This window comes from Girardinichthys multiradiatus, chromosome 4, assembly GCF_021462225.1.
Source record: "Girardinichthys multiradiatus isolate DD_20200921_A chromosome 4, DD_fGirMul_XY1, whole genome shotgun sequence".
NCBI lineage: Eukaryota > Metazoa > Chordata > Actinopteri > Cyprinodontiformes > Goodeidae > Girardinichthys > Girardinichthys multiradiatus.
The window spans coordinates 21,879,898-22,115,610 of NC_061797.1; the positions used below are offsets into that span (position 1 = coordinate 21,879,898).

The 235,713-nt window shown below is 40.5% G+C and overlaps 12 protein-coding genes across 20 annotated transcripts; 5 read left to right on the forward strand and 7 right to left on the reverse strand.

Moving 5' to 3' along the window:
• Positions 1-1,186: 1,186 nt before the first annotated feature.
• Positions 1,187-16,475, reverse strand: tgfbrap1 (transforming growth factor, beta receptor associated protein 1). 2 transcript variants are annotated; one of them, XM_047363295.1, is made up of 13 exons: positions 16,230-16,475; positions 13,813-14,523; positions 13,279-13,473; positions 11,553-11,707; positions 10,734-10,816; positions 10,139-10,319; positions 9,878-10,038; positions 7,643-7,700; positions 7,428-7,571; positions 7,024-7,167; positions 5,527-5,686; positions 4,963-5,426; positions 1,187-2,199 (listed from the first exon to the last, which is right to left on the reverse strand). In XM_047363295.1, the coding sequence occupies exons 2-13, from the start codon at positions 14,507-14,509 to the stop codon at positions 2,011-2,013; spliced, it is 2,631 nt and encodes an 876-aa protein (XP_047219251.1). In that variant the 5' UTR covers positions 14,510-14,523; positions 16,230-16,475; the 3' UTR covers positions 1,187-2,010. The 2 variants fall into 2 exon arrangements, with proteins under 2 accessions (XP_047219251.1, XP_047219250.1); XM_047363294.1 differs by having other exon boundaries at positions 13,813-14,528; positions 16,230-16,474.
• Positions 16,476-16,940: 465 nt separating this feature from the next.
• Positions 16,941-24,573, forward strand: cul4a (cullin 4A). Its single transcript, XM_047363300.1, has 20 exons — positions 16,941-17,598; positions 18,124-18,239; positions 18,436-18,539; positions 18,802-18,871; positions 18,962-19,035; positions 19,108-19,270; positions 19,356-19,445; positions 19,544-19,626; positions 20,125-20,192; positions 20,472-20,590; positions 20,684-20,876; positions 20,984-21,088; positions 21,201-21,311; positions 21,759-21,844; positions 21,928-22,035; positions 22,126-22,239; positions 22,323-22,428; positions 22,520-22,692; positions 23,499-23,651; positions 23,740-24,573. The coding sequence occupies exons 1-20, from the start codon at positions 17,469-17,471 to the stop codon at positions 23,833-23,835; spliced, it is 2,262 nt and encodes a 753-aa protein (XP_047219256.1). The 5' UTR covers positions 16,941-17,468; the 3' UTR covers positions 23,836-24,573.
• Positions 24,574-25,445: 872 nt separating this feature from the next.
• On the forward strand, positions 25,446-32,090 carry lamp1a (lysosomal associated membrane protein 1a). Of its 2 annotated transcripts, none has more exons than XM_047363298.1 (9): positions 25,446-25,876; positions 28,200-28,306; positions 28,417-28,636; positions 29,101-29,256; positions 29,356-29,570; positions 29,654-29,776; positions 29,858-29,924; positions 30,007-30,174; positions 30,298-32,090. In XM_047363298.1, the coding sequence occupies exons 1-9, from the start codon at positions 25,822-25,824 to the stop codon at positions 30,435-30,437; spliced, it is 1,251 nt and encodes a 416-aa protein (XP_047219254.1). In that variant the 5' UTR covers positions 25,446-25,821; the 3' UTR covers positions 30,438-32,090. The 2 variants fall into 2 exon arrangements, with proteins under 2 accessions (XP_047219254.1, XP_047219253.1); XM_047363297.1 differs by having other exon boundaries at positions 25,449-25,876; positions 29,095-29,256.
• Positions 32,091-32,494: 404 nt separating this feature from the next.
• grtp1a (growth hormone regulated TBC protein 1a) lies at positions 32,495-41,412 on the reverse strand. The gene is made up of 8 exons (XM_047363299.1): positions 40,772-41,412; positions 38,464-38,615; positions 38,214-38,372; positions 37,628-37,752; positions 34,772-34,868; positions 33,743-33,915; positions 32,887-33,072; positions 32,495-32,746 (listed from the first exon to the last, which is right to left on the reverse strand). Exons 1-8 carry the CDS (start codon positions 40,846-40,848, stop codon positions 32,654-32,656), a joined length of 1,062 nt encoding a protein of 353 aa, XP_047219255.1. The 5' UTR covers positions 40,849-41,412; the 3' UTR covers positions 32,495-32,653.
• A 16,794-nt stretch (positions 41,413-58,206) lies between these two features.
• On the reverse strand, positions 58,207-63,029 carry adprhl1 (ADP-ribosylhydrolase like 1). The gene is made up of 7 exons (XM_047362469.1): positions 62,512-63,029; positions 61,277-61,441; positions 61,076-61,201; positions 59,354-59,494; positions 59,075-59,202; positions 58,851-58,983; positions 58,207-58,622 (listed from the first exon to the last, which is right to left on the reverse strand). Exons 1-7 carry the CDS (start codon positions 62,723-62,725, stop codon positions 58,453-58,455), a joined length of 1,077 nt encoding a protein of 358 aa, XP_047218425.1. The 5' UTR covers positions 62,726-63,029; the 3' UTR covers positions 58,207-58,452.
• A 741-nt stretch (positions 63,030-63,770) lies between these two features.
• Positions 63,771-71,720, reverse strand: dcun1d2b (DCN1, defective in cullin neddylation 1, domain containing 2b). 2 transcript variants are annotated; one of them, XM_047363287.1, is made up of 7 exons: positions 71,582-71,720; positions 69,344-69,560; positions 69,092-69,260; positions 68,874-69,004; positions 68,698-68,780; positions 66,719-66,815; positions 63,771-65,642 (listed from the first exon to the last, which is right to left on the reverse strand). In XM_047363287.1, the coding sequence occupies exons 2-7, from the start codon at positions 69,396-69,398 to the stop codon at positions 65,563-65,565; spliced, it is 615 nt and encodes a 204-aa protein (XP_047219243.1). In that variant the 5' UTR covers positions 69,399-69,560; positions 71,582-71,720; the 3' UTR covers positions 63,771-65,562. The 2 variants fall into 2 exon arrangements, with proteins under 2 accessions (XP_047219243.1, XP_047219242.1); XM_047363286.1 differs by lacking the exon at positions 71,582-71,720 and adding an exon at positions 70,722-71,574.
• On the forward strand, positions 69,573-86,140 carry tmco3 (transmembrane and coiled-coil domains 3). Of its 4 annotated transcripts, none has more exons than XM_047363284.1 (15): positions 69,573-70,504; positions 76,127-76,269; positions 77,116-77,419; positions 78,216-78,383; positions 78,884-79,063; positions 79,175-79,375; positions 79,477-79,605; positions 79,688-79,780; positions 80,974-81,160; positions 81,514-81,631; positions 81,736-81,931; positions 82,016-82,166; positions 82,278-82,357; positions 82,440-82,589; positions 85,444-86,140. In XM_047363284.1, exons 3-15 carry the CDS (start codon positions 77,162-77,164, stop codon positions 85,555-85,557), a joined length of 2,025 nt encoding a protein of 674 aa, XP_047219240.1. In that variant the 5' UTR covers positions 69,573-70,504; positions 76,127-76,269; positions 77,116-77,161; the 3' UTR covers positions 85,558-86,140. The 4 variants fall into 4 exon arrangements, with proteins under 4 accessions (XP_047219240.1, XP_047219238.1, XP_047219241.1 ...); XM_047363282.1 differs by lacking the exon at positions 69,573-70,504 and adding an exon at positions 71,739-71,876; XM_047363285.1 differs by lacking the exon at positions 69,573-70,504 and adding an exon at positions 71,739-71,876 and having other exon boundaries at positions 76,127-76,257.
• A 3,063-nt stretch (positions 86,141-89,203) lies between these two features.
• On the forward strand, positions 89,204-95,078 carry grk1a (G protein-coupled receptor kinase 1 a). The gene is made up of 7 exons (XM_047362630.1): positions 89,204-90,097; positions 91,029-91,156; positions 91,266-91,423; positions 92,426-92,509; positions 93,138-93,262; positions 93,376-93,577; positions 94,228-95,078. Exons 1-7 carry the CDS (start codon positions 89,396-89,398, stop codon positions 94,518-94,520), a joined length of 1,692 nt encoding a protein of 563 aa, XP_047218586.1. The 5' UTR covers positions 89,204-89,395; the 3' UTR covers positions 94,521-95,078.
• Positions 95,079-99,555: 4,477 nt separating this feature from the next.
• LOC124867251 (transmembrane protein 255B) lies at positions 99,556-116,709 on the forward strand. 2 transcript variants are annotated; one of them, XM_047363608.1, is made up of 9 exons: positions 99,556-99,826; positions 100,455-100,597; positions 100,696-100,758; positions 110,523-110,612; positions 111,452-111,532; positions 111,877-111,962; positions 113,008-113,167; positions 114,620-114,760; positions 115,012-116,709. In XM_047363608.1, exons 1-9 carry the CDS (start codon positions 99,763-99,765, stop codon positions 115,240-115,242), a joined length of 1,059 nt encoding a protein of 352 aa, XP_047219564.1. In that variant the 5' UTR covers positions 99,556-99,762; the 3' UTR covers positions 115,243-116,709. The 2 variants fall into 2 exon arrangements, with proteins under 2 accessions (XP_047219564.1, XP_047219565.1); XM_047363609.1 differs by having other exon boundaries at positions 114,623-114,760.
• Positions 116,710-117,074: 365 nt separating this feature from the next.
• gas6 (growth arrest-specific 6) lies at positions 117,075-130,560 on the reverse strand. The gene is made up of 15 exons (XM_047363606.1): positions 130,090-130,560; positions 129,734-129,894; positions 127,852-127,876; positions 127,682-127,744; positions 125,839-125,961; positions 124,843-124,962; positions 123,230-123,352; positions 121,676-121,797; positions 121,256-121,374; positions 120,889-121,078; positions 120,642-120,806; positions 120,378-120,546; positions 119,992-120,131; positions 119,699-119,900; positions 117,075-118,890 (listed from the first exon to the last, which is right to left on the reverse strand). Exons 1-15 carry the CDS (start codon positions 130,166-130,168, stop codon positions 118,739-118,741), a joined length of 1,953 nt encoding a protein of 650 aa, XP_047219562.1. The 5' UTR covers positions 130,169-130,560; the 3' UTR covers positions 117,075-118,738.
• A 26,296-nt stretch (positions 130,561-156,856) lies between these two features.
• On the reverse strand, positions 156,857-171,830 carry pros1 (protein S). The gene is made up of 14 exons (XM_047363955.1): positions 171,576-171,830; positions 170,924-171,081; positions 170,181-170,205; positions 170,004-170,084; positions 169,792-169,914; positions 168,342-168,467; positions 167,357-167,485; positions 165,868-166,108; positions 161,677-161,863; positions 161,324-161,488; positions 161,062-161,230; positions 158,840-158,976; positions 158,530-158,758; positions 156,857-157,122 (listed from the first exon to the last, which is right to left on the reverse strand). Exons 1-14 carry the CDS (start codon positions 171,652-171,654, stop codon positions 156,953-156,955), a joined length of 2,019 nt encoding a protein of 672 aa, XP_047219911.1. The 5' UTR covers positions 171,655-171,830; the 3' UTR covers positions 156,857-156,952.
• Positions 171,831-173,852: 2,022 nt separating this feature from the next.
• rasa3 (RAS p21 protein activator 3) lies at positions 173,853-223,930 on the reverse strand. 2 transcript variants are annotated; one of them, XM_047363252.1, is made up of 25 exons: positions 223,606-223,930; positions 211,597-211,714; positions 207,553-207,656; positions 204,464-204,558; positions 196,618-196,694; positions 191,362-191,442; positions 191,193-191,265; positions 189,718-189,791; positions 189,523-189,627; positions 188,078-188,234; positions 187,831-187,979; positions 187,356-187,470; positions 185,639-185,713; positions 185,434-185,557; positions 184,768-184,874; positions 184,479-184,556; positions 184,280-184,357; positions 182,564-182,637; positions 182,025-182,084; positions 180,184-180,290; positions 179,506-179,588; positions 179,204-179,412; positions 179,011-179,114; positions 178,729-178,912; positions 173,853-177,098 (listed from the first exon to the last, which is right to left on the reverse strand). In XM_047363252.1, exons 1-25 carry the CDS (start codon positions 223,658-223,660, stop codon positions 177,023-177,025), a joined length of 2,562 nt encoding a protein of 853 aa, XP_047219208.1. In that variant the 5' UTR covers positions 223,661-223,930; the 3' UTR covers positions 173,853-177,022. The 2 variants fall into 2 exon arrangements, with proteins under 2 accessions (XP_047219208.1, XP_047219209.1); XM_047363253.1 differs by lacking the exon at positions 182,025-182,084 and having other exon boundaries at positions 223,606-223,928.
• Between the last annotated feature and the right edge of the window lie 11,783 nt (positions 223,931-235,713).

Consider the following 235,713-nt stretch of genomic DNA (forward strand, 5'->3'; position numbering starts at 1 on the left):
TGGTTTACTGACCATGGTATCACTGTGCTCAATTGGCCTGCCAACTCTCCTGACCTGAACCCCATAGAAAATCTGTGGGATATTGTGAAGAGAACGTTGAGAGACTCAAGACCCAACACTCTGGATGAGCTAAAGGCCGCTATCGAAGCATCCTGGGCCTCCATAAGACCTCAGCAGTGCCACAGGCTGATTGCCTCCATGCCACGCCGCATTGAAGCAGTCATTTCTGCCAAAGGATTCCCGACCAAGTATTGAGTGCATAACTGTACATGATTATTTGAAGGTTGACGTTTTTTGTATTAAAAACACTTTTCTTTTATTGGTCGGATGAAATATGCTAATTTTGTGAGATAGGAATTTTGGGTTTTCATGAGCTGTATGCCAAAATCATCCGTATTAAGACAATAAAAGACCTGAAATATTTCAGTTAGTGTGCAATGAATCTAAAATATATGAATGTTAAATTTTCATCATGACATTATGGAAAATAATGAACTTTATCACAATATGCTAATATTTTGAGAAGGACCTGTAGAACCCAAAGGTTCAAACAAGCTGTCCCTTTTTTATATTTGCATGAGTTAGAACGGCCTGAAGCAAATACCAAGTAAAATGCTCTGCTGTTCTCCAGTTATGTACCGCTGTTAAATACCATCATATATATTTAGTAATTTTTATTTCCACTTAAAAGTACTTTACTAAATTTACTCAAGATGGAATTGAATTTTCTTTTCTCTCTGTATCATGTTTGTTTGGGATCAATATCAGAAAATAATGTGATGCTGAGAGCTGATGGTAGTCAAGCATTTTTAATTTCTCAACACTTAAACTGTAATCTCAAATTTTGTACTGCTGCCTCAGTTTTCAAAGCACTGATTAATATCCACTATTAGTCGGTTTTTGCTCCAACCATCTCTGCACCTCATTTGACTAACAAACGGCATTACAGGTTTTGTCTTCCAAAGTGTAGCTGATTGAACATCCACTTTCTTTAATCAGACAAAAACGTTTCTGTGAGGCAGTTCAGCTTCCCGGAGGTGAAGGTGTCATGGTCTGGAGACCATTAAAGACACTGATACCGACAACGAGATTAAATTGGATTTACGTTAAACTGGGGTGTGCTCCATTTTCTTTACTGTTGTATCCAAATGAATGAAATGCATCTCCAGTGTGACAGAAGCTGAAGCAGCATTGGAAATCACTTTTTATTAGTTAAAACAAGACAATAAGATTTTTGCCCATATGTTCACTGAGAATATAACATTTAATCAATTGTACAAGTTTTACTTTTTTATTTATTTCCCCCATGTGCAGCTGAAGCTACATTGAAATGTACATTTCTCCATGAACAATCCCGTATCTTTTCCTCATACTTGACCAGGTGACGAGCTTTTTTACTTGAATAATGATCAAAATGTAATGATGTCGGATCAAACTGTTGCTGGCAGGTTACCAAGTACAACACTGTAATACAGGAACGACTGATGTTATAGATGAGGAGGGGAAGCGGCAGCAGAGACACCAGCTCTTGTAAAAGACACGACACAAAGTGTCTGTGTGTAGTATTTTACAATAAAATCTAACGTGCATTGCACACATTAGGACAGTATTACTATACACACTGACTGGACAAAAACCGTAGGGGTTCTGGTATTATTTCATGCTTCAGAAATATTTGAACCTCTTCTGTTGTTAAATCAGTTTCTCTAATTTACGATTTTAACTATTTGAGTGAAGACGGGACGGACACAGAAAGAAGCTGAGCTCAACTTTCAAGTCAGAACGTGTGGTAGCGCTGCAGCACACGAATAAACAGCAGAAGTAATCTGTTCTTTAAGACACAGTCACACTGAGCTGGCTCCCTTCGTGTTGTTCGCCCCACGGTTGAAACTGGATCCTCGTCTGTCCTTTGTTCTCCCAACAGGTGGCAGCCATCCAATGTCTCAGTGCATCCTGCTGCAGCTCAGTGCCTCCAATCACACATCAGACAGTGGTGTGAAATGTCTAGTCTCACGTGTGCTTACTGCAATTGGTTAACAGTTTCTTAGTGGGAGAGTCTCGAACTCTCTGTGCGGCACAGTGGATGTGGACAGGCACTCCTCCGGGCAGACAAACCACATTCGGCTCACTGAAGGTGTTGTGGCACAAGTGGCATCCCTTCTTTTCTGACACGAGGATCGGTTTCCTTCGCTCCTTCAACTGTAGAGGAGGAAATAAACACAAGTTACAACAAATCAAAGCACAAACCTTTTGTAATGTTCAGGTTTCTTTCAGGTTCAATGATGTCAAAGCTTCAACTAATCAGAAGAGGAAGAAAGAAAAAAAGTCTGCTCAGATGTCTGGTTTCTGGTTCTCAAAGGGAACGGTTACTCGAAAGCCTTAAAACAAATGCATCAGCATAATCTCACACTGAAAAAAAAATATTAGGTAAAACAATTTTTTTTATGTGTCCTGTTCAGCAGAGTGGCACTCTGAATTGTTGTCTGACTACCAAGAAGCCCAACAGCTCCATTAGTGAAAGTAAACCTGTCGGGCCAAGAAACCCAGCAGGTTTACTTTCACAAGTTATATAATAAAAAGAAAAAAACTTTATTAGAAACTGCTTTGGGATTATTTCAATTGCAATGGAGAAAGTGAGAGAGGTCGGGCAAAAAGGAAAAAGGGAGAGAAGGAGACAAGAACAGAGGAGAGAAAGAAGGGCAAAGAGAATACAGGATAACACCCTGGAAGACTGCCTCTACACCTGCAGAAACATATATAAAAACAGCAATGTTACCAAAAAGAGCACGATACTAATGAATGTAAGATGTATTTGGTGGTAACTGGGCTCAATATAGAACATCTGTGTACCTGTTAACACCTGAATCCAAACACCTATGGTGTGAGCGCGCTTGTGATATAAGGTTTCTCCATAAAAATATGCAATAGTGAGTGTGAGAAGCCACAGACCTGCCCCCTGGACCCGAGACAGACAGGGAGGAGATCTGAGCCACAGGCTTCCAAAGGCCCCCCAGAGCACGGGAACCCCGGGAGGACTACCGCTACCCCCCAAGAGAAGAGCAGTGGAGAGCCCCAGGGGAACCACCCAGCAGCCACATTGCAGAAGCCCCTGGGAGCTACAATGGCAAGCCCACAGGCCCTGCCGGCAGCTGCCTACGCTGGAGACCCCGGGGCACATCACCCCCCAAGCAGAGGCCTGACAGAACCAGGGAGCCCAGGCCCCTGCAAGCATCCTGGGAGTGAGTCGACACACACCAAAGCACCCAGCCCGGACACCGAAAACCACCAATACACCAGCGGGCAGAGACACCAGCCACCAGCATGGAGTGTGGCGGGGATGAAATGTATTTGTTGGGGGGCCAAAGCTGATCCAGGAGAGGGAGCAGCCCAAGACCCAACGTGCCACAAAAACAGGCACACACAGTCACAATCACACATTCCCACCCTCATGTGTACACATAAAACACTCACCCACACACCCAACATAAATACACACAACAATGGACGTCGTACACTCACTCACACTCCCCATACATACACTATACTCCCAGGTCCAGGTACCGATACCCCAGTAGGGCAACCAGACCCAGGAGAAGGTTCCCTTCATTCCGGGGTGGAGACAGGCAGGCCGCCCCAGCACCAGCCCAGACTAGTGCCGGCACCGCCTGAACCTGAATGACCCAGGCCCTGTCCCCAAACACCCGCCCCGAATCAAGCCCCCAATGACCCCCGTCCCCATCTGAAGAGGGGGTCATGAACAAAAGAGGGGCCTACCTGGTCTAACGAGCCCGCCAACCAGAGCTGCCCCAGAACAAAGCAGTCCCAACCCCCCAATGAAATTCAACATGAATTTCCCCACAGGGCTGCTCCCAACCAGGACACAGATATCAAACACATGCCCCCGAGCCCAAACGCCATGAATACATCTAGCCAGGATTAATCTAGAGCAGTGTTTTTCAACCCTGGTTCTACTTTATCCAGAAATTGATCAATGCCATTATGTGGTGGGTCTATCTTTGGTGAGTATAAAGCTTTGTAGAAATCTCTGAAAGTGCTGTTTAGTCTTTCAGGATCATAAACTGTATTCCCTGTTGAGTCTTTAACAACAAATATAGTTGTCTTTATTTATTTTTAGCTGGTTAGCTAAAAACCTACATGATTTATTGCCATGTTCAAAGTCTTTGTACTAAGAATTTTTTTTTTTTGTCAATAATTTCATTCAATTCCAGTTTGGCTTTATGTAGTTTGTCCAGCATTTCCTCATACTGCGCAATTAATATTTTTGTGAATTATAATTGCTACTCCCCATTGCCTAGAATTATAGCAGCCAAAAACAAATTAGGAAACTCAGGTGATTTAAGATCATTTGCAGCGGCGGCAGATTTATGAATCTCCTGTAATAAGACAACGTCTGCCTGTAGTCTTTTCAGTGTGTTGGGGTTAGGATTAATTTAATAGGTAAAACAAATTAAAAGAAAAAAAAAAATCACCTACACCATACTTACTGGTGCCACTGATAAATGCTATAAAAATAAATTTAACTGGAGATATGTTTTTTGGTTTTTTTTGGTCAAATTTGGTCAAGTTCAAGGAGCTTTTGAAAAAGAACCACCCATAAACCAGCCTTTCCGATTCCCCAGGTTGTTAACAAGGCCAAGTTCTCTTAGCCACTCTTCTAAATAGGAAAGACTAGAGAACATGCCAGATAACTAAGGCAGATCTTAAGGTTAATCTCCATAAGGCTGCTTTCAAATAGGAAATAGAGTATGTGTCACTTAATCTGTGGCATCATCTCAAGTCAAAGCAGAGTTGTTAAATAACAAGTTTGAGCAAAAATTAAACGTTTCCACCACTTAAAAAACAAAAAATCATTCTGATAATTTCTTGATGAAACTGGATTCAAGGACAGAAAAGTGAATATTTTTAGAAAGCAGATTTTAAATGCTATTCTGTGTTGCTCACCCTGTCATGCAGCAGCTGCACGTTCTCGGAGCGGGTGAGTCCCAATGCGATCTGGGAGGTACGGCTGGTGTGCATGCTGGCCCTGACGGCTCGGTTTAGGAAAGGCCGCAGCAGCTGCAGCGACCAGTTTTCCGGGAGCATCTGTAGAACGCGGAGGGCATCGAACACCTCGCCGTGCCTGTTTAAGAGATCCACGGCGGCTATCTCCATCTCACTCCTGCTGCCACAGGCCCCTTGGGCTTTTCCAGGAGGGCTGCCATCAAGGTAGACACCCAGGAGAAGGTGAAACAGCTGCTGCCGATACGCAGGATCTCGACTGGACGAGGCCCAGATGCAGAAGGCCTCTGCGGACGGGAAGTCTCTGAGTTTGTGCACCAGCAGGTGCAGTGCTTTGTCGTGCTCCTCTAGTTTCCCATGTAGTGTTGCACGCTCTAGCAGCAGTTTTTCACAGTTCTCCATTTTACCTGATCCAGGTTTAAAAAAACAAAACAAAAGAAAAGATGAGTTCAAAACTTTAAACCTAAAGTATTCATGTTTCACTGCATCTTTGGATGTTCGTCTCACCTAAAACAAACTGTACACGATATAAGCTGGACTCCCTGAGCATGGCTTGGAGCTTCTCCCTGGCTTTGGTCAGCTGCCCCTCATCTGTTGGTGACTCTGACAGCAACAACATGACCCTGTCCAGGTACAACACAGCCAGGTGTGTGTGGAACTTCTCCTTCTGCAAGTACATGAAGGAAAAACCAACCTCAAAACAGTCAAATTCATCTTACAAACATTTTTTACGGTTGAAAAAGTAAAGACGTCTTTTCATCTCGGCAACTTTCTATACACGTTCAATCCCAACACACCCCTACAACAGGACCTGCTCCTTCAGGTGCCTCCATGGAGCAGGCGGCTACAAGGTCATCTAGCTGTGTGGTGTAGCTCTGGTTGGTTTTGCAACTAGGCAACAATCCATTTACATAAGCAGAAGTTGCTATGCTGCAAATTTCGAGAACTCATATCGCATTTATTTGATTCAAAAAGCTCACAGGTTTCTATTGACGGAGGACGGAGACGGCGTTGACCTCAGAGCAGCTGAAAGTCACCTGATCCACTTCCTAAAACTCACTATTTGACCTGGTAATTTGAGACTTGGACCCAATATGTTGGCATCCACCTGGCAAAGATCTATAAAAAGATTTTAAAGCAAATTTATATTTTGTTGCAGTAACATAATCCCATAGTAAAAATTTTAAAAAAGCCCTTTTAATTTGAGTACATTCACTTTAATATTTTAATCCATTCAAAATCACCTGCACTTAACAAGGTACTCAGGGTCTTTGGAAAAGAACCGGGACCACAGCATGACAGATACTCCACCATACTTAACAATGAGCAGCTGTTTTTCCACGTATCCATTTTGTGTCTCACACTAGACCTACCTGAGGTGTTTCTCTTGTTCTTATCCCATGGCTCTGGTATAAAGCATGTTTATACTTGTGATGTTGGACAGAACCGACTTCTTCTTGATCTCCCAAAATACTGGTTTGCATGTAGGTGTCTAATGGTTGTTATGGTGACTAAGTTGAGCTAAAGATGCGACTCTTTTCTGCAATTCTCTTAAATAAAAAAAGTCTAATTTTTAAAAAAAAGCTCCTGCTACATCCGTTTTAGAATCAGAATCAGAATCAGAATCAGAAAAGCTTTATTGCCAAGTACGTTTTTGGACATACAAGGAATTTGTTTTGGCGTAGTCGGTGCAATACAGTACAAATTAAACAGTACAAACATATCTACAAAGGGATAATTACATTTTTTATTTGGACCGCCTCCATTGAAAAATACTTTTATAATTAAGGTTTTGTCTGTCACCGTGCTCTAAAGAAAGCTATCCAATGGAGTCCTCTGCAAACAAAGCAGGATCCACTTTTCACTGCTATTACTACGGATTTCATTTAATCACTCTGCTGCCTTTTCATGCACTGATGACTGTGTTTGTCAAGATAACTATTTTCATGTTACACTTTGATTTTCCAGCATTTCCTGGTTACAATTAATTAACTCTTTTTTTACCTGTATTTTTCTCTTCAACACCAGGTGTTCCAAGTAGAGAAGCAGAGCCTGGCTGTGCTTTCCCAGGTAGGTGATGACCTCGTCTGGGTTCACCTCTGATCGACCTTTGGAGACAGGCCTCTTAGTAAAGATGTGAACACCCGTCTATAAAGAAAAAAAAAAGTGAGGGATAAGCTCCTAAATACTTTGTCTGCAGTTTTTCCTCAATGTGCAATACAACAGTGTACTCCATTTACTCCAAACCTAATTACATGGCAGTTTGTTAAAGAGATTCAACAATAATTATGAGTGAGAAGCAGAATAAATATTTTGTGGGCAGATCTTGCCAGGAATGTAAAGAAGGCAAAGTTTGGGTCACACTGCACCAAAAATCAGACAGGAGAGTTGCATTTTTGGGAACCTACAGTGGGATCCTTCCGCAAGGCCCAGTCTGCATACTTCCACACCATCTTCATATTGGAAGAGCAGCAGAGAAAGTCCACAATGTACTCGTACAGACCCGATCTTGTACAGTCCTGTAGTTCGCCGTCTACAATGCGAATCCACAGCTAAAAGAGAAAGAGAGAAGTTTGATGATCTGGTATAGATCCTAGCTTTGGAAAAATGTAGATATACAAACCTGTAGTGCTGCTGCATCCTGACCATTAAAATGATAGAGCAGCCCAAGTGCAAAATATCTGAAAGAAATTAGAGAGGGAGTCACGTCAGGCTTCAAATACATGATTATATTTCTGTGCAGAGTGATTAAACTGGCCTGACGGAACCGAACACAAATTTAACAGCTTCATTAGAAAGTTAATTAACAGCATGGGACAATGAGCAGTATTTACCCAACAAATGCCCGACTCAGACAATCCTTTAGGAATTGGTCAATTTCATCACTGCAATAATTAACAAAAGGCACACCGATTCCCACAGTAATCCTCCGCTCTAACTTTATACGCCAATTTGCTCCGAGTTTGAAAAGACTCCCTGTAATTAACAATTGAACTTTCTCAGCTCTTTTTACAGCAGATTAAAAAAAAATCACAGCATAACTGCGTCTTTAACTGCTGTAAAATGTCCGTTTTGATCAGGAGGACCTCTGCAAATGTGACAGCTTTAAACATTTCTCATACAACAGGGTTTCTACACATATTTATGACCAGATGTCCACACCCAAATCAGCAACTCTCAGTCCATTTTTGACCCACTTTGGAAGTTTAAAGCCAAAAGAAAACTGAGTATACAGGTCCTTCTCAAAATATTAGCATATTGTGATAAAGTTCATTATTTTCTATAATGTAATGATGAAAATGTAACATTCATATATTTTAGATTCATTGCACACTAACTGAAATATTTCAGGTCTTTTATTGTCTTAATACGGATGATTTTGGCATACAGCTCATGAAAACCCAAAATTCCTATCTCACAAAATTAGCATATTTCATCCGAACAATAAAAGAAAAGTGTTTTTAATACAAAAAACAGTCAACCTTCAAATAATCATGTACAGTTATGCACTCAATACTTGGTCGGGAATCCTTTGCAGAAATGACTGCTTCAATGCGGCGTGGCATGGAGGCAATCAGCCTGTGGCACTGCTGAGGTCTTATGGAGGCCCAGGATGCTTCAATAGCAGCCTTTAGCTCATCCAGAGTGTTGGGTCTTGAGTCTCTCAACGTTCTCTTCACAATATCCCACAGATTATCTATGGGGTTCAGGTCAGGAGAGTTGGCAGGCCAATTGAGCACAGTGATACCATGGTCAGTAAACCATTTACCAGTGGTTTTGGCACTGTGATCAGGTGCCAGGTCGTGCTGAAAAAGGAAATCTTCATCTCCATAAAGTTTTTCAGCAGATGGAAGCATGAAGTGCTCCAAAATCTCCTGATAGCTAGCTGCATTGACCCTGCCCTTGATAAAACACAGTGGACCAACACCAGCAGCTGACACGGCACCCCAGACCATCACTGACTGTGGGTACTTGACACTGGACTTCTGGCATTTTGGCATTTCCTTCTCCCCAGTCTTCCTCCAGACTCTGGCACCTTGATTTCCGAATGACATGCAGAATTTGCTTTCATCTGAAAAAAGTACTTTGGACCACTGAGCAACAGTCCAGTGCTGCTTGGGGTTTTGAGTGATGAACCAGGCTGGGAGTTTTAAAGGCCTCAGGAATCTTTTGCAGGTGTTTAGAGTTAACTCGTTGATTCAGATGATTAGGTTCATAGCTCATTTAGAGACCCTTTTAATGATATGCTAATTTTGTGAGATAGGAATTTTGGGTTTTCATGAGCTGTATGCTAAAATCATCCGTATTAAGACAATAAAAGATCTGAAATATTTCAGTTAGTGTGCAATGAATCTAAAATATATGAATGTTAAATTTTCATCATGACATTATGGAAAATAATGAACTTTATCACAATATGCTAATATTTTGAGAAGGACCTGTACTACTGATATTTTTGTTTAGGAAAAGAAACAAAACATATTCAGCAAGAACAGAGAAGCTAGTTCTTTTACTCGAGGCTTCAAGAAAAACAACAAAGTTCTTACAGGCAAGGACATTTCGTACTTCACAAGAACTAAAGAGTAGACCTCCCAGGAGGTCTTTATAGGTTTCTCCTACAGCCAGAAACCCACTTCGTATTTATTAAATACCAGGCAAGAAAAAGGTTCTGCCCAGAATGCCTGTCAAGAACAACATGCAAGAAGTCCCAAATCAGGGCTGCAACAGAAGGATGACAGAATGGTGCTGTTTTGTTTTTACAGGAAGGAATGTAAAAAGGAGGATTTAAAACCCAAATATGGTGTCAGCTAAATTATATCTTTTAACTTGATGAATAATAATGAATAAGCATACACACTTGTGATATTTCTCTAGCCATGGAATGCTATCTGTGAGCACACAGGAATTGTCTGACGCCAGCAGATCTAGCAGACTGTCATGATCCTGCTCGGCATAGAGCTTTAACAGAGCCGTGTCCACGTCGTCTCTGCAGCCATTCACCACGTCTGTGCTGCGAACCTGAACGTATGGATGAGAAACATGAAATAAAACACAGAACCATGTGCAACATTTTACTGGACCACGAGAACAACGCGTTAAGCTATTTGAATCCAGTTACCTCTCCTAAATAACTGATAAGGAACTTCTTGCATTGCAGCACTTTTTCTTGGTCACCTTGGGCCAGATGGTTGAGATCTGCAAACTCATGAAGAGGAGGGTGGCAGCGCATGAACGAGGAGGAAGCTGGTAGCAGTAAGGGGTAGAGAGATATGAGCTCCCTGACATCCAGCTGTCCCTTCCTGAAAATTTCAAGAAATGATGACGAGAGAGGAGAGAAAAAAAGGTAAAATACAAAGATGGACAAAACATTAATATCTCTCATACAAGACGGACACATTTCTAACATTACATAAGAAAAAAATCACAAATGTATAGAGAAAATATAATCAATTAATTATTTACCGAAAAAGTCAAAGGATAAAAAAATTATTCCTTGTTTTGTCAAATTATTACTTGATAATATCTGGAAAAGTTTCTGGAATATTGACAGGATTATCTTGACCTGAAGTTATATTATGCAAACCATAACAGTAATGATTAAAAATAAAGTGTGCTCATTAGATAAGACAAGAACAATTTCAGAAGTCTTTTCTGACTCAAGCAGCAGATGGTTTGGAGACATTGAGGAATGGACAACCAACTCAAGCTCTAACCTGAAGTGTTCTTTAGCGTCCAGGAACTGAAGCTGGCCAAACTTTATGAAACCCGCCTGCTGAAGGATTCTTCTGTGCAAAATCTAGAGAAAGTGGCAACAAAGAAAAGAACAACATAAACACCTAAATCACAAAGTGTGCCAAGTCCAAGTCGCAAACGTGAAATTTTCGAGTCAATTGACCAAATATGTCATTTTATAACAAAGTAATAAAATAGAATTCCTCTCGCTCTTCATGCAAACGATGAACTTTGAAGCCCTCCGAAAAACATTGTTGATGTTGATTTAATAAGACACGATTTTGGAGCTGCCATCTCTATCAGGTCAGGATGCACTGACTGTCATTCAGTCCACAGAGACTAGATGTTCTCGCTTAATAACCAGAAGATATTATTCAACCTGACTAAAGGAAATGCTGTGAATGTTACCATGTAACTCTACTGTTTTAAGGTTAGCAGACTGTAGTGATAACCACTTCATTTAAAAGCTATTTTGGTCATGTAACATTGAGTGCATGGAAGTGAGAACCCACCTCATACCATGTATCCAAAATGACTTTCCAGCCTCCATGATTTAATTAGCAAGCAAAAGAAAATTACTTAGCCATTCAGCTAGCATTAACTATACATTAATCACTAGAATAACTTTGACTCATTGTTTATGTCCATTCAAAAATCAAAAAGAAATCATCCACAGCTATAACGTTGATGCTTGTTTCTTTCGATTTTGCTTCAATAAAGCCAGACTTTCTGTCTGTCAAGTTTTGGGCTAAAGGATCTCTTACAAGTTTATTAAATGAAAACAACCTCCTGACGTTTACCTGGAACTTGTCTTTGGGAATATTTCTCTGAGCCCCCTCTGTTAGGACCAGAGCTTCCTCCACTCTGTGACTGGCCAGTAAGTCTTGAATCTGCCTCTCCAGTGGCAGAGGAACCAGGACGTAAACAGCCTTAGTGGAAGCCAGCATGACTTTACCTAAAACACACACAACCCTCATACGCTCAGACCGTGACAGCCCATGTGTTTGATTTATAAGGAACCAACTGACTTGACCTCCCTTTAAAGTGTTCTGCTCTAAAAACAGATTGGTCTATTATGGTGTTATAGACTAATGGCAAACAAGAACAAATATGACAACAACGCTGATTCCCGCTGAATCATTATATCTTCAGTTTGGATCTGTGCAAAGCTACCAATATAGAGCACTTTCTACAGAGCCTCACAAATGCATTCACACCTCTGTACCTTTTTACAATGTCACATTAAAATCAAACTTGAATTTTGTTTTAAACCAGGCTTTTATGTGATAAACCAACACAAGGTAGTGCACCATTGTGAAGTAGAAAGAAAAAGGTTTGGTTTTTTACAAACATGAATCTGGAAAGTGTGGTATCCATATATGTTCAGCTCCCTTTGTTGTCATACCCTTTTCACGATATTCTAATTTTTGAAGCTGTACAGCACCATGACTGAAGACCAAGGAACACAGCAGACTCATCAGGGAGAAAGTTGTGGAGAAGTTTAAAGCATCGTTAGGTTGTAAAACAACATCCAACTGGTGAGTCAATCATTTAAGCATTTGGCACAATTGTAAACCTAATGGCCAGTCAGGGGCACAGGACAGGTCAGGGAAGGGCAGCATTGAGATAACAGGACAACCGTCAGCCATGCACTCCACAAACCTGGCCTTTATTGAAGGGTGACTGAAAGAAAGTAATTGCTGAAAAGAAAAGACATAAACCCATTTTTGTGCAGTTTGCCACAAGCCATGCTGGGGTCACAGCAGACATGTGGAAGAAGGTGCTTTGATCAGATGAGACCAAATGTCTACCACCCGGCCTGCATCCAAAATGATGTGCATGGCAGAAAACTGACAAGACGCGCTACCCTACATATACCATCCCTGTGGTGAAACATAATGGTGGTAGCATCATGCTGTGGGGACGATTTTTCTTTGCCAAGGACAGGGAAGCTGCTATGGGTGGATGGGAAGATCGAGGGAAAAACATCAGGGCAATCATGGAGGAAAACACAAATCTAAAAGACTTGAGAATGGAGCGGAGATTCACCTCCCAACAACTCAGCGACACTACAGCCAGAGCTACGATGGGATGGTTTAGAGAAATATTAATCTCTAGATGTGCACAGCCGGTAGAGACATACAGAAAAAGACTGCCAGCTCTAATTTCAGCAAAAGGTGCATTAACAAAGTATTAACTCAAAAGGATGAATGTATGTCCTCCACATTTTCAGATTCTTACAAGTAGGAAACCCTGAAAACCATACATCTTTTTCCTTCCACGTCACAATATCCATTACTTTGTGTTGGTCTAGCACATAAACCCCCAGAAAAATACACTGAACCTTATGGTTGTATTGTGGCAAAATGTGAATAGGCCCGAGAAGTATCCATACTTTTGATGATTTAGACAGATATTTGGTCCTTCTGGTCCTTATCACCCTTTTTATTTTACGGCGGAAACTTATTTTTATGTTTGATCGAATGTGAAATCCAGAGGCGGATCTGATGGACCATGTAAGAATACCTTCAAAATCTTGCAGGACGTGTCCATCCCTGAATGAAAGAGTCTGTTTCAGTTGTTGGTCCAACATGCTGTGGATGGTGATGAAGTTCTCGTCCAAAGCAACCACATACGGAAAACACACAGCGGCAGCGATCACGCTCTCCGACCAATTGACCGGAGCCCGCTGAGAAGCGCCCTCTGAGTTGGCGAACATCCCTGGAGGTGGGATGTGGGAAAGCAGATTAAAACAAAACAAAAAAAATCTATTTCTTAAACCTTTTAAACTTCAGAAAGAAATACAGCTGGGAGGTTGTACTCTGTGCAGATGTTAGCCTCATCATTCATCAACTACATAATAAATATTGTAACTTACAGCACATAATAGATTTGTCTCTAGAAACAGAAACAAGGTAGTCTAAGCAAACAGCTCAGACAAAACCAGCTGATATTCTTGACCATCACACATATCGAAGGATATGGTTGGTTTACACAACTCTTCTTGCTCCTGTGCAGAAAAATATGTTAAAGCGCCACATTGAGCTGTGCTAAACTTACCGAGACCACCCGGAGCTGCAAGGAGGAACTCCTCCCGGCTGATCCTCTTCACAATAGGTCTCCTCTCCTCGCTGTTGTAAGGGAAGAGGTCCTGCGAAGCTCCTGTGTTGTAGTTCAGGATCATGTACTGCGTTGTGAGGGCCAAGCACAAGAAGTATCCATCAATACTGACAACGCAGGGCTGCTCCGGAGAATTCACCTCTTTGATCAACTGCACTCTGTCCTCATAGACCATGTAAATCTGAACTGTCCGCCTCTTGGACGACAGCACGGCCATTTCCACGCAGAACGGATCCCCGTTGACGGGGTTCTCGTTAACGCAGAACGCAGTCACGCCTCTGATTTTGACCCCACCGCCAGCTGCCGAAGGAACAGACTCCAGTGTCACCATGTCGATGAGGAACACTATCCCGTCGCAAAGCACTATGAGTCGCTCCAAAGCAGAAGCGGCGCGCAGCTCGGCAACCGGTTTTTTGAGGCCGAGGTATTTGTGAAGCAGCTTCTGGGCTGAGTAGCTCAGTTTGCCTTTGGAAGAAGTGACCTCGTCCAGCAAGAAGTGGTGGATGAAGCAGTCATTGGTGCCCACGTACAGGTGCTTTCCGCAGTATTCGATGCACTCAATGTTGATCCGAGCTTTGTCGCCCATGAGGAGGTCGCGCTCCACAGCGGGGACAAGCTCAAAGGCCTTCACACTCATCTCAGCCAAGGCATCTAGACTAAACAGCAGAACACAGGCATCAACAAATTACTGTCAGACAGATGACGATAAAACATCCTAAATCGCTACCAAGGTCACATCATATACTCATTATATACCGCAACATTCTCGGCCTTTAAACATCTGAACCAATAGCAGGTACTTTGATGTGCTTTTTTGAACTTAATAACAACTGAATAAAAGTTGGGAACATGTGCTTTGATGCATAAAAGGAGATAATCTTGTTAGTTTTGGTCATATCTTATAATATTAAAGACATTGTAGCACTTTATCTGTTATAAGGCAATATGGACACAAAGGTTTATCTCAAAATCCTGTGTTATTTATTAGGAAAAGGATAAAATGTATTCTAAAAGGTAATAAAAAAAAAAAAACATCGCAGTTTTTTTTTTAGCACCACACTTCATGCCAGGGAATGCATCTCAACGCTGAAACAATTAATCCGATTACTCGATTATTGAAATAATCGTCAACTGATTTAGTAATCGAATAATCGTTAACTGGAGTACAAACACTCTAAATCATGCCATTTGGTCAAAGAACAATCAATTTAGAGCAGCAATTAGACAATAATTGTTCAAATTATATATATATATATAGCATTTAAGATGAAAAACCTTCTTTGTTGGTAAATATACTCTATCCAGAACTCCTCAAGTGGCATAGTATTAGCTACACCTGGTTCAAATTCTGTAAAAGAAAAATCTATTAAGCTTCCTTTGCAATCCCATTATTAATCAATTATTCGAGAAAAATAATCGTCAGTTGCAGCCCTACTGCACCTTACCGCAGTCAAAGGCCACAAACAAAAAACATGTGTGCACTCACCTTGACACATAACAGATCAGAAATGTCTTTACATGGGATGTATTTTCGTCTGCACTTTGGTTGCCATTACATTTAGCAGAACACAACAAAATACTCCCAGACAGTCGAGTTACGCTGATTATAAGCATTTACAGCAATTTGACCAATAATGTCGGTAATTTGAGTGAATGTTTCAAATGAATACCTCCTGAAACTGTCTTCCATAGATCTATGTTTCACATGGCATCATATGGCAATGATTGCAGATTTCAACACATCTGTACATGAAGCATGTGACTCTTTACTTCCTGACTGTTAAACCATTAACATATAAATATATATATATATATAAGCGTTTATGGATATTTAATTACGTATGCAAGTGTTTAAGACAAGAGCCGAGGAAAGAAAGCGATAATTTCTCTTTCATACTTCAGGATTGACATTAGCTGCCTGCTAGCTTCCCAAACCAAGCGCCTACTGACGGCAGGACGAGTTCGCTCATAGTTAAAGCCAACTATCTGAAGACAGGGTCTTGTATTTACATGTTGTCACTGCTTAACAAAGATTGAAACGGACTGTCTGTCGTTGGGGTTTTTTTTAACCCGTGGGAATCTTACTTTTGAAGCTACCATTAGCCTACGCCTAATTAGCTAGGCTAAAGCTAGCGGTATTTTTATAGTTGTTGGATTTCCAGTAATGTGACTAAAACGGGAATTGATCACCATGTGTTAAATGCAGCTATGTTGTTTCGCTATTCCATGGACATGCGTGGCTGCATTAAAATAACTTGAATCTAGTCGATCTCCCTTCCCTTGACCTGATGCTCTGAGGACCAACTCCCTGCCGAGTTTTAGGTGAAGTTGTCGGTGTTAGCAGCCAAGATACCTACCGCTGCAGACAGAGCTCAGGACGGCAGGCCGAATCAGCACCAACAGGCGAGCCCTAATGCTCTGGACACAGCCGCCAAGGGATGTTTTTAGAAATACACATCAATTTAGCCATGGCGCCCAAATAGGCACCGAGCCGCACTGAGTAAATCTGCGTTTTTACTGGAAGAGTCCTTCCTATCCAAAGAAAAACCGCCTCCCATCTGAACCTCCGCTGACTGCAGGTGGAACAAAGATGCGTTCAAGACCACCAACAGGGGCGGAAATCTGCGCAGGCAGGCAGACAGACAGAAAGCTATTCCAAGTGTGCTATCTAAAGATGTCTACATTGATATATATTAGATTGTTAATATATGTCAATGGATGTTTATCATTGGTTGCCTTGTTATTTACATTGGCTTGATGTGAAAATGTAACATACACACACGCATATATATATATATATATATATATATATATATATATATATATATATATATATGAATTAAATCTGAGTACTCATAGATAGATAGATAGATAGATAGATAGATAGATAGATAGATAGATAGATAGATAGATAGATAGATAGATAGATAGATAGATAGATAGATAGGAAGGCACAGGATTGCTAAGGTATCAAACGTTTTCATTATCGTTTTACCTTTCAACATAAATTTAACCAAAAATTTCAACCCTCCATAAAAATCCGAGCTATTCTTGAACGCACCTGTTGAAGTGAACCCGTCCGAGAAAAGCCATTTTGTTATGCTAGCTAGCTAAATGGTGAAGGCAGCTACCAACAACATGAGTCTGATGTTTCAACGCTAACTATGTTGCGTTGGAGCTCCTCTTTTTCTTGCCCAACACATTAACCGAGCTGGTTAAAATACGCATGTAGTCCGCACTGACAAGGACTAGCCTGCAAAGCTAAAACAAAAAAGTGGCGAATGGGACGAAAACTGGTCGCCGAAGTGTGCTGCAGTTTTAGATAACACTCCGTTAGCTAGCTATGTGTTTACTTAGCGGTCTATTCTTTAGTTCATCTTTTATGCTCACGTAGTGCTATGTTTGTCAAGTTTTTGCAACATTTGTGCTTTAAATAGACGTCCTCTGGTGCCGGCCAAAGACAATCTAGTTCAACGACGGGGCTGCATTGCTGAGAGCGAACAAAACAGGCAACAGGACAATCCAGCGGTAACTTAGCAAAAAAAAAAAAAAAGACTTGGAGGCATACAGCGGTAAGCCAAAGCGCTAATCTGATAATGGCAGAGGACACCCGACAGGACAAGAGGGCCAGCTTCTCGGCTCTGACCGAGCACAGCACCAACGGCATGGCCAGGACTTCAGGCAAAACAGGCGTCTCAAAGAAATTAGTGATCAAAAACTTTAAAGGTACTGTGACTGAAGAGCTTTTTCTTTTTTTTTTTTTTTTTACCTCCGCAGCATCAGTTACAGGGAAGGATGCTGCAAAGGGTTGTGTGTCATAGGGTGTTTTGTATGTTGTTTAAATAAATTTTAAAAAGTTACTAGCCTAACTGTAACAATTTGCTCCTTAAAGTCTGTTAGTGTGAAACCAACCAACTGGCTCATAGGTACAAATGATGCAGTGTTTTTTTCTTTGAGTCGTGTTGTTTCCACCATAAAATTCACACTTTTCTTGCACAAATTTCCCATATCTTGGTAGGCAGGCAGGTACAAAAAAGAACTGTACCTCTTGATGGATCCTAGTGAGAAGGAAAATGACCTTCTAATGAAGTAATGCACTAATAAACAATGTCAGTGAACTATAATCCATGTGGTTGGATGTGCAGTTAAATGTTTGGGGGGCATCGGCGATGAATCAGTAGTTAACAACACACCTTTGACTTGGAGAGAAAGTCTTTTTTTCCTGTTTGTGTTAATCATGTCTTCTAACAGACAGGCCAAGGCTAGCAGAGAACTACACAGAGGACACATGGCTGAAGCTTCGAGATGCGGTGGGTGCCATCCAGAACAGCACCTCTATCAAGTACAACTTGGAGGAGCTCTATCAGGTCGGCTTAGTTAAGCACAAAGATCAAACCTGAAAAGTTCGCCTCAGGTTCTGTTTCTGTAAATCAGTTTTGCGTTGAATATTCAGACTGTTTGAACATGTCCTTAGGAGAAAGCTGAAGTCTTCACTCTGGAAAGGTTATGTCTCATGTGTTCTTGTCTTTTTTTTTTTTTTTTTAAACTTCTCGCGCCTAAAAGGCGGTGGAGAACCTGTGTTCGTACAAAGTCTCCCCCACGCTGTACAAGCAGCTGCGTCAGGTCTGTGAGGACCACGTGCAAGCCCAGATTCACCAGTTCAGAGAATATCCTTTTTTATTTGTCCACAACCTCATTTCTGGAGCATAACACTGGGGAGATGTGTTGTCACAGGTTGACATCTAAAGCACAGAAGGAAACATGCCTGTTTACACTTTTATAACAGTTAGCTGACAATGAGCGAAATTATAATTTGTGGGGTTTTTTGAGTTAAGAACAAAAAGCTTTATTGTTGGGATTTTTGACAGTGAAATTTGTTTTTGTTGTGATGGTGCTTCCTTGTGGTTGTATCTTTAACCTGGAGTCCACAGAGTCTATGGACAATCTTTCCTTTCTGAAACGAATGAACCGCTGCTGGCAGGACCACTGCAGGCAAACTGTAAGCGAGGAGGTCTAATGCTATACCTATCAATGGTGTTCAGGAATGTTCACTTCATCAGTAATGGGGTATTGATTTCTCTCTCTTCAGATCATGATCCGAAGCATCTTTCTCTTCCTGGATCGGACATATGTGCTCCAGAACTCGCTCCTGCCCTCCATCTGGTAAAGTTTCTTTACTTTGGTTGCGTTTCCAGTCATGCAGTCAGGGAGATGATGTTGGTTTGTACGCTGCAGGGATACCGGGCTGGAGCTGTTCCGCATCCACATTGCGAGCGACAGTGCGGTCCAGAAGCGGACGGTGGAAGGCATTTTAGAGCAGATAGAGTTGGAGCGTAATGGAGAGACGGTTGATCGCAGCCTGCTGCGGAGTCTGCTGGGCATGCTGTCTGACCTGCAGGTACCTGACGTCCTACAGCATCACTTAACAGACTGTACATCTTTGTTTGCACTGATCAAAACGGCTTTGCTTTCCTTTTCTAAAGGTCTACAAAGACTCCTTTGAGGAGAGGTTTTTGACAGAAACAAATCGTCTCTATGCAGCTGAGGGACAGCGGCTGATGCAGGAGAGAGACGTGAGAGCGACTCCTAATAGATCTCTGTATCAAGTGGCCATGTTGATCATCTGTATCTTGCTCTTGCTCTGAACTCTAAATCCTGTTTTTGTGTGTAGGTGCCTGAATGCCTGCACCACGTGGCTCGCCGCTTAGAAGAGGAGAATGATCGCATTGTGAGCTACCTCGACCAGAGCACTCAGTAAGAATCAGAATGTTGTAGTAGAACCATCCATCCATGATGAAATCTGGGGCCTCCTCAAACATCTTTCAAAAACACACAGTTCAGCTTCAAACCAGTTCACACCTTCTAGCATGTGAGCAAACATCTCTGTGATCCAGGCTAAAAACACAATATTTTTCAGAGAGTCTAATCTTCATGTTGAATTTAGATTTGCAGTAGAATGCCACATTCCAAGCAGCTTAAAAGCTTGGAGCTTCTCCCTCACTAGCTTCGAACTGAGAAAGCCTTTCGGTAGAAGAGCGAAACATCTTCACCTGCAAAAACTAAAGTCCAGTTGTTTTGTTTTTTTAAGCTTTTTTGGATTTACCATGTCCTGGGTGACTGAGAACATCCACCAGCAGTTAACGAGGTTAAACCTCAAGTGGTTTTACAGCCTCTGATATGAACAGAAAGTCCCTTTTGAGTGAAGAGATGGGAGCTAACACATATTTATTTATTTATCTTGTAATTTCACAGGAAACCTCTAATCTGCTGTGTTGAGAAACAACTTTTAGGAGAGCACATGAATGCAATACTACAAAAAGGTACGTCCGTGTGACTTATCATCTTGTCTGATGTTTAACCTCTTCAGTGAGTAGATTCACATTTCTAGCCAACTCCTTGAAGCCTGTGTTCTAACAATGAAGCATACATTTGGTTTTAGCTCATGCAGCGCTCTCTGAGGAGCCTTATCATGTCTTTTTTTTATGTTTATTAAATTGTCGTGGCAAAAAGGAAATTAAAGTATTTGTGGTGGCTTCTTTTTTATATTTAAAATCAGTGTGGACATGCAATCTTATAAATTAAGGTTGATTTTCTGCTAGGTCTGAGCAGTCTACTCAATGAGAACCGTGTCACTGAGCTGGCGCTCCTGTACCAGCTCTTCAGTAAGGTGAAAGGAGGACTCCTCACGCTGCTGCAGTTTTGGAGGGACTACATCAAGGTATGCTTATTACACATTTATGTGACATAATAGAGACTTGTATTTTTGTCCTGGTATGTGTCAGAAAAGCATAAATAACCCTTCTGCTTGTAGTCATTCGGTGGGGAGATTGTTTGCACACCAGAGAAAGACAAGGACATGGTCCAAGATCTTTTGGACTTCAAGGACAAGATGGACAATGTCGTGCAGAGCTGCTTTGCACGCAATGAGGCTTTCATCAACGCTATGAAGGAGGCCTTTGAGACCTTTATCAACAAGAGGCCCAACAAGCCTGCTGAACTCATTGGTTGGTTAAGCAAATGGCAAATGTTTACAATGACGTTAATTTTGTTTTGCTGCTTTATTAGTTCCAGCCCACGTTAAGATCTTTTCTGGTTCTTGCTTCTCATCCAGCTAAATATGTGGATTCTAAGTTAAGAGCTGGAAACAAGGAGGCCACAGAGGAGGAACTGGAGAGAATCCTGGACAAGATAATGATAATCTTCCGCTTCATTCATGGTCTGTTCCACCTCTTTGTGCATGAGGAATAAAGCTTTCAGTGTGCTTCACCATGATTGTCAGACCTGTTCTGGAGTTACAAGACTTCTTAAACCTGGTTTCGTCCATGCAGGAAAAGACGTGTTTGAGGCTTTTTATAAGAAGGACTTGGCCAAGCGTCTGCTGGTTGGTAAGAGTGCCTCTGTTGATGCTGAGAAGTCCATGCTCTCCAAACTCAAACATGGTGAGTCTTTAGTCCTGTATTTCATATTTTTGTACTTGGTATGTTAATGTTGGTTACTGTACCAACCACAAACCTCAATGTATTTTATTGGATTTGTATGTTATAGACTAAGACAAAGTAGTGCATAAGTGTGAATTGGAAGGAAAATGGGAACAAATATTTTATTCCAGATAAAATCCAAAAAATGTGTTTTGCATAAGTATTCTGCTACTTTTTTAACCTACTGTACTTAATTACATCCATTATGGGAAGAATATGGTACAACTGCAAACCTTCCAGGTCCATTTACCTGAACTGACAGGCCTGGCAGGGAGAGCATTAATCAGAGAAGTAGCCATAAACTGTAACTATTGGTTTTATTACGCCTAAAAGATGCATAGAGTAACTAAATCATGGGTGTTTGTGGAGCGTGAGAACATATCAGCTATGATATGTGTGGTTTTGCAGAATGTGGTGGAGCCTTTACTAGTAAGCTTGAGGGGATGTTTAAGGACATGGAGCTGTCTAAAGACATCATGATCCAGTTTAAACAGGTACCAGAAGTATCTGAGCACATTACCTCCAAATCACTAGAGTGTTGATGACATTTTTAATGCTTTCAACATTCTCGATTCAGTATATGCAGAACCAGAGCGAGCCGAGCATCATAGAACTAACTGTAAACATCCTCACTATGGGCTACTGGCCTTCATACACGCCTATGGAGGTTCATTTGCCATCAGAGGTAAGCATTACTATGCTTTGTTACCCTATACAGTTAGCTTTAACAACTGTAGTCAGCCAAGCACTTGATGCATTTGTGACTTCTTGGTAGATGGTGAAACTCCAGGAGGTTTTCAAGCTGTTCTACCTGGGGAAGCACAGCGGCAGGAAGCTGCAGTGGCAGCCCACTCTGGGCCACGCCGTACTAAAGGCAGAGTTTAAAGAGGTGAGAGCTTGATAAGTCTCAGAGCTTTGACAGGTGTGGACAAACATCTGAGCTACATTTACAATAAATGTTTTGTCCTGCAGGGAAAGAAGGAGCTGCAGGTGTCCCTGTTCCAGACGTTGGTGTTACTCATGTTTAACGAGGGGGAGGAATTCAGCATGGAGGAAATCCGTGCGGCTACCGGAATAGGTTACACATGTTTTTTAATGCGTGGTGCAACCACAAAGGTGAGAGAGAGGTGTCTGTGGCTTCAAGTGTTGTTCTTTGTTGTCCTGCATAGAGGAGGGAGAGCTCGGGCGAACGCTGCAGTCCCTGGCCTGTGGGAAAGCACGCGTCCTCAACAAGAACCCTCGCGGGAAAGACGTGGAAGACGGAGATCGTTTCAATTTCAACAATGACTTTAAACACAAACTGTTTCGCATCAAGATCAACCAGATTCAAATGAAGGAAACGGTAAATTTCTTGTTTCTGTCCTTGCACAGTGGTGTGAAAAGGCCTTTGCCCACTTCCTGATTTCTTTTTTTCTTTTGCATGTTTGTCACATTTGTGATTCAGATTATCAAACAAATTTAAATATTAGTCAACAACAAAACAAGTTAACACAAAATGCAGGTTTTAAACGAAGATTTTTATTATAAAAAATTCAAAACCTACATGTGTGAAAAATTGATTTGCCCCCTAAACCTGATACCTGGTTGGGCGACCCTTAGCAGCAGCAACTGCAATCATTATGCATTTCCGCAATAATTTGCATTGAGTCTTTTACAGCCCTGTGGAGGGATTTTGTTCCCTTTCAGAATTGTTGTAATCAAGCCACATTAAAGAGTTTTCAAGCATAAACGGCCTTTTCAAGGCCATGCCACAGCATCTTAATAGGATTCAGGCGGCAACTCCAAAGTCTTCATTTTGTTTTTCTTCAGTCAGTCACAGGTGGACTTGCTGGTATGTTTTGGATCCGCTGCAGAACCCAAGTTGGTTTCAGGTCACGAACAGATGGCAGGACATTCTCCTTCAGGATTTAGTAGACAGCAGAATTCATGGTTCCATTTATCACAGCAAAACAGCCCCAGAGCATCACATTAGCAGCACCATAGAAGGGGGCAAACAGTTCTTCACACCACTGTCTATTCACTACTTCCGATTTATATGTCATGCATGTATTTTTCTGACATTGTTTTTTACCACATGTTTTCAACAAATACATCTGATTGTAAACTGAGGAATCTGCTGTTTTTCGGAACTTGTCATTTTTGCCATAGGTGGAGGAGCAGGTAAGCACCACAGAGCGCGTTTTTCAGGACCGGCAGTATCAGATTGATGCCGCTGTTGTGCGCATCATGAAGATGAGGAAAACCTTGAGTCACAACTTGCTGGTATCAGAGCTTTACAACCAGCTCAAGTTTCCTGTCAAGGTGACGTATCAAACCTTGTCTCCATTTTCGTTTTTTTCTACACTACAGTCAAATGTCATTGCCACTGTTTTTGGTGCCCCCTCCACAGCCAGGAGACCTGAAGAAGCGGATCGAGTCGCTCATAGACAGAGACTACATGGAGCGTGACAAGGAGACTCCCAACCAATATCACTATGTCGCCTGAGGGAATGGCGCTGTAGCTGCCGTGCTTTTTCTCACAGCGAACGCACAGCTGGCCCCACCGCACAGGATTACAGCCCCTCAGCCACCCGACTCTCCTCTGCTGCCCATCTTGTCCCTAACATTCACAATCCTGGACGCCATGTTCAGAAGAAGCAGAACTTCAGAGAGACGAGAGACTTGGCTGTGCTGTTCCCCATTCTGCAATATCCTTAATAGGACTCTGACACTGGGCTGCATACGTGGACTGGGTTGTTGGTGTTGATGGTTGGTTATGACTAACAAATCTTCTAATGCAAAACTCAACTGAAAATAACTAGCACTTTCCTTTGTTTTTGTTTTGATTTTTGAGATTGAGTTTTCCTTACATCACGTTATGAATCACTCTTTGTATTTCACGGCTTGTTTGTCTTGAGTTTTTGGATTTTTTTTTCTTCTTCTTCTTGAGGTGTTCTACCTTTCATTGGCTGTGCTAACTGCCGAGTGTCAACCTGACTGGATTGGTTGCTTGTATGGTTAGAGAAGCAGCTGCTGATGTGAGACAGAGTCTTGAGGAAAACGTTGGCTGATGTGATTGGGCTCACTGTGTTTTACACAATAGCTAAAAGACATGCAGGCCAGCCATTTGTGTATTTTGATTTTCAGTATCTTGAATGTTTGACCAAAACGTCCAATGTCACATGCTGATGTTTTTGTAGATCGGAGTGCAAAAAGTGAATTTGAATAAATGAATATTTAATGATCGAGTTTTAATTCATGTTTTTTTTTTCGATTATTTGTGAAACATACCTCTGCTATGTTCTTTTACAACATAGTTTAACATGTCCTCCTGCCTGATGATGTCAGGTTAGGTTTTCCTGTTTTAACCCACCATTGTTTGGTAGGTTTCTATACATCTTAAGCTTTAGCTACGACGACATTTTCAAACTTTTGTTGCCCAGGTTTTACCAGTGAGGAGCCATTCAGAATTATAACAGGTTTATGGAAGTGAAAATATAAAAACAAAACATGAAAAGTGAATCTTTTATGGTTTAATGGGAGGGATCATGAAATTGTTATAAAGTTTAGTGAAGCCGAACTGTGCAGTAGGAATGTATCAGGCTGCTGCTAAGAGTTGGACAGGAGCATTAAAGCAGCCTCTGGGTTCCTTTTGGCCTTTTGCACAGCCTCGTGAAATGATGAGGGTGTCAGCTGACTTGACCACAAGTTATCTACATTGAAGCTTGCAAAGCAAAGACAACCTGCAGACCCTCTGGGCCACGCAGCACATTAAACTGAGCGGTAAAAACTTCTTGAACAATATTATTTACCTTTTCATAATGCTCCTCTGATTGTATTGCAATAATAAACTGAGTTTGGAAGGGAAACAAGGCCTGTCTTCAGCCCTCCATTATCACACTCAAATAAGTCAACTTTATTTATGGCACAGATGTGAGAAGCCATCGTCTGGGTTGTTTTAGTTCCTTTTTCTCTATAGGTGTCATCTGTTTTACTGAAACTAAGTCATCATCAAGGTTTTCTATCACTAACACAGAACAAAACCCTATTTTTAGTACATCAGCAGTGCATTTTTTTCGGAGTCCAGCTCAGTTCACAGCAGCTGAAGAAAGAGGAAGAGGAGGGAGGGATGGTGTCACGTGACTGGGTCGCTCATGAACGCTGCCAGTTCACATGACGGACCCAGACACTGTTTATTCATGCTGCGGGACTGAGATCGATAATTACGCACAGTTTCGGGTACTTTTCCGTCTGCAGGAGCTGATTTACAGCAACGTAACATCCCCGTCCACCCCATCATCGGACGACAGATACAGATAAACATCCATCAAAGGAGCTCCATCACCATTCGGCGTTGCTTCACTTGGAGCTAACGATCCCTGCAGGCAGGTGCAGGAGCAGCAGCTGACCCGCCTGCGCCTACAGCGGAGACACAACCCCTCCTCCGGCAATTCCCCCATCTTTTTCGGCGGAGGAAACCTGTGCATTTAAGATGAAAGTCCGCCAGTGTTTAGCCCCGCTTTTCATCGCCTGCTTTGGGGTTTTGGGTGAGTGTTTTTGCTGTTAAAAGTGGCGCTAAATGCTACCGTGAGCCTAATCTACGTCATTAATTTGGCTCCAGACTGTGAGGTAGCTGACTCCCACCCAGCACCACCCTTCCTTCAGCTGTCGAGAAGGGCTGAATTATCAACAAACTTCCCAGGAGGGGGCCTACCACCCACACGGGCCCCCGCGTCCTGAGCGCCTTCTACGGAATCACATTTATAATTTGCGTCGCTAATTAACACTATCAGCTGTTAGAACCTTCATCACTTACGGCTGGTACTTGTTTAAATACAATTACTGGGACTTTAAGGTTAAGGTCATAATAATACAACAAATAAATAATATCACCACTAAAACTAAATACGTTTTTTTTTTATCATAAGTAAATGCAAAACAATATAGTCACCCCAACATGTGTAGTTCCCGGAAATTACGAGAATTTGCAAATATTTAATTTGAATGGATTAACCAATTTATAATTGAATAAATTCGTTAATTTTATTTTAGAAACGCCTGAATGCTATCAATGCAAATGGTTTATGCAACATCCTGTTTTAGAATAGAGGCTTTTAGGGTAAGGTGTGAAATGCGCATTTTTAGGCCTCTCGGGAAGGAATTATGGCAACTACTTTTAGTGTTTATTCATCAAATTTATCATTTTTGTTCCATCTAAAGCTGGACTGTTGCAAATCTCTTTTCTGAATCACTTTTTAAACAGTGTAGATACAAATGTATTGATCTTAATATAGAAACCGTAGGTAAATATTGGCTACAAAAGGAAACTTTAAACCCTAAAAGGGGATTGGTGCCTTTCATTGCAGATCCTTTGAAGGTTTTTCCTGTCAACTAAAGTTTGTGGAAAAGTCCCCAGACAATTTTCTCTCGTTTGTGTTTGATCCTGTTATAAAGTCTTTGTATTGTCAGTGTTTTAGACCCACAGATGAGCTTCATTGTTGTCATTTGAGAGCTTCACATGACTGTACAATGGCTTTGTGTTGCACACAGCTCTGGAGGGGCCCACAGACAGTGTTTATAACTGGTGAATTCCCTTCAAATACACACAGGCACATGGTGCTGCTTGACATAAGGGCAGCACAGCTTTAATAGTTACAGAATAGTTTCATTTTATAATGTTCATTCACATGTAAACTTTGCAGTTTTTAAGCACAGACTGTTTGCAGTTTTGCTTCTGGATCATTTAATTTCCGCACCAACATTGTCCTCTATGCTGAAGCTGCAGATTGGGATAACTTTCTGTCTGATGTATAAACAGTTTGCCGTCAGCAGCTTTATATTTTGTACACACAATAGCTTACCTCATGACTGGAATGCAGCGTTGAGTAAGCTGCGTGTTTACAGTTTGAACAGAGGTGACCTGAGGGTCACGTTTAAAAAAAGGTAGCGATTTGCGACTGGCAGAGGTAGAGATGCCTGAGGGGTGACTGCTCCCAATTAGATTATTATTTTAACTCAGAAATCGGGAGAAGCAGACTGTGTTACATATAAAATTGACAACATCATGTTGGAATACTACTCAGGCTGAAGATAAATAATAGTTATTAATAGTGCAAGGCATTATTATCTGGCATCTATTTATTGATTGTTTATTTTTTAATTGTATTTAAAGTTTTTTACACTTTCTGGGGATTGTGCAAAAAAGGTTGGAGACTAGATTTCTTTTGCCCCCTAGCGGCAGCGTGTGTGAACTGTCATTCTTATTTCATATATAGGACAGTGTCGATTCACATTAGATTCTCCTAATTTGTAAAGTTTTACTAGTAAGGTGTAATAAATAATAATAAAATGCATAATAATAATGTAGTTTTTATGCAGATAAATGCAACAACAATGAAGCAGACATTTTTAAAAGGTTGCTGTCAAACTAGTAATTAATAATAACTTCTAACATACTGATAATATTTAGATGAAGCTATTCTAAGCTCCAATAAAGGAGACATATGTTTGTTAAAAAAGAAAAAACATCTGTTTAAAGTCCGATGATATGCCAATGCTAATGACTTCATAAAAATAAGTTTTGCAATTTTCTATTTTAAAAGGTGTTCAGAAATATTTATTTTGTAAGTCTGCCAAAATGCCAGTGAAGTTGCGTTTCCTAGCAACTTATCAGGGTATCTCTGTACCCTGGTAGTTTTTCATATCTTAACTTACAAACTTAAGAACTCAGGTTTATTTAATGTGAAGAAGGAAAAACTTGAGTATGCATTTCTGTGTAGTTTCATTGAATTTATGCCATTTTAAAACCATTTCTACATTATATAGCTGTGTTTTCTGCTCTTTTACTGTATTCTGTTTCCTTCTCTGCAGGTTGCATTCAGGCGGTGACTCTTGAGGTGAAGGAGAGGAACTCCACCTGCATCAAAGCCGAGCTGTCTGCGTTACTCTTCATCACTTACACCACCTCCAACAGCACAGTAAATTCTCAGTATTCAACTTTTTAACCCCACATTTTAATCCAGAAAGTGCCACCTTTTCTTGGCATTATGTCCTTCGCCCTTTGAACTCATTTGTTTCCTCCCCTCAGAGGAATGTTTCCACCTCTCTGCCCAACTCCACCTCAGTCGATGCAGCAAGCAGCTCGTGCGGCGAAGACGGCCGCCCGCCGTGGCTGGTGGCGGTGTTTGGATCGGGCCACGCGCTCGGCCTGAGCTTCTCAACCAACGGGAGTTTTTATAGCGTCACCAACCTGACGCTGCAGTACAACCTGAGCGACGCAAAGCTTTTCCCTGATTCCAACGGTTCTGGTGAGAAATGCATCACACTGTCCCGCCTCAAGAGTTAAAACACATGTAGAGTTTACTGAAAAAAACACATTTTGAATTCGAAATTGGCTTTTAGTACCTTTATACAGGGGCCAGAGTGGTAGAGGTTCGTCCTGTAACTGGTGGGTTGCCGGTTCGAACCCCTGTTCTATCTGTCTCAGTCGTTGTATCCTTGGGCAAGACTTCACCCTCTTTGCCTGCTGATGGTGGTCAGAGGGCTCGGAGGCGCCAGTGTATGGAAGCCTCGTTTCTGTCAGTGTGCCCCCAGGGCAGCTGTTGCTACAACATAACTTACCATTGTCAGTGTGTGAATGTGTGCATGAATGGGTGAATGACTGATTGTAGAGTACAGGGCTTTTGGGTCTCTGGGGACTTAATAAAGCACTATACAAGAGCAGACCATTTATAGCTAATTCACTGCATGCACGCCTGTGTCCAAGGTGTAGTGACTGTGGTGAGTGCTTCAGTTGGGATCTCGGCTCTGATCAACACCACCTACCGCTGTATGAGTCCCACCACCATCAGAGCCGGAGGAGCTGCCGTCACCTTCTCTGCTATGAGGCTGGAGGCATACATGCCAGGAAATGACCTCAGCCCAGCAGGTTCGATCTTCTTACTGGGATACTTTCAACATCTTTTTTTTTTTTTTTTTTCTTGCTTCAAAACTGATCATGCATCTGTTGTCGTATGTCCTGTCACAGAAAGTGTGTGTGTGGCAGATCAAACCACCACAGCAGCTCCCCCTACCTCTGCCATCACTATTATTACAAGCACAACAGGAGCTCCAACGCCAACTCCACCAGGAACACCTGAAACCGGAACATTCTCAGTGAAGAACAGCAGTGGTACCGTTTGTCTCCTCGCCAAAATGGGTCTGCAGCTCAACATCTCCTACGTCTCTCAGTCTCAAAATAAGGTTAATGTGAAGCTCCCATTACTGATGAGCAGCTAGTATTATAGTACACAGTATTCTAAACCGGTTGTCTTCTCAATTGCCAGACTGTTCAAGAATTATTCAACGTGAACCCCAACCTGACCGTTTCATCAGGATCATGTGGAGGCACCACTGCCACCTTAGCTTTAACACAACAAGCCACCACGCTCAACTTTACCTTCTCAGTGGTAACGCCTATGTTCTCAGTGAATTTCCATCGATGGGTCTCCAGATATTACAAGTAGTAAACGCTTTTTCTCCATCTGCAGAACTCGACCACCACCAAATACCACCTGAGTGGGATAAATCTGTTCGCCAACTGGTCCGATATGAGTGGTAGGCCACTGGTTTTTAGTATCTTTGCTCTGATTGCGAACTTCTGGATGGAAAAAGTTCTGATGCTCTCTTTCTCCCCCAGACCCCTTCTCAGCCAGTAACACCAGTCTGGACTATCTTCAGAGCACACTGGGCCACTCCTACATGTGCAACACAGAGCAAACTCTGCTGGTGGTCCCAGCTTTGTCGATCAACACATTCAGGCTGCAGGTACAGCCGTTTGGAGTCACAGCCAATCAGTTTGCAGCAGGTACTAATTGATTGTTTTCTTATACTCTTTATTGTTACCATTTCATTTCAGAACTGTAGAAATTGTCTGAGATCTATACCACTTCTGACATAGTAATCTATTTTTGAAACCTGCACTGTGCAGCGGAGGAATGCCAGTTGGACCAGGACCAGATGTTGATCCCCATCATCGTTGGAGCAGCTCTGGCTTTTCTGGTGCTGATCGTCCTCATCGCATATCTAATAGGCAGGAAGAGGAGCCATGCTGGATACCAGACCATCTGATTGGACGTTTCATTCAACCTAAACCTTACAGACTGGGTGTTGGAGAAAAAAAAAAAAAAAAGAGCGTGTGAAGGAGTTAGTACAGGAAAAGCCTGATTAAGTGGAAACTGTTCTCTGCATGTCCTCTGGATATTCTATTTTACTTTGCGCGGGCGATAAAATGTGAGCTACCTGCTGACTTTAGACGATGATTATCATGACGAACCAGGAGAGGACTGAGGAGCTCACCAGTTCAGATCTTCGCTTATATTGTCGACAGGTGGAAGCGTCGCTTGAATTGTTGTTTGTTTTTTTACCTGATTGACAATAAAGAGGCAGGAAGAATTAAATGAACTGTAAGATATTTTAACATCTTTAGAACTATTTAAGTGAACTAGAGATTTACTTTGTCCTGGATGTTTATTCTGTCTGGTCCTCGATGAAAACGGAAATCTCTAAATATGCCCCTATTGATAACTGAGCACAGTGAAGACTAAGTAAAGGGGGACATTCTTGGATTTTTCAACGTGGAGTAATATTTACCCTCCTTTCTTGCATATCTAAAGCTGCAGTAGGTAACTTGAAATAAATTTATTTTTATTTTTTTTTTACATTTTTGTTAAAAGTGCCACTTTGTCCTGACAGTACAATATGCGACACATGATCTGTGAAAAAAAAAATCAAGCTCCTCTGGCTCCTCCCAATGGTCCTACTGCCATTTGCAGAAATACACCACTCCAACCAATCAGTAGGAGTACAAAAATAACCAATCAGAGACAGGAGGAATGTCTTAAGTGCCAATCACACCGTTGTACACGCTGCTCACAACCCTCCCCACTGCAATCTTCAAGATTGCTGGTGTGCTGCAGCTGTGCTAATGGTGCTGTGCTAATCATTTGAGGACCACGTTTGTAGTTCAAGTATGGGCAGGTCAAAGTAAAGCATATTGTCGTTTCGTCCCTACCAGTGAATGTGCCATAGCTGTTTATTCGCCATCATCAGTGGTCTTCTTACTACCTTGCACATTCATGGTAGGCGCCGCTGTGGGTGGAGGGCTGTAGCATAGCAGAAAGTAAGAGGGAGGGACCTGTAAGGTGTGCTTTTTCACATTTTCTGCCTAACTCCAGTTTCCTCAGAACTCCCTACTGCAGTTTTAAGGATAAAGAATTTTGAGGAGCTCCCTGAATTTAAAGCAGGAACCAGACGGTAGAGGTTTTATTCAATACAGGAAGCAATTATCTCCTGTTCGACAATTTATCTGGTCTAAATAGAGACTTCAGTCTTCATCTGTGTGTAGCACAACTTTATGATCACCAGTCTTAAAGCACTTTCTACTAAAATAAACCACGCTTCTCCCTCTGGGTTCTCCAACGAAATTCCAGAGTGGGATTTCAATAAGTTTGTCCATAATGTCCGATCAGGACAATGTTTTGGTACAGAGGAGTTCCTTTGTTTGCTGGACAGATTTTTTGTTCTGTGTGGCCCAGATTGAACAGTCTTTGCATTAGCAAGTTTTAAAAATAAAACCTGAATCCAGGTTTTGTTGCTTTTCAATCAAACTTTTTTTTTTTTTTCTGTCTTGCAAAACATGATTTGACTTTTTTTTAAATGAAAAACTTGGTCTATTTTCTGTTACACATTTTCCTGCAATGTAATAAAAACATTTAGAGTCCATCTTTGTTTTGAGTGATTCATGGTACATAAAACACAGCAGCTCTGTTGGTGCTTATACTGGGTCACCATAAGAAACTGTTTATAAAGAACCAGTCAATGTGGCTCAGGTAATGGAAATGTTTCATTTAAATGACTGAATTATTTCTAGTTTAACACCACAGCATATTCAACCAGCATTACATGTCAGTCAGCTCTTCATTTACTAATTAATGTTATATTAAAATTTGACAGATGTGAAATACAGAGGACATTTTCTTCTTGGCTGTGCTTTAAGGATACAGTGTTTTCTTTCCTCCAGCTTTCTCTAGCTTTAAAGTGCACAGTTCCACATTTACCTAAAGGTGCAAAAGCACATGATTTAAGACAAACTTCGTGGTATTAAATGGAATCATGAGGTCAAAAAGCACTTTGCAACATGTCAGCTTTATGATCGTCACAGTGCATGCTTCAAGACAAGAGTTCAGTGTATAGTGACTTGGCTTAATAAAAAAAAGCAGGTGCAAACAGGCTGCTGCGAGCTCGCCCCACTGGAATGTATAGAAGGACGTTCTTGGAAGTCCAGGTCAGGGTTCTCCTTCAGCGACTCGACCACGACATGTCGTACGGAGCTTGGTCAAGGTTGCCATGGAGAGACTTCCTGGTTCAGTGAAGATTTTCTTAGAAAGGAAAGAAACGCAAAGGATTATGGGATTAAAGAAGCAGAAATAAATTGGGTACCTCCTCCATACTGACTGAGTTCCTCTCTAGTGAAATGACTTCCTTATGGAGCAAAGACGGGATGCATTCCTCCTCTTACCTGCATGAAAGCGTGGCAATCTTCGACAAATGGTCCCTGGGTGATCTGCTTGAAGGCCTGACAGATGTCTGGCAGGGATTGGGCCTGTTCAATCACAGCCTGGTGGTGATGGATCAGTGTAAGAGCTACACGGAACAGGATTTTTGAGCCTTCATAGAAAAGGCAATCCCAAATCCTGAGAACAGTCTGTGGGAAAATAGCAAAGATTCAAATGCTCAACTAAAAAGAGCCTGTATTCAAAACAAGTCTAGTAGTGTATGTCAACTACAGAAACAAAATGCTGTTTAAAATACAGACAATTTGTAAGAAAAAAAAGTTTTCTTTATATTGTTAAAACCTGAAATCACCTTCATAGTTGGCTTTCGACAACTTGTAAGAAGTCTAACGTTACTCTTCCCAAAACAGCTGCATTAGTATGAAAGGTAAATGTGTTCTTGGACTTGTGCAGTGTTTGTGTTCAGATCTAAACCGAGTGAACATCTCCAGGTGTTACGGCCTGGTTCCCCCGCATATTTGAAAAACAAACATCGAGGCCAACGCCGTTCCAACACAAACGGAGGGAGATGGCAAGAAGAAATTGTATCAAATGGGTAAACTACACCATCATAAAACCAAGGAATAAAACTCTGAACTACATTTTCATCTAAAACCTAACTGTAGAATTAAGTGTATGTAAAATGTCAGATTAGAGGCTTAGATTTTTCCTTCCTCACCAATACCAACCATCAATCTAGGGTTTCTACACATTTTTCTTTAAAAAGGCAATACATTTCCTGATTCAACACTTTCCTGCATTTTTACGACATTTAGAGTATTTGAATATAAAAATAGTAATTCCAAATATGCATCTGCTCACCTCCACCGGCAAAATGTCTATATAAAGACAGATGAACCATCGAGAGACCACGAGTGTCCACATGACATTGTGTTCCGCCATCACCTGCCACACTCGGGGGATTTTAAGTTTCACCAGCTCCCCCAACACCTCCTGGTCCATCTTCAGTCCCATCATAGCTGGACTGTAGTAGTCTAGAACCACACAACGCTCAGAGTTTTACTCTAAATCAGTGCTGTCCAAACGTTTTGTCACGTGGGCCAAAATCGCCAACCTAGAAGCACTGGCGAGACAAAAAACGATTTTACCTGCTCAATAAACTAAGCGTGCAATATTTTAATTATACAAATAAAGTAGTCCAATTTTTTGTTTGTAGGAAATGGATATGGAGATTATTGTAGATTCAAAGCTTAAAAATGGGGTTTGCACATTTGCCTTATTAAAAGAAAGGCATCCAGTTTGCAAATTATTTTGGGTTGGATAGAAAAAAAAAGTATTCTTAGCAATAAGAAGAGGATGCGGGTCACTCTCTTTGAAAACACTTGCTGTATTCAGTCAAGTTTAATAAATTATTTTTAAAGCACATTTGGGTACACCAAAGTGTGCTTTTGTGTAAAAGTCAGTGGATAGATGTGGTCCTATTTATTATTAAAGCAAAAAGAACAAAAAATATGCTTATTAAAAGACAAATACTTGTTGTACTTGACATTTTCCATTGCAAGATTTTAATAATTGAGATAATTAAAACCATAAAATAAACTAAATCGGCATCAACCACCTGTGCTGGCGGGCCACACAAAATCAGTCCAGGGTTCGCAAAGGGCCCCCAGGCTGGACTTCGGACACTCCTGCTCTTAATAAAAGTGGCAATTATTCAAGTATCTTACACAAAACATGTTAGTGACAATACTTTTACAACTGCTAGTTGGTTTTTACACATTTACATCACACTGAGATAGAAATGATAAAATAAAAAACATGCAGGTGATAAAATACAGACAGATTAAAACCATGTGAAACAACCACAAGGAAATCAATTCACACCCATACCTGGCAAAATTCTTCCAATCAGTGCATCCATCAGCCAGAAAGACTTCTCCTCATCCTTGGTGATGATCAGTAGATACCCAGCAACAAAGTTCATCCCCTGCACAGAAATAAAATACACCAAGGCCATAAAAAAGACCTTGAAATGCAGCTTGAACACATTTCATCACACAAAAGAGCCGTTTGACTACAAGGACTATTTAAAAGTCTTTTTTTAAATCGCAAATATCTGCCAAAAACTTCATTTCCCAACCTCTACAATAAGGTAAAGAGAGATTGATAATTTGGCCTTTACTATAAATAACTTAAAATGTACCAAATGTTCATCTTAATACAAAACAAGCATTTGCTTGTCCTGGAAATAATGACAAACCTCCTGGTGTGGCAGGGAGTTTCTAAAGTACAGTCAGGATATATTGGTTCCTGCTGGTTTAAAACGGAGACAAAGGAGGGCTGTATGTACACCAGGAACACACAACTACGCATCAGGAATGAAACAGAGCACCTCAGTTTAAGCAGGTATAAATGGCTTCTGTTTGTGCTCTGCAACGAAGCAAACTTGTTTGAATTTCCAACCAGCTGCACATTGGTCAAAGAAATTTGCCTTTCAAATTCTAATACTTGAAAAGGATGTACTAAGCTAATGCAAACAGCCGCTTTCTGGACGCTCACCTACATTTTTGGCAACACAGCATGTTGACGTTCAGAGCAGAAAATGAAGGAAAATCTTTCCAATGCTGTTAACCATCGATAGGAAGTGAAGATAAAGGCTGTAGGCCCTTCAAAAAACTCCAGCCTAAGATGATTACATTCCACACTTCCCCTGCAGTTCTTTGTTTTATCTCAGAGAAAGTTTCCACTGGGCTGGCCACTCCTTAACATTGATGTTTTTGGTTTGAAACCAAGATGGGGCTCACTGCTGTTGGAGCTGGTGTAGATCCTCAGTCATCCAGGACATGACAAACCTAAGTGCTTAATAAGACAGAAACTGACCTTCTTCTGTTGTTTCTTTAAGATGTTTTACCTTCCATTTAAAAAAAAAAAAAAACCTTTAGTTCTGAACATGGTTGGAAGTAAAGGGCTAATAAATTATAGTCAGAATAATCACACTGATGGGGCCGTTGAGGTCACTAATGGGGAAATTAGGACACACGGGTCTCTGGCCCTACAGCTCGGTGTTTGGGTCATCGTCTTGTCGAAACGTGCATTTTAAGAGCGTTTTCTTTTGGGATAGGGCAATATGACTTCTTGTCATTGTATTTAAACTGATCTATGATCCCAGGTACATGAAATATCCTCATACCATGAGGCTTGAGCCACCAGGATTCACAATAAACAGCAACTTGATTTCAGTGTTTGGGAGTCAACTAAAACTGTAGACCCAAAAAGAACTTGCACCATCACCATTACTATGTTAGGTTCTTTGGAACATTGCAACCTCTTCGGCTCATGCTGGTCTTTCCATCGATGCGGCCTTTTGCTTCAAAGGTGTCTTTCAATTGCTCCAGTACTTATAGGTTGCAGATCTTCTTTGATCACCCTGGAGCCGATGACTGGGTGAGTTATTTTTTTTTTTTAAGCCATTGGAATCCTAGTTTTTGGTTTTTTTCAAGGTCTTTCTGGTTTTGGTTTCCAGTTTGAAGCAACCGAGATCATTTTAGCTGAACAGTCTTTCATTTTCTGCACTTTTTTTTGGTTTCCAGCTTTCCTAAATCAACCTTTCAATGACAGTTCTCTGTTCTTCTGAGCAACATCTGGAAGAAACCATTTTACTTAACTGTTTAGCCTCTATAACCTGAGCAGCAACTCAGCGGAAAAAGTCTTTCCAAACACATGCTAAACAATAACCAATATATGCATATCTACCTAACGGATAAAGGCTCGTCTACATGACAGAACCAAAATTTTTTACCTCAACAACACCCAATTTCAACACTAAGCAGCTAAATGAAAAAAAAAAAGAAATAAGACGCATACCTGGAAAAACACACAGCAACGTCAGTGCAACGCGATCCAAACCAGACTAACAACCTATTAAATGAAAGCCCAGACTCTACTTTTTCCAACGATACAAGCATCACCGCTCTACGTTCAAAACTCAGTGAACCAGCAGCAGAGGAAGAGGAATAACATTTTAACTTTGCTGTTTTACGGTCCTAATCCGTGTTAAAAGTATACATTTCCGCTCTGCTTCTGTAATACTTTATCCCTGGATCACACTGATGCGATTCCTCACTTTTTCCGTCTGTTTTTGTCTCCTGAATACCATTTAGAAAACAGCAACGCTTGTTTCCTTGCTTTACGGCAAATGCATGTTCCTCGCTGTGACTGCTGCATGCTGTTGGCTTCATGATTTTTGTAAACACCCCATATTCTATTGGCTCTGATGGTTCGATACACGTGTCAATCATCCAGATTGGCCAATGGGCAGCTGAGAAAATGCCCCGCAAAACTGAAAATGTCTGTCTAGGTTACTGCATGTTTTTATACAGGGGTTTAAGAGGTTAAAGAAAAGAGCGCTACAACCAGAATATGTTGTGAAACATTAGCCGTCTTCATTCTGGAATAAAGTCCACCTGTCTGAGACCTGGTTCTTCACAGAATAAACAACATCACTGCTTTTGTTTTGAACAGTTAATGATTTATTACTCACAAATCAGCAGCATGAATGTCGGATCTATTGGTTTTCTATTACTCTACTACACCTACTTGTAAATCATCTGCAGCATATATCATTTTTACCATTAGCAGCGACTGATCTTGTTGGACTGCTATCATTCTGAACTCCAATTGTTGTAAATTAAAATGAAGAAATCTACAAATCTGTTTCAGCTTGGATGTAGGAAGGCAAAGCTGTACCTGGCAGTAGCCCACAGATGGGTTATGGTGACCATAGGCCAGCAGCACATTGTATAGAGCTTTCAGCAGACACTGGTCTGATGTCTTGCGGAACAGGACGTTGTCTGGAAATGTTCTGTTCAGGTCTGAAACAAAACAACACACTGACGGTGACTATACTTTCTACAGGTTTCTGGATTAAAATATACATGAAAGTAAGAAATCATAAAAGGGGAGCAGAAACATTCATTTTAAAGCTGTGAATGAAATCATTTTCAAACTCCCAATATTTAAATAGCATTTATTTCACCCTTATAAGAACGCAAGGAGGATAAGAAAAAAAAAAATCCTCTGGTCAGATATAAAGTAATGTAAATATGAAGAAGTCCACGGAGCATGTCTGTCAAACATGCCAGGAAATCCTCATCTGGTTAAGTCCTTCCCTAAGGTACAAAAAAAAAAACAAAATAAAATGCTGTGGGAGTGTTTCTCAGCAGCAGGGACCGGGACTGATTAAGGGAAGGGTTAATGCAACCCAAAAATAACCTCCAGTGTGCAATGAGCTGAACTTGGGGTCGCAGTTCAAAAGAAACCTATAAAGTCTGACCTGTTCTGATGGTCTCCACCAGTTTGGAGTCATGGTGGGACAACAGCATGGACTGGTAGTATCCTGGGTTCTTTTCTAGCCGGTCTTGAGCTCCACTGGCTGCCATCCAGATCAAAGCACGGTGCTCATTGGGGATCCCCTTGCGTACATAACGCTTTACTGAACCATAAAGACAAAAATTACATTTGGCTGAGTTTTGACACGTGCATTTGTTTGTAAGGATAGCATACTGGTAGTTTTTCACACTTACATTTCACATTCTTTTGCACTTTGCGTTTACCCTTGAGCAGTCTGGTCCACTTGATAGCGCGTCGGGTGAGGATGACCAGATACTCTGACATGAGCTCCTCGTAGGATTCATAATCAAAGTCATCAGAGCGCTCGAAGCCATAGGGATCAACTCTGAATGAAAAAGACGATGTTTCAAACTAATTTCACAGAGAAGTCAAAGGGATTGTTCTCAAAATGACAAAACATAGCAATAAACCACAGTGAAACGGTGGATCTAATGCAATCAACAGAAACAGACCCAATGTTGCTCTTTTACTTGTGTCCAAGTATTTAAAATATTGATATTTGGGTTAATTAAAGAACCACTTCAGACATGGAACATGCATCTACCTTTCCTAGAAGACAAAGGTGTGGGTGTAGGTAGCTCAAGCTAATGCCTTAGGTAACATGTTAATCTTCCTACAGCTTAACCTTCCCAACAAGCAAAGTCCTTCCTGAGGAACTAAGGCATTTACAAACCATTACTCCAAAACTCAATTACATCTGTTTTGAATCTGTTTGACCCCAGACTATAGTGCAACATAATTATCTCAAACAATTCCCCATAGGATTCATTTAAGTAAAGCTATAAATATGCAAATGTTGCGTGTAACATTTAACAAAAAAAGAAAAAAAAAAAAAAAATCAATGGTACGTAACAGACCTATCACTAAACGTTTATCGATAAGGCAGCAAACTAAGGGCTTTAGGACTCCAACTAACGATTATTTTGCTAATGGATTAATCTGTCAACTATTTTTCCAATTATTTGATTAATAACTGGATAGCAAAAGGTGCTTTTTTGTACAGAATTTGAACCAAGTGAAGCTAAAACTACGCCACTTAAGGAGTCCTAGATAGAGCATATTTACAGTCAGAGAAGGTTTTTCACCTTAAAATCAAAACGTCTATATTTTTGTACAATTTTGTCCCAATTACTACTCTAAATGGGTTGTTCTTTCATCAAATGGCATGTTTTAGAGTCTGTATTAAATTAGTTACGACTTTCAATAATGGATTAATCCAATTAATTGTTTAAACCTTAGATCCGTTATAGATAGATAGATAGATAGATAGATAGATAGATAGATAGATAGATAGATAGATAGATAGATAGATAGATAGATACCAGAAATTATAGCTGCACAATAAAATGAATATTAATATGACTGCAATAACAATGTGTGCAATATTGAAATTGCAAGGGTCTGATTGGATCAAGTGTTTACTACCCTTTAATATTTTAATCATCAATCGTCAATACCGTCTTTTGCCATCTGAATAGACTCATTTCATTTGTTGACCAAATCTTATATCGACTTTAGTCGCCAAGATGCTACAGCTCAAGGAGTGGTAAAGATGATGAAAAACAATGTGAAAATGTTGATTAAATGCAATCAATATCTTCATTGCAATATTCAACAATAATATTGCAAATACACGTCTTCCTAATATTGTAAAGCCAAACTAAAACTGAACTAGGAAATGTTTCATCTATTTTTGATCATACAAAAAAAAAAAGGGGGGGTTCTGCATAAAAAAAGTAATTGTTAGATAAATCTGGACTGCAGTATTCTTCATCAAATGCCTGTTCTTAAATACATTGTTTAGGCATTTAATAATATTTATCACCCCCGATGCTGAAAATAATTGCTAGTATTGTGGTTTTAAACCTGGTTCACACCCACCACTACCCTAAAAAGCACTGAAATTACCCATTTTTGACTTTTAAACAGATGTGAACTTGCTTTAAAGAATTGGTCTCCAGGGTAATCTAATCCAGTTCCTTTTTGACCAGTCTAAATATTTAAGATCTTTAACTAGGGCTGGTCTAACATAGTTCAGATTCTTTAAAAGCAGTGAAATGGCCCTTTAATCTGGTGCTGAATAAGGTTCAAATCGGATACTAACTTCAGGGTAGTTCAGAGGTAGTTTTTTTATAGAGTAAATCTTTAACTTAAAAGGATTATAAAAGGAGTATAAAAACATTTAACAAGGGGATATAAGATAGAACAGCTAAATGTTGACAGATACGAGTCTAAATATGCTTTTGTTTGGATAAAACTGGTATTAAAAAATCTGATGAAGCAGTGTACCTGAATGCAACAACCGTTATTTTACTAAATTTAATTTTAGCTAGTTAATGGCTAACCACTCGATTAATACTCAAAACTACATTCTTACTTTTTCCAATATGTACAACGCGAGGACCACAACAGGCTTACAGCTCTTTTTTTTTTTTTTTTTCTTTCCCTGAACACATTTGTAACTATTATAACAGTCTTTACCTGTCCGCTCGTTCTTTAGCTGTACTCTGGTTCATGAAGGACTGGGTCCCGTTGGTCGACTTTATCGCCGTATCCATTGCCTCTTCTGCTCCAGTAAAATATCGACAACTGAGCTATAATCCCAGCATCTGTCCGTCAGTGTTTTCCTCAACAAAATCAAAGGTTTACACCCGAATCGGCTCAGAGTTAAGTTGAGGAAAGTTCTCCTGGACGCTCACTTTCTCCATGTTTGGCGTGCGGAGAATCGGGACAGGACGCTGCTCTCGCTCACTCTCTTTGAAATTAATTTACTCCAGAACACAAAAAAACCCGCGAAGAACAATGCCAAAATCCCCCCCAAGTTAATTTGTAGTCCTAATTTGGGTCACCCTTATTTTTTTATTACTAAAGTCGAAGTCAACCAAGCCATTTGTGTCGGGGGTGTTGAGGGTTTTCCTCGGTCGTCATCCACAAGCACCTGCTCCTGCTGGTCCTCGTCTTCTAGTGTAACTAACCTGTCCTGTAGAACCAAGAAAATAGTTCCAAACCAGCCCCAAAAAGACCCCACCCACTATATCCTAGATGTTTAGTCAATTGGTGTCCCTCCTCCTGCCCGGTTGGACTCCATTGAGGATTAGGGAACAGGGACAAACCACCGCGGTGAAGTTAGGTTGAAGTTGGATATTAGATATTCAAGCTCCACGGAGTTAGCGGCATCTAGCTCACGGTTGATCCGATTCAGGCACTCAGATTTCGGCTAGCTGCTCTCCTGTTGCTCCCTCTTCTGACGCGCGGTGGTTCACTTAGGGACCGTCAATAAGTTTCCGAACCAAACAATCGTGGAAAATAAAAATAAATAAATTCCTTGTCTTGCGATCAGTTGAAACAAAAACAATGGTAAATCATGCTACTAGATTACATCAATGAGGCACACCCTTTTTTATTCCATTTTAAGCCTTTTTACATTTTTAAGGAATTCTTTTAGTCCAAAATTAGCATTTTTCTTCATGTGACCTACTGACACAAAATCTGTCTGAAATGGTTCTGCTACACTGGATAGATGAGGCACACCCTTTTTTATTCCATATTAAGCCTTTTTACATTTTTTGTAATATTTTCAGTTCAAAATTAGCCTTTTTCTTCAATAGCTTTCAGGCCATGTGACCAATTCGGACAAAATCTATCTGAAATTGTTCTGCTACAATGGATAGATGAGGCACACTCATTTTTATTCCATTTCAAGCCTTTTTTACATTTTGTTAGGATTATTTTTAGTTCAAAATTAGCCTTTTTCTTCAATAGCTTCCAGGTCATGTGACCAATTCACACAAAATCTATCTGAAATTGTTCTGCTACAATGGATAGATGAGGCACACTCATTTTTATTGAATTTTAAGTATTTTCTATTTTTTATACATTTCTTTCATCACAAATCATGTTTTTTCTTCAATAGTTTTAGGTCACGTGACCCAGTGGTACAGAACTACTGTTAAATAATTATATTAGACTGAATAAATTAGACACATTTTTTTTAATCTGATTTAATTGCATTTTCTATTTTTTGTCAATAGCTTTGAGGTAACATGCCTTTCACAAAACTATTGTTAAATCGTTCTACTAAACATGACAGATGAGACACAGTCTTAAAGCAATCTAACAGATCTACAGTTTTATTTCCAACATAATTTATTTCTAACATTATTGGACAAACTTCACACTTTGCACCTTACTTGCATGATGAACATTTCCATCCTTTCATTGCATTGTCATTTTCTGTGCTGTTTGTGTTGAGGCACTGGACATGGAGCCATCTATCAGTCATCACACTGGATCTGTTATTATCGTAGATGCTGATGGCTGTGGGCAGGAAGGATCTCCTGTAGCGGTCTGTCTTACAGCAGATCTGAAGAAGCCTCTGACTGAAGACACTCTGTTGTTGTAGGACAGTCTCATGAAGAGGATGCTCAGGGTTCTCCATAATGTTCTTCATTTTATGAAGAATCCTTCTTTGCACAATGATCTCCAGAGGTTCCAGAGAAGAGCCAGCTTTCTTTATCAGCTTGTTGAGCTTTTTTAAGTCCCTAGCTCTGATGCTGCTACCCCAGCAGATGATGGAGAAGAGATCACACTTTCCACAACAGACTTATGGAAGATATGCAGCATCTTGCTGCAAACACCAAAGGATCTAAGCTTCCTCAAGAAGTACAGTCTGCTCTGTCCCTTCTTGTAGATGGCTTCACAGTTGCATCTCCACTCTAGTCTGTTGTCCAGGTGAACACCGAGGTATTTATACTCCTCCCCCACCTTCACCTCTTCTCCCATGATGGAAATAGTTTTTGACTTATTCCTGTTTCTCTTAAAATCTACAATCATCTCCTTTGTTTTAGTCACGTTCAAAATGAGATGATTGTTTCCACACCATGACACAAAGCGGTCCACCACCTTCCTGTACTCAGCTTCTTGTCCATCTCTGATCTACCCCACGACTGCAGAATCATCCGAGTATTTCTGCAGGTCACAGGAGTCTGTCTTGTACTGGAAGTCTGAGGTGTACAGAGTGAAAAAGAATGGTGAGAGTACCGTCCCCTGTGGTGCTCCTGTGCTGCTGACTACCTGGTTAGACACACAACCCTTCAGTCTCACAAACTGTGGTCTGTTTGTCAGGTAGTCTTTAATCCAGGAGATTGTTGAGGCCTCCACCTGAGTCTTCTGGAGTTTCTGACAAAGCAAATCAGGTTGGATTGTGTTAAATGCACTGGAGAAATCAAAGAACATGATCCTCACAGTGCTGCTGGCTTTGTCCAGACGACAGTGGGTTTGTTGAAGCAGGTGTATGACGGCATCTTCAACTCCAACTCCACAGCAATAAGCAAACTGAAGGGGGTCCTGATGGTTTACTGTTTGCTTACTCAGGTGGGCCAACAGGAGTCTCTCTAGGACCTTCATGATGTGGGATGTCAGGGCAACAGGTCTATAGTCATTGAGGACTGATGGGTGAGTTTTCTTTGGTACCGGAATAAGACAGGAGGTCTTCCACAACACTGGAACCTTCTTCTGGGCCAGGCTAAAGTTGAAGAGATGCTGCAGAATCCCACAGAGCTGCTCTGCACAGCCCTTCAGGACTCTAGAGGTGACACAATCTGGACCTGCAGCCTTATTCCAATTCAGTCTCTCCAGTTGCATCTTCACCTGACTTCTTTCGTGGCAGCCTGTCTGGAGTTTGCCAAAAGGCACCTGAAGGACTCTCAGACCACGAGAAACAGAATTCTTTGGTCTGATTACACAAAGATTCGTCATGTTTGAAGGAGACCGACACCGCTTATCAAAGGCCAACACCATCCCAACAGTGAAGCATGGTGGTGGCAGCATCATGCTATGAGGATGTTTTTCAAAGCAGAAACTGGCAGACTAGTCAGGATAGAGGGAAAAATGAATGTAGCAATATACAGAGACATCCTGGATGAAACCTTCTCCAGAGCATTTTTGACCTCAGACTGGAGCGACGGTTAATTTTTCAGCAGGACAACGACCCGAAGCCCACAGCCAAGACCTCAGAACCACCCTGTAAATGTCCTGGAGTGGCCCAGCCAGAGTCCAAACTTGAATCTGATGGAACATCCGGAGAGATCTGAAAATAGCTGTGCACACACCTCTCTCATCCAACCTGATGGAGCTTGAGATGTTCTGCAAAGAAGAATGGGCCAAACTGGTGAGCTAAGCTATTGGTGTCATATTCAAAAGGCTTGAGGCTTTAACTGCTGCCAAAGGTGGATCATAAAGTGTTAAGCAAAGACTGTGAATACTTACGGAAATGTGATTTTGTTGGAATAATTTAATATAGATTTATCTTATATTTTCTCCTATCCTTAACTTGACTATTTGATTTTTATAACCTTTCATGATGTTTGTGTGAGTAAAGGATGTGATGAATTTGTCTGCAGGCAAAGGTCATAAATGGAGTCGAGAAGGAAGCAGTCCGCAGTTGAGGAGGTCATAAAAGATGAAGGCTGATTGTGCTGAACGGACAACACACTGATCCTAAGATTGGAGGAGACTGTGGAAGTGTGTTGTTAAAAGATAATGGTGTTTATGACCTGTTTACGATGCAGTTGTTGTTTCCCATCCTTAGAGAATGACGTTCTTTGTAACTAGGGACCCCCGAATGATAATAAAAAGAGTGGAACGGACAGATGTTTTTCAGAGCGGTGCAATATTTGTAACTGAAAACATCTCTATCCGTTCTCCTCGCAGCGAGTAAATAACTAATTCTTTGTCTTTCTCTTCTTTTTGTGATGTTATAAGTATTGCAAGTTGTTTAAACCTGACATTAATTTGGTCCTTCGGAGCCGGATTCCAAATACGCCTGATGATTCCAGCGGGTTGGTGGATACCAGTAAGACCGTGCGCACGGCAAGTCTTATCAGACTCACAGACCCTTTCCGGGACTGGTTCTCGGCCCGCCCGCTGGGGTCTGACGGCTGACGGAACTCTGACAGAGAGGAGAAGACAAAGTGGTGAGTTGAATCTGGATTAAAAAAAGTGTGACGAATGACTGGGGGTCATTGCGTGGAATAAAACCCTGTGAATCCTAGGCCCTAACAGGTAAAAGTAGGACGGCGGAGTCCTGAAGAAGTATTAATAAGTAATACTGAAAATTTCGTGTTTCCAGGACGGCGGAGTCCGCGTTTAAGTATTTTAAACAACAAAAATACTAAGAAAATTCCGCGTTTAACAATGTATGTAGAGAGGGAGACTCTACATACATAGATGCTATAGATGAATATAAATTAACTGATCAAGTAGCTGCAAGAATTGAATCAAGTATCTGTTGGTGGTGTACGATAAACAAAAACGTGGACAGGATCAACTATATTCACTACAATGTGCAAAAACTAGGAAATTGGACACAAAGCGGGTTTGAAGCTGTCCATGACCAATTGGCTTCAACTTCCCTGATGGCATTCCAGAATAGAATTGCTTTGGACATGTTGTTAGCTGAAAAAGGAGGAGTTTGTGCCAATTTTGGAGAAAAATGTTGCACATTTATACCTAACAACACTGCTGCTGACGGTAGCCTCACTAAAGCCATAGAAGGTTTGAGATCTCTAAATGGCAAAATGAAGGAGCATTCTGGAGTAGACACCTCGATGTGGGACTCCTGGCTGGATGTGTTTGGGAAGTATAAAATTTTAGTATCATCAGTAATAATTTCCTTTGCAGTGTTTGCTGCAATTTTTGACATTGCGTGGATGTTGTTGTATTCCCTGCCTTCGTTCTCTGCTTTACCGTTTCATCACCACAGCTATTTCTCCTATGGAAGACAGAGTTACACAACTATCCGTTATTTAAACATCAGGATGATGAAGATGATGAGGATGTGACTGACCACTTTTCTAGCCTGTATCCAGATCCATTTCTATATGATTCTGTGATTTGAATGTCAGTAAGTGCCTCCGAGTGTAATTATATTTGGGCTCATGAAAAATGATCTTGCATTTAAAAATCTAAAAGAAGTGGCTGTTTAAGTGATATGAGAATATGAGCAAATATAAGATAAACAGGGAGGAAATGTTGGAATAATTTAATATAGATTTATCTTATATTTTCTCCTATCCTTAACTTGACTATTTGATTTTATAACCTTTCATGATGTTTGTGTGAGTAAAGGATGTGATGAGTTTGTCTGCAGGCAAAGGTCAAAAATGGAGCCGAGAAGGAAGCAGTTGAGGAGGTCATAAAAGATCAGAATCAGAATCAGAATCAGAAAAGCTTTATTGCCAAGTACGTTTTTGGACATACAAGGAATTTGTTTTGGCGTAGTCGGTGCAATACAGTACAAATTAAACAGTACAAACATATCTACAATATAATATAAATATAAGTGCACAGTTTTAAGTGAGTGAGAGTAAATATAGAGCAGTATAAGATGCAAGAGCAATACAACAGTGCAGGTGATCATTGTGCAAGTAAAGCAGTGCAAGTAAGCAGGAGTCCAAGCTGAGCGTTAATGTAACACATAGAGTTACAGGTTACAGGTGTCCTGTCAGCAAAAAAAAGGGGGGGTGTGGGGGAAAGGGGGAATGTCAGGGTGGTTTCCGGGCTTTGTTAACCAGGCTGGTGGCAGATGGGAAAAAACTGTTCTTGTGGCGTGAGGTTTTGGTCCGGATGGACCGCAGCCTCCTGCCAGAGGGGAGAGTCTCAAAGAGTCTGTGACCGGGGTGGGAGGGATCAGCCAGAATCTTCCCTGCCCGCTTCAGGGTCCTGGAGGTGTACAGTTCCTGGAGCGACAGTAGACTGCAGCCAATCACCTTCTCAGCAGACCGAATGACACGCTGCAGCCTGCCCTTATCCTTGGCTGTAGCAGCGGCGTACCAGATGGTGATGGAGGAGGTGAGGATGGACTCAATGATGGCTGTGTAGAAGTGCACCATCATAGTCTTTGGCAGGTTGAATTTCTTCAGCTGCCGCAGGAAGAACATCCTCTGCTGGGCTTTCTTGATGAGGGAGCTGATGTTTGGCTCCCACTTGAGATCCTGGGAGATGATGGTTCCCAGGAAGCGGAAAGATTCCACAGTGTCAATTGTGGAGTCACAGAGGGTGATGGGGGCAGGTGGGGCTGGGTTCTGCCTGAAGTTCACAACCATCTCCACTGTCTTTAGAGCGTTGAGCTCAAGGCTGTTCTGGCTGCACCAGTCCAACAGATGGTCCACTTCCCATCTGTACGCGGACTCGTCACCATCAGAGATGAGTCCGATCAGGGTGGTGTCGTCCGCAAACTTCAGAAGCTTGACAGACTGGTGACTGGAGGTGCAGCTGTTGGTGTACAGGGAGAAGAGCAGAGGAGAGAGAACACAGCCTTGGGGGGAACCGGTGCTGATGGTCAGGGAGTCAGAGACGTGCTTCCCCAGCCTCACGCGCTGCTTCCTGTCAGACAGGAAGTCAGTGATCCACCTGCAGGTGGAGTCGGGCACACTCAGCTGGGAGAGCTTCTCCTGGAGCAGAGCTGGGACGATGGTGTTGAAGGCAGAGCTGAAATCCACAAACAGGATCCTGGCATAGGTTCCTGTGGAGTCCAGGTGCCGGAGGATGAAGTGAAGGGCTAGGTTGACTGCATCATCTACAGACCTGTTGGCTCTGTAGGCAAACTGCAGGGGGTCCAGGAGGGGGTCGGTGATGTCTTTTAGGTGTGAGAGCACAAGGCGCTCAAAGGACTTCATCACCACAGAGGTCAGGGCGACGGGTCTGAAGTCATTAAGCCCTGTGGTCCTTGGCTTCTTGGGAACAGGGACGATGGTGGAGGACTTGAAGCAGGCTGGCACATGACATGTCTCCAGTGAGGTGTTAAAAATGTCTGTGAAGACTGGAGACAGCTGATCAGCGCAGTGCTTCAGGCTGGCTGGTGAGACAGAGTCTGGTCCAGCAGCTTTCCGGGGGTTCTGTCTCCTGAAGAGTTTGTTGACGTCCCTCTCCTGGATGGAAAGAGCCGTCCTCGGCGTGGGTAGGGGGCTGGTGGGGGTTGGAGGTGCCAAGGCCCCTCTTGAGGTTGGGGAGGTGGGGGTGGTGGATTGTGGCTGCAGCTGTTGGGGGGCGTCGTGGGAGATGGTTGCAGGACTGTCCCTTTGTCTTTCAAAGCGGCAGTAGAACTCGTTCAGGTCGTTGGCGAGGCGTCGGTCGTTGATGGAGTGGGGGGCTTTCGGCTTGTAGTTGGTGATTTGCTTGAGCCCTTTCCAGACAGACGCAGAGTCGTTGGCTGAGAACTGGTTTTGGAGCTTCTCAGAGTACAGTCGTTTGGCCTCTTTCACTGCCTTGCCAAACTTGTACTTAGCCTCTCTGTATATGTCTTTGTCCCCACTCCTGAAGGCCTCTTCCTTATCCAGTCTTAACCTTCTGAGTTTAGCTGTGAACCAGGGTTTGTCATTGTTGTAACTCACCCTGGTGCATGATGGTACACAGCTGTCCTCACAGAAGCTGATGTAGGAAGTCACAGCCTCTGTGTACTCGTCCAGACTGTTGGTAGTAGTCCTGAACACATCCCAGTCTGTACAGCCTAAACACGCCTGGAGATTCTCCACAGCCTCACTGCTCCACTTCCTTGACGTCCTCACAACAGGTTTGCAGAGCTTTAGTTTCTGCCTGTATGCAGGAATCAGGTGGACCATGATGTGGTCGGATTGGCCCAGTGCAGCACGTGGGACGGCGTGATAAGCGTCTCTGATGGTGGTGTAACAGTGATCCAGAATGTTGTCCTCTCTGGTCGGACATTTTATAAACTGTCTGTATTTGGGAAGTTCGTGGGTCAGATTACCTTTGTTAAAGTCACCAGCGACGATAACTAAGGAGTCCGGGTTGGTCCGCTCCACACTCAGTATCTGGTCGGCGAGCATGCGCTGTGCGACCTGCACGTTAGCTTGCGGTGGGATGTAAACACCGACCAGGATGAACGAAGCGAACTCACGGGGGGAATAGAAAGGCTTACAGTTTATGATGAAGGCTTCCAGGTCTGGAGAACAGTGCTGTTGAATCACTGTCACGTCGTTGCACCAACCACTGTTGAGGTAAAAACAGATTCCTCCACCTTTCGCTTTGCCGGAGAGTTCCGTGTCTCTGTCCGCTCTGTAGAGCTGGAATCCTGCCAGCTGCAGCGCGGAGTCCGGTATTAATCCACACAGCCACGTCTCCGTGAAGCACAAAACTGCCGATGAATAAAAGTCCCTGTTTTTCCCCAACAGCAGTTGTAGTTCCTCCATTTTGTTGGGAAGTGAGCGCACGTTAGAGAGAAATATTCCAGGTAACGGTGTTCGTAGTCCACGCTGGCGAAGACGTACCAGCACCCCAGCCCGTTTCCCTCTCTTCCGGCGTTTCACCGCGTGAACAAAGGTGAGCGAACCTTTGACCAGAATGTCCAAACATTCCAGAGCAGTAGGTAGAAATGTTGGAAATAACTCCTCTGGTGTAGTAGCCCTGATGTTCATGAGTTCTTCTCTGGTGAGAGAGCTCCGGGTACCATCACAGAAGACCGTTTTAAAGCAAAAAACAAAACAAAACAATGCGCACCAACACGCCGAGGCAACCATCCCGCAGATGAAGGCTGATTGTGCTGAATGGACAACACACTGATCCTAAGATTGGAGGAGACTGTGGAAGTGTGTTGTTAAAAGATAATGGTGTTTATGACCTGTTTACGATGCAGCTGTTGTTTCCCATTCTTAGAGAATGACGTTCTTTGTAACTAGGGATCCCCGAATGATAATAAAAAGAGGACAGATGTTTTTCAGAGCGGTGCGAGAGATTGTAACTGAAAACATCTCTATCCGTTCTCCTCGCAAAAAAACTAAATAACTAATTCTTTGCCTTTCTCTTCTTTTTGTGATGTTATAAGTATTGCAGGTTGTTTAAACCTGACAGATTTATTTTTCTATTTTTAATAAATTTGCAACAATCTCAAACAGACTTCTTTCAGATTGTCATAATGGGGCGTTGTGTGTAGAATTTTAATGAAATAGATTAAATTGATACCATTTAGAATAAGGCTGTGACATAACTAAATGTGGAAAAATGCAGCGCTGTGAATACTTTGCGGATGCACTGTATGTAATTTATTTTGGTGACAAGTACACCTTCTAAAAGAGAGGTATTATTAAAACTCTTCACTAATGGATTACTGGTTTATATTGCAGATTTGTTGATATCCAGTCATGTTTAACTCAGTGCTGATGTATGACTTCTACTTCTTACATTGGTACAATATCACAGTAAACATTTATATTACCTTTGGTAAACTGTGAGGAGGAAGCTCTGTTCTGTCACCAAACAGAATCACACCAGCTGTGGTGGGATTGGCGTCCACCACTCCTGATGCATGGGCAGACACATTAAACAGGCTTGCAATATTTTGCATAAGCAACATGATAATTTATAAATATTTAAAGTGGCTAAAACTGTGTTTGCCAGCAAATATGAACATTTGTTGATATCAATCTTAAAATGATGAAGTAGATGCTGACAAACAAGTGAAATGTTAACTTAAAAAATACAATCACACACATACCTCTCCTATCAACTGCTGATGTGGACAAAAGGAGCATAGCTCGGAATGATGGACGAACGCTTCGACCCTTGATTTGTGAAGGGTCATCTGTGCCCCTCTTTTTCCAAAGTAAGGTTAACTCACAATCAGATATACCAAGAAACTGGTTCATGCATTGAAGACTTATACAGTAAAGCTGGACAGTTTAAAAAAAAAGCAGGCGTGATCTGCTATAATGAATGTTTTACATTTGACTGTAGCTTGTAAGCTTTGAGAATTACCTTGCATCTGATCACAGTATGTATTATAATCCTATGTTTAATCAAAATGATCAATTGTGATTACACAAATTCTTAAAAAAGAAGTGTGTTCTGTCTATTCTGTCTAGTAGAATGATTTCACATTAGTTTTGTATCATCGGGTCATGTGTACTAAAAGCTATTGAAAAAATCATGATTTGTGATTAAAGAAATTTATAAAAAATAGAAAATGCATTAAAATCAGATTTTAAAAAAAGGGTGTGCCTCATATATCCAGTCTAGTAGAACAATTTCAGACAGATTTTGTGTCAGTGGGGCACATGACCTGGAAGCTGTTGAAGAAAAATGCAAATTTTTGAACCAAAACATTCCAAAAAAATATAAAAATGCTTAAAATGGAATATAAAAGGGTGTGCCTCATCTGTGCAGTGTAGTAGAACAATTTCAGATAGATTCTGTGTCAGTAGGTCACTTGACCTGGAAGCTATTGAAGAAAAATGCTAATTTCTGACCCAAACAATTCCTAAAAATACAGAAAAGACTTATGGAATAAAAAGGGTGTGCCTCATCTGTGCAGTGTAGTACAAAAATCTCATACATATTTTGTGTCAATTGGTCACCTGACCTGAAGGTATTGAAGAAAAATGGTGAATTTTAATATAAAAAATTCATACAAAATAGGAAATCCATCTAAATGAGACAATAATGGGTGTGCCTCCTTCTCCCAGTCTAGTAGGACAATTTAAGAGTGATTTTGTGTGAATTGGTCACATAATCTCAAAGCTATTAAAGAAAAATGGCGAATTGTAATATCAAAAATTCATAAAAAATTGAAATTGCACTTAAATTCAAAATAAATTAGTGTGCCACATCTTTCTCGTCTAATATGATGATTTGACATGGATTTTGTGTCACTGGGTCACAAGACATGAAAGTTATAAATGTTTGTTTCTCCCGAGTATTTGGTTCGGACATTTAACGACGGCCCCTAAGCGAACCACCGGGTGTTGGTTGAGCGAGACAGCAGAGAGCAGTTGCCCGGAATCAGTCTGCTTTTGCCGGTTGAAACAGGAGGCTGACCCGCTGAATCAGCGGAGCTCAAATATCCAATAGCCATCTTCAAACTAACTTCACTGCGGTGAACAACCGCACTAAATCAGATCTAATGTTGCCTTCACGTGATTTCCCATAATGTCGTAACTTAGAGATTCCTGAGGGCTTAAAAAGGATTTATGATGCATTCATGTGACTTTGGGAAAAGGTATAACGCTTGGCTAATCAAATGAAGCGAAGTGAGGTGAAACTAAACCTCTGCTGAGGTAGTCATTTACTCAGTTTATTTCACATGACACTAATGAATTGATTATTTAGATTGGAAATTATATTTTAAAAACAAGTAATTAGATTGATCAAATGCTGAGAGAATCTGGATATCATCCCAGGAATGCAATCATCACTTTATCCTTTATTTAGTATAGATTCCTGCCAAAATTTGTTTTTCCAAAATGATGCTAAAATTGCAAAAAATAGGACTTGCTCATTTGTAATCTCGTGCCACAGAAGTACAAATGTCAACAAAAATCTTTATTATAATTGAGATACAAATTGAACAACAATACAAACAACAATGACCACATAAATCTGACCCAGGTGTCACGTTAACACAAGGGCTTAATCACACCTGTTAAAATTCCTTTTTTTTTTTTTTTTGCTGTCAAAACAATGAGAAAATAAAAAAAACACTTTTAATGTAACACAAATCCTGTATTTACTAGTAAACAAGCAAATCTGTTAAATTTAGAAAAGAAAAGCTGAAATAGCCTGATTGCATTAGTGTGCACACCCTTAAACTAATATTTTGTTGAACCACTGTATGATTAATTTGCAATGATCAATGCATCCCTCCTAGATTGAACTAGATAGATCTGGCATCATATGTAGAGTCTGATTAACTTTGCTTCCTTAGTAGGACTTTAATCATATTTACTCATTTCTTTAGCTGAACTCATAGTTTGCAAAAAAGTTACAGTTGTAATAAATATGGAACAGAAACCTAACGTTTCTCTGTTGCTGGGAAAAAGACAAGACGGAAACTGGTCAGGGAGGATGACAATGTATCATCCTTTAATGAAACCAAGCTTAAACATTACACAGTAATTTCAAAATGCATCATCAAAAGAACATCATACTGTAACCACAGTGAAACATGGTGATGGAACTAGACTTTTTGTCATGGTGGATGAAATCATGAACAGTTCAAAATAAGTCTGTTTCAACCCAAAACCTAGGGCTGACAATAAAGAAGATTTTTTTTTAGCACCACTGGGAGCATATGTCAAAAGTAATTAATAATAATAATCATGGTCTCATTTTATTTACATCTCAAAACCTCTCCCTTTTAACAGGTTGTACAGACTTTTGTACAAATCCACCAACACGTCCTGAAAAAACATCTTTAAGAATACAAAGACCTTTTATGACCTCAGGTTTTTTTTTTTATTATTCTCCTGTAAAGTATAAGAATAAGTTGATATTCAGACTATCTGCAGTGGTGTGATCCTGCCTGCGGTGTTAGATTCTGGATCGGTAGCTCTACTGAACATCTAACTGCAGACATGTTTGGCTCTGTGGTGTGAGCAATTATCTACTCTGAACAAGTCTCACTTTGTCCCAATTTAGGCACAGCTGAGATGTGTCATGGAGCTGCGATTTTGTAACCTGACATGAAAAGGTATCAGAGAGGTCATGAATAAAACACTTTTTTCTTAGTAAACAGCCTTGTCAAGATACTTGCTACACTGTGACATTTAGATGGCAACAAGAGTGAGCTATTTTGATTTTAAAGCTTTCAGATTAAAAACTGGACAAAACTGTTTCATAAAGAATACAATATTTAAGGATGCAGACTATTTAATTAAACTTTGTTTCCTGCTAGATAGTCAGTGCTGTTATTTACACAAAATATAACTGTGAAGGCTGAGTAGGCTGAGTAGGGTTTCTGATACTGAAGCTTCACTTCACTTTGAATGTTTGTAATTTTTACACCTCTTTTAAATCCCAGAAATTTCAGTGGGTGAACAGGTTTGTCCAAACTGCAACTATTCAGCAACTATTCAGTTTAAACAGATTCTGACTTGTAGCACTAAACCTAGAAAGTGAAGGTGTCAGTAAATCGTATTATTTTAGGTTTATATGTTTGTTTCACTGAAGGATCTGCGTAAGTGATGGTTTTGTACTTTGGTTTCTGTTTTGTGTCTTCTTTTTCTGGTTGAAACTGATGTGAGAGTAACACAGAGCTCTCACTGTCTGCAAATGCGTTGTTGTCGGCAGTCTCTTGCAAATGGCTAAAGCTTCCTTTCTTTCCAATATCATTCTTCTGTGATAGTTTTCCATCTTCATTTCCTTCTTCAATGGCCTCCTTGTGTTTTCTTTCAGATTCGCCCTTTGATTTCCTTATTGTTACCGCAGGAAGACTAATGAAATGGGGACTACATTTGTCCTTGTCTTGAAAATCTTCCATTGACACATTATTTTCCTGATGAATGAAAGATAAATGTGATAGCTGGTTTTCACTAATTTCTGGGAGTGGGGTTGACTCAATCTGATTAACCCTATTTTTACCATCAAATCTGTAAATGCATGGGATGACGCACTTGGAGAACCCACCTTGAATAGGCTTTGGTCTTTGAACATTCATGTCCCCATTGGTATATTCCAAAGAACACGTCTGGGTTTTTGATTTGCTATTGTCTTCTGTCTGTTTGGATTCACCTCCAACTGATTCACAGGAAGAACACTCCAGGTTTCTCAACAGATTGCCTGTGGTCTCCCTTAATATTTTGTCCTGTTCCCAGCTTTCAGAAACCTCAGATTTAATTTCCTTTAGGGATTGTTCAGGAGAGGAATCTACACATTTGGACCAGGTAGAGGGGCAGGTCATGATTGTGGCTATTTGCCAGTTTACTGGCATTTCCACCTGAAGAAGAACTTTACAAGGTTGTGGGAGTGACCATTCAGTCACAGAAATTAAAGGGAGTACCTCTAGATCTGCAAATTTGACCCTTTTCGTAAGAGAGTCAGCTTCGTCGACTGTAGTTGGGATTTGGCTGAAATGTTTCGAGCCTCCAACCTTATCATCGATATCATGACCTTGAGCCTTTATACGTTTTAGTGAACAGCAAATCTCTTGATCCAATGAGTCTGCTTTCAGATGAGTCTCATCTTCTGTGTGTGAATTTGCTTTAGTTAAAATGTCGGCGTCATGTTCAGGGTTTTGAAGTTGTCCATGTGTAATTTGAATAGCTTTTAATTTTTGCACACCAGTTATACATGTCTTGCTCTTCCCTAGGTTCTGTTTATTGAACGCTTGGCGAGCCACCTGTTGTTTCTCTCTTTCAGCACCAGCTACTTTTTCTTTAATTTTAGATGCAACCCTGTTTCCCACACCAGGCCATTCATGAGATGAAGATAGATCACTTTGCTTACATACAGTAGCTATGTTTTCAAATCTTGTCATTAAGGAGTTTAGGAGGATCCCTTTTCCAATGTGTCTTGGTTTGAATGGCTCTTTCTTCATGGTTTTCATTTCCTGTTGTTTCTGCTCAGCCATGGCAAACTTGGCCATGATTTCTTTCACACTACCACGTCTTTTTAATCTTTTGTCTCTGGTGTCAGTGTTGTGTTTTCTGTTGTGATTACGGTTATCTTGACCTGGTACTCCCCTGCTGGAAGCCAGAGTTCCTACCTCCTTCTGGTTGGTGTTATAAGGTTTAGGCGAAGACCTTGAGAACTTAGACTGAAGGAGCTGGAACCTGGTAAGGCGGCGAGATCGTAATTCCTCTGTACTTTGATCAATTTTGCACTTTTCAGAAATGTTGGAACTGCTCTCACCATTCTTTTTTTGCAATGGATGTACCACTTTGAGGCCTTTCTGACACAGAGTCTTTTTAGCTCTCTGCAGACCAGGTTCCTCAGTGTTTCTTGTGTAAATTTGTGTCACAGTGCTAGACTCTGCCATCTCCATGCTTGTGTTATTGGTTGTCCTCTTGAGCAGATCCTGCATTAGGTAATGCAGTAGACTCTCAAAGATCCCTCGGAGCACTGGTCGGCATTTCGGGTCTCTAACTAGCTTCCTCAATGCACCGACATCGGGGCTGATTCCGGTTTTCCGACAATCTGGTCTACAGAGAATAGAGGACATGCAAGACTTTTTGAAACTGACAACAACACCCTTAACAACAATTTGGAAATTGATCTTTAGAGCAGCAAAAGCAGTTTTTATTTCTCTAAACTGCAAAATAAGATGTTTTCCCACTTCACCATTTAACCCTGTTAATCAGTCAGTGAAAAACTCCTCCCTATTTGAACTGGTATTTCATTAGTTATCTTATTACTCTAGCGGAAGCAAGGATTTTAGTTTTAGATCGCATTTGAAGCTGATCAAATGCTCGGACTACAGTTCTTTGAACTTTGGTAGTAAGCTGCAAAACCAGACATAGAACTCTGCTTGAAAATCAAAAAAACAAGCTTAAAATTAATGTGTAAATAATGAGACACAGTCAGTCAATTCAGTTCATTTTGATTAGGCATGGGCTGGTTATTAAAGTATACCAAGGTTCTGCTTTAAAACCTCTACAATTTTCTGTCATTCTGTTTCTGCCTTTAAATGAGATAGCAAGAAAGGGTCGAAGTGACCAGAGTCTTCTTAGTTTGTATGGAACACAAAACAGGAGCTTCCTCTCCCTACCCCAACTGTTGCTGCACACTGCAGGTCAGCTGACTGAATTTGTCTTTCTAGCGTGCAAGAAAGACAAATATTTAGAATATTTCTTCTAGCAAACACCATTAGTTTGTACTTGTGTGACTCTATTAAGAGTAGAACAGAAAAAAATAAAAATTTGAACAACAGGGCTCTTGAAAACTACTCCTATATTAAGCATGTCTTTATTCAGTGTTTTTTCTTTACTCCATGAATCAAAAATAAAATAATTGATAAATATTATAGATGACATTATTATAACAGTAATAAAAAATAAGTGCTGCTTTTTTTAGCAGCAGCCAAAATTATTGTTATTCTGCTTAAGGTAAAGCAAAATAATGAATAATACTTTAGATTTTAATAAGCATTAAATGGTCTCTGAGTTGCTTGTCAAATTTGAACCAATGTAGACCCCTGAGGTCATCAGAGACCTGCTTACTCGGCATTTTCAGGACCCGGCTAAATAAGGGGAACCGACGTTTAGTTTCTATGCTCCTCAGCTCTGGAACAAACTCTCTAAAAACCTGAGATGTGCAGAAACTGTTGGCTCTTTCAGATCAAAATAAGTGATGGAGGCGTGAGATTCAAGATTACATTTGTATTTACCATTTGTTTCTTTCTATGTAATGCTTTTCAGGGCTTCACTGATTTTGTTATTTTTATGTGTTTCCTTTGATTTTGTGTGAAGCACTTTCTATTGCCTTGTGTATGACTGGTGCTATATAAATAAACTTGCCTTTCCTTAAATTTTGTCCAAATGTCGTCGAGCCGTGGTATTTTTACTGAAGGGTTTTACACTCTCGGAACCTCACACTGGCTCATCCATAAGCTCCATCTTTAGAGTTTTTACATCTCAGTGTTATTATACTGTAATATAATTACTGTGCAACTACTTTAACACAGTAAAAGGGAACATAATGCCCATTTGACAATTTTCACAATCATAACTGTTTATTTTATTTTAAACACATTCACACCATTAGGCTAAGAATAGCTAAAGGTACATTAAAATTAAAAAGGTTTGATATTATTCTGTTTGTTGGATTCATTTTTATCATTCAAAAAGAAATTAGTTATGCAGAAGCTAGCTGCTGAAGCAGTTTTCCCTAAACCGTTGCAGACAGTGTTTGCTCAAACTGTAAGCCGATTAGATTTAAATCAATTCTCCTAGTGCTTCATGTTAATAAAAGTTAGGTTTAATAGAAGGTAACAGTCAGAGAAAGGAAAAACATCTACTTTGGTTTTCCCAAGTTACTGAATGTTAAGAAAGCAGAAGGTTTTTTTCTTTCCCCACAGCTCTGTCATTGGCAAGTCAAACAACCAGACCTTTTAGGCACACAACTTAAAATCAAGATTTATGGATATCGATAACAGGCGAATCATGAAATTGATGTTCAAATAAAAAAGGCAGTTCAGTTCCGTTCTTTTAATGCTTCTTGGTCCCACTTCTTTAGTGAGACATAATTTGACCTTTTACTAAAACTTATGACAGATGTGTGGATAGTGGACAGAAAAAATCATTGAGAGCAATAAGTGAGGTGAGAAGAGGACAGCATGTCCCATAAAACTACTGGGACTGAGGAAGGTGGTGTCAGGCACAGGGAAGCGTCATGTTCAGTTCCTCTGATAGTATAGTTCAGCTCAGTGAAGATCAGGATTACTTCTCTATGCATTTCTCTGCAGATGCTGCCTTATAGAGTGCCTCTCCCAGCTCCTCCAGGCGTTCTCTTTTGTCCAAATCCCGGTGCAGATTCTGGGGAACCTGATTTAGGCCGTTCATGAGTCCATAGAGGCAGCCTGCAATGAGGCCTGTGGCTTCACTCTCACCTAAAAGGGAATTTTTACAAAGTTATTTTACTTATGATGTGTTTCTGTCTCTAGAATACTGCTCAGAAGTCTCAAATAAAAATGCAGCTAAAGTCTAAAGAACAATACAGAAAAGCGAAGAAATATTGAGCCTCTTTAAAATTTGAAAGTAATAAAGAAAAGAGGTTAAGTTGGTTTAATTATTTCTGCCCCATAGATCTTGCAGGTCTGTAATTCAGAATTTCTCACCTCCATGAAACATGGCTCGTTTACAGAGCTCTGTCCAATTGCTTCCTGCAGCCAGAAGTGCATCGTAGGCAATCATGGGAGCATCATGACCTCTCCGCCCTGCTCGACCCTCTGAGCTCCAACGCTTGTACATCTGTTTTTGGAAAAAAAAAGGGTCTGTGTCTGTTAGGGGTTGCAATCTGTTGATTTGAAAGTATGAGAAAAAAGAGCCCCACGATACTTACTTTATCTGTCTCCTCTGCATCATAGCCATCAGAAAATGATGGTTTATTTTGTCCCTGTTTGTCAATCTCTCGCTCTTCAAGGTAAAACTGCCACTTGGCCTCAAAATAAAACCAGTTTTCTTGGTACTCTGTATAAACAAATATAGGGCATCCAGTTCAGAGATCATTTCTTTTTTCAACAAAATGCCGAATCTGAATTTAAGAGAACGCATATTAATAAACCCTTTTTTTGCTGAAGTTTGAGGATTCATAGCTTAAATGATGAAACTGAGGTCCAACCTGCCATGTGTCGTATTGTCTTCTTGCAGTACTCCTCAGCACGGGGGATGACGTTCATGAGCTCACAGCCCCAAGTCACAAGAGGCTTCCCCTGGATTGCAAAGGATGCAAATAATGCTGTTGTCAGGGAGCCAAGGAAGCCTGAAGCCCAGAGAAGAGAGACACCACAAGTGACTTTCACAGTTCAGACTGTTAATATCCTTAGTAGTCAAGGAATATTACAGCACCTCCACAATTGAAAAGTGTAAAAAAAAAAATCTTACTCTAACACTTCCATTAATGCATCCAATGATTTTTTTCCCCTTATTTTTTATAGTCAGTGCCCAGAAACTGCTAATTAGTCATTTTTGGCTTGTTTCTATAAACTATAAATATGAAGTGACACAGAAGCCCATTTGTCTTAGCCACTAATCAAAATGGGAAAGACAAGTGAACACTGCCTTTCAAGTAGGGCAAATGTGTATTGGTTGTTGTATGTCAGGACATGGCAACAGCAAAATAGGTTATTGCTTAAACATGTCCAAACCTACAGTCAGAGCTAGAATTTAAAATGTTTTAAACAACTGGAACTGTGACAAATAAGTGTAGAAGCCAATCAGTGTTTATCTTACCACCACACTCATTGTTGGAGAACTAGAGCAAAAGTAGTATCTTGGGTTCACCAAGTCGCTATAACAACCACATCTATATGTTGGGGAAAAGCGTTTGCTATTCTGCTCTCAGAAATATAAATGGAACCATGCACTTTGGGCCGGTGAGACTGAGATTAAGAAATTTATTTTCAAGTTCATCATCAAGTAGATTTTGAAACAAAGGACGAATATGTGGAAAAGCAAGTCACGCCCACTGTTACTTATGGTAGGGAATCTGTGATACTGTGGGCCTGTTCATCTTTCAAAAGGCCCTGGGGACCTTGTTAGAATGCATAGAACAGCAGTTGGTTAAGGAAAAGAGCACTCAGGACTGATTGAGTGCTGGTGCTATGTATCTTTTAGATGTGTCACTGCTAACACACCTGAATCAAAGAGCTGACTTATGTCCTTAACTTGTCCCCAATTCTTTAAGAGCGTATTAATGAACACTTTATGTGTTTTGGGTTGGTTTAAGCAGGGAAACATCTAAAACATGCAGGGCACTGGCCTGATGTAGAGAAACTGGAATAGTCAGATCATCGTTGGCTCCAGTGTTGGGAAACATTATTAGAAATATAAGTGATTGGGAACAGGGAGTTGTACTAACAAGCGGTGCCAATATGTGGTACAGTTGAATTAGTTTCCAACTATATACATGTTATTAAAAATAAATTTGGATTTTACTCAATTTTTCTATTAGAGATTATCCTACTGCTATTGAGAATGTATGTATTTTAGGGCTTTTTACATGTTTTTAAGAGCAATTGCACTCTTTCAGGTTAAAATAGATATACCAGGGTGATGCGTGGTGTGGAGCTAGGAGCCCTATATACGTAGTCTATTAGTCCTTGACGCAGACGTCTGGCGTTCGATTCCCAACCTTGGGACCTTTGCTTTGTGTCTTTCCCCTTTTTCTCTCTGCTCATTTTGTCTGAATACTGCAAGTAAAGGCCACCAGTATCACAAAAACCTTTAAAAAACAGTACATGTGGATACGTTCGCCTGTAGTTATGTTACAGTCAAACAGCAACACAAGATTTGCACAATCATTGTTAGATTTCTAGTTTGAAACCATCATCACTGTCATCACCTGTTGGGTGGTTATGGGTCATTCTGCCAATCTCGATGCTGACCTCCACCAAGTTATCCACCCTCTCTGGCTGCCAGTATCTCATTCCAACACACATCGCTTTGGCTGCTGCTCCGAACCCAGACCCTGGTTACAGACACCCATTTTTACTGTATTCATGTTTGGTTTATAACATTCAAAGCTTCCTAACTCTTAATCTACCTTTTTCATTGAAAGGTGTATGCCAAGCGAGCAGGAAGTTGTGAGGTTTTAGGTGAACGCAGGGCTCCACGGTCGCAGGATCAGGAGCTCGTCCCTGGAGAGAGACCATGGCTTCCACATAGAGACGCACCACCTCCCTGTACAGGTCCTCCAGACACCAGTAATCTGAACAAACGCACTCTGGTTAGGAGTCATTCATGACTGGCATGCAGGGTAAGATAAGTGGTGCTGCGATGAGCTAAGTTTAGCCCCACTCCGCCACAACACAGATTAGGACCCGAATGCCTGTGGTAAAAAACAATGTCCTTTCAGCAAACTTTGATCTGTCCTTATTCATTTTATCTGTGGTCTTTGCATGATGAAAATAATCTGTAGAGACAAAGTGCTAACAATTTATTGATCCAAAATGTTCATTCACTTGTGTGATTTGGACATTTGGACATTTGAGTTGCACATTTTTAATGTTTCTCTGTTAACTATGCTTTAGAATTTGTTCTTTAATCAATTTAAACAGTTCCTCTGCTTTAAATTAGGCAAAATAGTTTTTTTCTGCGCAAATGTTTACATTTCCCAAATCTGAACTTTAAGAGTTGACAAAAAAAAAACAAAGCATCATGCATTACTCTCTGTACGTTGTTGCTTCGCCAGCTGGCATCTCTGCATGCAGGATGGTTGCTAAATAGGGCTTCCTAATCTCAAAAGATGTCATCACTATTTTTCCTTAGAAACACTGTTGCTACCTATAGGCTGCATCTTCAGCCAAACATGATACCAGAAGATTAAAGAGGCCACTGACCCGCCATTGTTTAAAGGGATTGACTTTTCCAGAGTGGTCTATTTTGGAAGTTTCGGACTCTCAGTCCAGAAACATGCTGCAGGGGAGGTTAACATGCATTCAGACTGTCAAAAAAATTCCAAAACTTTGTCTTTGTTGCTCTGTTGCAAAGATAGATGGTGGCATGTTACCAGGTTTAGTCCTTAAGTCAGACTTTGCCAAGCTAGCTAAACTAGTCTGATATTTCTTTCTAAACACAAGAACTAGGATTTTTCTAAATATTGTGCTTTACTTAAGCATATTCTACAATGCACAAAGTCTTGGTTTTATCTGATTGTATATGTCAGTTTTCAATAAACTATGATGTAATGTTTTGTACCTAAAGTTGCTGCAGTTTCAAAAGTTTTCTCAGTATTTAGACAAACACTTCCATCCGTCTTGAAAATAATTCTTTACATACCTGTTGTGAGTGCTTCAGCTGTGGTCATGTGCATCAGTACTGCATCACTCAGGGGCCAGTTCTCAGGGTCCAGTTTTAGGGACTCTAGTCCCCCCATAGAAGCCAGCTCTTCTTGGATCTTCTTGCCTGATGGGCAGTTTTCCCAGCGACCCTTCCTGTAGCCCAATGCATCCCCAACAGCACCGAGAACCATGGCTGCTTTAAACTTCTCCATGTTGCTGGGTTTTTCTCTTGACGGCACACCCAGCTCAAGTCGAGACAAAGATACCCTCCTGAATGAATCTTCTTGCAGGTCTTCCTTCCTCCCACAACAGATACACAGCAATGAAGAAAGACCAAAAATCTTTTGAACTTCAAACTCTTCCGATCTTTTTCTCCATCTCTGCTACATTACAACTGCCTGCTTGCCATCCCCAGAGCTCTCTTTTGAGTTTGCGAAACTAACTTTAAATAGAAAGGCTGGGCAAACACACATCAACATGAAAGCACTGCATTATCAGCCACAGCTTCTTTGTGTTGGGCAATGGTGAGCTCAGCTGTGTTCATGTGTCTCCTAAAAAGGCAATCCCCGTGGTCCTGAAGCTTTAAAACTGGATGACGGGCTTTGGAATGGTAATCAGGGATGGACAGTGTGGAAGAGATGCTAATGTGCTGCTGGGCCTGAGTGCAAGCACGTCCAGCAGCTGGTGCTGGAGCTTATCGACCTCTCACCTGTCCTATGAGAGGAGGAGAAGAATGAACCCTCATACACACCGACTCACCCTCCAATTCCTTTTAATAACCTGTGGTTTTAAAAATGTATTTAAGGAGATGAGATGCAAGCATCTCATCAGCTGATGTATGCATCCAAAAGTTAAATATTCATCTGATTTGACTGATTTTGTGTCTCACACATACATCTGTGGTGTACATTGTCCTGAACAAACATACAGATAAAGCTTTACTAGAAGGGCTGATGATGACGATATGCGGTGACAATGCAACCTGATAAGCAACAAGTGGTACCAAGTTGGGCATCGCCATGTTGGGGAAGCTGGTTCTCAATTAGATTATACAACACATTTTTTTAAACTCCTTTCTTAAGTCACTGTTTGTCATGAATAGACAACCACAGTCTCTTTAGATTTGCAGGGAACAGTGTTTGCATACAGCATAAGGTAGTCTTACATTTCAGTTTCACAATTTCTAGCTTGTATTGTACAGATCATGTAAAATACAGAAAATAGGCACATTTATAACAAAAAAAGAAAACAGCACTCTTTATTGGTTTATTCTTTTTATTAAGAACGTAACAGAGAAATGTTTTTGATCTATGAACAGCTATTTTATTTCACAGCCAAAATAACACTGTTTAAATAAGAGCAATCTGCACATGAAACAGTTGACACATTTCACAAAAATAACGTACCAATGGGCCGCCACATTAACATACTGTACTCGCTGCAAACAGATGTTCTCATAGCTTATGCTTCATGTATCTGACTGCTCTAAATAAGTTAAATTTGTTAAAAAAAGAAAAGCTGTTTCTCTGGATCAATCCTTGCTCAGCTGATATGACGAACAAAGTGGCACTTGATTTGGAGTTAATCTGGAGTAAACACATAATCATCAGAACTAGCCTCTATAATTTCACTCTTAGCTATTTAACACAAACGTATTAACCGAACACAGGCAGCATTTCCATCTGTGCATAGCATGCTCTGCCATAAAATAATGCACGATCCTTATTAACAAAATATGGCAGAGGCTATATTATGATGACAACGGTAACCTGCAGAACAGGATTAAAGTCACTGTTCAGAACAGGAAACCGGGTGAGCTCTGATGTAAATACAAGACGACACGCAGTGCTGACAGAGAGATGACTGCTACCTGAGCTCTGCATCCTGTAACGCTGCATTCAGCATATGCAGGTTTGCTTTGTGTTTCACTATCAGTAATTCTGATAAGTCAGCACTGTTCTGATTGCTACAAGTTAAAAAAGCTCAAACCTTTGACAGAACAATAAATAAATGCTGTAACTTTTAGCCACTAGGTGCTAGGCGGCAGCACAACAGCCCAGTGACTTTTTGATGACAACACAGTGCCAACAGTGTAAACAAACATTTAAAATACTCTTGGCTAGGCTTGGCTCATTGAAAAAAGAAATGAAATTTACTGTCATGTAAACAGAATAGCTCCGTATTTGTAAATCCTACAAAAAAGTGTAAATCAGTGCAGTCTGTAGAGGTGACACGGCTTCACCTGGATAACAGAAAACATCCGCATACAGGTTGAAATTTAAGCTCTTAGGCACTGCAAAGCCAACCCATACTAAATAATGGAACGCTTTTTCCATTTTAAAATGCCATTACCTGTCTTATACAAGCAATGTCAAATATATATTTTGATAACAATACCTTAATGCTGGTGTTGGAATCAGAAAGCGTGAGGCTTTATATCCATTGACAGGAATATATAGTGTGAATCTGAACATTTTCACTCTCGCTTAGTGAAGGTGAATATGAACTTTCTGACATCTTAAACCAGCTTGTTATATTTTGTGCAGAAGGGTACACATTTTACCTCCACCCAACACACTCGTTCAACATACAGCAACAAGCCCAAACACAAATACTGTGCTCATATTGTGATGACAAGTACATGAATCAGCTTCACACTGATAGAACCAGCAAACATTGCCACACTGTTTCGTTTACACCCGCATTAGGTTAAAAGCCCACTTTTATTCTGAGTGTACTTTTAAATGAGTCCAGAGAGGCAGTTAAAACCTACCACCTCTGCTAGTTTAATGGATGAGTATCAGTTTACTCATATTACATTTCCAGCATCTGTCTATAGCAGCAGACAGAACAGTTCTCTCTTCTTTCTGTTTTTTTCTGCAGTTTTTGTCCCCCCCACCCCTTCATCGGCATGTTATGCAGCAGAATAATTGTTGAAAACTCCTGGCCAACCTACTTAAGAGACAGTTTCTCTTTCATAATCTCATTAAATAGAAAGAAATGGAAGAAAGAAAACAGCATCTTCCATTTGGTGGGGCTGCAACAAACATTATGTCATGTTGCGTTTATTTCCTGCTACAACTGGCCGAGCAAACTCCACAAAGTCGTCAATGAGCACAGGCCAGGCACCTGAGGAGAAGACGAAAAGGACAATATTAGTTAACATCAAAAGGCAGAGGTTTGACAAGTAAGATGAGGAATACTATGACAAAAATAAAGTGCCTTGCAAATACTGCTGGAATGTTTCACATTTCATAACAACCATTAACTTTTTACAAATAATCTGAAAAGTATGCCATGCGTTTGTATTTAGCGTTCTGGTTTAACTGTTCGCACATACAGGGAGGGATATGTTTGCTAATTTTAGTTTATAAAACAGCTCAACGCAGTCAGATTAAATACAGAGCACATGTAAACTACAATTTTTAAGTCTTGTCAACAATTCTCAATTAGATTTAGATTCAGACATTTAAACACATGAAGATGGTTTGATCTAAGCTATTCCATCGTAGGTCCGGCTGTATGTTCAGAGTTACTGTCCTGCTGGATGGCAAAGCTCCATCCCAGGCTCAAATCTTTTCACTCCTCCATGTAAGGTTTTCCTCAACTGTATTTAGCTTCCATATCTGAGCAGTTTCCCTGTCATTTCAGCCCTGTTATCAAAGTATTTCCATGTGGTTTATATCTGGCCTCTGAATGACGTTATCACCTCTGTTCAAAAACAGGCCAGTTTCTGTACTTCCTCTCAGTTTCTGGTCACTAATAAGAATACATTTCAACAGGTTTCAGAGTTCTACCGAAATCAAATCTAATTTATTCTCATCAGGCTAGTTTTAAGAACAGTCCCTGAAAATAAGCTCTGCTCATCACAATAAATAAAATGCAGCGCAATTCTAGCTTCTTACTCATTCGCAGCTTGACAAATTAAGCATCTTTTTTTAATCAGGACGTACAAGGACATCTTTTGAAAGTGTCATTGCAAATACAAGCATCAAGGTTGCTTCAAGCGTATAACCCTTTAGTACCAGCGATCCACTCATGTGGTTTCAGCTAAATGGGTTCACAGTTTCAGGAAAAAAACTCTCAGCTCATCTGTGCCAGATGGATGATGCTACACCATCTTCTTTCTAATCCTGATTCTTCAAGGTCTATGAGTGAGTTGCTTCTTTCTTTCAGTCAACCTGTGTTTATCCTCAAAGACTCACCTTCTTCGTCATAGTTTGACATATCGTCTGCAATCATGTTGGAGAAGTCCAAGAGGAGGTTCCAGGTGTCCTTGGGAATTGAGCGCTTGTGATGCTCCTGAATACAGTGGAGGGACAGATGGACCTTATCTTGTTAACATTTTCAAACAAGCAGTAAATACTATGTGTGGGGAAACAATCAGTGGATTCATCTAACTCCTTGCATTTCATTTTTTTTCTATAGTGGAAAACGTATTTAGAAATCCCATAAAATGATAGCCCTGCACTCAAACCAGCTGTTTTGTAGTACAGGTCCTTCTCAAAATATTAGCATATTGTGATAAAGTTCATTATTTTCCATAATGTCATGATGAAAATTTAACATTCATATATTTTAGATTCATTGCACACTAACTGAAATATTTCAGGTATTTTATTGTCTTAATACGGATGATTGTGGCATACAGCTCATGAAAACCCAAAATTCCTATCTCACAAAATTAGCATATTTCATCCGACCAATAAAAGAAAAGTGTTTTTAATACAAAAAACGTCAACTTTCAAATAATCATGTACAGTTATGCACTCAATACTTGGTCGGGAATCCTTTGGCAGAAATGACTGCTTCAATGCGGCGTGGCATGGAGGCAATCAGCCTGTGGCACTGCTGAGGTCTTATGGAGGCCCAGGATGCTTCGATAGCGGCCTTTAGCTCATCCAGAGTGTTGGGTCTTGAGTCTCTCAACTGTTCTCTTCACAATATCCCACAGATTCTCTATGGGGTTCAGGTCAGGAGAGTTGGCAGGCCAATTGAGCACAGTGATACCATGGTCAGTAAACCATTTACCAGTGGTTTTGGCACTGTGAGCAGGTGCCAGGTCGTGCTGAAAAATGAAATCTTCATCTCCATAAAGCTTTTCAGCAGATGGAAGCATGAAGTGCTCCAAAATCTCCTGATAGCTAGCTGCATTGACCCTGCCCTTGATAAAACACAGTGGACCAACACCAGCAGCTGACACGGCACCCCAGACCATCACTGACTGTGGGTACTTGACACTGGACTTCTGGCATTTTGGCATTTCCTTCTCCCCAGTCTTCCTCCAGACTCTGGCACCTTGATTTCCGAATGACATGCAGAATTTGCTTTCATCCGAAAAAAGTACTTTGGACCACTGAGCAACAGTCCAGTGCTGCTTCTCTGTAGCCCAGGTCAGGCGCTTCTGCCGCTGTTTATGGTTCAAAAGTGGCTTGACCTGGGGAATGCGGCACCTGTAGCCCATTTCCTGCACACGCCTGTGCACGGTGGCTCTGGTTGTTTCTACTCCAGACTCAGTCCACTGCTTCCGCAGGTCCTACAAGGTCTGGAATCGGCCCTTCTCCACAATCTTCCTCAGGGTCCGGTCACCTCTTCTCGTTGTGCAGCGTTTTCTGCCACACTTTTTCCTTCCCACAGACTTCCCACTGAGGTGCCTTGATACAGCACTCTGGGAACAGCCTATTCGTTCAGAAATTTCTTTCTGTGTTTTACCCTCTTGCTTGAGGGTGTCAATAGTGGCCTTCTGGACAGCAGTCAGGTCGGCAGTCTTACCCATGATTGGGGTTTTGAGTGATGAACCAGGCTGGGAGTTTTAAAGGCCTCAGGAATCTTTTGCAGGTGTTTAGAGTTAACTCGTTGATTCAGATGATTAGGTTCATAGCTCGTTTAGAGACCCTTTTAATGATATGCTAATTTTGTGAGATAGGAATTTTGGGTTTTCATGAGCTGTATGCCAAAATCATCCGTATTAAGACAATAAAAGACCTGAAATATTTCAGTTAGTGTGCAATGAATCTAAAATATATGAATGTTAATTTTTCATCATGACATTATGGAAAATAATGAACTTTATCACAATATGCTAATATTTTGAGAAGGACCTGTAATGTAGCGCTAAACCACTCCAATAGACTCCAAAAACATAAATGAGTAACACTGGATAAAACTACTCTTCCATATGTACCAGCAGGAAGCGAATCCATAGATCCAAGAACTTGAATCGACCCGTGAGGATAAGATTCCAGTAAGCAACAGCCATTTCTAGTTCTGTAAAGAAAAGGTTTTTACAAGCCTTAATATTTTTGATTTATGACAGAAAATGTGACATTTGGAGATATTTTTCGAACATGATCTGCTTACCTAAACCTTTCTGGCCTGGGTTCTTGGCAAAGCTGAACGTAAACTGGTAGAAGTCTTTAAATTTCCCATTGTCTTTCAGCTCCTGTTCTAGCCTGGGGAGGATGGCCTTAAGTTTTTCTGGACTGTCACAGCTGAATGACACAACACAGATAAATAAAATATGAAAATTCTAAATGTAGAAATAATAAACACTTTTATAAGCATCAAATAGCTTTTACCCAAGTTCCAACATCCCATCGAAGAACTCCTTCCTGCTAAACTCGCACTGCGTGGCTGCTCTGAACTTCCAGGCCACCACAAGGATGCTGATGCTGGCCGGGTCCAGATTTAGGTCATCGCAGAACTGCTGGATCCCATCGATACCTATCTTATTCTCATCATAGGGGTCTGCAAAGAACACTGAGAAAACTTGGCAAAACAGCCAACTGTGCAGATTTTAAGGGAACAACACATGTCTGCTTAACACTCGCCTTTGTATCTGTTGTAGAGCTGTTCAAGCTTCTTGCGGTCCACTGACGTTTTCATGGATTCTTTGTTGTACAAGTCTAGGTTCTGGAAATAGTTGTCTATGGCAACTTCTAATTTCCAGTCATTCTGAGTCAGGCAGTCCACAGCTGTCCTGTCCCCTGCCTGACTGAAGGAGATGAACTGATGAACTTTGTCCCTCTGTGATGGTTTCAACTTGTGCTGCCAAGCAAGTAAACACACAAGGGAATAATTACGTAGACTTTTTTATCATCTGGACCAGACTTAAGAAAGGGTAATAGCTCAGAGCGCCCAGATTTTGGGGGTCCAGAAATATTTATGCATTTTTTTTAATGAATAGATGTTTGGAAACAATATTTTATAGTCCATATCACCCTAATGTGTTTTAATTAATTGCATATTCAGCCAGTTGGCATATTTCAGTGATCACTATAAGAGTAACTATACTGGCCATTTTTTGTTTGGATGAAAACAATTCTAGAAATGATGCCATATTTCTACAGAAGGTTAGGGAAGTACAAATAGATCAGTTTGGAAAAACTGGATATGCACCCATCTACCAATCTTTTTTATTACTTGCATGCGAAAAAGAAGGTTATATGGGCAGGGCATAACTGGTTCTAACACGGGGGCCCAGATTCTGCTAAATTCTGACATTTTTTCATGGAGGTACAGCAACAATGAAGGACCATGTACAAAAAAAGTAAATAATAATTATAATGAACACCAGTTGTTACTATGAAAATGGCACTTCCATCCAAACCTGAGGCATGCATTTGAAGTTTCAAATGCAGTTGTGTGCAAATATCTGATTTCTATCCAAACTTGGACATACAGTAAAGATTCAGAGTTGAACCCTTAAGTTGTGTTGGTAATGCATGCATAAAACTCAAACCAAGACTCCAGAAACTTCAGAATTACGGTAAACAAATGCCCCTTTCTAAAAGCAGCACAGAAATAATCATGTTTTGTTCATCTCAAACGGATTGCACATCTCGGCAGAACTGCAGACCTGACCCGCCGGATGATCAAACAGCAGGTTCTTTCTGACCCAGATTCTCCTGGGTAGGGGGCGTTAGATCTTGCAGGCTCTTCTGACCTGCAGCAGCTGCAGCACAGGCGAGCTACCAACCAAAAAGGGAAAGGTACGTAGTACGAGTGCAGGTGTCCGATCTCAAAATACCAGGAACTGACCTTCCATTGCTCTCACATCACACTGACTGGCAATGCGACGCTGAGAACACCCTGATCCCTCCCATTGTGCTGCACCGCAGTGACAGCTGTTATCGCTTTTAGTGACTTGTTGAACGGGGGCTTTACAACACTCTGTCTCTCGGTTTGTCATTTTAAAATATTACCTACCATTTTATCACCAGCTGTTTTGACCAACTTGATTTCCAAGATCACACAGTGCGCATGCGCTCGCAGAAATGCGTTTCCAACTGAAGTCATGGGAAATGTAGTTCCGGAGACGTCAACAGGACACGTACTTTAAAAACGTACACAAAACAGGTTTTTGCAATACTAAATAACACTTAAGCAAAACATTTGGTTCCTGTCTAACTAATGTGCCGAACATCCATTTTAATATATCTTTAAATCTAAAGTACTGCCTTCCAATGCCTATTTTACGTAGAACTGAGTTGTATTGGTTTAAATTGTGTTGTTATTTAAAAGAACCCGTCTAATGTTATGCTTTTTTAGAGTAAATACAGGAGCAGACCGAAGTTAGCAGCCACAGTTTGAAAGCACTTGACAGTCTCGAGCAAAATAACTGAAACACCTAAAAACTACAACTCCCACATCAACTCTGATAAAGATGTTTCGGAAGTAATCTGATGGTTGAATCAAACTTACAGCGAGATAATTGTATGGCGAACATAAAACAATAGTTTCTCACTCTTTAGCTATTTAAGCTAATGTTCATTTAAATAACGCTTTACCGAGAAAAAAAAAAAAAAAAAAAGTTGTTTCGACTGATCTTCGGCTTGTTTGCTATTATTGGCAAAAAAACAAAACAAAACCGTGTTAGCGGCGGCAATGTTATGTCACCATGGGAGAGAGGGTGAACCCAGCTGGTTAGAGCTGGACTGACAGCTCCGAAGACACAAATTTAGAGAATAACTTTGTTTGAATTTGACAAACTCCAGAACAAAAACACAACGGTAACCCAACCCGAGGGAGGTTCGTGAAATCGCTCCAGAGAAACAGGTTTAACTCACCGTTGTTCTGCCCTGCGTGCTGGAGCACCGTCACCTTTACGGCTGGACTGGAGGAGGTCAGAGTAAATATGAAGCAACAGCAGGGAGCTGGCTGCAGCTATGTGGCAGGGGAGGGGTGTCTCTGTCGGTGTCGGTGCGGCACAACTACACGATTGTTCTCGTCCACTTCTTCCTCTGCTGAGATCCAGGACCGAGGACTCACTTCACTAGTAGTTGCAGCTTTTTTTTTTTTTTAAATAATCCGTATGTGGAAAACCAAACTAATGGATGTTTTTACCGACTACGTTGTCTTCTGGTATGTCTGATTTACATTATATTGTGGTTTCACATTGTCACTCCGGTCGTTGAAGTTTGATTTAGACATCATAGAGCTGCTGCCGAGTCAGGACTTCATTGAAAGGCGATTTCACTGCTTTCGACGAATCTGGACTCATTTTCATCCGCTCTAGTTTCAACAGTAAATGATTCATATTTGTCAAAACTGGGATTATACTACACTGATTAAGCATTCTAGCAAATATAGTTTGTGATTTTTCAAACCTTTTATTATTGAAAACTTTAAAAAAAAAAGGATTTTAAGTTTGGGATTCTGTGTGTTAGGCGAAATATTTCGCTTGTTTATTATGTAGATCACTTTAGATTAGATCAATTTCAAGACTTAGACTGACATGAATTATTCTAAAAAATATATTCATTTTGTGAGATCAGATGTCAGCAATGTCAACATTGGGTTTTAAAGTAAAAATAAAAACCTCAATAATTGTTTTCCCAGGTCATGTAATGCGTTTTAAATCATTTTCATAATATAATCATTCATACCACATTCTTCTAGTCAAAGGTTTAATATAGCTAAGGTAGACCCTATGTAAAATGGTTAAGATCACAAAAAAGTATATCCATCCATTCATGATCTATACCCGCTTACGCTTTCAGGGTTGCAAGGGGGCTTGGTGCCTATCTCCAGTGGTCGCTGGGTGAAAGTTGGGGTAGTACACCCTGGACAGGTCACTAGTCCATCACAGGGCAACACATAGACACACAGGACATAGAACCATGCACACATTACCTAAGGTCAATTTAAAGAGAACAGTTCACCTAACAGTCATGTTTTTACCAAACACCATATTTCCATCAATGGCAACATAATAGAGCAGGTAACTACATTTGAATAACTTGGACTCACCCTTAACAATAATTTCAACTTGGAACATCATATTACAGACGTTCATAAACGCTCTCAACAAAGATTACATGTCCTTTGCACGCTCAGTACCCTTCATGTTGCCCATCATCTTCTGCTGCTACTGTACCAGTATTATTCAGTCCATTTTGTTGTTCTGTTCTACCTGTTTTTACACCATGCTGTTAGTCGCAAATAGAAATAGGCTCCTCAAAATCACATCAAAAATAATCTAAACTAATGAAATAAAAACATCACTGATTACAAAATGTGTTTAATGAATGTCCAATTCAGTCTAGCTCTAACCAGCCTGAGATCTTAAGGCTGTCCTTCATCTAGTTTTGTTCTAATGGCAAAAAGCACTGAAAGCCACCTTTTTTGGGGTTTTCACAAAAATTTCTCAGTGTATTTAAAAGATTCTGATTAGTTAAAAAAAAAAACGCCACAGTGGTTAGCATTGTTGCAAGAAGGTTCTGGCTGCAAATCTTGACCCTAGCCCTTTCAGCTGTTTGCATGTTCTCCCCATGCATGCATTGGGTACTCCAGCTTCCTCCCACAATCTAAAAACATGAGTTTAGAATAATTGATCTCTCTAAATTGCCCTTAGGTAGGAATGTGTGTTTGCATGGTGGTTTGTCCTGTATGTCTCTGTGTTGCCCTGTGATGGTCAGGCCGCCTGTCCAGGGTGTACACCGCCTCTCAGACAATGATGGTTGGAGACCAGCAACATCCACCCCTGCGACCCTGTAAAGACGAGAGGGTATAGACGATGGATGGATGGATGTTTGAGGATTCCCCAGGCACATTTTAAGTAGTGACAGGACTTTACTTAAATGCTGAATAGAAGGAGTCAAAATTGGATACTTTGTCTGCCAGTAGGTCCAAACCCATAGGCGCACATAATTAGGCCCGAGCAGGAAAACTGCAAGGGCCTATTGTAATCGCTCGAATTCTTATTCTTTCTTTCTTTATTCTTTTTTCCGGGGACTTTTGGCGGGGCAATATGGGGACTTTGCCATACTCCAAAACTCACCAAATTTTACCCAAAATTGTCCCCCGCCTAAAATTTTTTCTTTAATGTCGTCGTCAGTGGGCGTGGCCAAACCACTTAGCCACGCCCCCAAACGTGAGATAGGCCGAACCGTAAGTCGTACAGATCTGAAATTCGGCACAATGCTAGAACTCCTAAAACCAAGAAAAAAAGTATCTTGGGGGTATGCCCTAAAATGCACAGGAAGTCGGCCATTTTGGGTCAAAGGCCGATTTTTGCCCGTTTTTCACTTTTACTCACCTCGAACTTTAACGAACTCCTCCTAGGGATTTTGAGCTATCGGGTTCATATTTGGTCTACATGCAGTTAAGGGATGGGGGATTAAAGTTATCAAAATCGTGAGTTTTTGGCCATGTTTAGGGGGCGTGGGCGGGGCACAAACTTGGCGTTCGCGCCAAAAGTGAAAAATTGCAATAACTTTCCCAAATAAATTCCAAGTCACACCAAAGCTGGCATGAAGGAGGGCCATCGGGTTCGCGACAATCCTATGGGGTCATATGCTGACATCATCAAAGCCACGCCCCCTCAGAACAGGAAGTCACTTTTTTCACTTGGAAAGGTGCCTCTCTGACCCTATTGACCCAATCAACTTCAAACTGTGTCACAAGACAGATAACTAGTGGGTCTAACTTCGATTGAAGCACAGTGAGTTTTTATAAAAGGGCGTGGCCATGGCGGCGCAGCAAACTCAGACGTCACGCCATAGCCATACGTTTGCCTCTAATTTCCACATACATCATCTCATCTGCACCAAATTCAATGTGATTTAACCTTGTCCAGTCCCCAACAGAAATCTGATGACATATTTGGTGGGCGTGGCCTAATTTGTCCACAGCGCCCCCTAGAAAATTTCAAAAAATCAGCCCCTAGCCATGCTTTGACTGAGGAATCTGAAATTTGGTACACATCATAACTTCTCAGGACCTACAAAAAACTCTCTTGGAGCATTGGTCCAAACCCGACAGGAAGTCGGCCATTTTGGATTGAAGTTGCCTTTTTTGACCCTGTTTTGGGCGTTTCTAGCCCGCATATCTGAGCGAACTCCTCCTACAGCTTTTGACTTAGAGACTTGAAAATCACTCAGTATACTCTTAAGGGATTGGGGATCAAAAGTTATCAAAAGCTTTTTGATACATGAAAGCGTGTGGGCGTGGCCACGCCTCAAAATATGACTTCTCGCCATAAAACACTAAATTGATATAGCTCCTACAAGGAAAGTCACAGACAAATGAAACCTTCTGGGATTGATCTGCCTCTAGGCCTCAACAATATTCACTGATCAGATGCTGACATCATCGAAGCCCAGCCCCCTGAGAACAGCAAGTGTCCCATTTTCCTTTAGAGAATCAATGTTTGATCATCTTCACCTAATCAATGTGAAACTGTCCCAAGTAACAGATAACATGATGGTCTAAGACAGTCGCCAGTACTGACTGCTTTAGCTGGAGGGTGTGGCCATGATGGCGTGGCAAATTCTGATGTCACGCCACTGCCATATGTTTGCCTCTAAATTACACATGCATGGTCCGATTCACTCCAAACTGATAATTCTTGATCTTTGGCAGCCCATAAACAGCTCTATTACATTACATTGGAATTTGGATCAAGAGCGCCCCCTAGGTCACTTCAAGTGCTCTATCTCCCTCATATATCCTCGGATCAATTTGAAATGTAGTATACATGATCGTGATTTAATGATGGACATTTTGACACAGTCAATTGATGATGTTGTTTTAGCCCCACCCACAAACAAACAAGCGACTGCAGCGTCCTTCTGGAAGGTCCGATTTACTCGAAATTTTGAATGCTTTTTGCCAGACCGAAACTCTGCATGACCGAAGATCATATGACATGTTGCTCAAAGTGCCATCCAATGGCGACGTGTTGAAGTGACGCGGTGTCATCGTATGTGGCGTGTATGAGGTGATGCCAGGCTCCTGCGGTCGCTCAACAGCCCGAGTTGCGCTGAGGGGTGCGAGGGCCTTCAAAGCTGCTTGCAGGTTTCTAGTTTATATTTGTTTCTTAAGTGCCTCATAAATGAAACAGGATGCACTGTTTATTCCAAAATATCTTCTGCTATGGTTTCTTGTCACATATTTTCTTATGTACCAGAACCAACTAAGTAAAAGAAAGAAGTATAATTAACTAAATGAGTGCCAGTCAAGTGAGCTATTCCTTTAAACTTTGATAAAGATAAAATCAGATTTTGTAGCTTATTTCTCCCATCACACTCACAGTACGCTTTATTGCAAATGACACTACTGACTAATTAAAATAGGCTGTTTGTGTGTTAATACCTTTTTTTAATCTGCAGTCCAGATCTGAACTGTGGTGCTCCTGATCTCTAGCAACTCCAGGCGAGTGGCAGCAGAGCAGTCAAAGGAAGAAGGACAGAGGAGAAGTTTTGAAAGTTAACAGATCTCAGCTTGACTGATGCGGCCAAAGGTCAGCTCATCTGTGAGTTTAATGCATTCGTAAATGCTATTAATTTAACTGATAAGTATAAACTGTAACATATTTTAAATGTAAATAGAAATGCTGTGTTAATTTAGGTGTGAGTAGAAAGACAGGTAGAACTGGATTGTAAACGTGTGACTTTGTCATGTGACTGTTCTATTTGCCATCATTCCTGTTGTTGCCACACCCTCAATAAAGGTGAACATAAGACGACAGCAGGTGCAAATTCACAACCTGTGTTCTTTCTGAAAACATCCACCTTGAAAAAAACCTAAATAACTTAGATTAATACAACAATATCTCAATAGGACATTTCTGGAGCATCACGTGTGTCGGCTAAGCAGCTGTTAAAATCTGAAATTAAGAAGGATGTGCTGTAACTGGAAAAAATCCTGGATCATATCTGAAAATGTAATCTGTAGCACATGTAAATATGATGCTTTGACTATTAGTACAATCATGTGTGTCTGTCAGGTAACACTGAGATATTGACAAGCATGCAAATAGACCTATAGCATCAACATAATGAGTGTTGTGATATAGCAACCTTCCATTCTGAGAATGCCAGCTTTCTCAATCCCTTAAAGGTCTTAACAGCCTCCCGTTCAGACCCCAACCAAGAGTTCAAAATGCTTCATAATGACTATTAAGAAAAATATTCTAGAAGATGTAAAACTTTACATAGTAATGTTTTTTGTAACTTTGAAACAGAGAAATATGCTTTAAGAGCTATTGTTTACACAGATAATTACTGCAAAATAACAATTTCAGTGTTAACTTTATTATTTTTTCACTGGATTTGCTCTCAGAATCTAAGCACTCTGTATCACTCTGTTGCTCTTCTAGGTCTTGCATTTCTCCTCAAACTCGTCACCTTAGTGAAACGGTTTGGATGCAGGTATTGTGCTGGCTGCTGTGCCTCGGCCTGACTGAGGCACTTGCTGTGCTGCCAAAGGAGCAGGTGGCCCGGCATGCCGTCAAGCTCTATCGGACCAAAACGCCGTCGCACGGCCACAGCTGGTTGACCAACAACTGCAAGCGGCTGGTGGGTCTGCTGCGACAGAAGAATGTGGCCATCAGCAAGCTGGCAGCTGCTGCGACGGCTGTTGGAAGAGACCAAAGCCTTTCAGAGCCAGAGAAGCACTTCCAGGTACCACATTGTGAAACACCAGATGGTCCGTTTTTGCTGAAATCATAATAATATATGAGTTATAAGGTGTTCAGCTGTTTTAGGTCACTTGGATAATTCATAGATTCTCGACACTTACAATTAAGGCAGCGGAATAAAGGCTAGCAAGTACAGCAGACTTAACACACGTGGATATAAGCAACTGAAGCAGATGTTAAGCTTAGATGATATCCTGTTAGTCAGCCAATACAAGGGTTGGGCTTGCCTGTGTTCAAATACCACATGCCTAATTCATTTTTGCAAAAAGACGCAAGCATACCTTAAAGTCAGTGAGGTAAACATCCTAAAATGGACACTACATGATTCATTGGATAGGAGCGTTACCTCTGTTTCTAAGTTCATTCAGTTAAGAGTCAACTGATGAAGCTGCTTTGTCCTGGAAGGTGTGTGGAGGGTTTTTGTTTTTATTTTGATGTTTACATCTACTGAGATGACCTATTTAGAGCTTAATCTGACATTTCCTGTTTGTTCAGATAATACATTTATTAAGTATACTAACATTTATTATTTTTAATGAACATACATCAAACTCAGTGAAACATTTTCTTATTTGATCTCTTATTTTAGCTATATATTTGTTGATGAGTGGCCAAATAGCCTTTTAAAATATGTTTTTATATTTTAAGCCATAATTATTAGAATTTTCTATCTGGATCTCCTGTTCATGAAACTTTCCACATTAATATCACGTAGACTGGGGTCAGGTGAAAAGTTTATAATTTACTCTCTTCTTTTGTCTTTTTCCATTTGCATCAAGGTTCACACTCTGGAGGTTTTTCAGAAGGAACTGAACGAGAGCGAGCACCTGGTGTTCCAGGCGGTGCACGGCCTGCAGAGGGTGCTGCAGGGAGACTATAGGGACGTGGTCAATATGAAGGACAGCAGCAGACAGAGGCTGGAGGCCCTCAGAGAGGCAGCGATAAAGGTGAACTCCGCAGAGTTTTATGGATCTTGTACATGCAAGTGCGTGTTCCTCGTTTCTGATTAACTTTCCTAACTGAGTGAAAATAGGCCCAAATATTGTCACATTTCCTTTATAATCAATGCAGTAAAAACAATACTTTTTCTCTCAAACCTTTCAAAATCTTGAAAAACTAATTTTGCCCTAGTTGTTTTTTAATAATATGAAAGTTGAAATGAAGCTTTATTTTCCTACCCACTTGTAAGATGCTTTCCTCTGAAGATGAGCTGAAATGCAGCATCAGTTTAACGAAAACACTGCGAATTTGCCCTCAGCGAAAAAGTCTGAAGTTATTCGAAGTTACCTTAAATATGTGTTCCTGAACTTAAGCAGAATGATGTGTTATAATTAGTTGAATTGGGTTTTTGAAGCATCCAGTCATTATACGACAAGGGCTTTGATTTTCAGATGTTTGTTGTTGCAAATGAGCGTGTTCTTTGCTGGGCTTTATTCCCACTTTTCAGGAAGAACAGGAGTACATGGAGCTTGTGGCTGCAGAGAAGCATCAGCAGGAAGCTCTTAAGAGCGCTTTGGCGCAGAACAAGACTCTGTCCATCTTGGAGGAGATCTTGGAGGACGTCAGGAAGGCAGCAGACCGCCTAGAGGAGGAGATTGAGGAGCATGCCTTTGACAACAACAAGCAGGTCTGCAACTGAACCCTTTCTGCTCGCTTTGGTTACTAGATTTAGAGGGTGCAGATTCAGGAGTTGTTATTCTCAGAACCAAAGGAACCAAACATAATCCACTTTGTGTAGATGAAGGGAGTGAATGTTGAAGCAGTGCTAAGAGTGGAAGAGGATGAGGAAAAAGGAGGGAAGACGAAGAACAAATCCACACAGAAAGAGGTGGAGGATGATCTGGGGCTTAGCATGCTCATTGACTCTCAGAATAACCAGTATGTTCTGACGAAACCAAGGGACTCCACGATGCCGAGAGCAGACCATCACTTCATCAAGGTTAGTTTTAGTTTTCTTCCTGGATCACCCTGGTTTCATCCAGGCTGCAGAAGAAGACTGCGTCTATTGGTTTTAATTGAATTCACCAACATAATTTGCAGGACTTAGTTTCAGTGGTGATGCTCTCCCTGCCTTGCGGTTGGGTTTGCACCTTGGTGGGTCTTCCTCCTATGTTTGGATACATCATCTGTGGGGTCCTGCTCGGCCCTTCTGGTCTCAACAGTATCAAGGTTTGTGTCTGTGCATCACTACTGCAGCACTACTGCAACTTTTACTGAACTGTAAATTCCTGACTGGCGTTTCTCCTTGCAGTCTATAGTTCAGGTGGAGACTCTGGGGGAGTTGGGTGTGTTCTTCACTCTCTTTGTGGTGGGACTGGAGTTCTCACCCGAGCGCCTTCGAAAGGTAAATGAGAAAGTCTTTGCGTTTAAACCTTACAGCGATGATTGATTTCTTCAGTTGTTATACTAAATGCAGCAAGATCGTACAATAATTAGCAAGTAGCTCCATCTGCAGTGGTGTTCTTTTACATCGTAATGTTGACATGCTATGTCATTGTGTGTTATGAGGTAATATAAATCCATTATCATGAACTTGAAAGCAAAATACATATAAATATTTTATGTGAAAGTTGAGGTTTTGGTTTCATGAACACCACTTCTACTTGTTCACCTTATGACCATAAGCTTCAATGCATTTTATTTGAAAGATGAACACAAAGTAGCGCGCAGCAGTAAAGTAGAAGGAAAAGGATGTGTCAGAGCTACCGCACCCTGTTGGCGATTAGACGCCTCGGAGCACCTCCGGATCATCTCCAGAAGCGTCACCACTAAAAGGAATGACTCTCAAACTCTTCTATACTCTCAACACTTTTATTCTAAATAAGGCAGATAAATGGTTACAGAGATCAGCGCTGATGGCTCCCATCCTTAACCCGCTCTGTGATTAAAGTGATGAAACAGCCCCGAAAGAAGGTCACCCGTGGTTTTTATGTCTGGTACTCCCTACAAGGGATGTGCACTCCCTCAGGGTTTATCAGTAGACTATCTGAAAGTGTGTGTAACAGCAGGTGTCCAAGCCTGAATCTAAGTGTGGCTGCAGCAGTCTAATCACCCTGAGTACTGTGTTCCACAAGTCTTTCACAGCTTCCAACTGATTTTCTATGGGGGTGGCCTTAATTTAACTGAATCCATCTTTTTCCCTCTCCCTGTTGAAGAAAAAATATCCCCACAGCATGATGCTACCACCACCATGTTTCACTGCTGATATGGTGTGTTGAGGGTGATAATGCAGGGTTAATTTCCCTCCACAGTGCATTCTGTATGTAGGCCAAAAAGGTCAATTGCTGTAATGCTTTGCTTGTGGTGATCTCCACATGGGACTTCTGCTGGCTGTCTTTCAATATTGGCTTTCCTTTTGCTGTATTAATGCTGGCGCTTGTAACATAATAGAAATTAACCTGCTCCTTCAACACACAAAAACAAAGTGATTAAAATATATTATGAAAAGTTCCTTTTAAAGTAGTTTCAGGTTCTTAGGCAAGCAGTCAGTTTCCTTGTTTGAAAGACGATGACTTTGGAAACGTTATGCGTCCTCAGGTGTGGAAAACCTCAGTTCAGGGGTCATGCTGCCTGAGTCTGCTGATGGTGGGGGCTGGGTTGCTATGGGGACAGCTTCTTCATATTCGACCCACCCAGACAGTCTTCATCTCCACCTGTCTGTCCCTGTCCAGCACTCCACTAGTGTCACGCTTCCTGGCAGGAGGAAACAGGGTGGAAAGGGAAGGTATGAGTCTATTTTGTAGAATACTTTTATATCATATTGCCAATAAACTGTCGGAGAAAAAGGGCGACCTTTAGACCAAGTAACCAGGATGTATTTAAGTCGTTTGAATTTGGCCAATTGTATTACACTTTTTAGGATCATGATAAATAGAGTGGTATGCTGTAGTATTTTGCAAGGCCAATGGTGACCTGGACACACGTAAGCTTATAAAACTGTAACACTGTTTTAGTTTTTCTGTTGACCTTAAAAAATAGACATACAGCTGATAAAGAAAGTTTGACTTTATCAGAACTGCTTTCCTCAGAATACCGACTGATTTTACTGATGTAAACAGTGCGGTGCGTGTTTGACAGGTGACCTGGACTACAGCAGCGTTCTTCTCGGGATGTTGGTGATGCAGGATGTTCAGCTAGGCCTCTTCATTGCTGTCATGCCCACTCTGATCCAGGCACAGAGCGGAGACCTGGACAGGTAGCTAAGTTGTAATTTCTTGCTGTTTCTTCACCATAAGTTCCTCCTCCTCAGAATAAAGCTGCACAGTCCTGTAAATCTTTTGTTTCCTCTGTTTAAACTAGCCTTCTGTTTGGAAGTCTGCGAGTGCTGAAGCTCCTGGCTCAGGTCCTGGTGTCACTGGCCGCTGTGTTGCTGCTGTGCTTGGTGCTTAGATCCTTCATAATTGGTCCATATTACAAGAAACTTCACACCGAGAGCAAAGGCAACAAGGAGATCCTGGTGCTGGGGATGGCAGCTTTTGTCTTTTTCATGTTGACGGTATGATTCTAAGAAATTCAGTGTGATTTCTGATGATGTATCTTCAACTCTGAGGTTAAAGGGCGATTTACTTTGGTGTTTTAGGTAACAGAGTTTCTGGATGTTTCCATGGAGTTGGGCTGTTTCTTGGCAGGAGCTTTGCTGTCATCACAGGGTCACATGGTCACAACTGAGGTCATGGGTTGCATTGAGCCAATCAGAGACTTCCTCGCCATCATTTTCTTTGCCTCCATTGGTTAGACAGAACATGATGATCTTTGCCTGATATTATATTTGCTTCACTTTTCTTGAGGTGTTCACATTGTGACTGCGCTCAGTCATCCTCTTTGTCTGTGTGATGCTGCAGGTCTTCACGTGTTCCCTACATTTGTGCTGTACGAGCTCACCATCCTGCTGGTGCTGACCCTTACACTCGTCATCATGAAGGTTTAGTGATCCCCTGTTTTTATCCTCTCTTTCTCCTTGCAATGAAGGTTTCCTCTTCTCCTCACTTCTCTTATTGTTCCAGTTTCTCATGGCTGTGCTGGTGCTGTCTACCATCTTGCCTCCAAATTCCCGACATATACGGTGGATCGTCTCAGCTGGTCTGGCTCAGGTCAGCGAGTTCTCCTTTGTGTTGGGCAGCCGCGCGCGTCGAGCCGGTATCATCTCCAGAGAGGTCAGTGATGATCTTGTTGAAATCTTTAGCATCATTGCTGGAATTTCTGCCTGCTTAGAAGAATTGCACCAATCAGGCTTTTCGTGGCTGGTCAATTAGTTTCTGTGAACTTCTGAACTTAACAAGGTTGTTTTACCTGAGGTAAATTTCACTCATTCTGGTGATAGTAAACTGTTCTCTCTCTAAAAGTGAACAGAAGACAAAATGTAATATTGGGCTGTTATCTTTTAATAGTGAAATGCATGGATTTTTATATTAAAGGATTAAATGCACAAATACTTTAAAGTATTAAATCTGGAAGCTTATGAAACCTTATGGCGATTTGTGTCTGCATGCCAGGTCCACCGTGCACAATGTGCATGTCAAGTCCCGAGTGAGTCTAGGTCTCGGTAAACAGCACAGAAAACATGCAATAAAACAGCTTGAAGAAAACCTTTAACAACATTGTTCTATTTTTGAATTTTCTGTCTGATCAAAGTCATTTTATAGCCAATCATAAAAGAGTACAGACATCTTTAATTTACATGAGTTGAAGTTTTATCAGAAGAAACTCTGGGTAAACAAAAATGGCATTCACTCAAGGTGTTATGCCTTTCTTGGTTTCTGTCTGCAAAATAATAGGTGAAAGTAAGCAGTTTCATTGTGAATTCAGTCAAAACAAAGGAAAGGAGAGGGTAAAAAAAATGTTAATCAGGTAGAAACTAGATTCAAAATATGACGTGATGATATGATTTTTTTTGTTTGTTTCAATTGAAGCATAGTTAAGAACTTTTAATTTACAATACTTTTTTTAATTAACAGTTTATTTTTTAGTTTAGGTTTTTGTGAACTGAACTTTTACAACTTGTACTTAAGTGGGTACTCACATAAAATTGCTAATACAGGTCCTTCTCAAAATATTAGCATATTGTGATAAAGTTCATTATTTTCCATAATGTCATGATGAAAATTTTACATTCATATATTTTAGATTCTTTGCACACTAACTGAAATATTTCAGGTCTTTTATTGTCTTAATACGGATGATTTTGGCATACAGCTCATGAAAACCCAAAATTCCTATCTCACAAAATTAGCATATCATTAAAAGGGTCTCTAAACGAGCTATGAACCTAATCATCTGAATCAACGAGTTAACTCTAAACACCTGCAAAAGATTCCTGAGGCCTTTAAAACTCCCAGCCTGGTTCATCACTCAAAGCCCCAATCATGGGTAAGACTGCCGACCTGACTGCTGTCCAGAAGGCCTCTATTGACACCCTCAAGCAAGAGGGTAAGACACAGAAAGAAATTTCTGAACGAATAGGCTGTTCCCAGAGTGCTGTATCAAGGCACCTCAGTGGGAAGTCTGTGGGAAGGAAAAAGTGTGGCAGAAAACGCTGCACAACGAGAAGAGGTGACCGGACCCTGAGGAAGATTGTGGAGAAGGGCCGATTCCAGACCTTGGGGGACCTGTGGAAGCAGTGGACTGAGTCTGGAGTAGAAACATCCAGAGCCACCGTGCACAGGCGTGTGCAGGAAATGGGCTACAGGTGCCGCATTCCCCAGGTCAAACCACTTTTGAACCAGAAACAGCAGCAGAAGCGCCTGACCTGGGCTACAGAGAAGCAGCACTGGACTGTTGCTCAGTGGTCCAAAGTACCTTTTTCGGATGAAAGCAAATTCTGCATGTCATGCGGAAATCAAGGTGCCAGAGTCTGGAGGAAGACTGGGGAGAAGGAAATGCCAAAATGCCAGAAGTCCAGTGTCAAGTACCCACAGTCAGTGATGGTCTGGGGTGCTGTGTCAGCTGCTGGTGTTGGTCCACTGTGTTTTATCAAAGGCAGGGTCAATGCAGCTAGCTATCAGGAGATTTTGGAGCACTTCATGCTTCCATCTGCTGAAAAGCTTTATGGAGATGAAGATTTCATTTTTCAGCACGACCTGGCACCTGCTCACAGTGCCAAAACCACTGGTAAATGGTTTACTGGCCATGGTATCACTGTGCTCAATTGGCCTGCCAACTCTCCTGATCTGAACCCCATAGAGAATCTGTGGGATATTGTGAAGAGAACGTTGAGAGACTCAAGACCCAACACTCTGGATGAGCTAAAGGCCGCTATCGAAGCATCCTGGGCCTCCATAAGACCTCAGCAGTGCCACAGGCTGATTGCCTCCATGCCACGCCGCATTGAAGCAGTCATTTCTGCCAAAGGATTCCCGACCAAGTATTGAGTGCATAACTGTACATGATTATTTGAAGGTTGACGTTTTTTGTATTAAAAACACTTTTCTTTTATTGGTCGGATGAAATATGCTAATTTTGTGAGATAGGAATTTTGGGTTTTCATGAGCTGTATGCCACAATAATCCGTATTAAGACAATAAAAGACCGGAAATATTTCAGTTAGTGTGCAATGAATCTAAAATATATGAATGTTAAATTTTCATCATGACATTATGGAAAATAATGAACTTTATCACAATATGCTAATATTTTGAGAAGGACCTGTAAATGAAAAGTCAGTCAAATGTGGCAAGACAAGAAGCGATAGTTCTGAAAGTATAAATACAATTTTGAATGGTCTGTTTAATCCAAGCTAGCAGATATATTTTTTTGACCTTAATTAAACTTAAAGTAGCACAGGTACCCAAAAGGTTAATATATGAGAGGCTTGCAATATAATATTCCTCTTAACTTGATTAAACTGACTTGAAGCAGAACTTTGTATCTTTTAGAAGATGTTGAATTGAGATCTGTGCTTGATCGCTGTATGAAGGCCCTCTAGATGAGGGTGGACGCCCCGGGGCATTTAAAGTGATGTTAACAACTGTACCCTGTTTGTTTCAAGTTAAACTACCTGTCTCTGCTCAGGTGTACCTGCTGGTCCTCAGTGTCACCACTCTCAGCTTGTTGCTGGCTCCGCTGCTGTGGAGGGTCACGACACACAAATGGGCTCCTCGCATCGAACGCAAAATGCCCACGTGACCACATCGACTTCAGGGCAGGAAGAAAACACGCCCCCGTGACCTTTCCAGACCTGACAGCAATATCATATAAAGTCTTAACTGTTTTTATGCTGGACCGAATCTCCATCAAAGTTTTTTGGCTGATTCAGCACTGCTGCTGCTGCTACTCATTAAAGGAAATACATAAAAGACAGCTCTGCTATATTTTGACTGGAGGTTTTTTTTTTTTATCCTTGGACTGTTATACATGTTTCTATAGTCATGCTGAGCTCTATATTGTATCTCATTGTGCACACTAATGTTCTCTTTAAACCCATGGACCAAATCTGACACTTCTTCAATATTAGATGTACAGGTAAGTGTTATTCAGGGTGTTTTTCTCCATAGATACAATTACATTGCTTTTTGTGCTTTTTTTTGTTGTGATTTACCCTTAGATCACATATTCTTAAGGTCTCTGCTGTACAACATTAATGGTACTTTGGTTTAATCTCATCCTTTCATCCTGGGAGTTTCAGGAGGACTGAGAAAACCTCGGCCAGAAATCTTGTTTTTCAGGTCTGTTAGACTGCACTAATAAAAATGAAGAGAGTGAAAATGTTTCTGCAGAACTGCATTTGATTATTTATTCACTGATGTTATTTGAAGAAAAAGAAATCTGCACTCGTCCTCTGAATGTCAAAAATGATGTGCCTGCTCCGCTCAGCTCCTCCCTGCACTAAAAGGAAGAGGTTTTACACCTCTTGCCCTTTAAAACCATGATGTGCAATGTAAATTTATCACCATCAGACATTCCTGTTTATTTTTGTGAGTTTCATATATTTTCCTTTTGTGTGAGGGTTTTTTATTTAAATTTGTATTTTCTTTCAACTGTCATTGACATTTTTCTTCATGTCTTCGTTTGTCAGTCAGTCATTTTCTACCGCTTATTCCATAGTGGGTCATGGGGGAGCTGGTGCCTATCTCCAGCAGTCTATGGGCGAGAGGCAGGGTACACCCTGGACAGGTCGCCAGTCCATCGCAGGGCAACACACAAACAACCATGCACACACTCATTCATACACCTAAGGGAAATTTAGAGTGACCAATTAACCTAACAGGCATGTCTTTGGACTGTGGAAGGAAGCCGGAATACCCGGTGAGAACCCACACATGCACGGGGAGAACATGCAAACTCCATGCAGAAAGACCCCAGGCCAGGAATCGAACCCAGGACCTTCTTGCTGCAAGGCAACAGTGCTACCAACTGCGCCACCATGCAGTCTTTGTTTGTACTCATTTGAATTTAAAGATCTTTAGTAAAAAATAACATGACAAAAAGTGTTTTTTCTTATTTTTCTTTTAATTTGTTTGGATAATTAAAGTGCTTGTCTGAATGTTCACTTGCACTATTACGGACTCTTAATTGTAGGTTGCAATTTTAGATTTTGTTTTTTGTTTGTTTTTTGCAAAAATTAAATTATGTGTTTTTCATGAAGATTAAAACGTTTGAGTTGCATATATTCGAACAGCTTCGCATGTATTAATCCACATGATGTCCCAGTCCAACTGCGTAAAGCTCCACTGCCAACGAGGCAACCCCACACGTGTCATGTTGTGTGTGCAAGCATGCAAGCAGGCCTGCATAAGCTGATAACCTACAAACTTTGCAGTCAGCACATCTTTGAAAAACCCATCATCCTATTAGTTGAAGGAGATGGTTAATAGCTGACTGATACATTTACATTTGTCAAAGTTTTTATGCTTGTTTTAGGAATACAGAATCTGCTCATTCTGTTTGCAAACCTTGTCATGTAGTTCGCAGCATTGGTCAGAATGATTAGGACACATCCAGCACTCTTATGTAACCCAAATTTATAATGCTGATGTGCCATCACATTAGAGGTCTTTGTTTATTTTGGAAAAAATGCTGGTAAATTAGTTTATGAATCACTTAATGAATTTTACAAGTGACACAAAATAAGTAGATGCGCCACTGAGTTGGTAGAGACATCGAATTCATCGCTGGACATCTGATACTAATGGGTTTTAAGATAAGGCAACCATGCAAGGGTAAACTACAGAAGTAGGTCAATTTTCTTTATTTCTAAGAAGTTAAGAAAATAGACAACCCCCTATCAGATTTAGGTTTAAAGGTTTTAATTAGCCAACATGTTTTGTTCTGACTGTAAGTAATATTAACGGTTTGGGGTGGCTCGGCTAGAGCCCGGGCTTGAATCTGAAAAGAGTCTGTTTAGATTAGGGTGATGGCATAGATTCCTTCCAACCTCAAAGACTTGGAGCTCAACGTCACAGAGTAATTGTTAAAATACCAGTGGAAACATGCAAAAAGCTGCTCAGCAGATACAAGTGCGACTGCTGTAATGCCAATAAAACAATTGAGGATAGTATTAATTATTTTTCATACAATTAAATAAAACCTGAGAATAAAACAATATTTAATTTTGCATTGCTTGATTTTGTTTTTAAAGATCTCTACCTCATTTTCATTGAGAAAACAACTATTTGGTTGGATGAAAATCATTTACATCTAAATCTAAGAGGGATATGAATACATGTAACTGCAGTTGGGTTATGATTAGAAAATGACTAGATAAAATTAACTGAAAAGTGGTACTTGTACCTACTTATTGTGCTGTGACAAATAACTTTTGCAATTACTATTGCTACTTTTGTTTTTTAATTAAAAATCAACAATAATCTACGTCACGGGGGGGCAAAAAACGAAACAATTAGAAAATTTGCTTTCCTTAAGCAAAAGGCAATACTAAGTTTTTAAGGTGAAACTGTCTTAGACATGACGCTACATCCAAGTCAAAGTTTGTTCAGTAAACTTAAAGAGCTATTTAAATTCTATCTGTTGTGATATGGCCAGAAAAAAAAAAACAGTTTTAAAGTCATATAAATTAGACAATGGTTTTTCTTTTAGCCTTGCTCTAAGTTTTAGGCTTTAATATTAATCCAACACATGTTTTAAGTTTTTAGGGAATAAATAGACTCTTTTTTTTTTCTGTCAGTGCTCAAGTGTCTGACCTTTTTCAGTAGAATATTTGCAATTTAACTATGACCTTTCAATCACTGAGGCATAAAAAGCTTCCTGAATTCAAAGAATCAACTAGTGTAGATGATTAACTAGGATGATCCCACATTCAGGTTCTGTATCTGGGATCTTCTCTGCAGTTTCCGACACATAGATACTTTTTATATATTCTAGAAAGTTTTAAGGTCAGTACTCCTGCCCTCTTTCTGTCCACCTTCTTCTTTTTTATACACTGCACAACATATTATAATGGTCAGGTAAAAACGCTAGGCCAAAAATGAGTAGCAAAAGCCAAACGAAAAACATTAAAAGACCATTAGAAAATGTGTTGATTAAGACTGTCATAAGTGCTGACCAAATGTATGAGGAAATGTAAAAAGTTTGCACATTCTTTTGTCTGAACTGCAATGTCACCTATTCTTCCTTCTCTTTTTCTTCCCTTGTCTTTTCCACGCTTTGTTTTCACCCTCCTTGTCTCTGACAGCGAACACATGGTTTATTAAGCACAGGATATAGCATTAGAGAGATAACGAGGTGGATAAAGCCCTTTGGAGAAAGTTGATGAGTCAGGCAGATCTGCGCATGTGTCTGCATGTGTGTGAAGGGACAGGAAGAACCTGGGAGCTTCAGTGATCACCTCAATGAGGGGAGTCACTCTGCGAAGGACTGCAGGGAGCGGATGACAGGCGTCTGATAAACTTTGCTTCTGAATCCCTAAAGGAAGAAAAACACCTTTTATCAATTTCTTCTTTCTGTCTCTGGCTTATTTTACAGTCTTTCACCTCGACTTCTTTGAACATAATTTCTCTGTATCACTATGGATATTGGTGGCCTGACAACAGTGGTGGCCAACTCTGCCTACATCTCTGCCCGTGGGAGCTTCGATGGCACTGCCAACCCGGCTGTCAATCGGGACAAGAAGTACCGGTCCCGCCTGAAGCTGCCTCACATCACAGTTTGTGAAGGTCTGCGTGAAACTTTAGATCTGGGCTTCCTCACGGTCTGTGTGGAGCAACCCATTGGCAAACGCCTTTTTCAGGAGTTCTTGGAGTCCAACAATGAGTACAAGGGCCCCTGCCGTCTGTGGAAGGATATTGAGGAATACAACATGGCTGAAGATGAGGACAGAGCACATAAAGCCAGCAAGATCCTGTCTCGGTACATGGAGCCTGATGCCAAGTATTACTGCCCCTTTCTGCCGGAAAATGGCATCACAAAGGTCAAAGAGAAACACCAAGAGGCCGGAGATGATCTTTTCAATGAGACTATGGACAACGTGATGGATTTTCTGAAAGAAGTGCCCTACACTTTCTTCCTGGAGAGTATGTATCTGAAGAGGTTCCTGCAGTGGAAGTGGCTGGAGATGCAGCCCATAGGAGAGGACTGGTTTTTGGATTTCCGTGTTTTGGGTAAAGGTGGTTTTGGGGAAGTGTCCGCCTGTCAGATGAAAGGCACAGGAAAACTGTATGCCTGCAAGAAGCTCAACAAGAAGAGGCTAAAGAAGAGAAAAGGTTATGAGGTAACAATGTTAATGATAGTGTCACACTTAGGAAAAGGTGGACCCTCAGAAGTTAGATAGAGCTTTCCAGATGATAATCAACATTCCTTGCTGACAGCCTCCTGTGTTTGATCTCCTTATAAAGGGTCAATCATAGCAATAGGGTATTATCTGATATTGTCCAAACATTTGGATGCTGCAGTGACAAATTTAAAAAAAGGCAAATTAGAAAAATCTCATTTGACCATCTCATCTAAATGAACTTCTTTAGTCTTGTTTTTTTTATTATTTTTTATCACTGGTCAGAGCCCACGTTAAAATATCAGGACAGCTTAGGACACCCCCATCTCACCCCACCCCACCCCGGCCAGCAATGGGCCCTAAAGAGATCTTGACTTCTCACACAACATCAACACATCAAAACTTCAGATTTGTAGTTATGTTTTTGAAGAATGAATCTACTTTTAAATGTGCTTAAAAAAGTGTATTATTAGTAAATAAATAATTCTCAAAGTTTACAAATATGTAGTAATAATAATAATATATAACATATATATTATTACTATGTCACAACTGCCAGACACAGTGAGTAGGGTAGTAAAATAAACTTCTCTTTAAACCCTGAAATTCACAGATTTTAAATGCACAATATGCAAACAGTCAAGAACAGACAATTTAAAATCAATATTAATTTGGCTGTGATGGCTAGTTGGTGACCCCCAAATAACATTCTGCTTACAGATGGCCATCTTGGGTCAGCTCTGTCTCTTGTCTATTATGACTTGCACCCTATAGGTGAAGCACAAACAAATGAACAGTTGAGTGAATAACTACAACATCTTCTCAAAGCTGGACTGGAAATTAATAAAAAGCCTACAGGTGGTCTATCTCTGTCATGAATGAAGATGATCACTAGTGTTTACTTATGACCTCTACCTCCTTCTGCCTGTAGGGGGCGATGGTGGAGAAAAGGATCCTGGCTCGAGTTCACAGCAGATTTATTGTCTCTTTGGCTTATGCCTTCCAGACAAAAATCGAGTTATGTCTGGTCATGACCATCATGAACGGAGGAGATCTGAGGTCAGATCTTTTGGTTACTGTTGGTTTCGCATCATCTTCTATCAATCGTTCAAACAAGATGATGTCTTTAGTATCCCTTCCTGTCTCTGATGAATAACTCTGTGTCCAGGTATCACATCTACAATGTGGATGAGAACAACCCAGGCTTTGATGAGCCAAGGGCCTGTTACTATGCTGCACAGATTATCCAGGGCATGGAGCACCTCCACCAGAAGAGGATCATCTACAGAGACCTGAAGCCAGAGAATGTGCTGCTGGACAATGAGGGTCAGAAACATACACTGAACAAAAGGGAGAAATGTTGTATTTTTGTTTACTAGACAATTTAATTATAACCCTCTAGTTTCATTAGATGGATGGTTGCTTTAAATGTTAGATGCTGCAACTAATCAGTCAATTTCAACTAGGTTTTTCTCAATGTTCAATGTTCATGCCAAAACACTCAATTCACTTAACACTTAATTAACTTACAAATACTGACAACATATGATACGAAATAGATTGGTCCTGAATGTGAGTTTAAGATATTGGGTAAATAAAATGAAGGTATTTAGGGTAAAATTAATTGCAAAAGTGTAAACAACAGACACCAAGTTTGCACCTTCAGAATAAACTAATAAATAAAGAAAATATTAGCTTTTACATTGAAAGTAAAGTTTGGGAAAGTAACTGTAATTTCCCAGGTCTAAGCCAGTGACTCACAAACCAGTACTAAGCTTGGTTAATTAAAATGTTTGCCTTGCAAACAAGGCAAAATTGGGAAAGAAGTCAAAATGTAAAATGTTTTCTTGCAAATAAATCCCTTAAATCAGACCCACCCAAGACTGTTAAGACTTAACCCTGCAGAAGTATTCAACCATAAAACATCCACAAGCTTCAATGTGGTTTATGTGATAGAACAACACAAAATATAGCAGGGATTTAGTTCTTTTTATATAAATAAATATCTGAAATGTGTTGTATTTGTATTTACCCCCTCTTTACATGGATATCTATAAATAAAATTAAGTGCAACATCAAAGGTTTAAGTGGTGTGAAAACCTTTGCAAGAAATAGCATATTTACTCACAAGAACACGGTAAGAGCTCAACTGAGAAATGTCAAACTTCTTGTATATATAAGGTTTTAAAAACACCATTAAACAGAATCCATCACTGCTCTGTCATATATTTTAACAGTGACAAGACACACATAGTTGACTTATTGTTATAATAAATTATGTTTGCAAGTTAGAGAATGAACAGCTCTTGACGTTTTTTTTTCTAACAGGTAACGTACGAATCTCTGATCTTGGTCTGGCTGTGGAGTTGGTTGATGATCAGTTCAAAATCAAGGGCTATGCTGGGACTCCGGGTACAGGAAAATATATTTTACTCATTAAATTTAAGAAATTGTCTTTGAACAAAAGATTCAACAACTGAATGTGTAAGAGCAATGCAGTCAGAATATTTTTTTCAGGCACGGTTAACATTTAATAATCCGAAGTTTTGTATTTATATGTTACATTTACTTTAGAAATTACTCTTGAAAGCCTGAAAAGGGAGCCTCACTTGCCACTGATGCTACAGAAAAATAATTTAATGAAGCACATCTCATAGATAGTTAGCATGAATTTTTTTACACATATCTTTTACACATTTTTTATGTATGTTAAATTCCTGGAAAAGCTGCTTTTTTGTATTTCTTCTTAAGTTTAACATCAACTTTTCTTTCTCTACCTAATAACATGACTTTAATTCTGTTAAAACCTTCCTCTGTGTCATTTTTTAATTCTGACTAAATGATGGCCTTAAAGAGAAATGACCTAAAATAAAGATTTTTGATTTAAGATTAAATTACTCATATTTCTACATAATTGGGTATTTACTGACTAAACCAGTAAACACCGGTACTTCTAATATAAATGTTTGCCGTTTATGATTTTATTCATTATATAAAATTTAAATTGAATTGAACAATGTGACTCTCTTCTTCTGTGCAGGTTTCATGGCTCCCGAGCTTCTTAAAGGAGAAGAGTATGACTACTCTGTGGATTATTTCACTCTGGGGGTCACACTCTATGAGTTCCTGACTGCTAAGGGCCCTTTCAGGACTCGTGGAGAAAAGGTAGATAGAAAAGAAGGGGTGTATGAATAAATAAGACCTTCTAGATTTTTATTTTTTTTTAAGATTTAGGAGTTTGAACAAAAGTTAAATGTAGGTTTGTTTCGTTTCATCAGGTGGAGAACAAGGTGTTGAAGAAACGGGTACTGAATGATCCTGTAACCTATCCAGAAAATTTCAGCGAGAGCGCCCGGACCCTCTGTGAGGGTCTGCTGTGCAAGGAGGTCGACAAGAGGCTCGGTTTCAAGGATGGCTCGTGTGACGAGCTGAGAGCTCACCCCTTCTTCCAGGAAATTAACTGGAGGAAACTGAATGCAGGTCAGTCTGTGACAGAAACACGTGTGCAGTCACAGGCTGCAGGTGTCACCATTTTGACTTTTTTTTTACTATATCTAAAAAAAGTTTTTCAACCAGTCCCCTCCCCAACCATCCTAGAAAGAAACTCTATAAAAACATTGATGGAAAAAAATAAAAAGAAGGAAAGCAAAGATCAAATGATTCCCTGACAGATTTGGCTTAGTGTTCAGAGTAGATTCCTATGTGAACAAATGCTAAGATGGCTGAGGAACAGCCGTTCAAACAGTGTGGATAACGTTGTTTAGTTGCCAAGAGTTACTTAATATTCGTTGTACTACTTTATTGACAATTTTCAAAATGTACTAGCTTCTGATCATATATTTTCCCAGCGTTTTACCGCTTTGATCAACATTTTGGTTCCTCTACTAGGTCCAAATAGGGTTCTGAAGGCATTGGTTTTATTGAAGATTAGACTCAACTTAATCAGTTGAAATATTTTTAATTCACTAGCTAGGGGATGGCACAAGAAAATTTTCTTAACACATTTAGCAAACTGCAACATCAGATGTCCTGGTGATAATGTAAATGTTCTGGAACTGTTAGCTCAGACTGATTAAGGCTATCGAAGACAACATTATTGTCCTTACTCTATAAACCTTTGTCTCCCTCAGGAATCCTGACTCCCCCTTTCGTGCCAGATTCCAAGACGGTGTACGCCAAGGACCTGGACAATGTCGGCGCCTTCTCCACGGTGAAAGGCGTGGCTCTGGAAGACGCAGACAAGGAATTTTTTGATGAGTTTGCCACAGGGAACATCCCCATCCCCTGGCAGGAGGAGATGATAGAGACCGGGATCTACGGAGAGCTCAACATGTGGGGCCCCGGTGGCACCCTGCCCAATGACCTGCGGCGAGAATCCATCCTAGAGCAGCCGCCCAAGTCCTCTACCTGCACGGTGTCCTGAAAGTTCAAGATGACGACGAAGAAAACCCCTCCTCTTTATAAATGGTTTTGCATAAACATATGCGTATGTACTGAACACTTTTCATCCAGGAAGTCAGTGAGGTAACATTTATGTCATTAATGGTTCTTTTTATTTAAGCAGTGCACATGTAAAGATGATTATAGGATTTTTGAACTGTTATTACTCTTTCGGCATTTAATCTTTCATCATGCTGCTTTAAAAACCTTTTTTTGAACCAAAAATGTTTTTCTTCTTTAGTAAAAACTCTTTTCTTGCAATATATTCTTAATGGTTTCTAACACTGTCACAACTGTTTGAGTTATGTTGAATAAAAAGCAAGAACAACAGCGCATTTTATTTTCATGCCATTACATTTGTGTCTGCTGAGCTTGCAGCTGTTTCTCTTATGAACTTGTACATATTTCTCTTAGTTTTTATCATTCTGTCTTATTCTGCTTCTCCAATGTATCATAATAGTTTCTTATACGTTTAAAGAATCATGTTTACTGCTGTATAGATGTTTCTAAATTCAAATAAATACATAATTTTGCATTTAAAGTAAACGTGTTTTTTATGTTTAATTCATATCCATACAAACTCCTGCCTTTTATCCCTGTTCTGGTTTCAAAAAAACATTTTATTTAAATCAGAATTTATCCTGCTAATTATCTAAAAGTTAAGTGTTTCATTTTCTAGTTTATGCATTTATAAGTTAACCATGCATTTTTTATTTTTGCTGAAACAGAAACAGCGGCTAGGTGTGGATTATTACTTGATTGTTAAATACAGTGCCTTCCACTATTATTGACATGCATTTTAAAGATTTGAATACAAACCCTAAAATAAATGGTTGTTATGGAGACGTAGTAATCCCAAAATAATATTTTCTTTACAGTTTTAAAGTGTTTTATTATTTCTCTGACAGTAGACATGGACAAGCCTAAGTGAATTATTTTGTCCTAGCCACTCCCTACTTTTAAACATCAACACACATCTACCTCACTTTAATTGAATGTCCGCTTCTTTTTCCCATTTTGGAGAAGCTTTAAGGGAAATTGGTCTCTGAGTCACATCATTTTTGTACCCCAGGAAAATGAGTAGTCAAGGGTTGCAAATTAGAAGTTCCTAGACAATCTAATGGCCTTAGTTGTGTTTATTTTACGGTAATTATTGGGGGTAATCATGATTATTTCACTAAATAAATTCGGGTTGAATTCTTCAGTGTGAGACAACAGTCTGTGTTGGAAAAATGTATATAAGTTATCATTGTTTGGTTTAAATCATGTTTATGTCTGATGTTCTACTATAGTTAAGATGATTTCTAATTCCTATGATTGCTTTTTTAGTGTGAAAAAATGTTTGTGGAAGGTTAAAGAATGCGGTCTGGAGTGAATCACTCTCTGGACATGACAAGCTTATACCATATATGGGAATGACTACACTTTTAGGTTGAAATCTCTGTAAGAATTGGCTGAACCAATTCCCGCTTTTTGCTTGTGGAAGGTTAAGGAATGCGGTCTGGAGTGGATCACTCTCTGGACAAGGATTTTCCCTTTGTGAGAAGGAAGTCACTGTTCTGGCAGAGGACTGTCTCACCCTTGCAAGTCAAACTTACTTAGTTCACCTTGTGTCTTATTTTACACTTCTCTGTGTTTATCAGCTTTCTAACTAACATTTTCTTGGTCCTTCGAGCTGGATCGCTAGAAATCTGCCGCCCGGGGCCCTGCGGTGCGTGTGCGGTTTCAGTCTGCGCAGCCTCCAGATCGTCTGGAGAACAAAAATCCTGCACAGTGAATTCTGTGCTGGTAAACCGCCGAATCGACTGAGGGGCACCAGGAGGTGGATCAACGCGTTCCGACAGTGTGAATGAACGCACAGGTAAGGCAGAACCAACCAAGTATATAAAGAGAAATACGCGAGCCGGTATGCTCGTTGTTTAACATAATTGCAGTTTTTCAAGGGCAATAAAAAGAAGGAAGTGTTGCGCAAATAGGGGTCTTGACTTTAAATGGTTCTCGTAATTTCCCTTAAGGAGATTCAAAAGCAGCCGACTCCATAGAAAAATCCGTACTCTAGAAAGAAGTGTTGCGTTAAAATACGGAAAACCTAGTCTAGGTGATTTAGGCCTATAAGTAAGGTAAGGTAAGGTAAGGTAAGGTATAAATATGTATATATATATATATATATATAAGAGTGGAGTCTGAATAATAATAATAAACTAGAGTAAATAGGATAAAAGTATATATAACAAAGCACAAATAATCAAATAAATAATGCTAATATAAATTAATAGAAGTAGAACTCAGTTCTTAACAACAGTTTTTAATAGAAAAAAAAAAAAAAAACTCTTAAAATGGGAACGTGCGTTTGGTAGCAGCCTCCGTTAGAACAAGATGCAAAATTTATGCACTCAAACGATCCAGATACAGTAAAAAGCCTCGCTAAATGGCAGAAAGATTATAATTTTAGAGGAGATCTTTCGGTGCCTGCTTGTACCCATTTGGTACAGAGACTATAACAGAAAATCAAACTTAAAAAAATTTGTTTTTAAATGGCTTGTTGGGGGCTAAATTAGTTGAGTGTAAATATGAAGGGATTACTAGATACCCTAAATGAAAGCCGATATTACATAAATCACTGGGCTGCAAATGTGAGCTATGGGCAGAGCAATGTCTCAACAGGGGGATGATTGGCCTAGTGAACAAATAATTCACTACATATGGATTTAATACTTACTAAAAACGTACTAAAAAAACATTTTGTGCATCTTGTTTGATATGTCTGAAACATAACCCCCAGGGAAATCTTTCCTTGCAAAGGAACAGATGCTATAACAGTGGCAAAGGGGGCTTTGTAAATATATAATACCCACATTTGGAATTCCAAGAAGGATTTATTGTGATAATGGAACACATTTTGTCAACAAAGTCATACAAGAACTTAGTAAATGTATTACGATTGACCTGAAAACACATTGTAGCTATTATCCCCAGAGTGCAGGGTTCATAGAGAGAACAAGACAGTTAAAAGTAAGCTTAGAAAGACAATGGAAGAAACAAAAAGAAATTGGGTTGAATGTTTATATATTAACTTAATATGAGGATAACCCCATCAGCTCAAGGTGGACTTACACCTTTTGAAATAATACATGGCGGACCTTATTAAATCCCTGATCTACAAAAAGACCTGAAAGATCCACAAAAGATGTGACGTTAGCAGACTACAGGAGGAAGATATTACAGTCTAGAGACATGCAAAATGTTAATAATCTGCCAAATGATGTTTCTGAAGCCCTACAGGTTCCTGGTGACCATTAAGAAGGAAACGTATCTGATCCAAAGTGGAAGGGTCCATTCCAAGTGTTATTGACAACTCCTACTGCTGGGAAAATCCAAGAGAGGGCTACTTGGATACACAAAGCACACTGGTGAGCCTGTCAGTCTTTCCACCCACAGGCAAGGGAGTGATAGTCTGACTACAAAGGGGTTGTCACCATCTAGAGAAGGCTTCGTGTCAACGTCAGTGAAGGAACCAACAATCCTTCCTAGCCCTTAGGGGTGAGAGAGAGACTAACAGGTAAATCTAAGGGAAATATGTTGTTGAAATATTTAGTTTTGTTTATCATGTGTGTCCTGATTGTGTTAATAATATGCTAGAAATTTCCACAATCTCATGATCTCCAGAAAGAGGTGGATAAATGAAGATATCCATGGAATGTTTATACAAGATATAAATTACTTGTATGAGACTAACAGCTGGTACCAATATGCAAAAATTGTAACCAAGTCCAGGAATATTTCTGGTTGTTATGTATGTACTGAACTTCCTATCTTTTCCAACCAGCCCAGGTTGACAGCTAGACCAGTACCAGTGCCAAAGGAATGAGTGTTTCATCAGAAATAGTGTTTTTGGTCAGTACCAGTTTCCATGTGGTAATGGGTAATGTAACATTTTACAACTGTGATGTTACAAAGTTTAAACAGTTTAATGTTACAACCCCTGTGCCTCTACTATTATTCTTCCCACCAAGCTGGACCAGGGGGAAAGGTCCATGATCTAAAGGGGATTTATGCAAGAGATGGATTTCACTGGATGTGTGGAACTGCCATTTATTTGCAGTTGTCTCCAAGTTGGAGTGATGTATGTGCACCTGTTTATGTCACTGATCACACTTATGTCATTTCAGTTCAACCTTCCCTGAATAGGAGTAAGAGGTGTGGGGATCAGATGTTCATGAGGAATTCAAGCATAGATCAACAGGAAATAAGATTTTGCTAAGTTTATTTCCATGGTTGTGAGTAGGAAAGAATGTGCTTAGATTAGAAACTATATATTATCAGCTGGGACTGTTTGTTAATGCAACCACAAAAGCTCTTACAGGACTGTCCACAGAAGTCACAGCTCTTCGAACCGTGGTGTTGCAGAACAAGATGGTGTTGGACCTGCTTTACACTTGTCTGTGTTTATCAGCTTTCTAACTCTAATAGTCTGCCACTGCAATAAAAGATGAATTTCATTTACATCTTTATCAGTTCTGCAAATAAAGGTGGAGGCCACGTTCATTCAAACTCTCTTTCCAATGCATTGTTCTATATGATACACACAACTTTCGAATGGGATGTTTGTCAGTCTACATATACATTGGCAAACAGGATGCAGCAAAAACTAAAGATTGTGCAGAGAAATCCATCTATACAGCCTCAGCAGCTTGACACAAAACTGCATGTAACAGGTACCAGATTGAAACAAAGCTTTCCAGTAGAGGGTGCTGTACTCATATTTAAATTACGTGCTTTCACACCACACACATTTGATAATCTCATAAAGCCTCATTATATGCATTATATGACTCAATAGTATATATTTTTCCAAAGCTTTGTAAGTACTTTCAACAGCAATCAATTTGAGGCTATATGAAACTTATGTAAGATAAATGTTTGAATAATTCACCACTAAGATGAACACAGGTAGCTGATTGGTTCATCTTCCAGTCAGTCTGTGACTCCCTTTCTCTCAGGATACAAGTAAAGTTGAACCCTGCAGTCCTGACACAGAGTCAGCAGTGAGAAGCCTCCTATGATCATCATCCAGATCTGTGGATTGTATGCACAGGAACCCTTCTTGTTACTCCGTGGAAGATGAGGACACTATTTTGAAGCAACATAGTGTCAGTTCAGCGCACAAGAGGAGCCACCTGGTCTGTGGTTTTATTTTACATCTAATTCATCCCGTCTGAAGCAACATGCAGCAGCCTGAAACACAGCAGATGAGCCAGCAAACAGCCACAGAAACTCTGGATTCTGCAGGTAAAGTCGTCTTAACTTGGAAAAATAAGCATTCTCCACAATGCTGAGAATGTTCCTTCATCTTCACCTTATCAAGCATGTGCTGGTGTGCTTTCGGTCAGTGTTGCTGTTTGCATGAAAAAAAACCTTTAATTTACCTTTTAGTTTTAGTTTAGATGCAACTTTTAGTTAACAAACTACAATATGATTTATTCACAAAGAAATAAAAAATGACCAGAAAAAACAAGAGCAACTCTTCCTTATACCGGTACTTTCTCTACAGAGGGAAACGTTCTGTTCTAATCTACTCCATTCATTCAACAATCACTTTTATTAGTTGGCTGATTTTAATGAAAGAAAATGGAAATGGAAAAAAGCCGAGACTATATGGTGTTGCACAATAAATCTAGTGCAGCAAATTATTGAATCAGACAGTTAAAGAATCATATGTCAGAGAATACTAAAACAACAGGTGCTTTACTTGCTATTTACACTTTATTAATAGTTTAAATGCATTTTTATAAATGTATTTCCCATTATTTATGTAAAAGTTTTATTTTTACTTTGTACGAAATTCATGTCAGAATCTGGATGTCCAGGTTCTGGATGAATATCACTTTTTATTTTCCTGTTTCATCCTCTCTATCAGGTCTCTACATACGCAGAGGGAAGACAGCTTTGTGGCTGACTGTGTCTCTGCTGGCTTTGGCGTTGGTGGTCCTGACCATCGGTCTCATCTCGGCCACCCGCACCGACAACGTGCCTGTGTCTGGATATTACCCCGGCATCACTGTGAGTGATGGTTACTTTCACAATCCTTCGTTGTTGTTTTTGGAGAAATGTGTCTGGTGGGTTTTTACCTATAAACACAAACGTTTCTGTGCTTTTAGCTCAGTTTTGGAGCATTTCTGGGAATTGTTGCCATCCACCTGGTGGAAAACCGCAGACCCATGGTAAGTTTGTGTATCTGGACGTCATTTTAAATAAACACTGTGAGAGATTTTATTTATTTAATCGGTTTAAGGCTCAAGACCTTTATCTTGACAAAATTGTATTTAAACCTTAAAAATATCAAAAGCATGCAGATATGGTTGCATACGATCAGCACATAGATACGTTAAGTTAGAAATTTATCAATAGTAGCAATAGGAATTTTGTTTTAGTTTTTATGTTCAGGTATGCTTTTGCAATGTTTGCTTAGTCCAATGTTTTACAAAATCTGTCTTTTTCATTGTTTCATTTTGATATTTTATTTTTTCGTGCTGGAAACAAGGTTTTAGGAACCTCAATTGTCTCACCTGTTTTTCCACATTCCTTGACAGTGCTGTTAAATAGTCTTCACCCTTACAGATTTGTTCTGTTGTTGTTTTTTTCTCACACTTAAATGTTTCAGAACACCTTTAAAGATCCCCTGTAAGTACATACAAAATATTCTTGAAAACTGCCATTTTTAAATGAGGATTTTACCTATTTAGGGAAAAATAGACCTTAAAAAAGTCTAGCACAATGTGAAAAGGTATTGGCCTCTAAACCTAATAACTGCTTATGCTACCCTAGGTCTGGCATAAGCAGTCATCAGGTGTTTAAAATAACTGGCAATGAGTCTTTTACATCAGGATTTTCCGCCCACTCTTCTTTACAGAATTGTTTTACTTCAGCCACATTAGGGGGTTTTGGAGCATGAATGGTATGTTTAAGGTAATGGCATATCATATTAATTATATTTAGTTCTGAACTTTGACTAGGCCACTTCAAAACCCTCCTTTATTTGAATCACTCAGATACGCTGGTGTGTTTTGGATCATTTTGCTGCTATGTAACTGAAGGTTATAAACTATTGATTGAACGGACTTTGCCAAAAGCCTTTAGGATTATCATAGCACCTTTTGACAAAATTCAAACTGATCTTTGTGTTCTTTTATGATCAGTAGAGGGTTTTTACCTTAGAACTCCCCCACAGATAGCATTATAGCCCAGTCTCTTTCTTATTGTTGTATTTATGAACTTAACCGAGGCAAGTGAGGCCTGCAGAGCTTAAAATGTGGTTCTGGGTTATTTTGTGACCTCCTGAGTCATCAGTGCATCAGGCATCAAGATCTGACAAACTTTTTCACATAGTGCCAGGTTGGTTTGGTTAGTATTTTTCCTCTCTGTAAAGAAAATCATTATTTGAAAACTGCATCTTGTATTTAGTCAGGTTATCTTTGTCCGATATTAAAATTAGTTTAATAACTCAAGACATTTCAGTGTGACAAAATAGCAAAGACAGAAGAAATCTGTCAGGAGACAAATACTTTTTCACAACGCTGTTGATATTTTTCATCTCTGACAAGCATCCAAGGTTTTATGGTCCACTGCAACTCAGATTCAGTTTTTCTGTTAAGAGATTATAATCTACCGCACAAATAAAATAGGATACAGCAATATCTCTTGATTTTAAGGATGTGACCAAACAAAATCATGCGTTGTGATACAGAAAACTTTACTTTACTTTACTTATGTGCCATGCGATTTCATACTGCACACCAGCCCTTTCTTTGTTTTATGTCAAGGTGAGTTATCGTGGCTTTCTGAGCTTCAGAAGAGTTATCGTCTAAAAACAAGGCCCTGTTCCTGGAAAACAAGACATTTAAAACATAAATTGCAGGATTAAATTGCAGACTTTGCAAATTTGCTAAACTGTTTTGCAGGAAATTGCTCCGTTGTGAGCAAGAGGCAAATCAAATTACTCGATGGCAGCGTAATGAGTTCATGGTCCTTGTGCTCGGGTCAGCATGCGTGACTGGATTTGTGGTCGGGCAAATTTGTCTCTGGACTTCAATGACAAGAGGGAGAATTGCATTAGTATCGGCCAGCTGCTAGGAGAGATCCTTTATTTTAGACAGGAACACAAATAACACCAGATTTCCTCCTTTTACAACAAGGTTATAAAAAATGATTCAGTTCACAACTCCTTAAAAGCAACATCAGAAAAATTACAGCTCAGAAGGTCACCGTGTAAAAGTTTCTATAAAAAATGAAAATTAGAAAGAACACACCGATCCAACTAAACTGGCCCCCAGTATAAGCCAGTTTGTGGCAATAGTCCAGTGACGGTCAAATACATTGCAGCTACAAGACCAATAGCATCCAGGAGGTGTTATGTGACATTTAATTGTCAGTGTCTCAGAATGAAGCTCAGAATGATACCAGGATTGTCTGAAGGGGCCTCCAGTGACTTAGAAACATTTTTCTTAATGTTTAATTTATCCTAATTATTTTAATCCACACATGAAATTCTTCAGTTATTCATGCCTAGCTGTGTTCTTCTATGCTTTTGTATCTTGGATAAAATAAACGACAATAATACACTCAGGCCAAGAAGGACTCCTACAAAGCAGTCCTTGCTGTTTTTCCCTTTAAGAAAAAGATTTAACTGTCAAATCTGTTGAATCTCTTTAAGTAAAAATTATTGATACAGGATGGAAAGGTGATTTGTTTTATTTTTCAAAATCTTATCTTGACTCAGTTTCATAAAATCCAAACAATAATTTGTTATGGTTTCAAGGAGATCAATAAACTCAGAATACCCGACAGGTGTCATAATAATATTCCATGATTATAGTTTTTATCTCTCTTCATATATTTTGTTCATGTTGAGCTATGAAATAAAAATATGAAAAAGTGTTTTGGTGACTTTAAATAAATAAATAGCAGTTTCTCTCCAAATCTATACATTGTAGCAGAGCCTAGTTCCATCTCTCATCCGTCTGCTTCTACAAACCTGACTGTAATTATAAATTACAACATGTCACAAACAGTTTTATTAGAAATTCTCTAGGCATGATAAAGGCGTGATCCCTGTGCCTTTCCACATGGCTGTGGTACATGAGTGTGGGTGCTGTGAATTTTTCATGGAGTGTCCAGGGTGTTGTGTGCCCGCTCAGATCACGTTAGCTTACCTCGTGAGACCGTCTACCATGTGTGACGCAGTCTTCACTGATGCTCGTCCTGTTGCCGTCCGCACACATTGGGTCGAGTCTGTCTGATGTGTCGTTTATCAAAGATAAAGTCAGGTTTTCTGTTTGAGTTCTGACTCTCTTAGGTTTTATGTTGTCTGTTTGTTGTTTAGATGTGTGAACAAAGAAAACAAGCGGCAGCGTCTTGGCTGCCTCTCAGGCATCACTCCCCCACTTCTGTGCTTTAAACTTTAATAGTGTGATTGCTGCCACACTAACACTGGTCTACTGTGTCTCTTCTGAGGCACGATGTTCGCTCCCACATAGGTGTCTAATTCTTCTGTCCTGCATCCGATGCCATGGCGGTAACACGAGAGCCGGTTGGCACAGCAGAAAGGAACAACTATCCTTAGCACAATGTTTTGGATACCTGAGAGCCCCTAAGGCCGGTCTCGTTTCCTGAATCGGCCAACCCTTTTTGTACTCTGACCTCATAAAGCAGCAGATGGAGGTGTTGGTATGGACTGAAATGGAAAGAAGAAGAGAAGTAATTAGTTTATTTTCACCGGCCAAACATACATTTCCTGCTTCCCTGGAGAATTTAATGAACAATATAAAACAAACCAAAGTATCAATGCTGTTTATTTATATTGGAGTTTTACAGGTGATGCTGACCGACTAATTCAGCTGCAAGGTGAAACTAAATATACACAATAAATAGCAGTACAAAAGCCATCCCACAACACAAGCTTTAAATATAAATAGAAAATAAAAATGTAATCAATAAACCTGGTAAATGTGTTGAAAAGTCTATGCACCTCTGGTGAAATTCCTGGTTTCTGTTATGTAAAGAAATGAAACCTTTTCAGATCTTTTTTCACCTTCAACTGAGCAATATAACTCTGTAAAACACCAAAATCTGTCAGATGACAAGAAGATATCCTGTGCACAGCCTTCTTCAGATCACTCCACAGATTCAGGGCTGAGCACACACTGGGTCAAACCAGATCTTTAATCTTCTTCTGTGAAGCCATGTTTTGTTGGTTGTGATGTGCTTTTCTTCTAACAAAGGTTTGTACCAACACACACACTAGTAATTAAAGTCCATCCTCCTTGAAATAGGGCTCATGTCCTGCTGAAGAAAAACTTCTCCATAGCATGAAAATGCCACCACCATGCTTCACTGTGGGTGTGGTATGTTTTGGTGATGTGTGTTTTCTTTTCTTTTCAAATTATGGCCATAAGTCCAACCGTTAATTACACCATTACACATTTTCCCACATGGTTTTGGGAAACTTCATATGTGTTTTTGCAGACTTGAAATGTTTTTCTCCATGAGAACAGGCTCACAACCTTAAATAAAAGGATAAAGACAGTTGTTATCCACATGCTGTCAGACTACTGAACTCTGGACAATAATACTGCACTAAACCACATTTGTGACACTTTATTAGCTTAATGCTGCTGCACGATGTGTACTTTTTTATTGTACACCGTTAGGGCTTTTGTTTTTATAGTGAGTTGGACGGTTCTTCTTATCCCAAGCATTTCATTGCATTGTTGACTGTGTGTTAACCTGCATATGACAAATAAACCATATCAATGCCACATCTGAGCTGTTTGTTTTGTGAGCAGTTTGTCATGTGTGCTGCTGTTCCAAAATGCACAGCTTTCTCAAGATGATTAACAACTTTTGCAAGGGAACACAAAGGTATTGCATGGTAACGCAAAAAGTATTGCGAGTGAACGCAAAAGTATTGCGTGGGGATGCAAAAGAAAAACATTCCCCCATGTCCCCTCGCGGGCTCCATACGGTAGTCCACTTTTTGGCAATGTCAGAGTTATTTTCTCCACCTGATGACTTCACCGTGTTCTATATCCGATTGCCCTGGAAATTCTTAGGTATCTTTATCCTGACTGATACTTTTTGATGAGGAGATCCCTGTGATGCATTGGAAGCCCTCTGCAGAACATGGCTTTAGCTGTAAAATCCTTAGAATTAAATGCCTGCACAAACTTACTAAAACACCTGAACTTTGTGTGGGCTTGACCAGAGACACTTTAAATGATGGCATGTGTATACTGGCTCCTATTTAACAAGAGTTTAAATAGGGTGGTTAGTTTTGAACACAGCAGTATTCCAGGTTTTAAGATGTTGTTTGAGAGTTTTAAGATTACAGTTTGTTGGTTTTTTAATGGACTTGTGCAGGGTATTGGTCACATTAAATGTAAAAAAAAAAGTTCTGAAGTGATTTTCTAACAATTTTCTAATAAATCTATATTTTTCCTTTTAAATTCTTATTTCTAAGATGGCTGTAGATAAAATGCAGTAGGAGACATTTTTTCTTTAAAAAAAAAGATTAGTTCAGTTATAACGTCCATCTTTGAAAGTCAAAATGTTTCGTTGAGGTTTGAGAACATTTAGATATAAAGATCTCTTAACTCTGACAAACTGCCCTGATATCATCATTCACATTTCTATATGCCGATGGGTCGGTATTACAGGAACCGGCTCAGACAGCAGTCAGCTATATTTGCAGAGTAAAGCTTTAATGTCTTAATTTCTTGTACTCTGCCAAATATATTTTTTTGGAAAATCCTATAGAAGCTTCTTGGACTGTGCAGCCTTTCCTGTAAAAGTAAGATGAAGATGAAAAACTGTCTCTCTGTCTGGTCATGAGAGCCACTTTGATAACAAGCCTCACTGCCCTGATGCTCTTTGATTTGGTTTCGTTATGACTAAACGCTTCATGTAGCTCACGTTCTCTCCTACAGCAGCATCTCCTTTAGCTACTGCCCATATCTCCCACACTGCAGTCTTCGTGGTCACCTTACAGTTGAGAGAGTTGAACCTTTAAAGGGCCATATTTCACCGACATACCCAGCTGTGGTCACAATTGGACAATCGCTGATCAACCAGCAGAGGAAGACCTTGCAGCGGTCAGCACCTTTAGTTACATAAACTAATAGTTATCTTTACAGAGGCCATAAAATTCCTCTTTGTGTCTTTATCTGTTTGCCATTAATGTCCTTTCCTTAAAGTTGTAGCAAAGTGTATATTTGTCCACGTTTGAACTTCCTTACTTGTTTTTTGTAGATGGCTCTCATCACGGACCACATGTTTCTATAGTTCAAAAGACTGATGTGAATATGTTTTCCATGGGAAGGTCATTGATACGGACCATGGAGCCTCTCTGTCTTTGTTGTTAATAGCCAAAAGCTTCTTTGTTACTAACATTGTAGTCCAAATGTTATGAAGGTGAAAAGGTTTATAAAGTAGTCTGACAACCTGTTTGTTGAAAACTAACCTTTTTCTCATCAAAGTGGATCATCTTCTGCAGGTGATTAATTAACTGCTCATAATTTCAACCGTTTGAGATGCTGTGGCATTGCATTAAACAGACCCTTCATAACCTTCCAATGTGCCTGAATCTAAACTCTTTTAAACAGGAAGTTGGGCTGGATTTACTCCTTAACAATGTAAAACACAGACTCAGATTATAGCAATTTTTTTTTTTTTATTTATTAATGTTATGTTTGTCTGATTTTAAAATTATTTTATTTTATAGTGTGACAAAAACAGAAAGAGAAGAAATTTATAATGGGGAAATACTTTTTCAACAGCATTGTATATAACTTTTACATAAAGTTTGAAAAGTTACTTTAAGATGAAGTAGACTGAACTTCTAAGAGTAGATTAACCATCTACATGTGTGTGTGTGTGTCATTTCTACTAGAGCGTTGGGGGTTTAAACAGCAAAGATGTTTTATGTGCTGGCAGCTGTTGCCAAGGCAATCTGAAGTAATGCAGTTGTCAGGCTCTATTGTCTCAGCTGCTGGCTTCATCTCCCACTTGCAGCCCATAAAGTGGAGTCATTTGAACCGCTAATGAAGTGGAGAGTCTGGACCAGTGGCAGATAAAGCCAGCCAGAAAGAGCTCATTTCCTCAGCCTGGTTCTTTATTCACATCTCTGAGGAAAATGTATTTGAGAAATCGTGATAAAATGATGCCTTTCACATTTCCTGCTCATTTTCAACCAGGTCAGTTTGCTTGACAGCATTTGCACCATTTCACAAATTAGAATTGTTTATATTTGATACAAACTAAAACAAAAACATAAACAGGAATTTTGTTTGGAGTTTTATACTATTTGTGTTTTTATTTCTTTTCTCTCTGCAAAGAGGAGAAATAAGGTAGCAGTAAATGACGATTTGTGTATCTGTCTGCAAATGTCAGTGAGAGTAAAAAGGTGCTGCATCAAAGGTTGAAATGTAAAATTTGTAATTCTAGATGACATTTTTCAGAATTACAAAATATTGTTTGCCAGGAAATGTGCTCACATTGACCGTTATTACGCCAATTTTGAATAGTTTTAGAAGTTAATTGTTTTTCTGCAGGATCATAACTCACCTTAAATTTGTTGATTATTTTGAACTTGAACAAAGAAATCAGATCCTGATGCCACTTTGGGGACATTTTATATGTTAAGCCATTATGGTGACATTGAAAGTAAAAAAGAGTAACACCCAAAACACCTCAGCTGACTCCCTTCCATGATGAGGAGCTGAGGCTCCACTTTGAGCTCCGCCCAGATGATGGGGCTCCTCCACCTATGTAGAAAGGTGACCCTATCCACTCTATGGAGGAAACACATTTCAGCTGCTTGTATCTGAGATCTCGTTCTTTCGGTCATTATCCATATTGTATGACCACAAGTGAGGATAAGAATATAGGCAAGACCAATACATTGATAACTTCGCTTTTTGGCTAGGCTCTTTCTTCACTATAATCGACCGGAGCATTTGCATTACTGCTGATGTGACCCCAATGTGGCATTCCATCTCCCGCTCCATCCTGCTGTGATTTGTCAGTAAGACCTTACCAGGAGCCGAAGCCCTAGACAACATAGCCCTCAGGATCATAGAGGAGCTCAAACCCCTCCACTTTGTCACATTGGCAATTTTACATAGCAATTTTTTTAATTTGAAACTTTGACATTTTGTGGCTATACACGTTGGTTCAGAACACATTAAGTGCATACAATGTATTAGTTTCAATTATATCATTGGCTAACATGGTCTGCAGTCAAAATAATCCCATATTTGTAAGTAAATAAGGTGTGATGGTTTATAAAATAGCGTGTGCATGAAGTTCAATGAAGTTTGTGAGAGTGGACTTGTTTTACAATTACAGAAGCCTGCTTGGGTCCAGGCCCTGCCCTGACCAGATGTTAGCGTGACTCTGCATTGAGAGTTTCTCCTAGATTCTCCATGCTGAGGTTGTTCTGGCAGCTGTTTCCTACTGACAACTACTTCACAGAACAGCACTTCTCTTTTTACCTCTGTACTGTTTCACAAACTCACACATAAAATCCAACTGTTGTGATGACTTAACGAGCAGCACGAAACAGAAAAAAAACCTGCGTGTGTGTAAAGCTGGAATAAGCTGTAACAAGATTAAAGTGAGCTGTACTACGATATCTTTATTACCTGGAGGATTAATAGCATGCAGTGACATTACTAAATCAAACTGTTTTAGGTGACCTTAAGCAATTAACAATGATAAAATGTCACAAGTCAAAAAGCAAATGTCTATTATTACATTTTACATTTAGAATTTTTCATAATATTCCTTGTTTTAGCCTACATTAAGAAAGCTAATTTTTTTCTGCCTTGCACTTATTACCAATAGATGTGGGAAAAAAATGTTAAATTCAGAGAATGGAAGGTTTCTGACAGATTTAAAGTCTGTTTTAAGTTTTAAACGATCTTTGCGCAGTTCACCTTCAAAAACAAGCCAACTAGTCCGATAATCTAAATGAAATACATCTTGACGAACACCAGAGTTACTAATCAGGAAAATTACAAAATGGGGCCAACGTTTTGATTAAAAAAATGTTTCGTACTGAAGCTTTGGTCCGGTGGGGCAATTTAAGCGTCTGTGACTGATGCTGATTAGTACATTTTATGATCAGACATCTGTGATCTGCCAGATGTGTCTGTAGGGCTGAGAGTGTGAAATCACAAAGACGATCGTGCCTTAAAGTGTAAAAGACCTGAGTGGATATGTGACTAAGGTCACTTTATTTAAAAAAAGAAAAAGCTCAAGTTAGAGGTTATTGATCAGTGATCGGAAACAGAGAACAATCTGGATTTGTGTGTGTGGCAGATAGAGGGAATTAGATTGACCTTACGGCCACCTAAAGACCGTCCTTTTGTGCTGCACACTGAATCCGGCTTGTAAATCAGCCATGATGCTCCAACGTGTTGGCAGAGGAAGGAGCCATACATTTCCTTTATCATCCTGCAGCCCAGACCCTGCAGACAACCAATCAGGACAAACACCACTGGGGATGTAAAGATTACCTGTATGTGAGTGTGTGTGTGTGTGTGTGTTGGTGTGTGTGTTGGTGCTATGGTGAAATGCCAACTTTGACTTTAAGCATTGAGTGATGATTGATCTGAAAATAGACTCATAATCAAGTAAATTAAACTGATGTTGTGAATAGAATTTGAAGTTTAATTATGCTTTAAACAAACAATTTAAAGTTATTTGTACATTGCATTCTAAAATTATTTTCAAATTAAGTAATACATACATTTGTGTGTGTTCACATCAATAAATGTACTAATAAGGTTACCAAACCGTATCCTCTGGCTGTCAGGGCAAAGATCACAAAATAAAAGCTGCATAACTAATTTTAGAGCTCTACGGGGTTTTGTTTTGTTTACAGATTTTCATGAATCATTTTTTCTCATTTCCTTCTGCTCTCTTTTAGCTTGTGGCAGCAATAATCTTCATCAGTATTGGAGTCATTGCAGCGTTCTTCTGTGCCATTGTGGATGGGATCATTGCTTCGGAGTTTATTGTAAGTATTGCACAGATTTCTCCTGAAAAGACATAAATCTGAATGATTTAAATCATCATTTTGTCCAGAAAACAAAAATCAGACAAGTGTTCACAGACCAAACCTCATGCCAAATTAGGCAGGTTTTTATGCTCAATTGCAGGTCAAGACTCACACAGACACCCTGATTGGATTAGGAAATCTGAAGACCATATCAGATGTCCTGATCTAAGCTCAACCTGTAGGAGGGGCTGTTAAAGCTTTAACCTGATTGAAGTGTCATAAAATGAATAAAATCCCCAAATAATTTCTGTTAATTAGGAGGTATCAGGAAGGGAAAACTTATGAATGCACAAAGTAAATGATAATATGTGTATTTTACCCCAGAATATTTCTAGAAAAAGAAAGAAACACCTAATATGCTCATCATAGTGTCCCTTCTGGACAACACAGGCTCCTGCTTCTAATCACATCCTAAAAGCTGCACTGAGCTCCTGATATTGATCACCAATATTATCTGGTCTCCGCAGATATATGTATTTGGTTCTCATGCAGTAAAAGTCATATCTATTGCACATTCAGGCCTTGGAAAGTAAAATGAATTTTATTACCTTTGGTGCTGCATAAAGTGCAGCGAAGAATAATGGGGTGGCTTTTGCAGACTGATGCAGTGGGCAGAAATGAGCAGATGGATGTGGTAAACCTTCACAGCTTCAGTGACACACAGATGCAGAGTTTCAGTACAAACGCACATCGCTGAATACATTTTTCATGTAAACTCACTACAAAGAAAATGCTGTGATTTTGCAAAATGTGTTTTACACCAGCAGCTTATTACTTCAAATCTTTTACTGTTTCAGGACATAAGACCCTTGCAGGAGGACATGTGTGACTATCACAGCAGTGGATCGGGATACGCCTATGATAACTACCATAATGAGGTTTATTCTCTTATATTTATTCATGCAATACTTCTATCAAAAAAATTAACAGAAGCGGCAATCATTTTTGGTGCTTCACTGAACGTTTTATAAAGCATACAGGGACATCTAGTGGCAGAAACGTGTTACTATATGATGAAATTCTGGTACTGAGCTTGGTTTTAGTGTTCCACCCCAAGATTACAGTTTGTTTCCATCTTGCCAACCCTGTGAAAACGTTATACAGGTGACGCTGCTTTTGTAAATGATTTACACACGTAACCTTTGCACTTCTTTTTTTTTACTATTTGTCTAAATTCAAACCATTTTTACCCTGTTGAACTTATCAGTAATTCTTCCTGCAGGTGACGTGCCGCTCATTCAGCAAAGCCTGCAAGATGAAGGTTAGGAGCAACACCTGCTTCTGCTGCTACCTTTATAACTGTGAGAGGTGAGTCAACCAGGCTTTAAACAAGCAATACATTTTGAAACTAACATTGAATGTGAGTTTAAAATTGACTGAGAACAGTGGCAGATTTCATGTATGGGACGTGGCTCACTGCCCAGGGTGTCAAAGGCCGGGGAGAGGAATGAGCGCCTGAAAAAAATATCTATCTGTTGGGTCCCAAGAGGCCATTCTGTTTGGGCATTAGAGTACGACTACCACAGATATCAAGAAATGAATTTACTGGGAGTACTGCTGGGAAAACAAATCACAACAAATTTACAACAAAGGGGAGTTTTTATTTTAATTCAAGACTTGAAAAATAATTTATATATTTTTTAACGGTGTTAAATTGGTCAATGAAAAACGTCCGTCATCATTTTTGTCAACATCACTGATAAAAATGTAGCAAAAACAGAATAAAAATTCATCCAGAATGAAAATTTTGAAGGGAGAGAAAATCTAATTAGGTCTAATTTTTTGCAAAGTGGAAAGGCTAGAGAAAAATAACCAATGAGACCTAATCTTCCTGAGCAATACAAAGCAAATTAAATGATTATATAACATGATGTTTAGGAGAAGCATCATGTTAATATTTCAGATATACATTTATTGTTCAGGATGAGCAGGCCCAATGACTATATTGTATTACACTGTTTTCAAATCTGACAATTTTAAGTTTACCATAATAACATAGTATAAACGTATAATATTACTATTGGAATATGAACTGAGAAGAGGGGGGTTTTTAAGGTTTAATCAAAGATTAAAAGTTCAATAGATGGTTTACAATAAAATTTGTTTCAGCAGGATTTTTTTTTTTTTAATATAATTTATGTTAGAATCTCAGCACTATACAATACATTATATAGCAAACAGGTGAATTCAGATTTTGACTGAATTACCAAAGTCTGAATGACCCTGTCACTGTTTTGGGTTTTGCTTATCCTGCCAGGTTAAGAAGGTTAAGATGCCTCCAGATCATAACAGCCAAATTTAAAACACTAAAAGTTCTTCCTCATGGCTCACAGATGCCCTGTTCCTGTTCCAGCACAGAGTACCAAAGCCATTACTACGAGTTCACAGGGGTTGGCAGCTGCTGGGATGTGATCCACCTGCACCGGTTGCTGTGGGCCTCGGTGGTGCTGAACGTGGTCGCCTTGTTCCTGGGCATCATCGATGCCGCCGTCCTCGGAGCGTACAAGGACATGGTGAGCAAGAGACCCAGGAGAATTATAACAAAAACAAGAGTTCTTTGAAGGGTAAAAGCCACAGAAATCCTAAAAAAAAAACATGTAAAAGGCAGTTTGAGACCTAGATGAAATAAATGTGTGTAATATCACATGTGGCTGGCACAGATGTTGCCGTTTAATATAATCCCCGGGTCTTTAACTGCCTGCAGACTTTAAAGAAGAAATATAGACATCTGTTTTACTACAATATATGATCATTGCATGGCTAATATATTATTTTAACAAGCTGTCACGTGTCTCTTGGAAAACTGAACTGCCTGAAATAATGCCTAGTTTAACAAATCTTTACTTTTGTAGAGTAAAAGTAAAGGTTTTAAAAGTGCTCTTAGCTCATCTTCTGTCTGACCCTTGTACTTGATCATGACACCATACTGTACAGTGTGTGTTTAAGAAAAATAAAGAAAGTGGACAAGAGGAGCACCCAAGAAGGATTGTCAGACCTAAAAATGATCAAGACAGAAAAACAGTAGCTAAAAGTTCACGGCTGTATTTGGACTCAGTTTTTATGCCTGAACGATTCATAGACCATAGTTTAGTAGTTTAGCAAAAACAAACCATTCCTCTGTAAATGACTGGGCTAGTCAGAAAAGCAGCTAATTTCCACAGAAAACTTTAAAAAACCATAAGAAAGAACAGAAAACTACAAATTTACACAGCTTCAGAAGAGTGCACAATAATCTGACTCACCAGAAATAAAATATGTCCCAAACTGCTTTTATAGTTTCAATGATTATGACTTACGTGTAATGAAAAAAGAAACAAAATTTGTAGAAAATAAAGTATTGTATAACACCAAAAACTGAAATGTAAGCCTTGTTTAATGTAGATCCATGTACTGTACAGCATATGTACTCGGTACTTATTTGGGGCTAATTTTGTATGATTTACTGCATTATAGCGGCATGGTATGGAGGTGATCAGCCTGTGTTAAGGAAGCTCAGGTTGCTTTAATGACGACTTTCAGGTCATCTGCATCGTTACCTGTGGTTTTTCTCCAATGTCAAGTCATAACATTGATTTTTTGTTTAAAAACGTTTCTTATTGATCATATGTAATAATAATTTTCTGAGAAACAGAATTTTGGGTTTTAATTATCTGGAAGTCATAGTCATCAAAGTCCAAACAGAAATAAACCATTTTATTACTCTGTGCGTAGGTATTCTTTATAATAAATGAATTTTACTTTTAAATTAAGTTTGTTTTGTTTGTTTTTTTGAAAATAGACAGGAAGTTTAAAAAAAAAAAAGTCCCCTCAAATCTTTAAAAGCCTGAAGAACTATTGAAAAATACCACTTTAAAAGCTTAACTATGAATATAATTTTTATCTTGCTTTATATATGCTTCTAAACCTTCTTCAGTGGTACCTACTTCTAAGACTGTAACAAGTTTTTTGTTTTTTTTTTCCTGCAGCAGAAGCCCACTCCTCAGGTTGCTCCGAGTGCTGCGCCACACATCCTGTACAACCCGACTCAGCACATGCTCTCCTACACGGGCTTCTGTCCCCCAGGACAGGCTCTGCCCGCCTACCCAAACTATCCTATTCCCATGCAGGTACCAATGCATAACCATTAGGAATGAGAAGTTTTTTGTTGTTCTGGTGTTCCTCTGCCATATGAAAGGTAGAAACAGAACAGTAAGTCTGTTTGATGCTTTAAAGTGGAATATTTTGTTGAAAGGCTGATCTTAATTGACATTTATTAGGCCACACTACAAAGACCAAACAAATGAAAAGCATATTTCCCCTAAAAATACCAGATAACTTTGGGGATTACACTCTGTTATTCCTCTCCTCCCCCCTACAGCATACCAGCAGCTACCAGGCACCTGCTACTCCCCAGATGATCCCTGAAGGAGGCTCTGGCGTCTGCCCCTCTGAGGAGAGCCAGAACCAGCAGCCCACCCAGGTTCCCACACAGCCACAGCCTCAGGGAGCCACCCAGGACCCAGGAGGCTACATGCTGACTCCCAACGCTCCCATCCTGTACGGATCCTCCTACAGCCCCTTCGAGAAGCCCCCGCCGTATGCCTGCTGAAGCGAAGTGGGGGAGGCAGAGTTGCAGAAGGATGTCTTCACCTGGTTCAGGCTGAATGTAGCACAAGACCTTTTGTAGGCTGACTTTGTAGAGAGATAACTCACTGCATTTCAGTTCTGTGTTTGCTGTTGTGGGTTTTAACTGAGCTCAGACACAGATTGATAGACGTAGAATATCTTTATGTAGAAACAAATTATTTCCAGTGGTGTTCTTTGAGGAAATCTGCTTATTCATCTTTTTGTGGCGTTAGATTATGATTGGTCACCCATTTATCAGCTTGGTATACTGATACAAGAATACACACTCATCCCTGCAGTTGGTTTAGATCAGCCAAAACATGGAGAAAACCCAAACATGTAAAAGAAGAGGAAGCAAACTCCTCAGAAAGGCTCAAGCTGACACTAAAATATGGGATTTTATTTATGAAAGAATGCAGCAAATCACATTCCTATTATGACCATATCCTCTCACTTCCCTCTTAATTTAAAATTAGTCAGGCTCTGAGAATGCACCTTTAAAACAAAGCACAGCGTTAAAATATCAAAAGCACCACTTTTGTTCACTAAGATATAAAAGAAGTGAAGCGTTTTTTTATGTTTTTTAGTTTAAATTGAAGACAGAAATCCAAATAAAAGGCTGTGGGGGTCCAGATCATATCTGCTAGCCAGCATCCTGTGCTAATAAAATTATTACAACAGCTTTAAGGCGAGTAAGCAAATTTCCAGTAGCGTTAACTTGTTTATGTCTAGAGTTAAGGGTTAGAGTCTAGGTTCCTGATAGAACCTCATAATTTACTGGATTATAGAACTGATCTGGTCTATCGCATGTAGATAAAACATGTGGAGATATCTATATTAAATTAAAAGGGCTTTCTTGAAATGTGAAATTAAGATTAGATGATGTTCATGTTACTCTTTATTTATGTTTGTGTTTATTATTAAATGTGCACTTAGTCAATATAATGTATACATTATTGATGATGTGTGTAAAATGTTGGGATTATCTGCTGCTATGCAACTTGTACTGTTTTAACCTCAGACCTATACATATGTGTGGTAAGGGCTTTGAAAAAGATCAAATTCTAGATTTTGGAAAATACACCCGTTTTCTGGTTTCAATCAAGCTACGTTCGTGCTAGAACGGTGCATAGGGTGACATCTAAAGTAAAAGAATTAGGCATGTCCCTAAAACAGTTTTACTAGAGAACAAGTGGAAAGGAGATGCGATAACCATACGTAAACACATTCCCAGAGTGTTAAACAATCTGCCGTCCTGTAAGGAAAATATGTGTATTTCCCAGAAATGTCTTTTTTTTTTTCCCTTTGGAGTATCAGCAGGACTACTGTGAGTCAAACAGCTACTAGATGACTCCTGTTTAGTTTCAGCAGCTGTACGTTTAAAAAAAAAAAAAGAGAATAGAAATAATCATGTTGAAGTAAAAAGCAATAAATATGGTTCTGCAACTCATTCTGCTACAGCTTGTTCTTTTTCAGACTGGATCAGCAGCTTCAGGCAGCTGATGTCTACATTTTCTTATCGTTAAAACCCAGACTGTAGAAATGTTTTCTCGTCTTGCTGCTGTTTATCCACCGGTGCACTAAATCTGAAGGGCCACAACAGTCTGGTGCACAAACACACTTTAAACAAACATGTTTCTCAACTGCATCTTAAATGTTTAGTGTAGTCGAAACTCAAAGTTCACTCTATTATTTGCTCTGTTTTTTATTTTTAAAACTAACATGCTGGGAATTTCCTAGCTTATAATAAGCAACTAAAATCATCTTGAACTGAAATCTAAGATCCTTAGTGCTTTAGTCTGTAATAAAAATAACTCAAAGCGAGGAGCCGCCTTTATTTAGGACCACGTAACAAAGATCACAAAGTGAACAAATAAATGTTTTGGAAAATACAGTTTTACTCTATAATATAATGTTTATACAACTGATTTTATTTTTAAATAGGTTTAAGGGAAGTTAAAACTCAAAAGGCAGACATCTCGCAGCATTGTACACATACTGGCAGTTTAACGTGAAAAATAAAAAAATAAGGGAAAAGTTCAAGATACAACACATGATAAAAAAAAAAATACAATAAAAAGGTCAAACTTGATACTCTTGCATTCATTCAAAAGAAAACTATAAAATGACAAGGATGTAAAACAACACTGGAGCCCTTTTGGCGTTTCAAGTCAAAAATGCTCCTCTGACATTGTCAGTTTTGACATGTTTTTAATCTGCTCAGCACCGTGAAATTAAAATGAGCTCCTAAAGACTGATGCTACTTGGATTCCAGGCCGTTGTTCTCCCCACCTCTCGGTGCCTGTGTCGAGCAGACGGACTTATTGCTGAAACCTTCCTCAGACGCAGAGGATGAGAGGCTTTAATGCTTTTGTTGAAACAATCAAAAATATTGCAGCAGAAGGTAGTGTTTGCTTTCTGTCATTTCTAAAGCATTTTACAGTAACATTATTTACACACAGTATAATACAGCGCACTCTTCTTGTTCTCAGTAGCTTGTGTGGTGCGATTAATGCAGTGCTTTGTCTGCCTCTGTGGACAGTGCCCCTTCCCGTCTTGTCTGTGCTTCTGTGGCCCATCTGTGGACGTCAGGTTGGTATGTGGCAGGTTCTAACTGTGACTCAGCGACTCTTAGGAGAAGAAGGGGACTTTGTGATGAAGTTAGTCAGTGCTTGAAAGGACTGGAATCCACCTGGTAGGCGCTTACACAATTTCATCTTGAGGTGTTACAGTACTGCACCGCTGCAAAATGGTTCACCTGATCAGAGGGGAGCTGTTGACATGTTTGTGTTGGCTGTTATCTTCTAGGCACATGGTTGATTTTTAAGGTTGCAGGCAGACATGAAGTGCGTTTGTATTGGAGAGGAAATCATAAAAGTGGCTTTAGATCGCAGTCCATTTCTACCTGCAACGATGTGCAAGGTCATCAAATAAAACACAAAGCTGTGTCTCGATGCTGTGGCTCAAAAGGAGATTCAGCATTTTAAGGGCAAATATGACTAGGTTCACAATCAACACGTTACTACGCACCAAACGCTCAGAGTCGTTTAAGCACCGGGTGATGACAGTTTCTCTGAGCAGGGTATAGTGGTGTCCTATTTATTTTTTTTTACATTTGTTAGCACCCCCTTTAACTAAGCTTTGGGAATGCCAGCAGAGACATTGAAATAAATCTGGATTTCAGCAAAGGTAGCAAGTGTAGAACTCTGACCATCTAACACTGCTCTGAAAATCCTCTGCGGTGTTCTTGTGGGTCGACAAGCCTATAACACATTAACATGTATTGCCATATTCCATATACTAGGTCATAGAAATGTAAGAATTGTGAAAAACCCAGCAGATTCCACTATGCAGAGGGGCCAATTTTAAAAATGTGTATTTTTAATCTAAGCCATCATCTCCCAATGAGTCAGAGCTTTTGGAATTTTAGTGGACATCTTGCCCATCAAGTCAAAGACCTGCTTGTAGACTGATTTTCGTCACAGCTGAGAGCTCAGCAGGGGGCAGGAGTGAGAGCGGATGTCGTTGTGTTTGTGGATGGCCTTGTCCAGATCCAGAGACTGTCCGTTCACGGTGACTTCCATGCAGCCGCTGTAGGGCGCTGACACCAGGGTGGACACCAGAGAAACATCTGAGGGAAAAAAAAACCAGCTGTAACCTGATGATCAGCATGCAAAAGGTTTTACTACTGGTGTTGAATCTGCCACTTGGCAAACAAGAACCCAACCCAAACCGGTGTTAATTACTGTTCTGATGAACGATCAAAAGTTCAAAGTTACTTTCATTTTTAAACTGTAGGAATCTGTTTCATTTTCTGTGCCAGACTGCAAACAATTATCAGAATTAAAAACAAAATAAAACCATGCAGTATTGATTTTGTTTAGGAATGCATGATATATCAGCACCATTATCAGTATAGGCCGATGTTAGTCATTTATTAACATATCAGTCCAGTCAGTAAAACTGGGCCGATATTAATAATCAATGTTTATTTCCATCTTGTTGCTGCTTGTGTTTGGGATACAGGAGGGGAAGAGGAGAAGGGGGGGGGGGGGGGGTTTAGCAGTGTGACCATTTGTTTATATCTAACATCGGTAAGCAGGGTTCTCGTCAGCGTAGCTGAAAGTTGTTTAGTTTTGACTAAACATCAGACATCTGGGCTCCCTCTGTGGTTTTTATGCGCTGAGTCCGATCCCGCTTCCTTTTGTTCATAGGGAGGATCTGAAGCTATTCGACACATTCTTGCAGAAAATTGTGAAAATAAGGCTTGATAACAATAGGTTTATGCAGAATTTGTAAAAGTCTGTTATCAAACTACTTTCAAAATATTTATTAACTTGATCAACCCAAGTAGTAAATGTGGATAACCAACTTAGGCAAAGAAAATCGCCTTCTGCCACAAAATACTTTGAGCATGTTATCAAAGGGTAAATCCTTACCTGGGAGGCCTCCTATAAAGGTGCTTGAATGTGAGAAGACGTCTGTAGTGTATTCTGATTCGTCACTTCGTCCAGGTTGGCCGTCGACCTCAAGAAGAGTCTGGTTACCTGAGATGGTCACCTGGATTTTGTGACTCTCACCGTCGCAGAGGGCTGCAGGAGAGCTGGCGATAACAACATCGCCTACAGAAACCAGAATGAACTGAAGACAAACAGAGAGGGTCAGTTTCATATTAAAAGGACACTCCTTAACATTTGGAACGCATGCGCTAACAGAGACGTGATTCACTCACGTCTCTCCACTCGTCTGTGGTAGGATTGTAGTCAGACAGAGCGATGGAGAGAGGCACTTTGTCCTGGTGAACCAGTGCAAACAGCACTCCAATACCGGAGAGAGGGCGCAGGGTCATCTGGATGCTCAGGTTCTTTGATTCTACAGGACAACAGAAAGTTAGAGCAGCAGGCGATGAACTTCACCAGCAAACGATTGTATACAACGACACAATCGGTGCAAGTCAACTTCAACAATAAACGTAATGATTCAGGAATGACAAAGATATTAATGTCTAACAAGGATTTTAAAAGTTATGGTTTCAAACCACTACATTTGTTGTTACGCTGTTTGGCTTAGAGTCATTTAAATGGTTTTCTCTAACTGTGTGGAGCATAGAGTCTTCACCATAGCTGATGTTGAAGAGAGCGAAGCCAACTCCAGGATAATACGCTCCAGGAACCTCAGAGCTGAAACACTGCATGTTGTCATTGGACCGAATGGTTTCTTGGATTGAGGTGTCTTCACCCGTCAGCCAGCGCCATTCCTTCAAACAGCCGTCCAGGCGGGGATTTATCTATGTATTAAAGTTGGGACAGATGGGAAATGTCTAAAGGACGTTTATTTTTAGTGCGCGATCAGGAACGCTAACAAGCACATTCAAATAAACACCTGATTGACGAGGCCATCCTCTCTGAAAGGAACTCCTCCTACAGTGAGATTAAGTTCATGCATGCCTTTCTTCAGAGTGAACAGATCCCCATTTACAGCGATCTTCATGACAGCCTCCCTGTCAATCTTTATGACAAGACTCCGGCCCTGCTCCTCCACTGAGATCTGTGAGAAGACAATCAAGATGATTCCAGTAAGTAGAGGAGTATCTAACTGCTATTCAAACATCTGAACGCAAGCTCTTGACCTTTCTCCACTGGCCGTCGTTGACGAGGGGCCCGCTGCTGGTGACTCTGCTGACGGCACCGTACTTGAGCTGCAGCTCCAGCTTCCCCTGGTGCAAAGCAAGAACAATCCAGGAGCTGTTGAGGTGGCCTCCTGCGAAGAAGATCACCCCCTCACCATCGAAGGTGCGCAGGTCAAACTCCGCAGAGAAACTGATGAAGATGGGAGGAAGGAATGGAGAGAAATGGCTCGAATACTCAAAAACCAAAATATGGTAGGAGCCAAAATGAAATAATTAGGCCAAAGAAAAGAAATGTACAGCCAGCTTCACACTTTTGTCAAGAAACAACTGCTGATGATAAGCATGAAATGAGAAACCTGTCTCTTACCCCGTGTGAACCATGCGGCGGAAACGCAGCCGTACAACGGGCACGGCGCTGAACATGCGACCCAAATAAAGAGAACGAGGATTCCTCTTCAGGGAAGGCGACATACAGGGTGTTAAAGGCTGGAGAACAAACCAAAACCATGACATTATGAGGCACAAGAAGGTACTTTATGAAATCATAAAACTACACAAGGTGCAACTTCAGTCACCAAGACTGTCTGCAGGCTTGAGTGAGATACTTATCATTTTAATACCTTTTAGAATTGATCATTTCCACCAACCAAAACGGTTTTCAATATGAGCCTAAATTAGTTTTATGGGTTCTCAGGTGTTTCTATAAACCGGTTCACCTAAACGTAATGATAAAGTAAGAAGATTTTAATTGCAGGTTTACAGCAAGAACAGAACCTGATACCACTACCTTACAGCTCCTCAGGTCCTGTCCCAGCTTCCTGCCCTGACGACCATCACAGAAGCAACGGAAACTCCCGGGAACGTTCAAACACTCCTCCTCACAAACGCCAGACTGACATTCATCCACATCTGCAAGCGATAATACAGGACGGATTGATTAAAAAGAAGATTGTTTGCGGTGCCAAGATTACAGGGAAGCAGACACTTCATGATCTTATCAAAGCGACATCAGCGCTTTCAGGCACGACATAACTTCAAAGAATTACAAACAGGAAGATCTGATCAACAAGACTGAAAGAAAAAGGCTTTGTTTGATTGCAACACAGGGAGGAATGCACACAACGCTTGAGTGGAGTGGTCGTTGACGTTGGCTGGGTAGTACTTCTCTGCTTCACGTACAACCATACATGGCCATGAAAAGATCTGCTTAAATAAACTTCAACCCTCTGAGGAGGGACACTGAGGTTATGAAACATCTGGTTCCCACCATGTGATTGTTGGCTTTCCATCATCTGATAATGTTGCTTTATCTCATCACAACTGTCAAGATAAAATGTGTATTTATAGTATTTTATTGCATATCTTGAAAAACTTGAGGGGTCATATCATGCTTTTAAACCCTTAACTTCTCACCCTTAAATCATTCATCTGTGGTCTATATAAAGTGGACCTGCAATGTTTTGGTCGGAATGTTTTTGTAGTTTGATAACAATTATCTAGCAGCGCAGAAATGAAACAAAAAAATTCCTATTTCCCCCGATGATGTGGTTAGATTTCCATGAAAAATAAAATTGAACCAGGCACTTTGAAGAGGTTCTGATGCTGGTGGATAGTGTAATGAATTGTGTGGGTTAATACACCCAACAACCAAACCGAACTTATTCTTTTGCAGCATATGCATACTTGAGCTTGGACTACAAAATCGTAGCGAGAAATAAATATGGCGGATAGGCGAAATTGATTAGCCAGAAGTCCATGACTTTGTTTAGCTGTTCCGCAGCAAATACTGTGAGGTAACAGTCGGAAAAACGTAACAGATGATAGAGAAAACTGAACGGATTGAAAAATACGACCCAAACAGAATACAAAAATATCTCTGCAACATCCGGAGAGACTAAATTACAGACTCCAAGTACACAACAAAATGTATCTAAAGGCCAAAAAGTGGATTTTGCATGATATGTCCCCTTTAATTGTGGAATGTAATGTCTTTGTCCAACAGTACACACACACAGCAGACGAGATATACACACTCAGCTGTAAAGATGTGTGAATCCATACATGGAGCGCTTAAAAGAATCAGAACAATGTATGGATCTTGTAAAGAGAACATTTGGTGGTTTGCATGTATTCTTCACATTTTAGCTGAGAAAATCTAAAGTATTAAAAACAAAATTGGCCGAGGATGAACTGTTACCTACTTGTGCAGAATTTCTTCAAAATATTTTTGCTTTCTTTTCAGAACCTCCAATGGAGCCACATCAGGCGCCCGCTGTGCCCAACAGTGCTTCTAACCCAGATCAAATAAAACTGCCCTGGTTCCTTTTATAGAGATACTCACCAACACAGCTCTTGCTTTCATTGTCATAGACGTAGCCGTCCTCGCACAGGCAATCATAGCCGCCCTCGTTATTCTGACATCGAGCTGCTCCACACACACTTGCATCGTCACACTCGTTGATATCTAAAGGAAAACAAAATATGTGTTCAGCTTGGTGGAGTCCGTGTCCAAATGGGATGTCATAAAATTATACATTTAAATCTTTGTAATCAGCAGCTAAACTTCATCAGATGTATCCTCGTTCATTGTCATTGTCTGGAAAAACTTTGATATATAACTAATAGAAATTTAAAGTTCAGCTATAGGAAATAAACCCTAATTGACTACAATTTGATTAACAAATGATTTTCTGTCACAACAGCACAGTGTGAAGCAACCTATAAACTTTCTTCTATTAGTCCCAAAGACTCTTGACTTTGGGACTTGTATTATTTAGTCAAAATGAACTTGTAGGTCAGCTAAAATAAATTATTTTTCTCAAATGTATGTGTTTTTATGGCCTTTAAACGGTTATGGTACCGTTCTGTATATGTGATACAGCTGCATTTGACTCTAAAATTATTCAAAACAAGAGATTATACAAGTTATTTTCTTTTTAAATAATCCATAATTAATCAATACTTAATGTTAGTGAGTGTCAAAATACTGAATGTAAAACTGCTTTCATCCTGTTAACTGATAACATAGTGATATGCCTTACATGTAAAGGACAGCTCTCAGCAGACAGTTTCTCATAGTTAAACAAAGAAAATTATTTTAATAAAGTCGATAAGAGTTGTGAAACTCTCCTGTGTCAACAATAAAGAATTTGGAAATTAGTACTGCCTGTATAACTTTGACATTGTCTACATTTCACATAAGAAAATTTGTTTCGGAATATGAGATCGGTCCTCAAATAAATACTTCCATCCAAGAAAGCAACTGGACCGAACCCAGTCACCGGGACCAGGCTCTAGAGCCGTGGTTGCGCTGCATGTTTGCCTTGCATCACATGCTATGCTAATTTGTTTACATTTGTGGGCGCATTTCTCCATGCAGGTTTGAATCCAAAGTGAAAACTAGACATCAAAAACCTTTATGCAAAAGAGACCACCACTTCATGATTCTCCTGAGTTCGACAGGAGCAGTTGGCTCCAGATGTGTCTCTAAACCAGAGGCAGTTGAAGATGGAGCCACATATCCAAATATCTATGGGGTAAAGGTGATCACCTTACTAACAAATACAACAGCAGGAGTTGGACCACAAAAAGCACCTTTATCTGGAACGTTTGTCTCATTAAAAACTTTAATTCTTCTTAGTTCTCGTTTAAATTTTCCTTCCTTAGAAATAGGGGTTAAATCTCACACTGAAGATGATCTAAGAAGAACTGTTTGCTCTGTAAAGCAGCAAGAAGAGCTTAACTCTGTAATATCAGAAATTGTATTTTTCTCTATAATCCTTAGAAAACTCTTAAGATTTTCCAGGTTCTTCTAACAAACATTAACCATAAAAAGAAATCTACTCTTCTGCTTTATTAGTGCAGTTGTTAACAACTCAGTTAAAAGATTAGTTTATGTTTCAGATGAAGTGACCCCAGTCGTTAACTGAAATGGTTCTGTGGTTTGTGGCTTACCGCTACACATGTGGCGACCCACCAGCATGTAGCCCCGGCGACAGGAGCAGCGGTAACTTCCTATAGTGTTGTTGCATTCATGTTCACAGCCTCCGTTATTTTTGCTGCACTCATCGACATCTGCAGAAAAAAGCCAAGCCCAGCCCACCGACAACATGAAACCAGGAAGGAAAAACACAACGTCCAATCTGAACCTGTGCAGCAGGACATTTATTGGATTTAGCAATAGATCCTGAATAAGATGTTCTCTGTTTGAATAAGTTGTAAAGTTCATCCTAAAATTCTGAACCGCGCAGGGCATCTAAACCCTAATCAGGTGAATTCTTACTTTGCTAAACTCCTTAATAATAACCAAAACACTCTGTAACTGTGGCTGAGGATTACAGCAGAGGTTCAAGGAGCAAAGCTGTCATGTTCTGGAAAAAGTTTGGGCCAAGTCAAATTAAATCTGTTACAGTTTCCTCTCACAGTTAGGTGGAAGGATGAGTCAGAGTGGAAATGTTCCTCGCTCACCCTCCCATTGGATCTGGATTTAACTATGATTTAAGTATGTTTTCCAATTCTTGCTTGTGCAGCAATATTAGTTTGAATGATCCTGACCTACAGAGAAGCATTCTCGATTTGATCTTAATGACCCTCCAGTTCTTGTTAATGCTAATTCACAGGAACATAACTATACTCCCCTACATGATTAGTAGCTGCATCGGCAGATGTGTGATCATATATGTCATAAACAACAGTTTAAACAGAAAGATAGAAGTGAAATAGAAAGAAACAAATTACTTTCACATCACTGAGGAATATGACGTAAACCTAATTGAAACAACAAAGCCTTTTCAGCTCGATCTTTCCAGCTATGGACTGGACAGGCATTAGCTGTCAGAAACAAGGTCAGAGCGGTGACATCTCACAACAGACACCAGGCGTGACGCTGCAAAAATTCAACCTCTGCTGGGATCCAGCTCACAAGATCAAGCCATGTGACGATGGCCGTACCTTTCTCACAACTGGCTCCTGTCCAGCCTGTGAAGCAGTGGCAGTGGAAGTCGCCCTTTTTGTCCTCGCAGCGCACCGTACCACTGGCATTACAAGGAGAAGGAGAGCACTGGTCTGGAATGTCTTAAAAAAAAAAAAAACAATGACAGCGTTACGTATTAAAGCTGATACTGAAGAACGTGGGTGACATTCATACACTGTGTGCAACTGTAAAGCAGACAACACAGAGGAAGGACAACTCTCATATTCTGCAAATCAGGAGTTCAGTATAAATAGCCTAATGGAGGGTAAGCTATCCTCCTGGATGTGCCCAATTCTGGTTTTTTCTACAGTATGAGAGCTGCAGCTCTGAGTAGAAAAGATCAAATTGATACCCAACTGTCTTTAATTATGTTTACTTTAATTTTCCAATGAATATTTCTTCATAAGTCCTCTATGTCATCCCAGTCTTGCGTAAGACAGTGCAAATCTTGTTTCTTCTGCAACAGTTATCAGAGCAGTGAAGTCTGAATGCTTGACAAGTCTGGGCATGTCAGCTCAAGTTCAGTAAGTGACAGAAAAGGACAAAGTCTGAAGAAGAAAAACAGAAACTATTTCAGGAAACAAAGAATAAGCTTCACAACCATGTCTATTTCCCAATGATTCAATGTGAGTCTAAGACATCAGCATTTATTACTAGCAGTAGATTTGTAGGGATTTTTATTCTAAATGCTAAGTGTCAATACATGTTCACAAACACGATGTAAAGTACAGTCTGAATATCTTTTTAAAAGAACTAAAGATGCTTTCAAATAATCAAACAAGTGGATAACCTCCAGCAAAGATCTGAAGGCAGTTAGCCAGAAATCCTGAGTCAGATAGTAAAGATTATTGTCAGCACATTGTTGGTTTCTGCTCCAAAACACTTAGAGAAAGATGGGAAATGTTCATCCCAAGTTCAAACTCCTCAAGCCATATTAATACATCTGGAATAGACTGAGATGAAGCCAAAAAGGAAGAAATATTCATGTATATGTTTATATAGTCAATTACATCAATCAACCATTAATTTCACATGGAGAAAAATTTTATTATACTTTGTAGAAACAGCCATTATTATTTTGACCTCTAGCTGTTAAACATTAAACTTAATAGTGACGCCTAGATTGATCAAGGAACAATAGTTATTATTCTGCAGTGCAGGGAGGAGAGACAGGATGAACGAGACAGTAAAAAAAGTGAGGCAGAAGACATTGCGTGCTGACAGTCATTGTTAAAAGCCGTATCTTTAAGTGCCTCAGTGATGAAGCTGAGTCATGGAACCCACCCTGGAGACTCCACAGCCAATGGCGTAAAAGCCGGGTTGGTCCACGTCTCCTCTATCCTGATGCAGCAAAATCCTGTCCTCATCTCACGTCAGACCTTTTTTTTTTTTTTACTCACGTCACTGATTCAGATCACGAAGAAGCAACTGCAGAGAGTGAGTATGTGACGAATGAAGGGGTGTGTCTTCCACTAACCATTGTGCAGCATCACAGTAGCAAAGTGCTGCAATGTTACTCACGAATACCTGGGCTTCAACATACACAATTTCGGAAAAAAGCAGCCTGGATTCGACAAAGCAGTAAGGCACATATTATTTCTACTCCAGTGGGAAAGGTGCCTGAGAGTGATGCAGAGCAATGTTACTGCAGTGCAGCACAACCCGACAACACAATGAGAGGCTTTTCTCTGAATGTAGTACTGTACGCAGTGAAAAGTTCAACAGAAAAGCAACAAAAAGTGTGGGAAAAGACAGTCTGAGGAAATAAATTGGAAGGGAAGGATCAGTCATTAATCATCAAACTTAAAAATAAAAACTTACTATGCACACATGTGATCAGATCCTGCTTTTTCTTTTCAGAATTCCCAAATTTCTCCACACAGTCTGAACAAAGACAAGAAACAGACACCACAATCAAGAGATCACAAACATGACCAATCAAACAAGTGGAGAGGGTGAGGATACAGTGGTTTAGGCAAATAAGGACTTACCTATATACTTGGGATAGAAGTAGTCCTGAATCAGACAGAAGATAAAGAAGAGGTTAGCTACACAGTTTCACATGTACAAAAACTAAAAATCTAAATAACATAACATCTGAATACAGATTCACAATTATTCTTTGTATCACATGATATTTTCTAGGATTTAGATTCACTTCCTATACTGCTTTCTGTACTCACACATTAAAAAGGTGAGGCAATTGACATCTGTGTTATACCTAGACAAAAACGAAAAATCATGAATCTGTGCACCTCATCCTCAAGGGCTTCTTGAACGTTTTCTTCAATCCTAACAGCCATAGCATCAGTCATGGCTCATGGTTGCAGTGATCTGCCACATGTAGGTCAAAGTCTTCCAAAAACTATCAAAAAGGCTAGTCCTGAAGGCATAGAGACTTGCTGCAGAGAGAGCCAATGCACCAAATGAAAGGGCCAGGCTATTTTTATAAAAGAAACCATCACCTAGGGACAATTTTAACTGATAAAGGCAGATTATTACATGCAGTAAATGATTTGCCACACTTAAGGCTGTTTCTAAACTTAATCCCAACATTAGTTACTTGAGAGTCATCCTAATCTTCCACCCGTCCTGAAAAAATGCAGCAGATAAAAAAAATGCAGAGTCAGAACTGGGAACCTTCTGAATGAATAATGTAGCTTTAAATGAGACTGCAGCTTTGTATCACGAAACAGAAAACTGCATACAATTAGGTTTCTACTAATGGGTATGCATTTTGCAGTCATCTTTACTTTGTTTTGTCCTTTCAGTCTTTGGGTCTGTCTGAATTGCTAATCTAATTCATAATCTTGTATTGTATTGCACCGACTATGCCAAAACAAATTCCTTGTATGTCCAAAAACGTACTTGGCAATAAAGCTTTTCTGATTTCTGATTCTGATCTGTGAGTCATAGATTACCACATTTAGGCATTCTCAGTTCTCTACGTCTGATCCTAAGGAGTGTTAGTTAAAGGCCAAAGGATTATTATCCTAATGCTGCCAAATACCACCCCATTTTATTGTTTTCAATTAGCAATCTCAAACTTATAAATCAAGTTATCAAGGAAAAAAATAAACATTTTTCAGAGCATCTTTTATATACACTGACACCTGCAACAACCAGTGCACAGATTTATGTAAAACAAAACTCTAAATACAACTGTATAGTTTCAGATTAGACTTATTTGTCTCTGGTGCTTTTCTGTATATTTATCACATGTAGAACATAAGAGGCTTAAGGAACCTAATCTGTCAACACACACCATCAGGGTTTATTTTGTGGCTAAATGTCAAGAGATAAAAATGTGTGCCTGTAGATTAGCGACACAAGTGTGAAAACGTTTTATTTGCACTTGTTTATTTTTCTTGGATCAAACAGTCAAATCAGTTCCCGTTTAACATACATGGGTGCAGATGCTAGGGATAAACGTACAGAGGTTATCCAGATGTCTCTCATAGTTGGCAAGAACATAAGCCAAGCAGATGCCAATACAAATCCTGAAACTGAATGCAATTCTTTCTTCACATGGACGTGCTCAGTCAAGCTGATTCAAAGTTGATCACAGAGACAATAGGACACAGACAACAAGATGTCAGGGCCCCAGCATGAAAACAGTGGTGACAGCTAGCAGCACACAGAACGAATTAGAGCAAAAGCCCAGACAATGAATCATTAGGCTGGTGTCATTTATAGCCATTATTTTGAGGTAAATGTTATTATGATGTAAACATGGCGCATATATATATATATATATATATATATATATATATATATATATATATATATATATATATATATATATATATATACATACACTGATAGAATAGGGAACAAGCTTGCAAAGTCCATTAAAATTGCTTATATTCTCACCGTCTCTGGGTCGTTTTCAAAAACCTCTCTAGCCTCCTCCTTGGTGCACCTTTCCTCCACACACTCCCTCTCCAAGTGTCCTTGCTTCGTCTCCTCAAAAACTTGATTTGCTCGCCTGTGTCTCCTCAGAAACTGGTTCGCCTCTTGCGGAGAGATTAAAACTAAGAAAAAGGAAAACAAATGTTTTTTTAATGTCTAACCATCCATCCTGGCGCAGGAAAAATGTTGCGAAACATCCCAGGTTAACCGTCAAAACCACCAAATGAGGACTGTGACGCGTATTAAAAACAATACTTCATATTAAATTGAAATGAGCGAGCTAGCTAGCCACAAATAGCACGTAACTGTTTACTTACCGCTGTGGGACCAGCGGACTGCCAGCAGGATTAGCAGGACAACCGACGACGAGACGGACTTTGTCGGGGTCAGCCACATTGTTTAGCCGCTAAGGTGGCGCTAGGCTTCAGAAACTTTCTCCTGTCCCGTGTGGCGGTCTCCGAGTCCCGTCTCTGTCTGAGCTGGCGTCGGTGTGAAACACTGCAGGTATTCAGGTAACCTCCACCGTCTCCGACCGTTAGCACCTTCCAACGTCTCTGCCGCCGCGAGAGCTAAACGTTGCTCCTGCAAGCAGCACGCGCACAAAATAAAAACAGTCGAGCCTGTCTCGTGCCTGCAGTTCAGCTCGTCCCCATTGCGATTTGGGTGTACTTTCCTCCCCCTGTTTGGACCTCTGTGTACCGCTGTGAGACTGCAGAGAAAGACTGCACGCCTTAGCCCTTGTTGCAGGTCACGGCTCTGGTTCTGGAGGGGCTGTTGCTCTGAGGAGTTTGTAAAGATGCAGCTCTTCACACACAACTCCATCCCTCCCTCTCCCTCAGTGTATGAGCCCACCCCTTATACACTGAAAAAAATTATTTCACCTTACTTTAACTATGGTTTAGATAGAAAGCAGTGCAGGCAAGTAATGCAGTCTTTCTGTTTAGGTTAATATACAGGTCCTTCTCAAAATATTAGCATATTGTGATAAAGTTCATTATTTTCCATAATGTCATGATGAAAATGTAACATTCATATATTTTAGATTCATTGCACACTAACTGAAATATTTCAGGTCTTTTATTGTCTTAATACGGATGATTTTGGCATACAGCTCATGAAAACCCAAAATTCCTATCTCACAAAATTAGCATATCATTAAAAGGGTCTCTAAACGAGCTATGAACCTAATCATCTGAATCAACGAGTTAACTCTAAACACCTGCAAAAGATTCCTGAGGCCTTTAAAACTCCCAGCCTGGTTCATCACTCAAAACCCCAATCATGGGTAAGACTGCCGACCTGACTGCTGTCCAGAAGGCCACTATTGACACCCTCAAGCAAGAGGGTAAGACACAGAAAGAAATTTCTGAATGAATAGACTGTTCCCAGAGTGCTGTATCAAGGCACCTCAGTGGGAAGTCTGTGGGAAGGAAAAGTGTGGCAGAAAACGCTGCACAACGAGAAGAGGTGACCGGACCCTGAGGAAGATTGTGGAGAAGGGCCGATTCCAGACCTTGGGGGACCTGCTGGAAGCAGTGGACTGAGTCTGGAGTAGAAACATCCAGAGCCACCGTGCACAGGCGTGTGCAGGAAATGGGCTACAGGTGCCGCATTCCCCAGACCTGGGCTACAGAGAAGCAGCGCTGGACTGTTGCTCAGTCGTCCAAAGTACTTTTTTCGGATGAAAGCAAATTATGCATGTCATTCGGAAATCAAGGTGCCAGAGTCTGGAGGAAGACTGGGGAGAAGGAAATGCCAAAATGCCAGAAGTCCAGTGTCAAGTACCCACAGTCAATGATGGTCTGGGGTGCCGTGTCAGCTGCTGGTGTTGGTCCACACTGTGTTTTATCAAGGGCAGGGTCAATGCAGCTAGCTATCAGGAGATTTTGGAGCACTTCATGCTTCCATCTGCTGAAAAGCTTTATGGAGATGAAGATTTCATTTTTCAGCATGACCTGGCACCTGCTCACAGTGCCAAAACCACTGGTAAATGGTTTACTGACCATGGTATCACTGTGCTCAATTGGCCTGCCAACTCTCCTGACCTGAACCCCATAGAGAGTCTGTGGGATATTGTGAAGAGAACGTTGAGAGACTCAAGACCCAACACTCTGGATGAGCTAAAGGCCGCTATCGAAGCATCCTGGGCCTCCATAAGACCTCAGCAGTGCCACAGGCTGATTGTCTCCATGCCACGCCGCATTGAAGCAGTCATTTCTGCCAAAGGATTCCCTACCAAGTATTGAGTGCATAACTGTACATGATTATTTGAAGGTTGACGTTTTTTGTATTAAAAACACTTTTCTTTTATTGGTCGGATGAAATATGCTAATTTTGTGAGATAGGAATTTTGGGTTTTCATGAGCTGTATGCCAAAATCATCCGTATTAAGACAATAAAAGACCTGAAATATTTCAGTAGTGTGCAATGAATCTAAAATATATGAATGTTAAATTTTCATCATTACATTATATAAAATAATGAATTTATCACAATATGCTAATATTTTGAGAAGGACCTGTATATGAGGAAGTCAAGTGGCAGAAACAGCGAAACAGCGGTGAGATATGTGGTTAAAGTTTGGATCACAATTGACTGGTTAGTCTACAGAAAGAAATTACAGACCTCAGCGTTGTTGCAGCTTTCTTCTGCTTTTAGAGAGGGAGTTGCTCTAGGGTTAAGGTTCTCAAACTGTGGTAAAAGTATCACTGGTGGTACAGGTAGGCTGCCTGTTGTAGTATTCAGAAGAAATGGTGGCACGATTATTTGCAAAATAATTGCAAACAAGTTAACTATGATAAACCACTAAGTACTTACAATTGAAAAGATGAATTGCGAAGGCACATTGATGTTTGTTTCATCAGAAACCTCTCAAAAGAAAAGTGTAGATGATTATTACATTTTCTTAGTTTTTAGTTATATTTTCATTGGTGCCTCCAGAAAGTTTTGTTAGGGGTTTTCAGCTGGGAACAACAAAAAAAGTTGGGGTGGCACAACAAAACCTATTCAGGTCGCTAAGACAGAATCAGGAATTTATGTACAATTTAAATATCTCCATCCCCCCCAGTCATTTTTTAAGCAATTTAAAAGTGTATGTTTTTTTAAGTACCTAAATACAAAAAATCAGCTGATTTGATGTTTGTCCATGTTTTTCCTACACAATTTAATGGCCATGGTTTTAAAATGCTGTGTATTTACTCTTTTTGTGACTTAAATAAGTAATCCTGGTCTTATTTAAGCGCCAGGCCAGGAATGAGGATAGATAAATATTTGTTGCCAGAGCTCCAGACACACATAAAGGACACCCTTCAATCAAACGAGGTGTGAAAATTTTGACAGGTGGGCGGGACTTCCGGTGGCTGGGACATCATAGGGCGGGACTTCCGGTGGCTGGGGCTTCCTGTGACGTAACCGGATATCATCATTAATCGGATGTCATTAGCCGGATATCATCATTAATCGGATGTTGTCATTAACCGGAAGTTGTCATTACAAGGAAGCGAATCTTTCTAATTGTATGTTTTTTTTTTTACATCTAAAAACAAAACATGTAGTTTCTCCACTTTAAAAGGTCACTCAATTTAATGCAGGCACATCACACGAAATTCTGATAAGAAGAGAGAACCTGACAGATTGTAAATTCATTTTGTTTTAACACAGGGGGTTATTTAGATGCTATTTAGAAAAGAAGGATGAATTGGCTTCTGTTGTAGAGATGATCTAAAACGGAGAAACCAAAAAAAAAAATGTTATGAGTGCTCAGCATCCTGTTTCCAAATTAGAAATGGATTCTACAGCTAAAAGACTTTGTTTGGAATCATGAGAGACTCCATTTGGTAAAATGGATGATAATTTTACTTACCTTAAGCTTTTCTTTTTTTCATCTTAGAGATCTTGATGATTTAGAGAAAACAGTTTTCTCCTCATTCCACGTGGGAGCCAGAGGTTGTAACCAGTATGTCTATGTAAAACGTAACAAGAAACTGAACAAATAAAAAATAAAGGTTATAAAATCCTCAGACATGTCACTGTTTATTGAATTAAAGCAGACAACTTGTCTCAGACAGTCTTCACACCAACTGTAGTCAAAAGTAATCAAGAGGAAAATGGCATTTTCCTGGCTATAAGTCTGGAGCATTGTCTGACAATACACATCCGCTGTTTAATGAATTAACGCGTCTGCGCTGTTGCTGAGGTGTCTCGGGGGGGTATGGCCAAGGGGCGTAACTAAGCGCGCTGAAGGTGGAGCAGTCAGTCATCCCTGGTTCTATCGAGAGATACAGCGCAATCTTTACTGGGAGATCGGCTTCAAATCTGGTAGCTAAAAGTTTATTTTTAACCAGTTACACTGAAATATTTTTAGAACACTTGTAAGGAGAAGCTGAAAAACAAATGTCGGAAAATATTTCAGGAAACGAAGAAGGTGAACATTCTGCTTCTATCGAAAGATACAACGCAATCTTCAGTAGTAAGTATTCATCTTTAAGAATTCTTTAAGTGCTTGTGAATGCTCGTTGGATAATAATATTGATTAACTTATATTCTTTAGAACCCACGAGTGATGAGCTGGATGGTATCGTTTTTACACAGTCTGACTATGGTAATTATTAACTGCAACAACAACATCTAGTTTAGTCAATTGGTGAATGCTATTTTGTGATTTAAAAAATAAATGAGATAAATTCTACTTACAGATTTAACAAGAGAGGTCAGCGTTTGTAACCGTCTGCCTCCGAAAAAATCAAAGTTGAGACGGAAACTTGTCTTTAAAAAAGACAATCCGATCCCAGCTAAACATGAAATAGAGGGCGAAGCCATTCATGCACCACAGTCCTGTTGTGGAATTTTCTTATCAAAGTGGGTAGAAGTTGACTCATAACAAGAGAAAATCCGGACTTTGTCTTATAAGTTTTATTCAAAGGCATTCAGCGTTTGAAGACCCTGACACTGTGGTTAGTCAGTGAAACAGAGCCCCGATCAACATTTACACACAGTATTTATACCAGAACATGACAGTGTTATCTCAACTGCAAAGAGTTTTAGAAATATGGCCCCTAGACCCTCCCCGGGTCAGAGTTAACAAAGTTATTTATGAGGGCACCCATCTACCTTCCCTTGAAATATACACTTCAGGAAGTGTTAACCATAAAACTCTCCAGCATTTGAATTTAGAGTCCATCTGCTCTAAATAACAGAACACTAATAAAACACAGAGGTCAGAGGAGAGAGGTGAAGGGAATATCAGAGCACTTTAAAATAATTTTCCATTACAGTCCCCTGACCCTGCGCCGGAAAAATTAACAGCTCCGGAAGAGGAGAGTAAGTCAAAAAAAAAAATATATATATATATATATATATTTCTAAGCATATGTTTTCACAAGTCTATGCGATATTGCAGACTTGTTTTAACCCCTGATAAAATATTTTACAGATATATCGAATGATTTAATCCAGAACCCAAGCCTGGATAACATTCAGCAGAACTGTAGCAGTTCAGTGCAGGAAGAGTTGGAACCGCCCGGAACCGTTCAAATACCCCGTGTACGGAGTAAGTTATAGTTATATTCAAATCTTCACAGAAACAAGATTTTTTTTTTCAAAAGACCTGCATTGTAAGGTAACTTTATTTTGTTTCACAGAATATCTTAAATTGAGGAAAAGACAGCGACTCTGTGCTCTTTATACCAGGGCAAGGCTTGTTAAAGGTTTATTGAATGGTAAGTTTAATTCTTATACTCATTTACCTACTGAATTAATTTGCATATTTCATTAATTTATTTTTTTCTTTATCTTTCCAGAGGCAACGTTGATGGTGGAGCAGATTTCATCGAGACCTGGACAGCAACAGCGCAGACAGAGAGTTCCCTTATCCTTACGTGACCGTTGTAATAAAGCATCATGTTTAACGCTTCTGGCAGCATGTCAGACATTGTTAGTGAAACATTGCGCTGATATCAAGGTAATTTAAACTGATCCCTGGGTCTTCTTCTTCTTCTTCTGATGTTAATATGGAAAGCCAGATCACACATGCGCTGAATGAGATAAGGAATGTTGTTGCTCATCTTAATGAAATTCCTGTTAATGCTGATGTGGCAGATAACATCGGGTTAAATGCTCTCCTGCTAACAGTGAAAATGTAATAAATCAAAATCTGTACGGTGACTTTTTAAGCTCATTAGAACAGGCTGTTGACGATTTAAATAGAACACCATCTCCAACCAGCATTCAGCAAAATGAATCAGCTGACTTACAAATTCCTTCAACGTCACACGCCGCTGATCATACTGGGCAGCATGGCAGCAATTTAAATCCAGAGGTTGCAGTCAACCCTGATCAGATTGAGGGAGATCCTCCTGTGACTGTTGAACGTGAACGTTTTAATAACATTGAAATAAGGAGACCTTTTACCATCCCGCCTCCATGCCCTGGTCATGTTCCTGATCTTGCTACAATCTATATAAACATCATGCATATTCTCACTGAATTAGCCGATACTGCAAGATCGTTAGCCAGACGTAACGATGTTGTGCAGCTAGAATTATTCGGGGAAAATCTGAACCGTAACGTCACGTTTACCATTAACGATGATGGGAATATGATTCTGCCTGCTTTTGAGAATTTTCTGGATGAGTTAGTACAGTCCAACGCTGAAATGCCTGCAGATAATAACCTGGAATTTGTTCTACAGGTAGTTAATGACCCTGCAGGAGGGTCAAAATGTAAGGTTAAAGGAACGTTAGAATGTGAACTGATTAATAAGAAAAAGCATCACCTGTATATTGTAGATAATACCGGTAATCAGTCTTGCCATAAGTCTTGCACACGTCTCTGACTCTAACCTTACTGATAATCAGGCTTTAGAGCTGGGGAGGGAGTGGCAACACAGGGCTGGTTTAGATGCTCAGACAGCAGTAACTTTCAGCGACATTGGTAAATTTGAAAACATTCTAAAGAGAAAAATTGTAGTGTTTCACAGAACCGTTACAGACTCTGCAGCTCTGTGTAAATTTGAGACCAGTTTCCCTGATCGATCAAACCCTCTCTTTCTGCTGTTATTTCAAGGTCACTACTATGGGATCAAAAATCTCAAGGGTTTTATAGGATTGAGATACATCTGTGCATATTGTTACGGGAGCTATGAAAAGCCAGACACACATCATTGTGAAAGCTATTGTCCGGTGTGTCACTCATACCAGTGTATGCGTGAAATTAACGAACCTGTCGCCTGTGCAGGTTGTCACAGAATCTGTCGTAACTCTTCTTGTTTCAGTAGACACAGGGAACCTCGCAAAAGACCTAGTGCTGACAGGCCCATGAGTGACTGTGAGTTGGTAAAACTGTGCAAGGTGTGCAAAAGGATATACATTATTCCAATCAGCAAGCAGGATAAACCACACGTGTGTAATGTAAAATGCTGTATTTGTGGTGAGAATATACCTCCTGATTTAGATGTGATGTGCGATGGTCATCTCTGTTACATTCAAACCGCCCAAGCCTGTAATCAGTTAGATGATAAACTGGTTTTTTATGATTTTGAATGCTTCATCGACGAGAACGGTGTGCACATCCCCTATCTGGTCTGTGTTAAAACGCTGAAAGGTGAGGAATGGCATGCTTATGGATTGAATTGCACCCAAAAATTACTTCTCCATTTCAGGAGACCGATGTACAGAGGCTTTACCTTAATAGCTCATAACGCACGTGGGTATGATAGCTACCTGATTATCACAGCTATGCTGCAGTTAGGCATTAAACCTCATCTCATCATGCAGGGAAGTAAAGTTCTCTGTTTAACCGACCCTGATTACAGGTTAAAATACATTGATAGTCTGTCCTTCATGTGTATGAAGCTTAGTGCGATGCCGAAAGCATTAGGTTTTAGTGATAAGACCAAAGGTTTTTTCCCCCACCTATTCTCGTCTGAGCAACATCTCCAGTATGTCGGGTCTTTTCCTCCTCCATCCTCCTACGCTGTAGAACGCATGAGCCTTCAAGAACAACAGGTGTTTAGCAGCTGGTACAGAGAAGCGAGCAAAGGGGTCTTTGACTTTGAGAAGGAAGCTCTTCGTTATTGTAAAAATTATGTGGACATTCTTTATCAAGGTTGTGTTAAATTCAGGGATGAGTTCTTTAAGGAGACAAGTGTGGATCCGCTTAAATGTGTCACGATAGCCTCAGCCTGCATGAAGGTTTTTGTAACCAATTTCCTTCCTCCTAAAACCTTGGCCATCCCCTCACCTCTAGACTACAGGCGTAGTAGTAAGACGTTTTCCAGCACGTCCATTCTATGGCTTGGCTGGATTTCAGAAAGCAGAAAAATTGACATCGAACATGCATTAAACATGGGGGAAAGGAAAATTGGTCCATATTCTGTGGATGGGTATGCAGAGATTAACGGTGTCAAAGTTGAATTTTACGGCTGTTTTTTCCACGGCTGTAAAAAGTGTTACATGCCTCATGACAAATGTCCGTTGAGAGGGGTCGCATTTGAACAGTTTTACGCAGCCACTGTTGAGAGAAGCAAGGTGCTCCAAACTGTGTACGGTCTTCGTCTCGAGGTTATCTGGGAGCATGAGTGGACTGAAATGAAAAAATCAGACCCAGGGGTGATCAGCTTTCTTGAGAAAGTTAATGCACCCGAACCGCTATCACCCCGAGATGCTCTGTATGGTGGACGCACCTGTCCTATGAGGTTGAGGTACACAGCGAGGGCAGGTGAAACTGTACACTATGTAGATTACACATCTCTGTACCCCTATGTAAATGCTAGCTGCGTCTTTCCCCTCGGGCACCCCACCATCATTTACAAAGATTTTGATGACCCCAGCAGCTACTTTGGCCTCATCAGAGCTGTGGTCTACCCCCCACGAGGGCTCTTTTTCCCTGTTTTGCCTTACAGAACATCCCAAGGTAAACTGGTGTTTACTCTCTGCCGCACATGTGCTGACATAAATAACCAGTCAGGTCCCTGCAGGCATAATGATGAGGACAGAGCTCTGACAGGTGTGTGGGTGAGTGTAGAGTTTTGTAAAGCGTTACAGTGTGGTTATAGCCTAGCTAAAATCACTGAAGTTTGGCATTTTGAGAAGACCAGCGACACAATCTTTAAAGGTTACATTCACTGCTTTTTAAAGGGTAAGCAGGAGGCTTCAGGCTACCCATCTGAAGCGGTGGATGAGGAGAGCAGGTCAAAGTATGTCGCAGACTACAAACTTCACCAGGGTATCCAATTAGACGCAGGCAAAATCGAGGTGAACCCTGCCAAAAGACAGGTAGCAAAACTGTGCTTAAACAGCTTTTGGGGAAAGTTTGCGCAGCGAAGTGATCTGTCTCAGACCACAGTCATCACTAACCCTGATGAGTTTTTCAGCTTCATGTTCTCGAGTAAATACAGGGTTAACTACTTCCATTTCTTCAACCCTGAAATGTGTGTAGTGCAGTGGAACTACAGCAAACGTGTCATCTCTCCCCCAAGCAAGGTAAACAATGTCTTTATTGCAGCATTCACCACCGCTTATGCGCGCTTAAAACCTCTCAGCAGCATGGAGCAATTGCAGGACAGATTGATTTATATTGACACAGACAGTTTGATTTATGTGACAAAAAGTGGTGAAACTCCTCTGGAGTTGGGGAATTATCTGGGTGATCTTACTGACGAGCTCACAGGAGACAGCATTTCGGAGTTTGCATCAACAGGACCCAAGAGTTATGCATATCAAACCAAAAACCAGAAAAAGCTAGTGATACGTGCTAAGGGTATCACTCAGACGCATGAATGCAGCGAGAGGGTCAATTTGGACAGCATCAAAGGGCTGGTCCAGGGCTACTTACAGGGGTCAACTGAGGGTGTCATTGAAATCCCTCAGCACACGATCAGGAGGGATAAAAAGAGATTCCTCTTAAGAAATGCTGCATTTGTTAAAAGGTTTCGGTTGGTGTATGACAAGAGATGCCTTTTTTCTGACGGGACAACTCTGCCTTTCGGTTATTAGAGCATAAGAAGAAGAAGAAGAAGAAAGATAAAATAAAAATGTTGCAATCTGCCAATTTACAGGAGGTTGATTTTGATCCTAGATTTAGAGCGCCTTTCTCATGTATGATAATAGGACCCAGTGGTTGTGGAAAAACCTTTTTTGTATAAAGTGTTTTGCAGAACTGTAACCATGTCATGGATGTTGTTCCAGAAATTATTGTGTGGATTTACACTTCTTTTCAACCCATGTATGCTGAATTGCAGAAGATGAATAAAAATATAAAATTTGTGGAAGGATTGCCTCATTCTTTTGAAGACAAAAACCTGTGTCCTCCTGATCAGAATCATCTGATTATTCTAGACGATGTTATCGCTCAAGCCTCAGATGATGAAAACGTGATGAAGGTCTTTACCCAGTTTCGTCACCATCGTAATATGAGTGTTATGATGTTGACTCAGAATGTTTTTCATCAAGGAAAGTTCAGTCGCACTATTAGTTTGAACTGTAATTATATGGTGTTGTTTAAGAACCCGAGAGATAAGCTGCAGCTGAATATACTGGCCCGTCAAATGTTTCCATCTCAAAAGGGTCTCTTCTTGGAGAGTTTTGAAGATGCGACGAGAGAAGCTCATGGATATTTAATCATCGATTTTACGCCTACCTGCCCAGAACATTTCAGATTGAGAACAGGCATACTTCCTCACCAGTGGCCTGCTGTGTATGTGCCCAGAACAAAGTAAGTCATCATGTCTGCACGTATAAAAAGGAATGTACCATTATTCAGAGCCTTGTTTGAGGCCACCCCGCAGAAGCGCAAAGATATTCTTGCACACTGCTCTCCTGACTTTCTTCAGGCTCTGTGCGAGATTGCACTGAATATCCTAAAAGGTAACATTAAACTATCTCCATCTCAACACCGGAAATTGAAGAAGCAAAGAAAAATCATCAGATTGTTGGGTGATAAAAAAAACGGAATAAAAATTAAACAGCTGGCTCTCAAAAGGCAACGAGGTGGTTTTATTCTCCCCATCTTAACGGCTCTTGCACCCTTGATCGGTGATCTAGTGGGTGGTATAATCAGGAGATAATGTCTCTCAGAACATCGCAGAAGATGTTTCTCATTTCACCTCATCAATTCAAGCGTCTGACCCAGTCAGACACGTCCATCAGACAGACGGCGGAGGAGAATTTGGATGCTGAAATGAGAGCGATAATAAACGAGCCGGGTTTGACTTCTTATGAAAAAATCAAGAAATATGATGCACTTTTCCAGAGGTATCTGACTCTACTCAAGCAAGGTGTGAAAGAAGAACAGCGGGTAAGTTTAACGCTGCAGCGTGACACAGAGGTTCCTGAACATGAGCGGTCCCAAGAAAAACAAGGCCCAGGGCAGGACGAGGCCCCTAAGGATCAGGTTGTTACGGATGTACTGAAAAGCCTACCGAAGCATAACCGTAAAAATGCTGAGTACTTTTTGATGAAATTATTATTAAAGAAGTGAGAGTTGGACTTCGCGAGGTGAATTTGTATATAAAGGGAATTTTGTAAAGGGGTCCCACATGATTGACTTGTTGAAAAATCTCATCCTTCCGTTTAAAAAATCTGGAGCATGGCTACCCCAAGGGTGGTCAGACTTTCTACATAACTTGTCAGAGGTAAACATCCCCATATCTTCAGTCATTAACCCTTATGCTCGTGAAGAATATAGACAGTTCAAAACAGGGGGTACATCTATTGAAAATGGGGGTACACCCCCCAGCGTTAAGCAGAGAAGAACAAGAAGAAGAAGGCAGATAACTCATTCTCCCCATTGGTCGAGATCCGAGCTGGAAGATTCAAAAAATGCTGATGGGAAGTCAAAAAAGTATCTTCGTAAGACGACACTACCACCCCGATGGATTACATTTTCACCATAAACCATTATAAGAAAATGAAACATGTAGCCTATTTCTTTTATTCAATAAAATATTTATTATATTATATTTTCAAGTCTAGCTTCGTTCTCTACTTCACACACTAACATATGATGTCATTACACAAATATTATATCATAAGAAAAAACAAACAATGGAAAAAAAAAAAAAAAAGACAATTTAAATTCCATAACAATCCAGAAACATCTCCAAAGAGCATGTTCCGTGAGTATAAAATGTACAACTTTGATTAATGACACATTTCTGATATTTTTTCACAAAGTTAGATACCATTAAATCATTCTTAATCACATCTCCGGTGTATTTCGACAACACTTGCTGCAGTGATAATCCGCACGCTCTATGACATAGATAAAAAATGCAATGGTGACCGCACACAGTGGACATAGTGTTTTGAAGCTGATTATTATGATACAATATTTTTGAGGATCTGTCTTCTAAAAATGTTATGATGCTTGACGGGTAGAACTCGAAATCCGGAGAGAATCCATAAGAGTCAAAAAAGCTGGATTGACCATTCTCATCCAAAGTCAGAGCTAACCAGTGTTCTCCAGGCATGTGTGAAGGATGTGTGTTCACAATAAAGTAGGCCGGCTCTGGGAATTTGTCAGCTAGCAGCGGGAGCTGGTCGCACGGCCACACACCGCAAAACAAATCTCCCAGCAGATGACGCATCAGGCTCTCAATTTCATGATTATTCATGCCTGATTAGATTAATAATAATCCACCAGCACACGCCTCTTTGAATCAATCTCTAAAATAGAGTCATAACAAGCGTAGATGATCAGCGTGGTGGTATGAGGCAACGGGTTTCTGAAACGCATTTCCAGTCTTAAATTCCCACTGGAAACTGGAGATAGAGCATCTGTGTCCTCACCCGGATTAAGATTAAATGCGAATAGAGAGTATCCTTGATTAAATTCCCGACGTGTTATACTCAGCGGAAGATCTTTTAGATGTCGTCCTGTAGCCGTAAACAAGTTGTAATACTCTCTCACTGAATTACCTTGGTTAAAATTGGGCTGGAAGGCCTTAGCTGGAATTTGTCTGCCATCCTTACACAAAGCTAAATATTCCATATCAAAATGATTAAAGTCAAACGGATTGAGATTGCGTGTTCCTGTAAAAGCGTCATGATCCAGTAACGCAATCACCACATACTTGGGAAAGACGCCTAAGAAAAGATTCTCTTGGTTGCATACCCTTGAATTTTCAGGGATGGAATATGTTTTTACATTCACACGTGAAAGTGGATACAGAGCATTTGCTTTCATTAAAGCTGTAGTGTGACCCAGTCGTACAGCTGGAGAGACGGTAACTTTTTTGATAAAAAGAGATGCTCCTAATATCCTGAGTTTGAAAGTAGAGTCTCTTGCGGCCATGAGACAAAAGGCATCGTTGGCTCTTGTAAGTTTAATTTTGAGGTCAACAGAGTTTAAAAGAAGTCTTTCACAGAAAAATATGTCTGCATGCAGGGGGCCTAGGAGATGTACCTCCCTGGAATTTGCCGTAAAGCCTGCTCTGCTGTTAAGACCTTGGTTAGGGCCGTTAGTTGTAACAATAGAGTTCAGAGCCCCTGCAGTGTCTTTATAAAAAAGACCAGAGCTAAACTGACTTTTTAAAGAATCCTCAGAAAAGTTTAACAATGTCTCAATCATGGCTCTATACGGATGTGTAGCGCTGGATTGTGAAATCAATCGATCTCCGAGAGTGACGTCACACTGACTGAAGATGGTGTTTAACGGGTAGTTGATGAGCCCTACAGGTGCATCATCCGGCAGGTTTGTTCCATCCTCGTTAGTAATTTTCACTCTGAGATGCAACAGTGTATCGTTGAGATCTAGATACTTTTCTCCATCTCCCGGAATGAAAAACTCGATCGGGCCTCCATCGGTGATTGCTGATAAAGGCTGGATCTCGGTGTAAATTTTATCTTCAATCGATAACTGCGTCATCGGGGCAGAAAATAAGTCCAACTCTGCCAGCGTGCACTCTGATGATTTGTTATGTAAAAGAGCCATTATTTAAATATATCAAAACATGCGGATGACTTCCTTCCTCTTCGTTTGTCAGCTCCAACTGATCTCCTTTTTCGCGTTTGTCATTGTTTTTTTAACCGTCCTTAAACGATCACCGGGGGGTCTTGTTCTGGGTCTTTTGGATAAAACCATAATTCCTGAACCTTCTTGACCTTCGGTGTGTGTAGAACCACTCATTTTACTCACGGCTCTACCGATGACATCCGAAGCGATATTTGATGCAGCCGTTTTAAGATGGGGTTTTGCAATAGCAAATCCTTTTTTAACCAGAGGGGATACGAAGCGGAATAATTTTCAAAATAATGATCCGATTCCGCGTCCATACATGACCGGGGCCCCATAAAACCCTGGCAGATTACTGCCTGATTGACTTACATATTAATTTACAAAGCGATTTGGATCACGTCTCAGACTTAGATGTGCCATGTTCTCTCTTGCCTGCTTGATGCAGTGTTGAAGGACCAGGGTAATATGAATGATAATCAATCAGTCTTAGAGGTTATATATATCTCTGTTTATACAAATAAAATTTATCTCAGGCTACGTTGTGATATCACCGGTTTGAAGTGTAGTCTTACGATGGTCTTACCATAGACGAAATTTACAGGAACATTTTGGTCCGATTTAATTTCTATATTGATATTTTCAATATGTCTTCTGGAAACTGGAAGGTAGTGGGCAGGGTTAAACGTCAGAGTAACCATATCACTGAAGTCGCCTTGTACTTTGACGGTCCGCAGTAAAGGCGCAAAAGTGTCGCCTACTATTTGCGGGCTGACCTCGTCGCTGTAACAGTATAGGTGATAGAAACCAGCCTTTATATCTGCCGGAAAAGGAGCCAGTTTTGGTTCAGATACATGAATCCATTCCCCTGGTTTCACGCCCATCATATAAGCCAGAGTGTTGAAGAAGCGTATATCATACGGACCGCTTGCTTGAAATGCAAATCTCTTTTGAACTTTGCTGAATTTAATGCGGATACCTGAGTTCATTTTTTTGAAAAACAGTTCCATCTCAGTCTCGAGTTGAATAGCGCTGTTATAGTAGCCACTTCTGATCCTTTGCGTATTGATCTCCACATCGCCAACCTTCCTCCATTCAAAGTAGGCATCATAATCCGGTAAATTATGCCATGTATGAGGGTATGAAATCTCTACTAATGCAACCATCCATTGGCCTTCTAAATCAATATGTTGAGCTAAATTTACACGGAAACTCGAACTGGTATTTTTAAACACTTCCATGCTAGCATTAGAGGGAAGGGTAATGTAAAAACCGTCATCCTCTGCCTTGCGTTCCATTATGCTGTATGAATCATTAGGTTTTAGTACACACCTATTTTATACGTTTCGTAGTTCATCAAACTTGATCCAACTGTTGAATTTCTAAGGCCAATTTTTCCAGCGTACAAAAACCTGTTTGACACCCTTGACGGTGCGTTGATTTAACATTTTCTCCACTTGATACATCTTGTCCTTAAATATTTTTACTTTTTGAAGTTCCTCAGCGTAAAAAGAACCCTCAATAGGTTCTCCATCCAAATCTTTGAGTTTGTATACAGGAGGAGATCGGGGTATCCGCTCATACACTGTAAACACTTCATCCGTAAAACTCTGTTTGTATTTTTTGTCAAACACTCCACGTACCTTGGATATTCTGACAAGATCCCCCTGTTAAAACGTTGTCACTGAGTCCTTGCAATATCTGTTGGAGGTAACATCGTACAGATTCTGAAACACTTGAAAGGCATTTTCTGAGGTCACTTCCATTGGGCTCATCTTATTGCTGGTGTGGTAGCTGTGGTTGTAGCTTCTAGTTAAATTTTGCAGGACGTCAATGTACCGCCGGGTGTTGTTAGCAGTAAAATATCTCCACATCCTTGTTTTTAACGTACGGTTAAACCTCTCAACCACAGAGGCTTTTACTTCACTTGCTGTGGCAAAATGTTCAATACCGTGCTTCTCCATTAGAAGCTTAAATTTCTTGTTAAAATATTATTTCCCTGCATCAGTCTGAAGTTTTTTTGGGACCTGACTTTCTTTAAAAACTGATTCAAAAGCCTTTAGCACCTCTGCAGCAGTTTTCCTCTTCAAAACACGTACATACGCCCTCTTTGAAAAGATGTCAAGACTGTTAATAAATAATTGTAACCGTCATTTTCCTTGGCCAGAGCTTGCATGTCACAGAGATCGGCTTGGAACTGTCTCAATGGTCTGGTGACAAAAACTCTGTTTCTCGGGAACTTTATTCTTGCAGGTTTATGTAGAGTATAGGTATCTTCTCCCGATAAAAAATCTTTAACTTTTCCAACCGCTACCTTCTTCCCCGTTTCATCTTGTATAACCCTCCTCAACCTTTCTAAACCCCCTAAACTTCCAGGATTTGATGGGTTGTAATATACATTTTTCATGATCCTTCTTTCAGACATCCCAGTTTTATGCTCACTCTGACGACTACTTGTTAAATAATGAATAAAACAAACACCTGAGGGTATATTTATACTTCTTTTTTTTTTATTTTATACCCGTATTTAATAGAGAAACAGAAAAAAAAAAACATTCAGATAATAAAGATCAATTCAAACATTGCAATCTTTAAAAAAAACAAAAACAAAACTGTTATATATGTATACCAGTAGAAAGCTGAGAGAGAATACAGAAAAGACAAAACAAGTCATCAATCATCTGAGATCGGATCGTAGCACTCTGAGACAGAGTTAAGCTGCTTGAGACAATCATTACCGCTCATCTTATCGTACATATCAGTGATTGCACTATGGAAGCCTTGTACCGATTTCAGTTCATATAAAACAGTCTCAGCAATCGTTTTCACTCTGAAGTCATCTGCTTGTATGCGTCGAAGTGTCAGAAGTTTCCGAATAGCAGGAAGGAGCTTGGGGTTTACGAGTCGTCGCACGATGCGTTGAAAGTTGACTTGGTAATACTCCTCCTCCAATATCTCCAGGCACTGATGCTGTCGTTGGCTCGGGTGGTTCGTCATGCACCCTTAACAGGTTTCTTTGACATAGTTCAAACAGGTTATGTTGAATAAATGAAGTTGCTGTTTTCACCGTATTGATGAGAGCGCTTGAGATCCAGCCGTCAATTTCATCACCCTGATTACTCTCCTCCTCCTCTGGTGAAGGCTGAGGGGCAGGTATCGGGTCTGGAGTTGGTGGGGAGGGTGAGTAGCTGATGATTGCCTTGTCCTCCATGATCACCCTCTTGTCTTCAGGTTGGATATCTGTGTGTACAGACTCAGCCACGCATAGTGGTTAATAGAGGCCGGGTGAAGGCGGATGATACGATCTGAGGTTGTATCCAGTCGGTGTCCCTGAACTGAATAGGGACTCAAAGAGCTGCGACGATGAGGCGACTGGTGAGTAGAGGTCTGGAGAAGGTGGATGATATGGCCCAGTGTTGAAGCTTTTATCATCATGATCAGGAGAGAAGACGGTCTCTTCTTGCTGGCTGTAGAGGTCCCAGTATGGTGTTTTCCCGTACATTCTCAAGGTCTGCCGCCCACCGTTATGAAGAAGAAGAGTCTGTGAGCTCGCAGTTAGACCCTGATATATAGCGCAGGAAGGTGGCAGGGTCCTCAAGAAGGGGAGTGGGTCCTCAAAAGAGGGTGGGTCCTCAAAAGAGGGTGGGCTTTAGATCCACAACAGGGAACGTCAGGATTCTTTTCACTGACATAACATCAATCCAGCAGCGTGAGTTTTTGAAAAGGTTGGAAAGACGCTGTCCAATTTCGTTCATCTTCTCAACCCAAGCATCATACGGTAGAGCCAGCACAGTCTTGAATACACCGCAGTTCTGATTGAATGCCTCCAACACAAACAGATCTGAGGGGGTCGTCTGGTTATTCTTGCGTTTGCTTGCCTGAAAAGACCAGCGGCCATTTGCTGTGGTTTTTGACCCCCACACTGCACTAAAGAGAGGTTCTCTCGCAGCTATTTCGACATCAGAAGGACACATTCTCATCCTTTTTGCTGGTCGAGGAGAGCTTTCATCTTCATCCTCCCTTTCGTACACTGAGACTGATTCAGGGTTATCGTTAAGGTGTGGGATTGCCAGCCGTAACACAGCCCAGTCGTTGTGGGTGAGAGTACACAGAGCCAATGATCCATTAAATACCTTGTCTTGATCCAATTGATACAGGCAGAGCTCTCCTATTTCGTACATGAAAATATACCCCCAGCTACCGCTCAGTCCATATGGTTCCAAAGACCACTCTTCCTGCAGAGTGTCGAACGGAGGCCTTTGTACCTTTCTTCGGGGCATCCATTTCACGGCGCATATGCCTGTAGACAGCGAATGCTGCAGGTAAATTGTTGCGTTTTCCGCTAGTATTTAAAACAAACAATGAAGAACGCCCCTAATGACAAAATCCTATTAGCGCGCTTAGTTACGCCCCTTGGCCATACCCACCCCCCCCCCCCCCCCCCCCGAGACACCTCAGCAACAGCGCAGACGCGTTAATTCATTAAACAGTGGATGTGTATTGTCAGACAATGCTCCAGACTTATAGCCAGGAAAATACCATTTTTCTCTTAATTACTCTTTGAGTACAGTTGGTGTGAAGACTGTCTGAGACAAGTTGTCTGCTTTAATTCAATAAACAGTGACATGTCTGAGGATTTTATAACCTTTATTTTTTATTTTTTCAGTTTCTTGTTACGTTTTACATAGACATACTGGTTACAACCTCTGGCTCCCACGTGGAATGAGGAGAAAACTGTTTTCTCTAAATCATCAAGATCTCTAAGATGAAAAAAAGAAAAGCTTAAGGTAAGTAAAATTATCATCCATTTTACCAAATGGAGTCTCTCATGATTCCAAACAAAGTCTTTTAGCTGTAGAATCCATTCCTAATTTGGAAACAGGATGCTGAGCACTCATAACATTTTTTTTTTTTTGGTTTCTCCATTTTAGATCATCTCTACAACAGAAGCCAATTCATCCTTCTTTTCTAAATAGCATCTAAATAACCCCCTGTGTTAAAACAAAATGAATTTACAATATGTCAGGTTCTCTCTTCTTATCAGAATTTCGTGTGATGTGCCTGCATTAAATTGAGTGACCTTTTAAAGTGGAGAAACTACATGTTTTGTTTTTAGATGTAAAAAAAAACATACAATTAGAAAGATTCGCTTCCTTATAATGACAACTTCCGGTTAATGACAACATCCGATTAATGATGATATCCGGCTAATGACAACATCCGATTAATGATGATATCCGGCTAATGACAACATCCGATTAATGATGATATCCGGCTAATGACATCCGATTAATGATGATATCCGGTTACGTCACAGGAAGCCCCAGCCACCGGAAGTCCCGCCCTAGGATGTCCCAGCCACCGGAAGTCCCGCCCACCTGTCAAAATGTTCACACCTCGTTTGATTGAAGGGTGTCCTTTATGTGTGTCTCCAGGTCAGTTTGGCCTTTTGCCGGCTAGAACTCACATTATACCCTATAAATTGGCCTTTTTCCTCCTCCTTCCTTTCATTTTGTAACTTCTTAAACCATAGCACATCAGTTTTTTTCCATTGTAGTTAAGTATTATCATGAATCATTAAGTGGTCATAAAAATCGTGGCTGAAGAATATCTATAAACATCAAAGGGAAGGTTTGTTGATAATCTATTTTATCCCCAGACTTATCCCAAGATAACAGCTCTTTTTAGCAATCTTTTAGGAATTTGAGAATCACCTTTCAGATTCCTACTATGTATATCCTGGCTCATCCACCAATTTAGGAGTGCTTTTAAGTCAAAACAATTCTTAGTTCAGCGTTAAGTGAGTGAACAAACAAACAGATAAAAAACATTCCCTTGAAAATGACCATGCTCGACTATAAATGAGTGAAAGGGCAGCTTTCAGAAATCTCATCTAACCATAGTGCTCAAGACCCCTGGAAGAAAATCACAATATCTTTTGCTTCATGTAAGCCAATTATGTGGTTAAGCCCTAAATTATTTATACCCCTTGCAGATTCATGTTTAAAGTAGTCTGTTAATGTTAGCATGTTCCCAATTTGAATCTGATAGAGAATCTGCGGAGGGAGCTAAAGATTAGGGTGATGGCAGGTCGGCCTTCCATCCTCAAAGACTTGGAGCTCACCACCAGAGATAAAAAGTCAAAACACCAGTCCAGGTGACCTATCCAGGTTGTTCCCTGCCTCTCTTCCAATGACCACTGGAGATAGGCACCAGCCCCCCACAACTCTAAAAGGACAACAGGTATAGACAATCAATGGATGGATAGATTACCACGCAGACTGATGCATGCCCAGAGTGAAGCATGGGGGTGGATCAGTGATGGTTTGGGCTGCCATATCATGGCATTCCCTAGGCCCAATACTTGTGCTAGATGGGTGCGTCACTGCCAAGGACTACCGAACCATTCTTGAGGACCATGTGCATCCAATGGTTCAAACATTGTATCTTGAAGGCAGTGCCGTGTATCAGGATGACAATGCACCAATACACACAGCAAGACTGATGAAAGATTGGTTTGATGAACATGAAAGTGAAGTTGAACATCTCCCATGGCCTGCACAGTCACCAGATCTAAATATTATTGAGCCACTTTGGGGTGTTTTGGAGGAGCGAGTCAGGAAACATTTTCCTCCACCAGTATCACGTAGTGACCTGGCCACTATCCTTCAAGAAGAATGGCTTAAAATCCCTCTGACCACTGTGCAGGACTTGTATATGTCATTCCCAAGACGAATTTACGCTGTATTGGCCGCAAAAGGAGGCCCTACATCATATTAATAAATTATTGTGGTCTAAAACCAAGTGTTTCAGTTTCATGTTCCAACCCCTGTAATTTTACATCTTAATCTACCAGGGGTAAGAATAATTTCGGGCTTAACTGGATTGTGACCCCAAAATTACTTAATATATATTTTATTATTTTACATTAAGCATTCATGTACATACACATTCTGAAACTATACACTCTGAAACTTGTTTTTTCTTAATGGTGGTTAATCATTTTACTTTTACTTTCACATAAATGCTTCCCTTTCTGCTCTCGTGATTTAGTGGAAACACTATTGCAAAACTCAGAAAACCTCAAGGATGTTTTTTTAGACAGAAATATTTTTTTCTAGTAATCTTTTCGCTTGTTTCATTTTCTGTGAATTACATCGAACTGTTTCATTTCACAATGATTGCACTGCATGAAACTGAACCTGTGTCTGTTTACTTCACATTTCTGCCTTCAGGATGTTTGTCTTTTTGGGCTTGAAACACAAACAAATATCAGTCCTAAAACAGCCATAGTCAAAGGTTTCCACACCCATGTACCATATGGACACAGGTTAGTAAATATCCATGGAAAATCTATAAAATAAAGTGACAAAAACAAATATTTTAAAGAAACAGGTCAACAAAATAGAAAAAAAAAGTAATGAGGTGGAAATGTTAATCTGGTTCATAACTTAATAAAGACCAAAGAATAAAAATTGAAAGTCAATGACAGGATGTAGGCTGGTGAAGATAAGAAATAATTTCAGACTGCATGAGAGCACCAATAATTCTGATCTGACTTTTAAGCTTTAGACTAAAAGGTTTTCAACATTTCAGTAAAGTTATGTTTCTAAGGATGAACAAATCTGTCATAAAATTGTTTTCCAACCTATTGGTAACTTTCATTTTTAAAATATGTACAGAAAGTACACAAAGGGGTCTATGAAGGGCATAATTACCTTATTTAAAGGTATTTTATATAAGTACAATTGATGAATGCAATTAAATTATTTTGGTACACAAAGTGGAAAAAACTGTCTTTGTTGCTGGGTATCAAGCTGGCCCTAAGCATTGCATTTATGGCCCCTAAATCAGCAGATGCCCCCAATAGTTTTTGATTTCTCACACATAATAGATTTCAAAACTTCAGAGATGTTAGGCTATTTAAAAAAGGGCTTAATATTACTCTTAAATTTGGAAATTCTAAATAATTTGGAATGCAAAGAGGATGCAAAGAGGATTGGGCGGCGGACGAAGGTGGAGACCTCGGCGGCCCGATCCCCGGATGCTTAGGCTGGCTCTAGGGACATGGAATGTCACCTCGATGGGGGGGAAGGAGCCTGAGCTTGTACGGGAGCTTCTTTTTGGAGCCTCTTCTTGCATATCTTCCAAATTCTTAGTTATGGATTTGGTCAGCTGGTCTCTCAATGCAATTGATCAAATTTTCTCGAGGAGAAGACAGGGTGAAGGAGAGCCCAACTTGTCCGGACGGGACGTTTTTCTCTGGATACACAATGGACTCCTGGCAGAAGTGGAGGATTGTGTGTCTGTCAATAATGTCAGTCGAGGATGTGGAAGATATGTATATAATTGGATGTTTGATATCACGATTTCTGCTTTTTGGAGTCAGCGGTTACCTGGCATATTGAGAAATTCGGAGAATGTCAGCAGCTGTTCTGGCAATTGTGAGGCTGCCTGGCATGTATGATGGGATCTTCAGGGCGATCAGCACTTAGACTGAGATGTTACGTGAGCTGAATCGCAGACTGGATGTGATCCTTACACAGGATCGCAGTCAGGTTGCAGTTCCTGGACTCCTCGACTTGGCTGTTTGGATTCGCCTTTGAGAAGCACCAGCGAGACTCTCAAGGCTGACGGAAAATTAAGAGTCAGCCTAACCCATATAACTATTGTTTTTCTGAATCTGGCTCCCCAGCACGGCCTTGATGGCTGGCTATCTTCAACCTCTCCTCTCCTGGAAGTTATGTAAACATGACGCTCTGCGCCTTCTGCCCCCTCCCTTCCCTGAGGACATCTGTGGACCTGCTCAGAACTTTGTGGCCAGTTGATGAACATTCCAACGCACCATCAAGGACAATGGCCTCTGTGACAGTGCTTCATGGACTTACTTGCACACACTCACTTGCACACACACACATGCTCAAGATAAACATATGCACCCCCTCACACCACCTTCACCGTTCCCGGCATGATGTTGTTTTGTAAACTTGTTGCTTCTTTTTTGCAATCTCAAACTGTATCCTGCTAAGGATAAAGTGTGAAATATGATTTTTTCCCTCTACTTACCTAATGTGGCCTTTTTTCTCATCTAGCAAGGGCAGCGGCTGTGAGTGGGCAGCAAAGCCTCAGTGACCCGTCCACCCCTTGTCTTGTGTCATGATGTATGTTTGGATGGGTTGTACTGGAATTCAAATTTCCCCTCGGGGATCAATAAAGCATATTTGAATTGAATTGAATTTACCCTGGTGGATGAGAGGGTCGCATCTCTGCGCCTTCGGGTTGGGGAGAGGTCTCTGACTATAATTTCGGCCTACGGGCCGAGTGGTAGTGCGGAGTACCCGGCCTTCTTGGCGTCCCTGTCGGGGGTGCTGGATAGTGCCCCTCCCGGGGACTCCATTATTCTGCTGGGGGACTTCAACGCCAACGTGGGAAATGACAGTGACACCTGGAGAGGCGTGATCAGGAGGAATGGCCTCCCCGATCTGAATCCGAGCGGTGTTTTGTTATTGGACTTCTGTGCTAATCACGGATTGTCCATAATGAACACCATGTTCAAACATAAGGGTGTCCATCAGTGCACTTGGCACCAGGATACCCTAGGCAGGAGGTCAATGATCAACTTTGTTGTCGTATCATCAGACCTTCGGCCGCATGTTTTGGACACTCGGGTGAAGAGAGGGGCTGAGCTGTCCACTGATCACCACCTGGTAGTGAGTTGAATCCGCTGGGGGAGGAGAAAGCCGGACAGACTTGGCAGGCCCCAGCGCATAGTGAGGGTCTGCTGGGAACGTCTGGCGGACCCCTTGGCCAGGGATATATTCAACTCTCACCTCCGGGAGAGCTTTGACCAGATTCCGAGGGATGTTGGAGACAGAGTCCGAGTGGACCATGTTCTCCGCATCTATTGTTGATGCTGCCGCCCGTAGCTGCGGCCATAAGGTCTGCGGTGCCTGTCGCGGCAGGAATCCCCGAACCTGGTGGTGGACACCAGCAGTAAGGGACGCTGTCAAGCAAAGAAGGAGTCCTATCGGCTGTGGTTGGCTTGTGGGACTCCTGAGGCGGCTGATGGGTATCGTGGGGCCAAGCGTGCCGCGACCCAGGTGGTGGCAGAGGCAAAAACTCAGACCTGGGAGGAGTTTGGCGAGGCCATGCAAAAGGACTACCGGTTGGCCCCGAAGCGATTCTGGCAAACCGTCCGGTGCCTCGGGAGGGGGAAGCAGTGCTTCGCCAACACTGTTTACTGTGGGGGTGGGGAGCTGCTGACATCGACTGGGGACATTATCGGGCGGTGGAAGGAGTACTTCGAGGATCTCCTCAATACTCTGTTCCCTGGTGGAACTCAGGGTTGGACTCTTTCATCACCCGGGCTGAAGTCACCGAGGTGGTTAAAAAGCTCCGCAGTGGCGGGGCTTCTGGGGTGGATGAGATCCGCCCTGAGTACCTCAAGTCTTTGGATGTTGTGGGGCTGTCATGGTTGACACGCCTCTTCAACATTGCGTGGCGTACGGGGACAGTGCCTTTGGATTGGCAGACTGGGGTTGTGGTCCCCCTACATAAGAAGGGTGACCGGAGGGTTTGTTCCAACTACAGGAGGATCACACTCCTCAGCCTCCCTGGTAAGGCCTATGCCAGGGTATTGGAGAGGAGAGTCCGGACGATAATCGATCCCCGGCTTCAGGAGGAGCAGTGTGGTTTTCGTCCTGGCCGTGGAACACTGGACCAGCTATATACCCTCTACAGGGTACTCGAGGGTTCATGGGAGTTTGCCCAACCGGTCCACATGTGTTTTGTGGACCTGGAGAAAGCATTCAACTGTGTCCCTTGTGATGCCCTGTGGGGGGTGCTCAAGGAGTATGGAATCGGGGGCCCTTTACTAGGAGTTTGGTCCGCATTGCCGGCACTAAGTCGGACCTGTTCCCGGTGCATGTTGGATTCCGGCAGGGCTGCCCTTTGTCACCGGTCCTGTTCATAACTTTCTAGGTGCCGCCAAGGGCCGAAGGGGGTCTGGTTTGGGGACTAGAGGATTTCGTCTCTTCTTTTTGCAGATGACATGGTCCTGCTGGCCCCCTCTAGCCAAGACCTACAGCATGCTCTGGGGCGGTTCGCAGCCGAGTGTGAAGCGGCTGGGATGAAGATCAGCTCCTTCAAGTCCGAGGCCATTGTTCTCGACCGGAAAAGGGTGGCTTGTCCTCTTCAGGTTGGAGGGGAGTTCCTGCCTCAAGTGGAGGAGTTCAAGTATCTCGGGGTCTTGTTCACAAGTGAGGGAAGAATGGAGCGGGAGATCGACAGATGGATCAGTGCGGCTGCCACAGTAATGGGGGTGCTTTGCCGGTCCGTTGTGGTGAAGAGAGAGCTGAGCCGAAAAGCAAAGCTCTCGATTTACCGGTCGGTCTACGTTCCTACCCTCACCTATGGCCATAAACTTTGGGTCATGACCGAAAGAACGAGATCCCAGATACAAGCGGCTGAAATTAGCTTCCTCCGTAGGGTGGCTCGGCACTCCCTTAGAGATAGGGTGAGGAGCTCGGGCATCCGGGAGGGGCTCGGAGTAGAGCCGCTGCTCCTCCACATTGAGAGGAGCCAGTTGAGGTGGCTCGGGCATCTATACCAGATGCCCCCTGAACGCCTTCCTCGGGAGGTGTTCCAGGCACGTCCCACCGGGAGGAGGCCCAGGGGACGGCCCAGGACACGCTGGAGGGACTATGTCTCTCGGCTGGCCTAGGAACGCCTTGGGCTCCCCCCGGAGGAGCTGGAGGAGGTGTCTGGGAAGAGGGACGTCTGGGCGTCTCTGTTGAGTCTGCTTCCCCCATGACCCGGTCCCGGATAAAGCGGAAGACGACGAGTACGAGTAAATAATTTAGATTTTTTTTTTTTATTCACATTTATTCATAAGATAACCAACACACATATATTAGCTGTAATCATACACAGGAAAATATTCATTGTTCAACTGTTTTTTTAAACAGACATAACTTAATTGCTAAGTTATTCATTTCTGCTGCAGTCACATTTCATGCACATGGCAGCCTAATTTTAATCAATCAATATCTGACAATTTTCTGTGCACTTGAAAGCACATCCAGTTAAACAGGTTGCTCCTTCTGGAGTCTGATGAGTCTGCATTGAAAGTTAGTACATCACACAGAACTGCTAGATCAAATAAGTAGGTCAGAAAAAATCCCTTCTGTTATATAGTCAATGTCATTGTTGGCTTTTAAGTGAACCACAAACCAATAAACCTGCACAGCTGAAAAGAGATAATATTGGTGCTGTGGTGGCTGATGCTTGATGGGCAAACCTGGAAGGGATGCACATAGTCAAATTCAGCCTAGGGCCCAATGCAATCTTGGGCCGGCACTGGTTAGGTCACTGCAAACATTTCTACCAAAATTAAAAATAAATCATCTACTGTCAAAGGAAAACGGTGCTTGGTGGAACAGATTTTTTATGTTACAGTAGGAAACATAAGACACTAAAGATACTAAACAAACATGCTATATTATGAAAGTCTTCATCTTTGGCTTTATTTATCCATAATGTAGGAGGGCAGAATCAATACAATGTAAGAAACACTGCTTTAATTCAGTTTTATTAAAATAAACATTGAAAAAATACACCTGGAAGAACTACATGGTTTGTCTTTTATTTACACAGTCAATCGTGAACCCATAATATTAAAAACAAAAACAGCTAGTGACCAAAAGTTTATATAATAACTGTGTGGCCCAGATCAGTATTGCTGATTCAAAGAAACATGTGCAACAAGATTGTGTCAGATGCCTCCAGGTTTGGCCTCTTTCCCTAAGACAGATACAGATGGGAATGTGACTGCAGCAAGCAAGGACAGGGAGAGAGGTACTATCAGAGCCTGGCCAAGAGTGACCATTTGTTTATTTATCTACACAAAGGCTGCTCGATACACACTGGTGCTGCAGGGTATAACTCTTTCTGTGAAAATATCTTTGAACATTTTAAATTTATTGTAAACAAACTGCTACAACCATCACGTTTAGCTGTTTTTGAAACTAAAACCAACCAAGAAACAAAAAAACTTAACAAAAAAGGTTGGACAAAGTTAGATGGCATGGATGAAAGACAAAACTTTGAGCCAGCGCCCCACATGGGACACATTGAGATATGTTGGGTAGCCAACATATCTCAATGTGTCCCATGTGGGGCGCTGGCTAATTTGCAGGCCTTTTTTAATGATTTGCTAATTAAGGTCACTTCCTACGCAGGCCGACGGTGTTCTGGGTCACGGACAGGAGGACAGGAATGAGACTTTATGCTGTTGTGTTTACTCAAAGCTTCATCAAAGTCCAGCTGTCTGTCATTTATGGCAATGTCCAAGCAGCCGTGGTAAAAGGCTGACACCGGGGTGGCATGCAACGGGACGGCAACTGAAACAAAGAGAGGTCAGACTTCAAGAGAGAGTTTAAAAAATGTCATTTAAATATCTATAAAATATTAGTGAAGACTTTAAAGCTATTGGGCTTTTCTGTAAAATCATTTAAATTATCTTTAGGTATTAAACCAGAAGTTCGCATACACTGCATTAAAAACACACATAACCTTTTTTTTCTCACTGTCTGATATTTAATCAGACTGAACGTTTCCTGTTTTAGATGAGTTAGGAATAACAAAATTATTTCGGCATTTACACGTTTGTATGAACGTGTCATCTTCATGCATCTTGAAAGAATTAAGCGGATGTGTGGAGGTACAGAGAACTCTTATTGATATATTTGTGGACTTCTTTTGATTATCCCTTTATGTGACAAAAGGACATAATGGGTGGTGTCGCATTAAAATACACCCACAGTTGTGCTTATATTAGAACTCAATGTTGTGAATTACCCATCATGAAGCTTACAAAGCCAAGAATGGAGAAGGTCCATCATCTGGCCTTGCCCCATGTGTTTAAAGGTACAGTAGTCATAGTTCATGTAAACGTGTCTTTAAGGAAATAGGTAAAAATATATATTAAAAAAAATCTTAATCTTACTATTCTGTCATTGAGGAGATAGAAATAATTTTGGTCACCCTAACTGACCTTAAACAGGAAACATTTGGTCTGAATTAATGTCAGATAAAAAAGGTTATGTGAGAGAAAAAAAAGGGTATACGTATAAAAGGTGTCTTGTTCAGTTTGGCTTTTTCTATTTTATTGAAAAATGTAATTTTAATACAATAAAATCTACCATCCCAAAAACAAGCTTTCTTGCTCATACACCCCTTCTTGTGACATCACATAAGGCATTAGACAACTAAACTTTTCAATACATGCATTTGTATTTGTCTTGTTTTGTCTTCATTTGCATATTTTAAATTAAATTCTTCTCACAAAGCTGTCCACTTGTATTATATTTATAGTGTTTAGTAATGTCTGTTAATTTGCTCAATATTTGTGCCTCCTGTGATGTCATTGACCAAAGTAGAAAGAAAGTGGAATCGACAGTTTATTTCTTCGATGCGCTTTGAAAAACATTTTTGTGAAATCTTGCAGTGGGAATTCATACTTTATTACTAATCCTTTGTTACGTGTTTTTACTATCAATGAAACTTTGTTAGATAAAAAAATGCGCTACTAGATTGAAGCTTTAACAACTGATTGTGCAACATCATTGCATATTCTATTAAGACTCCTGAAAGTGATATAGCCCCACCCTGAGATTGACATGTGTAGGCTTTAACAGATCCACTAATGAGAGCAGCACATTCCCAGTTTTCATTTTCTCCTTTAGTCTCAGGTGTGGTCTTTTATTAGACCTATAGATGATAATTTTAATCTTTGTTCTTCAACTAACCTGGTATCCCACCAATGTACGTGCCAATGGGGTTCTGCATGGTGGTGTTAAGGTGCTCCAGTGCTTTCTGCAGGGCGTCAGACTTTATGTAGCTGACAGTGGAGGTGTTTGCTGAGATTTGGATTTCTGTCGGAGTCACGTTCAGCTGCACCATCAGTCGATCGGGGTAACACAACATCAGCGAGTCCAGTGTGGCCACAGAGATGCCGTCCAGGAACACTTGCAGGTTCTGGAGAGCAAATGCAAATGACGTCACAAAAGTTTGATCTGATGTGAACATGAGTGTATTTATTAGTATTAAAAAACCCACTGCATCTTTTTCTCCTTTTGTTACCACGGCAACCGACAAGGCGACTGTGTTGTTGTAGACAAGAGCAAGGAGAACACCTGTGCTGCTGGACGGACGGATGTTCATCATTACATCCACCTTCCAGCTCCTAGAATCACCTATTTATGCACAGAAAAAAAACAAATATATGATTGTTGTTAAATGAAACATAGGAAACCCCATCTTTTTACTTGAACTTAAAGGTTCTAATAATACCACATTTGCAGGTAGTGGTAAAAACCCTTAAGCTTGTTGCAAATTATATGCAATTTCCAAATTACTTGATTAAATTCATATCCAAAAGTGTTGGCACCCCTGAAGTTTTGGAAGAAAAGAAAGCATTACTCCCAGAAAATTATTAGTTACACGTTTTGTTAAACACGTGTTTTTTTTCTTTTGTGGGTATTGGATAAAAGCTAAATTTGACATAATTTACTATAAAACTCCAAAAAACAGGCCAGGCAAAATTATTGGCACCTCTACTTAATATTTGGTTGCACACCCTTTGGAAAAAATAACTGAAATCAATTGCTTTCTATAACCATCAACAAACGTCTTACGCCTCTCAACTGGAATTTTGGATCACTCTTCTTTTGTAAACTGCTACAGGTCTTTCATATTGGAAGGGTGTCTTCTCCCAACAGCAATTTTAAGATTTCTCCACAGGTGTTCAATGAAATCTAGATGACCTTGGATGCAACACCAGCTTTCTGACTCTGGGTCCAACATTGCGACCCAAAATCCTTTGGTAATTTTCTGATTTCATGATGTCTTCCACAAATTTAAGGCACCCAGTGCCAGAGGCAGCAAAACAACCCCAAAACATATTTGAACCTCCACCTATTTGAACCTCCACCTACTATGTTCTTTTCTTTGTACGCCTCATTCCGTTTTCGGTAAACAGAATGATGTGCTTAACCAAACAGCTCTATCTGTCTACAAGACATTTTCCCAGTAGGATTTTGGCTTCCTCACGTACATTTTGGCTGCAGTCTATCTTTCTTATGTCTCTGTGTCAGCAGGAGGGGTCCTCCTTAGTCTCTTGACAGAGCCTTTCATTTCATTCAAATGTCGACGGATGGTTTGCGATGACACTGATGCACCCTGAGCCTGCAGTCTGCAACTTGATTGGGGCTGCTTATCCACCATCTGGACTCTCCTGCGTTGCAACCTTTAATCAATTTTTCTCTTCTATTCAGTCCAGGAAAATTAGCTACGGTGTCATGGGTTGTAAACTTCTTGATTATGCTGAGTAGGCCTACAGTGGACAAAGGCACATCAAGATCTCTAGAGATGGACTTGTAAACGTGTGATTGTTGATATTTTTCCACAGTCTTGATTCTCAGACGGTTTTCCTCTTTCTCTTTCTTTCCTCTTAGTGTGGCACACACAGACACACTCTCCTCTTTTATCTTATATCTATATGTCCCACACCTGTTTAATTTAATTTTGAAAAGGTGCCAATCATTTAGTTCGGCCAATTTCTGGAGAAATCCATGAAATTATGTTAAATTTGCTTTTTTCTCTGCTTTTTGGTGTTGTTTTAATACACACAAAGGAAATAAACGTGTATGACAAAACATGTGTAATTGCAATAATTTTCTGGTAAAATTTCAGAGGTGCCACTTTCAGCCACAACTGTATGTCTCAGGAAAGTGAACGTTAAGCCTTTTTAATCCACTCATGGTTAGTCAGCAAAACGTGCTTCAAAATTGCCCTATTAATAAATTCAGGGGACTTCGTGGCCTTGCTCCTTATCAAATTTGAATTTGGGATGTTTTAGAAAGGAAGATTAGCAGCTGATTAATCTGTAAAACGGATTCAAGCCTAAATTATGTCAATATGAAGCATATTTTCTGAATTCCATTTGAAATGTGGAACATTGCAAAGTTCAAGCATTAACAGTGACCTGTAGCTCACCGCTGATTTCCAGTTTGTGCCTGTGCAAAGTTAAAATTTCAGCCTGAGGCTTGTCTTTTTCTAAGCAGGATTTTTTTAATATAGGATTTATATTTATATTATTGCTGTTACCTTTTTGCTTCTTTTACCCTCCTGTATGAAATGTATAAAACTTGTCTCTGTCTTAAAACCAAGAGAGCATGTTCAGATCTACTTTCAGTCGTGCTGCACAGCCTCATGATTATTTAAGCACACACCCAAAGCTTTCCCACAGGGATTAATGAAGCATGTCTTAACTTACTCACTGTAGTCTATGTTGAAGTGTGCCAATCCGGCCCCTGAGAAGTAAGACCCTCTTTCCACGTACACGAAGCAGTGTTTGCTCTGCTTCTCCTGAATGACCTCTTTGACCCCGGACGCCCCCTGGTTCATTAGGTTCCAGCCACGGATGCAGCCATCGAGTCGGGGATTGATCTGACAGAGGAGCAGAGACCAGTTCAGTTTTCATGTGTCAAATCCATTTAGCCTTGTGATTGAAATTTCTCTGCTGGAATTGGACCTGCTTACAGGCTTCATGACACTGTCTGTGCGGTTCGGCAGACCAGCAATGTAGACTTTGGTCTCCAGTTTGCCGTTGACTGAAGTAAAGAGATTCTCAGGGCTATTGATGCTCATCACAGCCTCCTTACTGATCTTCACACTGATGCTGCTTTCCAGTTCGTCTACTGAGATCTGCATATCAAACATATCACAACACTCCGTCACTTTGCTTGAGGCTGACACCTTATAGCTTTCAGAGCAGGACATCTTTAATCAGTTTAATGAATCGATTAATACTTCGGCAACCCCTCTGTCGGTTAGAGGGAAATAAGCTGTTTTTTCTGTATGCAGCCAATCACTGATCTGTTGCACTGCCTTACCACATGCCACTGTCCATCATTGATGGCTTTTCCTCCGCTTGTAACCTTGTAGGTGTGCTGGTTTTTAAACTGGACTTCAATGCGACCAGCCCTTAGCCCCAACATGAACCACGAGTCCGAGGAAGACTCTGCATACAGAACAACTCCCTCTGGGTCAAATGTTCTAAAGTCAAACTCAGCTGCGAATCTATTAAGACAAAACAAATAATGAAATAAAACAAACAAGTTTACAAACTGATCCCACAGACAACCCTGACTGTCACTATGGAAATATTAAGTCATTGCACCAGTTTCTTCAGCATCCCTTATGATAAATGGACTTCTCTTTTATGCTATGTATTCAGTTAACTGCACTGTAGTAAACATGCATCAAGCTGCTTGTGAAAAAACAAAACAAATAAATAAATAATCATGCTTTTATTTTAGCATTTAAGATGAATGACATATTTGAAAAACAGAAGGTAATGCACAACTATTTATGGTTATGTGCACTGAAATAGTAATAGCCATTTCCATGCTGGTTTTTGGCCTCCATTGTTACATTTTAACATGAAGGTCATGTATGCTGACACAAACAAAACCAAATTTAAGCAGTCATGTATGAATCAACAAAGGGTAAGACATGATGCAAAAATACAAACAGTAATGGAAGTTATAAGACAGAACAAGTACAGTAATAAAAGTGCAAGATACCCTAAAACAAACAAGGATATACAGATGAAAAAGAACACACAATATGCAACAAAAGCAATTAAAATCACAGAACTATCACAAAACCTAATCGCTACAGTGCGTTTTGTTCGGTCACGGTTAGGGAACTTTTTAGGTTAATTTTGTTTCCTGGGTAAAAAATATCTGCAGTCTCAGAAATGTTCACTAAATGAGGAAAATGACCCCTCCTTGAACCGCCACCTTAACGTGGTGGAGGGGTGCTAGAATGATCCTAGAGGCTATGTTGTCTGGGGCTTAAATGTCCCTGGTAGGTTCTCCCATGGCAAACAGGCTCTGGGTGACGGGTCAGACAAAGAGCGGTTCAAGACGCCTTCATGAGGACCACAAAATCGAGGCACATGACCTTTTCTGGTACGGCAGAGCTGGGGTCCCACCCTGGAGCCAGGGACTCATCGGAGAGCGCCTGATGGCTGGGTTGCTCCTCGCGGTACCCAGCCGGACCAAGCCCGAACAAGAGACGCGAGGCCATCCCCCAGTGGGCCCACTACCTGCAGGGGGACCATGTGGGACTGGTGCAAAGAGAATTGGGCAGCGGATGAACCTGGAGACCTCGATGACCCTATATCTGGATGCTTAGACTGGCTCTATGGACGTGGAATGCCCCCTCGCTGGGGGGTAAAGGAGCCTGAGCTTGTGCGGAAGGTCGAGAGATATCCACTAGAAATAGTCAGGCTCACCTCCACGCACAGTGTGGGCTCTGGAACCCAGCTCTTCGAGAGAGGTTAGACTCTCTTCTACGGAGTGGCCTGCGGGGAGAGGCAGTGAGCTGGGGTGGGTTTGCTTGTTGCCCCCAAGCTCAGCAGTCTTGTGTTGGGGTTTACCCCAGTGGATGAGAGGGTCACATCCCTGCACCTTTGGGTTGGCGACAAGTCTCTGACTGTTGTTTCGGCCTATGGGCCGAACGGTAGCGCAGAGTCCCGGCCTTCTTGGCGTCCTTGTCGGGTTGTTGCATAGTGCCCCTCCCATGGATTCCGTTATTCTGCTGGAGACTTCAATGCCCACGTGGGAAATGACAGTGACACATGGAGAGGCGTGATTGGGAGGAATGGCCTCCCTGATCTGAATCCGAGTGCCATTTCATTATTGGATTTCTGTGCTAGTCACGGATTGTCCATAATGAACACCATGTTCAAGCATAAGGGTGTTCATCGGTGCACTTGGCACCAGGACACCCTAGGCAGGAGGTCGATGATCGACTTTGTTGTTGTGTCTTCAGACCTTCGGCTGCATGTTTTGGACACTCGGGTGAAGAGAGGGGCTGAGCTGTCCACTGATCACCACCTGGTGATGACTTGGATTCGCTGGAAGAGGGGAAAGCCGGACTGACTTGGCAGGCCCAAGCGTATAGTGAGGGTCTGCTGGGAACGTCTGGCGGACCCCTCGGCCAATGACTTATTCAACTACCACCTCCAAGAGAGCTTTGACCAGATTCTGGGGGAGGTTGGAGACCTACAGTCCGAGTGGACCATGTTATCCACATCTATTGTCGATGCTGCCATCCGTAGCTGTGGCCGTGGGGTCTGTGGTGCCTGTTGCGGCAGCAATCCCCGAACCTGCTGGTGGACACCGGCAGTAAGGGATGCCGTCAAGCTGAAGAACCCAACCACAGCCGATGGGACTCCTGAGGCGGCTGACGGGTACCGTGACGCCAAGCATGCCACGGCCCGGCCCGGGCTGTGGCAAAGGCAAAACATGGGTCTGGGTGGAGTTTGGTGAGGCCATGGAGAAGGGCTACCGGTTGGCCTCGAAGCGATTCTGGCAAACCGTCTGGTGCCTCAGGAGGGGGAAGCAGTGCTTCACCAACACTGTTTACAGTAGGGGTGGAGAGCTGCTGACCTCGACTGGGGACATTATCAGGCGGTGGAAGGAGTACTTTGAGGATCTCCTCAATCCTGCCGTCATACATTCCCTGGTGAAAGCAGAGGATGGGGCCTCGGGGTTGGACTCTTTCATCACCAAGGCTGAAGTCACCGATGTGGTTAAAAAGCTCCAAGGTGGCAGGGCTTCGGGGGTGGATGAGAATCCGCCCCGAGTACCTCAAGTCTAGTGATGTTGTGGGGATGTCATGGTCGACACGCCTCTTCAACATTGCATGGCGGTCGGGTACAATGCCTCTGGACTGGCAGACCAGGGTGGTGGTCCCCCTTCATAAGAAGGGTGACCGGAAGGTGTGTTCCAACTATAGGGGGATCACACTCCTCAGCCTTCCTGGTAAGACCTATGCCAGGGTATAGGAGAGGAACGTCTGGCCGATAGTTGAACCTCAGTTTTAGGAGGACCAGTGTGGTTTTCGTCCCAGCCGTGGAACACTGGAGCAGCTCTACACCCTATGCAGGGTACTCAAGGGTTCATGGGAATTTGCCCAACCGGTCCACATGTGTTTTATGGATCTGGAGAAGGCATTCGACGGTGTCCCTCGTGGTGCCCTGTGGGGGGTGCTCCAGGAGTACGGAGTTGGGGGCCCTTTATTAGGGGCCATCCTGTTTCTGTACAAGTGGAGCAGGAGTTTTGTTCGCATTGCTGGCACTAAGTCGGACCTGTTCCCAGCGCATGTTGGACTCTGGCAGGGCCGCCCTTTGTCACAGGTCCTGTTCATAACTTTTATGGGCAGGATTTCTAGGCGCAGCCAAGGGCCGAAGGGTGTCTGGTTTGGGTACCAGTGGATTTCGTCTCTTCTTTTTGCAGATGACGTGGTCCTGCTGTCCCCCTCTAGCCAAGACCCACAGCATGCACTGGGGCAGTTCGCAGCCGAGTGAGAAGCGGCTAGGATGAAGATCAGCTCCTCCAAGTCCGAGCCCATGGTTCTCAACCAGAAAAGGGTGGCTTGCCCTCTTCAGGTTGGAGGGGAGTTCCTGCCTCAAGTGGGGGAGTTCAAGTATCTTGACGTCTTGTTCACTAGTGAGAGGAGAATGGAGCGGGAGAGCAACACATGGATTGGTGCGGCTGCCGCAGTAATCCGGACACTGTGCTGGTCCGTTTTGGTGAAGAGAGAACTGAGCCAAAAAGCGAACCTCTCCATTTACCGGTTGGTCTACATTCCTACCCTCACCTATGGCCATGAACTTTGGGTCATGACCGAAAGAACGAGATCCAGGTGGCCGGGCACTCCCTTAGAGATACAGTGAGGAGCTCTGCCATCCAGGAGGAGCTCGGAATAGAGCCACTGCTTCTCCACATTGAGAGAAGCCAGTTGAGGTGTCTTGGGCATCTATACTACATGCCTTCTGGACGCCTCCCTCAGGAGGTCTCTCGGCTGGCCTGAGACGCCTTGGGTTCCCCCCCGGAGGAGCTGGTGGAAGTGTCTGGGGAGAGGGAAGTCTGGGTGTCTCTACTGAGTCTGCTGCCCCCGCGACCCGGTCCCGGATGAAGTGGAAGACGACGAGTACGAGGAAACATCTATCAAAAAATAAACTGCAGTAACATTCATCAATGTATGCTTAGGTATGTTTAAACACCTACTTTGTGTTCTCAGGAAGGCGAAAGCGCAGGTAGATGACTGGAAAGCCAGCAAACTGCTCCCCCAGGTAAAGCATCTGAGGGTGCTTATAGTCCATCAGATCCACGCAAACAGGTATACTCTTGCAGTATCGCTTGTCTGCTGCCAGCCGTAAACCCTGACGGCCGTCACAGTGGCACGTGTAGCTGCCCACCGTGTTTTGACAGGTCCCGTCACATGCATGCATCTTGCACTCGTCTACATCTGCAACGATGATTTTAAAAGATGTTTGAATTGCTTGGTGAAATAGGTGTCGAGGTAGCTTGAATTTTTTTTAAGTATTACCCATTAGAAGCAAAATCTGAAATGACAGATTTGTTTAGAAATAAAGCAGAATAGTCCACTGGTGGTCCAAAAAATGCATGTAAAGTTGGTTTCAGATGCAATGACTATGTATACAGGGATCCTTTTCTTTGGTACCAAATCTACTCTATCCAAAATGTAGTTCTTAATTTCTATCGACGGTTCCCCTGTTTCCCCCTTACCTCAGGTTAAGGGTTTGGGTGTCATCCTCGAAAGCTCGGCAGCCCGCATTGTGACCAAATCACCCTCTTTCCAGCACATCACCCCTGTCCCCCAGCTCTAACTGACTTCCGGTTAAATCAAGAGTTTTATTTAAAATTCTCCTATACACATTCAAAGACATTTGCAACCTCACCCCTCCTCATCTGTCAGATCTCCTGCACATTGCCACGCCCTCCTGTTTTCTTAGGTGATCCTCCATCCACCTAGCTGTGCCTTCCAGCGATCTTAGCACCATTCGGAGTACAGCATTTAGCCACTTTACTCCCTAAATCTGGAACTCCCTCCAGCCAGACATCCGAAATTATTGACTCTCTCCCTTTGTTTAAATCAAGAATCAAAACTCAATTGTTTAAGAAATCTTCCATCCATCCATTGTCTATACCCACTTATTCGTGCAGGGTCGCGGGGGGAGCTGGTGCCTATCTCCGACAGTCATTGGGCAAGAGGCGAGGTACACCCTGGACAAGTCGACAGTCCATCACAGGGCAACACAGGACAGACAACCATGCACACCCTCATTCCTAAGGGCAACCTAGAGAGACCAGTTAACTAACAGTCATGTTTTTTCAACTGTGAGAGAAAGCTGGAGTACCCAGAGCGAACCCTCTCATGCACGAGAACCTGCAATCTCTATGCAGAAAGATCCCAGATTTGAACCCACAATCGTTTTGCTGAAAGGCTACATTGCTACCAACTGCATCACCATGCAGCCCTTAAGAAATCATATTCTGTAATTTGATTGAATTTAACTGTTCTTTTGTTCTGGGTCTTTTATTGTACAGTTTCCTTAAGTGAACTAATAGGCGCTTTTAAATTAAATGTTGTAGTGTTACTATTATTATCAATGTATTCAATACCTAAGGTGACAGTATGTGAATGCTGGGTGTAAGCTGAACCTAAAAGGGTAACAACAGATAAAGATCTCACCATCGCAGGTCCTGGAAGTGAAGTTGTATTTAAATCCCAGGGGACACTGGCACTCATACATGCCTGGTGTGTTGACACATTTAGCTGGTCGTTCACAAATACTGGTGTACAACAGGCACTCATTGATATCTGGAGGTAAATATGATAAAGGCCTCTTGTTAGAGATCAAAATAAGAGCCACTTAAGAAATATTTATATTTTTTACAAACGGAAGCAAATTTATACAATCTCTTGTACAGTATATGTTGTCACATGGAAATATATACAGCAATATTGCAAAGTCTGTCTGCAAACCTTTAATTTTTTAAGAAGGTTTTACGCACAAAAAACACCTAATGTAAAATGATTATATCTGACAGATTGATAAAAATATCTAATTCTGAGTAGAAGCTGAAGTGAATAAAACGGTTCTAACGGTTAGTTTACTTGTCAGCGTACACCGTGGAAAAAACCAGTAACTCAACATGAGGCTCACACGCACAATATGGAACAGTAAAGCAGCTTACTCACTCCCAGGAGCCCATCAAATGAAAACAGAAAGCCAAATTATCAAACCGCCTGAGTCCGTGTTTGTGAAGACTTTGTACTGGATAAACAGTGAGCTGTCCACACAAAACAAGGTAGGAGACGCACAAATGGACAAAAAGGGGGAGAGTGACTGTCTAGAAGCTGTATGCTGTTTCACATAACTTTGAGTTATTTAGGCTGTGTGTTGGTGTTTTCAGCAAATCAGTTGACCCATCGGGTCAGAGATAACAAATTATGTGTTCCATGAGGGCAACAGCTGGGGGACCAGAGTTTGCGATTTGAGGCATGAAGGGTTCAGCTATCCACATGAATAAAACCAAAAAAAGTATTGGGCAGAAAAACAAGCTGTCTGTGTGCTCAGCTGTTGTGAAGAATCTGTCTTTAAACCATAACATTGTGAGATCCTGTCATTAAAAACACAGACCTCATAAGATTCTCGTACAACTTAAGGTCTTACCAACACAGTTGATGTTGTCATTGATGAAGAAGCCTTCTTCACACAAGCAGATAAAACTACCTGGTATGTTGTGACATTTTTGGTTGCATCCTGCTGGAAACGCAGGATCTGAGCATTCATCGATGTCTGCAGAAATCAACACATATCACAGAGCAATGTTGAGTCACTAGAAGGTTTTAAAAATACACTCACCGGCCACTATATTAGGTACACTTTGCTAGTACTGGGTTGGACCCCCTTTTGCCTTCAGAACTGCCCTAATCCTTCGTGGCATAGATTCAACATGGTACTGGAAACATTCCTCAGAGAGTTTGGTCCATATTGACATGATAGCATCACACAGATGCTGCAAATTTGTCGGCTGCACATCCATGTTGTGAATCTCCCGTTCCACCACATCCCAAAGGTGCTCTGTTGGATTAAGATCTGGTGACTGTGGAGGCCATTTGAGTACAGTGAACTCATTGTCATGTTCAAGAAACCAGTCTGAGATGATTTGTGCTTTCTGACATGGTGCGTTATCCTGCTGGAAGTAACCATCAGAAGATGGGTACATTGTGGTCATAAAGGGATGGACATGGTCAACAACAATACTCAGGCAGGCTGTGGCGTTGACACAGTGCTCAGTTGGTACTAAGGGGCCCAAAGTGTGCCCAGAAAATATCCCCCACACCATTACACCACCACCACCAGCCTGAACCGTTGATACAAGACAGGATGGATCCATGCTTTCATGTTGTTGACGCCAAATTCTGACCCTACCATCCGAATGTTGCAGCAGAAATCGGCCAGGCAATGTTTTTCCAATCTTCTATTGTCCAGTTTTGGTGAGTCTGTGCGAATTGTAGCCTCAGTTTTCTGTTCTTAGCTGACAGGAGTGGCACCCGGTGTGGTCTTCTGCTGCTGTAGTCCATCCGCCTCAAGGTTCGACGTGTTGTGCGTTCAGAGATGCTCTTCGGCATGTCTTGGTTGTAACCAGTGGTTATTTGAGTTACTGTTGCCTTTCTATCAGCTCGAACCAGTCTGGCCATTCTCCTCTGACTTCTGGCATCAACAAGGCATTTGCACCCACAGAACTGCCGCTCAATGGATATTTTCTCTTATCTGTAAACCTTAGAGATGGTAGTGCATGAAAATCCCAGTAGATCGGCAGTTTCTGAAATACTCAGACCAGCCCGTCTGGCACCAACAACCACGTTCAAAGTCACTTAAATCACCTTTCTTGCCCATTCTGAGGCTCGGTTTGAACTGCAGCAGATCGTCTTGACCATGTCTACATACCTAAATGCATTGAGTTGCTGCCATGTGATTGGCTGATTAGAAATTTGCGTTAACGAGCAGTTGGACAAGTGGCCGGTGAGTGTATATTCAGCCTAAGTTGAAAAGCCCAGTTAAAGTAAAAACCCATGCAAAGTTAAAAATCCCCCAAAAAAGACGTATGAGAACTGACCATCCTCACAGCGTAGTCCTTTCCAGCCCGGCTTGCACTCACACGTGAAGGAGGCCTGGCCGTCGACGCAGCGCTTTGAGCCCTCCTTGTAGCATGGGAACGGTGTGCACTGGTTACTGATCTCTGAATTAGGATACACAAACTCATAGGGGTTGATGCTAGCAGCATTTCACAGCTGAAACAGACCCTTCATTAAACTCTCAGCCTCTCACCCGTCACGCAGGTTCGAAGGTCTGGTGGGATGTTGGAGTCGGAGTAGTGGTTGATGCCAACACGGTGGGAACCCAAACACACTGCAACGAGAAGTGTTGTTTGACAAAATAAATCATGAGCCAGGAAGAACTAAATATGCTGAAACATAGCAAGAAAAATAAAAACAGCAAACTCACAGACATATTTGGGGTAGAAGTATTCCTGCAAAAAAACAACAGATTAATAAACCTTAGATATTTCAAAATCAAGACTTAAAACATAATATAAAAGACCCAATATTAAAAAGGTTTCTAAAAAACATAAAGCCGCTATTCTAAAGAAGGAATTTTTTTTTAAATAGTTTTGGTGGAGGATTACAATTCTCCTTTAGGCAACTTTCAATAGATAGATACAATCTAGATATGGCACCCTCCATCCTTAGCAGTTGCTATAAAATGTATGCATCTGAAATACCAGAGCATCTTTAAATACATGTACCAATAAATCTGGAGGGCTCTGTAGGCAGCACTGGCTGGAAAGTGAAAGGAAACAAGGCTACCAGTTAAGGTCTGGTTGACTAGAAACTGAACCAGAGTCTTAGATGCTGAGGGCCTTTTTGTTCATCTGTTATTTGTGTTAGCTGCCATTAAGGCAACTTAAAACACACATTTGAAGAGGTAAACTTAAGCTTATCTGTTTATCTTTCACACCTTATATGCGTTTAACAAATCTGAGTTTTGCAAATTCACCTCTAGATTAATAATAGCTGAAGGTCTTTTGCGTTACATTTTCTTCTAGTTCTGCTGCTTAAGTGGTACTTCAGTGCTCAGCTATTTGTTTTCATTGCCACCCTGGTCCGAATTCCCTTTGTTGCCTCCTAAAGCTGGTTTTAAAATCAGAGATGTCCTGCAAATCCATCGAACGGCGTAGGGGCCCTTACTGTCTCTGGGTGGTTCTCGAAGATCTCCCTGGCCTCCTCCTTGTTGCACACCTCTTCGATGCACTCCCTCTCCAGGTTGCCCTTCTTGCTCTCCTCAAACAGAGAGTTGGCCCTCCGGCGCCTGCTCAGGAACTGGGAAGCTGTGTTCTGGCTCAGGACTAACACAGATACTTTGGTTTCAAAAAAGGTTCACACAGCTTCTTTGTGTAAAGAGAACAGACTTCCTGATTTGCAGGTTACCACATGTGATTAATTTAGTATAGGAATACAACAAAGCCTGAGTGATCCCTGTAGCTTGCAGCTCCTCTCTTCCCTTATGACAGCCGGCCCATGTGTTTCTGGACCAATCTTGTTGCTCCTCTATGAATTGGCATGAAAAGAGTTCATTGCGACACCGTTATTTCCCAGAAATACCCCCCTAGTTGTTGTAAGCGGCTCATGTCCAGGCTTTTTGTTTCACGGTGTATAAGTCATGACCCCCACCCCCACCCCTTTTGATTAATACATTTTTTTATGTAAAAGTCCTGAATCTAACACAGCTGGTTTCATCCAGACTGGGAGCTCAGTCTGGGGGCCACAGTTGGAGTTTTAATGCAAACTGACAAGCCTTCCTGTTGATTCCAGCAAGCGCAAATGCAGCGATCGTACTTACATCGATAAGCATCGGCGAGCGTCACCAGTAATACGAGACAAGCCAAGGGTTTCCCAAGAGCCCGCTTCTGCCTCCTCATAGTCGAGCCGTTCTTCCAGCTACAGGCCACGGTTTGGCTCTGGGGAAAGACTGGCCGAGCGCAGATTGGTGAGAGGACGAGAAAAAACTTTATTTTTCCCGAAAGTGTTTCGGTGAAAAAAAAAAAAAGAGAAAGAGAGAGGGAGGGAGGCAGCTACGGAGCGCTGCTGACTCGACTGACGCTCTCTGGCTTTTGTTTACTTAGCGAGTCTGAACTCAAGCGGAAAACAGCTCCACTAAAACACAATACAGGACTTGGAGCCCACAGCGCCCAGATTTACAGGAGAACTCGAAGGGAACACTCAAATAACACATCCTAGATCTGAATGAATGAAATATTCTCATTGAATACTTTGTTCTGTACAAAGTTGAATGTGCTGACAACAAAATCACACAAAAATTATCAATGGAAATCAAATCTATTAACCAATGGAGGCCTGGATTTGGAGTCACACACACAATTAAAGTGGAAAAACACACTACAGGCTGATCCAACTTTGATGTAATGTCCTTAAAACAAGTCAAAATCAGGCTCAGTATTGTGTGTGGCCTCCACGTACCTGTATGACCTCCCTACAACGCCTGGGAATGCTCCTGATGAGACGGTGGATAGTCTCCTGAGGGATCTCCTCCCAGACCAGGACTAAAGCATCCGCCAAGTCCTGGAGAGTCTGTGGTGCAACGTGACGTTGGTGGATGGAGCAAAAGCAAAAATTTCTTTGGAGGGCCATGCGGCCCTCCAAAGAAATGCCACCCCACACCATTACTGACCCACTGCCAAACTGGTCATGCTGAAGGATGTTGCAGGCAGCAGATTGCTTTCCACGGTGTCTCCAGACTGTGTCCCCTCTGTCACATGTGATCAGCATGAACCTGCTTTCATCTATGAAGAGCACAGGGCGCCAGTGGTGAATTTGCCAATCATGGTGTTCTCTGGCAAATGCCAAGGGTCCTGCACGGTGCTGGGCTGTGAGCACAACCCCCATTTGTGGACGTCGGGCCCTCATACCATCCTCATGGAGTCGGTTTCTAACCGTTAGTGCAGACACATGCCCATTTGTTTGCCTGCTGGAGGTCATTTTGCAGGGCTCTGGCAGTGCTCCTCCTGTTCCTCCTTGCATAAAGGCAGAAGTAGCAGTCCTGCTGCTGGGTTGTTGCCCTCCTACGACCTCCTCCATGTCTCCTGGTGTACTGGCCTGTCTCCTGGTAGCGCCTCCAGGCTCTGGAAACTACGCTGACAGACACAGCAAACCTTCTTGCCACAGCTCGCATTGATGTGCCATCCTGGAGGAGCTGCACTACCTGAGCCACTTGTGTGGGTTGTAGAGTCCGTCTCATGCTACCACGAGTGTGAAAGGACCCCCAACATTCAAAAGTGACCAAAACATCAGCCAGAAAGCATTGGTACTGAGAAGTGGTCTGTGGTCCCCACCTGCAGAACCACTCCTTTATTGAGTGTGTCTTGATAATCACCAAAGATTTCCCCCTGTTGTCTATTTCATTTGAACAACATCATGTGAAATTGATTGTCAATCAGTGTTGCTTCCTAAGTGGACAGTTTGATTTCACAGAAGTTCAATTTACTTGGAGTTATATTGTGTTGTTTAAGTGTTCCCATTATTTTTTTGAGCAGTGTATATATATCAGGGTTTTTACAGTATTTCAAGTTAAACAAGGATTAAGCGCCCTATAATATTCTCCTGAGCTAAAATCTCCTAAAAAAAAAAAAAAAAAAAAAAAACGTTCTATAAATAAATAAAGAAAGCAATATTAATGAGACAAGTTTTAAAATACAGTCAAATATTATATTTAAGAACATCTGTTTGGATCTCTGTAAAATATAAAATATAACAAAGGATCTCAGTTAGTGTTGACAGTAGGCTTACTAACCATTGCTAACTTTCTTTTTTTTTTTACTCAGATAAGCTGGAAGGCACTTATACACATTTTTGTGGACAAATGAGACCAAAATAATACGTGTATTGAGAGAAGTAAAAATACATAGCATACTTGTCAAGGTAGTGGTGTTATGGTATGGGCTTGTTTCTGCTGCATCTGTGAAACATAGTAGGGGTATTGTCATCCCAACTAATCCCTTGTTCATGTCTTACAGGGCAAAGACTGACTTAAATATCTCTTTAACTCTGATTCCAATAAAAAACGACAACAAAACGCAGAATAAATGACAGAGACACCAGATTTACATTAATATTGTATTCATTTAGTTATTCAGGAAAAAAAACACATCACATTTGCACCATTCATTCAGCTGTTGTATGTACACATTTAACACACTTTAATACTTTTAAAATATTTGTACAAAATACACTGTTCTCCCTTTATACCATTTCTCTGTTATTAGAGGCATTTTCCTGCAAAAGGTCAGCAGGCGTGAACTGTTGATTTGTGTTTTGTGTATTATTGCATATCTTCTTTATTGCATAATTCAGCCCCCCCCCCCCCTTTTTTTTTGGGAGGGGGGGCTTTCGGGATAGAGGAGGTGCTCTTACTGTAACTGCCAAAGCTGCACTACCTCAGCAGACTTTTTACTGAAAAATTATAATAAATATGACTCTCATACACCTGAGGAAAATTAGCAACTGAAGGGAAAAACAGTTCAGAAGTTAAAGCAACACTGTTGTCTCAATATTTCAGTTGGGATCATTTATTGGCAAACGATTTCTTTTCTTTTTTTTTTTTTTTTTTAGAGGAGAATAATAAAGGATCTACAATAGAGGAGCACTAAATCAGGCCAGAGTGGGACAATAGTGTCTTTAGTATAATTGCGGGCAGTGGTTGTTTTTAATAAATGACCTGTAACACAAGGTTTAAATTAATTGGCAATAAAATTCATCATTAAAACACCACAAAAATACTCACACACACTAACAATTCAGTCATTCAGTTCAAGGTTTGTGTATGGCAAGATAGAAAACAAGGAGCTTCCTTAAAATTCACCACGTTCATTGCAGAGAAGAAGAATATTGTTTGAATAAGTGGTCAACTTTTTAAAAACCGTTTAGGCTAAGTAAGAAAAAAATTATATCTAAATAATATTTTTTGATTGCTTTTTAAAAAGTTGATTTTAGAAACATCATGACTGGCACTGGTTGGGATCCTGTATTCATAGGAACACCTGTGAGGCTAAATATACATGAACTGAGGTGTAGAAAATACAAAATTTGCTTCTTCTTTTTTTTTTTTTCAAAGAGACCATCAGGGCAACAGCTACACTTTGTATGCACAGGTTTGGCAAGAATGAGAGCGTACCTCAGAGTGGCCGCCTTCGGAAAGCGTGGAGCGACAAAAAGAACCACGCAAGAACAATAAAACCTGTACCTTCGACGGATTCTGAGCTGCGGTCCGGTAAGATTCACAGCGGACAGCTTCTCAGAGGAATGCACAAAATATACATCAGAACACAAGGGGAGGAAGAGGACAAGAAGGAGGTGATTTCTCCTAAAGGACCTAAGGAACAGAAGGACTGCAACTTTATGGCAGCCCAAATCAACTCCACACGAACCACAAAATTACAGCTTGTGTTAAACTGGATAAAATGTTAGTTTATGGAATAATAGGAAGGAAAAGAAATCTTTGTAATGACGTTTCTCTAACACTGTCCCTGCATGTCACAACAATAGTAATGTGGCTTTAGCTACCTACACAGAGTGAGAAAACCTTCCAGCCAAAGCAGCATGTGAGATTGGCCAAAAGGTTGATTTCTAGAGGTGAACTTATCCCAAGTAACTTGAAGTAACTTCACCATGCACTGTTAGTAATACACAAAAAGGTCATCCATTAACCTAGATTCACATCTAGTTTCTTGGTTCCCTCCTACTGCTGTTTGTAAGAACTTGACTCTATAAGCCAATATTACATCTTTTACAGAGATTATCATAAAGAAGAGCATCCTCTGAATGGGAAGAAGAGTGGTGGAGACAGACCTGAAGCAAAGAGGGCTAAACAATTTTGTTTCTGAATTTTGTTAATGTATAAAAGTTACGTTAGTGTGAAAGCAACATTTCAGGAATGAACAAATGTGTTTCTGTGCCTGAAAAATATGTTTTACTAAATGGGCTCCAGATCCACAGGCGCTTAGAAGGTTCCAGAAACTGTTTTATTGAACTATTCAGCTTTTTTCTTATGCTAGTTACGTAATTTGCTAAAATATGGAGATATATTAATATATAAAATGCATTTCTCCCATTTTATGTAATTACTTTTAATTCTCTGAAGAATTTATATGACTGTGGTCACATTGTTTCTGATTCTAGTCCCTGTTTGGGCCAATCAAAAAATAAAGTATAATTCATAAAGGATGTTAAGGATTTGAGTTAAGAGTACCTGGAACATTGTGGACAAAAACCAAAACCAGTTCTCTGCTGTTTGAATGCTGTCAAATTATTTTAGAGCACACAAAGACTCTGTGTAAGCAGCTAAAAACACCTAAACTCTTCTCTGCTACCCTCCATACAGGTCACACATGTATGTGACAACCGATCTGACCTAAACCAGGCTTACCATGATGATAAAGATTAAAAAGAAAGATACAATTGTGTGTGGAGTGAGAATTTACAGCTCATGTCAAGCTGCTTTCAGATCTTCTTGGTCCCAGTGATCCCTTCGATTATCCCCTTGACACCCGCAGCCTTACAGAGGGGACCTGGGATAAAACAGAACAATAACACAAAAAAACTCAAGTGCATAAGGACAAAATCACCCAAACAGAAAAAATATTTTGTTATTTCGTCCTTCTTAAGTTTGGTCTGTTGGAGGTGAAATGCAACTAAACATTTCAACAACCAATAAAAAAAAAAACTAAAATGAAACAGATAAAAGAGGATGTTCAAAGTGTGCTGCGAGGCTTGTTCATCCATGGATCTGGAGGCAATTAAAGTGCGTGTTGGTCACCGTCAAAAGTGTCCAGTAAAATGTTTTTAGTTTTTTCTTGTCGCATCACAGAAAGGACACCAGGTCTGAATACAGTGTGTTGTGAATATCTCAGCTTTTCCATCCCTTCCTTCTTCCCACTGATCTGAGGTTAGTTTCTCCAAATTTGCAGAAATATGCTTAGAGACGCTGCGAGAAGGATGCCCAGTCAACACAACACAGCTTTAAGTCTGGTTGAAGGTTTCCTTAAAAACTGAACATATCAGTAAATCAGAGGATCCCTGTTGCCAAACCAGCTTCAGAGTTGTCTGTGAAAAAATATTTGGCTTGGATGCACCTGCTCTTTTTTACCTTCTTAAGAAGAAAAAGATTTCCAACTCATTACCAGACACTGGGTTGCTTTAGAGTTGGCCTTTCTCGCAGTAATGATAAAATATGCTGGTTCTGGGCAGAACAGAAAAAAATATGCCAAGCTGCTGCTAGATAGAGTAGGTGGTGTTCTCAGACTGCTGGCGGATGTAGCACTGAAAGCTCTTGTCTCCGATTGGATGCTCCCTGAGAGAACAAAGAAAAAGATGATGTGGAGTTTTAGGTGGAGATGTCAGAGGTCAAAACATGCACAAAACAAACAGCTGGTGTGACTTCATTCTCAAAAATGAATGTCAACTTAAAGTTCGCTAGAATTTTTGTTCATGTTAAAACAAATTCCAGAAACTTGTGCAATTTTACTACCTGCTGGCCGACAATGGTAGTTACACTCTAATGACCTAAAGTACTGCAAGATAGAAAAGCCCACCAAGTTTTTTGACAACCCTGGTAAAAATGTGTAAAAAACGCCTCAAAATAAATTGTTCTTTCACCACAGTAGCATAGTCGTACACTGAAAATGAAAAATAAATTAATATAACCCACTTAGCATTCTGTGAAGCTTTCACAAGCACAATATGGGGCTGGTGGGCCATGTCAGACTACAGGCCTGGCATGTTCCACCCTAGGCCACCATGCTCTCTTGAGAGAATAATGTCTGTGTTGATTCTGCAATGTTTTGGATCATTATTCTGTTGAAAGACCTGATAGGGCTTTCTGACAGAAGCCACAAAATTATTTATTAATTCTAAATCTCCTGTTTTTCAAAGAATTCCTGACAAACGCTAACAAGGTTGTCAGAACTTTTAGAAGAGAAACAGCATCACAAATCCCCCATCATACCTAAAAGTGGGCTTATGGTGCTTTTTTACACATTAAATCGTCGTTTTAAGTCAGACCCAGCTGGATTGTGTGTTGCCTAAAAGCTTATTCCAAGTCTCATCTGCCCAAAGGACAAAATTCCAGTCGAATTTAGAAAACATATTTATGTTTGTAATGTAGGACGGAAATGGCTTTTCCCTGTCATGCCACCAAGATAAACAGCTGGTACATCGATATGGGCACGTTTAGGTGAGTAGCTATTTTCCTGTTGCCACTTCCTGACTTGTGAAGATCTAGAAACATCTGTCCTACTTTAATGGCAAGTTTACCTGTTTTTCCCATTGTGAAGCATGGCAAAGAAAAAAATTTCTGTGTTTGTAGGTATTTTTTTTTTATCCCCTGTTGCTATGTGCTTGTTCAAGAGGCGGGATTGCTGCAAAGTCAGTGACTCGATGCAGTTGGCAGGCTGTTTGTATGTATGAATGTATGTAATTGACTTTGAATCTCTCTACATGATTGGACAGAACTGGTTGCATATTTCTGTGTATAAATTGGATTATTATTTTTGGAAACAGAAGGCACAGCAGATTTTAGCTCTGGGAATGTTACCGTTAACATTGATGATTTTATAGCATTGAATCGGCGCTATATAAATAAACTGAACTGAATTGAACTGATGGGTCATTTTTACCTCAGGACCACAGGAAGTCATGGAATATTAATTGAAAAAATCTAGACATTCTGATTAACGCTAAATAGTAAAGTATAAATAACCCAAATGTTTCAGTTACATTTATTTAATAGGAATTTATATTCAAAAGTTATATTTTAGCTCACATGGAATAAATATTCGAAATAAAGGTTGCATTTTTCTGTTTTTTCGGTGTCAGATTATCCTGCTAGATGGCGATTTATTTTACACAGCTTTACCAGAGGTGACGATGAGTGTGAACGGTGCTGCACATTTAACTTATGTTAGCATATCCAAAACACATACTGGCTGCCTATCTTGGTCTTCTTGAACTTGTCCCGTTTGTACTTGGTGTGCTGCTGCTCCAACGTCTGTACAGCTGAAATGATCTGCTTCAGGGATTTGTACGTCTCCTGGGGGTCGTCGATGACAAAGGTAGAATACTCCTCCTGTTCAGGCCCGTCATACACGGACTTACTTCCGCAGGCCTCTGGATGGGGGAGTCACAAAAACAACAGGAGATAAGGTGAAAACACACACACACTGATGGAGAAAACAGGGAGTGAGGCAGAGGCGTCAGCGTCTCACCTTGCATTTTGATCAGTTTGGTCATGTATGTGCTGAAGAGGGAGTAAATCCTCTCAGTCTCTCTGTCTCCGTCTACGTCAAGCTGGATGTTCGCAGGTAGGCCACTGAAATGAAGTGAATACATGCATACAGTGGGAAATGGGAAGAAATGGGAAGAATCTGATTCTGGATGTGCTTTGAAAGCTTTGTGTACCCTGTGCAGGGCGTACACCCGGGGGCTGTGTCTGCAGACAGCTTGCAGCAGAGCCAGTGGCCGTTGAGGTAGGCTGAAGGATGGTAGGTGCTCAGACGTTTGCGGTTGCTCTGGCTGACTTTGGTCAGGATGTCTATCCAGTCTCGGGCCTCCACACAGTTGTTGGCCTGGATGTAGAGTGCTCGCTCTGGCTGAATAACCTGGAACATCTGGAGGAAGGTGCAAAAACAGTAAGTAAGCAGGAAATTTAAGCACTTGCAGAAAATTCTTTGGACCATTATGTCAGGAGGAGAGGCCCTCACATTTTTCATCTTGAAAGACTCCTCTTCTAGCCTCTCCACTGCCAATATGTTCTCTATAGGAATGCTGCACAGAGCTCCCTCTCCTGGAGGCAACAGGTAACACAATCAGACAGAGGGAAACCAAGCAGGATCTAGCAAACTTAGCCCCAGAGCCACAAAAAACAGTGGCGCCGGCTTGTGAAGAATACAAATGATGCTAACAAGCCAGTCAAACAAGGGAATAAAAAAATAGATTCAAGACTGCTTTCAAATTTCATGCAACAATTATGCGAAAATATTGCAACCAACAGACATTTTTAAATGTAATTACATTAGGATCCTGTTTTTGGGGGCACGACTCCAAAACACATTATTCTTTAAAACATTTCCAAGTTGGGTTTTCTGCATCGTTAGGTTTTGTACCTATATCTGCAACTTATCTGCAATATGTCCATGCAGATTAAAAACATCATTCTAAAAAAGACTTTCAAATTATTCAATCTGACTTCAGTCATCAGGTTGCGCAAACAAATTGCCTGCTGAGTAACTTAAAACTCCACCACATGTTGTGAATGATAAGTGTGCATGCTCTGCACATTCCCCTCCCCATCTTCTGCTGAGTCAAACACAAACGCATACCAACACATTAACAGATGAGCAAACAGTGTGAGATCCGTCCGGGGAACTCGATGACCCCACCTTTTGTTTTGTGATAGGTGAACTCGTGGTTGGTGAGACGGAACCACCTTTTCTTGAAGTTCTTCATTCCAAACCGATTTCTGCCCTGAGCTCTCTTTATCATAAATCTGAAGAAAAAGGGGAGACGAGAAAAAAACACAAAGATGAGGCCCAGGGGTTAAATGGAGCTGTTTCTCAAACAGGTTTTGTCTGTGTGGTTTAAAGATTGCTTTATTGCTTTAAAAAAATGAAATAAAAAATGTAAATGATCACAACTGAAGCAGAAGAATACTGATTTACACATCAGTCTATAAGTCAGATAAAGCAGATATGTCGGCTGATCAAAATCTATCAGTGGCTTTCCATATTTTACCCTCAAATCAATAAAGGGTCCATAAATTATACATTTTCAATAATGATGTATGTAAGGCAATTTTCAACCTCCCAGGCAACAACTGACTTCTGATTTATTTACTTAGTATTTAAATGAAAATTTATATGCATCACTATTTTCTAGAAATGTACTAATCACTCAGCCAGTGATCAAAATCCGTTTATTGCTGATTGATTTTCTCTGACTGGTAATGAGCAGATCAAATACTAAAAAAACTGATTTTCTTTCCTGTTCTTTAAAAGCATCAGGACTGAAAATGTCAACTTTTTTTGTTCTATTAACGACCCAACACACAATATGTTCTTTGATGAACTTTGTTTTGCATTTAGTAAAACTCAGACAACAGTCATCTGGATCAGGATCATCAGCATCTGATGTATAAATGGGAATAAGCTAACAATTCATTTTCTGTTGGATTCCAAACTCCTATCTTCATCAAGGAAACCTGCAGGATGTTGCTTTCTTTTGCTTGTAACATTTAATGTTTAAACCAAAATAAAGTAGATAGGAATGACTGTTTTAAAGTCCATACAAAGAAAAACAGATTTGGCAAAATCAGTCAGATCTTAAAGAAACCTGAAATTGGTATCAGCCACAAGAACATTTTTCTGCTGTTTCTGAAAAATATCTTGAAATGCAACCCTTTACATCCATACAGTTTTGATTCTTCAGCATACAACAGCTGAAAGCCCAACAGGTAAAGTCCTTAAATAGTAAATAACATGAAACAAACCACAAAACAAAATTATAAACACCAGTTACAGCTCTTGCTTACTTTAGTTTTACAGTTTGCACTTTTAAAAAAAAGCCACTACCAGCCATTTCATCAATAATTACATGCATACATTCATGCAGTCCCAGTTTAAAGAAGGAAACACCTGTGCTGATTGTGATAAGTCAAACCAATGTTTGAGGGTTCTGGAGGAGCTTCTGATAAATATCCACACCACTGACACGGGACCATAATGGAGAAGAGCAGGATTACTGTAAGGCAATACAAGGAACACAGATCTGCAGGAATCTAAATATCTCACTCTCTTACATATCCTGGATCAGATCTGACTCCTTTGTGTAGGCCAGTGACCTTTTAACGCTCTGGATACACAGTGTGAGAAGTCGGGATGCGGGTAGATTTAAGATTGGAGAAATGTTTGTGAAGTAACCAAGCCCTGCTGTCACCATCACACCGAGCGTGTCAGGAGGAATGGGACGGACCATCTGCACCATTAATACCTCCAAGACGAGCGGGCCTAAAGGCTGACACTTTACATAACGCACTCTGAATGCAGAAACTATCACAGCATCAGGAACTGCAACAATAATTTAAATGGTAGCTTGTAAACGAAGTATCAACAATTTGCACATAATGATAGTGGGAGACAAATCATTTTGGGGGAAGTCACAGCGCAAACACAAGAGGCAGGGGTGGGGTCACAAAGGCTAAGCCTTCATATGCAGAAGCTCTTACCTGCCCTTTGGGGCTTTAGACCCCTTCCCATCAACCCTCTTTATAGTGACTTTTACACTCCTACGGCCGGGAGCAGAAAAACAAGAGGGTGGGGTTGTTGATGAGTCAGGCTCTAGCCCTATTAATACTTACCAATCAACAGCCTCAAAGTTGAAAGGAAAATTATGGTTTTCTGCCTCAGATGGATCATGTTTCCAGAGCTAAAATCTGCTGTGCTTCCTGTTTCCACAGTAACTGATGTTTCTTTTCATTTAGACTTTAGCAGCGGTTAAAACGTAACAGAATCCATATATTAAGTCCATTTACATAAATGAAAAATTTTATCTTAACCTTCAATTAAATGGTTAGTTTGAGCAAAATTTTAAAGCATGTAAATTCCACAAATAGCCCTACTGAGCTTCGTTGCTCAACACCAAATCTCATGTTTATATTTGACATTACATACAGAACTGGTAATATCCATCTATATTTATTTAGTAGATTTGTTTTCCATGAAAGTCATTAGCAACAACAACAAAAACTTTAAGGAGTCTCCTTACCCCTCCTTGAGCATGATTGGTGTTTCAATGCTCTTCTGATCCCATTTGCCGGAAGTGGAGATCAGGTCCAGAAACTGTGAATGCAAGGGAAGAATGCATTTGATCAAAGTGAATCCAGACATTCTCAGCATTCCTTTGCCATACTTCATGTCAAACTTACACACTTTTCCTGACTTTAGAGTTCTGTCTTTTTTTTTAGCAAACCTCTAAAGTATAAACACGAAACGTTACTGGGTATTAATAGGATATATAGTTCTACATTGAGGGGGTGGATGGATGGATGGATGGATGGATGGAACTTCTGAACAATATGATGTCCAATAAACTCTAAAAATACACCTCCTTTTCCATATGGAATGCCAAAGTGTTCAAAATTAAATAAATAAATGAAACCTTATGAAATAAGTATCTACATAAATAAATAATAGATAATGATTTGATGTGACAATGGAATTGTGAAATAATTGAATGCATATTAAATTCTCAGCTCATTATTATGAAACATATTTCATTTTCCATTAAAAATCAGCTTTATGAAAGAAAAGAATTTTCGTATAAAATTTCTACCTAATTGAAATTATTATTGAGGCTATTTTTATGTAATTACAGCAGTTTTTGTATTTCAAATTGTCATTTTTTAAAAGTCAGCTTTTATTTTTTATCTATTTCGTAATGTCATTTTACAACTGAATGACTATGGGGCCAATCAGCGTCAACGGGCTGGACCTGCATTCTCATTGGCTGAGCCTTACATAGAAATTAGTTTTCTGGGTACCTGCTCCCTGAGCAGCTACTGCTCCTGCTCAAGGTTTAGGAGTTTCTTTAACTTCATTCAGCTCTGGTTACCTTAGCAGATCAAATTGAGGGGAATAATTTATCATATGATGCCATTTTGAGTTGTTTGGATGACATCTTTCAAATAATCAGAATGATAATTGCTCTCCAGAATGTTAGCATTGATGACGCCATTGTGGATACACTAAGAGCCATTGAGCACCGTGTTCGGGTGGAATATGCAGAGCACAGCGCTCAAGACTTTAGTGCTGTCTGGCATAACCATCGGGGTTATTGCTGTTATGTTTCCTGTGTCACCCAGCACAGTTCACTGCGGTCAAGTGAGCCGACAGTCACGCCAGCTGGCGTTAGCTCTCTGTTAAAGATTAGCTTTGCGCTTTTATATTAATGACATTTTTACAACTTTCACATACATGTTTATGTAAAAAATAAATATCTACTAATTTTACTGTAGATTTATGGAGAAATAACGGGTCAAAGCACCGACTTATGCTTATCTGTTATATACTTTTGTGTCACTTTCAGCAATTTATCTGAAGAGATTGTGCTGTCACCTCTCATGAAAATGAAATATATTTCATAATAATGAGCTGAGAATTTAATGTGCATTCAATTATTTCACAATTTCATTGTTACATTAAATAATTATCTATTATTTATTGATGTAGACACTTATTTCATAATGTTTCATTTATTTATTTAATTTCGAACACTTTGGCGTTCCATATTTCCATACTATATTTTCTTGCTCCATACCTCTGTACTTTTCCACCTACAACCCCTGCTATTCCTTCACATCCAAATTTCTCCAAAATGCATCATTTCCCATTTAACTGTTTCTCTCCTTACTCGTTAAACAATAAAACCAGTGTCACTGAACAGTCTACAAACTGCATGGGGAGAAAAAAAGTGGACGCTCACATTCTTCACAGCATCTGCATATTTCTGCTCATTGAAGTAGTCGTAAAATGCAGCCATGTAGGACTCTTTAAAATTGGCCTTGAAAAGAAAAAGGGGATAAAAGGAGACATGAAGCAAGACGTTGGTATCTGTGTTTGACACAAACAGTTTAGAGTGCTAGACAGAACCGGGTCGATGGTCTTTGAGCAGAGTAACTCACAGATTTAGACTTGGCGAGACTTCCAAGAGTCTGTATTGTCTTGGAGATGAGGGTGAGGGTTCTTGAGGTGACGGGATCCTAGAGACACAAAAACAAATCATTTATTGTTTATCCTACTTAACATTAATTCCATGCATTTCACTTTAACATTAAATGCTTCCTCAACAGAGACCTGGTTTCGCAACATAAAAGAAATAAGTCCGATCATTTTGCACTTTCAGCAGAGCTCATCTTAGATATAGATGTGAGTATAAACAAAGCGCGTTTTGGCAGTAAATATTCAACTCACAGGGTGATGGGGCCGTAGGTGGAATAAGTTTGGTGAGAGGATGGCGGGTGCGAAGAAACGCAGAAAGATGAAGCTGCTCACTGCTGTGTATCGAACATCTGGGTCAACTGGATAGAAGGGGAAACAAATAACAAGGATGTTTCACACATGTTTCTTTCAGTCTTAATGGAAGGAATGTGCTGTGAACCCGTGTGATGCTTTGTTTACTGGAAGCAGATAGTGTTTCTCATGAATATGGAGTTAAGATGTTACACAGTAAACATGTAGTTTTGCAGGTTTTGTTGAAAAACAAAACCTGTAGATCTGCACAGAATCATGACATGAATCATGTCACGTTTCTTTCAGAGCCCCTAATTTCATAAATTTAAAGTATCTATGAAGCACAAACAAAGTTGGAGACAAAAGCAACAATTTATCCTGTGAATGCAATGCTTAAAGATAGTCAACAGGAGGCACCAGAGTTTCGTTAAATAATGCAGTTTGTGTAAAACACCACAGTGGTTTCAAGACAGGGAGCAAACGTATAAGTCTTTCTTGTTATCTACTCCAAGCAGACTTAGTGTCCTTGTAAATCTTACCCTTCCTGTTATTTACTACCATCCACTTCTTGTTGCTTATTCCCAGTTTTCCTACATCTCTCAGAAGTCATTCTGGAGGTGAGTTTACCTTGAAACCTAGTGGCAGCGGACTCCCTCAGAGAGAAGAAGATGTCGCACATGACAGTGGGACAGCGGACGCCAGAGCTGGTGATGACGCTGAAGATGCGGTCCACGTAATGGCGGAGGTTTTCCTGAGAGGAGCCGGGTCAGAGTTGTATGATAACACAGGGATAAAGTGCATACTGACAGACTGCACTAGCTCCAGTTCCTACCCTGTTTGTCTCCAAGTTCTCCGACTCTTTGAGCTTGACGGGGTCGATTTCGCAGGATTTGTGTTCTGTGCAGATCTGTGGGAATATAAAGTCAGGCATTACCCCCCCCAGAAAAAAAAAGACGGGAGATCCGATGAAAATGTTAAGTACAAAAATATTCATACCCCTTGAACTTCAACCCACGTTTTTTAAAACATGAACGTCAGTGAATTGTATTCGGATTTTATTCAATTCAATTCAAAAATACTTTATTAATCCCAAGGGGAAATTAAATGTTGTTGTAGCTCATATTATGAAGGTTTCTTCAAAGAGCCGTTGTAGATGCTGGTGGGCAGGAAGGATCCCCTGTAGCGCTCCGCTTTATTTTATATATATATATATATATATATATATATATATATATATATATATATATATATATATATATATATATATATATATGTGAAAGCTCAACCCTGAAGTAGTGCATAACAGTGAAGAGATAGAAAAATTATACAAGGTTTTCAAACATTTTTGCCCATTCTTCTTTTTAAAGTATCTCAAGCTCAGTCAGTTTGGAGGGAGAGTGTCTATGAACGTTATCTTTTTTAAGTCCTGGTACAGATCCTTTATCTAGGTCTGAAGTTTGACTGAGCTGTTTTATTGCATAAATATGCTGTGGTCTAGACCAGGGTGTTTAATCCCATTCCCCAAGGGTCGGTGTCCTGCATGTTTTAGATGTATTGCTGCTCCAACACAGCTGATTGAAATGGCTTAATTAGCTCCTTAGTATGTGATCAGATTCTGGATAAACATGCTAATCACCCATTTATGCAGTTTAGTGGCATTAATGGGTTTGGAGTTCTTGTCCTGCTGGGAGGTGAACCTCTGCCTAGGTCTAAAGTCTATTGCAGCCTCTAGCAGGTTTTCTTCCAGGAAAACCTGCTAGAGGCAGGATTGCCCTGTATTGATTTTGCTTAATGATGGGGGAATTCCACCCATCATGATATTGCCACCACCATGTTTCAAGCCAAAGATTTTGTAGTAATCTAACCAGAGCACCTTCTTCAACAAGTTTGCAAACTGAGAACAAGGCTCAAAGTTTTCTTTCAATGTTGGTTTTCTTATTGCCTCTCTTTCGTAAGGGCTTGATTTGTGGAGTGGATTACTAATAGTTGTCTTTTCACCAGATTCTTTTACCTGAGTTGTCGATCTCTGCAGCTCCTCCACAGTTACAATGATACTCTTAGCTGATTGTCTGATTTCATGCCCTACTTGTCTGGCCATGTCTTGTAGTTGCTCCACGCTTTTCCTATTTGTGGATAATAGATGGATGGTGCTTCATGAGGCATTCAAACGTTTGGATGTTGGTTTATAACCTAACCCTGCTTTAAGCGTCTCCATAACTACATCTCATGATGCAGTTTGTTCGCTAATTTTCTCTAACAAACCTCTGAGGACTTTAAAGAGCAGCATTTATACACACAGGCAGTCTCTGGTTTCACTGGATTTTTATAGGGGTACCATAGTAAAGTGGGCTGCATACAAATGCATTTTCTTTCTATGTGACAATTATGCTCTGCTTAGTGTTGCCCTGTCACATAACATCCAGGTTAAAAAGTTTCAAGATGTTGCTTGTAATGTGAAAAAATGTGAAAAGGCTCAAAGGGTGTGAATACTTTTCAAAGGCACTGTAAACCCATGAACAAAGAAAAAAATGATGGCTGCATTTTAATACCTCGTCTATGATTGGTTTAAGCGTAACCTGCAAATAGTGCATCCCAGCCAGCTTCATGGTCTCATCGATACACTTAGAAGTCAACGAGTTTCCTCGGAAAATGGTGTTTGGATCCCTATTTGTAAAAAAAAAAAAGAAAAAAAAAAAAGAAAGGATAACAGTCTAATCCAAACCTCTGCATTTTTCAGAACACTGAAGTTTATCAGAAGACATTAACAATATAGTAATTTAACATCCAAGGTAACTTTCATTACTGTTGCACCATTTTCACAGTTTAAACTATTTTCATACAGCTGGATTTCTACCATCACTTTAATTAAAAATGTTGTTCTAATGTGTTGATGCAAAATTCATTTCACATCCTCAACATACAACCTTGGGATGCTGAATAAATGCCCCAATATTTTTGCAAACAAATCATAAAACTATGAGTGAAATTAAGTTCCTGCTGCCTGTTTTATTAAAAATCACTCACTGTGTGCGGTTGATTTCTGCATGAGCGATGACGCTGATGAAAGGCACTATTTTGCCGTAATGAAGAAAGAGACGCACGAGCGGGATGGCGGCTTCCTGCTTCTCTCGACACACCTCCCCCAATACGTGCGCAGTGGACGCTGACACGGGCTGGACAGAGCAGCATCAGAGGGGTTAAAAAAAACGAGACAGTGGGGTTAGAATACAAAATGACGGAGCAGAGGGAGAGCGCACCATTGTTTACATACCTCGACGTTAGCAGACTGCAGCAGCAGATCTCTGAGGGGAGTGTAGTGTTCAGAAGGGAAGACGTGGTCCTCGGTGTAAACAATGTTCAGACGCAGAGAGCCAAGGTCTTCCACCTTAACGGACTTCCCTCCGTTCTCCCGAGGCTGCAGAAAGTACCTAAAGAAAAGCAGGAATTAAAATAAAATCCACATCATGAAACCAAAACTACACCAATGAGCCTAAAAATAGGAAAAATAAAGAAAAATGTTTAAAGCCCCAGCTTATGAATATCTTTCCAGTCGTTTTGCCCGTCGGCAGTTTGTACAACTTTAAAGTGTGAATCAAACCAAGGGTTGAACAAGTGCTTATTTTAATATTTCTACAATGGATTTTTGGTGCATTATTACAAGCTACCTGTTCCAAAGACAGTTTGTTCTCATTTATTTTGTTGCATCTTGAAAAAATATTGAAGATAACTAAGTTTGACTGACATTTAACAGTATTTTTGCACCAGTATAGAAAATCCTTGGTACCTCCACCCCAAAACGTGGTATATCTTGGCTTTCCTTGCCTTAATCAACGTGTTTGATTATGACAGATTTAGTTTTTCACTTTAAGCTCATCACTATATAAATAAAGTTTACTCACTTACGACTTTAATCAAAACTTGTTTCCTCAGATATCTGTGAAAAAGGTGACCATAACAAATCTAGCCAAGCAGGACAGAGCAAACAACCACAGTAAGCACCAAACTGTGGAACAAATCGAGTTTTAAAAGCAAATGCAGATGGTTTAAACCCAAAAAAGAGCTAAAACCAAGTCAGGATCAAATTTAATTTCTGAAAGTGGCCAAAAATGACTTTCTGTCTTCTTTCAAATTAAGCTTAAATTGTTAAGATTAAAACAAATACAAACTTATCTTTTATTGATATTCAAGCTCTTTCCATCATTAGTATTGAATATAATATTTAGCTTCCTAAATGTGTTCTTCAGGAAAGAAAATCTTTTTTAAAAATGTCAGTATGGGCAAGTTCTTAGGATTAAGGTAAATTTGCCATCATTCAGTTCTTCTTGTTCAGAGTCCCCTTCAATGAGATGGGAGACAAAGTGCCAGAGTGATCGTGGTTTCCTTTGGCTGTATAGGTTGCCCAAAATAGCTCAGTGGCAAGGAAGAGGCTTTTATACTTTCTCCTTTATTGCGGGAAAGACATTTATTTAGTATTTATGTTTGTTTAAATCAAGAACAGTCATAGATATCACCATTATTGTTTTTAAGTGACATTATTTTAGCAGCAGTAGGGATTCGTGTTTCTTTTCTGTTTTAAATAAAAGCAATTAGACTGTGCTATACTTTTTTTATTGCATATAAACACAATGTAACCCAAACACAGTACTTAATTATTAAAGCCATTCTATGAATCCAGAGTGAAGACAAGGTTGAGAAAAATGATTGTGTGTGTCTCACCAGGCGTCGTGCACTCCAGCTTGGCCCAAAACCCGCAGAGGGACTCGAACCCCACCCAGGAACTCGTCCCCAAACTTTAGGTTACTGGCATTCCACAGATCCACCCTGAACACACACAACATGCCGCCGCTCAAACTCGACAGAAACTCAAAGGGAAGCCTTGTTTTACGTCCTTCAGGACAGCACACAGCTAACCTCAGTGCCAATTTGTCAACGTCCTCCTCTTCAACATCAAACTGTCGCTTCGTGTAACTCAGTGGCCGCGTAACCTGCAAATATGCATCAAGTTAACGATTCAAAGATCAACGATTCCTTTTTAAAACATTAAATAAGCCTGAACATGTCAGCTCAGGGTTTAGTGGTAATCTACAGCAATAAAAAAGTACAGTTAAGTGACAGACAGATGATAGATGGTCTTTTTTTCTGTCCCAGTGAGACACAGAGGAAGGGATTCGGCCAGAAAACACCCTGGAGTATCTGTAGATCTGTTCATGTGGCAATTAGGAAGAAATAGGACGGTCTTGTCAGTTAGAAATCAATGGGCCAGATTGTTTGGTTTGTCTGAATCAATCATACTCTTGTCCAGCTGGAGCTGCAGTGAGGAGGCCAGAGGGTTGAGCAGAAGAAAAATGTCAGTGCAGTGAAATAGTATATAGCCAAATGAATGGAGGATTTAAATGTATTTATTCTGCATTATGACATTGGTAAAAGGTTATTCAGGTCTGCAATGTCTTTTTTGCATGACATTAGGGACACATTGAACTAAAACGCACTGAAAGTTTTATTTTGTTCTGTTTTCATAATAAGAGACAAATTCCTGCCTTCCTGGAGACTGACTGCGAACTTGGAGACTCTTCACTCGCAAAAAGACACGTTTGTTTCCCTGTCTCTGTTTGAGACGATTATTTTCTGTTTAAAGTAAGTGAAACAAAATGTTTTGCTTGGCATTTGTTTCCCTATGCTGTTGTACTGAACCGATATCCAGCCATAGTACATACTGCATCGTGATTTACCTGTACATCACTATAGGCCTAAGCCTTGCTGGTATCAAGGTTTTAAAAAAGGTATGGTTTCAAAACCTCCAAAACAAAGTGAGTTTTATCAGGCTGTATTGAGCTTAGAGAAAAGTGCTGCCCCTGTAAGAAAGCTACAACACTTTAACGTTTACAGTAAAAAACAGTGTGTAATGATACGGTAACTAAAGGAGCCCCATTCATCACTCTGATTAAGTTAGCGCTGTTTAAAAACTACAGTTAGCAAATTGTGAGCAGCATGTCTGTCAAGCAGCTGCCTGCAGGGTTGTTATACTTGTGTTACTCTATAAATAGCAGAACAGCAAAAGGGTTTCATATTTTCTCAGTAAGCGCTTGAACTGGTCTTCTACGTGTAGCTTGTTTTATTCTACATATATGTTTTAAAATCTGTGTAAAAAAATCAAAATAACAAATGAATGTTGTACATGACAGTATTATAACTCATACGGGTTTTAAATGCTGAACATTTTTCTTTGAAATTCTTGCGTTAATACCATGAAATCATATTATTTCTACTCAGGATTATTATACTGTAATAATCTCATACTGGCCAGTGTCTACGCCCTTAACACCAAGACTTTAACAGTCATCCAGCATAAAAGCACATCTTTAAAGATCAAATTCATATTAAGCTACCTCAAAGTAGAACGTTTCATCAAACTGGGGATTGTTGTTTTTTCTCTTAACCTTGGTCTTCTTGGCCTCTGACCTGAGGGACAGAACAAATGCAAAGAAATATGTAAGAAAACCACATCTTTATCACAGTTGAAACCAGTGATAAATATAAAACCATAGCATTAGTCACCTTGAAGGACCTAGTAAGGAAACAGCAGCGTAGGGATCACACTGTCCATTGACGATTGGAAGGCCTTGGCACTCCAAAACGCTGTTAAAAATAGATATTAATGCATTAGCACATTTCTGGCCAGTAGTCTCACACAGTCTACATCAGATCTATGTGGGTTAAAAGGCTCAAAACTGTCATTCTGAAAAGAGACTAGAAAATCTCTCTGTGAGCTTCATAGCAAAGTAGGACCATTCTGTCCTACTTTAGGACCCTTAAATCAGCATTTAACTTCAAAATTAAACATCTGATGAGGCACAGTAACTATAGAAAATCAGCTCCAAATCTTGCGCTGCTGCAAAGCTTTTTGGCTCAACGGTTCCCACACACAATCTCTGTATTTCTATCAACCCTCCCGTGCAGCAGAAGACAAGACGATAACAGAGTCCCTGCTATCTGCGAAGCAAGGAGATAGCAGATTAGAGACTTGAGCTTCCAATCTTACAGTGTCTGCTCTGAAGACTGGTATATAATCACTTTATTAATAGATAACACTGCAGCTGTGGTGAGTTCATGTGCTAAAAATGGCTTAACTCAGCTTTATTATGTAAAATAATGATACAACTGAGTCCAGATAAACCCCAAAGGCAATCAGAACGGCAACGAAATTCAAGAGTATTTAAAGAGAGTACCATCCACCAGCAGTTGTTAAAAAAAAGGATTTTATCTAAAATGTTGTGTTGCTCTTTAGCCCAAGCTTCCTAAATACAAGGGTAAACAGGCAAAGAGCGATAAACAACGTCACTCCCGTCTGTTGTAGAAAAAAATTGTCTCCTTTCTCAATTAATACAACAAACAAAAACCCTAGAAGCTTTGACAAAATATTATTTTCCTGCATTAGTCACACTTGTAATACACCCAGAAAACAAGACCTTTAGACAGCAGAACAGAAATGCAATTCAGCCTTATTTATTTGAAAGCCCTAAAAATATCCATCTTTAAAATGCATGTGTAGCAGTGGTGGTATCTCTACTTTGAGTATCTGCCAGTCTGTAGCGGGTGACCTGCTGCCCTATGACATCATGCTGTAAGGGATTAGCACCCAAACAAGGCACCCTGCAGCACAAATCACTTCTTGTGTGTCACTGTGATGCACCATAAATCACACAACATGACGAATTAAAAAGCGAATCACAGCGTTTCCCACGACCGAATTGACACACATGCAGCAGCTTAATCCTTCTGACACATTGTTATAAGAAGTAAGGTGTGGGCCTGGTTTAGCATCGCTAATGCTGGAGCACTTCCTGTCCAGTAAGCTGGTTTACATAACCCCTGCTTGGCCTCCAATACATCCACCCCCCTCTCTCTGTCATCACTGCCATGAGCTCTGACAGCCCAGACAGCGGCGGTAACGCAGATGTGTTTGTTTTAGTTGACATTACTCATATTAGGTCAAAGTGCTTCTGCACCCACGTTTCCTGTCGGAGACGAGTACATTCAAAGAAAAAAAGGGTTAAAGGATTACATCACAGCCTCCCTGCCACCCCAAACAAACCTGCAATTATAAAGCACACGTGATAATGGGTCACTGTCATCATGTCACATTCATGAGAGCAGCAACCTTTAGGACAAAGATGTTTCTTGTCCTCAAAAAGCACCAACGGTTTTTACCAACGAAACACAAGAAGTGGCAGAAAGTTTTTTTTTTTTTTTTTTTGGGTGGGGGCAGATGGGGCATTGAGGTAGAGTCTGACACAAAACCTCAGGAGAAGTAATTTGAGTCAGTGACATTTGTGGTTGGAAGTTAGAAAGCGAAAATGAAATCTAAAGGGTTGGCTTTTTATCTAAAGTAGTTCCAACCTACAGTAAATGAAACCTACCAGAAAGTAAGCCCCAAACTATGATGAGGCAACCTGAACTGTGTGTATCGTACTGTAACTTCTCAAAAAAGGAGAAAGAGGAGACATTTTCGCTAATTATAATCTCTATCCACTGCTTAAAATACAGCTTCAAAATGCAAAAAGGAAAAACAGAAGCAATAGACAACAAAAACAGAGTAGGCAAATCACTGAGAACTGCTTCCAAATAAATAGGATGTTCATCATCTGATCCAAAGTTTTAGATCAATAGCCTTTAAAAGTCAGAATGTGGCTTTCATCTGGCAGTCGTGCTGTCATCAACCACCCCTGATGGCAAAGGCAAAAAGTCTTGTTTATCTCTGTCTTTTTTTTTTGTTTTGTTTTTTTACTTTTTAAGGTGTAAACCTTTATCTGCTGATGGACAGTGTGGTGTGGTACACTGAATTAAATTTGAAGAATTTTGGCTGCAATTTTTCTTCTCTATAAATTTACAGTAGCATTGGCTTCAACAGTCAATCTTCCTTAGAGAATCAAAACTTCTACAATCAAACACTTCTGTACCCAAGCACACTTCCAAACAGTCTAAGATATCCAAAACACGACCGAAAAAGAAGAAAAAAATAGGAAATACTTGGAGAAAACTTCATTTCTGCAAAAAATACATTGTTTATTTATATATATTAATAGAAAGTTTATATATCTGCAGAACACAGAAAATACAGCATCAAAACAACTAAACAAAATATTGTTACATAGCTGGAATTCAATTATTGGCTTGTTAATTGCTAAGTGGTGTTTTTTAGAGCTACACAATCAGGAAAAACAGCAATTGAGATAGTACTGTTGAATAATGCAATAAATCAATCTCAGTTATACCAACTTTTCTTACCACTTCTTAATGTTTTCTATTATCACAACATCCCATCACTCTTCCTGAGTTTAAGAATCATTATGCTCTATATCAGGTGTGTGGAGGCATAAGAGGCGATGAACGTCCATCCAATTAGCCAGATATATCAATGGCAAGCACATGAAATGCACTCCCGTGCCAAAGCAATCCGTTGTAATTAGAATATTGCACACATTGACATTGCACTGATGATTGTAATGTGCAGCTCTAGTACTGCCACAGCTTTACATGTGTGCTCTTATTTTAAAACGAGAAACAACCACTGCTGCTGCTGCTGCTGTGGTTTTGGTGTTTGAATCAGTTTACTTTGTGTGATTTGCATGCATTTGTGTTTGCAAATACCCCACACTCTAAGCAGTGGCTTTTACCTTGTTAAACAAGTTTAAATATTTTCAAATTATGTAGACATTTTAAAAGGGAATAGTGACCACAACTGCAAGGTTATTTTTTGTCTAACGTGTTGAGAAATGTTTCCTCTCGTTAGAACTGTGCTGCCATTGCGGTGTAGAGTAGGTCTTTGAAGAATGGACCAAGTTCAGACTTCAAAAGTCCAGACTATGTATGCCATTTTCTGCAACCTATTTATTTGAAAGTTTTATTTCCAAGTGACTCATAAAGGTCAAAAATGACCATAAATAAGGAAAAATACACTATAAAAAAAGAATTATTTTTATTTTATGATCTGTTTGTCTGTTTGGTCTTCTCTATTCATGAAAATCATGAAATGCCCATTTGTAAAGCTTTATGAACATCAGGTTTGCTCATTTTTTACCTCTGTCATAATAAAATCTGGAATTTACCACTATGGCTAAACATTTCTACAGCACACTATCAGTCTTAAAAAGATTAACTTTAACAGACAGTATTTTAGATGAGATGTTTGGGAACTACGTTTCTGCAAGTACCAACACATAATCATAATCACCAGAGTCGAAGTTGAGCATCAGCAACCAGGCGAGCACTGGGAGATATTCTAGGCGGCGGTAATTTGCATATTCCAAAATAATCCCTCGATGCGGTTTTAAGGTGTCAAAGGATTTCATGAAGGGAAAATTCATCTAAATATGCAAATTTGATGATCAAATGTTGAAGGCATATATAATTTATGTGGCTAATTCAGTTCTGTTTACACATCTTCTCACTGAGGCTGCACAAATGAATGATTTTTTGGTTTATGGAGCTGAATGCACGCATCAGCTCCCTTTGCCTCGCCACACGTGTCTTTCTAGAGAAATCTGACAAGATGACCTCCTGCTCTTCACGCTAAGCTCCTTACCAATATGTGATCTGGGAAGACAGCCACATTGGCTCATCATCAAACCTTATTACTGCTTGTTGCAGAAGCACTCACTCACATACCATAACCCATTGATGGATGTATAATTTATTTCTCTGAAACATACAAAAAACAATCACACTTTACACACACAGAGCACACTTATGACTTCTACCAGACACATTTCAAAATATGGATGACTTATAACTAAAAGCACGAACCTTAAAGCAACCAATTTCCAGTCATAAAGTCATGCACTTCAACTGTAGAATAAAGCATTCTGCAATAAAGCCACCAAAATACCAGATACTGCAAAGCCTGCAGTTTTAAAGCATGATTCATGCAGCACAGCCAGCATAAATCACTTCTGGTAACCTTACAGTAACATCAGGAGCAGAAAGACCACTCAACATCTTGCACTCAGCTTTTAGTAACCGGTAGAATATTTTATGCTTTTCTTTAAAGGGGAAGATGCTTGTTTTGTATTGAATAAGCATGAGAGCAGGAGACCGAAAGCATTTGAGCAAGCACTGCAAATTCAAATTGATCCCAATGATTTCCATTGAGCCCCAGGGATCAGAATGTGGCAACAAGCCAATAACGATGAAAAGGAGAAAATTGTCCTAAAATGCAGACAAATTCCAATTTAACCACCTGGTCAGTAACTGTGAAATGTTGTAAATAAAGATGGATAATATAAACAAAAACATTTATTATATTATGGTTTTAGATTTGGGAAAATTTAAGTTTAACAGACATGTAACTAAGGGGGGTTTGGTGAAAAAGTCATGGATTACTCAATGACCGTAACCGCACACTCTGGTCAAATGTAAAAGTGAAGTAAAATGACAAAAAATGCTTTGTTTACATTTATTTTATAGAATTAGTTAGTAGCACCAACAATAAACTAATCAGGGGATTGTGGTCATATTTCTTCACTACATCAGATGATTGCTTTTCCAAAAGGCAATCATCATTCATTATGAGCAGCAGGTAAAAAACAAAAACACAGAGAATGTATTCCCATTTTGCCATGAAAAATGGGAACACAACCAGGTTTCTGGGTAGCGTCTATGTAAATGAATTGGACTATTTAAAAAAAACAAAAACACATTGTGATATATATTTTATAAATTAACCAAATAATAATGAAACAATTACTAAAGAATAAAACAGAGACAGTGTGAAAAAAGGGAGGATGAGGATAATGTTTGTGTGTGTGGACTCACCGTGTGGCCAGTTTATGGATGATCGCTCCGCTGTCTGTGATGACTTCACTCAGGCGCAGCTCCAGATGTACCTTTCCCTGCAGAACACACAAACAACATCCAACATCTAATTAATTTCATGTATAAGGCATATGAGACAGACATGGACTCCAGATGGCCTCCTCAACACATGTTGGCACTTATTGGCACCTTACTGGCATAGCACTTAATCCTTCTTAGCATTGTGCAAGGTGGGAGCTTGACGCCAGCAGAGAAAAGGCTATTTGATTATTCCTCTTTGCTTGATCTCTCTTGATCATCCAGATTTCTGGGTCTTCTCTTTTCAGCTCACCCCAAAGGTTTTCTATAGGATTTAGTTCTGGGACTGAGATGATCACGTTGGTTTGGGTGTGTTTTGGATCATTATCCTGCTGAACTATCCACTGATGACCCATTTTCAGTTTTCTAATAGAGACAACAAGATTTTTATTCAAAATATCCAACTATTTCACAAATCCATAATATCATGCCCAACAGCAAGGCTCCTAGCGCACTTAGAAAATAAACAGGTCCACAGCTTCACAGGTCCTCCACCATACAGCATTTACGAACTACCATGTTTTTACGTTTGTGTTGGTCGAACAGAAAAGGCTTTTTCATTCAAGATTCAGGACTCAAAGTTCAAGATTCTTTTTTGTCATTATGTCACTATGATAAAATTTAGCTGAGACCCGGCTCAAAAGATACACATGTAGGTTATAGACATTTACAAAATTTAAAAACACTTTTAGAAAATGAGAACATATCTACATGGAATGTGACATGTAGTATTTAGTATTTATATAAAGTGCAACTTGTGCTGAGTTGGGCTGGTGGTTTGTTTAATTGTCAGCAGGGATGTTTAGTGTCTGCCTGACGGGGGACAATGGTCTTCACTGCTTTGGGAAAGAAACTGTTTTTGAGTCTATTTGTTTTTGATGTGATGTTCCTAAATCGTTTTCCTGACAACAATGGGACAAACATTGCATTGCCCGGGTGGGTGCGGTCTGTAGCAATGTGTCTGGCCCTTTTCTGGACTCATGCAGCATAAATCCAGTCCAGATTCGGTAGGCGACATCCCACAATCCCCTGTGCTGTCCTCACCACCATGGCATGCCTCCTAAGCCATTGCTGGTATGTAGATGGTGTTTAATGGTTGTTATAGAGACCTACTGACCCCAAGGTACCACTCATTGCTGTTTTAAACTTTTTACACACCTTTACAAAGCGTGCCAATGAGTGCGGAAGGCACTGCCTTTATATTTTTTTGTATTGAATCTGATATCATACAACATAATCAAATTTACAAACTTGTTTCAATGCTGTGAGACATTCAATTAGACTCAGTTTTAAGCTGTCATGAAACACAGCAAAGGCACTTGCTCATGTTGATGAAGAATTCATCTAACACTCTGATAGACCATAGTTCTTCCTTCAAGATTTGTGTGTTTCTGCTTGGTTCTTTATTAACGGAAACTACGTAATTGTAAACAAGTGGTAATCCTCCCCTGACAGTGAAATAGAACAACTGCGGCTGGAAGTCATGCTGAAGATTTTTTCCCTCTGAAGTGATTGGATTAATGACATAATAACAGTTTAGTGGTGCAGCTATCTAGAAAAGCTCCATTAATTAACAGCATCAGTATGCAAACTCACAGGCGTTGCTCTTTCTGGGTGACTGAAGCTGAGGGAATACACGCATGCATGCACACAGACATGCATGCATGCGTGTGCGCAACAGGCCAAACAATGTGTCCTCTATTGAACAGAGAAGAGAGACACTCTATCTTCCTACTTCATTTGATCCATCTCCTTCGTTTTTCTCTCGGAGCTCTGCGTCTCTCACACATCCTTCCTCTCCCCAGTTCGGCGGATGAATGTGTCTCTGTTTTACATTGCTGCTGTGGGGCTACACACACCCATCTGTCTGCAGATGTTACTGCTCACTGTTCACTCTGTGTGTCTGTGAGTGTGGGTGACTGACGGTGCTGAATAGTGAATGGCAGAAAATGTTGCACATGCAGTGAACCAAGCGTGATGAATGAACGTGGCGAAAAGGCACTCAACACTTAATAACGGGAAGAGTTTTATAAACTTCTGTCTATCAAAGACGTTACAGTAAGCAAATATGGCGTTTCAACTGATCTGGCTGCAAACTAAACTCTTTCTCCCACATTTTATCCCCATAAAAAAGAGATGGTTCAGATGTAGCCAGTTTGTTCCTCGTTTTACAAAATATTTTCATTATGCAAAATACTTCCTTACATCCACTGGTCGTCCGAAAGTTTCTCCTCCCTGCAACTGTCAGACTTTACCACCAGCACAGCTCCCAACGGACCACGACATAGTGCAATGTCACCTTCTACTCATGTGTATTACCTGTTTTGTACTCTTTTTCCATACATATCCCACAATTGGACAATATTCTATAGTGTTATATATATATATATATATATATATATATATATATTTTTTTTTTTTTTTTTTTTTTTTAAGCCTTTAATTCAGCAGCTACAACATTGCAGTTTCCATCCTGTGGGATAAAATATAGATTACTTATTTGATTCTATTTGAATCTCATTGCAAACAACTAAAATTGTACCCATTCACATATTTAAAGACTGATGACAGCAACAAGGGACCTGACTAGGTAAGGTTAGTGAGTGAATCAAAGAGGATTCATAATGGGGAGTTTGATTACTGAATGCTACACAGATGAAGAACAGTAGTGACAGAGAGCAGGAAGGTGAGGGACTGAGAAACTAGAGTAATATTAGTAAACCAAAAAGGCAAAACACAGGAGTACACTGTAACATACGATAAAAACCTAAGTTCTAGATCCTACCAGCTGTAGCAGGATCTTAGTTTTTGCACTTATTGGGTGCAGAAGCAGGGAAGGATTGAAGGAGCTGCAGAAATACAGGAAATTCTCCCCTTTGATGCTTCCTTACCAATAGCCACTTTCGGAGTTGTTGAAGGAGGATATCTTTGTGTTTAGCTGGACAACAAAGGCTGCCACTGGATAAATATGCATTTCAAGGAGACTGGTTTAAATAATTTAGCAATGAACTTAACCCAGCCTTTAGACTCAATAAATTCCAACAAATCCCTACTTTGGGTGTAATCAGATCATACTGAATAGAAAAGGATATAAATTCTGTCTCTTTCAAGATGATCTTGAAGGTTTTCATGATGTTTGATTTTCTGCTCACGCACAGACAGTGACAGAGTTTTTTAAAATTATTTCCACAGAAAACACAGAGATCCAGGTGACTTTGACCCTGCAGGCTTGAATGTTTCAGGTGCACACAGGCTGTGTTTGTTTGGTTTCTGCCATGACTCTCAACATTAACACACAGACACAGTGACGCACAAACACATGCTTGCATTTCCTGTATGGAAGGTGAAGCTCTGGGTGATTCCTGCCTTGATATGGGCACTTCAGAACAAGTTTTGAAACAATGTTTGTGTTTTGTGGAATCTTTTAGCGTTTCTTTTGTTAACAACTGATGTTGAGGCTCATGTTAGAGTGACTTGATGACACTCTGCCCGAGGTGAGGTTACCCTCTAAATGTGTGCTTCATAAATATGATCTAATCAAATAAGGACAAATAGATTTGCACACATTCAACAAGGACATAAATAGAAATGGTATATGTATGTAGCCCAGTTGGAACAAAGATAATATTCATAAAGAGGATCAATTGAAGAGATCACTCTAATAACAGTCGTTTGAAAGAAAGCACAGATTTCTCCAAAGTTAAGGAGTGACAACCCCAGAGGCCTAATTATATGCCCACATTACAGAGAAATTGGAAGCATGATTAAAAGTTCAAAAAGAAAGGCAGCAGAAATACAAATCTGTCGTGTAAGCAGGCTCCAGGCTATGGAGAGCCTCGCATGGGAGCAATGCAGTTTAAATAAACTGTGAATTTGACTGAAACCCAGCGATAAGGGATCCTGAAATGGGAGGATGTGGGACTGCCAGTTAGTTTTGTTGGCTGGTGCTGTATTCCGGGTTGACGAAAGGATGCTAACAAAGACATCAGTAAGGAAGGTATAATTAGAGCTATCTTTTCAAATAAGAAAAGATCCAGAACAACTGAATGGGCGATATGGACCTCAAATGTTATTACAATATTTTGTGATGTTCATTGTGCTAAGGTGAAACAATAGTGTTTCATTCCTTTCATCTGAAGTGTTTTTATGGCAGAATGACTCTTTATGCAACTTTATGTATTGATAATTTTTAAACAATAGCAGAAATACAGTAGGTTTAGTGCACTGACGAAAAGAGGGCATGTTGAAGAGTAACACTAATAAATGCTAACAGCCCAGACCACACGCCCATCCTCCTCCACCCTTACAGGCCAGCCTGACCAGACAAACAAACATGCACACAAATAAATCAAGCCAAACCACATAAAAAAGGAGGTAGCTTTCTCTACTCAACCTCCAGGTCAAGAGTTCAATCATGTGACTGTATGCTGTAAGGAGGGGTCCCACAAGATGTTGAACAATTTCACTGAGCCCTTGAGGAAGAATCTTCAAATTATAGAGTACTCCCCGGACCCAGTGGATATGTAAAGGAGGAAGGGCAAGTTTCCAGTTAAGCAAAATTAACCTATGGGTCATAAGGGCTGTAAATGAGACCATAAATAGCAGACAGACTGTTAGAAGCAATGGTACAGCCATGAGCCAAGCTTATTGGGCAAAAATATCAGACAAGAATGACTTCAGCTTTGTACAGGACCAGAACATGCTCAAATGGTTGTCCAGGGTTAGGTGACATCTAAGGTAAGGTAAGGAATCCTGCTTATCCTTTGACCAGAACGGTTTTTGTGCATTTGCTGCCCAGTAGTACAGAACCTAAAAACAGGGGAGGCAAAATCCCCCTTCTCCCTAGGTGCTTGGTCATTGATCTACGGATCCTCACAGATTTACCAGCCCACAGAAAAGATGAAACCAGCTTTTTTAACTTGTCAAAGGATTTGGCTAATAAAACAGGGGAATGTTGAAACAGATAAAGACATTTCCGGAGAACAGCCATCTTAACCAGATTGATATGGCCTACAAGTTAGAAGGGTAAGTCAACCAGGGGACAAAGTCATTCTCCGTCTTCTCAACCAATAGGACGAAGTTGTCTTAATATAGATCAGATACGGATATGGTGACATGAACACCCAAGTTGCGAAAACCACTACTTGACCATTTAAATGGCCCTACAGCACGTGAAAGTGCTTAGGCTGGTGAATTAATAGATAAGAGCGTGCTCTTCTTGTAGTTAGTTTTATAACCAGATATGGCACCATAACGATTTAATGTATCAAGAATTACCGGGAAAGAGTTTGCTGCATCAAAGACACACAGGGGCTTCCCAGCCCTATCACCAGAATCATAAAAACATTGTTTAGACCTTAGCAATAGTGGTTTGACTCTTGTCATTGAAATAAGATGAAACAGTCTGAGATTCTACCCATAAAGAGTGGGTTCAGGATCAGAAGCGTATTGTCTGTCAATATCTTTTATATCCCTAAGGATTAGGAGTGTCCACCTTCTTCCTGTGCGAGATAAAAGAGACAAATTGGCCTCTAACAGAAGCCTTGGAGGCCTCCCAGAGAGTACCCCTACTTGTGCCAAGCAGGTCATTCAGATCAAGAAATAATGAGATCTGAGATTGTAAGAACTTTATGTATTCTCCTTCCGCTAAGAGCGCAGAGTTAAATCTCCATACTTTGCACGGACAGTTTTGCATATGCAGAAGCACATCGTGAGAAGTGGTTCGATACCCCAATGCTATGATAGTCTGTGGCAAGAATTTTGAAAGGCAAGTGTCTAACGATAGTAAGTGTGGTAGGCGTTAGAAAAAGAGGAGAAGGCCTTAGCCTCAGGAAATGTATACTTCCAAGGGTCAGTTAGGCCAAACTGCTGTGGAAGAGTTAGCAAGGTCTTAGACTATTTGAATGAAAGGGCAGCCTTTATTAACGACCCATCCAGCAGCAAGTCCTGCACAAAATTATGGTGACCGCCCATTACTATCTGGTGGTTTTCCAGATCAGGGAAACAAGTATAGTTTTTCCCCAAAATGGTTATCGTCCCAATTAGGACCGTAGACACAAACCAATAAGACGGGAACATCTTGGATAAGCCCAGAGACCATCACAGATCTGCAGTTAAGATCTGGAATTGATTTAACATGCACAAGAGGAATATCTTTACGAATCACAATTGCTGTACCTCTGGCTGTGCCATTAAATGTGGAGTGGAATACCTGCCTAACAGCACGTTCTTTCAAGCCTCGCCACCTACCTGCTGCGCAGATGTGTTTCTTGAATAAAGTAAATGTCGCCCCTAAGATGGTGTAAGTGGGTCATACCTCAAAGCCAAGGGTCCGAAAAGTTGAAGGAGGTAGAAACACCGATAGAACGTGTACGCAAACACAGCTGCACACAGGCCTGCAATATCTACTGTACAAGTGAACGAAAAATAACATTTTGGTAAAAGGTATTACCAGTAACACCAATGAAACTTGCTGACAACCAACAGTCCCGAGTCCCACATTAATAAGGCCAAGTACCAAGAAAAACAAATAAACCTGCAGACTACAATAATATTAACCTAAAGAGCTGATGTCTTAGCTACTTTGTGCTACAGCATTCTTTTATTTTTGTGTAGTTACTATCACTGCTAACAGTCTACATAAAAAATAGATAAATAAGTTCTGAAATCACTGGAAGCAAACTATTACAGACTGCTCTGAGAGTCCCGGTTTAGCAATCGAGGTTTGACGGACCATTTCTAATTCAGACGGTGAAGTTAAAATCTTACCCCGATGTACCTCTAGAAGCAACTGGGAGAAAAACACAATGCAGGGGATCCTGGAGATTCTTAGGGAGGCCCACTATGTGCAAGTTGTTGTGCTGGCTTTTGACTTCAAGGTCCCTTAGCTTAGCATTTAGTTTAGCATTGTCCACTAACACAGTCGTAAGTTTGGACTGAACATCACACCAGTCACTGTCGGTAGAGTCCACAAACTCCTCCAGTTTGGCAATGCATTGGTGCTGGTCGCTGACAGTGAAAATTGTCAAACCTAACTTCAAATTTGGAATATATGGCTTAAACTCAGTTAGGAGGGCCTCTTTTGCTCAGCTAATTTTGTAGTTAGCAGCGTCATCATGAAGCTAGTAGTATCTTTCTGCTCCTTCCGCTTGGCTTCTTTGACATTTTCGACAAGGAACAAACTACACAACACAACGAAGGTAATCCAACATGAAAATAGGGTTGAAAGAATGTAATGACCATGAAGAAGTTATAAAATCGGGTGTGCAGACTTGTGCGACTACTCTGTCTGGCTGCTAACCGGAATTCCTAGAATGACTCTTTATGTCGAGTTTTTTCAAGTCAGAGCAATCAGCCAAAACACACAAAAAACATCCTTGGGATATTAATATGATCAACTACACGTAAATCTGCAAGACAGTTTGGTGGCTTGGAAGTAAAATAAAAGGAAATTACACACTCAGAGCTTTTACACACAAATAATTAAATAAAAGGTAGTTTTCCTTTACGATCCTGATATCTATCCTGATATACTTCCCCAAATAAATTAAGTCTAATTCATATATTTGCCAGATTTATTCCATGCACATGATGCTCACTGAAGGAAATTGGTCAAAAAGCTTAAGATGGTAGAAAAGTTAAATGTATTTAACATCAATCTTTTCCATCAAAGTATAAAACCAAACAACTAAACATTGTTGTGAAAAAACAGAGAAGAAAAACTGTTTGGTATTCAGAAAGCTTGATTCTGTTTTCTCTCTGTACTGACCTGCACTTCTGAGTCAGCGCTGACAGGCTGCAGCTGGAACCAAGTGTCTTTCCCATGATATTTCTGCAGGTCCTCTTTCTTCACGGCAACCTTGCCTACACACACACACACCAGCAAACAAAGAAACATGAGCTCAAAATGCGACTCACTTCATGCTTTCCAAAAAAAAAAGAGCCTACTTGTTCAGATTTAATCTACAGCAAAAGCTCAACATTAAGGCCCACACACAACGCTCACATGTCTGCTCATGCACTGTAAATCCTCACACATCCATCCATCCATCTCTGCTTTACCCAAACAGGCACCTGGAGAAGAAATACACACAACGTGCACTCTGGTGACCTGAAGATAACCCCTGGAAGTACATCGTACCACCTGCAATCATTCACACACACATAAACAGGGAGGAGCTGTGAAGATTTTTCAGTTTGTGGTCAGTGTTCATATCCACCTACAGGGGTTGGACAATGAAACTGAAACACTTGTCATTTTAGTGTGGGAGGTTTCATGGCTAAATTGGACCAGCCTGGTAGCCAGTCTTTATTGATTGTACATTGCACCAGTTAGAGCAGAATGTTTTGGTTCAATTAGCAGGGTAAGAGCACAGTTTTGCTAAAAATATTGAAATGCACACAACATTATGGGTGACATACCAGAGTTCAAAAGAGGACAAATTGTTGGTGCACGTCTTGCTGGCGCATCTGTGACCAAGACAGCAAGTCTTTGTGATGTATCAAGAGCCACGGTATCCAGGGTAATGTCAGCATACCACCAAGAAGGACGAACTACATCCAACAGGATTAACTGTGGATGCAAGAGGAAGCTGTCTGAAAGGGATGTTTGGGTGCTAACCCGGATTTATCAAAAAAATATAAAACCACGGCTGCCCAAATTACGGCAGAATTAAATGTGCACCTCAACTCTCCTGTTTCCACCAGAACTGTCCGTTGGGAGCTCCACAGGGTCAATATACACGGCCGGGCTGCTATAGCCAAACCTTTGGTCACTCATGCCAATGCCAAACGTCGGTTTCAATGGTGCAAGGAGCGCAAATCTTGGGCTGTGGACAATGTGAAACATGTATTGTTCTCTGATGAGTCCACCTTTACTGTTTTCCCCACATCCGGGAGAGTTACGGTGTGGAGAAGCCCCAAAGAAGAGTACTACCCAGACTGTTGCATGCCCAGAGTGAAGCATGGGGGTGGATCAGTCATGGTTTGGGCTGCCATATCATGGCATTCCCTTGGCCCAATACTTGTGCTAGATGGGCGCGTCACTGCCAAGGACTACCGAACCATTCTTGAGGACTATGTGCATCCAATGGTTCAAACATTGTATCCTGAAGGTGGTGCCGTGTATCAGGATGACAATGCACCAATACACACAGCAAGACTGGTGAAAAATTGGTTTGATGAACATGAAAGTGAAGTTGAACATCTCCCATGGCCTGCACAGTCACCAGATCTAAATATTGTTGAGCCACTTTGGGGTGTTTTGGAGGAGCGAGTTAGGAAACGTTTTCCTCCACCAGTATCACGTAGTGACCTGGCCACTATCCTGCAAGAAGAATGGCTTAAAATCCCTCTGACCACTGTGCAGGACTTGTTTATGTCATTCCCAAGAGGAATTGACGCTGTATTGGCCGCAAAAGGAGGCCCTACACCATACTAATAAATTATTGTGGTCTAAAACCAGGTGTTTCAGTTTCATTGTCCAACCCCTGTACATTCACACTGACACGCCCAATGCTAATGAGAAGCTTCCACTCTTCACAAACACACACCTTAGAGAAATCATTACTATAAAAGAACAATAAAACATCATATGAATATACAGCATCCTCCAGAATTATCAACCGGTAAAGACAGGTAAAAAAATCTTTAAATATATTCATCTTTTATTGCAGTAGCAGATTCTGAAACATTTGCAGTTCTCTATGGTGGCATTATAATTTTGGGTCCTTATACAGCCTTGTTTTGCTTCAGTTTCATTTCTTTTAACTGTTTTAAATTGGCATAGTATAAGTAGTTAGTTTATTTTCTTTTAGACGTTTCCTGAAGTTCAAATCTGCCATAACTGATATCTATGTATGTTGTCCTGTTTTCCCCATGTGAAAAGTGGCTAAGACAAACTGCAAGTTTGGGCAGGGGGCAAAATCTGTAGCGCCATCTCTTTGCACCAATTATATTTCTTTGGACTTTTTTCCCTACTGAATAAATGTGCTCAAATTAAAGGTTCTAGTTTTGTAAAATTTTCAGTGTGTGCATGGTGTTCCTTTTCTCTTCATCATATAACAAACAAAAAAAGAAAACCATTAACTTTTTTAAAAGTTAAAAGTCATGGTTTTTGTTATTTTGTAATTTTCTTCCTGTCTACTAGGAGGGTTTTATTTTTATTTTGCAAACTATATGACAGAGCCTTGGAAATGTCTGCACATGGCTTGCAGGAAAGATACCGATACAGTTTTGCTTGCAGCCAGGTTGCTAACTCAGCTTTTCTGCATGTAACGGAGAGATACTGTAAGACTGTAAAAGTGTAAAAATTTGAGTTTGTTAGCACTGGTAGGAGCCACTGAGAGCATATTGCCTCTGGTGACATGACTTCAGTTGGATCCAGAACAAAGAGGAACCTGAGAGACTGCAGCAATCTCTGAGTGATGAGAGTGTTAACCGTCGAGACACCTTTTATTTTTAGCCCCATTCCAACAATGAAACATCGCTGACTCAGCATGTTGCAGTGAGGACAGACTGGCAGGCAATTAGATGATGTCAGAGTGTAAACAGCTGGTGACGGCCAATCAGAACTCAGGAAGAGAAGCATGGCTCAGTCAGACTTTGTGTAATTATTGCCAGCGGTTGTGTCTGAGGGATGATCACATCTGATGTGTGAATAAAACTTAAACTATAAAATATTCTAAAAATAAAAATTAATTAAATAAGACAGGGATTACCGTGAGTTTAAATGAATCCATTGCTTTAAAACTTTAAAATGTCTGTTTTTTTTTTTTCTCTTCACCTGTGCCCTAAAAGAAAAGCCTGGTTTGTAGCTTTAGCTGCTAAAAAAAACAGAGAGAAGAGCTTATAACTCACCAATGCTGGAGTCCCTCCTGAAGACGTCCCTGTCGAAGATGTAGAAGGAGAGATGTCTGAAGCTGCGCGGGATCTCGCAGTAGAAATCCTCCCCGTAGAACGGACTGCAGGAGAGAGAGGACACACGAGACAAACTGTGGTTAATAAATCATCTCAAGGATTATGTTTAGCAACAAACGCTCATGGTTGAGTGTAAGAAGCTTGGTGAAAGAAGACTGAAGTCTGATTCACGTTCTTTAAGAAAATTGATGTGACTACAATACTCTAGATTTTAGATTGAGCTAAAAGAATATTTTTGATCACGAATAATGTTCCTGAGATTTTCAAATGTTTGTATGAACCGGATGTGATGTGATCAAATAATCCATTATTAATTCATATTAGAAACTTTCAGGAGTAATGGATGTGTTAAACTTGTTTTTCTTTTTTTTACTGTTTGAAATGAGGAAATGTTGGAGCTTCCAGAAGACAGCATTGTCAGCATGAGATATTTTTATCCAATCTTTTGAAATCCTTTATGATTGAAGTTTAAACAAGCGATACTAAAAATGAACACAACGATCTTGGAACTACCGTGTCGACATTTTTCCTGCCAAATGAGCTGGGAGACAGGCATGTGCACCAGAGGCCCGGAGACCCAGTCCGGTTCATTGAGAGGTGCCACAATACGATCTAGCCAAAAGGAAAGCATTCAATTTTATTTTCTAAATGTAGTTTCTGAGTCTGAAACTTTCAGGCCAAATGGTCTTCCTCTTTTAAATTTCCCTAAACTTGAGAGAGACTGACAGCCTCTTGATAAAGAAAGGCCTTGATCAGCTTATTTATTACTATTCTGAACATTCAGTTCCTTGTTAAAATTTGTGTAATAGTAGTGTTAGTTCATGCACAATTTGTGATCTTTCAATAAATAATGAGATTGATTTTATTTATTAGACTTGTAAAAACTGGGGCAGCTCAGTTTATCGAATCACAATCATCATCTCACTTTTAATGTTTGCAATATTTCAATCCCAAAGAACTGCTTGCATGCAATATTTTGTAGGCCATCATGCCTCGGGTGCCATACGTTCACAATCTGCATGTCAATAATATATTTAGCCAATTGAATGGCCTTTTACTGCCCTTGATGCCAACACCTCATATGAAGTTTATTCATATTTAAAGAAAGAGAAGACTGAGAAAAATGTGGTTTAACATAATCAATGTCATCATCGCAATATTTAATAAAAGTATTGCAATTTGTTTTAGTGACATTTTGCCCCCCTACTTTATACATTTTAGACATGTTTCCACCATGAGTTCCTGGATGTTTTTTTATCTGGACCTTAACTTCCTGAAACATTTTATCTACTCATGGAGATTTCTGCGTGTCTTTCCATTGTGGGTTCCGAAAGCCGGGCCTTTTATGTAGATTACGCTCCCTGATTCAGAACAGGTCTTTCTCCTGCTGAAGTGATGTTAAGGTCTGGTGACACTGATCTCTATGTCACCACAACGGCGGAGTCCATGTTGGTGAATAAAGAAAAATCCTTGGTAGTTGTGATCGCTTTAATATGTATCTCAGAACACAAATTTTGCAAAATATTATAAAATGCAGGGAGTGGTGGGCTAATGGTTAGAAAGCAGGGCATTTGGGTCCTGGAGAGGCCACAAGTACCCTGATTCGAATCCCACAACCTGCCACTCTGGGTCCCTGAGACAGACCCTTAGCCCCTGAATGCTTCCCGGGCGCCACACAATGGCAGCCCACTAAATGCAGAGGATAATTTCTCCACTATGAGATCAATAAAGTCTAAATTATTATTATTATTAAAATGATTGTTATTATTAATAATCATTAAAATTATTATTATTGTTATTAAATTTGCAGCATGTCTCTCTGTGTCTCTGAGAAGACAGTAAAAGCAGAAGTCCGTGCTTCCTTTAATTAAATATTTCCAGTAAGGTTGCCAAATTTTATCAATATATGTGTGCAAAACACTGTGATATTTATCATGGGTTGCTAGATTTAAATATTGTGCTTGCAGACAAAATACAGAACTGCCTTGTAATTTAAAGTTACCAGAAAATATGACCGGCAGATGAGTATAAAGTCAAAGACGATCGAAATAAACTGCCGGGTTTATTTAAGCAATGTGAAATAAAAAGAAACTCAACCTATTGTTTGTGGCCCATCCAAAAAGTCCTACCTCCCCACTAAGGCAGTTTTTTGGATATATTTGTACCCACTTTTATCAGATTTGTTCCTAGTTCCTGCCGTGGAACCAGGACCAGTAAACAAAGGAGGGAGAAAAACAACCCCTGAAAACTACCCTTCTCCCTGAAAAGGTTTCTGCAGGGAAAACACACATTAATATAGTTTTATGTTGCAGTTCAATTGATACAAAAGAATAAATAATGGCAGAGACCCTAATTACTTAATTTGTGACAAATATTCAGTTTGTAGAGAAAAAAAACTGTATTTCCTGATTCAGGAAATACACATCACTGTCTCATCAGTTATCAACTGATGGATTAGCTGGTTAATCTATAAACTGTTAATATTTTCTTCCCATCCTACTGACTGGGAGTGTCCTCAACTTGAAGCCAGACTGAAGGTGTACTTTTACCCTCATGTAAATACCTCACGCACATTCTTGTCCACATCCAGAGATGATTGATTCGGTCAATTAATTACCTCCTCTATGGAAAATAAAGCTGGCAGGTATTTACGTCTTTCCATGAATCGGCTGGGGGGAAAAAGGATTCTGCAGCCTGTTTGCTTGCAACAAAAAGGCCTGTTTGTGACCGCTGACTGGAAGGCACAGTGGCTTTCACATCCCGCCTCACCTAAATGACATCCACAGAAATCACAGTAATAAGAATCTCGTGAGCCGAGCCCTCAGTGCTGCTGCTGTTGCTAATTACTGACTTCTTCCGCTGCACGGCCGACATGAAGACAGACAGAGGTGCAGATGGATGAATGGGAAGGAGCATGACTACACTTATCATTGATCTAATAAATAAACACATTTGAACTCTTTTATTAAGCCATTATATTTAATTTCCTCAGAGAGTATCAGCATGTTGAGGAGCTACCTGGAAAACCTGGTGTTCATTATTTATTTTGAGTATTTTACAGCAATGGCACATGATAAATATCCAGCTTGGAAGCTTTATGCAACATTGTTTTTTGTTTCTGTCACACAAAACAAATTACAGCACTACTTTTACGGCACTAATGTATTTATATCATGTACATGTACACACTTTACTACTGTTAGAATATTACAAAAAATAGCTGAGAATAAATAATTTGATGTCGTGTTGTTAGTTTGCGGTACTTCTTGTACAGCTCTTACTCGGTTGCTTTCCCTGCTGTGTTGTGGTTCTATTTTCACTCAAGTGACACCTACTGTTTACTGCTCCACAACCTAAAAACAATCACAGTTTAAAACAACACAAACACGCAGCAGATATAGCAGGAAACACAATGGAAGAATGAGCAGACACAGAGCTGACTGGATTTTGCTGAAAACCTATGATCCATGAAGATGATGGAAATCGAACAACACCGGATTCCATTTCTGTTCTGCTGCAGCACAAACCTTCATCGGCTCTTCAGCTGGAAAGAAGTCCGCCTCTTGCATCTTCGGCTCTGAGATAAGTCCAATATGCTGGGAGGCAGATTTCTAACAAAATAACCTTTAGAGGTTGCTGTGGTGTAAAAACCTTTTGTTTGAGTCCTAATACTAAATCATTTTGTTGCATGGTCCAAAAATATATAACTGTTTGCTGCATTTTTAATGTAAGAAAATAGGGTCCAAATATATTAGAAAGCCTTAAAACGAAATTAGACATTTTTAATTATTATTAAGATAAACACTCCAAGCCAAAGGCAACAATAACACCATGTAATTAATGAAGGACTACCAGTCTTAGAAACTGGATAGACTACTGTCCAACTTTTGTTCCTTACAATTACATAAAAAAGGCTTTTCTTTTTCTTATCCTCAAATTTGCATAACAAGACCAGACAAGGGCAAAAAGGGGCTTTAAACACACCAAAGTGACTTTTCCACGATCTTGGTCCTGAAGACCTCTTCTTGGTCCAGGTTAACGGTGCAGTAACAATCCCTCATCCTGTTCGGCCCTGGATATGGAGGGATGTTTTTTGCTTCCCCTACACAAACAAACAAAGAGATTGAGTGAGAGTAATTTAGAAGTGCCGCAAGGGCAAAAGTAATGTGTTTATTCAGGCTTCCAGGGGTAACCTTTTTTAAGAGCACTAAAAGCACAAAAAGCATTAAAAAAAAAAAGAAATAGCACTATGTAAGTTTACAACTGCTCAAGTCATGAGAGCATGCATGTATGTGAGGATGTAGATCTTTTTTCTGTCCCACCACCACATTCAGCAGCACGATAAATGAGATTAGCCCTGCCAAGGTGGTTACTTTTACATCATGCACATGTTTATCAAGCTCTCCCAGAGACACAGTTACCAGAAGGACACGTGAGCAGGCTTTCTGGTATGTTTCCGCTGTATTGTCAGCTCTGTGAATGAAAGAATCTGCGTGGGACATTTCGTGAAATCTTCTGAGTCTCAATCCGTTCATCAGATGTTTGATAGACAGCACTCCTTTTCACAAGAATGTTGTCCTACCACCCACTGGCACACACACACACAGGACACAAAGGTTTTGCTACAGTCCTGCAGGACAAATATATTCTGCTTCATGAAGCTGTGGACCCAGTGGTCTGCTCCTTATTGTGTTTCTCTTCACCTTGGGGACCCACAGGACTCTGCAGTCTTTAGTTACACATGTGTTAACTAGCCCTGTCAGTGTTTGCTCCAATAACACGCCATCTGTATGGCAATCTGATGCAGATTTGTCTCGATGTTTTACTTTTACCGTTAAAAGAGTAACCTATTTAGGAGCAACTGAGACAGCAGGGATCAGGGAACCCAAAAGATTTAAATACTTACATAACTCTTTGCTTTTAAACATACATTCATCAACTTGTTAGGGCTATAGCTAACTTACAAAGAGTCTTCAGAAAAGCTAGGTAATGATACCAGTGTTTTTTTGAAAATAGCAGCTGCCTGCAAAACTAGAGATGCCTAAAAGCAGGTAAAAATGCATTTTTAAGTGGAAGAAAAAATTTTGAAAATGTGAGGAACCAGCATTTTCATTGAGTTGAATTTGGTGTGAGATTATCATGGTTGGATATGCTTGGAAATAAATATTATGGTTTCACTGTATTAACACAAAGATCATGTCAGTCAGTCAGTCAGTAATTTTAGTAATAGTTTCAAGTAAATATTCTTATTGTGCAAAATATTCTGGTATTACAGAACAACACAAGTTTGATAAGAGTGAAAGGAAATAATTCTAAATTTCTTTTTTCTTGAAAGCAGTGGAAAATTGTAGCAGGGTTTCTTCAGCCTGCTGACTGGAAGTGCACAGCAACTGTGGGGGAGGGGCAGCGCTGTGGTTACTCTGGTCCGCATACAACAGATAACTCTCTTCTCTCTGGCACTTTACCTGGTATGTCTTTAAAAGGCCCTTAAACCATAGAAACTGTATTACAGAATATTTTTGCTTTTCTGAAACCGTAACCTTTCAAAAACCTTGGTGACCCTGGTAACAGGCAGACATCTAGCTGAATCCTATTTTGATGACGATGGCCACAGATAAACCTGTGTGCCCCTATCCTTTGTCCTTAAAGCAAGAAAATCATGATAAACTCCAACGCTTTAAACTGGTTTGTTAAGAAAAACATTTCCGCTGCTACAGCAGAAAACAGTAGACATGTACTTGGTTACAGTCCCAGCAGCTGAAACCAAAGCGGAAAGGGGGAAAAAGTTGACATTTGATACTGGATGGCCTGCTGTGAAACAACAAAACAGATAATCTGCTTGTGAAATGAAGAAGCCATTTGTCATGCCTGTATTTCTGCACACTGATTTAGCAGACCCATAGGACTTTTTAATCATTCTGCTTTCTAAACTAATAGAGGCCATTTAAACATATTCTCCACCCTTTATTAAATTACAAAAATGACATACCACAATTCATTAAATATGTTACGGTGGTTTTGTTCAGGATTTCATGAGCTTTTCATATTATCACGGCACCAGCTGAATCTTTCAGAGAGATGAGTTAAAGCATGCAAGAGTGAGGAGGTGAGTGACTGCATTTGTAGGAACACAGCATGTCACAGTTTGGCTAAAACCTGGGGTTTATTTAAACATTAGTTCTAGGCTGATACAATACCTGCCCGTTATGTCCTTTAACAAAATTTCATTGTATTTCTGTTGTAAGTTTCACACCTGATGTAATGACAGGCCGATCCTTTGAGACAAATACTGCAATCAGAGCAACAACACTGCTTGATATGGTGTCTCCATAATGCAGCACATGAGACAAATGTAAAACCCTGGTCAGACAAACTGAGTGGAAAAACTGCATTCTGTGGGGATTCTAACATAGCAGCATTATTGTGGCTTTTCTGGAGGCTGATTCGTGCCCTGGATGGGTCATTACACGACAGCTCCTGATAACAGCATTAATTCACAAATGAAGCAGACACCTAAGCTGCGCAACGTAACACTCACTTCATTGCTTCAACTTGAAGGCTGCAGCTCTTACGTTGGAGGTGGCGTTACCACTTTGGTTGCCTCGGTTAGAAGACCCTCATCATCTCTGCTTTTCTTTTATCCATTCTCCAATTTTTATTTCATCTCCACACAGTAATCCCTCTCATTCAGTCATTCAGTCCATGCTCCCAAATTCCCTTTAATCTCAATTCCCCCCCCCTGCCCATTCATGATCTGTGTGATGCCTTGATTGGATTGCATTGGTGGATTGCACCATTTGGGTCGTCCAAAATGTCATGGGATTACCACTGCTTTCTCTGCTCTGTGTTTTCTTAATGACTACAACTTTATTTAAAATTAATAGTTTATATTGTATTTAGCTTTTTTAATGCTTAAAAATGTTAGTCGTAGGTTTCATTTTTAAAGTCTTTACCTCTGTACAGTGAGATATTGCAGCTTACTGTTAGGGCATCATGGACAGTTGTATGTTTCTGAATTCATGGGGGTGGATAGTTCCGGTTTTAGCTTTGTTTACCTATGTGTGCTCATGCATGAAGGCACATGAGTCTGTTACAAAAAATAAAAAAAAGATGAACAAGTCTTTAACATTTTATTTAACATGTTACAATAAAGAGTTTATCAGATAGCAGTTTCACTCCTTTCATCTTTCTGTTTCTTTTGCCTGAAGCTCATATCTTTCATTTTCTCTAACCCAGTTAACTTGATTTCATTTTCTGTAATTTCTGATGCTTCCCTTTTTCAGCTCTTTCCCCATTATGCCTTGTTTCCTCTCCACAAACCTGCATGCGCATGCACCCAAATAGACAGAAGAACAGCAGCTTTTTTGTTTTTCAGCCATCACCAATGCAGCTGTCCCTGGAGAATATCTTACCACGGTATCTGAGCAAAACAGGCCAAGACACACACTTGGCACAACTGTGGGCGCACATGACAAATATGAGTGGGTAGAGCAGAGATGAAACGATGACAGGAGCAGGGCGAATTGACATGGTTGACTCCCCTCATCAGCACAGCCAATGAAAATGTGGCAAGAAGAGAAGAAACAAGGAAACGAGAGTGATTGAATGGACGTAATGGATGCAGTGAATGTGTAGCTTTGTTCCTTTACCCCCTCTGTTGACTAATTCCAGCAGCCGCGCTCATGTGTACAGTTACAGACATGCTGTTCGACTCGCTACTCTAATCTTGTCTGACATGAACACATTCGAGGATACACAGGCGTGAATGCTTTCAACCCAACTAGCAGACCTGGGGAACATAGAATTTAAGAAAGGGAAAGAGGGGGAGGCAAGATTGTCACACACACACAAAGAATTACAAGCAGTGTGCTAAATTGAATGTAAGAGAGAGGAGGAAGATTAAGAGAAAGAGAGAAAAGTCAGCCAGATAGAAAACTGGAGAGCAGTTCGCTTCGGAGAACGCTACAACAGGAAATGAGATGAGGAGAAAGGAATTTCAACTGGATCCAAGGCGAAGTTTAAAAGCAGTGAGAACAACCCAGTCACCCCTGAGAGTATGTGAACGCAGGGGGACCACGGTGACAGACATCATGAGAATGGAAACAAGGAATGAAACTTGCTTATTGTCCCACTGGTGCTGCCCGTCCCTTTGATGTTTGCAGGTAGAGACGCATAACAGAACTGAAACCAAACTGGAAGTCATTACTGTCGTTCTGAATATGACTAAACATAAAAAACATTCACCCACACAGAACCTGCAAAGGCTCTCCATACTCATATCCAGCTTTAATCCTGCAGGACTGATTCCTGATTCACTGAAAACAGGGCAGCAAATTTAATTCACAAGGTAATCTAAAGAACAGTGAGGGCAGAAAAACTAAAAAGCATTTACATTTAAGCTGTGCTGTAAGCTAAACTAGAAGCAGTGTTGCAACTAAACTATCACTTTACTAGGACACACCCACGATGACCCACAAACCTGGACCCAAAGCTATGATTAATGGAAATATTTTAGAGTACTGGTCATAGCAGGAAAACCATTTTTTCCCCCCACTTCCTACATTATAGGCTTTCAAAATTAAAGAAATTTCATATTATGATCTAAAAACGTTCCATAAAGTACATTTTTCCCCAAAACCTCTTGAAAACTTAGCTACATCACGTCATGACAAAAGCCTCATTAGCCTTCATTTACAGGGATACAATGTGAGTTTGGGGTTGGTGAGTAAAAGAGACTAGCAAGTTTTACAATGCTGCAGCAAATTTAAGTCTTAAGTCGGTTTTCCTTCAAACTCTTCAGGCATTCTTGCTTGCAATGGCTGTTCTGGATATTTATTTTTATAAATACCTTTTATCTCTAATATAATATTATTATTGGTAATACTTTAGGCTATTAACATTACTATTTTTAGCAGTGTTATTATTATTATAATTATTTTGATTATTTTCATTTTCAGTAACAAACAAACTTAAAGAGAAACCTATGTATATATGGTTAATATGAGTATTTTTTAATGGTTTTTCCTTTGTTTTGTTCATGTTTTGACTTCTGTTCACACTTCTTGTCTCTCCTTTTTTGTCCAAAATAATAATTGAAATTTTTGTTTTATCTTTTTAAGGCTCACAGACCACGGGGCCCAGTTTGCTCTAACTGCCCAGCTGATTGGTCATGAAGCATTCCAGGTCCTTTAGAAGAAATTGAGACTATGGCACATAATTTTCAGCAGTACACAGCTGATTTTGTTTCTTTCTCACTGTACAGAACATATACAATATATTGGGTAAAACGTTTAAGCCTAAAAAAACTATATTTTGATGGCCGTGTGGATGCATCTCATATGCTGACATATTATGCATCCTTAGAGAGTTTAGGACTGTGAGTAAAATCCACATTAATAGCTTTCTCTATGTGAGTCAGCGAAACCATTTATAACATAAATTATACATGAGAGTTAAAAGCATTTAATACTACCTGATTGGCTCAACTGAAGCAAAAAAAAAAAAAGACTAATTTCTCAGATCTAAGAGCTAAGTTTTGTTCACAGTGGCAGCAGCAACATAAGCATGCATTTCTTTTTGGCACAAACTGTCTGATCAGCTGAGCTTTTCCCACTCAAAGTTTTCACACAACCCCAGCAGTTGTAGGAGTAGCATGTGGAGAAGCACAATTGGAAAGAAGGGAGGCTCTGGTTAAAAACCATACACCACCATCTCTGTGATAAACCAGCATACAGTTACTGATCAAACTCCCTCTTTGTTTCAGCGCCGCCTAGAGCTAATGTTCACACAAGTTCGTTGGTCTCAATGGAAAACTCGAGTAAAAGAGAAATAAACAACACAAACACCCATATCTTTACATGAAATAGACCCCTGCAGGAAGAGCAGCTTTAAAAAAAAAACGTCTCGTTGAGGTGAAAACCAGGTGTGTTTATGCAAGACGGTGACCTTTTAAACCAGCATGGTATGACCGGCGCAGTTAGCAGGAGAGAGGCTGAGCTCCAAGTCCTGTTCAGGATGCAGTTAAACCTCAACAGTGCCTCCGGGCTTCATATGCATTTACATAATACTTAGAAGACTGTGCTTGTTTTTTTTCTTCAGGAAAAAGTACAAATAAAGATACAAAAACAAAAAAAAAGAAATAGGGGGGTCAACCTTGTCATGTCTCTCGGTTTCGTGCCCTCTCAGACAAGCTTAGCAGACAGAGCTGAGATGTTGTGATATCTATTAAAAAGCACAGGACAGGGAGCAAGTGTTGGGTGTAAATTCTTGCGTGTGGCAAGCTGGACTTGCTGGCTTTGACTGGGCATGGAAACACTGTTGCAAAACCCTATTTAACCAGTGTACACGTAGCCATTTCCTAACAAGTGACTGAAGTCACTTTTCACACAGCTTCTTTCTCTTTCCATTGTACGGTATGTTTGCTGTTTTCCTTCATGTGACATTACTAGCAGGTAGAGGTCGTCCCACAGGGCGTGTGAAGGACATGGCGAAGGAATGGCACTGTGGGCGAGCCCTCCAGCCCTTTATTTACCTCAGTTGACCCCGCATGCTGGGCCTACAGCGATACTTCCCAATACTGCTGGTACTGCGTTCTCATGGAGGACACATTAGTGACACAAGGAGAACAACCTGGATTCTTCCACCAGCCTCAAACTCTCAGCGGTCAACACGTGTGTTTATGAGAAACCACCGGGACAACCTCGCCTTCTGGGACAAAATGGAGAACTTGGCATACACTTTTTATTTCTATAAAGTGACATGCAAAACAGAATTTCAAACCAACCACCCCATACCAACCAAAACAGGGGCCAGCACCGACACCACATAGCTGCCATTCATTGTTGATGGGAAGAAAAATTTGGAAACTCACTTGACAGCTGGCAAGCTAAGGATGTAGGCCTTAGTCACAGCGACCACATTTTCCCCTCCAGCCTGAATTCAGCCAACCAGTCTTATTTCCTGGACCTCCAACGTCTGAGATCCTCTACACACAATGAGTAATCTAGTATTCCTTCCAGTTTGCATCAAACACTTTCACGACATCCAAAATTACACTTGTATTGTAACATCATTAAACAGTAACAACCCTGTTCTTTGCCAACATTGTAAAGCCTATAAAAATAGTTCGTGTTGCACAGTTAGGAGAACAAATAATTTATTCATGGTCAACCTGCCTGCAATCAAACACTGACTCTGGCGTGAAAGAGTCTAACCATTTATATTGTAATTAAACGGGAAGTTATAAATATAAATGGGCAAAACTTACAGAAGTAAAATGGAAATGTTTGCAAATGCTTAACTACAACCACTTTGGTTATGTAATCTTTTTCCACTGGTGTATCTGGTATGCCATCTAGAACACAAAACATGCTTTCTTTGACCACCAAGCTTTAAAATTTCCCCAATTATTCAATAACTGGTCTCTTTAAAAGCCTCTGCAATCAATATTTTTACATAAACAATGAATAAAAGTGACTTTAAGGGAATCACTCATAACAAACAGAACAACGGGGACTTATAGTGCTCTGTAGCTAACAGTCTGGGTTTTGTAGCCCGCATATTTTCTTTCGTTCTGTCTCACTGCTCTCATCAGGATATTCTGGTTGTTTTTACTAAAAAAAAAGTTGTTCCACATGTACCTGTAATGAAACACCATATGGGTGAAGAAGTGAACAGCTGGTAAGCAAAAACTGACGTGTGTGCTGCTTTTGTTTTACTCCTTTTTTCCTGTCTGTATCACATTTGTGCAATTTAGACCAGAGCAGCAACAACAGCAAAAAAAGGTGGTCATGTACCATGACAAACACAAGTTTAAATGTCTTTATAGTATAATAGCAACAGGAAGTTGCAAAGAAATCTCACACTTTTTAGCCAAACAGTGATATCTTTGTCTGCTCTGACTGTAAAACGCTTCTCCAGAAAGGACTTCAGTCGTACTGAAGTCCTTTCAGTACCTTGAACCATATTAACAGCACACACATACAGAGCTTCCTACTTTCCTAAACATAAATTAAAATATACACAGTTTTTTAGAATTCATACCAATGACTCAATACATTTTAGGGCATTTCCTCGCTAAACATTTACAAATATATCCTGTAATATATTTTTCATTCTTGTATGTGAGCAATACATCTCTCTCTTCGCGCAATCTTTCGATACTTTTTTTTTGCGGGTTTTTACTATTGTTTTGTTTTTTTTGTCTTTATGGATGAAGAATTGATGCAATCTGTTGATTTCCTTGTTTAGTGAATTTAGACAAATTTGCATTTTATAAATAACTAATTTACTGAATCACATTGCAATAAACTGGGCTGAAGTAGGCTGTATCACAATAAAGAGTATTGAGGGTCTTGTTTAGTTTTTGTACACCATGTAGAGATGAATTTTGCAGAGAAATGGAGCTGTAGACGAACTGAACTGATGAAAAAGAAGTTTAAACAGCTGGCTACGTTGAAAACATTGTGCTAATATTGGTCAAAAATACTCCACAGTTTCCCCTATGACTGACCTGTCAGAGGCTGAGTTATAAATTTTAACTCATTTTACACATCTGTATAAGAAGATGCTCAGTAATGTGAGTCATTATGATGTTTTATGTGTGTCACAGTGTTTGCCAAACAATACTTCTCACTGAGACAGAGAGGCCAAACGCACATATGTAGCTGTTAATTAGTCCCGACTCCAGCTGTGCCACTGAGAATTCCCGTCCTCACCGAGCGCTGAGTTGTTGACAGATAAAGCACAGTCTGCTCCCAAATCTGAGAAACCACCTCTGTCCTCCCTCCACCCCCATGTGCATCTCTCTACATCTGCTTTGTATTAGCTTGTTGCCATGCAGGAAAAAACAATGCTTTTGTAGTCTATCCCAGCCAATCAGGAAGTGAATTGAGGGTTGTTTCCTGCTTCCTGTGTTTCCCCCAGACGGTACGGACTAAGGTCCAGTAGTGCAGTTTAGTTTCCGACATTCATTTGTTCCTTCAGGAAGCTGAGAGGGATCATCACCTGGCTGGCCGTAACAATAAGCACTCTTTATCAGACTGTGTGGCAGGCTTTAAGCTCTGAGTCATTGACCAACCTCAGCTTCATGCTAAAGGACGAGGCTCTGATGAAAACAGTGTGATGCAAACGTTTCATAGACATTACTGGGAGCAGAGCCCTGCAGGATTCAGACTGACAGTGAGTATGTCTGCTGCTTGGTAACAGCAAAGAGTAATCTCTGCTGTCGTCACTAAAAGACATTATGAAGAACTTCAACTGAGGCCTTGGAAGTGATGACAACATAACGGTTTCTTATTAACGTCAATAGATGACAGAAACTCATAAGGAACTTTTATCTGGGTAACACTATTTGCATGGTAGGTGAATGTAAGTCATGGACAAATTTTGGTCAGCTGCATAGCAAAATAGTGCTGCTTAAACCTCCACTTTAGGTAATGATGATGCACAACTCAAAGGATGAAGGTCTCTTATTTCAATAAGTCAAGCTGTGGTACAAGTACAATTGGAAGTACGTGGGTTGCCTTTTGTGCTGACTTTAGTATCAAAATATTACAAGCAGGTTTATGTCGGTATGAGATACTCAGAATATGAGCACCATGAGTAAAGCTTTTATGGTTTTACAATTTTACATTTATAACACAAATATTTAAAAGAATAATGTTAAACATGATCTAATTTGTTCCAAACATGTAGTAGTCGTCTTTCAGACAGCTGACCAGCAGTGCACAACAACAGGCAGAGGAGGGGTAGTGCTGCGTTACTCTACATTGTGATTGCTCTCGCACTTTTTCCTATGACTTTAAGCCATAGGAAAAAGATGATGCGAAATTTTTATTATAACTTTTTAAAACCTCAGTATACCCCTATACCAATACCTGACACCTGCCTTTTTGCAAGTAATACAAACAAATTAACAGTAAGGTACAGCGTATAAGCAACTACAATCAAAATAACACATTAGCTGATCAAGGCTTTCAAATAAGAAGTGGTATGGGGAAAATTTCCAGAACTCCTAGTTCGAATGTAAGAGCATAACAGTGAACCCCGCCAAAATGGGAATGACATCAAAACCAACTGAACCATACAGCAGATAAAACTTGGATAAGGACTGGGATTTGCTAACTTATATTCTCAGAAACCAAACTAACTACAATGAGCAATACAGACGTATGACTAATTCTTAGAATTTTCAAACTTTCCAACACTGTAAATATGCATTGACAAAGGGAGGTAACGTTGCATACTAACACGTGTGTGAAAGATTAAAGGACAGACAATAAAACTCAATGATATTCCTGCTGTGGCTTGAGGCAGTCCAACTCTGGACAGGTAAGGTGTAAGGTCCAGATGGAAAAACCTCCCACCCATCACGGGGGCAACAATGAACATAAAGGAGACAAACAACCATGCAAGCACACACCCCCACTTAAAATTAACTCAGAATTACATGTTAACCTAACATGCACGATTTTAGACAGTGCAAAACCAGAATATGTGGAGAAAATCAATGCATCCACACATATGCAAACATGCAAACTCAACATAAAAAGGCCTGCACATCCAAGAACAGAGCAGAAACCATCTTAAGACAAACTTTACTAATCAACAAACACTGCATGCAGCCCTTTTTTAATAACGTTTCTTGGAAAACTACTTTACACAATGAATGTAAAGCATAAAGAGGTGCGGATTACGTTACTGTCAATCAAACGATTGTTCCCAGTACACCTGTTACATCATAAAATAATCTGGCACAGCCGTTCGGTAATTCAATAACCTCATAACGTAATGAACACAAAACAGTACAGCTATCCCGGATTAACAATCTGCTCTGCTTTAAGAAATTAAAGGCTGAATGTGTTGTTCACTGCCCAATGTTGGCCGGCAGTACCATGCAGCCTCACAGCTTGCTAGGGTGTTTGTTGTCTTTTTTCCTTTGGAGCCCATCCCTTCTGTTTGCATGTTTGGACTCCAAACTGGATGGAATGGGTCCCAGATAGAAGTCAGCACCATACTGACATAAGATGACCTTTACAGCAAGCACAGGAAATGATTGTCTGCTTCTAATAGAAAAGGAAACAATATGAAAATGTTATCTATAATTGCTTTTAGATAAATGTTAGTAACTTACATACCTTCAACACTGTGGCTCTGATCACCGACTCCTTGTTAATTAATAATAAGCACACTATATCGCATCATTAAAATGTGATTATTAGCACATATCAGTTATAATTGGTACAGAAAGTACATTTTTGCAGGTTTTTTAAGATTATTTGGAAACTTAATGCACAACACAAACACTGCTGCATTTCAAAAGCTGTGATCTTTAATACCGTGCTCTATATCAACTCAGCACACTCATTGCTACATTCACAAGTCAAACATGCAATACATGCCTCCTCCAAACATAAAATGTACCACATTAGAAACCAGCTATGTTCAAACATAGAAATGGTGGGTTAACAATCAGGCAGCCATGCGTGCATTTGAATGAAGCGGATGGAAAGGGAGTATGCAATTAAATGAATGGCTGCTTGTAAGAGTCTAATAACGGTATCTATGGTCCGAAAATGTGCAGAAAAGCATCTGGAAACGTGCAGCTGTGGAGCCTTTATGTCTATTACAGTCTGCTCACATCGGTTCAACTTGAACACACATTATCTGGATCCAAAACGCCAGCTGCCAAATTCCCACATTCTCCCACACGCATTTGAATCCTGCAGTTTCTGTCCGTTTACTTTCTCTGTTTATATATATATACATATATATATATATATATATATATATATATATATATATATATATTATTTGCCGTCCTTTTCGTTGTGTAGAGGGGATCCAGTGTGATCTGAATTACAATAACAGGCAGAACAACACAGACCTGGACCCGTCCTGTCTCCAGCCCTTACAGCTTCCATGATCTCCCTGTAAATAGAGAGCCATCCATTGAGGCGCTCAGACTGGGGGTAGGGATTTTTTTTTCCTTACCTATTTTTATTTTAACGCTCTGAAAAACCCGGAGACCTTCTTCTTCTACCGCCATGGCTTCACCGTAGGTCTTTCCCTTTTGAATCTTAAATGAAGGCTGTCCTCCACGGCTGTTGTTTCTGGCCTCTCCAGCGCTCGGGTATTCCAGGGGCTTTGCACATCTATGTTCTCCGGACAGCGATCATTCTCCGGTCCGATCGCTGCTCCTGTTACTGTTGGAGGTCTAGTGAGCGGATTGAGCTCCAGCCCCGCAGCAGCAGAAGCGGCGGCGCTGACAGTGGAGGAGTGGCCCCATACAACAACCGCCCACAGATGGGTATGGAAGGTAAAAAGTGCCCGGCAGGGGCGGTGCAGAGGAAATGCAGTCTCTGAGTCAGATGTGCAGCGGATTTCTCAGACAAAGGCATGGTGTAGAAGAAAATAAATAATTTGATTAATCTCATGTTTATCTGGATGCTTCCATGTTGTTTGCATTGTGACTTCTGAATGTCCAAGCTGAAACGGAGACCTATTGGACCAGACAACATATTTTAAATGTTATTGTCCAATTTTGGTGAGCCTAACCTCTGGCATCAGTAGGTTTTTCTTTCCTCAATTTTGGGCTGTGCCATATGTAACACCATTTAAAAGAAATTTCTAAAGGAGATGGATACATCTGCAGACTAAAAGTGAGAGGTTCAGAAAATTTGGCATTTCGTCCAATGTCAAAGCAGCTCTAACGGCTGCTTTGACATTTTCTGTTTGTCATTAGTAAACAGTCTTGAAGCAGCTGTCACATTGTCATATTGATTACTACACTGTAAATTTTCAATATGCAGACATACAATACATTTAATTGAAAATTCTCCTCTCTTCTGATAGCTGGTGTCAGTGTCCAGTTTTCCTTGACTTGTTACTGGTTACTCCCCACATAAAGCACCAGGTGCCTTCCTTTCCAGATCCCCTCTAACAGTTTCCTACCTGAAACTGACTGGATATGCAAAAAAAGGGGTGAAGAACAGTTTTAAAATAGGAATTACATAACAGGGGAATCGTGGCTCAGTAATATTGTGGCTATCTTCAAAATAAAAAGCAGGGATATTTCCATTCCTAGCACATGTTTAAGGTTCCACTTGGAGTAAAATTATTGCATGTTTGGATCAACTAAGAATACAATCCTCTTTTTTATAAGTGTGTCATATCTGAAACTAAAGACACACTACCATTTTACAGTGTTATGTGCGTCATAGATTTAAATTTGATCTTTTTGCAAGTCAAATTGACAGTCCTCCTTTGAGACTCAAAGGCTTGAGTTGGGTAGATAACAGTTTATGTCTATGAATGTAAACTTGTACTGAGAAAACCGCCTACTTGCCATTATGATGGCCTTCTAAAGAGAACATTTTTATTGTTTATTGTTGCTTTTACATCAGCCGTAATGTAATCAATGTTGGTGTACACTGGAAAGCAAAATATATATTCTTATATTTGTTCTTTTTTTTTATTATTTAGATGTATCTAAGAATGAATTACATATCCACCAGTACTGCAGAGAGACAGTAGAAGTACTGGTCTCCATTGCATAGCTAAAACTCACAGAAGGACCAGTGGTCTAAAATGAGTAAATGGTCAATAACTTCCTGGAAACAGCAAATCAGAAAGAATGAAAATATTGACAAGCACCGTCCTACAGCGTGAGAAATATCTAGACAGACTTTAAGATCCATTCAGGTGAATGTTACATCATCAGAGCATCATCAGCCCACACTCAAGACCATTTGACCACACCTCTGAGGTCACTATGACCACATTCCTAAAAATAGTCAGACACTGGTCTGGAACACTCTTCTAAATCCTCCAGCTAACAGAGACAGTATGTCTGGAAAAAAAACAACCTGTTGTGCCATTTCTCTACCAGTAACAATGTTCAGCTGCAGTAACTCCGCTGCTGGCTAGAGTGCTGGGATTAGCTGTGACTCTTTTAGAACAGCTCTAAATCTAATTAGGCTATATGTCTCATCATCCCACTCAGGGCCCTGGTCATAAACAGAGAGCACACACAAACGCCTTCATAAAAATGCCATTCTACCTTGGACCATTGGACCAATGTATGCAACTTACACTTCAGAATATTTTCAGAGTACAGTTTTGATTTTGTCAATACATTTGTTGTAAAAAGTTACATTATTAGAGAATTAATTCTGTGGTTTCTGCAGATACTGATCAATGTTGCTAAAGTAAACTAAGACAAAACTGTTAGGCACTCAAAAGTAGCTACTGTATGAGTACTGTATATGATTGTATATGTGTGATGGTGCAGAGGTTACCAGGAATAGACACCATATAAATGAATGAATTAACTTCCTGTATTTTTTTTTTTGGTTTTTTTTTTTTACCGTGTCCTGTCCGGCAGAGTATCACTCAGAATTGTTGTCTGAGTGCAAAGAAATTGCCCAACAGATTTACTTTCACAAGCAGAGCATCACAGCTAATGCTTTAAAGCTCCGCTTGATATTTATAAAATAAACTTTATTATAAACTTCTTTGGGAATATTTCAATTGTTACGGACACGGATACTAAAATGAAAAGGAAAAAAGAAGCTCAAAAAAGAGAGAGATGGGGGAAAAGGAGAGAAAAGGAGGAAAGAGTGGAGGAGAGAAAGGATGAAGAGAATACAGGTTTACACCCTGCTTGCTTATACACCTGCAGCTGTTTTTTTGTTTTTTTTAACAAAATAGTACACGGTAATTCTGAATGTAAAACGTACTTAGTGAGAGGTGCAGCCCAATATAGAACATCTGTGTATCTGTCAACACCTGAAGCTTAACACCTGTGAGTATGAGTGTGGACACGCTTTTGTATACAAGGTTTCTCCACAAAAATATGCAATAGCGAGTGTGACGACTCACAGGCCTGCCCCATGGTCCCTGGACCGACACTGAGGAGATCCGAGCCACATACATCTAAAGGCCCCCCAAAGCACAGGAACCCCAAGAGAACCACCGCCGGGACTACCGCAACCCGCCCAGAGAACAGCAATGGAGACTCCCAGGGGAACCACCCAGCAGCGACAGTGCAGAAGCCCCAGGGAGCCCCAGCGACGAGCCCACAGGCCCCGCCGGCAGCCGTCCACGCCCGAGCAGATCCAGCCATGAACCCAGAGGCCCAAGACCCCGGGACACACCACCCCCCAAGCAGAGGCCCGACACAGCCCAGGGGGGCCAGGCCCCGGCAAGCAGCCACCGGGAGTGAGCCAGCACACACCAAAGCACCTGGCCCCGGACACCGAGAACCACAAGTACACCAGCGGGCAGAGACTCCAACCACCGGCGGGTGGTGTGGCGAGGAGGAACCTGATCCAGGAGAGGGAGCAGTCCAAGACCCAACCTGTCTAAAAAAAAAAAAAAAAAAAAAAACAGGAACACAGTCACAATCACCCACTCCCACCCTCATGCATACACATAAAATCACTCACACCCAACGCAAGGATAAACAACAATGGACATCATACACTCACTCACACTCCCCATGCATACTCTATACTCCCAGGTCCAGGCACCGGTACCCCCTAGGGGCAACCAGCCCCCGGACCCAGGAGGTGGTCCCCTTCCCTCCTGGGGCAGAGGCAGGCAGACAGCGCCGGTACTGCCCAGACCCGGGTGACCCCGGCCCGGCTCCCGCCCCCCCACCCCGAACCCAGTCCCCAACAACCCCCATCCACCTCCGGAGAGGGGGCTATGCACAAAAGAGGGGTCCACATGGCCCAAAGCAACCCGCCAACCAGAGCCGCCCCAGGACGGAGCAGTCCCGACCCCCCAATGAGCTCCGATCCCAACCCCATGAGTCTCCCACCCCCAGTGAACCCCAACAAGAACCTCCCCACAGGGCCACCCCCAACAAGGACACCGATATCGAACACATCCCCCCGAACCCAAATGCCACGAATCCCCACCCCCACAGGGGCTCATCCCCACAGGTGAACTCCGTGGCCGAGAAGCCAATGAAACCACACCCACACAGCGCAAGCTCCACACACAGCCCCGCTCTAAGAACCCCCGCTGCACCCCGCTCCCCCACCACACAGCCCGCTGCAACGGCAAGGCAAGGGCCCCGCGCAACACCACCCCCGCCCACTGGCGCAACAGGGCAGACCCCACCCAGCACCGCACCCACAACCGGACCCCCGACCCAGCACCATGACGGGACAAACTCATCCACCAAGAGGTCCCCGGCCAGCGGCAGGCACCCAGGGCCAGTGTCCCCCACCACGCCCCCCATCAGCAACAAAAAACACTACATCACTGCCACTGCAACGACTGCCCAGGGAGAAACACTATTCAGCTCAGCTCCACCATCGCCACCCAGCAAACGCCAGTGACCCCACGCCCTAGAAGTGGACACAGCCCCTCCACCCTCCAGCCCACCGCCCCGATCCCCCCTCGGACAAGACAGCCAGCAGAGCAGCACACCTCCAAGCCCGCCCAACCCCCCCCAGACAGCGCCAGCAGCCCCAGCCCACCAGTCCACGAGAGGGATACATGCACCGGCAGTGAACCTGGGCCATGCAGGCCAACTGCTCCAGGCCAAGCACAACCCGCCAGCCGCCCCGGTGCAGTCACAAGACATGCTCCGCTGCCCCACCCACCCAACCGCCAACCGCAGCCCAGCGCCCGACCCCTGGCCAGGACCACAGAAGGAAGCAGTGGAAAAAAGGCCATGGCTGCCCCAGTGACTTCCTGTTATCTGTCTGAGATCCATTGACTAAACAAAGAATGTACATGAAGATTACTTCTACCTTTACTACATGACTCCATTTCTAAATGCATCAACAAACAGCATATGTTCATTATTATTCTCTGTTTTTGGTCTGGAGGGATAAGCTTTCAATCATAAATGTGGACTATCAAGCAACCTATGATCAATGTTTGTTAATTGTCAGTCAGTCAGCCATTTTCTATACTGCTTCTTCCATAGTGGGAACGCGGGGAAGCTGGTGCCTATCTCCAGCAAACTATGGGTGGGAGGTGGGGTACACCCTGGACAGGTTGCCAGTCCATTGCAGGGCAACACACAAACAACCATGCACATACTCATTCACACACCTAAGGGCAACTTAGAGAGACGGGTCTTTGGACTGTGGGAGGAAGCCAGGGTACCAGGTGAGAATCCACGCATGCACAGGTAGAACATGCAAACTCCATGCAGAAAGACCCCCGGCCGGCAGTTGAACCCAGGACCTCCTTGCTGCAAGGCAACAGTCCTACCAACTGCGCCACCATGCAGCCTGTTTGTTAATTGTTAATTGTTTAATTAAAACAAAATGTGCTTGTATGAGATTGAACGTGTTATAGCCTGGAGAAAGAACATTTGAAATAGGTTTGATCGGTGCATCCCTTGTATAAAAAAAACCCCTAGAATGGCCATTCACTGCAGAAAATGTACTATTTATACTTAAAATACACAGCTTTGAAAATAACATAATTTCTTTACATTATAATATTGGTAATTGTGGTAATCTCATCAAAAAGTGCTGATTAATTATACAAGCTAGTTATTGATATGTTATGAGCTGCATTTGCAAAAAAAAATATTTACTTTTGAAACATAAATTATCCCTGACTTAGTCTTATACTAAAAAGATAAATGTTTTCTACATCTATTGAAAGCGCTCTCAGTACAAAACAGCGTTTCCTGTGGGTTCATGCCACTGACATGATTACAATACCAACTGGGCCTTTGCGTCTTTGACTATCAGCTCTAAAACCCTGTGGCTCTTTTCATAGATAATAACCATGGCATTACCAATGTTGTGTAAGTAACCACTCGGGGCATGATGATATTGAAGAAAGAGTGACATGCTGACATGAGAGGAAAGACGTAATCAATTACAGTTCCTCTACATATCCCACTAGCTGTCAGTTTTTACAGCTTGTTACAAAAAAACTGTGACCCAATTATAAATCTACATTTTACTTAGCAAAAACTCAAACTGAAAACTGCTCTCCATAAGTCTTCTTGCACAAAATATGACAGCAGTCAAATTACCAAATTAGATTACAGTGCTGGAGTCCAGATGTTCCACTAACTTGACATACTAGGTAAAGCAGCAGAGGTGAAGAGGGCAGTTTCTTGAACCTGCATGAATGGCATTACATAGGAAAATAAAGCTTTAAAAGGTGGGTGCAACTTGCTGTAGCTTCAGTTGTACTAAAGAGACAACACCCTGTGGTACACCACAACTGTACGAGTGTAACTTCCTGCACGTGTCTGTTAAAACACAGTCAAGTTTTATACAGAAAACCAAACAGATCAGATACATTAACACACACAATAATTTTCAGAGGGTGTGCATATGTGTGCACAGAAAGAGGAAGAGCCTAGTGTTGGTTTGTTTTGCACAACCATTGGAACTGGGTTCAAGGGTGTTGGCACACTTAAAATGACTGTAAATGTACCACTAACCCTCCATATAGTTGTCTGTGTATATATACAGTATATATATATACAGTAGAGAACAAAAGTTTGGACACACCTTCTCATTCAAAGAGTTTTCTTTATTTTCATGACTATGAATATTGTAGCTTCACACTGAAGGCATCAAAACTATGAATTAACACATGTGGAATTATATACTGAACAAAAAAGTGTGAAAAAACTGAAAATCCGCAGCAGAGGTGACTCTTGGTCTTCCTTTCCTGGGGCGGTCCTCATGTGAGCCAGTTTCTTTGTAGCGTTTGATGGTTTTTGCGACTGCACTTGGGGACACTTTAAAAGTTTTCCCAATTGTTCGGACTGACTGACGTTCATTTCTTAAAGTAATGATGGCCACTCCTTTTTCTTTACTTAGCTGCTTTTTTCTTGCCATAATACAAATTCTAACAGTCTATTCAGTAGGACTATCAGCTGTGTACTGTATCCACCTCCTGCACAACACAACTGATGGTCCCAACCCCATTTAGGCTTGAAATCCCACTTATTAAACCTGACAGGGCACACCTGTGAAGTGAAAACCATTTCAGGTGACTACCTCTTGAAGCTCATCAACAGAATGCCAAGAGTGTGCAGAGCAGTAATCAAAGCAAAAGGTGGCTACTTTGAAGAACCTAGAATATAAGATATTTTCAGTTGTTTCACACTGTTTTGTTCAGTATATAATTCCACATGTGTTAATTCATAGTTTTGATGCCTTCAGTGTGAAGCTACAATATTCATAGTCATGAAAATAATGACAACTCTTTGAATGAGAAGGTGTGTCCAAACTTTTGGTCTGTACTGTATATATATAAAATAAATATGTGTGTGTGTGTGTGTGTGTGGTAGGGACAGAATACTGTGTTGAACAGATGGTGACAGACTTAGGCAAACATAATCCTGGCGTTATGGAGAACACAAAAGCTTTATGAATGTATGAATCAAATCAGATTGAATTTGGCTTGTGGCTATGAGGGCCTACAGTATTTTGATCTAGCATGTATATACTGTTGCACTACTGCAACCCAGCACAAACAAACATATACAGTAGTGTTGATGTTGATCAGATTTGATGTTTGCAATAATTATTTTTTTCCCAACTCTGTCTTTGATATCGTTTGAGTTAGAAAAACCTAACAAGAAACACATAATTACAGTACAAGAAACAAAAAAAGTATGCTTTTTAATGCATTGCTGTGGAAATTAATATATTATTAATATATATAATATGGGTTTTGCAAATAAAAAGCAGCACCAATGTGAAAGAATGCGTTAGTAGTAAAAATCCAGAACCAGGAATACGGAATAAGTACATTCAACATTTAGATTCTGTCTTTACGTCAGTTTGCTGTCATCCTTGTAGTTAAGACGGTTTGATGACAGTAGGGGTAATCAAATAAACATAACAAGCACAAAAACTGAATCACCATAGTGCAACAATAAGACATTTTCTGTTTGTGACCAGTGCCAGCATCTGAAGTGTCGATGTTTCCATGATTAGCTGGTTTAAATACCTTTTTTAAAGATGGGGTTGTTACCTGTAATGAAATAATATATTATTTTCAACTGTAGTGAGAGGATGATTAATTTATCTAACCTCCAAACATCAACAACAAAGGGTTCAACCACAGCACCAGTATATCAGTGTTACAGCACCACCCAGTGTGCACACACAGGTATGGCTAAACATGTCTGGACTGGAGATTTTCAATGATTGATTGATTGATTGATTTATCTCTGTTTTTTAATTTTTCATTGTCTTATTATGAATATTATTATTATTTTTTCAGTTTACATAGTTTGATCATTTTTAATGTGTCCTAAGTGGTTTTATGTTAGTCCTACTTTAACATCTGTGAAGCAGTTTGCGTGTATAGAAAGTGCTTGATTGATTGATTGATTGATTGATTGATTGATTGATGTAGACATTCCCAATCCTTACTCATGCATCACCAGTCATGAACTGCAGCTACCTTCATGTAATGTTTGTTTTTCAGAATGTGTTTTTTTGTCTTCACCAATCATATGATTATATATTCAGATATAATCAGATAACTGATTTAGATACAGTTTGAGAAATCCATTTTTTAAAGTTTGTTTTTGCTCAGTTCATATTTAAATAATTTAGCTATGCTCACATTGTGTATCTCTAAATAGAATTTGCTGTTTCGATTGTGGCGACTGTGCGATTGTGACTTTTTGGAAGCCGTGGCCTATTGTATACTGTAGCTTCTTGTTATAGATACCAAGTTTTGTTTAGTTCTTTCTCAGACAACTCTTGATGTCTCAACTTGATCCGATCCAGTTTGTCATGTGTTTACACTGGGAAAATGTCCTTTATTGTTTTAAGATCAAAATATACTCTGACTACATGTTGTTGGTCCACAACAGCTTCTAAGTGCATATGAACAAGCAGATGAAATGGCCATTTTACTATGATTGAACAGCAAGCTTAATAGCTTGCAGTAAACACCTAGTAAGGAAAAATGTTTTGCCAGAGTCAAACATTTTCTCATGGCAGAGGCAATAAACTCAGACTCAGATCCTGAAACTAAGAAGTGCTATTTGTCATAAACAGAAGAAAAAAACAACAAAGGAAAACTCTATGTAAAAAACTCAACGTTAAATGACCCAGAACATTGTACCCCTGGATATTAACTTCCCAGAACCTTGAATTTTACCCAGGCCATTTCTTGTGTGTAAGTCCATGCATTTGTTACTTCAAGGTTGGACTATTGTAATTTGTTACTATCAGGATGTCCACAAAATGCAGTTAAAAGCCTTCAGCTGATTCAAAATGCTGCAGCAAGAGTTCTGATGAAAATTAAAAAGAGAGATCATATTTCTCCTATTTTAGCCTCCCTTCATTGGCTCCCTGTTAAATCCAGAATAGAATTTAAAATTCTCCTCCTCACATATAAAGCCCAATGATCTAGCTCCATCATACATCAGAGATCTGATTGTTCCATATGTTCCTAACAGAGCACTTCGTTCTCAGACTGCAGGTTTACTGGTGGTTCCTAGAGTCTCTAGAAGTAGAATGGGAGGCAGATCCTTTAGTTATCAGGCTCCTCTCCTGTGGAACCAGCTCCCAGTTTTAGTCCGTGAGGCAGACACCCTGTCTACTTTTAAGGCTAGGCTTAAAACTTTCCTTTTTGATAAAGCTTATAGTTAGAGTGGCTTAGTTTATCCTGAGCTATCTTCCTTTTTTTTTTTACCTCCGTCTTCTTCCCTCCCTGTTGGTTGGAGTAAGGGGGAGTCAGGTTTAGCCTAAACCGGCTCAGTTATGTTTGAGGTGCAAACACACCCTCCATTTCTGCTACCTGTATGACCCCTTCTCTTTTCCAATGGTTATAATCAGTCTGACAGAGGGAGGTATCCCAATCATTGTGGTTTTTAGTATAACAATGACCATCAGTGGGACCCTTTGTGGGGTTCCTTGAGACGACATTGTTGTAAATAAGCGCCGTTTAACTAAATAATCTGAACTGAAACTTTCTGTGTAGTTATGCTGCTATAGGCTCAGGCTGCTGGAGAACATACCGACCACTTTCACCCTCTTCGCTACATTCTCACACTACTCTCCAATTTTGCATTATTTGCTGTTATTTCAGCTTCTAACCTTGTTCTCTCTTTTCTCTTCCTAGAAGCTACACCTGGCCTGACTGTGTCTACCTGTGACACCTTTCTGGAGAGGGCAATCGTCCGAGCTTCTGCTGGCAACAACTTAATGCTCACCCTCTACCGATGATCCACATAGCCCTGTCTTTTAGTGTTTAACCCTTTCTCTCTCCTAGACATGAAAATTGACTGAGCTTTTACTGTAACTAATTATATGTGCTCTCTTTCAGACTCTAACCTTGAAAACTGGCTCAGAGTTTATCTGTTCTTTCTTTCTAGGTGAAACGACTAAAGGAGCTACATCCATTAACATTTACTTTTCCTTCCCATAGAAAGTACTCCTGGATCAGTGCTTCTGTGTTCTTTTTGTGTCTCTGCTCTGTTCTCTCAAACCCCCAGTCGGTCGTGGCAGATGGCCGCTCATACTGAGCCTGGTTCTGCTGGAGGTTTCTTCCTGTTAAAAGGGGGTTTTTCCTCTCCGCTGTCGCTACATGCATGCTCAGTATGAAGAATTGCTGCAAAGTCAACGCCAGTGACTGTCCACTGTCTCTACATGCTCATCCAGGAGGAATGAATGCTGCAAGTCACTGACTGGATGCAATCTGCTGGGTTTCCTTAGATAGAAAATCTTTTTATCCAATTTGAATAAATAACTGAATCCGACTGCACTGTTCAATTGTTACGATTAATTGGAATGTATGAACCTGACTGTTGTGAAGTGCCTTGAGACAACATGTGTTGTGAATTGGCGCTATATAAATAAAACTGAATTGAATTCCACTGTAGGGTACACTACTGTGTTTTTATATAAACCACATCCATTGACACTGAGAGGATCACTCCTCTGACTGTAGGAAATATTGCAAAAAAGGACCGTCTTGTTTAGTTGCTGAGGATCCCATCATAGAAAACAACATTTTAAAAACACTGGATTTTCAGCTTTAAAACTAGAACTGATGATCCTGTCAAATTGGTTACACTTTATCACTTAGATGAAGTCACTCCAAACTTTTTGGAAAGGTGTAACTGTGACAACCTTTAGATAGATGTCAACAATCAAAGGTTTTGTATTCACTTGTGTTTAGAGCAGAAAAGAGAAAGGAGAGGAGACCTCGAGTGGGAACTACAATCCAGTGTTTTACAGACATATCTCGTGATTGATACATAGTGATTACATTCTGTAACAGAATTTAATCGCTTCTAAGTAAAATGAAGTTAGTAACATTCACAGAATTTTTCAAATTAGGCCTGCTCTATTTGCCCAGAAAAGAGAATTAACCGCACAGACACAGTAGTCGTCATGTGCCTTATTCCTTTCATATTTAAAATCATGCAAAACTATACAATCCTGGTGGATGTGATTATTTTAATCTATATCTAGGAGCAGTAACACTGCAAAACATTTCAACATGTAGGCCTAGAGTTTAAATCCCTAAAAACTGGCTTTGAGGACAATGATACTCTCTCCACCTAAAAAGAGATAAATTAAATGTTTCATTTAAATAATTTAATAACTTCAGTAAGTCAGCCAATTGTATTAACTAAAACTTAATTTATTTGAATATAAACACTGTAAAATATGGTGATATCCAATTTAGGTCCCTGGGCTTAAATGTTGTGTTTGCAAACAAAAAATTTAATTAGTTCTGTTGTATATTTTAATAAAGTAAACAGGAAATATAAACTGTAGAGGTGTTTAAAGTGGGAGATGTCTTAAAAAAACTAAACATTTTAAATATTTAACAAGTAAGAAATGTTTTGTAGCTTTTCACCCTAAAACTCTTATTATAGATATGCCAAATGTACTATCTCCCTCCCAAGACCAGTTGGCACAACAACCAGGTGTTTTAGAGCTGAAATTTGATATTATTTAACAGCTGCTACACTATGAAACAGGCTTAAAGTCACTTTAGTATCACAGGAACTTTGTAACATTTAAATATTTTAACACTTTACACCTTTGCTACATAATTAAAAGTAGCATTAACCCTGTACAGTATACATATATCTTGTTTTCTTTAAACTTAAAAGTTGTT

Coding starts and splice junctions, on each gene's coding strand:
- gas6 (XM_047363606.1), bottom strand. CDS start 130,168: ATGTGGCTGACCCCGACAAAGTCCGTCTCGTCGTCGGTTGTCCTGCTA. Junction 123,353..124,842: donor GGGTCGCCACATGTGTAGCG/GTAAGCCACAAA, acceptor GTTTTCCTTTAG/ATATCAACGAGTGTGACGAT. Junction 120,132..120,377: donor TCTCTTCAACATCAGCTATG/GTGAAGACTCTA, acceptor GTTGTCCTGTAG/AATCAAAGAACCTGAGCATC.
- pros1 (XM_047363955.1), bottom strand. CDS start 171,654: ATGAGGAGGCAGAAGCGGGCTCTTGGGAAACCCTTGGCTTGTCTCGTA. Junction 169,915..170,003: donor CCTTCGAACCTGCGTGACGG/GTGAGAGGCTGA, acceptor ATCCTAATTCAG/AGATCAGTAACCAGTGCACA. Junction 161,864..165,867: donor CGCCTTCCTGAGAACACAAA/GTAGGTGTTTAA, acceptor TTGTCTTAATAG/ATTCGCAGCTGAGTTTGACT.
- rasa3 (XM_047363252.1), bottom strand. CDS start 223,660: ATGGCGGTAGAAGAAGAAGGTCTCCGGGTTTTTCAGAGCGTTAAAATA. Junction 180,291..182,024: donor TCTAAAGCCCCAAAGGGCAG/GTAAGAGCTTCT, acceptor CTTTTTCTTCAG/ATTTATGATAAAGAGAGCTC. Junction 179,115..179,203: donor GGGTGTACGCCCTGCACAGG/GTACACAAAGCT, acceptor ACTTCATTTCAG/TGGCCTACCTGCGAACATCC.
- LOC124867251 (XM_047363608.1), top strand. CDS start 99,763: ATGCAGCAGCCTGAAACACAGCAGATGAGCCAGCAAACAGCCACAGAA. Junction 110,613..111,451: donor TCATTGCTTCGGAGTTTATT/GTAAGTATTGCA, acceptor TTACTGTTTCAG/GACATAAGACCCTTGCAGGA. Junction 114,761..115,011: donor ACTATCCTATTCCCATGCAG/GTACCAATGCAT, acceptor TCCCCCCTACAG/CATACCAGCAGCTACCAGGC.
- grk1a (XM_047362630.1), top strand. CDS start 89,396: ATGGATATTGGTGGCCTGACAACAGTGGTGGCCAACTCTGCCTACATC. Junction 93,263..93,375: donor TCAGGACTCGTGGAGAAAAG/GTAGATAGAAAA, acceptor TCGTTTCATCAG/GTGGAGAACAAGGTGTTGAA. Junction 93,578..94,227: donor CTGGAGGAAACTGAATGCAG/GTCAGTCTGTGA, acceptor TGTCTCCCTCAG/GAATCCTGACTCCCCCTTTC.
- tgfbrap1 (XM_047363295.1), bottom strand. CDS start 14,509: ATGAGTGTGAAGGCCTTTGAGCTTGTCCCCGCTGTGGAGCGCGACCTC. Junction 7,701..9,877: donor TGGCTAGAGAAATATCACAA/GTGTGTATGCTT, acceptor AATTTCTTTCAG/ATATTTTGCACTTGGGCTGC. Junction 7,168..7,427: donor CCTTGCGGAAGGATCCCACT/GTAGGTTCCCAA, acceptor TTTTCTTTATAG/ACGGGTGTTCACATCTTTAC.
- dcun1d2b (XM_047363286.1), bottom strand. CDS start 70,811: ATGACTTCAGTTGGAAACGCATTTCTGCGAGCGCATGCGCACTGTGTG. Junction 69,561..70,721: donor AAACAGCTGGTGATAAAATG/GTAGGTAATATT, acceptor CTTGCTTGGCAG/CACAAGTTGAAACCATCACA. Junction 65,643..66,718: donor GTCAAACTATGACGAAGAAG/GTGAGTCTTTGA, acceptor TCTTCTCCTCAG/GTGCCTGGCCTGTGCTCATT.
- cul4a (XM_047363300.1), top strand. CDS start 17,469: ATGGCAGAGGACACCCGACAGGACAAGAGGGCCAGCTTCTCGGCTCTG. Junction 19,036..19,107: donor TCGCTCCTGCCCTCCATCTG/GTAAAGTTTCTT, acceptor TGTACGCTGCAG/GGATACCGGGCTGGAGCTGT. Junction 21,845..21,927: donor TCATGATCCAGTTTAAACAG/GTACCAGAAGTA, acceptor TTCTCGATTCAG/TATATGCAGAACCAGAGCGA.
- grtp1a (XM_047363299.1), bottom strand. CDS start 40,848: ATGGATACGGCGATAAAGTCGACCAACGGGACCCAGTCCTTCATGAAC. Junction 38,616..40,771: donor GCTAAAGAACGAGCGGACAG/GTAAAGACTGTT, acceptor TTTTTCATTCAG/AGTTGATCCCTATGGCTTCG. Junction 33,073..33,742: donor TAGACATTTTGCCGGTGGAG/GTGAGCAGATGC, acceptor ATTTTCCCACAG/ACTGTTCTCAGGATTTGGGA.
- tmco3 (XM_047363284.1), top strand. CDS start 77,162: ATGCAGGTATTGTGCTGGCTGCTGTGCCTCGGCCTGACTGAGGCACTT. Junction 78,384..78,883: donor TCAGAGAGGCAGCGATAAAG/GTGAACTCCGCA, acceptor CCCACTTTTCAG/GAAGAACAGGAGTACATGGA. Junction 81,161..81,513: donor AAACAGGGTGGAAAGGGAAG/GTATGAGTCTAT, acceptor CGTGTTTGACAG/GTGACCTGGACTACAGCAGC.
- adprhl1 (XM_047362469.1), bottom strand. CDS start 62,725: ATGGAGAAGTTTAAAGCAGCCATGGTTCTCGGTGCTGTTGGGGATGCA. Junction 61,442..62,511: donor AGCTGAAGCACTCACAACAG/GTATGTAAAGAA, acceptor GCGTTTGTTCAG/ATTACTGGTGTCTGGAGGAC. Junction 61,202..61,276: donor TACACCTTTCAATGAAAAAG/GTAGATTAAGAG, acceptor GTCTGTAACCAG/GGTCTGGGTTCGGAGCAGCA.
- lamp1a (XM_047363297.1), top strand. CDS start 25,822: ATGAAAGTCCGCCAGTGTTTAGCCCCGCTTTTCATCGCCTGCTTTGGG. Junction 29,777..29,857: donor TCAACTTTACCTTCTCAGTG/GTAACGCCTATG, acceptor CTCCATCTGCAG/AACTCGACCACCACCAAATA. Junction 30,175..30,297: donor AGCCAATCAGTTTGCAGCAG/GTACTAATTGAT, acceptor TGCACTGTGCAG/CGGAGGAATGCCAGTTGGAC.